A 204,171-nucleotide genomic window follows, 5' to 3' on the forward strand; every position below is an offset into this window, starting at 1 on the left:
TGATGGACATTCTTGCGTATCGGTTCATTCAGTACAGACGGCAGTCCGTCCAGGCAGCCTACCAAACACAGCAGGATCTGCAGCAGTCACTTTGTAAATGGCGAGAAGTCGGACGATCAGAGAAGCCCTGTCTATCTACCAACCTTGCTTCCATTTGTGTACAGGTCCACTAATGTTGCTACTGCACACAGGTATGAAAGGTAAATGCTAAGTACAGTGCTCAATGTAAGTGTAAAAGAAATAAATTTATTCCTTTGTACAGCAGGATTCATCCATCACCAGCCTCCTTAATTAAGTCTGCTGCAGGACATTTATCTGCAACTATCCATATCGTGCACCTTAAATGTTCCCTCTACACCTGCGAATTTCCCTTTCTCGTCTCTCCGCTTAGTCTTCTGTTTCTAGCTCTTCTCTCGCTATCCTATCTATTTCCCTAATAGACCACCTTTTATGTGTTCTATGCATTACATCATAACTATATAGTGGCAATCATAACTAAATACAGATTCAACCAAGGAGTCTGTTTAAAACCAGTAACAGATAATTAGAATCTAAAGATGTATTTAAGCAACAAGTCCTTCACGTTGCAAGGAAGGTTACTGTACAGCACAAGTTTTGTTTTGCATGCCCACATGCTCTCATTCTTAAGTGGAGAGAATGTTAATAATACCTTTGGTTTTACACTTGTGGCTTCACTGCATGTGATAGTCAAGGTTATCTGGTCTCTCTAAATTCAGGTTTTCAAAATCTGGTGCCTTTATTTTAATACAGCAGTTATTATGACATTCTAATATTGGAATTATAAATGGTCTGGACAACTCTTGTTGCCATCAGTATAAAATTTCTCCCATTAGGAGCATTGTTCCAGCTACACTTGTGGTACACAAATGCCACCTGTTAACTTTGCCAATGTACACATGTTGTTTGTACGAATAGACTTGTTTACTCTGAACAAGTACAATCTCTTTAGTGCATTGATCATTTTGCTTAATAATATCATGCAGGCTCCGGTCACGTGAGCAGCACAAACAACCCACATGGCGCTGTGTGTTGCCAGTTCCTGACGACCAAGAATGCGGTGCTGCGACTACAGAGCACACAAGTGTAGGTATCCCCTTATCTGGGCAGATTACAAAGTTTTTAGGACTTACAACTGTTTGCTATTGTAGAGGGCAATATTCACTACTTGAACAGATATACACACACAAGGTTACACAAACACTCACTACGAACTGTTCATTGCTACAAACAGAAGCCAACCTTTATGCCTTGATGTCCTTGCGTACCCTTGCTATAAACAAATTTTTTAAGCATTCCTCGACAAGCTGACCCTACAACTTAAATAGGAACAATCTTTAGTGCTAACTAAATCACAGTGACAGTTGTTCACCTATGGTGTTATCAGGAGCTGAACATATTTGGATGTTGCTTACCGCAATAAGGATGCTTTTTAACATGCCATACAGCTACCAGTGTGTTGAACATTTTAAGGATAGCTTTTACCAAAACAAGAGCTGAGAACTGCTCCATTCTCTGTCTCTGAAAGAACGTTTGCCCCTAAAAAGAAATATCACAGCCTTGGTGGAGATGAAACGTGCACTTGAATATGCAGCAACTCCCACTGCATGCCTCTTGTGGCCACGCAACACATTTTGTAACCGTTCATAGCAGTAATTCTAAGATGTCTAGCAACCAGGAAAACGCTATCAGGAAATTCGGTGTTTCAGGAAAGATAACGCAAATGTCAGCAAATTTCTGAGTACTCAGGAAAATTTCGCTTCATTGTTATGATGAGGAGTACAAGCATTTTTATTGATGCTGGTATTACCGACGTGCCAGTCTTTCTCACGTTTGAATCACATTCGCAGCACCGACCACGTGAAAGGGTGCATGGTCGGTGCTGCGACTGTGATTCAAACATGAGACATGTGACCATGGTCGTCATGGTCACAGCTCATTATGACAAGAGGGGTGCATGCATGCAAGTGTGTGTGTTTGTACATTTACGCACACGCCCATGCAATACCTACTTGTGCGCACCTTACACAAATAAGCTTAACTAGTGTTTATGCTAACTGCCTTAGAAAGTTGCGTTCATGGTTGAACCAATTAGGCACCTTTCACAAAATAGCTGACAAAATTTGATCTTTGCTTGAGTTGAGTGGTTGGATGTGGTTACCTATCTTGCGCTCACATGGTAAACACAAAGAACTTGCAACGCTGGCTCTGTAGAAAAAATTGCAAGAATATTGAGGGACATACCGCAGTGATTCCTATTATATCCGTACATGTAAGTGCTACGTAAGTGCCTATTTCATCTCTCATCTAGCTTTTACTTAGGACCAATGGCTATTTTCTCCCCTCCCTCTTATTTTCGTCCAATGTTACAAAGGTTGCACACTCATTTCAACTTGCACTGCCGGCCTTGCATTAGCACTCAAGTTCACTCACTCTCTCTATGGCCATTTACTTTCATGTCAACTTTCGCTGGTCACTTCACACTCATATCCATTCCTCAGAAGCAAGTGGGGCAAACCATGCATGATCATGTTTCTACTCTGCATTTCTTCAGTAGTGCTTGCAGCGTGAGAGTAAAATAGGACAAGTGATCGCTACGCTGCTGTTCCTTTGCATAGTGCAAAAACGAAGTTAAAAGGAGAAATAGCAAGAAGGTAACCCCACTGTGGCTTTGAATTTGTGCAGGTAGGAACGCAGACAGACCCTTGCACATGGTTCTCGGAGGTGGACATATGCCAAGCCTGTTCTCTTGTTGTTTAAAGGAATGTGAAGCTGAGACGCAGGTAGGATGGGGCCTACTGGAGTAGCTTGTAAACATATGATCTTGCATGTGCTCGTTTACCGTGATGTGAAGCTACCTGTCTTTAATCACTTTAGTAGGATGGGCTTTTCAGTCCATTGTTTACAGTAGTCATCATTTTCCCACGGTGCGATAAATGCTGAATAAAAGAATAAATGGCTACTGTCATAGTCAACCATTAGCTTATATCCTATCGACTGCTGAATGAATGTTTGCAGTAAGACTACAATCCATACCCAGAGACTTCCTAATTTCATCTTAACATAAAATTTTCTACTGGCATGGCTACACTTTCGTTTCATTGAATTTCACTCCGTCACTCTAACATGCCACTGATTGATTAAGTATTACATGCTGTAGCGAATCCATTTTCTTGTCACATTGATATAACTTGTCCAAAGTACGTCTTTCTCAGTCTTGAAGCAATGTTTGGGCATATAGTGGCTTTAAGATTGCTTTGTGTGTTCATTTGGTAACATCTGCTCTAGGTTGTTGTGCCCTGCAAGAAATAAAGCAAGGGTGCATCATGGGGAACATCCTACGAGTCAAGGATGCCGCATGTGACGCTGTGAACATCGAACACACTATCTCGACCCCAGGCTTCCACAGTTGCGCCAGTGTGTCATCCTGCCCCAGTGAAAAAGCTTCTGGCATTCTGAAGGGTATTACTGGGGTTTCACAGAGTGTTTTTACAAAGTCTAGCTCAGGCGCTCAATGTTAAGGGGAAAGAGGAAACCACAAATGCTTCAAAGAAATTGCTCATCTTTTTGATCAAACTAAAACTAAACTTGTCGTACTCATCCTTGGCAGCGTTTTTTTGTTTCCACAGAACCACAGGTTCAAGACATTTTTTGCTGATCATTGCCATTCTCCATGCAAAAATTTAATACTGTTTTTACTGGTCGTCAGGGTCAACCACACAGCTGATGATGCCTTACTGCTTCAAGCCCGACTATGTAAACTGCAGCGTTGTCATTGACAAGGACGCACGGTCCATGAGAAAGTGCTCACGTATTCCAGCTACAAAGGAACCTACACTGTGAAATTCCTTGTAGGAATAACGTCAATAAGGCATCATAAGGTATGTGTCAAGGCCTTATGGTGGCTGTGCCACCGACTCTCTCATCACATCTGACTGTGGCATATTGCACATGCTTGAGCCAGGGGACCTTGTGCTCGCTGACAAGGGCTTTCCTCAAATCAGGAGGGCTCTTGTGGAGCGAGGAGTTAAATTTCAGATGCCAATCTTTACACGACCAAATCTGCCTTTCACGCGTGAGGAGGTTCTGAGCACATAAGGTATTGTGCAAGAATACATGTTGAGCGATGCATACAGCGTATGAAGCTTTTCGGGATATTGTCAGAAAGGCATTCTGCTGATCTACTTCATTAGCAAAATCATTGACGTGTGCAGTGCTGGCACATTTGCAGGCTCCAATTATGAAAGACAAAGATTAGTGGGCATGCAACAAAATTATAGTGTCACTTCTCTAATGGTGCCTTAGCCCATATTCGCAAAATCTTTCTTTACTCAACGCTACATCTTGTCCCCGCAGAGGATGAGAAACACTCTACTGCCCCTCACGGTTCCCTAAATTTCAGAGTTCCAATAATCCAGAGGAACGGTGGTTAACCGAGGGGCCCGATTTTTATTAGTGACACCATAAGAAGCCAACAAACACTGACACCAAGGGCAACATAGGGGAAATTACTTGTGCTTAATAAATGAAATAAAGAAACGATTAATTAATGAAAATTAAAATGGATGAATAAACAACTTGCCACAGGTAGGAACTGAACCCACAACCTTCGCAAAAAGTATTTTATATGCTAGGAGGCATTTCAATTTAAGAGTGAATTGTGAGTAATGGTCTTAATTGGATGTCATACCTATTTAGACGGGCTTTAGCCTGATGTGTATACCTCTGCGAAAACTAAGCTGTACTGAATAGTTGCATGTTTGTCACTAGGGCATCAAGCTGCAAGCTATAATAAGCTTCTTTATCCTAATTGTTCACTGCTTGTGGGACATGTGCAGAGAATGTGGTCCCCAAATTGAAGTGATGCATTATGTAGCGTATGCACATGAGACTAGTTTGTAGCATTTGTGTTCGAGCCTGCTTAGCTATCCATCTTGTGAATTCGTAAGTTGTTTCACAACTTGTTTTGCTCACTGTGAGTTGGAATTGTTTTTCGCAGTACTTCTGTAACAGATTTTATTGACTTTGCAAATGTTTGTGAAGACCATTTGGAATTTATGCAGCTGTGCAACAACACTGAACTTCCTTTGTTTCATCTTCTCGTTATGCTGCCTTGTTCTTGGTAGTGCACGTAAATGTGCATGCATTTATACAACTTTGAAATTTGTGACAATGCAACACATATTATGATGTTTGCATCAATGTAAAAGTTGACCAACTAGTAATGTGACAAAGTATGATGTGATGTGCAGCAAGTGAAAAAGAGAAAACATTTGTTTTGATCTGAAGGGTGTGTAACCATTTTTGATGAAGCTGTGCCCATTTCTGTAGTAGTAGTTTCTAATTTTTCCGGCTTTAGTGGTTACTCACTCATCCTTAAATGCCAGCAACACAAGCATGGACTCACTAATGTCTAGGATGCTCGCTTGTAGAAGATGGCCTTCAATTTCTTGTTCCTTGTATTCACAGTGTGCTTTTCGCAGCTTGTTTCTCAAGAAAAGGCTCTTGTGCCACTAGAAAGCTTTGTTGGCCTTTATTTTCAGGTCCGTTTTAGCTGAATGTCCTCGTGATCCACATTGTCACTTACTATTCCCAAACAGTTCTTAAGGGCTGCTGTGTAACAAGCATCACCATCGCCAGCCTATTTATGCCCACTGCAGGATGAAAGCCTCTCCCAGAGATCTCAGTTCACTCCAGCTTTGCACCAGCTCATTACATCTTAGGCCTGCAAATTTCCCAATTTTATTACACCACCTAATTCTCTGCCCTACTCGACTGCACTTCCCTTCTGTTGGCACCCATTCTTCGACTCTAACAGACTATTGGTTACCCGCCTTATGCATTACGTGTCCTGCCCAGCTCCCTTTCGTTCCTCTTAATACCAACTAGACTCGGCTACCCTCGGTTGCTCTCGAATATGCACATCAGCTTTTTTGTCTCATTAACATTACGCCTATGGGTAATGTTCCACTACCATTTAGTTTCTATATGGTAATGAAACTATAGAACATATACAGTTCTATAGTTTCTGTACCAGTAGAATGCAGTAATTGACAATTGACAAGAACTTAATTGAAGTGGCCTGAGAAACATGACTTCGGCTCCCCAATCAAGTTGGTGGTTCCGCCCACAACGGGACCAGGAGTTGGTGACTCTCTGTGATGTCGCAGGCCCTCTGGACGGACTGTAGTTGATGTGTGAATTCCGAGCTCTTCAGCAAGATGTCCCACTTGGACTTCTATATAAGTTTGGAGCCCACATTATACAGGCATAGCCAGAGCATGTGGTGGAAGGAGCAGCATGCATGACCACATTTGAAGCACGACTGCAGGAAGTTGGGGCCTATCCAACTCAGTGCTCTGGGGGTGAGGTACGATCTCATCTGTAAGAGCCTGAAAGTAACGGCATGAGCCCTATTCAGTTTCGGTGATTGTGCACTTTTCGATTGAAGGGCAGTGGTAAACTGCTAAGTGCTGATTTGGTAATGCCTGCCATATGTGCCGCGACCTCTTTTTTCTTTTTCTGCAGGTAAGGTATTAATTGTGTTCTTACCTTACTTTTTTCCTCACCCTACAATATTAATTTTGTAAATTTCAATTTTCGAATTGGTAATTCCCTTGTCCTTATCCATTTCTTTATAACCACCCAATTCATGGCAGCCAGTCTCCCACTGTGGGTATGGGTCGCAACACTCAGGTGAACAGCAGGAACAACAATCCGTAGACAGGATTTTCAAAATGACTTACCGAGGCTAACAGACGAACATGCTCTGATGCTGGAACTTCGAGACAGGGTGCAAACATATCGTGCACCCCATTTCAAACACCATACAGCTGACACAGGTCATTTTCTGGCCGTTGTCCTGCTAAATGGAAGAACCACAAAATATATATATATATATTTTTTATATATATATTTTGTGTGAATTTTTTTCAAATTCAATATCAGTTTATTCAAACGACTAATAAGAAGTACAAGTGAATCATCTGGGCCCCTAGCCTTCTCGGCTAGACTTGGGCCCATGCAGGAAGTGCGAAAAAATAATTGCTGTAAATACTTGCTTAAAATGAGCTTCAAAATCTTTCGCACCTCTTTTGACTGAAGCTTCTCGTCTTCTAGTTGATGCATTAGTGCTTGAAAAGCACCACATCGCTTTGCCAGCCTCTGAGCTCTTTTAGATGCTCAACTTATGCTTCTAACTTTGTTCTCCCTTGACTCGGTTCTTTTGCAGGTGACAGGACTTACACTCAACATTTATCTGCAAGGTCTCTGGTGGTTCCTGCGCCTTGCGTATAGAAGGCTCTCACTTGTTTTTTGCAGTAAAGACAGGCAAGAAGAACAAAACAGTGAATGAAACACTTCAGTTAATGTAGTGCTTATCAACAGTTAACAATGCATTGACTTCACAATACATAATCAACACTTTGATTCAGTACTATCTTTTAAACTTACTTTTGTGCTCTGTGTTTATTTTGAATAGGTTGCACCAAGGAAAGTGCTATAGTCTATGTTCTGCAGGTTTGCTGTAAATACTGGAAGCACAATTAAAATACACCTAGTTCATCACCCAAGCGCATCTAGCCAATCCAGTCGAAGCATTTCAAATCGAAGTGGATGGAACAAACAAAACCCAGTCATCTTGGCCAATCAGCATGCATCCATGCTTCATGCAGAATGGTATCCTTCAAAAACTGATGGATATCGCAATGTTTACTTGGAGGTAATTTGATTTCTACAACCTTAACATGTAAAGGTGTTCATAATTATTGTGTCATTCATTTTTACGTTCGAAGTATACAACCCATATATTACTGCCCAAGTTGAAGGCAGCAAACCTGAGAATTCAAGCATGCATGTATTCACAGTATTTTTATTGCAGATATACGAGAGCAAATAAATGCACTTGGTGTGCTTGAGATGTTGACTTTCCACAAACTCATCTATTTACCTTAAAAAAGCACTCGCATGAAAATTTTGTGTCCTGCTTTTCTCGTTTTCTTTAGGCATTGTCAACTCCATGGTTATAGTACTAAGCCCTATTTTCTTGAGAGCATGCAAAATGAATGTACTTACAGGACCTTTCCTATGACCCCTACAAAATGTGCATCAAGCACCACGCTACTTCAGATGTGAAAAAGAAGACTTCCGATGTCACCGAAAACAGAGTTGGCGGGGCGAGGTGGTTGAAGGTTGTACAATGACTGCGTCAATGAAAGCTGCCATACTGGCCCTTGCAATTGTTCGCTTCTCTTGGAAACACAAGCCGACGCTTTTTCCACTCTTGACCCGATGAGTGTTCAATGGATTCGGCTGTAGGCACCACAGCCATAGCGTGTGTGTACCCGCAGCTGTGTTTAGTCCCACGAGACTGCCACAACAGCTTTCGGTTATCTTTTGAGTAACGTTTCTCACGGCCGAATCTGCGCTGCTCTTGGCACATGTTTTAATATGGTCGTCATGAAAGATACTAGCATAGTTATCTGTGGCGCACTGAGGAAAGTGAGGCTCCATAATGTAATTAAGGGGTCGAGGGCTATACAAGAAAGTAATGGAACAGGAAAAACATTTTCTGTCAGTACTTGTTTAAAGCGGGTTTACATAAGGGGTGGGTGTACAGAAAGATTGTGTCAACAGGTAGTCGATCACCTTCTCAGAAGAAAAATGATGGGCAGGCGACGGCAGTAATATACTTAGGAAGCCTGTTTCAGGCTGCACCAGGAAAGAAGCATGACAAAAAATCAACAATTCTTACACATGTGCAATAAGGTTGCATTTGGTGACCGATACGGTGAGATATGTATGCTGGTGAGGTAGTGTAAATAATGCTATTAAGTGATGAAAACAAAAGCCTATGGAACAGGCAAATGGTGGCTCTGCATTCGCAGAAAGATAATATTCTCAACCCAGACTTGCTTTGAGGGTGGTAATGTTAAGTAAATGAATCTGGTGGCATGATATTGTACCACCTCACGGTCATCTACTAAGCATGCTCAGTGTGGGGACCATATAGGTGACGGATAATACTGTTTCGGGGAGATAAGTCATTTGTAGGCTTGCAATTTATTCCCTTAGGTATTTTGGATGAGCCTAGCTTGTCAACATGATACCAGTAAACTTTGCATCAGACAAGCTCAGCTCGCCCACTGCTATATTCCCGTTTTCAAAGTAGTTTGGAAGAATAGAGTGCGTTGACTTAGAATTCTTTACAGCTTGGATGGCTGTGCAGTGTCGGTAGTCAAAACTGGCATTTATTGAAGTTTTTGTGTTTAGTACATAGATGACAGCACTTTTTCGGCATTTGAAGGCCAGCATTTATTCTGTCCTTCTGTTAAACCACATAGATCACAGCACTTTGTCATTGCTTTGAGACCATGTTTTTGAAATCAGGCTCGCAGAATAGTTGATTTTGAAGCAGTAGAATATAAAGCATTTTTCTCGTTTCCTACTGTACTGTTTGTTGCAATGACAAATACATGTACAATGCCTAGCGAAGAAGTATAATCAGGTTTGCATGTGTAGAGTATGAAGTAAATTGGTTGAAAATGCTTTTTAAGTACTTTGGAAAAACAGAAGCTTCAAAATACGCTATAAAAGAAAGAAGCGAAACAAGGTCACTTTTCATCCAAATAATAAAGTGTTGACATATTTTGGCTTGTGACGAAGGTGATGTTCAGGTGATGCTTTGTAACCGACAGAAACCATGTATAAAGGATTCAATGCGCTACAATAGCAGTGAAGTGCATGAGCTTCACAGTGCAAGTTGTTTTAAAGCAAAACAAGCCTTAAAATATTGGAGTACAGCCTCTGTTATGGCCATCTATATTCCATCTCATTAATTTCATGTAGTGCAGCGCAGGCTAGGTGTTGTGTCAGCCGTTCGGTAATGGGAATCGGCAATGTGTAGCGAGATGTGATGGGGGATCGCCTTTTATGCACCACTAATGCTACCCCGAAAAGTCCACCCAGTGGGTCTCACAAGGAAGACAGTCCTAGACAAACCATGTAGCAGCCCATCTGGTTGGTAGATCTGACCCATAACTATTGCAATTATGCGCAGATTTAGTAAGACAAAGTAGTCAGCCTTATGCTGTAAAGAAAGAAAGCCTAAAGAAAAAGTTAAAGTACAGTACTAGATTCATGTTGCTTTCCTTTAGCTGTTCATTTTACTTCATTTCATTAACCTTCTATGAACGAGTGTTGTCAACACTAGTATATAAAGGGTTAATGAAAAATTTGTGAGCCATACCACTCTGTGAAGGTGTATGTCCAGCAAAGCTGTTGAAAACCACCGGTACAAGAGCTACGAGTGGTATGCAATGATTCCAGGCTGTAGAGTAATGGTAGTAGTGCTATGTCAGAGCAAAGGTAGGAGTGGGAGTAATCGTAATTTTGACATCACACTACTGCTCATAGCAGTGCTGAAACTACATCGAAATCAGTTGCTAGGCTGGTTGTGTTATATACGAAAGGCTGCAGACATCACACACCACGTTGAAAGCCGGCATCGAACCTTTACCGGAAATGTTTGTGGGGAGCATTACGTCCTGCGCATTGCTATCACGAGGGTCTTATCAATTACATATGTGGTTTGGATTCTTTTTTTGAACTTCTTCTCTATTGACACATATGCTGTTCTGTATGTTTGATGCGTGATCCCGAGGAATGTGTAAGCACTGTTCGTTGCACTTTGCAGAGTGCTTGTACCCTCAGCGTTACAGGGGTTTGAGACATTGCATTTTTTTATTGTTTACGAGGGTATGAGCCATTGATGATGACAGTTTTCAACACGCTGTTCAACACGCAGAGGCACGATTCCAAAGAATGCAAGCAGTGTTCGCTTCACTATGCTGAGGGCTTGTAGCTTCTGCCTTACTGGGCTATGAGCCATTACATTTCTTGCGTGCTTACGGTTGTATGAGTCATTGATGATGATAGATCATGTAGACCAAGAAAAGAAATACAGGGAACCCTAGCCACATACAGCGTCGCCATAATAAATTTCTTGCTTGCCGAGTTTCGGTTTTCACTAGAGAGTTTGTGACCAAATGTCTTCGGCCGACACTGAATGACGGGCAGCCAGCCTCAGTTCTTGGTTGCGAGAAGGAACAGAGGATGAGGAAGAAGTTTGCCACATGGCTTGCTTACTTTTGAAACGAGACAACCGACTTGAGATGTCGGACTACATGCATCCTCACACACATAACATGAAGCAAATGCAGTGTGCACCTATGGTTCACATGTGATGGAATGCTATACGTACAAGTTCCAAATGAAGCCATAGATGACCTGGGAAGAAGCCCACTTCCAGTTTTTTGCCTGGTGTTGCTCCCCTATTGCTGTTTCCACAAAAAGTTTTTTCTTTCCTGCAGATGCAATGTATGTTGCACATTTAGGTGGAAAATAAACATTTTCGGTGGTAATTATCTGGTGTGGTCTTCAAGGGTTATATTTATATTGAACTTTATTTCACACTTACATACCTAGTCAATATCTTTAAGAACGTCTGTTTTTCTTTCTTGAGCCCCCTCTCGGGGCCTTTTAATTTCTCATTGGAGTAGCATGCGCCCAACTACACACATCCCGGCAGACATGTGCTTTGCAATAAAAAGCTCTCTCTCCATCTTTAGCATTGTCCTTCAAAACTGAAATTTGCATTTGACACGTGCTTCTTCATTCTGAGGCCCAGTGGTTTGTTCCTCTAGACAGAAATGACTGGGCTGGACATACACATCATACATAATTTGCCACCTAAATTAAATTCTACACGCAAACATCCCAGCAGCAATCGTATTGTGTGTCCTTATTGCCCCCATCAAAATGAGACCACGACGACCCAGATTTGATCCCGCACCCTCAGACTTAGCAGTGCAATGCCAAGGCCACCAAGACGAGTTGTCCTTATTAGCAACATATCTTCCTTAAAGAGGATATGCTGTATGGCTGGTTAATATACGGTGATAATGAAGAAAGGAAAACTATGGCACTGGTTGGCTTTAGTAATGGGGATGCCCCTTCCGTATCTGAAGTTGATTATAATATTGCCCAAAAATTTGTCTCGAAATATGATGTGTGCCCAACTTATTATTCCAAGAACTGGGTCCAGTGATGTGAGCTGCGTGCAAGCATGTGTCCAATAGCTTCTAACTGGACGAGCTCAAACCAACTAGCACCGGCACGCTGTATGTCCTAGTGGTTTTAGTGTAATCAAAAGATTTGGATGACGACCCCTCGCACTGCAAGGTTGGCACAACAGTTTGTGACCAGTTAGGTCGTATGCAAAAAAATGGCAAGAGAAAGATTTATAGTCTTTTACTCAATGCCTAAGCAAGGCTGCATCATCAATCGACGGACCAGAGGGAATCAATCGCATTGAGGTCCCGGTAAATGTCGAGCATGCAGAACACGCCCTCGCTGGCGGAGCAGTCTTCTCGGTCGCCGTCATCGGCATGGTAGTCCTCTACAGCTAACATACTGGCATGGTCAGTAGTGGTAGTCGCGGTCCTGTCGTCGACGGTCATAGCGAAGAAGCCACTCACGTTCAACTCGCGTTGACTACGTGAGGTTTCACAACTCTCTTCAAGCCTTGTGGCGGGGGCCGAGGTGTGCTGGCTTGCTTTGGGCGTGGCGGGCTCACTTGATAAGCCGTGCTGCGCGATGGGCATCAAAACCCTGTCCACAAGCGCAGCCAACGGCTTTATATCCCCGCTGCCGCAAAGCCGGGAACATGCACCTGCCGCTATTTCAGTGCCTTCGGGCAGCGTTGAAACGCTACTGCTATTAGGCGACACCGGCATCGTGCGTACACGGTACGGTGTCGTACGCTGTCGGGCACGCATTTGCCTTCTGCTCCTACAGAAGCGCTCCCGTAGAGCTGCGTTCAGTGTCTGCCTTGTGGCCGCGAGATCCTGACTCCGCAGGGTCGCTCTCCTGTCTTCAGGCAATGACGCCAACAGTTGCGACATGATGCGGCCGATGCCATAAAGCGCCCAGGCTTGTTCCATTAGGCCCTCAAACCGTGAGCGAGCTTCACACCGAAGATCTGGCAGTGACTTCAGCTGGAGCGCTACCGTAGTCGACGGCTTCTCGGTGAGAAGTCCCCCGGGTGTGCTTCTCGTAGAGACGTTCTGGTGGTCGAAAGCACTCCTGTTTTTGACTTCTTTCGCTTTGTACTCGCTGCCAAGAGTCACAGTGGGGACAGTGAACGCATAGGCAACTTAGCGCAAGGGCGATGCTCGAGTCATTGTTCAAAAAGACAGCATGGTAGCCAGCAAGAATCGGCACGTGATATGAACGGATGTGTAGCAACTGCTTTGAAACGTGGTGGTGACACCTGCCACCTAGTAGATCCCCAAATCGCTCTCCGATATGTGAAAAAAAAAAAAATCCTAGAGAAAGAAAAAGGTAAGAGGAAAAGGAAAATAATAGAGGCTTATTACATTAGAAAGGAAGGAGATAAATCTGTAAGCGCTCCCTCTCTTGCCTTGTCGGCAAAAGGTAGCCAGCTAACCGGCCCTCATGAACATGCCTCATCGAGATCTTGCCAAATCGCGTCTCGCTGGTGGAGCCCTCTGGACAAACAGATGTGGATCGTTAAAGACTTTGCTGCTGTCGGCATGCGGCAATAAATAAATAAATAATAATAATAAAAAGAATGCTGGACTTAGATACACGTTCCATCATACCTTCGCCTGAGGGCACTCGTGCCGTTTTCGGTGCAATCGCGCGATGCCGGATGGATGGATGGATGGATGTTATGAGGGTCCCCTTTGGAACGGGGCGGTGGCTTGCGCCACCAAGCTCTTGCTACTATGCTGTCTAATATCCTACCTAGGTTAACCAATGGAAAAAAAAAAACACTATGAACTACCACATCCAAATTTTCTGATACCCTATTGTGAACTGTGCTTTTGTACGTCTCCGTCCTTTGTCGTTTCCCTACTTTTCTTCCACCAATCCTCCAATCGCCTCTTACTGATGTCTATTGCGGACCTGTTTGCTTTACCACTGCTCCCGCTGAACCCAAGGGCTTCAAGGAGGCCAGTGGTGCCTAGATCGACCGCTGGATAGACGTCTTCACATTCTAATAAAATATGCTCCGTCGTTTCCCTAGCTTTACCGCAGCAAGCACATGCTTCTTCTTCCTTCCTATATCTCGCTTTATAGGTGCGTGTTCTAAGGCATCCCGATCTCGCTTCGAAAAGTAATGAGCTTCCCTTTGAGTTATCATAAATGGTTTCTTTCCTAATTTCGTTTTTCCCCTTAAGTAGTTACTCATGGCAGGTTTCTTTTCCATTGCCGCCACCCATGAGATTAATTCAGCCTCTCTGACTTTCCGCTTGACCTTCTTTGTTGCTGTGTTGCCCACCCCACAGGCCGCATACTTGCTGGTAAGCTTCCTAGTTCTTTTCCTCCACTGTGAATCAATGTTTTGCCTGTACAGATACCTGAACACTCTCCCAGCCCATTTACTTTCCTCCATATTCCTCAGCCGTTCTTCATACTCAATTTTACTGCGAGCTTCCCTCACTTCAAAACTAGTCCAGCCCATATCCCCTTGCACAGCTTCATTTGTAGTCTTCCCGTGAGCGCCCAATGCGAGGCGACCCACTGACCTTTGGTTCCCGTCGAGTCCTGATTGTACCCCTGATTTAAAGCAAACAACCGCATTTCCAAAAGTAAGTCCTGGAACCATTACTCCTTTCCACATACCTCGGTGGACCTCGTACCTATCCCCATAGCGCTCTGTGCATCATTATGGCTGCATTTCTCTTCCCCTTGACTGCTATGGTTTTTTCCTGTGTTTCCATATATCCGTTGCCTTCGTTTATCCATATACCAAGGTATTTATATTCTGTTACCCGAGGTATTTCTTGGCCCTGTATCTCCACTGTCTGTTCACTGTTTTCATTGAATACAATAACACCTGATTTTCTAACACTAAATTTCAAACCTAAATTGTTGCCTTCCTGTCCACAGATATTAGCCAGACGTTGCAAATCACTTTGCTTGTTTGCGAACAACACAATGTCGTCCGCATAAAATAAACCTGGGAGTTGCTGCTCTATTACTGTACCTGCCTGTTTGTATGAGAGATTAAGCCCGATATTACTTCCTTCTAGCGCCCTCTCCATCCTCACCATGTACATCATAAACAGCAGCGGGGTTAAAGGGCACCCCTGCCTCAGTCCCTTGTTGATATGAACTTTCTCCGCGCTCCTCATCCCTTCCCATTCAACGCAAACAATATTTTCAAGGTAAATCTCTCTCAAAAGCTGTATACAATCGTTACCTAAGCCTTCCCCTTCCAGAATATCCCACAAAATGCTGCGGTCTACGTTGTCGTATGCTCCTGTAATGTCCAAAAAGGCCACATACAACGGTCTGCTTTCTGCTTTTGATATTTCAATACAGCTGAGTAAGAACAAACAAGTTATCATCCAAACGCCTACCTATTCTAAAGCCATTCTGAAGCTCTCCCAAAATGCCATTATTTTCTGCCCATGCTTGAAGCTTTAATTTGATTGCCTGCATTGCTAGCCTATATTTTACCGATGTAATGGTCAACGGTCTATACGAGTGAATTCTGTCTTTCTCCCCCTTACCTTTATAAATTAAATTCATTCTACTTTGTCGCCAACTGTCTGGTATTCGTCTATCTTTTAAAGTTTTTTCAACTGCTTTCACGAGAGCTTCCTTACTTTTTGGTCCCAGTTCATTTATGAGCCTAACGGGAACCTCGTCTAGCCCTGTGGCTGTGCGCTTAGGAATTTTCTCTTCCGCTTTCTTCCAGTTTAAATTTGTAAGCACTAGCTCCTTTCCCCCTTGGGTCTCTTTCATGCTCTTTTTTTCTTCAAATACAACCTCGTCCTTGCCTTGGAAAGATTCGGCTGTTACTTTTTGGATGTATTTTATTGCTGCTTCTCCCTCCAGTCTGTTTTCATCTTCGTCTAGGATATGTTGTTGTATTGTTGTTGACTTCCTGCCTAATAATTTTATGTGATTCCAAAATATTCTAGGTGCGGCCTTCTTTTTTCACGTATTTCTGACAACCAACTTTCACTTTCACCTTTTAATTTTGCTTGCACCAGTATTTGAACCATAGACTTTTTCTCCCGGTATATTTCCCATTTACTGGTTACTTCATCCTGTGGCAACTGCGCCTTCTTTGCCTGCCTGTGCTCTAGATGCTTTCTGTCGTTCGGCGATCGCTTCTCGTATCTCCTTGTTCCACCAGCTTTTCGGTTTCTTTTTTCCTTTCCAATGAACACGTTGTTTCTCTTTCCGTATTTCTGTCGTTACTACACTTAGAAGCTCACCATATTCCCACCCCTTACTTGGCGACTTGCCAATTTCTTCCTCCACTCTAGTGACTATATTTGCTATTTGTTCAGCGTTCAAATTTGGACTGGCCATTTTGCTTTCGTTGCTCTCTTTCCCAACTACATATCCCATTTTCAAAATGATGCGTTTATGGTCACTCCCTATGCTGCTAAACCCTTCCTCATCGATGACCATTTCTCTCAACTTATCATGAATTCCTTCTGTCATCAGACAGTAATCAATGGTCGATTGCCGGTTTCCCACTTCCCACGTGATCTGTCCTTCACACTTAGGCCCTGTATTCACGATCACGAGGTTATGTTGCTCGCAAAGGTCTAGCATTGACTTCCCGTTATTGTCGGTATAGCCATCTAAATCCTGTATGTGGGCATTCATGTCACCTAATAGGACTATCTCAGTACCATTCCCGAAACCCCTAATATCAGCGCTTATGCATTCCACTAACTCTTTATTCTTCTCTGTGCAATTTATTCCGGTCCACAAATACGTAACTCCAAGCCAAGTTTCTCTCCCACTCATTGTACCTGATAACCAAAGATGCTATTGACATTGTGAATTTACTCTTTTCCATTTGGCTCCCTGATGGATGAGCATTCCGTCTCCCCCTCCCTTTCTTTCCGACTTAGTTCTGTTGCACCCTTCCCATACATAATTCTCAATAACTGGCGGCTCTTCTGAGTCTCTAAGGTGCGTTTCTGTAACCGCATACACCCCTATTAGTTCTCTATGTAACTGCTCCTCAATCTCTGCCCACTTTTCCTTTCTTCTGCCGCCCTGCATGTTTATGTAGCCTATTGCATGGCGAGCTCTTGTTCTTGCTTTCCTCCTTTTTCTCTTATCGACGGCGATGCTCTTCTGCTGTTCCCCTAGGGGACCTTCTTTATTACTACCTACTCTGACCTCCTGAGCGCCCGCGGGCCCCCTAAAAAAGCAACAGCGCGACCCCCAAGTCGCCAGCCCACTTCTCGTGCTAGCCTGTAATTGAAGTGGATCCCATCTCGTTTAAAACCACCACAACTTCTCACTTCCCTGTTTACTTCGACAACCTCGAAGCCTTTCTCTCGGCTCATTTTCCATATTGCCTCATTGGCAGCCATTACGGCTCTTTGTACGTGACTGTCACGCACAGGCACCTCCGGCACCGTGCACACCACGATCTGCACCTGAGGGGATAGCTCGCGCAAGTCGTCCACCCCCTTCGCCAAGCGCTGGGCTAGTCCTGGCCCTTTCCTGTTCAGAACGTCATTTAGCCCACCTGCTACTACGACAAGGTTGCGCACGTGGGCATTTTCCGTGAGCTTTTCTTTTGCTCGCTCCCTGACAGAACCCAGTGTCTGCCCTGGAAATGTCCCTACCGCCACTCTTTTGTCGCCTTTCACCCTCTCCACAATTGCTTTTGAGCACCCAGCCATGTTTGAGTCGCCAGCGATAATCACCCTTTCACTCTCTCCTACCTCTCCCTGCTTCCCGGCTTCCTGTGGCTGCAGCGTCGCCTCACTCGGGGCGTGTTGCGCTGCTTCGCTATAGCTACGCCGATTCACCGGCGGCGAGCTGGCGACCGCTTGCTTTGGCTCCCTGCCTCCCACTTCGCCCTCGCTTTGGTGTCCTGACCCGACATTATCCGCTGCCCGAGTCTCAAGAGCGTCGAGCCGCCTTTGCAGTTCGGCGCTCCTTTCTTTCGCCTCCCCAAGCTCGGCCACAGTCCTCACCAACTGCGCGGCCTGGGCCGCCTCCACCTTGACGAAATTTTCAACCTTCGCCTGCAGTGCTAGCCGCTTCTCCTGCTCCTCCCTCAGGTTTGCCTTAAGCTCTTCAAACTTAGCCGCCCAATTCCCTTCCAGTTTTTGGACGGCTTCCTTGATGCCCTCGCACGACCTGCACGTGAAGCTAGACCCCACCGCTTCTGCTAAATTCTGGAATTCCGTCTCGTCGAGGAAGCACCAGCGCAGGCACTCGTCGCACTGCACTTGCTCCCCGTCCCCCGCGGCCTTCACGTTTTTCGATTTCATCGCTAGGCCTACGTCCCTAGGCCCAACGAGTGCCGCACGTTCGTCAAGGCGCCACTCGCGGAGGAAGGAAACTAATAGCGTCCTCGATCACCTTGCCCCGGGTTTGCTCCGAAACCAGAATGGTGCGCCTTGCACCACCGTGGTGGCGCACTGCGGAGGGTCAACATCGAGGACAAAACTGCACCTATTGCAGGGTGCTTGCATGCAGCGCTACTTTGCCCCTGGCGCGCAAGACGTGCGCGAACACGCGCGCGCGCACATTTTGTTGTTTGCAGGTGCTTAGCATCTGCGGCAAGTGCTCGAACCTTGTCAAACTGCGTGCTCCGACATACCTGGTTGCAAGCAAACACCAATGGATCTTATAATTAATCCTGACGAGCCTTTCAACGAACCTGTCCACTTTCGGCCGCTCTTCACCACATTGTTTTTGGAAGAGGTCGAAAAGCATGCCATCTTCGCTGTCAGACGAACTTGAAAAAAACTCATCGATTGCGGCAATTAGCAGCGCTTCCTTTCTCATTGCCGACATCTCCACTGGCCAACTCCGTCAACTCCGTTGCAACCGCAGCTATCAGGCCAGAGCATCCACGGTTGTGCAGTCGGCAGTGCGCGCGCGCGTCCCGCAGTGCTTGTTGGGATTGCACCCCGGCACACCACCGATTTTCTCGGTGCGAGACGGGGCAATGGAAAACCACTCCAACAGGGTGCGCTTCCGGTGATCGAGGATGGTCGGTGCGCACCGGTGCGGTTGATCTAGGATGAAAGTGCGCACCAAGGCGCCCCGGTGCGCACCGGTGCGGGTGATCGAGGACGCTATAAGGAGAGGCCCTGACGTCACTCTTTGTGAAGCAAAAGTGAAGCCGGACGTTGGCGTTGCTCATGGCGATGCTCCGCCTTTTGTGCCACCCTCCTCTCTTGTTTACATCTTTCACGAAACCACGCCGCGCTGCGCGTGGTATCGCGCGCGGAGCGCGCGCAACATCCGGCAGAGCACGGTGCAGGTAACACAGCGCAACAAGACACGGTGACTAACGCAAACCCACCCACACAGCGCCTTTGCCACGGCACGAAACCTACCAGAGCAACACGTGTGAGCGCTCAAAAAATCAGAACAACGCCGCCATTGTAGCCCAAAAGGCGTGACCATGCAAAAAAAAAAGCAAAAAAAATGAGAACCTTAGTATCATTTCCGCCACACTTTTCTCTTAGCGCGCGGAGGGGGTAGGGCCTCTCCTTAGTTTCCTTCCTCCGTGGCGCCACTCGTATGGTGGCTTCTAGCCACCATACGCAGTAGCCAGAAGCCACCATACCACGGTTGAAGTATTGAAGGACCCTGATGGGAAACAGTGAAGCCGGCGCCGGCCATATCGCTAAAGGCAAATGAACACAGGTGCATGGATAATAAGGCTGAACCCTTTAAAGGGACTGACGACCGATTTTTAAGGACCTAGTTTTTTATGGCGCAACGCAAGCCTCACCCTCGATAGTGTATACATCTGCAGCGGTTACTTCCAAATGCGGGCGGGTATTTATTAAACAGAATTTTTCGATATGAGCTGCTTCTGAACAAGTAAGAGTTCTTGCTCCAGCAACGTTGAGAAGTGATAGCGATTTCGATAGTCCGCCTCGCAAATTGTGAAAGCCGCCCATCGTTCTGGGGCCGAATCATAACCGTTCGAAATAGGAACCGCTCGCTTCGCCGCTTACGTCACTAGATGTGCCACTCCCAAGCTGTTGGTGGAAGGAGAGGATGCGACCAATAGATGAGAGGGTGCCACCTCTGAAGCATACGTCATTATATGACGAGCTAATCGAGGAATTGCAGAATGTTTCTGCTGGCTAAATAAATGTAAATTATAAATTAAATATTATACGCCGAGTCCTGAAGTATAAACGTGTAGGGCCGGGCGTTTACGCAATGCAGAAGTAACTTATTAATGTCATTCTTTTTCATTCTCTGCCGACAGGCGGTATCGCTAGCGCAGCGCTATATGTCGTCTGCTACCAGGAGCTCGCACGATGCACGCAACAGGAGCAGGAACGCGCGACAAAACCGTGAACTGGTTCTTAGGGACACCTTTACTGGCCGACTATATCAATTTTTCTTCTTTTTTCGCCCTTGGTCATCGGCTCGGACATGACTAGCTCGCCACAGCACTGCCGCTATCCCTGCGAACGGGAACGGCGAACGGCGCGTCGCGTGATAGAAGGAATGGAATTTGAAATCGAACATTACGATATACGAGCCCTGCATTGCCTGCGCGAAGTAAAATCGAAGAGTTTGGTGCTGATGGTGCTTGCTGTGCCGTGAAATTTAGGAATAAAGTGTGGCACTCCCTAACTAGAGAAGTAAGGGCAGCCAATTAAGAGGTCTCCACAATATCTTCCCATCCTGACCGTACAGTTTTATGAGCTGAACGAAAGAAGCACTGAAGCAGCCTAGGCTGAACCCTCCTGATCGCTGAACGACGATCTGCGAGCTATTCACGCTGGCGACAGCACTGGGAATTCGATCTCACTATGCAAATATCTTCTTGGCATTGTCTCTGAAGGGAAAGTCACGGGAAACCTGACCCAGCCCTTCTACCGGCCAACACAGTAATTGCGAGAGCAACTTTGTGGACAGTGTCGGCAGCAGAGATCTAGGCCATTCCGATGAATGCTTCGCGTCCGACCGACTTTGGGAGGTGCAGGCCAGTGGCGATGAACCGCAGCGCGCAATATTCCTTCCTCTGCGTGGGATGACCACTGGTACGCTTGCCCCCGAGTTTCCTCCATTTGATAGCCTAGCCTGCAAAAGGTCTACTTGGAAAGCTGGCAAGGGCAGTGCGACTCATTATCCGTTATTTCTTCGAACGCGTATTGCACTTCCAGCCGTGATCGACACCGAAGGAGCAACGCCAAGCAGGCGACGAAGGCAAGTAATAGCCTCCGAAGCAACCAACGCACGCGCGCGCGTCGCCCGCGCGTCTCCGGGGTCGCGTGACCGGCGCGCGCGGCCAAGGTCGCAAGCCAACAGCCTCCTCATGGTCAACCACCTCAACAACCACCTCATGGTCATCTACTAAGCATGCTCAGTGTGGGGAGCGTATAGGTGGCGGATAATACTGTTTCGAGTAGATAAGTCATTTGTAGGCTTGCAATTTAATCCCTTAGGCATTTCGGATGAGCCTAGCTTGTCAATATGATACTAGTAAACTTTGTGTCAGACGAGCTCAGCTCGCCCACCGCTGTATTCCTGTTTTCGAAGCAATTTGGAAGAACGAAGTAGAGTTCTTTACTGCTTGGATGGCTGCACAGTGTCAGCAGTCAAAAGTGGCATTTATTACATTTTTTGTGTTTAGCACATAGATGACAGCACTTTTTCGGCATTTGAAGGCCAGCATTTATTCTGTCCTTCTGTTAAACCACACAGATCACAGCACTTTGTCAGCGCTGAGAGACCATGTTTTTGAAATCAGGCTCGCAGAATAGTTGATTTTGAAGCAGTAGAATATAAAGCATTTTTCTCATTTCCTACTGTACTGTTTGTTGCAATGACAAATACATATGCAATGCCTAGCGAAGAAGTATAATCAGGTTTGCATGTGTAGAGTATGAAGTAAGTTAGTTGAAAATGCTTTTGAAGTACTTTGGAAAAACAGAAGCTTGAAAAGACGGTACAAAAGAAAGAAGCGAAACAAGGTCACTTTTTGTCCAAATAATAAAGTGTTGACATATTTTGGCTCGTGATGAAGGTGATGCTACAGGTAATGCTTTGTAACCGACAGAAACCATGTATAAAGGATTCAATGCGCTACAGTAGTAGGGAAGTGCATGAGCTTCACAGTGCAAGTTGTTTTAAAGCAAAGCAAGCCTTGAAATATGGGAGTACAGCCTCTGTTATGGCTGTCAATATTCCAAATCATTAATTTCATGTAGTGCAGCGAAGGCTAGGCATCGTGTCAGCCGTTCGGTAATGGGAATCACCAATGTGTGGCGAGATGTGATGGGGGTCGCCTTTTATGCACCACTAATGCTACCCTGAAAAGTGCACCCAGTGGGACTCACAAAAAAGACAGTCCTAGGCAAACCATGTAGCAGCCCATATGGTTGGTTGATCTGACCCATAGCTATTGCAATGATGCACAGGTTTAGTGAGAGAAAGTAGTGGGCCTTATACTGTAAAGAAAGAAAGCCCAAAGAAAAAGAGTACAGTACTAGATTCATGTTGCTTTCCGTTAGCTGTTCATTTTGCTTCATTTCATTAACCTTCTATGAACGAGTGTTGTCAAATGTCTATAAAGGGTTAATGAAAAATTAGTGAGTCATTCCACTCTGTGAAGGAGTATGTCCTGCAAAGCTGTTGAAAACCACCGCTACAAGTGCTGCAAGTAGTATGCAATAATTCATGGCTGTAGAGAAATGGTAGCAGTGCTATGTCAGAGCAAAGGTAGGAATGGGAGTAATCGTAATTTTGACATCACACTACTGCTCATAGCAGTGCTGAAACTACACTGAAATCAGTTGCTAGGCTGGTTGTATTATATACGAAAGACTACGGGCATCACGCACCACGTACAAAACCAGCGTCGAACCTTTACCGGAAACGTTTGTAAGGAGCATTACCTGGTGCGCATTGCTATCACGAGGGCCTTATCATCAATTATGTGGTTCGTATGCTTTTTTTGAGTGGTTGCTGAGAAAAAAGAATTCTCCTTTTACATTACATATATTTAGATAGAAGGACCCGAGCTAAAGCTTCTACTTAAGTCTGCAATGAAGCCCCGCCCACGCCCTCATAACCGCCAGCCACTGCTCCTCCTCGAGGCTGCAAATAATTCGTACTTCAAACTTTTTCTGTTACCCAAGTAAGGCGGTAACTACAAAAATAATATTATTCGCGCGTAATTTTATACCTTTCTCCTCGCCTATTATAGTGGATTGGCGAATGCCTAATTCATTATTGAACTGCAATAACATGCTCGCCTCGCTACAACTATTCGTTGTGAAGTTTCACTTCAGTTGGCAGTGAAGTTTCATGAGTAAAATGGTTTCAGCAGTGAAATGAACTGCAAAGCAGATGTTGAAGAGTGAAATGCTCAGATTCCATACATTTTCTCCAGGTCTCTTGCACACCTCAGTGCTTCCACCGATGAAAAGACTCTTGAAGAATATCAGACGCTCCGGAGGTATCAAGTACAACGCCATTTTGAAAAGGCCGCATGACGACGATTTTGTTTGCTTCTGTGATTGACTGGCAGAGCAACACAACTCCGCGCAGTCCGTGTGCCTTTGTTGTCAACTGCTGTTTCTTACAGTTCTATTCTACTAAAGCAATATTTATGTGACACGTTCGCTTCTGTACTTGTTCTTGGCAGTGTTATTACTGCGCTTCTTTCCTGCGCGAGTCCATTTGACGTGGTTCTTTGTTTGCCAAGTAAGGGAGAGGCGTATCGCACAGGCGTACCTGTAAAATACACTGTCATAATATATGGTACGCGGGAGTGGAAACATAAACATACGAAGACTGTGCGCCGTGCGGAGGCGAAGAGGACAGTGAATCTTGGCAAATACCCGCAAGATGGTCATCATCATCATCGACGCCGACTTGGGAGCGTCGGCAGTGGCGCCTCAAAAAGCGTGGCGCGAGAGTGTGGCCCGAGGCCCGTGGCCGGTGGCGTGAGCAGTGCGCGAGGTTCTGCGGTCGACGGAAAACAGCTTCCTCGCTGGGCGTCTGGCCCATAGGAGCTATCGCCGACCGTGCCAATACGCCACACCTGAAGCAACACTGTCGCCCGCTGGGAGGTTACCTCGCCCCGCTCTTCCGCTGGGCACTGGTCCAGGAGGGCTGGCGGTCCGGAACCGGAGCGCTCGAGCGTTCGGGTGAGCGGCCACAGGGCTACCCCGCCAGCTGTGGACGCGACCCGGTGACTGCGGCCGGCTACCTGAGCCCCGCGAGGCGGTCCGACCCGGCCGTCCAACCCGGCGGTCCGACCCAGCCGACCGTCCCGGCCGTCCTACACGGCTGTCCGACCGGCCGGCCGACACTGTTGTCCGACCCCACTGGTCACGGCTGTCCGACCCGCCGGCCGACACTGTTGTCCGACCCCACTGGCCGGCATCGGTTCAACGAGGTCTCAGACACGGCGACACACGCTTCGGCCGGAACTGTAGGCCAATCATAATCCACCGATCCATAGATATAGTGCATGTCGCCTATGAGGCATTTTGGGACATTGTCACGTGTGTGTGCCGTTATCTGTGTCGTGTACGTCAATACCAGTCTGATGTGTGTTTTTGCTTTCGCGTGCTGCTTCTCCCTTTTTCTGGAGTGATCCGGCCCCAATAACATCACATACACCTTATTTTATTTCTCTTTTGTTGGTTTACGCGTTCTTATGGCGAATGTTGTGCGCTATTCATATTTGTACTAGTAAAGGTACCCCCCCCTCTCCGCATTTGCACAGAAAAGTCACCTTAGGTTGCGCCCCCCCCGAAAAAAAATCGTGGGTACGTGCCTGACCACACTACTCCTTCGTCTCAACATGTCTCTCAGCTTGTCCTTGCCCCGCTGTCACGTGATCTCGTCCCGTGACGTTCCCTCTTGCCCTCAACTCCGAGAGTATAAGAGCAGCTGCCCCGGACGCCAGAGGAGAGGCTCCGAAAAGTTGGAAAAATTATCGATCACGCGCCCTGGTCAGCCAATCGGATAGCTCGCCCCACTGACGTCATATGGGTGATTTCCGTCATATGGGTAGGGGCGGCTTAAAATTCCGCCGAGCAGTGTGCTGCGATCGGCAGCGATGTGCATTTTTAAAACCTTATAATAAATTACACGCTTCACGCGGAGCACTTAGATGTGTCAATTAATGATCAGAAGGACCTACTCTAACGACTCAGTACGTTTGTAGAAAATCGTCAAAATCGTTTCAGGGTCCCTTTAAGGGGGCACCATGCCGTCAGGGGAATGACGGTATATGTGTCTGCAAGGCTCATGTTGGCTGGTGTTATAAAACGTTTCCATTCACGCATATTACATCTTTACTCACGTACATTGCATGACCAAGCGAAGAAAAGCAAGAACAGACGACCAACTGTTTCAAAGCGAGCGCGAACCTTGTCGTCTGTCCTCCAACTTTAGCGGCCCGCTGATACATTTTACGTAACATATAGTCGTACACGCAATAGCAAGTTCTCATATTTAAACAAAACATATTTTTGCGTAATAATAAAGCTAAAAAGGCTCTTCATGTGCTGTTTTAGTAGAAAATGAAGCATTGTGACAGACGGAACAGTACTTGCCAAGCGCGTCTTCAAGGTGTCCTGTCTCTCCGAGAACGATGCCAATCTGAAATCACAATTACGGGCATTCCCATGCATACCACAGCACAGCAGCGCCAGATTTCCCTCTAGGTAATGTACTGATAAACTCTATGGCTTCAGCCTTATTATCCACCCACCCGTGCTCGTTTGCCTTTAGCAATATGGCCGGCGCCGGCTTCACGCTCTCTCGTCAGGGTCCTACAATACTTCAACCGTGGTATGGTGGCTTGTAGCTATTGGTATGGTGGCTAGAAGCCACCATATGAGTGGCGCCTTGACGAACGTGCGGCATCGCGCGAATGCACCTAAATAAAACCCTTTGATAATTTGAAAGTAGCGACACTTTCCTCCTCGCGGCGCTTTCCTCCTCCGCCGGCTGCGCACGGCACGCTTTATGTCCTGGGCTCCAGCGGACGGGCCGCAGCATTCTATGGAGGCGTGTTAATTTGGGCCAGTTGCGCACCCCAGTGGTGATGCAAATTCTGAGAAAGGCTGATAAAAGCATCGATAATGCTGAAGGCAACGTTTATGAGGAGGTTGGTCTTTTTCTTAAATCCGTATGAACGGGGTATATGCCTCGTGCTCAAGTAAATCTCTTGCTTGGGCTAGTTGGTTCATGCTTGAAGTAGTAAAGGCAAGGCGCAGAAGACCAGGACTCAGGAAGAATAAACGACAGGACCAGCGCATCCTGACAGAACCGACGACAGGACCGGCGCTGGTCCTGTCGTTTGTGTTATTCTTCTTGAGTCCTGGTCTTCTGCGCCTTGCCTTTACTACGCCTCGTGCAATAGAGGCGCCACTGATAGCCACCTAGTGGGCGCTTCCAACAGTACGCGCGGGAGCAATAGCAGACGACAACGCTTTGCAGCAAGGGTGGCTGAAGTTCGCGGCAGCGATTTGTCCTTTGTTCGGGCGCCAGACTGCTTCTTCTGCGGTGACAGCTGTAGGGAAGACGCAGGCCTCTGTGGGATCGGGTATGAACACGATGTTACTGGTGTTTGGGACAACATGGTCCACATACGTGCCAGGTGCGTCCCGCAGACAAACGCCATGAAGACCATTTACATGAAGTGGAGCTCATGTGAACTAGCCGACAAACTTTGTTGACTAATGCGATGCCTCGACCGTGTTTTTGTTTAATTCTAGCCTTGCCGTAATGCTGCTTCTGTACATCAATAATAAGCACCCGTCGTTAGTGCAGACTTAGAAAACAAATCCGCACGGTGCGATGTCTGCAAATGCCGTTGTGATTTTTCTGCCTATGAATACATGTGACGTCGCCGAATAAGTGTAGTCAAAGTCGCCTGAAGTAGAGCAATGCGAATTTATTGATAGAAACGCGTACACTAGTCAACGAAGTCACCAAACGCACGGTTTAATAAAAGCGCGTGTTAGCACCTATGAACTGCCGTTCGCGCTGCAGTTTTTGCAATTTTAAATTCCCCAAGGGAGCTGCTTGTAAACGCACAAAGATAAAGTCTGATTAACTTTTCAGCACTTTGTTTTAAATGTCCCTAGAGAGAGGTGCCACATGATATATTTAAAGGCAGAGCAGCGCCAGTCAAAGTAGATGAGCGCTGGCGGCAAGGCCGGGTTTAGTCCTCTGCGGCGTAAGCATAATAAGAAATAATTCAGTTGAGTACAAAATCAACTTGCAAGAAGCGACTACGTTGTGAAACAAACAAGTCACTCGGCGTGTTAAGTCAGCTCAGACAGCATCAAGGTGTGTTGACTTACCAAACGTGACGCGAACTATTCAACGAAAAATGGAACAAAAATACCATATGCAGCAACTATTAGCAATTCTCGGCCTGAGCTACCTATTTTCTATACACATTTCCCAAAAAACCACGATATCTAAGATGCCCTCGGGCGAAACGAATAAAGCTGGTAAAGAAGCACTTGCTTGGTGTCATTCCGATAAGACACAGCGTGTATTATACCCTTTACAAACGAGGCAGGGTGAAAACCTCGCAACTCAAAAGAATGAACAAGAGTTATGCATGAAGCAACTAGCAACAGTTACACATGTGGAAGCCACGCATAAAATAGATGTAAAAACATGTAGTGCGCTCCAGCTGGTGCGAGGATTTACCGGGCCACATAAAACTAACAATTTCAGTTCTTGCAAACTTCTGTAGCTTTAACATACAACACAATGCGCTCATGCAGTCGTGCTGCCAAGCTAGCCCAACGCGGCAAAGAAGCGTAAAACAATATAAGCGGCAAACGGCATTCCGAACTTTAGCGAAATGTCTTTAAACCGCATGCTGCACTGCAGACGAACTTCGTCGCTTAGGCGTCTAACTACGATCGAGTAAAAAAAAAAACACCGAAGCGACAAAGGAAAGGATGAAAACAAGAAATTTCCCGCCAAAGCGACGATCCATTGCTACTGTTGCTCCTGCTGACGAGGCTTCGCGCGGAATGATTAGAACCGTATCGCCGGCACGTTTGCGCCGGTATTTGAGCCCCCCACCCGGCAACAGTTCTTCGACATTCCTTTAAGCTTTGGCCATCCCACACATGCGAAGGGTGTTGTCCATTTTGATCTGAAAACACGGATAAGACGTAGAAGCACTATCAGCGACACAACCACGGCGTGCTTCAGCGCGCCGCTCGCTCCTCTCCCGTGCGTTCTGCGCAAGGCCGCCACCACTGGCGCGGCCATCAGCGTGCACTACGCGTATACTGATATAAAAGGAGCTTTGAGGCGAGTTCTATACTCCAGACAATGTTACTGCCACATGATGAGATTTACTTTGTGCGTCTGATCTGATATTGCTCGTGGCACTTCCCTTTGTGTGTGGCTTATTAAGGGAAAGCCTTAGATCTCCGTTTCAAGGTCGCGTTGTGAGCTACAGAAAATATCACGTGACCGAAAGAAGGCCGGAAGCGAACCAAAGCATGTGCAGCCGATATAAGAGATAATTACAGATTAGCAAAGTTAAGTCATTATTGATTAGTGATTGGATTAAGGTGAATTAAGGTGCATTAACGAGGATTAAGGTGTAAGAAGAACTGAAGTGTATTAGGGTAAATGAAGGTGGATTACGGTGCATTAGGGAGGATTGTGGTGGATTAAAGTCAACGGATAAGGATTAGGATGGATTAAGGTCGATGAAGGTGCATTCAAGTGGGTAAAGGTGGATTAGGGTGAACTCGGGTGGGTCAAAGTGAATGAAGCAGGATTACCGTGGATTAGAGTGCATTAAGGAGGATTATCGTGGATTGCAGTCAATGAAGGAGGATTAGGGTGGATTAAGGTGCCTTAAGGAGGATTAGGGTTGATTAGGGTCAATGAAGGTGGTGTGGTGAATTAAGATGGATTATGGTACATTAAAAGGATTAGGGCCGATTAATGTGGATTAAGGTGGAACGGAGGAAACCTAAAAGCAGTGAAGAACAAACTAGAAATAGGCAAGAATCAGATGTATGCGTTAAGAGACAAAGCCGGCCATATCATTGCTAATATGAATGAGATAGTTCAAGTGGCTGAGGAGTTCTATAGAGATTTGTACAGTACCAGTGGCACCCACGACGATAATGGAAGAGAGAATAGTCTAAAGGAATTTGAAATCCCACAAGTAACGCCGGAAGAAGTAAAGAAAGCCTTGGGAGCTATGCAAACGGGGAAGGACGCTGGGGAGGAACAGGTAACAGCAGATTTGTTGAAGGATGGTGGGCAGATTGTTCTAGAAAAACTGACCACCATCTATACGCAATGCCTTATGACTTCGTGCGTACCGGAATCTTGGAAGAACGCTAACATAATCCTAATCCATAAGAATGGGGACGCCAAAGACTTGATAAATTATAGACCGATCAGCTTACTGTCCGTTGCCTACAACGTATTTACTAAGGTAATCGCAAATAGAATCAGGAACACCTTAGACTTCTGTCAACCAAACGACCAGGCAGGATTCCGTAAAGGCTACTCAACAATAGACCATATTCACACTATCAATCAGGTGATAGAAAAATGTGCGGTATATAACCAACCCTTATATGTAGCCTACATTGATTGCGAAAAAGCGCTTGATTCAGTCGAAACCTCACCAGTCATGGAGGCATTACGGAATCAGGGTGTAGAGGAGCCGCATGTAAAAATACTGATATATATATATATATATATATATATATATATATATATATATATATATATATATATATATATATATATATATATATATATATATATATATATATATATATATATATATAGTGGCTCCACAGCCACCGTAGACCTCCATAAAGAAAGCAACAAGATCCCAATAAAGAAAGGAGTCAGGCAAGGAGATACTATCACTCCAATGCTATTCACAGCGTGTTTACAGGAGGTATTCAGAGGCCTGGATTGGGAACAATCGGGGTAAGAGTTAATGGAGAATACCTTAGTAACTTGCGATTCGCTGATGATATTGCCTTGCTTAGTAACTCAGGTTACCAATTGCAATGCATGCTCACTGACCTGGAGAGGCAAAGCAGAAGGGTGGGTCTTAAAATTAATCTGCAGAAAACTAAAGTAATGTTTAACAGTCTCGGAATAGAACATCAGTTTACAATAGGTAGCTAGGCATTGGAAGTGGTAAGGGAATACATCTGCTTAGGACAGCTAGTGACCGCCGATCCGGATCATGAGACTGAAATAATTAGAAGAATAAGAATGGGCTGGGGTGCGTTTGGCAGGCATTCTCAGATCATAAACAGCAGGTTGCCATTATCCCTCAAGAGAAAAGTGTATAACAGCTGTGTCTTACCAGTAAGTACTCACGTACGGGGCAGAAAGCTGGAGGCTTACAAAAAGGGTTCTACATAAATTGAGGATGACGCAACGAGCTATGAAAAGAAGAATGATCGGTGTAACGTTAAGGGATAAGAAAAGAGCAGATTGGGTGAGGGAACAAACGCGAGTGAATGACATCTTAGTTGAAATCAAGAAAAAGAAATGGGCATGGGCAGGACATGTAATGAGAAGGAAACATAACATTAAGGTTTACGGACTGGATTCCAAGGGAAGGGAAGCGTAGCAGGGGACGGCAGAAAGTTAGGTGGGCGGATGAGAATTAGAAGTTTGCAGGGACAACATGGCCACAATTAGTACATGACCGCGGAGGAGGAGGAGTAGATTTTAATGAAGAGAAAGGAGGAGAGGTCGGCCTGGAGAGCGTGTCTCTAGCCTGCTACTTCTCACTGGGGAAAGGGGAAGTGGGAAATACAGGGAAAGGTAGTTGGCGGGTGATTATGTTAGGTACAATGAGATACTACGTACACGTTGTTCAATATACGGATACGCACTGTAGACGCAATACACGCATGATTAATGTTGTCCACGCAAAAATTAATATTGTCACAACAAGTTATATCACGAACACGTTTCGCACTGACTGCACGTCTCACAGGTTCTAGAGCCGATCGTGTAAACCAGTCTCACTTAGAAAGTTCAAAAGTGATTTTATGGCACGCGGGCACAGTCAACACTCCTCCACGCGCCCAAAAGCTTTTCTTCCGAAGAGCGGCGGGAGTCCAAGCAGTCAACAGTAGAATTGAGTGTTCTTCGTTCGAACACATATTGAGGGCACACGCAAAGTACGTGAGTACGTGAGTACGCAAAGTACGTAATCTCGGGAGTGTGGCAGACGCTACAGTCAGGGTGCTGTGCTTGTCCAATCTTGTGAAGGTATCGGTGGGTGTATGCCACACCCAGCCGTAATCGATGAATGAGTGTTTGCTCGTCTCTCCGCAACGGAAGTGGAAGCCGGAATTGTAAACCAGCGTCAAGTCTATGGAGGCGCTCTTGCCGATGTTCGGGGTTGTCCCGATGTTCCGCCATAGAAGTGTTAATGGAGTTTTGGAGCAAGACGTCGATGTCATACCGGGAAAAATGAATTTTTATAATGTTTCCGTCGGTGTGCGACTTTTTATGCGAAGCATATTACGAGGGCTCAACCCAGCTCCTCAGGCGCGGCGGTGACCATGAAATCACGTGACACCGTGACGTCACGACAGAGGAGAAGTGGCTTTGGCTCAACTCTTGCAAGACGGGCTGGGTGGGAATCGAACCAGGGTCTCCGGAGTGTGGGACGGAGACGCTACCACTGAGCCACGAGTACAACGCTTCAAAGCGGCACAAAAGCGCCTCTAGTGAATGTGGTGTTGCCTTAGAAACGCGCTGTTTCTAAGGCGTGCGTCTCTTGCTCAGGCGCACATTTCGTTGCCGCGCCGAACGCTGCTTTGCTCGACGCTCACCGCGTCCAATGCGGGGCGCGTAGTCGCTGCCCTGTAGCCCATTGTCTTACACCCCTTGGCGGGTCGACGGGAACGCTGTCGCGTTCCACTCTTGAAGGCGAAGAAGTAATGCATGAGTTGTTTCTTCGTCTAGCCGAACCAAATATAGCCAAGCAACAGCAGTTCACCAGGCTAAACAGTGGTTCAACAACTAAAATAAAGGCTAGTATGCTTCGCATCCTGGGCTTAACCTTACCTAAGCCACAGCCATTTTTTATTTGCTTCCGCGTCAGCCTGTTCATTTCCAGCTATACCACAATGGCCAGGAATCCACTGCAGCACGATGGTATTCCCGGAATGAGACGCCTCAGCAAGCAGAGACACGATATGTCATAAACCAGAGGACTATATGCGGTTCTGTCATTCATATAATTGCTGTTGAGTTGCAGTGCTGGTTTTGAGTAACAGAACACTGTCCACTTGTTCAGGCATTGTTGCAGTATACAGCGAATTGCTCCTCGAACTGCAAGCAACTGACCTGCTGTAGACGACGTCATTGTGTCCTATCTTGAGCCGCTGTGCGATTCCCATTCCTAATACCGTGTAGGCCATGGCGGAAGAGGTCTGTGTCACAGAACCATCTGTAAAACATGTTCAGAATATTCACACATGTAAGCAATGTATGATAACGCCAAATGCTTGAGCCCAGCAAGCGGCATTTTCGACTTCTTCGTTATTCCAGGGATTGAGAGTATCACCGTTGGCTTTGCCATCGTCCAGAGTGGAACTTGGGTATGTCATACGGTTCGAAGTCCGACGGCAATAAGTCATGCTGCGATAACACGGCTTCTGAGTAGGCGGCGACAGGCCGTATGCTTGTGAGGTTCGTGAGTGGATGATTCCTGCGTCTAGTCAGTCTAGCCTTAGGTGCACTGGCAATGGCTCATGTTGCAGATAAGCTCGAGCTGGGAACGCACGTGCCTCTGCAATAGTGCCCCAAGTAGACGCACATCGTGGTAGTCCTAGGCAAATTCTCAGTGCGCGAGCCTGAGCACTTTCAAGTGTGCGTACAGCAGTTGTAGTAACCCTAGAAAGTACAGGCGCACTGTAGCGGAGGTAACCAACAAAAAGTGCCTGGTAGAGCTGCAGAAGAGACGATTTAGATGGCCCCCATGATTTTCCAAAAATATGTCGAATGATCTGAGGAAAAACTGTCCAGCTTTTTCTTAATTAGAGAGGTGCTTCGACCAAGATAAGTCACGGTCGATGCTGACTCCGAGAAACTTGTAGTGGGTTACCGAAGGTATAATCTTCCCATCAATCATAACGGGTTAGTAGGCAATGGAATTCCGAGAAAATGCCATGGTTACACTTTTTGCTGGTGAGAGCTGCAGTCCGCGACCGTTAAGGTATGTCGACGTTATTGACACCGCGCGCTGCAGCTTCGTTTGTACTTGCAAGCGCGTTAAGCTCGTGGTCCACATACAGATGTCGTCTGCGTACACAGAGACCGAGACTGTGCCTGCGTGTTATTTGACCAGTCCAATGAGAACGACATTAAATAAAGTGGGCTCAATACACCTCCTTGAGGCACTCCACGATAGACGGAGTGGTTCTTTGTTTCATCATGTGGAGTTGTCATGAATATCGTTCTCTCTTGAATATAGCTGGCTATCCACTGATGCATATACGTCCACCGATGCCACATTCTTCTACGGCATTTAAAATTGCATCATGTCGAACACTGTCAAAAGCACCCTTGATATCAAGAAAGACAGCAGCAAAAAACGTTTCTGATGTTCAGCAGTTGTTCCTACGTCAATGACGCTGTCAACTGACGACCTATATGCCCTTTCGAAAACCTGTCATTGCGTCTGCATACATATTACGCTTCTCCAAAAACCACTCCAGGCGCGTCAAAACCATGTGTTCCATGGTTTTACCTACGCAACTGGCAAGCGCCACAGGTCTGTAGGAAAGCATGGCATGGGATGTCTTGCCTGGTTTCAATAATTCCGCGATTTTGCTTGTCTTCCAGTGTGCAGGCACAGTTCCCGAGAACCAAGAGAAATATTATAAAGCCAGAAACTTTTCCGTCACTCGCAGGCCTAGATGGCGCAAAGTAGAATAGGCAATGCCATCAGGCCCAGTCGCATTTGAGTGTCTTGAAGGGGAAATCGCTGCGAGGCCGAGACGATCGTCCATTGTTGGAGGAGTACATCTGAGCACTGAAGCTACCGATGTTGTAGATCCGCAGACGTGTATGCAGAAATATTTCTCGATTTCCTTCCCACTGCGCGTCTGGATAATAGCCAAAGCTCGGAAGGGACGTAGTTGTGGAGAAGATGGTAGTGCTCGTACAACATGCCATATTGTGGACAATGGTTTTCTTGGGCCCAGGCTGGTGCAAAAGGACCTCCAACGTTGTCTGTCTAGCTTGTCTAAGTATCCTTGAATTTTCTTTTGCACACGGAGCGACGTCCTCAAGTCTGATATCAACTTATTTCGCCTGTATTTCCTCTCGGCGCGACGTCGGACAGCCTGCAGCACTTCATATATAACGTCGACGGATGTTCTAGAATTTGATGTTTGGATGATGCGTGCTGTTGCGGGCATTGCTGTTGTAATGCGCTCTTCAATCTCTTTCGGTGAAATTATACAGTTGCAGGATTCTTCCATCTTGTTCAGGAAAGCATCCCAGTCAGTGCGTCGCGTATGAGAACTTGGGAGTCTTGTAAACCATCTCTGTTGTACATAAGTGGGTAGGTGATCACTGCCATACGTTTCAGCATCTGTGCACCAGGCAGCAGAAGACGAAATGCATCGTGAGGCGATAGCTAACTCGAGACAGCTGTTGTACGTTGTGCCACGAAGAAATGTTGGTGAGCCGTCGTTCAGGATATCAAGACCATTGCTACTTGTGAAGTTACGAAGTTGTCTTCCTCGAATATTTGTGATCCTACTACCCCAAAGATGGCAGTGCGCGTTGAAATCACCTACAGTAAGTTGCAATAGTATGGGAGAGGGCTTTGCCCTGCAGTTGGCGTAACCAGGCTGATGATGATGGTGTATGAAGGATTCGTGTGGGTTAAGGTTTACTACGATAGCCTTTACAACCTTAATACCACATGCACCTTAATCGACCCTAATACTCCTTAATCCTTGTTCATACATCTTAATCTTCCTTAGTATACCCTAATCCACCCTAATCGGTCCTAATACACCTTCATCAATCCTAATTCACCTTAATCCTCTTTTGTACACCTTAATCCTCATTAATACTCTTTAATCCACCTTAATTCAATCACTAATGAATAATTAATTAACTTGGCTAATCATTCTCCTATACACGGGTGGACATACTTTGGGTCGCTTCTGGCCTTCATTAGGTCACGTGCTATTTTCTGTTCACAACGCGACCTTGAACAATACAGATCTAAAGGCTTTCGCCTTAAAACTAAAAAAAAGCAATGTGCACTAGCTAGCGGTCATCACCTGCAATACCACGGGTATACTTGTCACTATTTCTTTCGTGGCTTGCATTCATTGTACCTGACTGACGCACAGATTGACGTAAGCTAGAAATAATAGCTCCTGTACAAGCCGCTATTTAAATTTTCAGTGAAACAGGCAACGGATCCTAACAATCGCGAAAAGTGCGATTGAGAGGCTGTATCTTGGCACATAATTGTTCACAGTGGAAAGCAGAATCTATAGTGCGGCGTTTCCGACTCAATAAAAACAGTTGGCGACGTGCGAGGTGGTGGAGCCTCCGCAGAATATTAATACTGAGGAAAACCGTATTTTTATGCAACGTACAAATTGCCGCAGCAAAACCACTGGTGAGCAGGCCGGAAGAATGAAAAAAAAATGCAGCATTACGGGATGCTTTGCCACGAGCAATAAGAAAGACGCCTCACCTCACAAACAACGCTGTTCTTTGTCGGAACAAAGTTCTTTCGGCCAATGTTATGCAGCCAATGCTTCCTGCGCAAGCCGTCACGCTTTCCTTGTCGTATCATAAGAACGGCATAACGACCTCCAGGCTTCTTGCTGGAGTTATATGCGCAACCGCACGGCATAACGCTAGCACATAGAACAGGAAACACAGCGTACAACGTTCGCTACGCCTGCTAAAGCGCCGAGCCAACCGAGCTGAGGAGAAAAATGGCGCCAACGAAAAAGAAAAACACAACCAAACGCAAGATCCGCGCGTTTTCAAGGGCAATGGCAGGGATACCAATCGTCGTGCCGAAACAAGGGGCCAAAACTGGTTGCCGCGGGGGGAGGGGGGCGGGGACGGCAAAGGGTGAGGAGGTTGGGCGGCCGCGGCAGAGTTTAGAGTGTGGCGGCACTTTCAAATTATCAAAGGACTTCACACCGAAAATAAAGCCCCTTAAACTTCGTAAAGTTGTGCCACGCTTTGAAGAATGCCGCCTCCTCCTCTTGCGTTCTGGCCGAAGCCGATGCCGCGTCGCTATTAGCCTAATGGCATCACGTGGCCCCTTCGTTTGTTTACAGACACGCTTCAGTGCCATTTTTGCTCGAGGAGCGGTGCTTGTTGACGCCATTCCTATTCTGTGTTGTTTTGATTTTGTGAACGCCTTGAATGATGTTTTGTGGCAAGTGCGACGACGCTTCACGTCATTTTCTGTGACCATGACCTGCTGCGCGTTCGGATGCCAATATAGTTTTAGCAAAGGCAAGAATCTGTTCGTGGTACCAACCGGTAAGCGCGACGGGTTAAGAAGAAAGACATGGCTTCACCGAATCGGTAGGGAGAACTTCTACCAGCTTCCTCCGCGCGACTATGCGAGGTAAGTTGTGAGTCTCTCAGAGTACATAGTTTGTGCCAGGCTTGCGTATTGTGCTGCGGGCAATAACGTAATAGATATTGGACAGTTCACTGAGCATGTTGTCATTTGTACGCACGCTTTAACGCGATTTTTACGCAACGGTGCGCTTAATCGTTTTGTACGCCAACCGGCGTGAGTTCGCGGGCTCGCGAGGTTGCGTGCGATAACATGATTACGAAATTTTTAAGATTCGGCGCAGTCCTTTTGACAAAATTTCAGTCTCGAACATGAAAGCGCCTCAGGAGAGCAACTCTCTGCCTTTTGTGGTTACTTACTAGCCTTCTTTAGATAGAATAGGTTTGTTTGCCTCATTTGTTCGTGTTCCTCGTTGGCGGTCGCCCGGCGGATTTGCGATACAGAGGCACCGATGAAAAGCGTCCGTGCCCTCCCGAAACCGCGGTGCGTTCGTCACCGAGCGACAACATCATAGGTAATTGAGACTATGTGCTAATTCGCGTGAGCTTTCAAGTGTGCGAAGCTTAAGATGCGGCGGTGGAGCACTGGCAAAGAAAACGTGCGGTCACCTGCCCGTTCCCTGGCTGGTTTGGCCGTCGTTCGTACTTATTCGTTTGCTCGTTCGTTCGCACGCTCGTTTATAGTCGTTCGTTTAGTCGTTTGCTCGTTCGTTTCGTTCGCGCGCTCGTATACATAGACGTTCGCTTGCTCGTTCATGCCACTATTAGTTCCTACAGTCACTATGCCTAATTGAGAAGCGCTTGTTGTAGAACTCTTAGGCTGGTGCGTTTATTTACGCAATGGGACAATAAATGGAGCACACGGACTTGTGACTGCAAAGGCAAATCTGTAATGCAGCTATGCTGAAAATAAACTGTTAACTTGCAACTCGAATGCCGTTTCATATCATTTTGACCTATAGATAAAACATTTCACTTGCCGCAATTTTGGCCACGTCATGGCGGGGGGATTCTTTGCGCGATCATGACTTCACTAACAAAGTCATTTCTCGCAAATGTTACTTCGGAGGGAGTGCAACCGTCCTCAGTGCATGCACCTCAATGCAACTCGGTTCGCGACAAGTACGTCACTTAGCAAACGGACGAACCAACGAACGATGAAGTCTTATTCGTGATAAGTCATTAACCTGAAAAAAATTACTGAAGCGTACAGTGGCCTTGTTTGAGATTGAGTCAAGCATTGTTATCGCGCTCCCGCTTCGCGCACGAATGCTAAAAACGTATTTTATTTTCTTGTGTAGGCAGAGCCCCGACTCCATGATCGGCCGTGGTATTTCTGTCGACGTTGAGACACGAGAAACATAATAGCACAAGCGCCCACTTCTGAGCCTTTGCGCGCGCTTAAATTAGCAAGCATGCACGTTGGCGGCACTGTAGCTTGTGATACACTTTCGAACCTTCAGAGTAGTGATCTCCGTCAGCCTTTGTACCTCATAGCTGATACCCGCCGCTAATTGACATGGTAATGGCGGCGCGGATTCTTTAGGCTGAGGGCTTGCTGGAAGTCAAGATGTTGTCATTCGATCGTAAACGTGTTATTTACAACCACTCGCAACAAGGTCTTGCAACACGCCCTTGACAAATGTTGCGTACCTAATTGTAGGGCACGCGATAGATTCGCAGTCGTCAACGCACAGCGTTAACACTCCTTCAGATACTTTTTAAAGAAATAGTTTAAAAAAATGGAACAAAAGCTGCCGTTACTGAATTTGTATAACCATCCGACTAGAAATTCTATGCTGTACACGAAGTTACACGGAGCTGGAAAGCCAACGTGAACACCTAAAGAGCACTGCCTTGCTATGCGTGCATTCTACACTCTGCGAAAGGTCGTCTGCTGCGCTCGAGCATCGTAGGCGGCGCCACGGTCGAGGAGAAAGCGTGAAAGAGAGGAGAAACGAGGAGGATGGCGGAGGAGGAGAGTACGCTCGAGCCGCACCGCACGCGTGCGGTCGTGCGAAAGATTGCACGTATCAAACACTTATGCACAAATTTTGGTTTACAATGTGTAAGGAATACACTGTGCACACAGTGTAAATGGTAATTTGTGCACAAGTGCTGGATACGTGCAATTTTTCGTGCGACCGCAAGCGTGTGGTGCTGCTTGCGGCGACGGGCGGCTCGAGCGTAAATCGGCCCTTACGATTTCAGGGGTTTTAACCGAAAACGGCACGAGTGCCCTCAGACGAAGGTAACATGGAACGTGTATCTAAGTCCACCAGTCTTTTATATTATTCCCCGCAGGGGCGACTGCGTCAGCAAGCGTTTTGTGTGTTGCGACACCACGTACCCGAGCACATGAGGGTTGGACTCTCCCGCGTGTAGCCGTGCGCGGCTTAGCCGTGTCTGGGGAAAGGGGGATCCTGGAGGTTGAGCCGATGCTGGGTGTCTGGACCTTTAAGGCCCCCCGGCGGAGGCAACACACCTCTTTGGCCTCTGCTTCACATAGGCGGCACCTCCAGGCTGACCCACCTGGGGGAAATCGGCAGTCGCCGTTTCCTGTTTCTCTCTCCTGAAACCTTCGTCTTTCCCTTCCACATTTAGTCCTTTCCTGCCTCCTTCTCTCTTCTATTTACTTCCTTTCTCCTTGGCGGCAAGGGTTAACCCTGTGTGGCTATCCAAGCTTGGGTACACCATATTCGGTTATAGTGATGGCGTACGACTGGCGTCGTGCAGACTTGTATGCAAGCTCTGCCGCGTCCCGTCGTTGGGCTCCGTGGTGGGCGGTCGGCGCTGTTGCCGAATTTTTATATATTCTCATGGAAACTTCTTTCCCCAAACTCCCTGATCGCCCTCAGAAACGAGGGCGCACCGAAGATGTCTTCAAGTTTTTTGGCAGCAGATTACAAAGCTTTCCCCGATTCCACGTCATCCATTCCGACAAACCTGAAAAAGACGTACGATGAGAATGATTTCACCTTTCCTAGTGTCAAAATGTCTTACCGAAGCACTTGGCGCAGGTTACAAGGCATCAAAGACTGCTAGTGGAGATCTCCTTCTGGATCTCCGCGATGCGAAGCAACATGAAAGCCTTCCTAATCTATTTAAATTTGGAGAAATTCCAGACACTACATCCCCGCACCGAACTATGAATACCAGCCGTGGTGTTGTCTCTGATGATGATATAATGGAGCTGACAGAAGCCGAGCTGATGGAAGGCTGGACTGAACAGAATGTTATCAATGTCAAGCGAATAATGCTAAGGCGTGACGGTAAGGAAATCAAGACAAAGCATCTTATACTCACTTTTGGCTCAAGCATCCTGCCTGAGACAATCGAGGCAGGCTATGTAAAGCTACGTGTCAGACCCTATGTCCCAAATCCTCTTCGATGCTTTAAATGCCAGCGTTTCGGACACAGTTCCCAGAAGTGCCGAGGCCGGCAGACATGTGCTAAATGTAGTGGTGGAGATCATACGTCTGAAAATTGCGAAAGCGCTCTACACTGTGTCAACTGTGATGGCGAGCACGCCGCATACTCACGCTCGTGACCGTAATGGAAAAAAGAAAAAGAAATCGTGACGATAAAAGTTAAAGAGAATATTTCATTTAAAGAAGCGCGCAGTCGGGTTTCCTACCTGCCCAAGAGCAGCTTTGCCGATGTGGCGCGTCAGGGGGCAGCGCCACAACGGCCTCCGGCGACTGTCCGACCCACACCCAGTGAGTCGGCAGTGACGCCTCCCCCTCGCCCCCCCCCCCCACCCGGCGGCTGCAGCTAGCGCTGCTGCGCCAACCCAGCAGAAGGGGCCATCTACCTTCGAGCAGGTGGCCTCAAAGGTCCCGTCTACAGGGACAGGGCCTTCTTCTCGAATGCAGCACTCGCAAGAGCGCCTGTCCAGCACCTCTTCCGAGGTGATGGACACAACCAGCCAGACGGCGCCGCCAGCGCCTAAGGAGCGGCGAGATTATCGCAATGGCTCCCAAAAAGAAAAGCACCGCATCTTGGCACCCTCAGAGAGCTCCGTGAGGTAACTCGTCTTTCTTAAACACACAGCACATAAACCACATTCAACATGGATACGCAAATAATACACTGGAATGTCAGAGGTCTGCTGCACAATCTTGATGATATCAAAGAACTCCTATACAAGTATACGCCAAAAGTGCTGCGTGTTCAGGAAACACACCTCAAACATACGCAAACAAATTTCCTTCGACAATATGCTATATTTCGTAAAGACCGCGATGACACTCTCGTCTCATCCGGCGGTGTCGCAATCATTGTAGACAGAGGTGTTGCTTGCCGAGAAGTAGAACTTCGTACGCCCCTAGAGGCTGTTGGTATCCGAGGGGTGTTGTTTGATAAGCTGGTCACTATCAGCTCTGTATACATTCCTCCAAATTGTCAACTTAATAAAAGCGAATTTCAAAACTACATAGATGAAGTTCCAGTGCCGTACATAGTTGTCGTAGATTTAAACGCACACAACACTGTGTGGGGAGACTCGTTGCGATGCGAGAGGTCGTCTAATTGAAAACATTATTTTTTCCTCAGGAGCATGTATACTTAATAAAAATGAGACGTACCACAGTGTGGCACATAATGCATACTCCTCGATAGATTTAAGCATAGTGTCGAGTACACTAATGCCGTACCTTGTGTGGTCCGTTTCGAAGAACCCCTTTGGAAGTGACCACTTCCCAGTTATATTAAACTTGACCAAACAAGATGAATCCTTGCCACATGCTCCCCGGTGGAAGATCGAGTCGGCTAACTGGGAACGTTTCCGCGAACTAACATGTACAATCCGGGATGAAATCAATTCTATCAATATAGACGATGCCGTGGCGTATATTACATGCCTTATAATTGAGGCTGCGAGAAAATGCATTCGCGAAACTAATGGAATGTCGAATAAGCGTCGTATCCCATGGTGGAACGAAGAATGTAAAAAAGTACGGAAAAGTCAAAACAAAGCTTGGGGACGACTTCGCGACTTTCCAACCGCCGAAAACTTGATTAATTTTAAACAAATAAAGGATCAGAGTAGAAGAACACGTCGACGTGCTAAAAGGGAGAGCTGGGAAAAATACATCTCTGGCATAAATTCCTACACGGACGAGACGAAAGTCTGGACAAGAGTGAATAAATTAATAGGCCGGCAGACGCATCCTCTATCCTTGGTTAGCACCCACGGTGATAGCCTGAAGGCTCAGGCGGATTGTCTAGGTGAACACTTTGAATATGTTTCAAGTGCATCGCACTACACAGAATCTTTCCTGAGGTTAACAGAACGTGCAGAGAGACAGCCCCTTAATCACAAAGACTCCTCGAATGAAGCTTACAATCGTCCATTTAACTTAGCTGAACTAAAGGCGCCTCTCGCTTGTTGCAAAAACTCGGCGCCAGGCGGCGACCGCATTATGTATGAAATGATTAAATACCTCCACCCTGACGCACTGTAAACGCTCCTATCTCTTTTCAATGCCATGTGGGCGGCTGGGTGCATTCTGTCCTCATGGAAAGAAGCCATAGTCATCCCGATACTTAAACAAGGCAAAGACCCGTCCTTAGCCAGCAGCTACAGGCCAATAGCGCTAACAAGCTGTCTGTGCAAGCTCTACGAAAAAATGATTAACCGGCGCTTAATCTCTTTCCTAGAAAATAACAAAACACTAGACCCCTTCCAGTGTGGGTTCCGAGAAGGTAGATCGACAGTAGACCACCTCGTCCGCATCGAGGCGAACATCAGAGATGCGTATATACATAAGCAGTACTTACTCTCGGTATTCTTAGATTTAGAGAAAGCATATGATACGACATGGCGCTTCGGGATTTTGCGAGATCTTTCCGCGATGGGGGTCCGAGGAAATATGTTAAACACAGTCAAAAGCTACTTATCCAACCGCACGTTTCGCGTGAGAGTGGGCAACGCTTTATCTAGAACATTCTCTCAGGAAACTGGGGTGCCGCAAGGGGGCGTGCTTAGTTGCACACTGTTTATTGTAAAGATGAACTCCCTGTATACAGTCATACCACGCACTATGTTTTATTCTGTATATGTCGATGATCTACAGATAGGTTTTAAATCATGTAACATTGCGATCTGCGAGCGACAGATACAGCTCACATTAAACAAATTATTTAAATGGGCGGATGCAAATGGCTTTAAAATAAATTGCCGCAAAAGTACGTGTATGCTCTTTTCAAGCAGAAGAGGCATAACACTAGTGCCGAAACTCACCATCAATCGAGAGCAGCTGTGAGCAGCGAACACAAATTCCTGGGAATAATTCTAGATTACAAGCTTACTTTCATCCCCCATCTCAACTATTTGAAGGCAAGATGTTTGAAAACGATGAATATTTTAAAAATTCTGTCTCGCACAACCTGGGGAAGTGATCGAAAATGTCTCCTAAACTTGTACAGGAGCCTTGTCCGTTCTCGTCTTGACTATGGTGCTATAATCTATCATTCTGCAACACCGAGCGCGCTAAACATCTTAGACCCTGTGCACCACCTAGGTATCCGCCTAGCGACCGGTGCTTTCAGGACAAGCCCTGCAGAAAGTCTCTATGTAGAATCAAACGAGTGGTCACTCCGTTTACAGATGTCATATTCCAGCTTTACATATTATCTGAAAGTAAACTCGAATCCTGAACACCCTTGTTACGCAATTGTAAATGATGTTTCCTGTGCCACACTTTTTAATAATCGGCCTACAGTCAGGCAGCCCTTCTCGCTCCGTATAAGGAATCTTAGTGAAGAAATGTCTGTCCCACTTTCAGAACACCATCTAATGCTTCCAGTGAAGCTGTCACCACCGTGGCAGTGGCAGCTCCCGGAATGTGACATGTCGATTATTGAAGTCAGTAAGCATGCTTCTGAGATGCACATTCGAATGCACTTCCTTGAACTTCGATCGAAGTATTCCTGCCCGGAGTATTACAGCGATGCATCTAAGTCACAAGCCGGCGTCTCTTATGCAGCAGTTGGTCCGTCCTTCTACGACCCTGGCATCTTGCATGCGCAGACAAGTATCTTTACGGCTGAGGCCTATGCATTATTATCAGCGGTGAAACAAATAAAACAATTAAAACTAGGAAAGTCAATTATATATACCGACTCTCTGAGCGTTGTTAAGGCGTTAGTATCGCTTAAAAAGCACAAAAACCCTGTAATTATTGATCTTTATACGCTCTTGTGCACTGTCTATGGATGTAATCAACGTGTCATTATATGCTGGGTACGAGGGCACAGAGGCATTGAGGGTAATGCGCTCGCTGACGAAATCGCCACATCCACAGCAAGAAAAGATTTGAACTGCTCCATAGGTGTCCCCGCCATAGATTTAAGACCTTTTATTCGCAAAAAATTAAGAGATCATTGGCCACACTTGTGGGACTCACAAACCTCGAATAAACTTCTCTTAAAGGGACACTAAAGGTTACTATTAAGTCAACGTGGACTGTTGAAATACCATCACAGAAATCTCGAAACGCTTGTTTCGTGCCAAGGAGAGACTTATTTTAAGAGAAAATGCGTTCTGAAGCGTCCGCGTACCTCTGGCGCAGTTCAAATCGCCCTCCCTCCGATCGAGGAGTACTGACATCATGGTCTCATAGTGACGTTGCGCCATCGGTGAGTAGAACCAACGTTACTGTAGAACGGCGTCCGCAGACGGCGCTACGTCTTTTCTGCGCAAAACGCAAACGCGCGGCCAGAAACATAGCCAAGACAGAGCCGACAGCAGAGCGAAAGCGGGAGTATGGTGGCTAGCGGAAGGCGAAACGAATTACGTCCCACATTACGTCCCACGGCACACGGAGAGTCCGTTTTCGTTAAACTATAGGCTGCGGCGAGCTCGCAGCGTGGTCGGCGGGGTCTGTGAGAAGTGACGAGCCTTTCCGCACTCGCAACAGGGCATAAAAAAGTGCGAATCGACGCAAAACTCGGCCTAGAAACGTGCTTCGCCACAGCCGACCCAGATGTCGTTTCCCGCACCGCCACCAGGCGCCGCTACTATACCTCAAGCTCCAGCGCAAGACGCCCATAAGCTGGTACTTCATTCTATGACGCAAACTTCGACGCTCGTCGCAATGGACCCTGACACCGACAGATTGGCTCGCGATGGTGGGCTCAACTTCAGCGATTTGAGCACCGACGAGCGCGACCTGCTGCTGAGGGCTCGCACTGCCGGCGTCGTTGCTTACGACGGCGGCCTCGACACCGGCTCTCCGGAGCGGGAAAGCAACGAGGGCTTCCCACGACATCACATGGACGTGGCATTCTCGCTGCTTGTTCCAAATGAAAGTTTCGCGAACCAGCGGAACCCTCACAGCACGACGCCATAACGAAAGTAGTGAAACTCCAAAGCGTGCTGCGCGGCGCAGAGTCGAGCGCGCAGAGTCGAGCGAAAACGAAACCTTTCGAACACCCATATTACTGAAGGGTAACGTCAAAATGTTATTTTTTCTTAGAATCGAATAGAAGTAGACAAGCAGCATTTTTTCCTGTCTTATAATCGAATGAAATGATATAGTTAATACGAGTAGTTGAGTATTAGCAACACAAATTATGAGGAGTCCTTTCGTCATCGGGCTAGTACCGGAATGTCGCTGGGGGGTCTCAAATCGTATCATGCATTTACCTGAATTGCTCGGTTACTAAAGCTCTGTTCGCGATTTTATTGACCCCCTAGACGTTCTAGAACATTGCTCTACCACTTTAACTTGAGTGAGTGTCTGCTATCCTTTAGTGTCCCTTTAATCAGGCCACATTTAGGCACCTCCCCATCTATAGCAAAATTGCGAGAGACTGATGTCGCGTTCTGTCGACTAAGAATAGGGCACACGTACAGTACACACAGCTTCTTGCTGACTGGTGAGGAACCTCCTACATGTGGTCGATGTGGTAAAAGACTGACGGTCATCCACGTCCTCGTGGAATGTAGGGAAACAGAACGCGAGAGAAAAAAGCACTTTCCCTTGGCGTATCAACACCACACCATATCCCATTACATCCAGCACAATTTCTCGGCTCGAACCCGTTATTCAACACCACATCAGTTTTACATTATTTAAATGACATTCAAACATTGCACATTATCCGACCAAGTGTTACGTAGTACGGCTTCTTAGCGGAGGCTGCTGCTGCGTTTGTTACATTAGCATAGCGGAAGTGTGATTACCGCCGAGCGGCTCCTACGGGAGCCACAGTGCAGCCTCATGATGCATCCGCGAGGTGGCGCTCGCCGTCGTTTACACGTCAAGCTGAGCGCATGGGAGGCCTATATGCCCGCGTTTTCAGCGCTTTTTGGGTCATTTTGAGTGGTTGCCGTACGCTGTGCGCTTTTTCTGGCTTGTTGAAAATGTGCATGTGATGAGCCGACGTAAAAGCCACTGTTTTGTGCCCGGTTGCACAACCGGGTACAAATCGTGCAAAGAGAAGCTGTCGCTTTTCGGTGTGCCCATGGACGCGGAGCTTTTTCTGAAGTGGCAGAGGAATATCCCAAAAGCTGACAAGCCCCTTGAACGGAACGCCGCTGTTTGCGAGCTTCATTTTGATCCTCAGTTTGTGTAACGTCATTTCGAACACAACATACAACGTGAGACGGTGCGTTTGGAAAGAAGCAGACCGGTCCTTCAGCCCGATGCCGTTCCAACGAAGTGAGCTGTTTGCTTTTGTTGAAGCACTGGAGGACTCTTTCACCATTTGGTTTAGCTGGAACAAGTTGCACAGAGATAGCATCACAGAGATTATGCAGCACATGCAACAAATGCCACACGTTGGCTGTGTTGCCCATAAGGAAGCACTGACAAGCAGTATTGTAAAGTTTTTCATCATGACACGTCTTCACTTCTACACAAAGTCTCTGAACAAAGACCGCACTTCAACAAGGGAGAAGAAAAAAACATTTGAAACTTAGCAGAACAACTTGAGCACCATGTGGAGATGCGCTTTCAGCTATGTCTTGTTGAATTTTCTCTGAAGTGTGTTTTGTATATTACTAATCTACCTGAAACTAATGTGACAATTAAGAAACCTCTAATTACCATGAATTTTGTTATCAGGTGAATGATTTATTGTTCCGTGTAAAAGCAATAAACAGGTCCATCAGGAATGTACAGTAGGGACCATATGTTTTCCACTTTTATTTGTATGAAACTAATCACATTATTTGGACGAATCCAGCACAATACTTATTTTACAATTAAATAATGTTCTGAGCTCAGGGAAACGTCTAGTTATAATTTCATACGCATTGGACATCCACTTTAGTTTAAGCCATTTCTTCAATAAGAATCAATTATCACGAATGCGACTGCATTCATGCTGTGCAAAATCTTTGTGCATGCATAGAACTAGTGTAAACGACAAAGATTTTTATGGCAAAAAGTACGAGTGGGCGAAAGATCCCATTCACGTCCATAGCACGCGATGGTTGCATTTGGCAGTCTTCTGAGCGGCAAAGTTGAATCGCGATAAAAAGCGTCACTGTGCAGCGCATCGCTACTGTGCTCGGGCAGTAACTAAAGCGCAGCTGCCGTGGCAGCAGTGAGCAAGTTTTATCGAACGAAAACTGATTAAAGGTGGAGATATACTAATGTATTGTCACTGCCATTGTAGCATGCAAGTGAACGCATTGCAGTCCGGATATAATAATTTCTGAACCGAAAGAATCATTGCAAATTCACGTTTCCAGCGCGAAACGCATAGCACGCCCGTAGGAAGCGACGTGTAAGCAACCGCCAGCGCCGCCTCGCGGTTGCATCGCGGAAGCACACGCGAGCGGCCACGCCTTCGGTACACTTCCCCTATTCCAGCCACTGCATAGCACGTGTCTCCAGGCCCTTGCATTCAAGGGCTCCGGTGAGACATCTGTGCTGCGTTCACTACATGTTTTGTTTCATCATCCACGTGTAACATGACAGTTCCATAGTTCACATCTCTGGTCATTGTCATTCTTTTAATACTTATTTATTTTACGCAATCCAGAGCGACTGATTTTAGGCCTATTTACAGCCATGCTACAGTGTACTAGAATTCTAGTTCACTGTAGCCATGCCACACCCACCATTCGAAGTACATTTCTTCTTTCACCATGTGTATGGCGCTCTTTGGTCATATCTGGCCCTTGCGCCATAAAACCCCATACATCATCATCATCTTTTATATTATTACTAATTTAGTTATGTATTGCCGACTGCAGCAATATTTTTACGATCCACACCTGTTTGTCCAGAGGGCTCCACCTGCGAGGCGCGATTTGGGTTAGTAAGATCTTGATGAGGCATTTTCATGAGGGCTAGTTGGTTGGCTAGCTATTTCTTTTGCCGACAAGGAAAGAGAGGGAGCACTTACACATTTATCTCCTTCCTTTCTAATGTAATAAGCCTCTATTACTTACCTTTCCCTCTGACCTTTTCCTTTCCCTACGATTTTTTTTTTTTCAAATATGGGAATGCGATTTGGGGCTCTACTAGGTGGCAGGTACCACCACGCCGTTTCAAAGCAGTTGCTAGACATCCGTTCATATCACGTGCCGATTCTTGCTGGCTACCATGCTGTCTTTTTGAACAAAGACTCGAGTATAGCCCTTGCGTTGAGTTGCTTATGCGTTCACTGTCCCTACTGTGACTCTTGGCAGCGAGTAAAAAGCAAAAGAAGTAAAAAACATGAGTGCTTTCGAAGACCAGAACGTCTCTCCGAGACGCACACCCGGGGGACTACTCCCCGAGAAGCCGTCGACTACGGTACCACTCCAGCTGAACCCACTGCCAGATCTTCGGTGTGAAGCTCGCTCACGGTTTGAGGGCCTAATGGAACAATCCTGGGTGCTTTTTGCCACCAGCAGCATCATGTCGCAACTGTTGGCGTCATTGCCTGAAGACAGGAGAGCGACAATGCGGAGTCAGGATCTCGCGGCCACAAGGCAGACACTGAACGCAGCTCTACGGGAGCGCTTCCGCAGCAGCAGAAGGCAAATGAGTGCCCGACAGCGTACGACACCGTACCGTGTACGCACGACGCCGGTGTCGCCTAATAGCAGTAGCGTTTCAACGCTGCCCGAAGGCACTGAAATAGCGGCAGGTGCATTTTCCCGGCTTTGCGGCAGCGGGGACATAAAGCCGTTGGCTGCGCTCGTGGACAGGCTTTTGATGCCCATCGCGCAGCACGATTCATCAAGCGAGCCCGCCACGCCCAAAGCAAGCCAGCACACCTCCGCCCTCGCCACAAGGCTTGAAGAGAGTTGTGAAACCTCACGTAGTCAACGTGAGTTGAGCGTAAGTGGCTTCTCCGCGATGACCGTCGGCGACAGGACCGTAACTGCCACTATCGACAATGCCGGTATGTTGGCTGAAGAGCACTACCATGCCGATGACGACAACCGAGAAGACTGCTCAACCAGCGAGGACGTGTTCTGCATGCGCGACATTTACCGGGACCTCAGTTCGATTTGATTCCCTCTTGTCTATCGATTGATGATGCAGCCTTGCTTAGGCATTGAATAAAAGACTATAAATCTTTCTCTTGCTATTTTTTTGCATACGTCCTAACTGGTCATAAAGTGTTGTGCCGACCTTACAGTGTGAGGGCTGGTCATCCAAATCTTTTGATTACACTAAAACCACTAGGACGTACAGCGTGCCGCTGATAGATGGTTTGAGCTGGTCTAGTTAGAAATGATTGGACTATGCTAGTATGCAGCTGACATCACTGGACCCAGTTCTTGGAATAATAAGTTGGGCACACATCATACTTAGAGACAAATTTTTAAAGAATATTATAATGAATTTCAGATGTGGAAGGGGCATCCCCATTATTAAAGCCAACCAGTGCCGCAGTTTTCCTTTTTTTATTATCACCGTATATTAACCAGCCATACAGCATATCCTCTTTAGGGAAGATATGTTGCTAATAAGGACAACTCGTCTTGGTGGCTTTGGCAATGCACTGCTAAGTTCAAGGGTGTGGGATCAAATCTGGGTCGTCGTGGCCTCATTTCGATGGGGGCAATAAGTACACACAATACAATTGCTGCTGGGATGCTTGCCTGTAGAATTTAATGTGGGTGTGCAAGTTATGTATGACGTGTATGTCCAGCCCCATCATTTCTGCCTAGAGGAACAAAGCATTGGGCCTCAGAATGAAGAAGCACGTGTCGAATGCAAATTTCAGTTTTGAAGAACAATGCTAAAGATGGAGAGAGAGCTTTTTATTGCAAAGCACATGTCTGCTGGGATGTGTGTAGTTGGGCGCATGCTACTCCAATGAGAAATTAAAAGGCCCCGATAGGGGGCTCAAGAAAGAAAGAAAAACAGACGTTAAAAACATTGACTAGGTATGCAAGTGTGAAATAAAGTTCAATATAAATATAACCCTTGAAGACCACACCATATAATTACCACCGAAAATGTTTATTTTCCACCTAAATGTGCGACATACATTGCAACTGCAGGAAAGAAAAAAATTTTTGTGGTAACAGCAATAGGGGAGCAACACCAGGGAGAAAACTGGAAGTGCGCTTCTCCCCATGTTATCTATGGCTTCATTCGGAACTTGTACATATAGCTTTCTATCACATGTCAACCTTAGGTGTACACTGCATTTGCTTCATGTTATGTGTGTGAGGATGCATGTAGTCCGAGATCTCACGTCGGTTGTCTCCTCTGACTGTGCTTTCAAAAGTAAGCAAGCCATGTGGCAAACTTCTTCCTCATCCTCTGTTCCTTCTCGCAACCAAGAAAATGAGGCTGGCTGCCTGTCATTCAGTGTCGGCCGAAGACATTTGGTCAGAAACTCTCTAGTGAAAACCGAAACTCGGCAAGCAAGAAATTTTATTATGGCGACGCTGTATATGACTAGGGTTCCCTGTATTTTTTTCTCGGTCAACAAAGTCTATCATGATCAATGGCTCATACAACCGTAAGCAAGCAAGAAATGTAACGGCTCATAGCCCAGTAAGGCAGAAGCTACAAGCCGTCGGCAAACTGAAGCGAACAGTGCTTACATTCTTTGGAATCGTGCATACAAGACACAGAACAATGTGTTGAAAACTGTGATCATCAATGGCTCATTCCCTCGTAGTCAAAACAAATGCAGTGTCTCAAACCCCTGTAAGGCAGAGGCTACAAGCACTCAGCAAAGTACAACGAACAGTGCATACACATTCGCAGGGATCAAGCATCCAACATACAGAACTGCATACGCTTCAAGAGAGAATGAGCTCAAAAAAAGCATCCAAACCACATAATTGATGATAAAACCCTCGTGATAGCAATGCGCAGCACGTAATGCTCCCCACAAACATTTCCGGTAAAGGTTCGATGCCGGCTTTCGACGTGGTGTGTGATGTCCGTATCCTTTCGTATATAACACAACCAGCCTAGCAACTGATTTCGGTGTAGCTGCGGCACTGCTATGAGCAGTGGTGTGATGTCAAAATTACGATTACTCCCATTCCTACCTTTGCTCTGACATAGCACTACTACCATTACTCTACAGCCATGAATCATTGCATACCACTCGCAGCACTTGTAGCGGTGGTTTTCAACAGCTTTGCTGGACATACACCTTCACAGAGTGGTATGGCTCACAAATTTTTCATTAACCCTTTATAGAACAGTGTTGACAACACTCGTTCATAGAAAGTTAATGAAATGCAGCAAAATGAACAGCTAAAGGAAAGCAACACGAATCTAGTACTGCACTTTAACTTTTTCTTTAGGCTTTCTTTCTTTACAGCATAAGGCTGACTACTTTGTCTCACTAAATCTGTGCATAATTGCAATAGTTATGGGTCAGATCAACCAACCACATGGGCAGCTACATGGTTTGCCTACAAAGTTTGCCTTTTATACTTCGAACGTAAAAATGAATGAAACAACAATTTTTGAACACATTTCCATGTTAAGGTTGTAGAAATCAAATTACTTCCAAGTAAGCATTGCGATATCCATCCCTTTTTGAAGGATACCATTCTGCATGAAGCATGGATGCATGCTGATTGGCCAAGATGACTGGGTTTTGTTTGTTCCATCCACTTCAATTTTAAATGCTTCGACTGGATTGGCTAGATGCTTGGGTGATGAACTAGGTGAATTTTAATTGTGCTTCCAGTACTTACAGCAGAACTGCAGAACATTGACTATAGCACTTTGCTTGGTGCAACTTTTTCAAAATAAACACAGAGCACAAAAGGAAATCTAAAAGTTATTATTGAATCACAATGTTCATTATGTGTTGGAAGTCAATGCTTTGTTAGCTGTTGGTGAGCTGCACATTACCTGAAGTGTTTCATTCATTGTCTTGTTCTTCTTGCCCGTCTTTACTGCAAAAAACAAGTGAGAACCTTCTATATGCAAGGCGCAGGAACCACCAGAGACCTTGCAGATAAATGTTGAGTGTAAGTCCTGTCACCTGCAAAAGAACTGAGTCAAGGAAGGACAAAGTTAGATGCATATATTGAGTATCTAAAAGAGCTCAGAGGCTGGTGAAGCGATGTGGTGCTTTTCAAACAATAATGCATGAACTTGAACACAAGAAGCTTCGGTCTAAAGAGGTGCAAAAGATTTTGAAGCTCATTTCCACCACATACAGAGCTGCTTTCGCATAATGCTATTGGTACCATGAATGGCAAACTTCGCCTGGAGCTATTCCTTTGTATAATTGTAGCAAATGCATGCAAAGTTCAATGTATTACATTGAAGTACACATTGATAGAATGGTCTAGAGCAGCAGATAGCATGTATCTGTGTCAAACACACATGCCCTCTTGAACATTGCACAAATATGAGATGAGTCACAGGATGCTCCACTGAGGCTGGATGAGATGTCCTCCCAATTGGGCTTAATGAAAGCAATGTTACAGGATACAATGCTTTTGGGACAAAGTGTGCAGCCGCCTCCAGCAACCACCAATGCATGAATATCCTTGCTAATGCCATTGAGCATGCAAACTAAATGTGCCTCTAGGGTGCTTTCAACATTGATGATATTTTAGAATGAAACTGGCTGAGTTGACAAGGGAGAGCTTGGAAAAACTGACGTCAAGAGAAGTGGCTTCTGTAACAAACTTTATTAGGGTTGTTTGAGACACTGTAATGGTCACGTTCTGGTGCAGACCTCGGTAGATTTAGCCCGACTCAATACTAGTGTTGAATTCCTAAAGGATGAGGGCAATGAAACTTCATCCTATTGCATGCTTTCTACTTCTATGCTATTCAGTGCATGCTTAGAGGGAGTATACCGGCTATCACATGGGGAAGGATGAGGAGTTGGGACCAGCGGCAAATATTTGAGCAACCTGCAGTTTGTAAATGATATTGACCCGATAAGCAACGCTGGTTATGATTTGTAACAAATGATTGGGGACTTTAGCCGACAAAGTTTAAGAGTTGGGCTGAAGGTTAATTTATGCAAAAGACAAATATTGTATGCTCAGTAGCCTCAGAAGAAAATGAGAATTCATGACTGACAGTCAGCCTCTAGAATCTGTGCAACAGTATGTCTATCTAGGCTACTTATTTGCTAGGGACTCTCATCGTGAGAAGGGAACTTACACAATAATAAAGAAGAAATGAGACTTCAATGATGCCTTCAGCTCTGAACTTACTGCGACAGCAGCATTTTCCCACAGTGAAAATGAAATAACAGTGCTATGGTTGGTGTCTTATGATATGTACATAAAAGCATCCAAATTTCTTCATATAATGAAGTAATGATTCAGATAAGTTTGAAGAAACAAATTTATTTTTCGTTTTCAAATTGTTTCACCACTGTAATGTGAGCTTTGTGCTCAGTGTAATGAGTTGTTATAAGTTCAGTCATATTTTGCGATTATTCCATTTCGCAGGACGACGGCCAGAAAATGACCTGTGTCAGCTGTATGGTGTTTGAAATGGGGTGCACGATATGTCTGCATCCTGTCTGAAGTTCCAGCATCAAAGCATGTTCGTCTGTTAGCCTCGGTAAGTCATTTTGAAAATCCTGTCTGGGGATTGTTGTTCCTGCTGTTCACCTGAGTGTTGTGACCCATACCCACAGTGGGAGACTGGCTGCCATGAATTGGGTGGTTATAAAGAAATGGATAAGGACAAGGGAATTAACAACTCAAAAGTTGAAATTTACAAAATTAATATTGTAGGGTGAGGAAAAAAGTAAGGTAAGAACACAATTAATACCTTACCTGCAGAAAAAGAAAAAAGAGGTTGCGGCACATATGGCAGGCATTACCAACTCAGGACAGGCAGTTTACCACTGCCCTTCAGTCGAAACGTGCACAATCACCGAAACTGAATAGGGCTTAAGCCGTTGCCTTCAGGCTCTTACAGATGAGATCGTACCTCACCCCCAGAGCACTGAGTTACATAGACCCCAACTTCCTGCAGTCGTGCTTCAAACGTGGTCATGCATGCTGCTCCTTCAACCACATGCTCTGGCTATGCCTGTATAATGTGGGCGCCGAACTTCAATACAAGTCCAAGTGGGACACCTTGCTGAAGAGCTCGGAATTCACGCATCAACTATAGCACGTCCAGAGGGCCTGCGACATCACACAGAGTCACCAACTCCCGGTCCCGTCGTGGGCGGAACTACCAACTTGATTGGGGAGCTGAAGTCATGTTTCTCAGGCCACTTCAGTTAGGTTCTTGTGAATTGTCAATTACTGCATTCTACTGGTACAGAAACTATAGAACTGCATATGTTCTATAGTTTCATTACCATATAGAAACTAAATGGTAGTGGAACATTACCTATAGGCATAATGTTAATGAGACAAAAAAGCTGATGTGCATATTCGAGAGCAACCGAGGGTAACCGAGTCTAGTTGGTATTAAGAGGAAAGAAAGGGAGCTAAGCACGACATATAATGCATAAGGCAGGCAACCAATAGTCTGTTAGAGTCAAAGAATGGGTGCCAACAGAAGGGAAGTGCAGTCGAGTAGGGCAGAGAATTAGGTGGTGTAATAAAATTGGGAAATTTGCAGGCCTAAGATGTAATGAGCTGGTGCAAAGCTGGAGTGAATTGGAGATCTCTGGGAGAGGCTTTCATCCTGCAGTGGGCATAAATAGGCTGACGATGGTGATGCTTGTTACACAACAACCCTTAAGAACTGTTTGGGAAGAGTAAGCAACATTGTGGATCGTGTGAACATTCAGGTAAAATGGACCTGAAAATAAAGGCCAACAAAGCTTTCTTGAGGTACAAGAGCCTTTTCTTGAGAAACAAGCTGCGAAAGGCACACTGTGAATACAAGGAACAAGAAATTGAAGGCCATCTTGTTGTAAAAGCGAGCATCCTAGACATTAGGAAGTCTACGCTTGTGTTGCTGGTATTTAAGGGTGCAGACATAAAGGTAGCATTTGTTTTCAATAAGTTTTACCATCTGCCTTAAAGCAATTCACACACTTACTCATGCATATGGCTCCCATGAGAATAGAAAAGCATTGTTTTCAAAAACATCTCTGGAGAACAAAAAATGTATTTGGCATTTTAAATACCTGAAGGCAGAGTCGCTGATAGCAAAAGAGAGAACTGAAATTTAAAGGCCCGTCTGTATGCATGCATAGTGCTATGGCATTCTTTGTTGTAGTGGTGATAAGGGGACTCCTGAGGTACCTTTTACGCAAAAAGTCTCAAGACCATCCTGCAAATTTTCAGATGATTTAGGCAAATAATTACATTCAGGAGCAACCTATCTGTCAGTCCAAAAACACTACAAGTTGTTGCTCTTGCAAATAAAGATTCTACAATTCTGTAAATGCTTGCGACATAACTCAACACTTCAAATGTTGTCCAGTACGTGCAATGCCATCCACATTGAGTGACTTATTACGTCCCTGCCCAACGATCTGCAGCCCTGAACAATGGACAAATCCTGACTGCTTTCACATGAATGTTCGCCCAAGATTCCAACAGTTGTCACCAATGTTTCTCCAAGCATTGCTAGGTTTGCAGCACAAAAGCTTAATTAGAGCACATCATGTGATGAACTTATAAAGCTGTAAGAGCTTTACAGATAAATTAGCTTTCATACCTAACCCTTACAAAGAGGGCACAGTGTATAGTTAGGGCAGTGTATAGTTAGGGCACCTTTTCGATCAAACAATGGCCCTGAATCCCCAGCATCTGCAGAGCACTGGACCAAGGCGGCGGTCAGACCTGCAACGCAGTAGAGTGTGCCAAGAATCTCTGAACTCGGACAGGTTGTAACCCTGGCAACCTGTCAAACCCAAACTCTGACGGGTGATGCTAGCTCAGCAGGACTCTTTGAGGAACTATAAGGCATTGTTTGAGATATCATTGGCCTTTGTAAGATTAGAAGAACTGGTGAGGCTTATAACGTGCTGACTAACAGCCACATCTTCTGCTATGCAAGTCTCCCAGATAAGAAGCAATAAGGAGTAGCATTCCTAATCCATAAGGATATAGCGGGCAGCACTGACGAATTCTACAACATTAATGAGAGGGTAGCAGTAGTTGTAATCAAGCTTAATAAGAAGTATAGATTGAAGGTATTACAAGCATACGCTCTAACATTCAGTCATGAGGACGATCAGTCTCATGAAGATGGTTGAATTAGCGATGAAAAAAGTGCAAACTCAGTATATTGTAGTAATGGGTGACTTCAATGCCAAAGTTGGGAAAAATCAGGTTGGTGAACAAGCAACTGGCATCTACAGCGTTGATTCTAGGAACACTAGAGCAGAGATGCTGGTAGAATTCGTAGAAAGGAATAAGCTGCAAATAATGAACCCCTTCTTCAGGAAGCATAGCAACAGAAAGTGGATCTGGAAAAGGCCGAATTGTGAAACAAGAAATGAAATAGATTTCATACTTTCTGCCGATCCCAGCATAGTGCAGGATGTAGAAGTGATAGGCAGGGTAAAGTGCAGTGATCATAGGTTAGTGAGCGCGAGGATTCACCCCAATTTGAAGAAAGAAAGAGCAATATTGGTCAAGAAGATACAGGTCAACCTAGAGGCAGTAAGGGTAAAAGCAGACCAATTCATGCTGCTACTTGCAAAGAAATATACACCCTTAGAACAGAGAGATGAAGATGACATAGAGGTGTTGAATGAAAGCGTAACTAGGCTGGCTTCCGAGGCAGCAATTGAAGTGGGAGGTAAGGCACCAAAGCAACCAGTAGGCAAGCTCTCCCAAGTAACAAAGGACCTAATAAAGAAAGGGCAAAGAAAGAAAGTGTCCAACACAAGAGATAAGATAGAATTCGTGGAACTGTGAAAACTGATTGACATGGAGAAAATATGGGATATTCGAAATTATAACATGAGAAAGAGTGCAGAAGCTATAAAAAATGGACGCAGCATGAAATCAGTGAGAAGGAAACTTGGCATAGGACAAACCAAGATGTATGCACAGAAAGATAAGCAGGGTAATATCATCAGCAATCTCGACGGTGTAGTAAAAGCAGTGGAAGGACTCTTTACTGACTTGTACAGTACCCAGAAAAGCCACGATACCTCCATTCGAAGCAGTAATGAACAGTTCGCAGGGACTCCTTCTGTATCTAGCCATGATGTTACAAGGGCCTTGTAAGACATGAAATGGGGAAAAGCGGCAGGAGAAGATGGAATAATAGTCGATTTAATCAAAGATGGTTGAGACATAATGATCGAAAAACTGGGAGCTCTCTATACGCTGCGTCCACGCCGACGGAAGCGCTACTGGTGGAGACCTTGCTCAGAGCTCGCGGAAAAGTAAGCAGCCGTCCACTGTGGTTGTCTGTGTCATCGTTCGTGTATCTCTGCTTAATTCACTTTTCCGGTGTGAAATAAGTAACGTCCGTCGCACGTGTGTGGTGGCCGAAACTTCAAAGCATATCAAATAATAATTGCTGCGTGGTGGGGTGCACAAACACTTACAAAAACTCACCGCCGACACGGATTTATTCATTCCCCACGAGGCCTCATGAGCGGGAGTGACAGAAACAATGGATCGCCGTCGTTCGGCGTGAAAGGTGAGCCCCTTCCTCATTTTCTGCGTTAATGGTTGCTTCTTGCTCTCACACTTTCGTTCTGCCATCTGTGTGTGTACCGCACTCGATCATGTTGATACGGGCAAACAACGAAGTTCATCACGACCTGCCCATGTTTTGATTCGGTTCGGCCGCAGGGCAGCATGCTGGTTAGAGGCGTTCCCCGCTTAGGTTCCGAGTGCCGCTTGTCGCATCATTACCATATTGCTCTTGCTCAGGCGCACAACTGCATGAACTCGGCGTGTTGTGCGGTAAAACTGCTGAACCTCCTTTCAAGCACTGATTTTGTTGGGTTTATGTGGCCTGTTAAGAAGCTTTAGCTCGGGTGCTCGTATCTAAATACATGTGAAAAGAGAACTCGTTTTTCTCGGCAACCATTGCACCAAATGTGGCGAGGTTTGTTGAATTTAAAAGAAAAACTGAAATTCTAGTGACTGTTGCTTTAGAATTTCCATTTAGGTCGTCAATCTTTTAAATGAAGAAAGTAGCGAAAATTGAACAGTTTACAACTCTGTAGCTCGGCAACGCACAATGGTACCACAATTCTGTGAATTGCAGCTAATAGTACATCTAAAGTGGACAAAATTGATATGTTACATATGAATGTCAAAAAATTTCTAATTTGAATATAGAGCTTTACAGAGCCCTTGTACACAATGTAACAAATTTACATAAGATATAAAATGACATCTCGTATTGGTCCACTCTTAATGATCTAATAAATGCCGTTTACAGAACCGCGATGTCTGTTTTCACACAGAGCTATTAATTTGTAAACTTCGTGCTTCTATTTTTTTTAACTTTCGTATTTTTGGAAATTATTTAAATAAAATTCAGGCCCGAAATCGAAATTCCGCTTCCAGCAATCAGTAGAATTTAACTTTCTCTCTCAAGTGCAGCAAATTTCAATAAATTCAATCCAGTGGTTATCTCAGACAAGCATTTTTCCGTTTTACATGCATTTGAATAGGTGGTACCAGTTAGGGTGGTAGAAACATTTATTGCCAATGATATGAATGGTGGGGGCAAAGCCCCCTACATGGCACTTGGGTGCTCTCTTACTATGAGAAGGCACCCTTACAAAGCGAAGGAGAGCCCTTGAAGCGCAATCCTTCTTACTGCACTGGAGATGATCGGGCACTGGCCTTAAGCGAAAGTGCAGGTCAGAAGAGTCTCCCAGTAAGACACCGCCACGGCAGGTGATGGGGGATGAGGGAAGGTGGGCCATGTGAGGAGGGTGTGTAGGAAGTCTCTTGGTTTGGCGCAAAGTTTGCATGTTGAGTGGAGTCGGTCTGGGTATCGGGCATGTAGCAGTATGGGGCATGAAGCAGTCCGAGTTTGTAGTCGTCGCCAGTGTGCGGCCTGCTCTATGGTGAGGGATGGGCCTTGGGGCGTGTTTTCCCTTTGTTTGTCCCGGTATTACGAGCGAATATAACGGAAGGAGAGCACGCACTCCCCAGCCCGTAGAGAGGGCTCGGGTCCCACTGCCTGGAATGTTAGACCTCGGGCCAAAGAGTGAGCCTCCTCGTTGCCGGGGAGGCCGGCATGTGCTGGCGTCCAGATTAGGGTTATGCGGCGCCGAGGCTGCCAGAAGCGTAGTAAGCACAGAGAGGTGCGGGATATGTAGCCATTGGCATAGTTGAGAATGGCGGATTTGGAGTCAGTGATAATTTTGGTGGCAGATGTAGAGATGAGAGCAAGCGCGATGGCTGCTTCTTCTGCCTCTGTGGTGGAATTGGGGATGATTGAGCTGGAGGTTAGGAGCTTTGCTTGGTTGTCGGCTACCACCAGGGCCATACGGGAGTCTGATGTATATTCCGCTGCGTCCACATAGACCACCTCATGGTCCTCGCCATACTGTTTGTGGAGGGCCCAAGCCCTTGCTATTCTGCGGTTCCCGTCTCGCTCAGGATTCATGTTCTTGGGGACAGCGGGTATGTTGAGGTTAGAGCGGAGGATAGGAGAAAGGGGGACCTCCTCGGTAGGGTGTGTAATTTGGATTAGGCTTGATTCGGATAACCGAGTGCGGCCAGCCTCTGAGTTAGACAGATGGGATATTTGTGCCGTAAAGATGGCTTCTCTGAGTTCCTCAAAGGTGTTGTGGACACCGAGCTTGAGGAGTCAGTGATTGGATGTGCTGGGAGGAAGGCATAGAGCTGCTTTCGTGCAACTCCGTAGGAGCGCGTTTACCTGAGCTCTCTCCTGTTGAAGGGGTAAGTACGGAAGAGCATGTGCGGTGCGGCTTATTATATAAGCCTGGGTGAGACGAGGCGTGTTTCCCTGGCGTAAGCCAGCCCGGTGGTTCGCTATGCGGCGAATCAGTCGGGTGGTCTGTTGAGCGAGTGTTTGGAGAGTCTTTATGACTTTATGCCATGAGAGTGGATAACTAGCCCTAGCACTCAGATCTTGTATACTAGTGGGATGGGGTGTGTACCTAGCATCAGAGTGGTGGGAGGAATGACTGAATCATGTTGCCTGTGGCGGTAGAGAAAGAGCTCCGATTTTGCGGGGAGCAGGTCAGGTCACGCTCTCGTACATATGTCGATGATGGTTACTGCCAATTGTAGGTGTTGCTCTATTTCAGCATCACTGCCTCGGTTTGTCCAGACAGTGATGTCGTCGGCGTAGAGGCTGAAGTGGATGTCAGGGATTTGAGCTAGTTGTTGGGGTAGGTGAAGGAGTGCTATATTGAATAACATAGGGGAAAGAACGGCTCCCTGGGGCGTACCTCGTGCCCCGAGTGTGATACCTGGGAGGCGGTGGTCATCAAAAGTAAGTGTGGCTGTGCGGTGGCTGAGGAAGTCTCGGATCTAGTTGTACATCCTGGCGCCGACTCCTAAGGTTGTAAGGTTTTGTAGGATAGCCGAGTGTGTAACGTTGTCGAATGCCTTAGTTAGATCCACACCTATGATAGCTTTGGTGTCGGTTTGGGAATCTAGAATGTGATGTTTTAGCTGTAGGAAGACGTCCTGTGTGGAAAGTCCAGAAGGAAATCCAAACATGCAGGTGGGCATCAGATCATTGCTTTCTAGGTAACGGCAGAGCCTGGTCTGGAGTACGTGTTCTATCACTTTGCCCACCGAAGATGTCAGAGAGATGGGTCTGACGTTAGAGGTGAGCAGAGGTTTCCCGGGTTTAGGTATGAAAACGACTTTGGCCTCTTTCTATTGCAGTGGGACAGTGCCCTTTTGCCAGCACCCGTTAAAGTATTCGGTAAGGGCCGTAATGGATTCGGCGTCAAGATACCGGAGTGCCTTGTTATGTACCACGTCTGGATCAGGGGTTGAGGACGTGTTAAGTCTCTGGAGTTCAGCCTTAACTTCTGCTTCTGTAATGGGTTGGTCGAGGAAGTTGTTAGGGGGGCCTGCATAGTCGGGGTATGTTAAAGGAGGGTGTGTGGGGAAGTACAGACTTCGAAGTTCTTGGAGGAGTTCCAATGGAGGTGTATCAGAAGTATGTATGAGTTTGGTGAGGTTGTGTCTTTGTGTAGTCTTAGACTGTGTGGACTCTATTAAGTGTCTAAAGAGGTTCCAGGTCTGAGGTAAACTTATATTGCCATCTAGCTTGTTGCCTCGTGACTCCCAGTTTTGTCATGAAAGAATTTCTGCGTGTGTCTCTATCTCTTTGTTGAGACGGGCGAGGCGGCGTCTAAGTGTCCGGTTTCAACGCTGCCTTTGCCAGCATCGTTCTAGGCCTGCTCTAGCTTCCCATAAATGTAGGAGGCGGGAGTCAACTGTGTCGCTGGGGTAGTCCTCCCATAGGGGATGAGTTATGGATCGGACAATACTTTATAGTTTGAACCACTCGGTGATGTCCTTGATGGGGGCGGAGGTGCAGGCTGCTCTACATGATTGGAAAGAATCCTACTTCGTGAAAGTGGAGCCTCTGGGAGGTCTGTGGGGTAGTTCAATGTTTAAGAGAATTTCGATGATGCAATGCTCACTACCCAAATTCTCTTATGTGTTGCATCATGTGGCGTGAGGGAGGCGATGTGCGAACGTAAGGTCTGGAGTAGTGTCTCTACAGACGCTGGTTCCCATGCGTGAAGGAGAGGTAGGGTCGGTGAGTAGGGAGAGACCGGCTTGCTGCACTGCTAACCACACCTGACGGCCTTTCAGTGTGTCATTTGGGTAACCCCAGGCCGTATGCGGGGCATTAAAGTCTCCTACAATGAGTAAGGGGCACTTGTTTGCTATGTGCATCGCAAGTGTAAAGAAGCGTTCGAAGTTGCTTTGTAGGCACTTTGGGTGGCTATATACATGTAGGATAAAGAGACTGTTCGTTCGAGCGTGTTGCGGCACAAGCTCAATTAAAAGGTGATCAATGTCTTGAATCGCTAGGGTATGGGAGATGGTGGTGATTGAGCGACTAACTAGAAATGCTACCCAGGAGAGTAGGGGGGATGTGGGCAGAATAGGAGTATAGCCAGGGAGGGTAAGTGAGTTAGAGGGTTCCTGCAGGGCAAGGATGTCGGGCCCCGTTGTGCAGAACAGCAGTTGGCGGACCATGACGCTTCTGGCGAAAGCCCCGGCAGTTCCACTGCCAGAGTGTAAGATTACAGTTTGGAGCTGCCATCATGAGAGTCGATAGGAGGGGAAGGAATAACGGGGGAGTGGGAGTCGTGAGTTATGGCAGGCATAGGGTTGTCCTTTCCTTCTGTTGCTTTAGCCTTCTTACGTCTATTTGGGGTGGAGTCCCGCTTCAGGAGGGCGGTTGAGTAAGAATTGAGCCGGCACTCAAGATCGCTACGACGGTCAGAGAATCGTTGGGTTAGCACATCTAATTGTTGGTTAAAAGCAGTATTGTCTTGTGTTATGTGGATTATCACGTTTCTGAGGGTTGCACATTCCTGGTTGATGTGAGTAATAGTGTCCTGCAATTTTGCCTCAAAGCAAGCAGCGAAGGACTGAAGCAGGGTTGGAATGCCGTCTCGTGAGGTAGTGGTGAAGGGAGTGGGTGCTGTGCATGGGGTTGAATTTGCAGAGGGTTCCATGTCAGCCTCCATTGCTAGCAAATCAGGAGATGAAGTAGGGTTGGAGGTGGGAGGCTGGGATGTGGCAGGAGCGGTTGCCGGTGGAATGGGAGATCCAGACGCAAGAGCACTTATCTGGGTTTCCAGTTTGGCTATATGTTGAAGGGCGGCGTCTTCTTTCCATGCCGCTGTAGCATCTGCTTTGGCCGCCGCTGCCTCCTCCTGGGATTTTGCAAGGGCGTGTTGTAGATCGGGAGTTGCTGTCATGGATGGCATGTGCTGGTAAGAAGAGAGGGCAGTGTCTCAGGCTTGCTTCCACGGCGCTGCCCAGGCTTGCTTGTGTTGGTTGGGCGACAACAGGGGAAAATTGTCCCCGGATGTGACCAATTCTTGATGCTGCGTTTGTGGGTTGCTCGGTTGTTTCGTTGTTTCCATGTCTGATGACGGTTTCATCCCTTGCACGATCCCGTGCCAGTAAGGTGAGGGCCCTCGCACAGAATGCACTTAGGTGTGCAAGGAGGTTCTTGTTGAGGACGTTGTGCTGCACAGCGGGGACAAAGATTGGTCTTGGGGCTTGGGCAAGCGTCATGACGGTGACCTGGTTGTCCGCAATTTGTACAGGCATCCGGACTGCCGCGGTATTGGGTGCAGCGGTGGATGGCTCCCATCTATTTGATGGAGTTCGGGACTGCGCTTGCGTCGAAGGTGATTAGGATGGAGTGCGTCTTTCCCATGCGTCTGGCTGCTAATATGGTGTGCTCTGGATTTGTTCTGACCAGGTCTTGGTAGAGTTGCGTTGGGGTCTCGTCGTCATAGGCGTTTGTGAGGACTCCTCTGGTAGCCCCCGGTGGAGGTGCCATGTGAGCTGCGCGCGGGTAGGTTCGGTCGATCTCCAATGGTGGGGTAGGTTGGCGTCTTCAGAGTCTCGGCTGTTGGGAAATTTGTTGTTGCCATGGTGAAAGTATTGTTGGTCGGGTAGATGCGTAAGCAGAAGTTGTCCGGTAGAGTGATTTGGATTTGTGTCTGCACTGCCTTCCTGAGTCGACGTGTTGGAATGTCTAGAGTCGCACTTCACCTCGCGGGTGAACGACCACTCTAAGAGCGTTGGGCGGGAGCGGCGGCAGTTACTTCCTGCGTTACACTGTGAGGCGAGCCTCCTTGGTCGCAGGCGGTAGGCGGGCCGGCGTCTTTCCGCTGCTGGTTGCGGCTGCTGCGTCGCGCGCCGCGTTCCTGGCGTTCGGGTTTGCTGCCTCGGAGGTAGCGTTGTCGGAGTTGAGGTGGTTTCGGCGAACTGGCTGGTCGGGAGGTATAGGCTTTATATAGAACTGGTGTCCAATCGTCTGACTGGAGCTCTTGTTCGGTTACGGTGTGGCCTTCAACCGTTACTTCCATGTTAACGGCTGGCGTCGCCGGCGGAGGGACGGAGTCCGAGTGAGGCTTAGCTAGGCGGCTGAGCGTCTCTCCGGAGCTGGGGAGCCGCCGAGGTCTCGAGGCCATCCGTGCCGCTCGCGGTGCCTCGGGGGTCCCTGGCTGGGAGCGGCGGTTCGGGCCGAAGTATGTGGGCCGTGGAGCAGTGGTTAGGCACGTCTGACCTCGACGAGCGCGCGTGGTATTCCAGGTGGCACCGGAGTTGGGCCGAAGCTGAAGCTTCCTCTTAAATTGGCGCGCCAGCAGTTGAGCAGTTCACGTTTCTGGATCTATCCTGTGTGTGCTTTCGCGCTTGTTGGCCGTTGCTAACTGTTGATCTTTTTTTTAAATACGAGGTCGTTACCTCGCCTCATTTGTAATGGATTTAAATAACGCTGTGTTGTTTAAGGATGATTACAGACGAACGCTTGTTTTTAACAGCTCATTATTTTCGAATGCGAATATCTTCGATGTTATGGTTGCTTGGAAAATACGTTAGGGTTGCTATTATCTGCAGCATGTGCTTGCTGTTAGATTTTAGCAGAAAAATTCGCGTCATGTTTGAGAAGGCATTAGTTTCGTACTGTCTGAACAGAGTTGCCGCGCAGTGCTAATTCTAATTTTTTCTTAAAGTATTTTGTGGTGTAGGAGTGCAATGCCTGATAACGTTCTGTGTGCTTGCAATGCATTTCGGGCATGTTATGATGGACATTCTTGCGTATTGGTTCATTTAGATACAGACGGCAGTCCGTCCAGGCAGCCTACCAAACACAACAGGATCTGCAGCAGTCACTTTGTAAATGGCGAGAAGTCGGACGATAAGAGAAGCCCCGTCTATCTACCAACCTTGCTTCCATGTGTGTACAGGTCCACTAATGTTGCTACTGCACACAGGTATGAAAGGTAAATGCTAAGTACAGTGCTCAATGTAAGTGTAAAAGAAATAAATTTATTCCTTTGTACAGCAGGATTCATCCATCACCAGCCTCCTTACCTTAAATGTTCCCTCTACACCTGCGAATTTCCCTTTCTCGTCCCTCCGCTTAGTCTTCTGCTTCCCTTCTCTCGCTATCCTATCTATTTCCCTAATAGATCACCTTTTATGTGTTCTATGCATTACATCATAACTAGTGGCAATCATAACTAAATACAGATTCAACCAAGGAGTCTGTTTAAAACCAGTAACAGATAATTAGAATCGAAAGATGTATTTAAGCAACAAGTCCTTCACGTTGCAAGGAAGGTTACTGTACAGCACAAGTTTTGTTTTGCATGCCCACATGCTCTCATTCATAAGTGGAGAGAATGTTAATAATACCTTTGGTTTTACACTTGTGGCTTCACTGCATGTGATAGTCAAGGTTATCTGGTCTCTCTAAATTCAGGTTTTCAAAATCTGGTGCCTTTATTTTAATACAGCAGTTATTATGACATTCTAATATTGGAATTATAAATGGTCTGGACAACTCTTGTTGCCATCAGTATAAAATTTCTCCCATTAGGAGCATTGTTCCAGCTACAGTTCTGGTACACAAATGCCACCTGTTAACTTTGCCAATGTACACATGTTGTTTGTATGAACAGACTTGTTTACTCTGAACAAGTACAATCTCTTTAGTGCATTGCCCATTTTGCTTAATAATATCATGCAGGCTCCGGTCACGTGAGCAGCACAAACAACCCACATGGCGCTGTGTGTTGCCAGTTCCTGATGACCAAGAATGCGGTGCTGTGACTACAGAGCACACCAGGGTAGGTATCCCCTTATCTGGGCAGATTACAAAGTTTTTAGGACTTAAAACTGTTTGCTATTGTAGAGTGCAATATTCACAACTTGAACAGATATACACACACAAGGTTACGCAAACACTCACTACGAACTGTTCATTGCTACAAACAGAAGCCAACCTTTATGCCTTGATGTCCTTGTGTACCCTTACCATAAACAAATTCTTTAAGCATTCCTCGACAAGCTGACCCTACAACTTAAATAGGAACAATCTTTAGTGCTAACTAAATCACCGTGACAGTTGTTCACCTATGGTGTTATCAGGAGCTGAACATATTTGGATGTTGCTTACAGCAATAAGGATGCTTTTTAACATGCCATACAGCTACCAGTGTGTTGAACATTTTAAGGATGGCTTTTACCAAAACAAGAGCTGAGAACTGCTCCATTCTCTGTCTCTGAAAGAACGTTTGCCCCTAAAAAGAAATGTCACAGCCTTGGTGTAGATGAAACATGCACTTGAATATGCAGCAACTCCCACTGCATGCCTCTTGTGGCCATGCAACACATTTTGTAACCGTTCATAGCAGTAATTCTAAGATGTCTAGCAACCAGGAAAACCCTATCAGGAAATTCGGTGTTTCAGGAATGGTAACGCAAATGTCAGAAAATTTCTGAGTACTCAGGAAAATTTCGCTTCAGTGTTATGATGAGGAGTACAAGCATTTTTATTGATGCTGGTATTATCAATGTGCCACAGTCTTTCTCACGTTTGAATCACAGTCGCAGCACCGACCACGCGAAAGGGTGCGTGGTCGGTGCCGCGACTGTGATTCAAACATGAGACATGTGCCCATGGTCGTCATGGTCACAGCTCATTATGACAAGAGGGGTGCATGCATGCAAGTGTGTGTGTTCGTACATTTACGCACATGTCCATGCAATACCTACTTGTGTGCGCCTTACACAAATAAGCTTAACAAGTGTTTATGCTAACTGCCTTAGAAAGTTGCGTTCTTGGTTGAACCAATTAGGCACCTTTCACAAAATAGCTGACAAAATTCACCCTTTGCTTGAGTTGAGTGGTTGGATGTGGTTACCTATCTTGCGCTCACATGGTAAACACAAAGAACTTGCAACGCTAGCTCTGTAGAAAAAATTGCAAGAATATTGAGGGACATACTGCAGTGATTCCTATTATATCCGTACATGTAAGTAATACGTAAGTGCCTATTTCATCTCTCATCTAGCTTTTACTTAGGACCAATGGCTCTTTTCTCCCCTCCCTCTTGTTTTCGTCCAATGTTACAAAGGTTGCACACTCATTTCAACTTGCACTGCCCGCCTTGCATTAGCACTCAAGTTCACTCACTCTCTCTATGGCCATTTACTTTCATGTCAACTTTCGCTGGTCACTTCACACTCATATCCATTCCTCAGAAGCAAGTGGGGCTAACCATGCATGATCATGTTTCTACTCTGCATTTCTTCAGTAGTGCTTGCAGCGTGAGAGTAAAATAGGACAAGTGATCGCTACGCTGCTGTTCCTTTGCATAGTGCAAAAATGAAGTTGAAAGGAGAAATAGCAAGAAGGTAATCCCACTGTGGCTTTGAATTTGTGCAGGTAGGAACGCAGACAGACCCTTGCACATAATTCTCGGAGGTGGACATATGCCAAGCCTGTTCTCTTGTTGTTTAAAGGAATGCGAAGCTGAGATGCAGGTAGGATGGGGCCTACGGGAGTAGCTTGTAAACATGATCTCACATGTGCTTGTTTACCGTGATGCGAAGCTACCTGTCTTTAATCACTTTAGTAGGATGGGCTTTTCAGTCCATTGTTTACAGTAGTCATCATTTTCCCATGGTGCGATAAATGCTGAATAAAAGAATAAATGGCTACTGTCATAGTCAACCATTAGCTTATATCCTATCGACTGCTGAATGAATGTTTGCAATAAGACTACAATCCATACCCAGAGACTTCCTAATTTCATCTTAACATAAAATTTTCTACTGGCATGGCTACACTTTCGTTTCATTGAATTTCACTCCGTCACTCTAACATGCCATTGATTGATTAAGTATTACATGCTGTACCGAATCCATTTTCTTGTCACGTTGATATAACTTGTCCAAAGTACGTCTTTCTCAGTCTTGAAGCAATGTTTGGGCATACAGTGGCTTTAAGATTGCTTTGTGCGTTCATTTGGTAACATCTGCTCTAGGTTGTTGTGCCCTGCAAGAAATAAAGCAAGGGTGCATCATGGGGAACATCCTACGACGTCAAGGATGCTGCATGTGACGCTGTGAACATCGAACACACTATCTCGATCCCAGGCTTCCGCAGTTGCGCCAGTGTGTCATCCTGCCCCAGTGAAAAAGCTTCTGACATTCTGAAGGGTATTACTGGGGTTTCACAGAGTGTTTTTATAAAGCTGCAGGGCATTCTAGCTCAGGCGCTCAATGTTAAGGGGAAAGAGGAAACCACAAATGCTTCAAACAAATTGCTTATCCTTTTGATGAAACTAAAACTAAACTTGTCGTACTCATCCTTGGCAGCGTTTTTTTGTTTCCACAGAACCACAGGTTAAAGACATTTTCTGCTGATCATTGCCATTCTCCATGCAAAAATGCGGCCAGTACTTTACTGGTCATCAGGGTCAACCATACAGCTGATGATGCCTTACTGCTTCAAGCCCGACTATGTAAACTGCAGCGTTGTCATCGACAAGCACGCACAGCCCATGAGAAAGTGCTCACGTATTCCAGCTACAAAGGAACCTACACTGTGAAATTCCTTGTAGGAATAACATCAATAAGGCATCATAAGCTATGTGTCAAGGCCTCATGGTGGCTGTGCCACCGACTCTCTCATCACATCTGACTGTGGCATATTGCGCATGCTTGAGCCAGGGGACCTTGTGCTTGCTGACAAGGGCTTTCCTCCAATCAGGAGTGCTCTTGTGGAGCGAGGAGTTAAATTTCAGATGCCAAACTTTACACGACCGAATGAGCCTTTCACGCGTGAGGAGGTTCTGAGCATATAAGGTATTGTGCAAAAATACATGTTGAGCGATGCATACAGCGTATGAAGCTTTTCGGTATATTGTCAGAAAGACATTCTGCTGATCTACTTCATTGGCAAAATCATTGACGTGTGCAGTGCTGGCACATTTGCAGGCTCCAATTATGAAAGACAAAGATTAGTGGGCATGCAACAAAAGTATAGTGTCGCTTCTCTAATGGTGCCTTAGCCCATATTCGCAAAATCTTTTTTACTCAGCGCTACATCTTGTCCCCGCAGAGGGTAAGAAACACTCTACCGCCCCTCACGGTTCGCTACATTTCAGAGTTACAATAATCCAGAAGAAAGGTGCTTAACCGAGGGGTCAATTTTTATTAGTGACATCATAAGAAGCCAACAAACACTGACACCAAGGGCAACATAGGGGAAATTACTTGTGCTTAATAAATGAAATAAAGAAACCATAAATAATGAAAATTAAAATGGATGAAAAAACAACTTGCGGCTGGTAGGAACCGAACCCACAACCTTTGCAAAAAGTATTTTATATATGCTAGGAGGCATTCCAATTCAAGAGTGAATTGTGAGTAATGGCCTTAATCGGATGTCATACCTATTTATATGGGCTTTAGCCTGATGTGTATACCTCTGCGAAAACTAAGCTGTACTGAATAGTTGCATGTTTATCACTAGGGCATCAAGCTGCAAGCTATAATATGCTTCTTTATCCTAATTGTTCAGTGCTTGTGGGACATGTGCAGAGAACGTGGTCACCAAATTGAAGTGATGCATTATGTAGCATATGCACGTGAAACTAGTTTGTAGCATTTGTGTTCGAGCCTGCTTAGCTATTCATCTTGTGAATTCGTAAGTTGTTTCACAACTTGTTTTGCTCACTGTGAGTTGGAATTGTTTTTCGCAGTACTTCTGTAACAGATTTTATTGACTTTGCAAATGTTTGTGAAGACCATTTGGAATTTATGCAGCTGTGCAACAACACTGAACTTCCTTTGTTTCATCTTCTCGTTATGCTGCCTTGTTCATGGTAGTGCACGTAAATGTGCAAGCATTTATACAGCTTTGAAATTTGTGACAATGCAACACATATTATGATGTTCGCATCAATGTAAAGGTTGACCAACTAGTAATGTGACAAAGTATGATGTGATGTGCAGCAAGTGAAAAACAGAAAACATTTGTTTTGATCTGAAGGGTGTGTAACCATTTTTGATGAAGCAGTGCCCATTTCTGTAGTAGTAGTTTCTAATTTTCCCGGCTTTAGTGGTTACTCATTCATCCTTAAATGTCAGCAACACAAGCATGGACTTGCTAATGTCTAGGATGCTCGCTTGTAGAAGATGGCCTTCAATTTCTTGTTCCTTGTATTCACAGTGTGCTTTTCGCAGCTTGTTTCTCAAGAAAAGGCTCTTGTACCTCAAGAAAGCTTTGTTGGCCTTTATTTTCAGGTCCATTTTACCTGAATGTTCTCACGATCCACAATGTTGCTTACTATTCCCAAACAGTTCTTAAGGGTTGTTGTGTAACAAGCATCGCCATCACCAGCCTATTTAAGCCCACTGCAGCATGAAAGCCTCTCCCAGAGATCTCAATTCACTCCAGCTTTGCACCAGCTCATCACATCTTAGGCCTGCAAATTTCCCAATTTTATTACACCACCTAATTCTCTGCCCTACTCGACTGCACTTCCCTTCTGTTGGCACCCATTCTTTGACTCTAACAGACTATTGGTTGCCTGCCTTATGCATTATATGTCGTGCTTAGCTCCCTTTCTTTCCTCTTAATACCAACTAGACTCGGTTACCCTCGGTTGCTCTCGAATATGCACATCAGCGTTTTGTCTCATTAACATTATGCCTATAGGTAATGTTCCACTACCATATAGTTTCTATATGGTAATGAAACTATAGAACATATACAGTTCTATAGTTTCTGTACCAGTAGAATGCAGTAATTGACAATTGACAAGAACTTAATTGAAGTGGCCTGAGAAACATGACTTCAGCTCCACCAATCAAGTTGGTGGTTCCGCCCACGACGGGACCCGGAGTTGGTGACTCTCTGTGATGTCGCGGGCCCTCTGGATGGGCTATAGTTGATGCGTGAATTCCGAGCTTTTCAGCAAGGTGTCCCACTTGGACTTGTATTGAAGTTTGGAGCCCACATTATACAGGCATAGCGAGAGCATGTGGTTGAAGGAGCAGCATGCATGACCACGTTTGAAGCACGACTGCAGGAAGTTGGGGTCTATCCAACTCAGTGCTCTGGGGGTGAGGTACGATCTCATCTGTAAGAGCCTGAAAGTAACGGCCTAAGCCCTATTCAATTTCAGTGATTGTGCACTTTTCGACTGAAGGGAAAAAGGGACAGGCAGTGGTAAACTGCCTGTCCTGGTTTGGTAATGCCTGCCATATGTGCCGCAACCTCTTTTTTCTTTTTCTGCAGGTAAGGCATTTTTTGTGTTCTTACCTTACTTTTTTCCTCACCCTACAATATTAATTTTGTAAATTTCAACTTTCGAGTTGTTAATTCCCTTGTCCTTATCCATTTCTTTATAACCACCCAATTCACGGCAGCCAGTCTCCCACTGTGGGTATGGGTCGCAACACTCAGGTGAGCAGCAGGAACAACAATCCCTAGACAGGATTTTCAAAATGACTTACCGAGGCTAACAGACGAACATGCTCTGATGCTGGAACTTCGAGACAGGGTGCAAACATATCGGGCACCCCATTTCAAACACCATACTGCTGACACGGCATTATCTGGCCGTTGTCCTGCTAAATGGAAGAACCACAAAATATATATATATATATATTTTTTATATATATATTTTGTGTGAATTTTTTTCAAATTCAAAATCAGTTTATTCAAACGACTAATAAGAAGTACATGTGAATCATCTGGGCCCCTAGCCTTCTCGGCTAGACTTGGGCCCATGCAGGAAGTGCGAAAAAATCCTGTAAATACTTGCTTAAAATGAGCTTCAAAATCTTTCGCACCTCTTTTGACCGAAGCTTCTCGTCTTCTAGTTGATGCATTAGTGCTTGAAAAGCACCACATCGCTTTGCCAGCCTCTGAGCTCTTTTAGATGCTCAACTAATGCTTCTAACTTTGTTCTCCCTTGACTCGGTTCTTTTGCAGGTGACAGGACTTACACTCAACATTTATCTGCAAGGTCTCTGGTGGTTCCTGCGCCTTGCATATAGAAGGCTCTCACTTGTTTTTTGCAGTAAAGACGGGCAAGAAGAACAAAACAGTGAATGAAACACTTCAGTTAATGTAGTGCTTATCAACAGTTAACAATGCATTGACTTCACAATACATAATCAACACTGTGATTCAGTACTATCTTTTAAACTTACTTTTGTGCTCTGTGTTTACTTTGAATAAGTTGCACCAAGGAAAGTGCTATAGTCTATGTTCTGCAGGTTTGCTGTAAATACTGGAAGCACAATTAAAATACACCTAGTTCATCACCCAAGCATCTACCAATCCAGTCGAAGCATTTAAAATCGAAGTGGATGGAACAAACAAAACCCAGTCATCTTGGCCAATCAGCATGCATCCATGCTTCATGCAGAATGGTATCGTTCAAAAACTGATGGATATCGCAATGTTTACTTGGAAGTAATTTGATTTCTACAACCTTAACATGTAAAGGTGTCCATAATTATTGTGTCATTCATTTTTACGTTCGAAGTATACAACCCATATATTACTGCCAAAGTTGAAGGCAGCAAACCTGAGAATTCAAGCATGCATGTATTCACAGTATTTTTATTGCAGATATACGAGAGCAAATAAATGCACTTGGTGTGCTTGAGATGTTGACTTTGCACAAACTCATCTATTTACCTTAAAAAAGCACTCGCATGAAAATTTTGTGTCCTGCTTTTCTTGTTTTCTTTAGGCGTTGCCAACTCCATGGTTATGGTACTAAGCCCTATTTTCTTGAGAGCATGCAAAATGAATGTACTTACAGGACCTTTCCTATGACCCCTACAAAATGTGCATCAAGCGCCACGCTACTTCAGATGTGAAAAAGGAGACTTCCGATGTCACCGAAAACAGAGTTGGCGGGGCGAGGTGGTTGAAGGTTGTACAATGACTGGGTCAATGAAAGCTGCCATACTGGCCCTTGCAATTGTTCGCTTCTCTTGGAAACGCAAGCCGACGCTATTTCCACTCTTGACCCGATGAGTGTTCAATGGATTCGGCTGTAGGCATCACAGCCATATTGTGTGTGTACCCGTCGCTGTGTTTAGTCCCACGAGACTGCCACAACGGCTTTCGGTTATCTTTTGAGTAACGTTTCTCACGGCCGAATCTGCACTGCTCTTGGCACATGTTTTAATATGGTCGTCATGAAAGATACTAGTATAGTTATGTGTGGCGCACTGAGGAAAGTGAGGCTCCATAATGTAATTAAGGGGTCGAGGGCTATACAAGAAAGTAATGGAACAGGAAAAACATTTTCTGTCAGTACTTGTTTAAAGCGGGTTTACATAAGGGGTGGGTGTACAGAAAGATTGTGTCAACAGGTAGTCGATCACCTTCTCAGAAAAAAAATGATGGGCAGGCGACGGCAGTAATATACTTAGGAAGCCTGTTTCAGGCTGCACAAGGAAAGAAGCATGACAAAAAATCAACAATTCTTACGCATGTGCAATAAGGTTGCATTTGGTGACCGATACGGTGAGATATGTATGCCGGTGAGGTAGTGTAAATAATGCTATTAAGTGATGAAAACAAAAGCCTACGGAACAGGCAAATGGTGACTCTGCATTCGCAGAAAGATTATTCTCAACCCAGACTTGCTTTAAGGGTGGTAATGTTAAGTAAATGAATCTGGTGGCATGATATTGTACCACCTCACGGTCATCTACTAAGCATGCTCAGTGTGGGGACCATATAGGTGACGGATAATACTGTTTCGGGGAGATAAGTCATTTGTAGGCCTGCAATTTATTCCCTTAGGTATTTTGGATGAGCCTAGCTTGTCAACATGATACCAGTAAACTTTGCATCAGACGAGCTCAGCTCGCCCACCGCTATATTCCCGTTTTCAAAGTAGTTTGGAAGAATAGAGTGCGTTGACTTAGAATTCTTTACAGCTTGGATGGCTGCGCAGTGTCGGTAGTCAAAACTGGCATTTATTGAATTTTTTGTGTTTAGTACATAGATGACAGCACTTTTTCGGCATTTGAAGGCCAGCATTTATTCTGTCCTTCTGTTAAACCACATAGATCACAGCACTTTGTCATTGCTTTGAGACCATGTTTTTGAAATCAGGCTTGCAGAATAGTTGATTTTGAAGCAGTAGAATATAAAGCATTTTTCTTGTTTCCTACTGTACTGTTTGTTGCAATGACAAATACATGTACAATGCCTAGCGAAGAAGTATAATCAGGTTTGCATGTGTAGAGTATGAAGTAAATTGGTTGAAAATGCTTTTTAAGTACTTTGGAAAAACAGAAGCTTCAAAATACGCTATAAAAGAAAGAAGCGAAACAAGGTCACTTTTCAGCCAAATAATAAAGTGTTGACATATTTTGGCTTGTGACGAAGGTGGTGTTCAGGTGATGCTTTGTAACTGACAGAAACCATGTATAAAGGATTCAATGCGCTACAATACTAGTAAAGTGCATGAGCTTCACAGTGCAAGTTGTTTTAAAGCAAAACAAGCCTTAAAATATTGGAGTACAGCTTCTGTTATGGCCGTCTATATTCCATCTCATTAATTTCATGTAGTGCAGCGCAGGCTAGGTGTCGTGTCAGCCGTTCGGTAATGGGAATCAGCAATGTGTGGCGAGATGTGATGGGGGATCGCCTTTTATGCACCACTAATGCTACCCCGAAAAGTCCACCCAGTGGGTCTCACAAGGAACACAGTCCTAGACAAACCATGTAGCAGCCCATCTGGTTGGTTGATCTGACCCATAACTATTGCAATTATGCACAGATTTAGTAAGACAAAGTAGTCAGCCTTATGCTGTAAAGAAAGAAAGCCTAAAGAAAAAGTTAAAGTGCAGTACTAGATTCATGTTGCTTTCCTTTAGCTGTTCTTTTTACTTCATTTCATTAACCTTCTATGAACGAGTGTTGTCAACACTAGTCTATAAAGGGTTAATGAAAAATTTGTGAGCCATACCACTCTGTGAAGGTGTATGTCCAGCAAAGCTGTTGAAAACCACCGGTACAAGTGCTACGAGTGGTATGCAATGATTCATGGCTGTAGAGTAATGGTAGTAGTGCCATGTCAGAGCAAAGGTAGGAATGGGAGTAATCGTAATTTTGACATCACACTACTGCTCATAGCAGTGCTGAAACTACATCGAAAACAGTTGCTAGGCTGGTTGTGTTACATACGAAAGGCTGCGGACATCACACACCACGTTGAAAGCCGGCATCGAACCTTTACCGGAAATGTTTGTGGGGAGCATTACGTCCTGCACATTGCTATCACGAGGGTCTTATTAATTACATATGTGGTTTGGATTCTTTTTTTGAACTTCTTCTCTATTGACACATATGCTGTTCTGTATGTTGGATGCGTGATCCCAAGGAATGTGTAAGCACTGTTCGTTGCACTTTGCAGAGTGCTTGTAGCCTCTGCCTTACAGGGGTTTGAGACATTGCATTTTTTTATTGTTTACGAGGGTATGAGCCATTGATGATGACAGTTTTCAACACGCTGTTCAACACGCAGAGGCACGATTCCAAAGAATGCAAGCAGTGTTCGCTTCACTTTGCTGAGGGCTTGTAGCTTCTGCCTCACTGGGCTATGAGCCATTACATTTCTTGCTTGCTTACGGTTGTATGAGTCATTGATGATGATAGATCATGTAGACCAAGAAAAGAAATACAGGGAACCCTAGCCACATACAGCGTCGCCATAATAAATTTCTTGCTTGCCGAGTTTCGGTTTTCACTAGAGAGTTTCTGACCAAATGTCTTCGGCCGACACTGAATGACAGGCAGCCAGCCTCATTTCTTGGTTGCGAGAAGGAACAGAGGATGAGGAAGAAGTTTACCACATGGCTTGCTTACTTTTGAAAGCAGTCACAGGAGACAACCGACGTGAGATGTCGGACTACATGCATCCTCACACACATAACATGAAGCAAATGCAGTGTGCACCTATGGTTCACATGTGATGCAACGCTATATGTACAAGTTCCAAATGAAGCCATAGATGACCTGGGAAGAAGCCCACTTCCAGTTTTTTGCCTGGTGTTGCTCCCCTATTGCTGTTTCCACAAAAAGTTTTTTCTTTCCTGCAGTTGCAATGTATGTTGCACATTTAGGTGGAAAATAAACATTTTCGGTGGTAATTATATGGTGTGGTCTTCAAGGGTTATATTTATATTGAACTTTATTTCACACTTACATACCTAGTCAATGTCTTTAACGTCTGTTTTTCTTTCTTGAGCCCCCTCTCGGGGCCTTTTAATTTCTCATTGGAGTAGCATGCGCCCAACTACACACATCCCGGCAGACATGTGCTTTGCAATAAAAAGCTCTCTCTCCATCTTTAGCATTGTCCTTCAAAACTGAAATTTGCATTCGACACGTGCTTCTTCATTCTGAGGCCCAGTGGTTTGTTCCTCTAGACAGAAATGACTGGGCTGGACATACACATCATACATAACTTGCACACCCACATTAAGTTCTACAGGCAAACATCCCAGCAGCAATCGTATTGTGTGTCCTTATTGCCCCCATCAAAATGAGACGACGACGACCCAGATTTGATCCCGCACCCTCAGACTTAGCAGTGCAATGCCAAGGCCACCAAGACGAGTTGTCCTTATTAGCAACATATCTTCCTTAAAGAGGATATGCTGTATGGCTGGTTAATATACGGTGATAATGAAGAAAGGAAAACTATGGCACTGGTTGGCTTTAGTAACGGGAATGCCCCTTCAATATCTGAAGTTGATTATAATATTGCCCAAAAATTTGTCTCGAAATATGATGTGTGCCCAACTTATTATTCCAAGAACTGGGTCCAGTGATGTCAGCTGCGTACAAGCATGTGTCCAATAGCTTCTAACTGGACGAGCTCAAACCAACTAGCACCGGCACGCTGTACGTCCTAGTGGTTTTAGTGTAATCAAAAGATTTGGATGACGACCCCTCGCACTGCAAGGTTGGCACAACATTTTATGACCAGTTAGGTCGTATGCAAAAAAATGGCAAGAGAAAGATTTATAGTCTTTTACTCAATGCCTAAGCAAGGCTGCATCATCAATCGACGGACCAGAGGGAATCAATCGCATTGAGGTCCCGATAAAAGTCGAGCATGCAGAACACGTCCTCGCTGGCGGAGCAGTCTTCTCGGTCGTCGTCATCGGCCTGGTAGTCCTCTTCAGCTGACATATTGGCGTGGTCGATAGTGGTAGTCGCGATCCCGTCGTCGACGGTCATCGCGGAGAAGCCACTCACGTTCAACTCGCGTTGACTACGTGAGACTTCACAACTTTCGTCAAGTCTCGTGGCGGGGGCCGCGGTGTGCTGGCTTGCTTTGGGCGTGGCAGGCTCACTTGATGAGCCGTTCTGCGGGATGGGCATCAAAAACCTGTCCGCAAGCGCAGCCAACGGCTTTATGTCCCCGCTGCCGCAAAGCCGGGAAAATGCTCCTGGCGCCATTTCAGTGCCTTCGGGCAGCGTTGAAACGCTACTGCTATTAGGCGACACCGGCATCGTGCGTACACGGTACGGTGTCGTACGCTGTCGGGCACTCATTTGCCTTATGCTCCTACGGAAGCGCTCCCGTCGAGCTGCGTTCAGTGTCTGCCTGATGGCCGCGAGATCCTGACTCCGCACTGTCGCTCTCCTGTCTTCAGGAAATGACGCCAACAGTTGCGACATGATGCTGCCGGTGCCATAAAGCGCCCAGGCTTGTTCCATTAGGCCCTCTAACCGCGAGCGAGCTTCACACCGAAGATCTGGCAGTGACTTCAGCTGGAGCGCTACCGTAGTCGACGGCTTCTCGGGGAGAAGTCCCCCGGGTGTGCTTCTCGTAGAGACGTTCTGGTGGTCGAAAGCACTCCTGTTTTTGACTACTTTCGCTTTGTACTCGCTGCCAAGAGTCACAGTAGGGACAGTGAACGCATAAGCAACTTAACGCAAGGGCGATTCTCGAGTCATTGTTCAAAAAGACAGCACGGTAGCCAGCAAGAATCGGCACGTGATATGAACGGATGTCTAGCAACTGCATTGAAACGGGGTGGTGGCACCTGCCACCTAGTAGATCCCCAAATCGCTCTCCGATATGTGAAAAAAAAAAAAAAAAATCCTAGAGAAAGGAAAAGGTAAGAGGAAAAGGAAAATAATAGAGGCTTATTACATTATAAAGGAAGGAAATAAATGTGTAAGCGCTCCCTCTCTTGCCTTGTCGGCAAAAGAAATAGGTAGCCAGCTAACTGGCCCGCATGAAAATGCCTCATCGAGATCTGGGGCTGGACACGCATGGCGGCTGCACGGCCGCCATTATGTGCCATGTTTACTCTCTGATTGGCTGTCGAGAGGTCACGTGTTTTGAAATTTGTGCCGGGAAGCTGAAGTATTGCAAAATGCAATTTTGCGTTTTCATCAAGATGACGAAACGTGACGTGGAGCTGCAAATTTTATAAACTAATACATTTTTTTGGTTCTTGGCAGATATATTGTGATGTTAGCGCTTCAAAAAGAATGTGAGCGGTAGCGTGCAGAAGCCAGTGCAATGCATCTGCAATTGCGCGAATATGTGGTGGCGATCCACGGAGGAAGGAAACGGAGGAGAGGCCCTACCCCCTCTGCGCGCTAGGAGAAAAGTGTGGCGGAAAGGACGTATAGGTTCTCATTTTTTTGTTGCTTTTTTATTTTTTTTTTGCTGCATGGCCACGCCTTTTGGGCCACAATGGCGGCGTTGTTCTGATTTTTTGAGCGCTCACACGTGTTGCTCTGGTAGGTTTCGTGCCGTGGCAAAGGCGCTGTGTGGGCGGGTTTGCGTTAGTCACCGTGTCTTGTTGCACCTGCACCTGCACCGTGCTCTGCCGGATGTTGCGCGAGCGCGCGCGCTCCGCGCGCGAAACCACGCGCAGCGCGGCGTGGTTTCGCGAAAGATGTAAACAAGAGAGGAGGGTGGCACAAAAGGCGGAGCATCACCATGAGCAACGCCAACTTCCGGCTTCACTTTTGCTTCACAAAGAGTGACGTCAGGGCCTCTCCTTAGTTTCCTTCCTCCGTGTGGCGATCCAAGATATGCGCCATGCCAGCTTGCTGATTGGCTGAAGGAATATCTCGTGAGGAGCGTCACAGGAAGGGCCGTTTCGTAATCGTCATTTTGACGATGCGTGACGTTGCGCTGGGCCGCCATTGCTGAGATTTTCCGCCATAATTTTTGCTGCGACGAGCCGCGCGAATTATGCTAATGGACAGCCATATGCAATGGCAGCCGAGAGGAATGCGTATCGCCACATTTTCCCCGTCGTTTGACGCCACGAAAATCTTTTGTTCATAACGCGTGCTCATAGTATTTGCATCGCTCTCGGTTGGTGCTGGCATTTGTGTTTTGGGCCATCGTTTTTTAAAAGAACGCGTTTATACGAAATAATATTGGTTGAATATAGCAAACTTTCAGCAATGTTGTCCACTTTTCACTGCTGCATTTGTATTGTAATCGAGATTAATGCCTTTTCGCACAATCAAAAGTTATGACAACGGCCTCTTTCTAACTTATAAAAAGAAATGTACGCAAGGCGGCGCCTTGGAGTTTCCTCCCGCGGTGCGAGTAACCAGCGAAATGAACAAGAGATGGCAGCGCCGGCGCTTGCGTCGCTCTAGTGGATATCTCTGGCGCGCGCAACGCTATCGGTGATATTCGGCCGTTTCTCAGCCAGCCGAGTCGGGCTGAGTCACTTGCGTTTCACGAAATAGCGATAACGTGGCCTAGAACGTGCGCGCATCACCACTGGTAGGTCGCGTATGTTGTCTCAAGAAAGAAAACAAGCGCGTTGGCTCCAACATGCGATGACTCATTCCATTTTCCAGGGACACGCATCCGAGCTACTGAAGCAGACGACGGCTTGTACGCAGCAGACGACGGAAGCGAGAAGCGTTTTCGACAGAATAATCATACGCTTTGAGATAGCTGCTTTATTTTTACTGCGGTGCAAAACTGTTTTGCTTTACCGATAACGCTACATTGAGTGCCTTCATTTCAGTTTCTTAGGCGAAACGTCAAGTTGGCGTCACGTTACGTAAGCAAAACCGGGCCACCAGCGCCATTTTGTTTGCGTCGCGCCTACGTCACGCATCGAAGAAAATGGCGGAATGTCCAGAATAGCGCCCCTTGCTAACCCAGGGCGCTATTCTGGACCTACTGAACTCCAGACCTGCACAGATCTCCCCCCTCCAGCACGCCTGGTCTAGTTCGCCTCTTTCGCCGCTAGGGAAAGAACGTATGAGCGGAGTGGCGCTAGTTATAACCTGTTCGCTGTCGTCTGCTTCTGCGATCTGTTCAGCGCTTGTCTTGCCATTTGGGCAGGCACAAAGCTCTTGTACTGGCGGTAAATTAATAAATTCACAAATATACAAAAGCAAACATATTTGCGAATGGTTTTCGCTTGAATAGTGAAACTACAAGAGGAGGAGCGGTGCAAGAAATGTAAAGAACGAGCTTAGGTGGCAGCCGCAATGCTAGATCGACGGCATAAATTTCCCTTTCCTAGCCTCCATAAGAGACTGGAAAAATTGTCTTAAAAAGATTCATAGGATAATCTAGTTTTTTTAGTTGTTTACAGATAGCCTAGTGTCGTATATGACATGAGAATTTACTGCTGTGTGCCGTAATGAAAGGCAGATGACCTGGTAAAAGTATATAGTAAAAGCATTCACGAGTACAAGTCCTCCGCCCGATATGTGCAATAGGTTGATCGATTCTGTTTCATGGAAAGGTGAGCATACCTTGTTTTTATTGTCGTTGGTTGCCTAGCTCAGTAGAAAGCTTGCAAAAAATAAAGCGATCCCAGTGCTATAAAACGTGCTGCACTGCAAGCCTTAAATCGTCTCACGGGACTCTTTTCAAACTGTAAAGCTAGCTTTTCTGCGTGGTACGGCAGCAGCATAACGGTGGTGCTTAAGATACGTACGCAGTGAAGCTGTGTGTGTAATTCACTTTTTGAACTCACGACGCATTCACGGACAACTTTTGAGAGTTAAAATGAGTGGTAATCGTTCTGTCGTCGAATATTACGGTGGTTTCAAGTTTCTAAAGAGCGCAGAAGCGAATTTTACAACGTGTAGAATAAAACTGTTGTGTACTTTGCGAACTCTATACACAATGTGATTTATAATAATCTGCTTGAAAGAGGCAATAGGAGCGGCTATTTAACGCTATTTTAGAGAGCAGCGGACTACACGCTCCGACATTTTTTAGGTTCGGGCAGTCAACTTTTGGAGCCAAGTGACCGATCAAAGCCTTGTGACATCACTGTCACTGTGTTAGCAAAAATCATCAACTAGACAAGCAGTTCGTCACAACACAACAGCTGCCGTACTAATTACAACGCCGCACAGCCGCCCACCGCGTAGCAGACGAACAGGTTATAAAAGCGCCACCTACGGCCGTCGCTTGAACGAAAGTGGGCGCAAGCTGCTCCCATAGAAGCCAGATATCTGTGCAGGTCTGGAGTTCCAGTAGGTCGTGTTCTGGACATTCCGTCATTTTCTGCGGTGCGTGACGTAGGCGCGACGCAAACAAAATGGCGCTGGTGGCCCAGTTTTGCTTACGTAACGTGACGCCAACTTGACGTTTCGCCTAAGAAATTGAAATGAAGGCACTGAATATAGCGTTATCGGTAAAGCAAAACAGTTTTCCTCCGCAGTTAAAATAAAGCAGCTATCTCAAAGCGTATGATTATTCCGTCGAAAACGCTTCTCGCTTCCGTCGTCTGCTGCGTACAAGCCATCGTCTGCTTCAATAGCTAGGATGCGTGTCCCCGGAAAACGGAATGAGTCATCGCATGTTGGCGCCAACGCGCTTGTTTTCTTGCTTAAGACAACATATGCGACCTACCAGTGGTGATGCACGCACGTTCTAGGCGACGTTATCGCTATCTGGTGAAACGCAAGTGACTCAGCCCGACTCGGCTGGCTGAGAAACGGCCGAATATCACCGATAGCGTTGCGCACGCCAGAGACATCCACTAGAGCGACGCAAGCGCCGGCGCTGCCACCTCTTGTTTATTTCGCTAGTTACTCGCACCGACGGAGGAAACTTCAAGGCGCCGCCTTGCGTACATTTCTTTTTGTAAATTAGAAAGAGGCCGTTGTCATAACTTTTGATTGTGCGAAAAGGCATTAATCTTGATTACAATACAAATTCAGCAGTGAGAAGTGGACAACATTGCCGAACGTTTGCTATGTTCAACCAATATTATTTCGTATAAACGCGTTCTTTTAAAAAATGATGGCTCCAAACACAAATGCCAGCACCACCCGAGAGCGATTCAAATACTATGAGCACGCGTTATAAACAAAAGATTTTCGTGGTGCCAAACGACGGGGAAAATGTGGCGATACGCATTCCTCTCAGCTGCCATTGCAGATGGCTGTCCATTAGCATAATTCGCGCGGCTCGTCGCAGCAAAAATTATGGCGGAAAATTTCAGCAATGGCGGCCCAGCGCAACGTCACGCATCGTCAAAATGACGATTACGAAACAGCCCTTCCTGTGACGCTCCTCATGAGATATTCCTTCAGCCAATCAGCAAGCTGGCATGGCGCATATCTTGAATCGCCACCACATATTCGCGCAATTGCAGATGCATTGCACTGGCTTCTGCACGCTACCGCTCACATTCTTTTTGAAGCGCTGACATCACAATATATCTGCCAAGGACCAAAAAAATGTATTAGTCCATAAATTTTGCAGCTCCACGTCCCGTTTCGTCATCTTGATGAAAACGCAAAATTGCATTTTGCAATACTTCCGCTTCCCGGCACAAATTTCAAAACACATGACCTTTCGACAGCCAATCAGAGAGTGAACATGGCGGATAATGGCGGCCGTGCAGCCGCCATGCTATAGTGCCTAGAATGTAATGGCTAGTGTGCCGTCCACCCGCTGTTTTCAATGGAGGAGTGTGGCGCCGCCTGCAATGAATGCCCACGGTGGCCGACAGAGGTCGCTGCCGCACGGGTGGGTGCAGACTGCGCGTGTCGTCTGCTTCGCATATCAGTTTCGCAGCTTTTGCGTCGGTTTCTATGTTGGCGTTTTCAGTGTTATTACAGCGTTGCGTGTTTGTTCTTGGTGTTGTCAAAGAGTGAGTGCGTCGCTACTGTGTTCGTGTGCCTGTCATTACAAGAACTATGTGGCGGCGGTGAAATTATTCCGAAGAGACAGTGCAGGGAGAGGACCTGCTTTGTGCCATTGTGTCGAAGCGGTTACCGCTTGAACAAAGGGTGTGTATCCTTGTTCACTCCACCAGTGATACGAAGAGGCAGCAGAATGGGCAAGAATGATCAGGAGAGCGGACAGAAGGCCGGTACCAACTGCTGTGGTTTGTGAAAAACATTTCGAAAACAGCTTAGTCGAACGCGCGTTCTGTATCACCGCGATAAACCACGCCTGAAACCCTACGCTACACCCACGATGTTTCCTGCGTATCCTAAGTATGCACCTTACTTTTCGTGAGTACCAGGGGAAAAAAACAAGAAAAAAGGAGCAGTAGTGCTTTGATCTACTACTGTTATGTTGCACGAAATATCACTGCCCAAAATTCTTGACCACAGTGTGCAGGCTTCCTTTGCGTAAGTAAAGCTGAAGCTAGTGCCGACGCTGCTTCACTATTGCACTACGCATTTTTGACAATGGAGGCCTTGTCTATCTTAGTCAGACCTTGTTAACCGCTGTGAAGGCTGTGGAAGATACTTTTACTGTGTTCTTTAGCAAAAACAAGTTACATGTAGCGAGTCTAGCTGATTTTTCAGGTCAGCTGCAGACACTGGCCTTTCCCCAACTAGGGTGCCCAGAGCATGAAAAACCAGCTTTGACAACACTTGTGAAGTTCTATGTTTTCTTGAGGTTTCGTTTTTTTTGTAAAAGCCATCAACAAAGAGAGGGAAGCGCAAATTTCAACGACAGAAGCTCTTTAAACTGCGTCACTGCCACTAGATCTATCTTCTTCATGTATGTGTGCATTATCTCATCTAGGCCTGACTTATATGCCCACGTTTGACTTGTCGCGCGAAAATAAAATATTTGTTACGCTTAAATGAAACATCTGTTTCCCATTTTCGTTCACTTATATCAGACATAAATAGAAATCTGCATGTGTGTACCAGGTATTAAAAAATGTATAGTACACAGAACAACGCGTGCAGTCCATTTTACAGGCAAATCTTTTTACTTATTCTCCTATCCTCGTGGCCCAATGGGCATTATGAGGACATGGGTACATAGTAGGGGTGTGCGAATATTGAAATTTTCGAATACGAATCGAATACGAATAAGGCGAAAAACTGTCTTCGAATATCGAATCGAATATCGAATATATGTGTAGTATTAAAAAATTGCAAAACGAGGTAACAATAGTTTTATTACCCTTTTAAAAATAATATTGCGTTTTACGAGGTTGCTTCAGGTTAAAGAGGCACTCATTTTAGGTAATGCACTCAGGTAATGTCAGGTAATGCTCTGTCAGGTAAACGCTTGTTACAGATTTTCGCGAAGGAAAATTGACTGCTCAACATGTTCAGAAAGTAAGGGCTCTCTATGCACTGTGACAACATTTGTCCAGGTAACATTTTCTCGGTGCATATTTCATTGCGCATACTTACAAAGCCCGAAAGTACATCATATATTGTTATGAAAGAGCCCTGGAATAAAGCTTGGTAAAAAAAAATCGGAACTGATCATGTCTCACGGGGCCTGATGCAGATAGACTGGAACAGAGCGTACACATTCATAGTAAGGTTCGTTACAGCACTTAAGATCACAGTACTGTAACGCTGTGTCGGCTTTTGGTACCTTCTTTTGTCCTTGTTCTGTGTTGCGCTGTAACGAACCTAACTATGAATCCCAACCAACTGGCCCAACATGCCATCTTGATGCGGAGCATACAGATAATGAGCGGATCATGTGAAGCTCTCAGTGAATAAACATGTTCTTAGGAGAATGTGGAGCAAGCATATAATTCGTTAATTGCTAAATTATTCACAGTTTGTCCGAATATTCGCCGTTTCGACAATTATTCGGCCATCCTCGAATATTCGGGAATTTACGAATATGCATTTCTCGAATCGAATACGCTTCGAATAAGGAAAATATTCGATTCGTATTCGAAATTTCGAATATTCGCACACCCCTAGTACATAGTTTACAAACAATCAAAAACACTCAAACCTATGAGGACAACAATAAGATAATAGGCAGAAATAGCAGCAAATAAAATAAAAAGAAAGTACAGCGAAATTCAAGTCATTTCAAAAGATGATCGGTTACAGCAGTTTTCAATGGTTATGCATTAATATAACATCAATGGAACAGTAACGTAACCTTAGAATTCCTTTACTTTATTAGAATGAAAAATGTAATCTAGAACTTGCCCTTAAAAAATACGCTGCCATCATATGGCTAGAATAAAAAACCAGTGTCCTTAGCTATCGCCGAAAAGACACGAAGGCGAACGCCTTGTGAAGCCTACTGTAATTCACCTTAATGCACCCTAATCTTCCTTAATTAATACACCTTAATCCCCTTAATTCAACCTAATCCCCCTTAATCCAATCACTATATTCAATAGTTCAATTTGCTAATCATTTAGCATCTCTTATACACGGCTGAACATGCTTTGGTTCGTTTCTGGCCTTCCTTGGATCGTGTGATATGTTCTGTACCTCGCAACACGGCCTTGGAACATAGAGATCTAAGGCATTTGCCTTAAAAATTACGTTTTCTCTTCGCCAGCCTAGATACACATCAGGTTCCCCGCTCGAAGCCGAGCTGAGATAGCACACGCTTTTCACGCAAGCGACAAGCGCTAGAGAAACCTCTTGTAATCGAAACAAACCCTGATTTATAAATCAGGTGCCCACATTTGAACTGTGCTGCTGCTACGGCTTAATAAAAACAAAAAGCGCAGCAGCTCGCTTGCCGATGCTGTGGAAACACGGCGGGCTACGCAGACCCGATGGTGCCGCGGCACCCACCTGCGCTGCAGCGCTCCTAGCGGCAGCCGCCGGCATTCATTGCATCCGGTGCCACCCGGGAGGCCGCGGACGGTACACTAGCCAGTATATTCTAGGCACTATAGCTATGGTGTCTAGCTATCTAGACACCCTACTATAGCCATGCGTGTCCAGGGGCCGAATCCTATAACGGTTCGGAATACGAACCGTTCGCTTCGCCGCTTACGTCACTAGATGTGCCACTCCCAAGCCGGCGGTGGAAGAAGGGGAGGACGTGACCAATAGATGAGAGGGTGCCACCTCTGAAGTGCACGTCATTATATGACGAGCTAATCGAGGAATTGCAGAATGTTTCCGCTTGCTAAATAAATGTAAAATATAAATTTAATATTATACGCCAAGTTCTGAAGTATAAACGTGTGGTGCCGGGCGTTTACGCAATGCAAAAGTAATTTATTAATGTCATTCTTTTTTATTCTCAGCCGACAGGCGGTATGCGCGTAAGCGTAAATGAGTTGGCAGAGCGCAGCGCTATGTCGTCTGCTACCAGGAGCTCGCAGGATGCACGCAACAGGAACGCACTGCCGGCACTTCTCAAGTAGCGAGCGCGACAAAACCGTGAACTGGTTCTTAGGGACACCTTTACTAGCCAACTATATCAATTTTCCATCTTTTTTCGCCCTTCGTCATCGGCTCGGACATGACTCGCTCGCCGCCGCGCTGCCGCTGTCCCTGCGATAAGCCCCACGGCGCGTCGCGTGATAAAAGCAATGGAACTTGAAATCGAACATTACGATACACGGGCCATAGAGAAAGAAATTCAACAAGAGGGGACACTCTGCAAAAACTGGCAACAGGAAACACGTCACGCCTAGTTTCAACAACATCCGTTAGTTGACGCGAGCATCAGAAAAAAAAGAATGTGAAATTAACTTCCAGACAACGTTTTATTTTTTTTATTCCTTCTCACTAAAAGTGAAAAAGTTTTGCGTGTAAATGAACTTATATTTTGCAACTTTTTGTTGCGTTGCCTAGCAACACTCTAGCGGCACGCCAGACGCGCGTGCATACGTCATGCGCCAGACAGCCGGTCGTACGTGCGAAGCTCGCGTGCTCGCCGACAGTGGCGTAGCGACGAGGGGGGCCGGGGGGCCGTCGGCCCCAGGTGCAAGGGGCCAGTGGGGGGGGGGGGGTCTTATACGTCTGAAGACACCTCTCCTTCCGCTGGCTACACCCTGAGGGAGGGGTGAAAGAAGACCTATCGGCCCCGGGTGGCAGACGACCTAGCTACGCCACTGCTCGGCGACCCGTCTGTTTTGGATATAGCCCATTTTTTTGGGGCTTCCGGCCTTCTCTATGCTTCTCTTGCGTATCGTCTGCATTTCGACACGGCACCACTGCACTACTGGACTACGGCAAGGTGAGAAATTGTGTTTGACAGTGAGCAGCACATTTTGAGCTCATTTAGGCTTAGTTCGAGTGGCGCAGTTAGCGAAAAACAGCTCCGCCGTCCTGGCGCAGTTAATTTGAGTTAATGCCTCGTCCTGGGAGATGTTTGCGAGGCTTTCTATGAGCCCCAACATTACTGTAACTTGTTTCGGTAGTTTTTGGGCACGCTTGCCGCGCCCGGCTTATTGACGCAGTAAGCGAAAACCGGCTCGGCCGTGTGACGCATTTGCGCGTGTACTACATGCGCATACTAAGTCGTAGCGCTTAAGACAGACAAGTTTTCGCGCATTCTGTGGCCCCCAACTTTATTGTAACTAACTTCTTTATATTTGGGGTAGTTTAGAAGCATGGTTGCCGCGCCGGGCTTATTGACGCAGTTAGCGAAAAGCAGCTCGGCTGTGCCGCAGTTAGTTTCGCGTGTACTGAATCTTACTGGTAGAAGTTCGTGACGCATGCTCCGACCCGATAAAGTATTGTAATTTATTTGGTAACTTTTCGGGATATCTTGAGGCTTGCTCGCCGCGCCTGTGGTTGTGAAGCTGTTAGCAAAAAAGCAAGCCGCCCATAGTGAGTTAGTTTTGCGTGTACTGAATTTTAGTGGGACAAGTTTGTGACGCATTTTATAGCTCTGCAACAACATATACCTTATTTCGGTACTCACGCTTCTCGAAAACGCGACGAGCGATTGCCGAGAGTAATAACACGGCAGTGTTGCATGCGCCGGCAGGACGCGTAAAAGATAACACGGAGGAGCTCAAGAACATGACATTTATGTATTCTGAGCGACTGAAAACAGGCTTTGCACCCACGAGTCTGACTTGAGTGCGATTAGAAGGCATTCTGCGAGGGTGTAACGTGGTCTGGCTGAGCCTGTGCTGTAGCGACCTTTGTTTACTTGAGTACCATCGTGTCGACTAAGGCCAAGTTGTTTTGGAAACGCGCAGTCACCCGTGTATTTGTGCACTTAAAGTGCAGAGAATAATGCCCGGGAAAGGAGGGGTGCTTGAAAATCGGATGTTCAGATTTTATGGCATTGTTTGGGAGGAGTCTTTGCTGCGAAATGTACGTAAAAGTGAATTTATCTGTAATGCCGCTCATTCACCACTTACGCACGTTTCGCCTCTACACGAAATACTCCTGTTAGGTCAATATACCAAAATGATACATGCTTGTAATTTACTTTCTTTCAGCTGATGGCATCCGGTGGAGCATCATACGGCAACGACTGCTGCTTACCTGTTGCCACAACTTTGGATGAATGCAGAAGCCCGGAACGAGCATTTATATAGAGTAAAATAAACATTTCATCCTTTCAGAAGACGTCTTTCGTTTTCTTTATGAAATTGCACCTGACAGATTCGGTGCAATCTTGTAAAGGTCAATCGCAATCATTTCTACGTAATAATGAAACGATTCCACGCCAAAGCCACGCGAGGTTCAGCAGAAGTATGACGCGTGAAATATTCGAAAATTGCGATACCGCCCCGCTGCCTCTGACGACCTGTGACGTAATAAAAATTTTGGCCAATCAGGTGAGGGGAAAGGAACGGTTCCCCAACCGAACCGTTATAAGATTCGGCCCCAGAATAGCGCCCCCAAATCGCGTCTCGCTGGTGGAGCCCTCTGGACAAACAGATGTGGATCGTAAAGGCTTTGCTGCTGTCGGCATGCGGCAATAAATAAATAAATAATAATAATAAAAAGAATGCTGGACTTAGATACACGTTCCATCATACCTTCGCCTGAGGGCACTGGTGCCGTTTTCGGTGCAATCGCGCGATGCCGCACGTTCGTCAAGGCGCCACTCACGGAGGAAGGAAACCAAGGAGAGGCCCTGACGTCACTCTTTGTGAAGCAAAAGTGAAGCCGGAAGTTGGCGTTGCTCATGGCGATGCTCCGCCTTTTGTGCCACCCTCCTCTCTTGTTTACATCTTTCGAGAAAGCACGCCGCGCTGCGCGTGGGATCGCGCGCGCTCGCGCAACATCCGGCAGAGCACGGTGCAGGTAACACAGCGCAACAAGACACGGTGACTAACGCAAACCCGCCCACACAGCGCCTTTGCCACGGCACGAAACCTACCAGAGCAACACGTGTGAGCGCTCAAAAAATCAGAACAACGCCGCCATTGTGGCCCAAAAGGCGTGACCATACAGCAAAAAAATAAAAAAAATAAAATAAAATAAAAATAAAAAAGCAACAAAAAATGAGAACCTATACGTCATTTCCGCCACACTTTTCTTTTAGCGCGCGGAGGGGTTAGGGCCTCTCAGTTTCCTTCCTCCGTGGCGCCACTCGTATGGTGGCTTCTAGCCACCATACGCAGTAGCTAGAAGCCACCATACCACGGTTGAAGTATTGAAGGACCTTGATGGGAAACAGTGAAGCCGGCGCCGGCCATATCGCTAAAGGCAAATGAGCACAGATGCATGGATAATAAGGCTGAACCCTTTAAAGGGACTGAAGACCGATTTTTAAGGACCTAGTTTTTTATGGCGCAACGCAAGCCTCACCCTCGATAGTGTATACATCTGCAGCGGTTACTTCCAAATGCGGGCGGATATTTATTAAACAGAATTTTTCGATATGAGCAGCTTCTGAACAAGTAAGAGTTCTTGCTCCAGCAACGTTGAGAAGTGATAGCGATTTCGATAGTCCGCCTCGCAAATTGTGAAAGCCGCCCATCGTTCTGGGGCCGAATCATAACCGTTCGAAATAGGAACCGCTCGCTTCGCCGCTTACGTCACTAGATGTGCCACTCCCAAGCTGTTGGTGGAAGGAGAGGATGCGACCAATAGATGAGAGGGTGCCACCTCTGAAGCATACGTCATTATATGACGAGCTAATCGAGGAATTGCAGAATGTTTCTGCTGGCTAAATAAATGTAAATTATAAATTAAATATTATACGCCGAGTCCTGAAGTATAAACGTGTAGGGCCGGGCGTTTACGCAATGCAGAAGCAACTTATTAATGTCATTCTTTTTCATTCTCTGCCGACAGGCGGTATCGCTAGCGCAGCGCTATATGTCGTCTGCTACCAGGAGCTCGCACGATGCACGCAACAGGAACAGGAACGCGCGACAAAACCGTGAACTGGTTCTTAGGGACACCTTTCTAGCCGACTATATCAATTTTTCTTCTTTTTTCGCCCTTCGTCATCGGCTCGGACATGACTAGCTCGCCACAGCACTGCCGCTATCCCTGCGAACGGGAACGGCGAACGGCGCGTCGCGTGATAGAAGGAATAGAATTTGAAATCGAACATTACGATATACGAGCCCTGCATTGCCTGCGCGAAGTAAAATCGAAGAGTTTGGTGCTGATGGTGCTTGCTGTGCCGTGAAATTTAGGAACAAAGTGTGGCTCTCCCGAACTAGAGAAGTAAGGGCAGCCAATTAAGAGGTCTCCACAATATCTTCCCATCCTGACCGTACAGTTTTATGAGCTGAACGAAAGAAGCGCTGAACCAGCCTAGGCTGAACCCTCCTGATTGCTGAACGACGATCTGCGAGCTATTCACGCTGGCGACAGCACTGGGAATTCGATCTCACTATGCAAATATCTTCTTGGCATTGTCTCTGAAGGGAAAGTCGCGGGAAACCTGACCCAGCCCTTCTACCGGCCAACACAGTAATTGCGAGAGCAACTTTGTGGACAGTGTCGGCAGCAGAGATCTAGGCCATTCCGATGAATGCTTCGCGTCCGACCGACTTTGGGAGGTGCAGGCCAGTGGCGATGAACCGCAGCGCGCAATATTCCTTCCTCTGCGTGGAATGACCACTGGTACGCTTGCCCCTGAGTTTCCTCCATTTGATAGCCTAGCCTGCAAAAGGTCTACCTGGAAAGCTGGCAAAGGCAGTGCGACTCATTATCCGTTATTTCTTCGAACGCGTATTGCACTTCCAGCCGTGATCGACACCGAAGGAGCAACGCCAAGCAGACGACAAAGGCGAAGGCAAGTAATAGCCTCCGAAGCAACCAACGCATGCGCGCGCGTCGCCCGCCTGTCTCCGGGGTCGTGCGACCGGCGCGCGCGGCCAAGGTCGCTAGCCAACAGCCAAGCCACAGCAACGGAACCCAAAGCGGACTATCCCTTCACCGGTTCCTACGACCGGTTCTCTTTGAAGATGTTTGACAGATGCATGACGTATTCATAAATTGCGATACCGCCCCTTGCCTCTGACGACCTGTGACGTAACCAAAATTTTGGCCTATCAGGTGAGGCCAAACGAACGGTTCCTCAACTGAACCGTTGTTTCGGCCCCAGGCTTCAGTTTTCAAACTCGGCGCCGTTGTGCGGAACCGCCACCAGCCCGCGCCTTCGTGGCGCTGCCGTCGCGTCCAGCTTCACTTCCTCACTAGCCGGCTACGTGGGTAGGCCGTACTAAGCACACGGTGGAACGCTGGTGTATTCTGTGGTTCGTTGTTGACGGCGAACTTCAGCAAGCATGTCATCCGCGAAACTGTAGTCTTCGCCTAGTAAGAACGGTTCCCCCACTGAACCGTTATAAGATTCGGCCGCTGCTTTCACAGGAGTGAGTGTAACTGCGGTGAACCACCTACATTTTGACCTTTTCAGCCAATATTGAAAATGAAAAGCTGGTGGTAGAAATTCTTGGTGTATTGGTATTTCTCGTAATTGTGCCGCGCTTTTCCCCAAGCAAGCGCCTGCATCATCGCTGGGGTTCCCCGTCGTCGTAGTTATGTCGATAGGCGAGCCAAGCCAACTCATCGAAAACGAAGGCGAAGGCAGCGCCGCTTTTCTGCTCACTGCAAATCAAGGCTTATCTCTACATTGTAAGTCAGGAAAAACCTATAATAATAAAAAAGTATACTGCATGCATTTCAATACTAACAAAAATACCAGCAACCGCGTACACTAGTAGAAGGTCACGTGGTAGAACTCTTATGCAGCTTCGTGTTCTTGCCGCGTGAGGCACCAAAGGTAATTTTTTCGCAACCTTTAGAGATGAATTAAAAATATAAATCTACGTTTAATGAGAAAAACATGGTTCGTTTTTGCCACTACGATAGGGAACCATTCAATCAGCGGAGTTATCTCGATTCATGTTCTGAGCAGTTCTCTGTCCCTTTCAATCGGGCGACGGCACACACAACCTAGCCGCGAATCGTAAGATACTTTGTACTTAGTGGAAGATAAAATTTCACTCTCGCCTTGATTTTAGCCACCAATAAAATAACCTCCGTTTGAGTCTTTCTACATGCTTAAAATGTATTCTTCCCGCCACTGTCCCTAAACCTCAATTCTTCGAAAAAGTCCACCTCGTTGCTCTGAACTATAGGGTTAAGCCCTTTGCAGAAAAGTTTCAGGTCTTCAGCCGTTTCCTCTTCCTCTCCAGACACATCTCATACCGTGTTGGTATGAGACTCGGTGTGTCTTAGTCTGCAATCAGGGGCGTAGCCAGGGGGGCTTATGGGGCTTCAGCCCCCCCCCCCCCCCCCCGAAATTTTTTCGTGCTCTCAATGCGCCGCCGACCAATGTAACCCCCGGTGCCGTAAATCATTCTGGATTTTGTCTGGAATGTCTTTTTCATGCTCGAAAAGACATTTAACCTCGAACATTGCGAACTCGGGCTGGATTTCACGGCAACGCCCTTGCACCCGGAGTCGCAAACGCAAGGAGCCCCATTCGAGCACCGAATTTCAAGAGCGTTTTGATAGCGAACGGACTCGCCGCGGAATCTACGGAGCGCATGGTTGTCGATTCCGAAATTTTATGGGTATAAACTTCTCATAAACTTTTGATGTGAAAGGTGCATTGACATTTCCAAAGTTAGGCCTTAGATTTTCAATTGCGGAATTTTGTGGGTTTAATGTTGTTTTAAACATTTGACACCAAAGGTGCATTGACTTTTCTAAAACCGTACATCGGAACATACAACGAGACAAGCCAAATCAACACACTATCAGACAAGTTGGCAAAGCACGCAGCGATGTACGATGAGAGGAAAGGTTGTGGTGGTTCATTTGTGCCATAGGTAACGTAAAAAAAATTAATGAATTTTTTTTCCCAGCTACGCCAAAGCATCCATGTCAAGACACTAAAGCCAGTCAAGGTAACTACGTTCTGAATTATTTTTCTGCTTTGACTTTTATTTGCGAGGACACATTGAGCCTCTTCCACTTTTTTGTTCTCGCTACCCTACCCGCGGGCTGCCACAGCCAGCCAGAGCGCATGTGTTTTTCTGGTGTTGCGCCGACCACAGCGCGGCGCACTTCGGTGCGTGTTCGGTTTTCTCTGGCCGAGTGGATTTTCGCCTTGCAGGGTTTTGGACGCTTTCTGGCTAACAGACTAGAAAAAAGAAACAGTGGTCGCTCGCCGCCATCACCGTGAGGACTCGACGGATTACACCGCGTTCGCTTGAGCGCGACCTCTCCGGAAAGTCTTGTCTCGCCGGTGTAGGATAGAGAAGTATGCGTATGGCTCTCGGTGGACCAAGCGTCTAACGTTTTCTTCGATATTCCTAAGGTAGCCACATTAAGTGCACAAAGTAGGCATTCAAATGTGGCCAACATACTTTCCTTTGCGTTCGTTCATTTCGGTTGCCCCGCCCCTCAGAAGGAAAAAAAAGTACATTGTTGCAGCGCAGCGAACTTTCACATGGTGAAAATTCGATTTTGTTACTTCTTATGGAGAACGTAATGTGCCACGGGACGCTTCAGCTGCCGGATACTCTTATTACATTATTGCGATAGCAATTATACGGACACTCCAGGCGCATTCCTGCCGTCGCCGTCGCCCGTGACCGCGCGCCGCATGCTGTATGTGCGAGTGAAAGCGTGGAGGGGGGGGGGGGTTGGAATGGGTGAGCGGGCGATGGTGGCTCAGTCTTGCGTGCGCAAAGGATAAAAGCGGGGAGCAAGCTCGCCGCCTTCAATCGCGCGCATCGGGGGGAGTGGATTGAATGGGGGCGGGATCTAGGATTCTGTGAATCTTCGAGCGCGTAACATGTTTATTTGCCTTGTTTGATGCTATATGTACAGAAACATTTTCTTAGATACCTAGATTTATTGAAGACTTATACGTATACTTAAATATCTTGTTGCGAGGTTTTGTGTATACGTGCAGTAAGCTTTGTTTCCAGTGATACTTTTTTGTCCTTTATCAAGCTGTATCTTCGCATTTGTATATTCCATTGTATCTTAGAGTTTCTAATGCACGAGGGCGAGTCAAATGAAAGTGAGGCTACCGACCCCGCGCAATTATGGTTCGGTTCATTATCTGCGAGACATACGCGTTGCACAGAGGCATCCCTCATTTACAAAAGTGACACGCAGGTGTGAGGATAAATGTTCTTGAATGCTCTCATACACTGGGTTGAACATGGTTGCGCGACGTAATGGACGCTCCAGAAGTTGAGCAGCGTAGTGTTGTGAGGTTTTTGACAGCTGAAGGTGTTTCATTAAAAAAAAAATTAGTCGCCGTATGGCTGCCATGTAAGTTGAACATTGCATTCAATTGGCCACTGCTCAAAAAAAGTTCAAAGAAGGACGTGAAATTTGCAAAGACGATCCAAGACCGGGCCAGTCACCGCGCAATCACCCCCAACGCAATTTCGAAGGTTGATGAGCTGATTACCCAAGGATAAGCATCAATGAACTGGCAGAGCGTGGGAACATCAGCCACGCTTCTGTTCACACCATAATTCATGAACATCTCGATTATCGGCACTTGTGTGCACAATGCATGCCCAAGATGCTGAACCACCGCCAGAAGACGGAGAATTTCGGCGCTGTCTTGACTCATCTCATCTGGTATCACAATGAGGGTGACGACTTCATGTCTGCACTAGTGATCGGGGACGAAACATGGTGCTACTACTACGAGCCTGAAACACGACGGGAAAGCTTACAGTAGAAACATTCGAATTCACCACCCCCAAAGAAAGCAAAGGCCGCCATTTCCACCGGAAAGGTGTTGTTGACTTTTTTTTAGATCGTCAGGGGCCATTACTGATAGAATTTGCCAAATAGTGAGAGAGTATCAATTGTTTCCGATATTGGGAAACGCCGGATCGGCTGCGTGTCGCAATCAGGAACAAACGACGTGGAAAATCGACGAATGAGGTCATCTTGTTCCACGACAATGCCCGTCCCCACGTCACCGATGTGGTTGATACAAAACTGGCAAAGTTCAAGTGGGAAACACTGCAACATCCTCATCAAAGCTGAGACCTGCCACCTTGCAACTTCCACATCTTGGGGCAACTGAAGAAACAGTTCAAGGGAACCAGATTCGTGTCGTACGATGACGTGAAAGAGTCAGTTGCAGATTTGTTGAAGCAGCAACCCAAGGAGTTTTACGAGACGAGAACCACGCGACTCGTTAGTCAATGGGACAAATGTCTAAATGCTCATAGGAACCACTTTTAAATAAATTACCCCGTTTGTCATACGTTCGCATTGGCTCACTTTGATTTGACTGGCCCTCGTATATATTGCAGAACTCCTGCTTTCTATACGTGCTCTCGGTGACGACTATAATTTCGGTGCAATTACTCTCGATTCACGACGGATCACAGCTGCTCCTGCGTAATACACTGGAACAAATGCCAGCGTCATTCATATTTTGCACTGGCTGTTGCATACGTACCTGAATGTAAACACGGTTCTTGAATGACAAAGTTTCATTATCATACTTGACCTCAACTTGTTCGTTTCATGGCCTTTACATTTTTTATATCAGCGGCATGTACTGCTTTGCTGGTTTCGAAATGATATAGTTCTAAAGTTCGTGTGATATTTTCTTATTAATAGACAAAAAACACGGAAGCATTCATATCAGTTATTTTGGACACGATTTTTGGCACATACGAGTATATTCTTTTATGAAGAATGATATATTTTACTTGTTTTGACAGTGTGTATATAGCATTCAAGAAATCGTTTGCAGCATCTTTGGCAATGGCAATGCAGTATGTATTTGATCCATGAATTCATGTATTTGATCCCTTGTCAATTTGTTTAAGAGGAAGCTTTAGCTCGGGCCCAACTCCGGCGCGGCCTATTCAAATACACGTAAAACGCAGGAACGCTTTTCTGAGAAAATCCCTGGATCGCTTTTAATGAAATTTGTTGCAGTTGAGAGATCGAGTAAAATTCTAGTTTCTGTTGTAAACGGAATTTCGATTTAGTGCCTGAATTTTGTTTAAAATATTTTGAAAAATTCGAAAGTTTGAAAAAAATTGAAGCACGCGACCTTTATAAATTAATAGCGCTGCATCAAGAACAGATATTGCGGTTCTGTAAACGGAATCTACAATAACAGTCAAAGCCTACAAATTTGGTACGTCAATTGGTATCATATGTGCACAAGCTAACAAGCTAACAAGCATAGTGATTTGCAACTTCTGGCTTATATCTGTGGATACGAAGGCAAGAATTTAGGTTTGTTAGAAAATAGGGCGTTATAGTATTCAATGAAAACAGTGAACAGACAGTGGCAGCACAGGGCCAAGAAATACCTCGCGTAAAAGAATATAAATACCTTTGCATATGGATATATTGATAAACGAAGGCAATAGATATATGGAAACACAGGAAAAAAAAACAATAACAGTATAGGGGAAGAGAAATGCACCATAATGAAGCAGAGAGTGCTATGGAGATACAATAGGTACGAGGTCCTCCGAGGTATGTGTATAGGTGTAATGGTTCCAGGACTTACTTTTGGAAATGCAGTTGTTTGCTTTCAATGAGGGGTACAGTGAGGACTCGACTGCAACCAAAGGTCAGTGGGACGCGTCGCATTGGGCGCTCATGGGGAGACTACAAATGAAGCTGTGTAGGGTGATATGGGCTGGACTAGTTTTGAAGTGAAGGAAGCCCACAGTAAAATTGCTTATGAAGAACGACTGAGGAATATGGAAGAAAGTAAATGGGCTGGGATAGTGTTGGATTTATCTATACAGGAAAGACATTGATTCACAGTGGAGGAAAAGAACTAGTAAACTTACCAGCAAGTATGCGGCCTGTAGGGTTGTGAACACAGCAACAAAGAACGTCAAGGGGAAAGTCAGAGAGGCTTAAATAATCTCGTGCGTGGCGGCAATGGAAAAGAAACCGGCCATGAGTAACTTAAGAGGAACAAGCAAAATCAGGAAAGAAACAATTTATGATAACTCAAAAGGAAGCTCACTACTTTTCGAAGCGAGATCAGGATGCCTTAGAACATGCACCTACAAAGATATAAGAATAAAGAAGCATGTGCTCGCTGCAGCAAAGCTGGGGAAACGATGGAGCATAATTTATTAGAATGTGAAGACATCTGCCCAGCGGTAAATTTAGGCACCACTGGCCTTTTGAAGCCCTTGGTTTCAGTGAGTGTAGGGGGAAAGTAAACATGTCCGCAATAGAGATTACTAAAAGGCGATTGGAAGATTGGTGGAAGAAAAGTAGGGAAACGACAAAAAACGGAGACGTACAAAAGCAAAGTTCACAATAGGCGGTCAGAAAATGTGGTTGTGGGAGTTCATCGTGGTTTTCTTTTTTAACTTAAGTAGCACATTAGGCAGTATAATAGCAAGAGCATGGTGGCGCAACCCACCGCCCCGTTGCGAAAGGGACGCTCATAACATCCATCCATCCATCATGAACTCGCCAGTCGCCCGTTCCGTCTAGCATGCGCCGTTTCTTTGTACTATGCTGCATGCAGTGGCGGTCGGATGTCTGCGATTTCGCTGCTTGCTGCCGGCTTATTTTCCATGTGGTGCCTGTCTCTGCGTGTCGCCAACGTCACAGACGTGTGTCCCAGGTAGGCGAAAAATGCCTAGCCGTCGCTGCAACTATTGTTTTGCGCTCGGGTGCCGTACGGGTTACAGCCGCGTGAAAGGAGCACCGAAGGCGTCCTTGTTCAATGTTCCACGAGAGGAAGAACGAAGAAAGCAGCAGGAAAAAGAATTTGCGCCGTGCAGATAAAGTATTGGATCGAACATGTGTGGTGTGCGAGCTCCCTGGCTTCAAAGCGGTTCGAGAAAACAGAAAATTTGGGAGAGGAGGCGGTGTTGCTGTATTTCTTCAATCTCACCTCCACTTTCCTGTACTCCCTGCCCCGCATGACGCTTAGTCTTTGCGGTGTAAAATCCAAGTTGAATATATGTCTTTGATTATAGGGGTCAGCCTGGTTTTAAAATTGAGTATTTACACAATTTTTGCATATTTGCAATTCTTCTTCATTCAACGTTATATGCATGGGCGAATTTAATGATCCTGGTGTTGATTGGACTTTTGTGAAAGTGAGCGTACACGAAGTAGCTAACTGTTCTTGGTGAAGCAGATCTATGACAATTACTTTAAGGAAACCTCTCTAAACCGCCACCCTTCCTCAATCGGGGAAACTTGCTTGAATTTCCGCCTTATGCAAGTCAGGTGACGTTCAATTGTTATCTAACCATGGGCCCATCTCCTTAATAGCACATTCACGCAAATTACTTGAACCCTTTATCTTAAAGCATATTAGGAATTTCTTGAAAGTAACAAAATTTTATGCACTTTCCAGTATGGTTTTAGACGTGGTTTCAGCACTATAACATCACTGACAGAATTCGTTCACGAGATCAGCAGCTCATTAGACATAGATGACCACATGGATGCTATCTGATAGGCTTTGCAAAGGCCTTCAACGCTGTCTCACGCCCTAAACTTATGCACAAGCTGTGCATGGGTATCGGACTTTCCCGGCGCTCACGATAAGTACGTTTAAACTCTACACGCTCACCTTTGATGCCCGTTTCATCAGGGTTTCCCTAAGGCTCAGTTTTGCTTGTGTTATTTTATTCCCACTTTATATTAATGATCTCCCCCTACACATCTCAGTTAAAATACGGCCTTTTGAAGACGGTTGCATTTTAAATCATACAAATATATCCCCAACTGATCACGCTGACCTTAACAATTCTTTCGTAGACTTCTGTAACGGGTCAAAACTATGGCGAATTAATATCAACTTTTCTAAAACTGTCTCTATGTCCTTTACACGACACTCATGCCCTTCTTTGCCTATGCCTTTAATAATATTACTTTGAATAGAGTGCTCGAATACAAATATTTAGACATTCTACTAACACATGATTTGTCATGGTCGAAACACATTGATGTCACCTGTAACAAGGCCCTTAAAAGACTAGGCTACTTACATCCGACGCAGTCTCTTGCTCCTCAAGAAACTGAACTTCTAACATATAAAACCCTAAGTCGCCCCATCCTCGAATATGGCTGCGTTGTATGGAATTCATGGAGACACTGTGACATTAAAAAACCAGAATCAGTGCAAAAAAGGGCAGCGTGTTTTGTTCGTCGGAGATATGGCAAGGACATTTTTCGCCATGTAACTCCCTTCCCCTACTTGGTCTCAGTCTTCTTACAAAGGGTCACAAGCTTGAATACCTAAAATCCCTTCCCATATTAATCAATTCTCTTCGTCTTTCCTCTCTAGATAACTCCGACTTTTTCCAAACCCACATCTAGGAGGAGTCGCGACGCTCTAAATATCGCAACCTTTTTTGCCCACACGGATTCCTTCAAATGCAGCTTTTTTTCATCAGCAATTGAAGTCTGGAATTCATTACCGGGCGATATCCGTTCACTACCCCTGAAACAATTCACGCAAGCATGGTTATAAATGTTTTATGTTTGCTGTTCGTCTCACCCCTGCAATAGTCTATTGAGGGTGAAGTGTGCATAGATAAATGAAATGAAAATAAAGTATTTGTACATGCTCTGAAAAAATGCTTTTTTGTTTTGGCGAATTCGCTCATACTTTGTATAGTAAGGAAACGGTCTTGTTAAGGAGAGTGTGTACGAGTGCCGCGGACAAACCATTTGAGGTTGCATATTCATAATCACTGAAGAAATTGGCCTCCGAGCCTATGCGAGTGCATGACAAGCTTACTTTCCTGCAGCCGCGTAATGTACCACGGCAGTTTAACAATCAATCTCGATGCTGTTAACTCAAACGGCATGACGAAGGTAATGCGTCAGCCCTTTTCGTATGATTAGGCTGTATCATTGACATAGGCTAATTAAGCTTCCCGCGGAAGCGTACTCATTGTAAGAACTAACTGGGCAGACATTCAACATTATCGCGGGAGTGACGTGAGATCTTCCCCGAGCCATCTGCAGTGTTCCGAAGAATCGCGCTTTGTTATTCCTACCAAAGTGTCGGGGTACCCTACAAATAATTGCCCGGTCTGCAGCGCAGACACCGGCAGTCTACTTCGAACTGATACGGTAAAATTAACGCCGCCTGCTAGGAAGCCGCTGTGTCCCGGAGCGAACCTTCAGGATGGATGGATGAATGGATGGATGTTATGAGCGTCCCCTTTGGAACGGGGCGGTGGGTTGCGCCACCAAGCTCTTGCTACTATACTGTCTAATATTCTACCTAGGTTAAACAATGAAAAAGACACAAAAAACACTATCAACTACCACGCCCAAATTTTCTGATCCCCTATTGCGAACTGTGCTTTCGTACGTCTCCGTCTTTTGTCGTTTCCCTACTTTTCTTCCACCAATCCTCCAGTCGCCTCTTACTAATGTCTATTGCGGACATGTTTGCTTTACCACTGCTCCCTCTGAACCCAAGGGCTTCAAGGAGGCCAGTGGTGCCTAAATCGACCGCTGGGTAGACGTCTTCACATTCTAATAAAACATGCTCCGTAGTTTCCCTAGCTTTACCACAGCAAGCACATGCTTCTTCTTCCTTCTTATATCTCGCTTTATAGGTGCGTGTTCTAAGGCATCCTGATCTCGCTTCGAAAAGTAATGAGCTTCCCTTTGAGTTATCATAAATAGTTTCTTTCCTGATTTCGTTTTTTCCTCTTAAGTAGTTACTCATGGCAGGTTTCTTTTCCATTGCCGCCACCCATGACATTAATTCAGCTTCTCTGACTTTCCGCTTGACCTTTGTTGTTGTGTTGTCCACCTTACAGGCCGCATACTTGCTCGTAAGCTTCCTAGTTCTTTTCCTCCACTGTGAATCAATGTTTTTCCTGTACAGATACCTGAACACTCTCCCAGCCCATTTACTTTCTTCCATATTCTTCAGCCGTTCTTCATACTCAATTTTACTGCAAGCTTCCCTCACTTCAAAACTAGTCCAGCCCATATCACCCTGCACAGCTTCATTTGTAGTCCTCCCGTGAGCACCCAATGCGAGGCGACCCACTGACCTTTGGTTCCCGTCGAGTCCTGATTGCACCCCTGATTTATAGCAAACAACCGCATTTCCAAAAGTAAGTCCTGAAACCATTACACCTTTCCACATACCTCGGAGGACCTCGTACCTATTGTATCCCCATAGCGCTCTGTGCTTCATTATGGCTGCATTTCTCTTCCCCTTTACTGTTATGGTTTTTTCCTGTGTTTCCATATATCCATTGCCTTCGTTTATCCATATACCAAGGTATTTATATTCTGTTACCCGAGGTATTTCTTGGCCCTGTATCTCCACTGTCTGTTAACTGTTTTCATTGAATACCATAACACCTGATTTTCTAACACTAAACTTCAAGCCGAAATCGTTGCCTTCCTGTCCACAGATATTAGCCAAACGTTGCAAATCACTTTGCTTGTTAGCTAGCAACACAATGTCGTCCGCATAAAATAAACCTGGGAGTTGCTGCTCTATTACTGTACCCGCCTGTTTGTATGAGAGATTAAAGCCGATATTACTTCCTTCTAGTGCCCTCTCCATCCTCACCATGTACATCATAAACAACAGCGGGGATAAAGGGCACCCCTGCCTTAGTCCCTTGTTGATATGAACTTTCTCCTCGCTCCTCATCCCTTCCCATTCAACGCAAACGGTATTTTCTAGGTAAATCTCTCTCAAAAGCTGTATACAATCGTTACCTAAGCCTTCCCCTTCCAGGATATCCCACAATATGTTGCGGTCCACGTTGTCGTAGGCTCCTGTAATGTCTAAAAAGGCCACATACAACGGTCTGCTTTCTGCTTTTGATATTTCAATACACTGAGTAAGAACAAACAAGTTGTCATCCATACGCCTACCTATTCTGAAACCATTCTGAAGCTCTCCCAAAATGCCATTATTCTCTGTCCATGCTTGAAGCTTTAATTTGATTGCCTGCATTGCTAGCCTGTATATTACCGATGTAATGGTCAACGGTCTACACGAGTGAATTCTGTCTTTCTCCCCCTTTCCTTTATAAATCAAATTCATTCTACTTTGTCGCCAGCTGTCTGGTATTCGTCTATCTTTTAAAGTTCTTTCCACTTCTTTCACCAGAGCTTCCTTACTTTTTGTTCCTAGTTCATTTATCAGCCTAACGGGAACCTCGTCTAGCCCTGTGGCTGTGCGCTTAGGAATTTTCTCTTCCGCTTTCTTCCAGTTTAAATTTGTTAGCACCAGTTCCTTTTCCCCTTGGGTCTCTTTCATGTTTTTTTTTTCAACAAGCATAACCTCGTCATTGCCTTGGAAAGATTAGGCTGTTGCTTTGCGGATGTAATTTATTGCCGCTTCTCCTTCGAGTCTGTTTTCATCTTCGTCTAGGATATGTTGTTGTATTGTTGTTGACTTCCTGCCTAATAATTTTTTGTGGTTCCAAAATATTCTAGGTGCGGCCTTCTGTCTCTCGCGTATTTCTGACAACCAACGTTCACTTTCACCTTTTAATTTTGCTTGCACCAGTATTTGAACTATAGACTTTTTCTCCCGGTATATTTCCCATTTACTAGTTACTTCATCCTGTGGCAACTGCGTTTTCTTTGCCTGCCTGTGCTCTCGAGATGCTTTCTGTCGTTCGGCGATCGCTTCTCGTATCTCCATGTTCCACCAGCTTTTCGGTTTCTTTTTTCCTTTCCAACGAACATGTTGGTTCTCTTTCCGTATTTATGTCTTTATTACACTGATAAGCTCACCATATTCCCATTCTTTACTTGGCCATTTGCCAAGTTCTTCCTCAACTCTAGTGACTGTATTTGCTATTTGTTCAGCGTTCAAATTTGGACTGGCCATTTTGCTCTCCTTGCTCTCTTTCCCAACTACATATCGCATTTTCAATATGATGCGTTTGTGGTCACTCCCTATGCTGTTAAACCCTTCCACATCGATGACCATTTCTCTCAACTTATCCTGAATTCCTTCTGTCATCAGACAGTAATCAATGGTTGATTGCCGGTATCCCACTTCCCACGTGATCTGTCATTCACACTTAGGCCCTGTATTCACGATCACGAGGTTATGTTGCTCACAAAGGTCCAGCATTGACTTCCCGTTATTGTCGGTATAGCCATCTAAATCCTGTATGTGGGCATTCATGTCACCTAACAGGACAATTTCAGCACCACTTCCGAAACCCTTAATATCAGCGCTTATGCATTCCACTAACTCTTTATTTTTCTCTGTGCAATTTTTTCCGGTCCACAAATACGTAACGCCCAGCCAAGTTTCTTTCCCACCTATTGTACCTGATAACCAAAGATGCTCTTGACATTGTGAATTTACTCTTTTCCATTTGGCTCCCTGATGGATGAGCGTTCCGACTCCCCCTCCCTTTCTTTCCGACTTAGTTCTGTTGCACCCTTCCCAAACATAATTGTCAATAACTGGTGGCTCTTCTGAGTCTCTAAGGTGCGTTTCTGTAACCGCATACACCCCTATTTGTTCTCTGTGTAACTGCTCCTCAATCTCTGCCCACTTTTCGTTTCTTCTGCCGCCCTGCATGTTTATGCAACCTATTGCATGGCGAGCTCTTTTTCTCGTTTTCCTCCTTTTTCTGTTATCGACGGCGATGCTCTTCTGATGTTACCCTAGGGGACCTTCTTCATTACTATCTACTCTGACCTCCTGAGCGCCCGCGGGCCCCCTAAAAAAGCAACAGCGCGACCACCAAATCGCCAGCCCACTTCTCGTGCTAACCTGTAATTGAAGTGGATCCCGTCTCGTTTAAAACCACCACAACTTCTCACTTCCCTGTTTATTTCGACAACCTCGAAGCCTTTCTCTCGGCTTATTTTCCATATTGCCTCATTAGCAGCCACTCCGGCTCTTTGTACGTGACTGTCCCGCACAGGCACCTCCGGCACCGTGCACACCACGATCTGCACCTGAGGGGATAGCTCACGCAAGTCGTCCACCCCCTTCGCCAAGCGCTGGGCTAGTCCTGGCCCTTTCCTGTTCAGAACGTCATTTAGCCCACCTGCTACTACGACAAGGTTGCGCACGTGGGCATTTTCCGCGAGCTTTTCATTTGCTCGCTCCATGACAGAACCCAGTGTGCGCCCTGGAAATGTCCCTACCGCCACTCTTTTGTCGCCTTTCACCCTCTCCACAATTGCTTTTGAGCACCCAGCCAGGTTTGAATAGCCTGCAATAATCACCCTTTCACTCTCTCCTACCTCTCCCTGCTTCCCCTTGTCATTTTCCGCGTGATTCGGGCTCGACAAGGGGCATTGTCCCCTCGGCTCCTGCTTTTTCCGCGTAGCGGCCTCAAGGTAGGTGCTGCTCTTTCCAGCTAACCCATCATCACCCTGCCTGCGTTCCGCGTATTTCTCTGACGCTCCCGCGCCTGTCGCGTCGGGGGTCTGCGTTCCATTGTCACGCACATTCTCGGTCACAATGGCGCTCCTGTTCAGCTTTTCCTCGGCTGCTTCCAGTCTCTTTTCAACTACCTTCCGTGCCTCACGCTCCGTGTTCAGCTCATTTTTGAGCTCTTGCACCTGTTTAAGAAGCTCTTCCTGGAAACTCTCCATTTTATGCATCTTAGTATCGACATCACATTGTGTGCCGGTTGATTCGACGCCCTCTCCATTCTCACCCGTCTCCTCATCTGCCTGCTTTACCGGCTTTCTCACCATGTATCGCACGGCTTTTTGCAAATGCTTTAATACTATATCAATGCAGAGCACGTGCCTTCTAGAAAAAACCGATACCGATACCGATACGCACCGATACGCACAGGATCGAACCGATACGATCACAGGATCCAAATCCTCAAAATGCCGCAAAGCAACTCTCACCACTGTTTCAAAAACAATCAATGCCGCGGAGACCAAAGATATGACGCGCTCAACCACGCGGTCACGCTCTCACTTTTCTACCAAACACGCACAGTAAAACCACTAATAGCTATTTATCTTGCCACTTACAAGCTACTACTTCAAGAGTAACCTCTTGCCCCGCCATCTCTCGGCGGCAACATGCAACACATCAGTCCACGCCCTCTCCTGAGCCCACCACAAACCTTATAGTACACTGAAGCTGTGCAAATAAACAAAAATTGCTACAACAACCAGGTTCACGGCGGCTCTTCCGCTTGTTGCTGCTATAGTGCTTAGAATCTATTAGAGAGTTTTAGAATAGGGGCCCCAACGAAATAGACTCCTTTCCTAATTTAGTCTGGCAACACTGACACAGGAAGCTCCCCGCGCTGTTACTCTATTACTCTATGAGCTGTCCTCCATTAGTTAGTCTGTGCGAGCGGTGCGGTGTGTATCGCACGTCAAGAAGCGTCGGAAACCGCAATGCACTATACAGCCATAAGTACTATCGGCGTCAAATGAAAGTTGAACAGCGGAGCGCGTGGCCCAAGCATAAGCGAAGATATAGTGCGCGCCGTCCAGTCATCACCATTGACAGGCGCGCACATCCGATTTGGCCGCACTGCGCGATCCCCCTCTAGTGAGACAATTTCGCTTCTGTCCTGGTTCTTACATTTGAAAGGGAGGATATAAAAAATAAAAACGAAGCTAAAATATTGCAGTTTACGGCGAGTCTTGTCGCACAGATCGCCGAAGCCACAAGTGCTGTCAGCGCGAATAGCAGTGCGCGTGGTGCAGTTTGCACCGTCATCGCCCGCGCCGCGCACCGTCATCGCAAGGTAGATTCGCCCGCGCGGTGTGTGCGATGACGGTGCAAACTGCACCACGCGCACCGCTATTTGCGCTGACAGAACTTGTGGCTTCGGCGATCTGTGCGACAAGACTCACCGTAAACTGCAATATTTTAGCTTCGTTTTTATTTTTTATATCCTCCCTTTCAAATGTGAGAGCCAGGAAAGAAGCGAAATTATCTCGCTAGAGGGGGATCGCGCAGTGCGGCCGAATCGTATGTGCGCGCCTGTCAATGGTGATAACTGGACGGCGCGCACTATATCTTCGCTTATGCTTGGGCCACGCGCTCCGCTGTTCAACTTTCATTTGACGCCGATAGTACGTCGCAGAGAGCTACGTCCAGTGCTCGACGATTGAAACACGTTCATTCACAATGCAGTAAGTATCCTCGCTATCATTTTCTTTTCGCTTGCTTGCTTGCGTTTTTGTTGTTAAACGATACAACGACCGTTTATAAGGCACACAGGCTGATTCACATGCGTTTGCGAAGTGATATGTTGCCGTGCGGAAGGATAACGTGCCGCCTGTTATGACAGCTGTAATGACTGTGTTTATGGTGGTGCCAGCAGAAGTTAACTTGTCCTTCTTACTTCGATGCAATGATTCCATGCTCGTGCGCGTACGTGCTAAGTGCTTCAGGAGCCAAACGAAGACTGCAACACCATATGCCGTGTCCGCCCTGCTGACGCACGATGGTTTTGTGAAAGAGTGTACATGCGAGTGCACTGCTAGAGAGAACGGCACATGTCACCATGTCATGGGACTGTTGAAAGTCCTTGTGCTGATTCTTGATAACGGGTATGCAGAGGCTCCGCCAGAAATGTCCTGTACATAACTACCACAAATCTGGAGGAGGCCCCGGGGCACAAAGTACCGGCTTCTAGCGTCGACGAAATTGACTGGAGAGCCGCAGGGCCAGACAGCCTTTCTTACCCACTGCAATCGCGTTTTTATGAAGCCAGGAAAAGACCGAGGAGCGTAGAAGATGTTCAGAAAGCTGCGAGGCAGTTCGCAAGAGAGATGGCTGCACATACTGCGAGTCAACTTCTGGAACACTGGCAGTCTGCAACACTAAAGATAGCAGACAGTTTGTTTGGCGAGACATATGCAAAGGCAGCCTTTTGTGGAGTCAGAAACCACTTGTACTACATGACTTTACCACCTATTTATGCCCAGAAATTCAGGTTGGGGTGACTACAGAATTGACACCCATGCAGCCAGTATATTTTCAGAACCATTAAACACTGTTGTGCCGTGCGTGGGCGTGCCAGCAATGCAGCAGGCTGCGATCGAGGCAAGCACATACATGCATGTAGCATGCTGGCATTTAGCATGGAATAAAGCACAGGAAACACCTTGTGCACAACTTTCGCTTCTTTATGTCTTCGACATATATAAAGTATACTCTTGCTACGTGCTGCATAATTTGTGTTAAATAACCCAATTCGTGACGTTCATAACGCTTTTGCTCTGTTTAGCAACCAAACGTAATACTTACAAAGGTATGTTGACTGTGGTTAGGTCTGCTTTCTGTGCGTTAACCCTAACATGTGCTCCACCCTTACAGGCAGGCTATTGTGCGCTGTGTGTTGAAGCTCCTTGGCTTGAAGAGACCTCTTGCCAGCAGAGCCTATGCATAGTATACATGTAGCATGGAATGAAGGCAGAAAACGCAATAACATTGTGCACGATTTCCAAGTAGTGCCCGTGTGTTTTTCAACGTGTGCTCTTGCTACTCGCTGTATACATTTTTTGTGCTAACTATCCTTCAACATTTTCATAACACTATTTCTTCTGCTTAGCAACCGAACAGTTCTATTAGTTTACAAAACTATACTGACTCTGTTATGTCCGCTTTCTGTGTGTTAACTCTAACATGTGCTGCACCCTTATATGCAGGCTCTCATGCTGTCTGTTGATGAAGCTCGCCAGCTTGAACAGACCTCTCGCCAGCAGAGCCAAAGTGCGACGTGGAAAGCTGCTCGCGAAAACCGCTTGACTGCTTCCAATTTTGGTGTTGCTGTTATACGTGAAAATTGGACAGAGAAAGGCCTGCAGAACCTCACCACAGACAGAGATCTGCCTAGAGTAAAGGCCATCCAGTAAGTACGGGTCCAAAAACATTTTCTTGACCATGTTAGCTCACAGCAAAGTGAAAACTATAGCACAAGAAGACAAAGTGTACAGGTGAGGCACTTCCTTGTTTACATCTGCTATGGACAATCTTGCTTCCATTGAATCATGGTGGCTACAAGTGATTGACACTAATGAATGCGCATCATCATCATCAGCCTGGTTACGACCACTGCAGGGCAAAGGCCTCTCCCATATTTCTCCAGCAACCCCGGTCATGTACTAATTGTGGCCATGCCGTCCCTGCAAACTTCTTAATCTCATCCGCCCACCTAACTTTCTGCCGCCCCCTGCTACGCTTCCCTTCCCTTGGAATCCAGTCCGTGACCCTTAATGACCATCGGTTATCTTCCCTCCTCATTACATGTCCTGCCCATGCCCATTTCTTTTTCTTGATTTCAACTAAGATGTCATTAACCCGCGTTTCTTCCCTCACCCAAACTGCTCTTTTCTTATCCCTTAACGTTACACCTATAATTCTTCTTTCTATAGCTCGTTGCGTCGTCCTCAATTTGAGTAGAGCCCTTTTCGTAAGCCTCCAGGTTTCTGCCCCGTAGGTGAGTACTGGTAAGACACAGCTATTATACACTTTTCTCTTGAGGGATAATGGCAACCTGCTGTTCATGATCTGAGAATGCCGGACAAACGCACCCCAGCCCATTCTTATTCTTCTGATTATTTCCGTCTTATGATCCGGATCCGCAGTGACTACCTGCCCTAAGTAGATGTATTCCCTTACGACTTCCAGTGCCTCACTGCCTATTGTTAATTGCTGTTCTCTTCCGAGACTGTTAAACATTACTTTAGTTTTCTGTAGATTAATCTTTAGACCAACTCTTCTGCTTTGCCTGTCCAGGTCAGTGAGCATGCATTGCAGTTGGTCTCCTGAGTTACTAAGCAAGGCAATATCATCAGCGAATCGCAAGTTACTAAGGTATTCTCCATTAACTTTTATCCCCATTTCTTCCCAATCCAGGTCTCTGAATACCTCTTGTAAACACGCTGTGAATTGCATTGGGGAGATCGTATCTCCCTGCCTGACGCCTTTCTTTATTGGGATTTTGTTGCTTTCTTTATGGAGGACTACGGTGGCTGTGGAGCCGCTATAGATATTTTTCAGTATTTTGTACATACGGCTCGTCTACAACGTGATTCCGTAATGCCTCCATGACTGCTGAGGTTTCGACAGAATCAAATGGTTTCTCGTAATCAATGAAAGCTATATATAAGGGTTGGTTATATTCCGCACATTTCTCTATCACCTGATTGATAGTGTGAATATGATCTATTGTTGAGTAGCCTTTACGGAATCCTGCCTGGTCCTTTGCTTGACAGAAGTCTAAGCTGTTCCTGATTCTATTTGCGATTACCTTAGTAAATAGTTTGTAGGCAACGGACAGTAAGCTGATCGGTCTATAATTTTTCAAGTCTTTGGCGTCCCCTTTCTTATGGATTAGGATTATGTTAGCGTTTTTCCAAGATTCCGGTACGCTCGACGTTATGAGGCATTGCGTATACAGGGTGGCCAGTGTCTCTAGAACAATTTGCCCCGCATCCTTCAACAAATCTGCTGTTACCTGATCCTCCCCAGCTGCCTTCCCCCTTTGCATATCTCCCAAGGCTTTCTTTACTTCTTCCGGCGTTACGTGTGGGATTTCGAATTCCTCTAGACTATTTTCTCTTCCATTGTCGTCGTTGGTGCCACTGGTACTGTATAAATCTCTATAGAACTCCTAAGCCACTTGTGAATTCCCTTGTGAATGAATGTGCAGGTACAATGTTATCAACAGATTACACATGTGCACCCGTTGTCACACATTGATCAAGAAACCTTGGAAATGGGAGTAGCTTTGCACCCTATATGGTCAATTAAGCTTTTAGTCGGGGGTATAGGTTGGCCCTTAATAAATATTTTGTTAACCTGTGCTCCTCAACATTGTTACAATATTAGCCTATGTATTCACACCATATGTACTGCCTAATGTGGGTTGTTTCACAGAATGGAAGTAAAAGACAGAACTTACATTGTGATATTTCTGCTTCAGGTACGGAGTTTCAAGCGAAGCCATGGCTGTTCAAAAATATGAAACAACCCTGTGAACCTTCCGGCACAACATACAGACCTTCCGCTGTGGCCTTATTGTGGATCCCACGTTCCCATGGATCGCTGCACTGCCTGATCGTGTGGTGTGGGACCCAGATGAACAGAATACTCTTGGCATTGTCGAAGTGAAGTGCCCATATTCAATGAAAGACTTGAAAATACCAAGCACTCAAGGCTCGTGCCTTGTGAAAGACAGCTACGGCACGTACAGGCTAAACCGCACCCACTATTACTATCACCAGGTCCTCGGGCAGATGGCCCTTTCAGGACTTACTTGGGCTGACTTTGTCATGTATGCTCCACAGTTTCTAGTTGTTGAAAGAATTAGATTCAGTGAAAGTGAATGGCAGAAATGCAAGACTAGGTTGGACAGCTTTTATTTTTCCACATTTCTGCCGTACTTGGCAAACACATGCAGTACAAACAATGAATCCTGAATTCAAGAGATTACAAAATTAATGGGAATTTATGATTTTAATAATAAAGTTGTGATACAATTGACAATGCCTTGTATCCTTTTCTTGAAACGAGTATCGAAGCCATGTGCTCATTGCTTTGGCCATGCTAGCTTGGCAGTCACTGCGAAGGCTATGTAGTACTGAATTGACACCTTGTACATCACTGCAGTAAGATTGTTGCTGCTGCAGATCCAAGGTTGCCATTAAAGGACTTTGAAGATTGCTTAAGAATGCACACAATGCCCAAATTTCATTAATGATCGATGTAATTGACAGTGGGCTGGGCCTGTCGAAAATATCAAATGCCTTAATACGTTGAATGCGCCGTTCGACATGTATTCTGAGACTTTGTCAAGGATTGATGGTGGACGCCCTGACGCCACTCGCGCGACACTAAGCCCACCACGTGGGAACTATTAACACTCGCGAAATAACAAACAAAATACGCGACACAAATGAAAAATACACGCGACAATAAATACGGCAAGCACTACACTAACAGAACATATAAGAATCAACACTCGATGGCTAAATAAACGAAAGATTAAACGCGATTGAGAAAAGAGAGTCCGGCGGAAAGTTTGAGAGCGGCCTGGAACACGAGGCTTATCTGGGGCGTGCTTGCCGAGGTCCCGGTCTGAAGAGCGTCGGGCTGCTGCAACCTCGCTGCCGAAGATCCTGACGGACTTGCACCGTATGTCGCTCGACCGGCGAAGGCTTCGGCCTGGAGATCTCAGCTTGCCGACCACATCTTCAGCTGTCCCCCGGTGCACGACCTCGCTCTTTCGTCCTCCAAGCTGCTCTGCCGCTCACCGAGCCGCGTCGTCCCTCCGCCGCGCTGAGGCGACACGTGATGAACCCGTCGGGCGGGTTCGGGGACAATGGGGAGCGCTCTCCCTCATCGTCGTTCAAGCGGCGTTGCTGCTGCTGCGGCAATGGCGGCCATCTTGAGAGGAGCGCGGGCATGCAACTCTGTGACACCACCCCGACGACAAGAATGTTATACTAATAACATTCAAACTAACACAGAGTCATGCACGCGCACCTTAAGGAGACCGCAGTCCCCACGCACTCGAAGGTCACGCGCACAATCACGTCGTCGTGTGGGTCACGGCATTTCGCACAAGGAATTTCGCCGCGCACATCGCCGCCCACATCGCCGCCTCGCTCTCAGCCAGTCAGTGCACTCCGCAGCCAACTACACACTGATAAAACAAAATAACTCAAAACAGCTGCTAAAAAATTGATATGATACTGTACTGTTCCCCTTGGGTCATGTGACAGGCGCAAACCACGGCAGAGCCGGTACGCGCAGTCTACACGCAACACTTATCACCCACACACAAAACAAAACCTACAAAATAACAGATCGGTGAATTGAAGGGCCGGAAAGTTAATCGCTAATAAATGCAATCAAACAAAAAAGTTACGTGGCACTATCAACAAATCTAAAATGTCAACATAGTGCCGACTGCGCTGCTCACTACCCCCTGCTCTTCAAACGGACTCGCTGGGGTCGCATTCCTTCCGTCCCCCGAGCTTTCCCGACACCTAGGTGGGGAGACGCACTAGCCGCTCCACCGCGACATATCACCTCGCGCCCCGGTTGCCTGCTTTTGGCTCGGTGATTGGGGTACACCGAACCTTGCCGGGTCCTCACCCACTCGCAGCGCCTGACCAACCGGGTGTCACGAAGTGCACGGCTTAGCGGCACCTGCCGAGGCGAATATATCGCTCGCGCTCTCTTTCGCGGCGACGAGCAACGCTCCGCGACTCCCGAGCTCTGACGACGCCTCCCTGACCTCTGCGCCATTTTGCGCGGCCTCCTCCTCACCCTCTGCAATCTGCTAGCGGTCCGTACCTCGTACCTCCGCGGTGTGCGGCAACCCGCCAGCCTCCGCCGCGCCACACACTTCGCCGCCTCTCTCGGCCTGCGATGGCACAATTTGCCTGCGTGGCGGCTGACGTTTTTCGTGGTCGGCTTCTGACCATCGTTACCCGCCACACCGCCTGATTCTCGGAGCACCGGCCTCACGTTCGCTTCGAAGGCCCCGGCGCCCAAGGGCTGAGGCACGAGGTAGGATTCGGGCTGGGCACGAACCTGCGCAAGGCTCACTCCAGAGGGATGAGGTTGGTCAGCGGCGACGGTCGAGCCCGGCAGGCACTCTGTGTTGGGAATGCTCTCGACACGGCCCTCCCTCGCGCGCAACAGCGCAATTTCCCTCTCTAACTCGAGGACGCGCTGGGAAGACCGTGCCGCATCGCACTCCTCCGCCTCGCGTTGACGCAGCTCTCGCGCTTTCCTGCGCTCGCGATGAGCCGCCTCCTCTTTGGAGCGCATGTCGCGCACAAACTCCCGGAGCGCTGGCCCCTCAAGGCCCATCTGCCTCCCGACGGCCACGATGCGCTCCAACTCCTCGAGGAGTCCATCAGCCATATCTTGGCCTTCTCCCGCTCTCCGCGGTACGCGTCTGTTCCGCCCGCTATGCCTCGTGGTCACGGAAGATCGTGGTCAGCAAGTCCTGTCGTGCGGACGCCAGTTGTCAAGGATTGATGGTGGGGTAGTTCGCACTCTCCGAACAGGAGGGGATGGGGCGACAACAAACCCACCCCGCGTGCGTTTAGTGAGGGTTCGACTGCTGACCGGCGATAAGGTCCACGCCTGATCGACCGTGAACCAGAGGCATGAGACGGGAGGCGACGTCGTACAACACACACACTCAATTTAATACAATAAAATCATGCGCGAGACATAATGAAAGGAAAACATGCAAACTTCCAGTAGTGGGTCCTAGCTCGCGGAGAGCGTGCGGGTCCCACAACACACGCCCTGACGCCACTCGCGCGACACTAAGCCCACCACGTGGGAACTATTAACACTCGCGAAATAACAAACAAAATACGCGACACAAATGAAAAATACACGCGACAATAAATACGGCAAGCACTACACTAACAGAACATATAAGAATCAACACTCGATGGCTAAATAAACGAAAGATTAAACGCGATTGAGAAAAGAGAGTCCGGCGGAAAGTTTGAGAGCGGCCTGGAACACGAGGCTTATCTGGGGCGTGCTTGCCGAGGTCCCGGTCTGAAGAGCGTCGGGCTGCTGCAACCTCGCTGCCGAAGATCCTGACGGACTTGCACCGTATGTCGCTCGACCGGCGAAGGCTTCGGCCTGGAGATCTCAGCTTGCCGACCACATCTTCAGCTGTCCCCCGGTGCACGACCTCGCTCTTTCGTCCTCCAAGCTGCTCTGCCGCTCACCGAGCCGCGTCGTCCCTCCGCCGCGCTGAGGCGACACGTGATGAACCCGTCGGGCGGGTTCGGGGATAATGGGGAGCGCTCTCCCTCATCGTCGTTCAAGCGGCGTTGCTGCTGCTGCGGCAATGGCGGCCATCTTGAGAGGAGCGCGGGCATGCAACTCTGTGACAGACTTGCAATTTCCTCTGTTTGTCTAACTTCTTCTTCATTAAGGTGCTGTCTCCGAAGGAAATGGGGAATGTTCAACGCAACCCCTTTTGCACTGAGCAGGTCATATATCTTAAAGCCCTTGTCGGCCATTACTGAGTCGCCAGGCTCAAACTCGAGTTTTAAAAACCCACTTTTTTCAACGAGCTCTTTGTCTGACACCGACCCTGTAAATAATTTTGACAAAAACGTGATTGTTCCATCAGGTGAAATGACAACCAAACCCTTCATTGTAATAGTTGACTTGTAGGTTGAGTAGGTCGCCAACTGAAGGACCAGAGAGCTTGGAACTTCGCATCTCACTTCTGTCGCGTCGGTAATCGTTCTTGTTGATGGGTATCGCTCTTTAAAAATGGCTGGCATAGCCTTGTCAACCTTGTCTCTACTCAGCCAAAGGTCCACCTGGCCAACCTGCAAATAAATAAAGCTGATCCATGTGGTATATATTCTGGATAATGTAGCAATGGACACCCTGAACCTGTAGGCAAGGTCCCTTTCGAAAAGCCCAAGGCGCAACCTGAGGAGAACAAGAAGGAGCTGGTCCTTAGCTGTCAGCATGTGCGGCCTGGCCTCCCTGCATCACTTGATGTACTTGAATAGCTCCGAGACCATACTTTTATATTTTTCCACACACTCACCGGGGTTTATCAAAGGGAAGAAGCACATGAATGGTTCAAACTTTGAAAGCCCAGTGTAGAAACTAATGAGCTCATGGCTGTCCTTGAAGCATTCGACAAAAAATTGCCTGCTTTTATGCCGATCAAGCTTTTTGTTTTCCATATTGAGTATTTCATACTCTCTTTGAGCTTTATGAAGCACATTTTTTTCTGACATCACCTCTTTCGTTCTAATTTCCAAGTCGCTCTCCTGTTGTTGTATACACACTTGAAGTAGAGAGAGCTGCGTCTCGAGCTCAGGCACTCGCTCTGCATTTGCTTTCGCAGGTTTCACCTCTTCGGTGCTACCTTGGTCGCTTTCCAGTTGGTGTATGCGCATTTGGAGCACAGAAAGCTGCTTCTCGAGCTCCTACACTCTAACTGCACGTGCACAATCACACACTTCGTGGTCTCGGACATGGGTCGCACTGGCCGGCTTTGAAACACTTGCTTCGCACTCTGTGGAGTCCATAGTTTCAACAGCTGTTGAAGAATCCCGCGACGCGGCGACATCACTACTAGGAGAAAGCGGTGGTTGTGACGCAAACCCGGAGCTGCTAGCCTGGCCGACGGCGGAAAGCATTTTCGCGACCTACTGTTGTCATTCTTTCGGCTTTTTTCTTGCTGGTGGCGTGGGTTTTCCAAAGGCAAACACGTTCGGCACGGCGTCAACCCGGAGGTAACGCCGATCACCGACTACATTCGGCAAGTAGCTGTCGGCGGTGAAGTGATTCGAGCACACCTTTGTGTGCTTCGTCACGACAAAAAGCTTTCCTTCATCGCGCTTAATGGCTACAATCCATTTCTTCTTCAGATGCGGATCCTTCGGAAAACAGAAGAACGACACCAGTAAGACGATAAGAGCGACATAAGGCGCGCGCATGAGACGCAACAAATAATAAACGAAATGTATACACACGCACACTTGCCTTCGAGCCGTTGTCGTCCAAAACTCCTCGCTGGTTGCAAAGCGGCACGCAGCAATGCACAGGCATGTTACCGAATGCCGAGGAGAACCGGATTCAACGGAAATTCGTCGGGCAGGCAGATGAAAACTTCGGCGCTCAGTATACATTTGCTTGCCGGTCCGCTTCTTCAGTGTGCGGAGACGCCGAGTTCGCCCTGCTAATGGCGCCGATCTCATCGTCACTGTTGTTTTCAGTAGGTGCCGCTGAATTCCGAAACTGCCGTATAGCGTCGAAATTACTGCGCATGCGTGAGTCGCAAACTGCGTTGGGGTTTCGCGTCGGGCACGCTATTACACTGATTTAGCGAGAGCCCCAAAAGTTGCCTTTGGAACAAGCCTGGAGCTTGACAGCAACTCGGCCAAAGGATCATACGTGTTCGATATTTGGAATATGAGTCGCCGGAGAAAAAAAGGTTTTCATGAACTTTCACGCTGGCAGAAACGCCGGCGTGTCAGAGAACTAGCTGATAAGGAGCAGCTTGAGGTTGTGAGCCTTCAGTCTGGTGGGGAGACAGGTCAGCGGACGTGCACTCCGGAGACACCGGGCTTTGTGTCTAGCAATCTACAGCCAGGATATTCAAAGTGGTCAACTTCAGAAGAAAGTCTAATTAGCTGTCTGAATGTACTGCATCCAGCTTATGTATTGCCAGTATTCACAATGAATTGCAACAGTGGTTCTGACTGTTCATCGCCCAGCTAGGTGCATGTCTCTTCACCATCCGAAACATTTGGTGATGAAGTTGGTTATAGGGATTCAGTCTGTGTAGATAACCAGCGCAATGACGACAGTGGCGAAAATATCAGCACAGTGCACGTCCCCTTACCATCCATAACATATGGTGATGAACATGGTTGTAGCGATTTAATTCGTGTAACCAGCAGAATTACAATGGTGAAAACATAAAACATTTTTTGGCTCGTTCGGCATGTCAAAACAATGTGACACATGCAGCTTTGATCCAACCTTTGAACTAGTTCGGCACATAATTGCTGCAGTTGCTTTGTAGGCTTGCCTTCTGATGCAAGATCACTCCTGTCTACACCCAGAACTCTTGACATTATGACCGTACCTTCTGGAAATATGTGCATATAGGAATACGAACTTGTTTGAACAATCTGCTGCTGTCTGCCCAATATTTCAGCTATTCCATCATGTGTTTATCTTATGCTTTTTGTTGATGGTTTGCCTTCAAGAAAGAGCTCCACAAGCGAGTTATGGCCTATTTTAGGCAAAGCAGAAAACATACCGAACAGTGGCGTGTGTATTATAGGCTATTACCACGGCGATGCTAAGCCAGAATGTGCAAATGTATTTCTCTCAACTTTTGTCAATGAATTGTGCCATTTTTTGCACGATGGGTTGCGTGCAAATGGTAAGATATTTAGTGCAGAGGTCAAAGCATTTATTTGCGATGCCCTTGCACATGCGTTCGTGCTCTGTGTAAAAACCTACTCTGGATACTTCAGTTGTACTGTGTGTACAGAAAAAGGAGAGCTCATTGAGTGTATGCTTGTGTACAACGGAATAGATGCTCCGCTTCGCACAAATGATGATTTCTTGCATCGCACGCACCAAAACCACTATGTGAATAGCACTGTGTTTGAGCAGCTTCCAATAGGACTTCTTTGTAAATTTCCGTAAGATTACATGCACCTGGTATGCATTGGGGTAATCAAAAAGATGGTTCTTTTCTGTACACAGGGTGATGTGCCCTATCGACTACCTTCTTCAGGTCTTAATTTCTGTCTCTTCTTGATTTGAAAAGCCATTGGTGTTAAGAGTTGGTTCGCCCACTACGAGCTTTGAAATATATTGATCGGTGGAAGGCAACTGAGTTACGTGCTTTCCTTCTTTATGCGGGTCCTATCGTTCTGAAGGCTGTCTTGCCTCGACAAAATTATGAGCACTTCCTCATTTTCACACTGCATCACCTACTCTTTGCATCGCCTTCTCTGTGCACGTCTTTGAATTGGTATGCTAAACAATTGCTTTGCTATTTTGTCAATCATTTCGGTAGGCTCTATGGTCGTCATCAAATGAGCTTTAATGTTCATGGTTTAATTAATCTCACAAATAATGTGTTAATGTATGGCTGCTTGTATAACTTCAGTCTCCTTGCTGGAGAAAGCTTCCTGCACAGATTAAAAAGACTGGTCCGGAGTGGAAAGAGACCACTGGAAGAAGTGTGTAGAAGAATTTCTGAGCTGATGGCCCAAGGAGAATTTGGCAACCTAAAGGAAGTTCAACACACAACAGCTGTTGTGTTAAAGCAGCCTCGTGCAGATGGTCCCTTTGTAGTGTTTTGCGAGGGTCTTGGGTATAGTGTTGCAGTTTTTCCAAACTTCATACTCAATAGCACCCTGGCTGATGACTGCTGCATGCTGTCCGACTCTAGTGTAGTGCTGGTCGCAAACTTTGCGTTTGACAATGGTGAAAATAAAGTTTTGATAGGTAGAAGGTTTGAAACTTTGGATAGCCTTTTTGATAGACCTATGAAGTCATCAGAACTGGGTATTGAGATAGCTTGTGGGCTTTCAAAGCTCCCAGCATGGCCATTAAGTGAAATACAATCGAAGTGCCTGTTCCCACATGGCAAAATTCCAAATGCACACATTGTGTTGTGTTTGGTTCATTTAGACACTAGCCATTAGTATCAGCCTCAAATGTTTTTGAACTGCCTGCCTCACAATGACCTGCTTTAGTCATAAATGAATTGTAAAGCTCCAATGAAGCGAGAGTTACTGAAAGCCTTGTTGAACTTTTTCTTTTCAGTAAACTTCTTTAGTTGCCTGTTATGACTCTCTAAGGACTCCTGCACTTCGTTTAATGAAGCAAGTCTGTGCCCAGAAGCTTCTGGTAACTTCCTCTGTTTGCTGTATAGCGCTTAACAGTGCTTTCATGTTGAATTGTCAAAGAAAAGCATACATACTATTTCTTTTTACATTTAGTGCTTTTTTATGACATGTTTCACTTTCAGTGGTACTATGTTGACGAGCATCATGCATGGTGCTCGTAGTGTTTCAATGACTGTTGATAAAAAAGTACATATTGCAAAATACTGCTTTGATTAGCTTCTTCAATGCATGGAGCAAAATTTATTGTGTTCATCACTACTGCTGTATTGGCGCACATTTATTGTCTTATTTGTTAATAAAGTATGTCCTACAGGCAACGTTTTGTAATACAGGAATACAATTCGTGTTTTATTTACAATCATTCTATTTGTACGAAACCCTGCTCACCTTTTAAATTGTGTAGTATTCCTATAAGGGCTAGATACGAAAATGACACACGTTTGTAATTTACTTTTTTCAGCTGATGCCGTCCTGTGGAGCTTCGCTGCGAACCTGTGCACTTTGATACGCACTGCTATGCTCTTCCTGTGCTTCTGGCACCGTCACTGCCCTTCCTGTGACTGGCATGCATGCAGTTATTGAAGAAGAGCTCACGTCTACTTTGCGTGCCATGTTTTCTGACGCTACCAGCCTTCTACACAGTAACATCATATGCCGACGTAGCCACGATGTCTCCACTTAGGACCCCGCCTCTGATCACAGCATCTGCACACAGGCACCCATGGCTTCAGTATCGGCGCAGGTCCGTGCTCAACCATACGACTCTGGTTAGGGTCCTCGCCAAGAACGTTCCGATGACCGTCTACCTGTGACTTACCAGCGGATGACATATCCATCTTCTTGGCACCGTTTACCGTCTCCCCCATACGCAACCGATATACCTCTCAACTTACTATTCATCTCGGCTCCGCTCACCTTCGCTACGCCGTCGCTCAGTGTTCCATCTTCGGTCAGCCTCACAGGCCCCTGATCTCGGCTCGGAAAATTCCACGCTGCAGTTTCAGGAGGGGAAACGTACTGCATCCATCAGAATGCTTATTATTTCTCCAGATAGAGCGCCCGTCATATCTGTTATTAGTGTTTGTGGAAGGCGTTCGCGTCGAAGCTGTTGTTGACACTGGCGCCGCCATTTATATAATTCGGGTTGATTTATGCTTCCATCGAGAAAAAGTGACCATTACATACTGCGGCGGCCGGTTGCGTTGAGCAAACGATTCCACAATTCACCTTATCGCGCAATGTACTGCACGTATATATGGATGGCATCCGTCAGCACATAGTATGTACCGTGCTACGTGAGTGCACTAACAAACTAATTTTGGATTGGGATTTCTCTTCGTCCGCTTCCGCGTTTATCGGCTGTCGCCAGCACCTTCTATACCTTACCAAAGCCATGTCACCAATGCCTACAGATGATTCGCAGAGCTATTTTGTAACAGCCAAAGATTATGTGGTTCGCCCGTCTAGAAACAAATCATCGCCGTTCGTTTCCCCGAGATTGTACAAATGCGAAGTGTTCACTCACCCTTATGGCCGCATCACATCCAGATAAATTGCGATTTCTCCCAGCCTTCTTCGTTTAACTGATGAGTGTGCCATACTTACTGCAATAAATACTACTCCCTATACCTAATTGTAATCCCGTGGATCGACTAGCACTGTTGATACTCCACCCGTTGCCCTCGTTCCTCTTACTGTTGCTCCGAAGGAGTCAAATTTGCCTCTTCTACTCAATTGTCTACTCAATTTGTCTAAAAAAAAAAAACAGGGCGCCTTGCTCAATGTCCATTCACTCGTCTTCGGTAGGACGCCTGTCGCCACTCATCGCATTCAGACCGATGGCTCACGCATTGTTTGTTCACCGCCGCTCATATAGAGTGTCTCTCACGAAGCACAAGATTATTGAACAAAATGAATACATTACATTGAGCTGATGACATCACATTACGTTACACTAAGGGATTACACGAGTAGGCTTCATGGAATTGGAAAAAAAGTTTGGTTATTTTATTACTAGGCGTGAATGCATTAAGAAACCGATCAAATTAACCAAAGAGAAAAATTAGGCGATATACAAGGATAACGAGTGTGCCTCGAAACAGCAGGACGACGTCGTCGAAACGACGGTGCTAGTAACGGCCACAGGTTGACAGCTATGTCGGCGTCGCGAACCACGCCTTGACCCGCACCTACGTAGGCCCGCAGTCGGCGGCCACTGCACCCAAGTTATCGACGCGGCCGCAGCGGAACAGGATCGCGAACTCGGGCATCGACGCCACGGGCAGGTCGCACTGCGCGACTCGCGTCCTTCCCGCAGACTGGCGCGCGCAGAACAGCGAGCAGTAGCGCACGAACAGAAGCTGAGCCTCGCCCACGTCGGGCCACCTGCCCGTTGAGCGCCTGGCCGGTTGGAAGGACTTGCGGGCGGAGTCCATGACGGTGCGCAACGCCATCTGCCGGCTGTATATTTCGGTCGCCACGAACTTGGCCGGGGTCGTGTCGTTGGTGATGTTGCGGTAAGCTGTCACGAGACAGGAGACTTCATCCTCGAACGAGGACACGTCACCTGCGCGGGCGCCGCATGCAGCGCCACCGTCACATTTGACCGAAACAAGGAAGAACAAATGCGGGCTTTATGAGACAGATGTTAAATACTTCAGACAAATTCAAGGCACACCAGCGAGAAATGTGGGGCACCCTGCTCAGGAGAAACAAACGTGCTTAACCCTTTCATGTCGAAATTAATGAAGGCATGGCAGAAAATAAAATGTTGCAGGAGATTTTAACTTTATTTTGCCCTCGTCTGAGGCAGTTCCTGGCTGAACTTCCACAAAACTGCTTGTTTGACAATTACGATGACAAGATGACAATATAATACACGAATTGGCGACGCGACTTTTTCTTGTAACCTGTGGGCGTTGAAAATACTGGAAGCAGTTGAGACTTTCGTTCATACACAGGGCACACAGCACTTTGCGCGCACAAAAAGCTGTCCGTCCCTTGCATCCTGGTCGATTTCATGGTTGGCGTGGGCTTTCGACGGCTAACCAGTGTACGGTGCTGTCAGTGCTAACGCTGGCAAACTCCGGGAGGTGGCATAGCCAGGCAGGGGTGGGGGGGGGGGGCACATGAGGCACGTGCCCTTATCCTCCCTTCCCTCCCCTACCACTGAAATTTATGTCGCCATGAATGCCTGGTACAAAATAACTCGTGAAAAAAGCCGCATGGTACCCCGCCCACCTACCAAAGTCAAGTGCATGGCGCTCACTCCCACCTCGCCCCTCAAAACAATTTCTGGCTGCGCCAACGGCTACACACGCTGACTTCGCACCAATTCTCTTCTTCTTAGAGAGCTGTTGTCGCTTGTATCCTCCAGCTCAAGGCATGTGCGAAGCACTTTTCTGCACTCTTTAGCAAATGTAAACCCTTTGGGTCGTATCTTGCCACACAATAATCGTCATCTGCCTTGCTTGCGTTTCCTTTCTTGAAAATTGGGCGCTCGCTACTTTCCTGCCGGGAATGCTGTGTCAAGCTGTAACGCACATGCCCTTCGTGGCTTGGAAGTGCCGGGCTCGCAGCGTTAAAGAAAGGAAATGCGGACAAGACAGATGATGATTACCGTTGTGTAGCAAGATACGACCCAAAGGGTGTAATTTTGCTTAAGAGTGTATTATAATAGGACCTCACGTCCTTTCCCTGCCGAAAAGTAACATTTCTTGTCTTTGGACAAGACTTTGCTAGAGCCATTCAGTGCCGCAAATGTGGTATGTCGCGGATTCGTGACATACCGTAGCCAAAGTGGTAATACTAAACACTGTATTTTCAAGCTCCGAATACACCCGTCGTAGTCTCTGTGATACTAACAATGCTTTAAAAAATTGGAATATGAACTGACATCTTTATGTTCACGACACCTGTAGAAATTATTTGACATTGCATGTGCGAACAACTAAAATGTGGTAAACAAGAACAAAAGCTAAGTGACAGCCGAGCCAAAGAATGCTTACGCATTTGTAGACAATTCTCATAATTTATACTTTCTGTGCACTTAAAAGGACACTAAAGGTTAACATGAAGTCAACGTGGACTGTTGAAATACCATCCCAGAAACCTCGAAACGTTTGTTTCATGCGAAGAAGAGACTTATTTTAAGAGAAAATGCGTTCTGAAGCGTTCGCATACCTCTAGCGCAGTTCAAATCACCCGCCCTCCGATCGAGGAGTGGGAACGTCATGGTCTCATAGTGACGTTGAGCAGTCGGTGAGTAAAACGGTGCCCGCAGACGGCGCTACGGCTTTTCTGCGCCAAACGCGAACGCGCGGCCAGAAACAGAGCCAAGACAGAGCTGACAGCGGCGCGAAAGCGGAACTATGGTGGCTGGCGGAAGGGAAAGCGCGTGACGATACGCTGGTTCTTTATTTTATGACACCAACTTTGACGCTCGTTGCTGCAATGGACGACCCTGACAACGACACATTGGCTCGCGATGCTGGGCACGACTTCAGCAATTTAAGCGCTGATGAGCGTGACCTGCTGCTGAGGGCTCGAGCTGCCGGCGTGGTTGCGTACTACTACGACGGCAACTGTATGTCATGGATGTAGATATTGGAACATTTGTAGCTTTTCCTTCGTGAGAACCAAATGCCGCACTCAGCGCCACGTTTTTGACCTGCAGTTGTTCTTTCGCTTCGGAGAATACAGGCAAGACCGACGGAACAGGGCTACGGGAAAGAAATGTAAGTTAAAGAGACTGCTAAGGCGCATCTGTTCGTAAAGGCGTACTTGTTCCGTTTATTTACCGTTATTGCTTGTGTTCGTGCATGTGACTATATGCAATTCCCTTGCACCATGACGGTCAGTCTGGTATGTGGTTATGCATTATCTCATGGTAATTTTTGTTTACACGCATTGCTGTACTTCTGTGTTCCATTATGCTCAATGTAATTTTCTTTCATAGACAATGTATAAATTCTAATAACCTTTTTTGTGTGTGTTCTATACTTGAGTTCGCTGCTTAAAGTGGTATATCAATGTACCGTGTATGGTTTCGCTGCCTGCCAGGCGCTGCCGCTCAAGCCTTCAAAGGCTTTGGCAGGCCTGTATGAATGTACTGTTTTGATCATTGGCAATAAAGGTATTATTATTAATATTATAATTGCTTTGACAGGTACTCCACGCGACTTCAGTAAGTCGGCGTTGAACTCGTAATCCTGTGAAGGAAAGTGCCGCGAGCACACTATGGGGTTTTCGGCTCTTTGCTAACGTGCTGTAGCAGATATACGGCACTTATCTACTTCGAACGGAGAGGTTCACTCGTTGGCACACAGTGATAAGTAACGTTGGATTCGCCGCTGCAACTGCCCTTGGCCAAGTTCCGCGGACTGTTCGTGAATCACACGACATCACATGGACGTGGCATTCTCGCTGCTTGTTCCAAATGCAAGTTTCACGAGCCAGCAGAACCAGCGCAGCACGACGCGATAATGAAACAACTGAAACTTCAAAGCGCGCGCGGCGCAGAGTCGAGCGAAAACGAAACTTTTCGACTACCCATACTACTGAAGGGTAACGTCAAAGTGTTATATTTTCTTAGAATCGAACAGAAGCAGACAAGCAGCATTTTTTCCGTTTTATAAACTAATGAAATTATCTTTTTAATGTGAGTAGTTGAGTACTAGTGACATAATTTATGATGAGGAGTGCCATCGTCATCGGGCTGGTACCGGTATGTCGCTGTAGGGTCTCAAATCGTGTCATGCATTTACCTCAATTTCTCGGTTACTAAAGCTCTGTTCGCAATTATATTGATGCCTTAGACGCTCTAGAGCATTACTTTATCACTTTAACTTGGCTTTATAGTAACCTTTAGTGCCCCTTTAAGGAGCAGGAATTAAAGCCCGGGAATGGGAGAATGGTTGGAAACCATTTGGTTGCGCCATAGTTTATGTATGATATTTCTTTGCTCTAAGCTCTTGTGACATCCCGGTGTAGTTCACTAAAAAGTCAAACCACAGCCCATTTGTAAAGTACTGTCAACATCGATAGTGTCACCATTAAATCAGCCAAAGAATCGATAGGTTGGAATCAGGGGCGTAGCCAGGGGGGGGGGGGGGGGGCTTATGGGGCTTCAGCCCCCCCCGAAATTTTTTCGTGCTGTCCATGCACCGCCGACCAAAGCGACCCCCGGCGCCGGAAATCACTCTGGATTTTGTCTAGAATATCTTTTTGACGCTCGAAAAGACATTTAACCGCGAAGATTGCGAACTCGGGCTGGATTTCGTGGCAACGCCCATACACCGGCAGTCACATAACGCCAAGCAGTCCCATCCGAGCACAATGTTTCAAGGGCGCTTTGATGGTGAGCGGGCTCGCCGCGGCATCTCACTGAGGCCACGGAATCTATGGAGCGCATGGATATCAATTGCGAAACTTTATGGGTATAAATCTCATAAGCTCTTGATGTGAAACGTGCATTGACATTTCCAAAGTTGTGCTTTAAATTTTCAATTGCGGAACTTTGTGGGTTTAATGTTGTTATAAACATTTCACGCCAAAGGTCCATTGACTTTTATAAAGTCTTACATCGGAACATACAACGAGACAAGCCAAATCAACACACTAGCAGACGAGTTGACAAAGCACGCAGTGAGGTCCAGTGAGACGATGTGTTGGGGTGGTTCATTTGTGCCGTCATGTCACATAAAAAAATATCAACACTTTTTTAACCTACGCCAGAACAACCATGTCAAGACACTAAAGCCAGCCAAAGTAACTACGTTCTTGTTTATTTTTTCTACTTTGACTTTTATTCGCCGAGAACACGAGCCTCTTCAATTTTTTTTGTTCTCGCTACCCTACCCGCGGGCTGCCAGAGCGAGCCAGAGCGCATATGTTTTTCTCGTATGGCCCCGACCACCACGCGGTGCACTTCGGTGGGCGTTCGGTTTGCTCTGGCCAAGCGGATTTTCACCTGACAGAGTTTTGGAAACTTTCTGGCTAGCAGACGAGAAAAAAAAATGGTCGCTCGCCGCCATCACTGTGGGGACTCGAAGGATTGCACCACGTTCCTTGAGCGGAACATTTCCGGAAAGTCTTGTTTCGCCGGTGCAGGATACTGAGCAATATGCGTATGGTTCTCAGTGGGCCAATCGTCTCATGTTTTCTTCGGTATTAATTCTGTAGCCCCATTAGGTGCCCGATGTAGGCATTCGATTCTGGCCAACATACTTTCCCATGCGTTTTTTTCCCCCATTTCGGTGCCTCCGCCCCACAGAAAAAAAATACATGGTTGCGGCGAAGCGAATTGTCGCATGGTGAAAGTTCGATTTTGATACTTCTTTTGCGGAAAGTAATGGGCGACGGGACGCTTCAGTTGCCGGATACGTTTATTGTATTATTGCGAAAGCAATTATATGGACACTCCAGGCGCATTCCTGCCGTCGCCCTCATGTTTCGTATAAAGTCCAAGGGTGATAAAATCGTGACCACGCGCTGCATGCTGTATGTGCGAGTGAAAGCGTAGGGTGGAATGGGTGAGCCGACGATGGTGGCTCAGTCTTGTGTGCGCAAAGGAGAAAAGCGGGGAGGAAGCGCGGCGCCGTCCGTCGCGCGCAATACATCGGGGGGAGTGGATGGAATGGGGGCGGAATCTAGGATTCTGTGAATCTATGATTGTGCAACATGTTTATTTGCCTTGTTTGACGCATTACATACAGTTACTTTTTCTTACATACATAGACTTATTGGAGACTTATACGTATACTTAAATATCTTGTTGCGATGTTTTGTGTATACATGCAGTGAACTATGTTTCTAGTGACACTTTTTTGTCCTTTATCAAGCCGTATTTTCACATTTGTATATCCCATTGTATCTTTGCATTTCTAATGTACGAGGGCGAGTCAAATGAAGTGCGCCTACCCTAACCGCGCAATAATGGTTCGGTTCATTATCTGCGAGGCATGCGCGTAGGAGAACGGCATGTCTCATTTACAAAAGTGACACGCAGGTGTGAAGATAAATGTTCTTTAATGCTCTCATACACTGGGTTGAATATGGTTGCGTCACATAATGGACACTGCAAAAGTTGAACAGCTCGGTGTCGCGAAGTTTTTGACAGCTAAAGGTGTTTCCGAAACATAAATTAATCGCCGTATGGCTGCCGTTTACGTTGAACACGACATTTCATTGACCACTGTGAAGCGTTGGAGCAAACGGTTTAAAGGACGTTGTAAAGACATTCTAAGACCGGGCCAAAACCATCGTGCAATCACCCCCCACACAATTTCAAAGGTTCATGAGCTGATGAAACAAGAACGGAGGATAAGCATCGATGAACTGGCAGACCGTCTGAACATAAGTCATGGTTCGGTTCACGCCTTAATTCATGAGCTTCTCGGTTATCGGCTCTTTGGTGCGCAATGGATCCCCAAGAGTTTGATCCATAGCGAGAAGACGCAGACGTTTCGCGCTGCCTTGACTCATCTGATCGGGTATCACAATGAGGATGACGACTTCATGTTTGCAATTGTGATCGAGGACGAACCTTGGTGCCACTACTACGAGCCGGAAACACGACGGCAAAGCTTACAGTGGAAACATTCGAATTTACCACGCCCAAAGAACGCAAAGGCCATCATTTCCGCTGGAAAGGTGTTGTTGACTTTTCTTTCAGTCGTCAGGGTCCATTACTGAGAGAATTTGCTAAATCTTGAGAGGCTATCAATTGTTTCCGATATTGTGAAACGCCAGAACGGCAGTGTGTCGCAACCAAGAACGAACAACGTGGAAAATTGACGAATGGGGTCATCTTGTTCCACGACCATGTCTGTCCCCACGTCGCTTATGTGGTTAATACAAAACTGGCAAAGTACAAGTGAGAAACGCTGTAGCATCCGCCATACAGCTCAGACCTGTCACCTTGCGACTTCTACATTTTGGGGCAACCGAAAAAACAGCTCAAGAGAACCAGATACAGACTTTTTGAAGCAGCAACCCAAGGAGTTTTATAAGACGGGAATCACGCGACTCGTTAGTCAATGGGACAAATGTCTAAATTCTCATCAAGACTACTTTTAAAAGAAGTACCCCGTTATTGGCTCACATTCATTTGACTTGCCCTCGTATATCTTGCAGAATTCCTGCTTTTTATACGTGCCCTCTGTTGCGACTGATTTCGGTGCAATTGCTCACGATACACGACCGGTGACAGCTGCTTCTGCGTAATACATTAAAACAAATTACAGCGTCATTGAGATTTTTCATTGGCCATTGCATATATACAAGAATGTAAGCACGGTTCTTGAATGACAAAGTTTCATTAACATATTTGTCCTCAACTTGTTCAGTTCATTGCCTTTTAATTTTTCATATCAGCGGCATGCACTGCTTTCCTGGTTTCGAACTGATATAGTTCTAAAGTTCGTGTGATATTTTCTTTACTTAAATAGACAAAAAATGGAAGCATTGATATCATTTATTTTGGGCAATATTTTTGGCACATACGAGTATATTCTTTCATGAAAAAATACATATTTTATTGTTTTGACTGTGCGTAGCGTTCAAGAATTCGTTTGCAGCATCTTTGCCAATGACCATGCAGTTATTATTCATGGATTTGATCCCTTGACAAATTGTTTAAGAGGAAGCTTTAGCTCGGGCCCAATCCGACGCGGCCTATTCAAATACTTGTAAAACGCAGAAACCCTTTTCTTAGAAATCTTGCTAATCGCTTTTATTGAAATTCGTTGCATTTGAGAGAGAAAGTTAAATCCTAGTTCTGTTGGAAACACAACTTTGATTTAGGGCCTGAATGTTGTTTAAAATATTTTGAAAAATTCGAAAGTTTGAAAATATAGAAGCACGACGTTTACAAACTAATAGCTATGCATGAATAACAGACATTGTGGTTCTGTAAACGGCATCAATTATAACAGTCAAAGCGGACAAGTTTGCTATGTCAATTTGTATCTTACGTGAATTGGTTACGTTGTGTACAAGGGTTCTACACAAGCCGTATTTCTACAATACTAAATTTGTTTTGAGATTCATGTGTAACATATCCATTTTGTCCGCTGTAGATGTACTATTAGATGCAATTCACAGAATTGTGATATCATTTTTCATTGTTGAGTCACGGAGTTTTAAACTTGATAGTTTCGTTTCCTGAAAATTTTCGATTTGGCCAATTTTTAATGAATAATTGACCACCTAAATAAAAAATTTGAAACCAGTAGTCACTAGAATTAAACTTTGTCTTTTAATTGCAACAACAAAATTTCTAGCTACGCCACTGGCTCCGTGCATATATATATATATATATATATATATATATATATATATATATATATATATATATATATATATATATATACATGGGGCCTGTGGCGTAGCCCCCCCCCCCCGAACAAAATTTCTGGCTACGCCACTGGTTGGAATGGAAGTGGGCTTTTAGAGCTCTACATCCTTGTTAACGGACCATCGCAAAAGTCTAGATGCATGACTGCGTTAAGAAATGCTCGGTTTAAGCTCCAGAGAGCAAGACAAAGTCAAGCTCGACATAGCGCGAATGCGCCCATGATGGTCCTCATATGTATCCGGCGCGTCGGCCCACCGCGACGGCGTACCAGGTGGTTGCAGAGCTGGGACATGCCTACGGGCCGCGCTCCACAGTTCGTAGGCCAGCAAGGCCCCCAGCGTGGCCAGGTTGATGTGCGGTTCAGCGCCGCTGTAGAAGAGCGGCTGCACCAGGGCCCCGGGCGTCACCCAGAGGAGGTTCCGGTCGTACTCGTAGCGCACCAAGGCTCGCTCGGGTGCGACGCATTCTGGGTCGGAGCGAATGTCGTCGATGCAGGAAGTATCGCCGCTCTCCCATCGAGCGAGCAGCCTTAGCGAAGCCACTCTCGAGAAATACGTCCTGAGAATGCGCGCACACGGGGAGCGGCCCATTGAAGGGATCGTGAGCAAGCCGGCCTAATAAGTGGCACGGGGAAAACGTGACGGTAAAGAAGGACGCGGAAAGAAAAGTGCGTTGCTCTTAGGTTACAATGGGCACACGCAGGTGATAATGGGGCGTGGCCGTGCATCCTAAGCCCTCTTTGGAGGTGCTCTACTCGCCTAAATATAAAAAGTTTGTTGCTAAGGGAAAGATAGTGAGCATATGGCACAAATGTTATGTAGCTCTCAATAATTTTTTAGCGATAAGAATAAAGGTCTTGATTGTCCCCCACCAATAGGCAATAAAAACTAGTTTTATTAATTTTTGAAGCAACAGGTTTGTAGTTGATATTAATGCTACGCTAGCAATGTGAACCAGCGTAAGACCTATGTTTAGCGCTCAGACTATGTGCACTTAAATTGATCAATTCCTTGATACAATAGCTAGTTGCCACTGCAAAGAAGAAGCGTGTTATGAACTTTGCTGAAGGTTAGCATGCACAATCGTGGTGCTACGCTTGGTAACGAACCCTACGCAAAACATATTAACTCCCAGTTAACTACCAAGCAGCTTCATTTACTGATGCTCTACTGAGTGCATGTGATGCTTTGATAGAAGTGATATGCCTTATATTTCCCAGGCATGCACCAGCGAAATGTGTGACATGAAGGCAGCTCAAGAAGTAAATGACTTGTGAAACTTTAAGCCTCGCTGCTCCTACGTTCAATAGCTGAACCGGCACCTACGACCGTTGGCCGTGGAGGAGGGTTGTTCATGCCACGTAAGTATTCGAAGAAAGTGAGCGTGTTGTTGTTGCTTGGCGTGTGCTTCTTGCTAAGACCAAACGTCCAATAAATTACACTGACTGCCTTCAGGCCCCCTATTATGTCGATGGCTTCGACTTTCACATCCTCAGTGCGGCGTGGAGGGCCTTTGTCTCATGGGCTTTCGCGTCTTTTAATGGCAGGCACTGCGTAGCGAGTCCCCAGTCATGATTATTACGCATTACAACGTTACAAAGTGTGTCCTTAGTCATTGCATGTTAAGTACCAAATGTCAAGGGGGTCTTCTAGCTGCTAGTTCCTACAAGTGCTGTGGCTCTTTGGTCTGCGAAGTATAACTGAACAGGAAGCATTAAACAGCCCTTTCGAAACTATCACTTTCAGCAGTTAAGGTGTGGATGTTTAGGTTAACTTTGTCGGAAGATATATTCAATCTCCATGAATTTCATCTAGTAAAACTTCAAAAATAGTTACGTGCCTGCGGGAGAGCTGAGTTTAAAAAAAAGTTGGTAGGTGATTCGACCTCTGGTTGAAGTGAATCAAAGAGATCTTGAGCGAGTTGGGGGGGCTAGAGAAGGACAGAGTCGCTGCGCACGACACTCTCTATTGCGTCACCTCTCGCGTGAGAGGTGTAAGAGGAGTGTCGGACTATTTAAATCTTGTGACTGCATTACCTGTTGGGAATAGAAGAGGAAGACATGCGCTATCATCGGACACATGTACCACGAGGAAAAGGAGATCCAATACAGCAGTGACACCGAGCAGTCGCAACCATACTACATACGCATAAATTTAGGTACACGAACTGTTTTGTATTTGAGCCCTATTCGCATGCTTCTGCCGCAGCCGAGAGACAGACCCGCCATGTCGTGCTCCAGCAGCGGAATTGTACGCAGTAAGTGAACGACTGGGGCGGCAGATCCGCAAGCGACCTAAGGCTTGCGCCAATGAAGTAGCTGTTGTCTCTCACAGAATGAGATATGGGATAATGCGTTACATCGCAGACAGTGACGTCACCTGTTGACCTTGGCATGCAGTAGAGGAGAACGCAGGGACATGTCGTAGTCGTAGTCGCGCTCATCGGGAAGGCGCCAACGCAGAACGTTCAGGTGTTCCAGCACCTTCACTTTGCCCAGCTTCGTGCGCCACGTGACCACCGTGCGATAGTCGTTCTTCACGCCATCCAGAACAATCTGTGCCATACGCCTCAGCTCTGCGAGGTCCCGCCTGTCCTGGACTAGCACTCGGGTCGAGAACTTGATCCACGTCTTTGGCATTATCTCCCACGCCATCTGCGCTCCAGATACGCGAGCCAGATTTCAGGCAGGTACGAAAAATTGTTCTATCACAGGGCATGCAACATCCTTGAATATATTTTACAGAACGACCTTTCGTTCAATATTGTAAAACATGAAAATAAATAGACAGTGCTGCAATAACATTTTCTCTGGAAGTGCTTTGCTAACGAGTAGTTATATTTTCGACGTCTTAGGGCTTGAAGCGTTCATGCACAAGTGTTGATTACGAAGCACATTACAAGATATGTGTACAAGTAAAACCACATGACACGTCACTATCACGCTTTCGGATTTCGCCCTAAAAATTTACGACTCACTTAGTTTTGATAGCTCCAACGTTATATGTATTTTCCTCTGCACCGTCTGTGTTTGCAGAAAGCAATTTATCGCCCCAACGGAAACTTCATTCAGAATACGCATCAATAACCACAGATCGCTCACTAATACGCTCGCTAACCTTCCGCCTTCTAAACACGTTGGCTTACTGGGTCATTCCTTTGAAAAACTGAACGCGACTATACGTGTCATCAGGACCTCGGAGTCCGCGAGTCCTACCTAATGAACAAGCTTAACAACATGTAAACTGATATTAACGAATGTGCAGGCACACCGACGAGCATGCCCGCAAAGCCACCTTAGCCTTGCGTCCGCCTTGACTCGCTGTATATGACATTGCAGGTCTCAATATATCACCACACCCCTTTCTTTTCCTTGGCTCTATCGCTCAAGCAGTGAGTACCGGTATGATTATGTTGATGGCTTTAACCTATTGATGTGATCTGCGCATCCTCATTGCTACTCTGTGAAGCATAAATTATTGTTTTTTCCGCTTTGATTGTCAACAAAAGGTTCAATCATATATCCTGGCTGTCCATGTTTGCACCAATGGTCCACAGCGTATAACACGTGATCGAGCAGTACTATTGGGCGGCGTTTATTTTATATTTCTATACTTTTATATGTTTCTATTGTTGGCCGCCAAGTTACATAATTATTCAATTATGGGATTTTACGTGACAAAACCCCGATTTGGTTATGAGGCACGCCGCAGTGGGACACTCCGGAATAACTTGGAGCACGTGGGGTTCTTTATCGTGCACATAAACGAAAAAAAAAATGCGGACATGCGATAGCACACGGTGCTTTTGCATTTTGCCTCCACCGAAATGCGGCCGCTGTAACTGGGATTTCATCCCATGACCTCGTGCTGAGCAACCGAACACCACAGCCACTAAGCAACCCCGACGGGTGCCTAGTTAACGTTTGACGGCCTTGTGAACCAGCGTTCATGCAATACCGGTGTTGCGTGTGGCGAGGGCAGTTTACAGTTGCGCCGGGCCGTAGCTCATTTGATTCGTAAGCACACGTGTTACACAGCTGTGTATTGCGCTTACAAGGGCAGCATTTCAGGCATAGCGCGTGTCTAAAATATTTATTGCTTTTTCTAAGCATGATCATTCCCAGTTCATTCGTGGGAGTTGACCAAAGCAAAGCTAAGTGTCTGCAAGTTTTGTATATATGTGAATCCTCTGACCACTATTTGTCAACTTTGACTGTGACATTCGCTATGTTGCCCTGTCCTACTTATACTATTGGTGGTGACATCTGTTCCGGAAGTATTTTCTGAGTGTAGGCAGTAGGGGGAGTGTTGACACACACGCAGCGCAGGGGAGGAAATGGCAGCATTTCAGTATTGAGTTTTTGGTGTTTTCAGAGTGCAGTTATTAGGCGCCCGTTCCTGCAGCGAGCGTCGACGTCCTACCTCGTAACCAAGCGAACGAGCACAACGAAGGAAGAGAGCGAACGAGGAGCGGAGCATATCCAGCTTTTCTGGACGCGTACCAACTAGCGCCCCAAGCGGCCATGGCACGAAGATAGCGCGTTTTCAATGGAACGAGCGGGTTTTTCGCGAATAACAAAAGCTACAGGTCGATTATTGAAAAAGGCAGGTGACAGACATGTTCTGGAAGACAATCCACATGAGCCAAATGCAGTGATCACGCTGTGACAAGCAAGAATTTTCTTCCCAAAGCGGTCAAAGATTCCGTAATGGAAGCCTATGGAAACGTGGAAAATTTGTTCTCGATTTTCGAGACATAAACTATAGCTGTGATAAAACTGCGGCGTCTATCGTAAAAGTCACTGCAGCGTATGTAGTCCGGAGACTCGGCTTTCGATTGATGCCTTTCTTGACTCTCTACACATGGCGTAACACTGTTCCGGAAAGCGATTTTTGACATAGTCGTGCAAGTTTACGTGGTATTTATAAAAACCCGAGCGTATCACTTGCGCAAACGTTCGAAGCCGTGGTTGAGTCGTTTAACTACCAGCACCTATCGTTCCGCCTCCTGCTGGCAGCTGTTCGATGCCGTGATATCAATCTTTTTTTAACGCCGCGTAGGAGTGAGTTCGGCAGTTTTCCACCAGATGGCCAAAACAGAAAACTCATGATTTGGTTTCAGTTTTGGTTTCTTCAGGAGTGCTCTTCAAATACTATATTTTGGACTTTTACTTCCTAAAACATAGGAATGGGTTGCTTATTTGTTAAGTCATTGCTTTTATGATCATATTTTATTCCTTGGACAACATAACAACAAGCTTGCGCATATCTTTGTGTTACGTTAAAGAATATACTATTGTACCTTGTAGCATGGACATACTCAGGAATTCTGGATATTGCACCTTGACCATCCTGTGTGTAATTCATATGCCTAACTGAATGGGCAAAATTTTAAACAATTTTGTTATACTAGCCGATTATCAACAAGTTTCAACTGTCTGCACCAAGAGGGTGGTCTTTTGTAACAACATATGCATTTATGGCACTTAGTCGGAACATTGGGGGTGCGTTAAAGCAAGGTTTTGGTCGGGGATAGGTGGTTTATGTCACACGACAGGAGCAAATGATATTGTGCCCTATGGGCAGAGGGCACATTGACTTGAAGAAGCGCCAAATTTAAACCATAAAGCCATTTATTAGAGCTGGAGTTAGAACGACGATTGCAGAACGAGTGCCATTCAGTCTGTTTGCACGCGCATACTTTTGCGAGGCAGCAGAGAAAGAGAGGGAGCGTATATGCTTGTACACGCGTTGAGCGCGCGTGCGTGTGTACTTGAACTTGCGTGTGCGTGCGTGTTTGTGTCTCCGTATTTGAATCTGCATGCGCACGAGTGCGTGTATGCGTGTGCGAGCATACGCGCGTTTGTGTGTGAGCCGTCACAAAGACGCATGAGCCGTCAATATCGCCGACCCAGATTTCGTCACGATGGCATCGTCAACATCCGCACGACTCGGTGAGCCGCTACCGTCACACTGTCACACTGTCAATTAGGTGATAGAGAAATGTGCGGAATATAACCAACCCTTATATATAGCTTTCGTTCATTAAGAGAAAGCGTTTGATTCTGTAGAAACTTCAGCAGTCATGGAGGCATTACGGAATCAGGGTGTAAACGAGCCGTATGTAAAAATACTGAAAGATATCTATAGTGGCTCCACAGCCACCGTAGTCCTCCATAAAGAAAGCAATAAAATCCCAATAAAGAAAGGCGTCAGGCAGGGAGATACGATCTCTCCAATGCTATTCACAGCGTGTTTACAGGAGGTATTCAGAGACCTGAATTGGGAAGAATTTGGGGATAAAAGTTAATGGAGAATACCTTAGTAACCTGCCATTCGCTGATGATATTGCCTTGCTTAGTAACTCAGGGGACCGATTGCATTGCATGCTAACTGACCTGGAGAAGCAAAGCAGAAGGGTGTGTCTAAAAATTAATCTGCAGAAAACTAATGTTTAACAGTCTCGGAAGAGAACAGCAATTTACAATAGGTAGCGAGGCACTGGAAGTGGTAAGGGAATACATCTACTTAGGGCAGGTAGTGACGGTGGATCCGGATCATGAGACGGAAATGATAAGAATAAGAATGGGCTGCGGTGTGTTTGGCAGGCATTCTCAGATAATGAACAGCAGGTTGCCGTTATCTCTCAGGCGAAAAGTATAATAGCTGTGTGTTACCAGTGCTCACCTACGGGGCAGAAACCTGGAGGCTTACGAAAAGGGTTCTACTCAAATTGAGGACGACTCAACGAGCTATGGAAAGAAGAATGGTGGGTGTAACGTTAAGGGATAAGAAAAGACCAGATTGGGTGAGGGAACAAACGCGAGGTAATGACATCTTAGTTGAAATGAAGAAAAAGAAATGGGCATGGGCAGGACATTCAAATGGGCATGGGCAGGACATTTCCTTTCAAAGAAATTAAACACTAAAAAAAAATCAGAAAACCATGGGTCACACCCGCGCATATTAAAATGATAAAGAACAAGAATAAGCTTTACCATGCTTTTCTACGTACTCGGTCGCCAGAAATTTTGATTAGATTCAAAAGCGCGCGAAACAAACTAAACGGTGAGCTTAGACACGCCAAGCGAACATACTATCAGCAAATATTTTCTGAACTTGCAAGGAAACAGCCCAGTGTAGTTTGGAAATTGATAAATGACGTTATGGGCCGCACCAGAAAGAACGCGTCAGTAGGAAGAATAAACCATAAAGGAAGTGAGCTATCGGAGAAAGCACTTGCTGATCATTTCAATAGTCACTTCACGAACATTGGAATACCAGTAAATCAGATACCGAATTCAGAAAAGCCGACGAACACATGCACTGACAGCGTTTTCCTTGAGCCTACCGATGAAGTAGAGGTTTACAGGACATTCATGAACTTAAACAATAGCAAGGCCTTAGACATAGGTAACCTTCAAATAAAACCAGTTAAGTATGTCATAGAATTCATAGCTCCTGTGATTGCTCATATTTTTAACCTGATTCTAGAAACTGGCGTCTATCCTGATGAAATGAAGAAAAGTAGGGTGACCGTCTTATTCAAGGGCGGTGACAGAAACGACACAAGCAATTATAGGCCAGTCTCTGTCATTCCTATCTTTTCGAAAGGATTAGAAAAGGTGATATTTACTCGTTTGTCTAAATTTTTCCATTGTAAGAATATTATATGTGACGCCCAATTCGGCTTCCGGAAAGGGCGATCAACCGAAAGCGCCCTGCTAACCATTAAAGAAATCATCGTGCAAAATATTCAAGACAACCTTTTCACTCTCGGCCTGTTTATCGATTTTAGCAAGGCGTTTGACTGTCTCAAACATAATATTTTAATTTACAAGCTTTCACTTAGCGGAATCCGCGGAACGCCTCTGGCTCTAATAAAGTCTTACTTATGGTATCTTCGACTGGTCGCCTGTATGCCCCGAAGCAGAGTCGGGTAGATCGGGCGTTTGCCGAGCTCAAAGGTAGAGGACAAGCGCGCAAGCCGAACGTGCGATTCGCTCTCGGAGGATGAAATTGCCGATGCGAAACCACGTGACTACTGCCAACGTCCGATGATTCGCCTATCCAGAGCTCCCGGCACTGCCAGAAAAACCGGCAGACGTGCCGGCGGGACGAGCGTTCATCGAGACGCCAGCATGCAGTGGCCTAGGTTGCCAAGGTTACGGTGGGCCGTCGCCAACAGCAGCGACGCGGCGCTGCGATGACGTTTCAATCTCGATGACTGCTCCGACGACAGGGCTCGGAGCGCCTCAGAGCGCTCCAAGATGGAGGAGAGCAACCGAGAAGAACCAGCCGAACGCAGGGCGCGCACCCTCTTTCAACCAGCCGAAGACAACGCCGCTCGCGAGAGCGCTCTAGAGCGCTCAGAAACGACCAGCCGAAGATAGCATTAGAAAACAGGAAGCAGGCAGTATATATAGATAATCAACAATCTTTTTTTTACCAGTGCAAAACGGTGTACCACAAGGCAGCGTGTTAGGGCCTTTGCTTTTTAATATATATATTAATGATATTGTGAGCATTGATTCAACCGCAAAATTTATCATATATGCGGACGACAGCAGCATATTAATTTCGGGTCCTAATGCAGACGATCTAATTATCAAATGTAATCAAATACTTGACAAATTACACCTCTGGTCCAATTTGAATTGCATTAGAATAAATCCAAAGAAGACGAAAGTAGTTATATTTAGAGCTAAAAATAAGATAGTAAAATCATGCCATGCTGTCAAATGCCAAGGCCAAGAAGTTAAAGTAGTGAACGAACACAAAATTCTCGGGGTTACGTTTTCTTCAAACTTAAGTTGGGATAAACACATAGAAGATGTTTGTCGTAAACTAGCCGCAGTGACAGGAATCTTATCTCGTTGCCGACATCTTCTTCCAACACAGGCTAAAATCCAAATTTATCATGCACTGTTTGCTTCATATATTAACTATTGTGGTCTTGTATGGGCTACAACGACAAAGGGAAACGTTGCAAAGATAGGTGCACTTCAAAAGAGGATCGTGCGACATATTGCAAACCTTGATCACCAGTCTCCCACGCGAAGTGCTTTTATAAGCTACAATATAATTAGGGCGGAATATATGTATCCGTATCGCTTGCTCCGCTCCTTTTACTTTTCCACTGTAGCTTCCAAAGATTTTCTAATGAATCTAGCATCGCTAAGAAAACGACATATTACACTATCCACACGTAATGATGACGTTTGGTTTCGACCGAAATTTCGAAATAATTATAAAGTTCAGTCATTACAGCATAATCTTCCATTTATTCTAAATGAGCATAAATGTGTGATCAGTTACGGCGTAAAAGGACTGAGAATGTATTTTGTATCTAAAGAATGAATGGCTATGTATGTTTGCCTTTTGTTTTGGAAGTACTGTTTCACATGAACATGTATGTATTCTATTTTCTTTATACTCTGGTGTTTTAAACTTCTTTTTGTTTGTATTGTCATATGTTCACAACTATAAAGTTATTACACACATATTGAAATCATATGCTGTAGATTTGTTAATTAATTATCGTTATGCTACTGTATAATACATTGTTCTTCGCATTTCTTGATGTCATGGACACTACCTGTTGCTGTACATCAATACTGCGTTGTAGAGGGGGTCATGGGCCTAGTCAAGCTGTCGAGACAGCTTTTAGCTCTTGACCCTTTCCAGGACCTATTGTTTCTGGAAAAATAAAAATTGAATTGAATTGAATTGAATGTAATGAGGAGGAAAGATAACCGATGGTCACTAAGGGTTACGGACTGGATTCCAAGGCAAGGGAAGCGTAGCAGGAGGCGGCAGAAAGTTGGGTGGGCGGATGAGATTAGGAAGTTTGCAGGGACGACATGGCCACAATTAGTACATGACCGGGGTTGTTGGAGAAGTATGGGAGAGGCCTTTGCCCTGCAGTGACTGATTCCACAATGGGCCAAGTACTTATCGGAAGACAAACTCGTGACCTTTTTGTTGGACGTGATGGTGAACATTCACAATTTCATATGTCAGCTAGCTGTTCATAACAACGGCATCGGCGAACTGACTGCATGCACTCTAATGCCGGTTTTGAGTCGGAGAACACAGCCCTATTTCTCAGTTTTAGAAGATTTAACATAAGAGGTATGCGCTGTCGATCTAGCAAGGCATGGCATAGATATACGCCGAAATATGTGCGAAAACTTTTCATCAGTGACAACGCCGCCGATGCGGAAACGATATTTTCTGAGATACGGGGCCCTTAACGCTTTCGCGGTAAAACAGCTGCTTTGGGAAAGCATTGGATATTGTAGTGTTAGTACACGCTACGCTTCTGCGTAGGTTACAGAAAGTTGAACCGTGTCACCAATATATTCTTCAGTACTTTACAACAGATCGAGAAGCGCGGACATGATGGACACGCGCGGACAGCGTGGACAAAAGTACTAATGTATTAAGATGGGTGTTTGCGGCATATAGTTAGGCTGTCTAATGTTAAGACCTAAAAAAGTAAATACCGTAAATTTTCGACAGTTAATGGTGACATATGTAAAGTCACGTGAAATATGAGTTCCGACACAGCGCCCATGATGGAACAGGCCCATGGACTACAGGGCAAATCTTGCACGTGAAATACTGGTTTAATAACTACCAGTAATCTGAAAGTGTTTAGCTCTGGAACTTTTGGTACGCCTGCGCCGCTGTGCAGTCTTGGGGGCCCCTCTTACCACGAGCATTATATTTCACCTAATATTTGAAGCAACAGTACATTATTATTGTTTTTTACGAGTGAGCTTCCTTTAGCGTCTCACCATTGTTCCAAGGTTATCGCTTGGCTCAAGACGCGCCTCCATGTATTTCAAGCATCCAGAATGTCGTCACGGGTTCAATAGCGAAAGAGAGTTATCTAATCAGATTACAGGCGTGAAGCCAACACTGGCGTAATCATTCCCGATCACAATTCAGCGCCCGCGATTGCGCTGCAATGTCCGACTATTCCAATATTACGAACAGATGCCTTGATTCGTAGATCAACCCGCCGTCGTTGCTCAGTGGCTATGGTGGTGGGCTGCTGAGCACGAGGTCGCGGGATCGAACCCCGGCCACGGCGGCCGTATTTCGATGGGGGCGAAAACACCCGTGTACTTAGATTTAAGTGCACGTTAAAGAACCCCGGGTGGTCGAAATTTCCGGAGTCCTCCACTACGGTGTCCCATAATCAAAAAGTGGTTTTGGCACGTAAAACCCCATAATTTTTTTTATTCGTAGATCAGATTCGGATGGAGGAATATTTTGCGCGAAGCCATAGCTGTGCTTTGATTGTTATTTTCTTTTCCAGCGCTAGCTCACTTTATAATGAGTTATATTCGTGACTCACTCTGTTGGAGCTGCCTTGTTCTTCACATCACTACAGCTTGACAGTATAGACCTGCTACATCTCCATTGAGTGAATACTGAGAACTGGACTAGGATATTTGTTGTGTGTGCGTTTACTCATTTGTACAAATAATTTGTTATTCACAACTGACTTTTTAATCTAAGAAGTTGTAAATGACAGCAACCTGGACAATCACAGAAGGTCTCAAGAATAAAGTAAATTTAAATGCTTATTAGTCTGCTTTCGCCTCATGGCAAGGAAGCAAATTTCAAGTAAAGATGTCCTTAGTATAATTTAAAGCCTATATCCACTTGAAAACGGTTATTCTGAGTTCATTCTTTGTTAGCTGATAATCACTTGGTGTTTCGTATTGTGGGGCCTTGACGTACGTCCAATTTTAACACAGAGGGTCATTGCGAACTTTTCATTTCGGGAAGGCGAATTACCCTCTTGCCTTTCACTCCGCTTCACAACCACGAAAAAGATGAAAGTTCTGCGTGAGTAGCGTCGTTAGTCCTAACCCACGAGCTACAGTAACTGACCTCGCCTGTATCGCTGTCATTTAGGCTTGGATAGGGAATGTATCTTTTAAATCGACGCATCAGGAATCCGAAAAAAGCTGCCCTTGACTAGTGCAGCTAGGTATCTTTCATTTTATACTTCGTCCTGTGAGAGATGAGGCAGGCCACCGACAAGAGGAAGGGCAATATACTAAAGAAAAGGGCAGATAATGGAAGTGTGAAAGGCAAGGAGTTTAACCATGGACGTGCCCGAATGAATGCCGCACACATGGGGAGGGAAAAAATTTATTGGTAATTTAGCGGTAAATGCGAAAGTAATGCGGTAAGCATTACGTCGCGCCTCGGTGAGCTCCCGGATTCATGATTTATGCCACGTTTCCTAAATTGCAGTGGTGTTTTGTTCCTTACTTGATACACGTCCTGTTTCTTCTAGGAGCGAAGTGTAAAAGACGGTGGTGTCTGGGCATACCACCATGCATATATATATATATGTACATACACACACATATATATATATATATCTATATATATGTATATATATATATATATATATATATATATATATATATATATATATATATATATATATATATATATATATATATATATATATATATATATATATATATATATATATATATATATATATATATAAGCAGTTTTCTAAGTGGTCTCATCTCCTCTCTACCTCTCCCTCATGACCAGCTTGCCAAAACTTCACACACTTACACTTTTTTTCTACTTTAACAATCCTAATGCTACGTATTAAAATAAGAGAGAGATAACGAAAAAGAATGAAGCGGTATCGTGAGTGAACCCTGCAGTACACACAGTTCAGGCACTTTCAAGAAGCACAGTTGGTCTTCTGTGGCCTTGTGAGTCGAATGATGCTGAGACCATGTTCCCAGGATATTTTTCTCCGATAGTGGTCTGCCTTGGAACCGGGTAATAGTTGCTCACGGAGCAGAGTGTTGAGTGTGGAAGTAGTCGAGAAGGGGCTCTGTACTGTCTCGTTACCCACCGAAAATTGCATGCGCGCTGCTGGACATTCATAGAAAACTGTATATGCGGCCATATGCAAAATAGCAGCATTGTTTTGCGATGGAAGATTCCAGGTGAGAGAGATGGTTATTACGGAGGTGAGACGCTATCTTCTGCAGCAATTTAGGATTAAATGAATGAGTGAATGCATTCATTAAAAAAGGAGAATCGAACGTTGGTGGAAGCACGTTCCCCTACATTGGGAAAGGAGCGAGGTACAAAAAGAGAAAAAAAAAGAAAGAGTCCAGGTGGTCGGTGAAGTCGCAGTTAAGGGTCGAGAGAATATACGCGGGAATTTCTGAAACCAGTTTAATTTCACTGTAGATGTGTGATGTAGCGAGCAAATGATTGGAGTCACCGCCCAGCATGCGTCCTTTGTGGTAATATAAGAACCCGCCGTTCTTGGTAATTAACGTCTACCAAATAAGAATGTTGGCAATTACTTATTCATCGGCCATATCTCGCCGAGTATTTTGTTCAGCCTGACGTCAGCACTTTATTCAGCGTTTATCTCTGAGAAAATGAGTTCAAGCTATGCTTATTTGCATTACACTGGTGGGCGTAATCAAGCGAAAAGTGAAAGCATTAGAGGGCGCCTGAGTATTATGTGTAGATTACGCACGACAATGATAGCAAGAACACAAAATTATAAGCGAATGGCGGCCATCTTGAGAGGGGCGTGGGCATGCACTCTGTGACAAGCCGTGACAGGACAGTACTTTCACAGCTAACCGGAAGTACTGTATATGTCATGCCCAAAGGTGTACCTGGCCCGGTGGCCAGTAAATGGGACGTAATACAGTGGACTCTCGTTAAACGGAACCTCAAGGGACCGGGGAAATATGTTCCGTTTATCAGGAGTTTCGTTTAGCGAGAGCAGGTTCAGGATTTCGCAATCCGTTCCAGACTGCTTGGTCCCGACGAGACAGGCGTGCGCGCAATTGGCAGTCTCCGCTGAAGCGGATCTCAGGTGCAAAATCTAGGTATTAAAGAGGACTGTATGCTACGGGCACAAACTTTATTGCACAAAAGCGGTAAGCAATGAACTTTTTTTTCAGAGCACTACTAAAATTTTTAAAAAAATCTCAATAGTCCACTTATTCCGTGGAAATCAGCGGGAACTGCGATTTATTGGCTTGTGAAAAAGGACTTTATGTTTGCTTGTTTGAGCTCTCGCAACCGTTTTCTTTGAATGGCACCACTCATACTAGACAGGCTGCTCAAAAACAGCTCAGAACCTTCTTCTCGTTGGAAGAAACTCTTCAGCATTTGGACTGCCGATTCCGCCTGCGCAGGTGTCACCACAGGATCAGAGTCGGCAGTCTCGTGTTCGACTTCTTCATCCTCGTCTTCGCTTTCATCGGGGGGACAGACATCAGCTACAATGCTCTGCACGGTATTTTCCGGACATGTTCCTACATCACTGTGAATTTGAACATACAGACAGTGATGCGTACCGCGATGGGGCTCTGCGTGAACGTGAAGTTGCGGTTTCGAGTCTATTTTCGGTTCCGTTTATACGGTGGTCAGAAAATTCGAGTTCCGATTAACGGGATTTTTTTTACATTGCCTTAATACAAAACCAACCAACTGCGAGGCGTTTGTTCCGTTTAAGCGTTGATTCCGTTTAACCGATTTCCGTTTATCGAGATTCTACTGTATTGAGAGCAGCTTCGGCCATAGCATGTTAACAAACGACCACACAGATACAGTCTGTACAATTCTTGCGTCGTGCGTTTTGCCTCAAGTTGCACAACCGACTTATCCATGTATCCATCGAAATAGTTACGAGCTGCTGCGGTAGCCCATGAGCGTGGATAGCAAAGTCGGCAGGGAAATAATTGGGGGCACCTTAACGAAATCGACAAGTCAAAACAAAAGCCGTCCATGACGGCGTCTCTCGTAGACGCTGTGCGATGTTCGGAAGATAATGTGCCGACTGTAGAAAGGCGGCTGCGGGGTGCTTCCGACGATTACCCTAGCTTGTTTATTCCTTATTCTCAAAAAAAAGAAAAAGAAAAGAAGAAAGAAAAGAACTATCAAAACGCCAGAATCAATCATCACTCGTCGCGACTGAATGCTGATAGGATAAGTCATTTCCAGGCGACGAGCGCAGCTACGCTTTATTGAGAACACTGATAACGCCGCCGGGGCAAGCATTGTGGCGAAGTTCAATGCGCAGCGATAGCTTTTAATTGTTTTATTTTGGTTCTGTTAACGTCATCACGCGTCACCGCGGGAAGTTTGAAAAGTTTAAGGTCATTACGTCCCCTGGTGGCACTCATGAGAACTAAACCTTCGTGTCCAGAAAAGCTGGATATGTTGCAGATGAAAAAAGCGCCGAGAGCGAAGAGATCGCAAGGAAGGTGGAGGAGGAGGTTATCGCGAAAACGTCCGAATAAAAGCATAGTGCCGCGCTCGAGGGGCTTTGCGGTGGCGACGTCTACGAGATGGCGCCAGGCTAGCGCACATCATCTGTATAGAAAGAAAGCGCTGCATGAGCAGAGATTGTCTACGGTGGCTGCTACGAAGCGCTCCCGCGCGTCACCCAGGCGCTTCCTCACACGATCTCCCGATTAGCGAGGCAGGGGTGCCACACTTTGGGTTATCAGTCCTCCTTGTCGTCCCGTGAAGTTCAATGAAATACTCCAATGTTTTACTCTCTGCTTGAGAGTGCACTTATAACCCGCGTTCCTATCTGCAGCGTGCGTGAAAACAAACACTCGAAGAGGGACCAGAAGAGCTGTGCACGCATCAACGTAGTATGGATTGCTCGAAGAATGATATTTTGATACGCACAAGCTTATTCAAGGCAGTGCCGCTTCATGAAAAGGCTCTAGACGGTCCGACTAAGGACTCACGACCGGTAATTCAAGGCAGAGGTAACGAGCGGAGAGAAAGGAGATGGATATATAGATGCATGCACTTAGTGCACACAGTCTGCTACAGACTTCCAAGGTTGATGACAGATGCACATCGTCTCAAAGACCAAAAGTGGCTTTTCGCTTAGCAGTCCTGCTGACAAAACCTTTGATCACGCCTTAGCTGAGCATGGCGGTACTTTACTTGTTAACGTGCAAAGTGAGGTGTGTGAGAAGATGCCGTTCCGCAAGCTCACGTTGCAGCTTGGTCTCCTCCTTGTAGTATTTGTGGAGGGATCAAATACAGGAATAATAACTGAATTGCCATTGCCAAATGTGCTGCAAACGAATTCTTGAACGCTATGCACTGTCAAGACAAGTAAAATATGTAGTTTTTCATAAAAGAATGTATTCGTATGCCTCAAACATTGTGCCAGAAATAGCTGATAACAATGCTTCCATGCTTTTTTGTCTATTTAATGAGTAAAGAAAATGTCACATGAACTTCAGAACTATATCAGATCGAAACCAGCACAGCAGTGCATGCCGGTGATATGATAAACGTGAATGCCATGAAATGAACAAGTTGAGGACAAATATTTGAATGAGACTTTGTCATTCAAGAACTTTGTTAACATTTTTATACATATACAACGGCCAGGGAAAAACATCAATGGCGCTGTCCTTCGTTCCACTGTATTGGGCAGGAGCAGCTGTCACCGGTCGTATGTTGTAAGTGCACTGAAATTGCAGTCGCAACAGTGTGCTCATATAAAAAGCAGGAGTCCTGCAAAATATACGTTAGAAAAGCGAAGCTACAATGTATTATACAAGTGCGAAGATACCGCTTGATAAAGGGCCCCCAAAAAGTGTCACCAGAAATAAAGTTCACTGCATATATACACAAAACCTCGCAACAAGATATTTAAATATACGTGTAAGTCTCCAATAACTCTACGTCTCTAAGCAAAAGTCACTGTACATAATGCGCCGAAGCAAATGAGCATGATGTGCGATTGCAGATTCATAGATTACATAATCTTAAGGCACGCTCCCTCCACTCCCCCGATGGATCGCTCACGACGGAAGGCGGCGCCCTTCCTCCTCCCTTTTCTGCCATGCGCACCCAAATCTGAGCCACCATCACCGGCTCACACATCGCGCCCTCCCCTCCTCCCCTATGCTTTCACTCGCACATACAGCATGCGGCACGCGGTGACGATGTTATCGGCCTTGGACTTTATACGAAACATGACAGCGATGGCAGGAATGCGCCTGAAGTGTCCCTATAATTGCTATCGCAATAATATAATGAGAGTATCCGGCAAGTGAAGAGTCCCGTGGCCCATTACTTTCCGGAAAAAGAGGAGGAGAGGGCACCGAAATGAAAAAAAAATGCCAATGAAAGCATGTTGGCCAGAATTGAATGCCTACTTTGGTAACCTAATGTGGCTACGGATTGAATATTAGAAAACGTGATACGCTTAGTCCACAGAGAACCATACGCACTCTGGTATCCCACACCGGCGAGACTAAAGACTTTCCTGAGAGGTTGCGATACCATTCAAAGCGATGCCCTAAAGCGAACGCGTTGCAATCCGTCGAGTTTCCACAGGGATGGCGGTGAGCAACCATTGTTTCCTTTACCTCCAGAAAGCGTTCAAAACTCTAGCAGGCCAAAATTCACTCAGACAGAGAAAAACGAACGCGCCCCGAAGTGCGCCGCGTGGTGGTGGGGGCAACACGAGGAAAACGCATGCGCTCTGGATGGCTCTGGCAGACCGTGGGTAGCGAGAGCAAGAAAACTGAAGAGGTTAAATGTGTCCTGGCGAATAAAAGTCGAAGTAGAAAAAATAATCAGGAACGTAGTTACCTTTGCTGGTTTTAGTGTCTTGACACCTATGCTCTGGCGCAGGTGAAAAAAAAAGAATGTTGATTTTTTTTCTGTGACATGATGGCACAAATGAACCTTCACAACGCTTCGTCTGATCGGACTTCGCTGCGTGCTTTGTCAACTTGTCTGATAGTGTGTTCATATGGATTGTCTCGTTGTATGGTCCGACGTGCGACTTGATAAAATGAATGCACCTTTGGCGTTAACTGTTTCTAAGAACACTAAGTTCACAAAGCTCCGGAATTGAAAATCTAAAGCACAACTTCGGAAATGTAAATGCACCTTTAGCCTCAAGTGTTTATGAGAACTGTATACCCACAATGTTTTAGAACTGAATTCCATGCGCTCCGTAGATTTTGCGGCCTCCGCGAGATGCCGCGACGAGCCCACTCGCCATCAAAACGCCTTTGAAACTTTGTCCCCGGATGGGATCTTATGCGACTCCAAGTGCATGGGCGTTGCCACGAAATCCAGCCCGATTTCGCAATGTTCGCTCCGAAATGTTTTTTCGAGCGTGAAAAAAACATTCGAGATAAAATCCAGAATGATCTCCGGCGCCGGTGCACTGTTTGGGGGGGGGGGGTTGCATGCCAGCATGAACAAATTTCGGTGGTGGGGGGGGGGCTGAAGTGCCATAAGCCCCTCCCCCCTCTGGCTACGCTCCGGGCCCGCATCACTAACGTTGAGCGCTAGAGGACCTTTGCTAGTTCCTAACATGGATTAAACAGAGCTATGGAGATATTTACTCCCAACAACGTTTTACACTTTCCCAGGAGTGCTTGGTAACCCTTCAAAATGGCTTTGCTGGTATCTGCCTTAAAAGGGCAGGTTTGGACTAGTTTGGGCAAGGTTCTTCCTTGAAGGATTTCATTGTTTGTTTCTGGGACCCTGGCGTAATTGACAGCGAAAGTTTTCATCTGCTTTACTCTGACTGTCCACCCTGTAGGGCGCAGCGGCAGAAAACTATCAACTCTGCTCATCCGATGGATCCCCTATTGAGGGAGGGACAAGATACAAATAAACACTTTTGCGCTTTTTTGATTCAAGAATGACTTTGGAAAGATCTTTTACCGTTATAAATGCATGGCCAATGCAATACAAGGGCAACACAATGATCACTACGCTTTACGTACAGAGATTACGCTCAGAATTATTAATATATTTTCTGGACTCCTGCAAAGCGGCAGGACACGCTAGCTCCCCGTCAAAGCAATGGCCACGAATGTTGTGGAAATAAAGGCCAAGGCGCAAAATCATATCTATGATGGCCATGTACAGCGTGTCACGCGTGCTATCTACCGTATTGTAGAGGCCAATGTAGTTTTCGGGGACGTTGAGAGCCCTGTCAGCCCAACGCATGCAGATGGTAAACTGCTCTTCACCTTTGACACACCTTGTTCCGTCAGGCATTATGCCGCAGTGCACAATGGCTACAAACTGGCTGGAAACCGCATCTCTAACAATTTTTCGCTGTACGGTGTGGGCCATGATCTTAACTCGTTCTGCCTGTCACTGCTTATCCATTTGTCCGTTTTTGTCATCAAGCTCCCCAATGCTGGAACATCCTTTTACCTTTCATCAAGCAAACCGAGTAGATTTTCATAGTATTTAGTGCGCCCAATCAGAGCTTGGCCGGTGTGACACAGGTATTGGGCGGAACTTACAATGAGGTGTAGTGCCGTCCTGGGTTGCTTCTGCTGCGTGCTACACTGTTCTGTTAGGGACTGTGTTACACGAATACCCCTCCGCCTCGACGGGTTGCGGGCAAAGAATCTAAGTGGAACTTGCTTTTCCCGTGCCGCCTAAACCTCTATATAGCACTTATCAGTTAATAAAACCAGTGTTCACAAAATCTGGTTCTGCTGCTCTCGGCTTACAACCCTTTACGTTGGTAAATAGAACGCACTCGTGAAGGGGCACTGCATCGCTTGTGCTGTAGTAGGATATTCACGGGAATTTTCAAGCCAATCCCGCTGCCAGGACATGTTCCTCTTGTTCTTTTTTTTGAAAAGGGGTAGCATTAGGACAGAAGCGAGCGAAGACCGGATGCAACTGACTCTTGCTCACTCGGTTTGCTCCAGAATGAACTTCCGCCATCGAGCAAGTGCGCGCTGCCTGCCTTGCTTATGTCCACTACTTTTCTGGTTTGGTCAAATGGCCCCGACGTCCGAGATGTTTCCACGGAGAGAAGAGTATAAGTTATTTACTGTTGCTTGTGGGGTCACCTCGGCAGATCCGTAAGTGCTGCATGCACATAGTGAGAGACTACCCTCCTTGTAAAGTTGTGGGGCACGAATTATAGCCTCAGTGCTGGAGACAATTTACTTGCAGAACAGTGTGTGGAGGATGGCGATGACTGGGAAAACTGGATGCAAGCAGTCTGTAGTCGTTGTCTGTTGGCAATACCTGGCAGTCGCAAGTTCAGACAAGGTTCATGCGATAGTCACGAGATTTCAGTTGCTGCCATTTAATACGCAGTTCTATACGAGAAGCCTTACCGTTAGAACATGTTTCTTGCATATTATGACTGCAGTGAAGGGACAGAAAGTCAGGGCAGGCACCGCCTGCTAACAACTCCAAATGAGGAAGTGAATAAATCAATAAAGTTTACACGTGCGCTCAAGAAGTGTAAAGAAGCGCCTACAAGCGTGTATTGTAATGCCTTACGGAGTTTTGGTTCTTTCACATACGCGTTTTGGTGATGGCAGAAAGAAACTGTCTATCTTCTCTTCAGAAGGCGGCTTTGTGGCGCACATACCACTCGCGTGTACCACTATCCCTCCGAGACTGAGGTGGTGCAGCCTGCATTGAAAGAAACTAGGTGCTACAAGGCCTGACAGGACTTTACAGGGTTGTCGTTGCCACTAAATTATTTGAAGGTGATTGATTAACGAACGCTCGTAGTCTTCATGAGCGTCTGCGCAATATTAACACCTCACAGTTTTATCCTTTCACGCGTTGCTATTTTTACCGTAGCAAAGATAGCGCAACGCGGAGTGTGCGAAGGGGGCGAGGCCGGGCAGGTGGCACCGAGCGCGCTGAATGCAAGTGGTCGGGTGATGGAAGATTGGGCACGACTCTTTTTCGCCGGCGTAACTTAACCGCTTCTCCTATAGGCGTGCGAAGAATGCGCCGGTCAAGCTGGTGACATATTCGTGAGGCGATTGGCATGTATCGGGACGGTGTTTCAAGGGGTACATACAGTGCGCACACACGTATAATATGCATTCGCAATCACGAAAGAGTGCGAATAAAATAAAAGAAGCAAGATAATCGTCGCGATGTCACGGTTCTTTTCAGTAATTGGGGTTTGCTCACTGCGGTGGAGGTTTGATCAGGTAGAGAGTCGTGCCGGCGCCGTAGTTTGGTGTTGCATACTGCGTCGAGCAAATGGATACGTTCATTCTATACGTCTACTCTAGTTATTTGCACGCGTTTCCGGTGGTACATGCAAGGTATGAGCGTTGAGACGCATTGCATACCAGTATTTGCATACCATCCCCGCCTCCATTTACGGAGTCCCTGGATGTTGTTGCCATTAACATCACGTAAAACATGTTAAAAAGAAATCGCGTAGACATGTATATGTTTGTCAGTTTGACAAAGGTTGGTGCACCAACCGAAATGTTAGAAATTCGACAAAAAGCAAACTAAGTCGTGCTCTTTTTCAGAACATTATATATATATATATATATATATATATATATATATATATATATATATATATATATATATATATATATATATATATATATATATATATTGTGTATATACATAAGTGAGAGTCTGCCAGGATTGTGAAGGACACGCGTACGAAAACAACTGCTTTATTTCCTACGTTTCGGCAGGGCACCAATGGTCGGACAGCGGCTGAAACGTAGGAAAGAAAGCATCGTTTTTCGTACGTGTGTCCTCAACCTACAATATTGGCAGACTCTCACTTGTATATATAAGTGAGCGCAGAGGATATAAGCGCATCTTGCGATGTGGCAAGTCGTGCAGTCACCGCATGCGTGAGCCCCACCTTGGCGCAAATGCGGACGACCTCGAAGCTGTCGTCCTTTTCGACCACAGAGTGCCTCTGGTACTCCCACTCGAACACGGGTTCGAGCAGCGTCGACAGCACGAACAATTTTCCCAGGGAGACTCCAGCGCTGGCGAAGGTCTGGCCGAACGATGTCATGGTGACATTGGGGAGCAGGTGCGGATGCCGGAAGAGTGCCACAGAGTCCGGTCTCAGTCTGTGCGCAGGATTCCGGTGGGGCAAATGCTTCTGGAAGATGTGCAGCCATGATCGCAGCTGAGAGGCGTTAAGGAAGTGGAAGGCCTTCTGCATCTGTGATGGACAAAGAGAGGCCGTATTTTTGTAAGCACGATGGCTGCAGGAGGATACCGCAGCGAAAGGAGAAGCACAAGAAAATTGACAAACAAGAGTGCTAGAGCGAATTTTATGCTTGGTGAGGATGTCTCTCAGTTTTCATGGTGTGCCTTGCACCAATGGCGCATAGAATTTGATTTTGTACATACACGCATAGCTGTAAAATGTGTCCGTTGTTTTGAATTCGTGAACGTACGAGCAAGCTTGATATTGGTAGAAGCCTCGATAGGTTGACGAGCACTGTAGTGATTCCTTGCGCAGACACGCTACCATTCAGTCAGCCAACAAAAGCACGAAGCAGCGCATAGATTGCCTGTCTCCAACTCGTTGCCATAAATGCCAAAATCGCCAAGTGCAGAGACGCCGGCTGAGTAAGAAGCTTCGTGACATGGAAACGGGAAAGCAAAGGCGGTGATATGGATACAAACAGCGAGAAACGACTGTAGACGACGTTATTCGCTGGCGCACATGTATATTGAACTTTTGTGTTTATCTGCTTATTTAACTTCATTTTCTTACTTACAACGCCAACCGGCACTCCAGTAGTTTGAGGGGCACTTGCCGCGGCATGTTGACCCGTCAGTGATTAGAGAAGTAGCAGAAGTGATGTGGTTAAGGAAGGAGCTGTTAAGGCCGTCATAGTCACTGGTGCACAGATATCGGTGAGCATAACCCGATTTTCACCGTCATCGAAAAAGCCTAATGGCGCGTGCTGAGTAACCTATCATCACAGTTGCCAATAAGAACACTGTTGACACATTCAGAATGTGTAATGTCCGCATTTCCAAAGCCGGTCCCAGCGCGTCTGGTCTCTTCCCGGCACTACACAAAGTTATTTTCGCGTGAACTTCATGTTTGCTCTGTCAATTGTTCAATGGGCTTCTTGCACATGGAGCTCCACCATCGATGGGCCCACTTCGTTCACGTGCTTCGTGAAATAAAAGCATCCCTGGTGCCTTTTTTCTCATCTCGCTGCAGGTGACTAAGCCGCATTTTCCAGTTTTGAGTGTCCTTTAACAGTCAGGAGACGCTTTGCAAGTTTCGAAGTTCAACATGGCATATGAAAGTGGGAAAGATGCAGGTTTCGATCATTGGAACCTGACGGCATCTGTAGAAAACTTGTTCGACGAGTCCTTTGAAACGATAAGCGGTACGCTGCAATGGCCACTGAATCGCACCGTGTGCGTCCTCCTTTCATGTCAGGCTGTCTCAGCACAATCACTGCAGTAAAAGGTCGTCCCACGTGCCTCGCCTATCTAAACTTGAGATCATGCCAGCAAGATCTCCTTCTGGGTACCTCGTTGCCTAATTTACCTCCTGTAGCGAGAATACAATATGTCTGCATTCTCCGTTAACCGGCATCTGATATCGTCGTTGTCTCGTCTGCAGCAATTTCGCGCCTTTTCATGGCAATGCATGGCGTGCTCCCGGACTCGCATGCCTAATACCCATATTTGCAGGCCACTTTACTTTTGTCAGTGCCAAAGCGCCATGTTTTACATGCAGATGTTGAGAAAGTGCTTGCAAAGATATGCAAATACTTACAATCTTCTTTAGGTTGCCGGCATCACATGTCATCGAGGAGGAAAGTGCTCAAGTTTTTTTTTTGTCGGTTATCATAATCTCATTATGGATTTAACAAGTGGCGTGAACCGCGTGCCAAGCGTCGAAGCTGTGTTCGTCTGTTTCAAATGCGCCTGTTTTCTTCCATCGACTACCCTTCTTGCAAGTGGAAACTAGTCTCTTGATAAAACGATCCTCGCGAAGGCCGCCCTAGCCTAGCCACATAGGCTATTGGTCCAACTAATATTGTATGCGTTCTTTGAATTGTTTAAATAAAGCTCACTTTTGGATTGATTGATTCTTACGTATTACGGCGTCTACGAATTTAGTGCCTTTACATTTGGGCTCACCAATGCATGCGTGGGGAGCTTTTGTCCAACCGTTAAATCTTCGCGATATTAGGCACTGGTCTTAGTGGTATTCTCTGCGGAACACGGTAACATCGCAAAAGAAGGCAACACGCACACAAAAAAGCGTGCTACACAAATCCGTCCAGTGCTGTATTATGTTTTTGTTTCTTTGTCCGCAGCCTCAATGCTCCATGCCGCCGAGCAGTGTTCGAATCGTCGTCCTACTGCATCACGTTCGCCTTGCGGTCGAGGAGGATCACTAGCAATGTTGGGCTGCCGAGAAAAAAATTCAAGGGGTTGACGTTCGCTGCAGCAGCCCCCTTTCGATGGAGGCGAAATCACTACTGCTGCTTTGCTGAGGCGAATTAGCGTGCCTTGAAGAAAGACGAGCGCAGTGAAAATTATTCTGAACCTCCGCGTTGTTGCCTTGTCATAGGTCTAGGGCGCCCCATTAAGAATCAAAGCGTTATCCAGAATATAAATATTCCACAGGGCAAAGTGCCGATTGCCACCCATAGAATGTCCGTTGTACCACTGCAATATAAAGAAAGAAAATAATGCCCTAACACACTTTCCCCCCAGTGCAAACGTCTGTGAAGAACCGGAATCAAGAGCCTCCTTTATGTTTTCCATGGGATACAGCAAATGTCTTATCGTCAGGGCAACTGAAACCATGCTTGACAAATGAAGACCCTTCACAGTAAAGACTTGTGGAACGATATTTATGGCTGCTGGGGCCAAAAAGGAGGGGGCTCCACGGTGTAGCTTGTGACCCACGGTCGACGGCGGGGATCCAAAGGAATCTTCCGGGTCATATTGTTTCATTGTCCACGTGACCATCTATCACGGCAAAGCAGTGCAATCGGATACCACGTGAAGAGTGAACAAGTATTGCCGGGCACGCGCTTACGTCGCCTAATGCTGGACAACACGTCTAACAAAATCGCTTAGTGAGACAGTGGCTTCCACATTTCTCACAATGGATAGCGAAATTACCGTCTCTTTTCTACTTCTCCGGTCGTTGTTACAACGTCCAATTTACCGAATGTAGTGGGTCGGTGTATATATTTATGGGTTCTTTCTTTTATCACACAAAGATTTCTCGTGTCAAAAAAAAAACGAATACAACTGTATATTGCCGCAGTGTTCGCGATGCTCTCTCAATGTCTGTGGGTGTTTTGAATACAATTTCTGAAAGCAAAATTGCTCGTCTCGCCCTAAAACTGTTGTGAAGGTACGTAATACTGGAACTGCTTTTTGTCGTTGACAACTCAGTCGCGAAGTGCATTTGAAATCGACCAATACAGGTGGTTATTTGAAGGCTTGAAGAGTATATACGTGGAAGAAGTTTCTAATTCAAGCCATGAATACACTGCTCAGTGCAATGTTGAAAAGTGGTGTGGTGAGGATTCAAGTGCGTGGGTTTGTTGAAACAATTCTCATCATAAGATGATGGACGATCGAAGCATCAAAAGTCTTGATACCAAAATTCTCATACAGGGACCAGACCAACCATTTGCAATATTCCCCTCTCTTTACAAGTTAGAATATGTTTTATAGATTTTGCTGTTGAACATTCATTGTCAAAATCATGTAGAATATGGTGTAGGAGGTGGTGCTTGTTGACTACACGAAACTCCGCGATTCTAAGCGTAGGAAAGGATAAAAAGATTGACGGGGCATCCATCCCTTTGAGAATCATTGATGGATGAACACGATTACCAATATACACAGCGACCCAGTGGTCCATGCCCATGGAATTGAACATACTCAAAGGCATAAGTTGCCCTCCACAAGTTGTCTGTTTGGGCGCATAGGCCGTGGCCCATACTCAGCGGCACATATCCAGTGGCAAAAGTTGGCGTGAAAAAGGCCACAAACGGATATCATTTAAAGAAGCACATGAAGATTCCAAAGAATGTTTATCGCAATATTAGGAGTCACGCCCGCCAACTAAATTTGTGGTATGTATGCAATAGTGCGCCTTTATTTTCATGCAGAAATCTTGCTTTATGTTCGCACCGCTTAGCTAAAAAGATGCAGTTAAACCGAACAGAACAACTTCGCGTACAATCCAATAGCCGCAGGCCATTAAAATCTGATAAACTACGCCGAACTTGCAAAGGCCAGGTTGCCTGGTGTCTTGAGACTGCAGTCAGCGATCCATGCAGTGTGCAATTTTAGCGCGTGCTGCCGTTGTGGCATGAAGTCGTACCAACAAGTTAGGGCCGAATGGTCCATGGATCACTTTCGGTGATACTAGTACCACTTTGATTAACTTGATGTACGAGCGGAAACGCACAAAAGTAATGACGTGCCTCTTCGGAGCGTTATTTTCACGCCGCTTTGAAAGCAAACGCGCCACCCGCACTGAAGTGTAGCGCTAGATGGAAGTCATGCAAAAGCATACTCCAAATTGATCGAACGAGAAAAGTGCAGATTTAAGAATGTAAATATGAATCTTTAATGCTTATACTGGCCTTCATGAGCACGGTTTCTCTGCGAGGCACGAACTTCGTGCTGAGCTCGGCGTGCAGGTGCGCCAGGTCGTGGGCCAGCTCGTCCACGTTCTGCGTGACCTCGTCAATGGCGCTGACCACTCTCTGCGTGAGCTGCTCTTGGCTGTCGTGTTCCGAGCAGTCGCGAAGCACCGGGCCCGCAAATAGCGGCCTCGCCGGCTCCACGCTTAGAAGGCCCGAGTCCGGGTTCTGGTGCAACCACAGCAAGCTGGGCACGTCGGACTTCAGGGACAGCTCCACGACGTTATCTAGAAGACGCTCAGGGCTGTTGACGTCGAGCAGCCAAGTGCGTGCGCTGACGCCAACGTCCTGCAGGAAGCCATACATTGTATCGTGCAGGTCGAGTTCCATGCGATATGCCACGTGACAGCCAGTGAACAGGGCGGACAACTCTCGGAACGTGGGCGGCGTGGCGGTCTCCGTAGTGGTTGCCGACGGCGGGAGAACCAGCTTGAGAAGCGATTGCAAAAAGAAACGTGAAATGTTAGTTACAAAAGGGCCTAAACAATCATATGGGGGGCAGTCATAAGTAATACACCAATGCCACAAATAGCAATATTTTCCGGCCTTAACTTGTGTACCACCAATGTGGGCCGAAAATTATTGCTTTGCGCTCCAGGCCAGGTAACACGACTTTTGAGCAGCCCGCAGTCATGTGAACACGGGAGGTGTTCTCAAGTTCGCGGCTAAGGTCGGAATAATGTCCACAGTGGACCAGGTTTGCAAGAAAGTTTACGATAAGACCAAATACGCCATAGGGCCAACGCTTGAATGAGGCAGATATATTGTATGAAGCGTACCGCAAAACAACTGAGTTGCTTGCTGCATTGGCTGACGTTGGCGCTGTGGCAGTCTGTGACTGGCGAGTATGAACAAACGACGCTTTTTATTTTCGTCTTTTAAACTAGTGCTCGCAGCTTGCCCTGCACTTCAATCATACAAGGACACCTGCCACATTTCCTTGCGTGGTTCATTGTTGCTGTTGTCCCCTGCATTGCGGAAATGAATGAAGAACTGTCCTTGCCATCGTTTCGGGCCTATTACGACGGGCTAAAACGCAGAGAAACTTAATAAAGAAATATTGCAGCACCATTTTCATAGCATTTGTGCAAAGTTGATTAGTCAAGACGTTGTTTTATTGCGTGCATCGCCTGACAGATGAGGATGCGTCTCAAGGATTCGGAAGCTGATGAGTAGCAAGAACGCTTTGTCATTTTTTTTCAGCAGCCACCTCTCCATAGAGCAATTGATTTTTTATTCGACATAATTAGGGGATAAAATTGTTATAGCATGGAGGCTCGTTTCATGCAGATGCTGCAAGGGCGACTTAAGAATTGCAATTCCTCATTAGCCATCGCCCGTATTTCTAAGGTTAACCAGTTCCTGGCTTCACAAACCTGAATGCATTTTCGCGCACCATCTTTGTGGCAGGCCTCTAAGTAAACGAAGGGTATTTATAGCAGATGCAAGAGTGGGGCGCTGTGGACATTAATTTTTTTTTTCATTGAGGACAAGCAATAGCTGGTCTAAGGGGCGCCCCTTCCCCAACACTGCAGCAACTTATCTGAACGTTCGTCAAGTTGTCTGTCATTTTCGTTCACGTAGGGACACCCTTTCTGGAGCCTCCTTGTCTTAGTTCTTGGCAGAAACAATGCACGTACGCTCTTTTTTATCTCCCCCACAGTCGAGTTATAGCAGATATCACCATGGTTACTTTATATCAGCGCAATCTGCGCTGAACATCGTTGCATCCCTAAAATCGTTGTCTGGCTATTCTTGGTAATGTTATTACCGAACCGTTAAATGCAATGGAAAGGAACGAAGGCGTGCTCCCAACGACCACGACACCGGTTACACCATCTCTGACCGAAGTAGCGAAAGCGCGAACCACTTTATGTAAATGCGAAGTGTGCAGTGATCGATCACTATCTTCAACAGAAAGTCGTTATCCACGACGTTCCCTGCAATGCGTTAATTTGTATACCGCACAAATGAAGACATAGATGTCTAAAGTGACGGCATAGGTTAATGTCTTGCTGTTAAGTACAGCGTGACGCTGCTTATTTTCCAGCTGTTACTCGTCGAAACGACCAGCTAGGCGAGTCGGTAGGCTAATATCTTCGAAGTCAAACAGCGCAAAAGCGATGAAGGACGAAGACAAGACAACGGCCCTGTTTTCTGGGTCTTCTTTCTTCGACCGTTAAGAGCTGCTTGATTTCAGAGATCTTAGGCTTTTTTTTAAATAGATGAAATGGAACTTTGAGTTCGCAGCAATGTTCACTCTCCTTAACTTTCTTGTGCTTGCGGCAGGCTGTCGTCTTTCTAAGTTCTTTTGATGCTGTAACTTCATCTTCATATCTCTGATATTTAGAATTTTAATTGGCTTTGATTTTGCGCTTTAAGATCTATTGCAATATAGCTTATAATCTTTGCTGTGTAGGCCGCATGTACCTGCAACACACTTTCACACAGCCTTTCCTACCAAATACCTGGCGTTAACTTAAAAGGCCAATCACTTTTCTTTGTCTCAGCGATCTCAGTGGAATCGTCTCTCAAGCCTACTGTAGACATAAAGCATGAAATAAAGCGGTTGTTTCTGACGGTAACGTTACTTTCCTTCTTTTTTACCCGTTACCCGTTTACCGGTAAATTTTACCCGTTATTTGGCGAAGAAACGTGTAATTCAAACCAAGAAACCACGCGTGAACTTTTCTCTTGTCTTCCCGACTTTCGAGCATTTAACGCATGTTTCGAACTGGGTTACTAGAAGGCACGCTAAAGAAAAAAATACGTCCCCTTTATTAGTAAATTACCCTTGTACAATACCCCAAAACTGACCGTTAGATCGGTCAATGAGATACGACGCGAAAATGAAAAGCAGTCATCGACTCTAGAGGTTTCCGCACCGGCTTCCCTTGACGCCATGAATCTTCGTGTCATCTGCTCGGGGCATTTACTTCTTACTATCGGCAAAAATTGACTACATTGCCTTCTAGGTGAGCAAGAAACTCAATTGAGCCATATTAAAAGACTTGTACTGATTTACAATAACCGAAATGCACAAAAATACACCGAAACCTGAGACATCACACTCGTGTAGTGCTGCCGCAGTTCACATGCGAAGTAAAAAAAAACGAAAAAAATTCATGTTTTTCCAATAGTAAATCTGTTACTGCGAAATGAACGGAAACAAAGGCATCAAAGAATCTTCATCACATGAAATCGATTTAGCGTTTATTTTTACTGTTCTTTTCAAGGTCAATCTTCTTTCAGAGATGTACGACGGCACCTTTTTCGATGCAGATTCTTATGTATACAAGAATAATTAACGTACATTGGGATGCTTCCTTCCCCTTCAATAGGCAGAGCTGTTTATCTGAGAATAAAACATTGTTGGAAACCTGTAAAATACGTATTCTTGCCTGCTTCTTGTCCAGAACCGGACACTAGAAGTCACTTTAGGGGAGAGGAAGCGTCAGTATTCACTGTGCCTCCATTTCTCGCAACCTCCTCCTTTACAGCGAAGCTGTTTATGGGAAGGCTTTCGCGCATTTTTGTTCTGTGTCAAGAAAAACTACCATCATCAGCAATGGCTCATACCCCCCTAAACAAGCGTGCAATGGCACGACGACATATAAGCCTGTGCATAATGACAGGGATCAGCCATATATATATATATATATATATATATATATATATATATATATATATATATATATATATATATATATATATATATATATATATATATATATATAGTTGCCCACGCAAATGTGTGCTAAGCAGCTTCGCGGGTCACCCACCTTCACAGAGTCGAATGGCTCATGCTTTTTGCCTTATAGTTGCGTTGCAATCTAATCACAGCAGAAACAGCATTTCCGTGCATACAACTTTAGGACACTGGCAAAGAAATAATTTACCTTCGTATAACGGTATGAAGTCTTCATATGAAAAATTTGTGTTGGTTTAAAGATACCTACTTTCAGTGTCTTTGAAAATCAAACTTTGCAGTACAAGAAAAATTCACCCTGGTCCAATCATTTTAGGAGAGAGCGCTACCTTTTCGGGGCTGTCACTGTGCTAGCTAAGCCAAACCAGTATGCTATAGGCACCGGGCGGTCGTCGTAAGGTGCCAGCAGCACGCTGGCAAACAGCGCCGCGCGGACCACGCGGACATGCCACGCGGACGGCGGGGAGAAGGGGCACACCGTGCTTCCACTCGCCCACGTTGAATGGCGATCCGAAAAACCCATTCCCGTGCTTCGGCTTATGAGAAAGACTGCCGCTTGCACGATGCATGTCACATTCGCCGCACCAGGTCGCATAAAAAAACAGGAAACGACTGCAAATGGCGGTGCACATGCTCCCCGAATTGCAAAGCCCACCGCAGCAAGCTAAAATGTAGGTGTCCAGCAGCTCATTTGCAGGTGCTATTTAGGTGTGCACGTTAACATTGTAGCATCGTTAATGCGTCTTCGTTGGCGGCGCAACAAAAAAAAAATCACGAACAAAATACAAGTGCTCTTTTTTTTTCTTGCACAGCTTGTTGATCGCGCTAGTGTGAGTAGATTCCCGTTCTCTACCTGGATAGGATAGGATAGGATAGGATAGGATAGGATAGAATAGGAATAAACTTTATTTGTCCAACGGATATTGCTGTTGGTGCCCGGGGATAGGCTGCCAGAGGTCCCTCGCCCGAGGAAAATCTTCCGCGGTTCTCGTAAGGTTCTCTATCTGTCTCTTTCATTATTTTGCGATGATATGTCGCTCTTACCGTCTCAAATAGTAGTCCCAATCTACAGTTTTGGTCTATTTCAAACAATTTAACATGACGAGAACCATCGCCGACGGCTGGTACACGTCTAATGCCGGTATTGATGGCAAGTGTGAACATGCCACTGCGTTGGCATTCTCCATCTATGCACAGCACACAGAGCCGTGTGCCAGAAACAGCCAGAACAGGGAAGCGCGAGGAAACAAAGTATAGCCTAAGGAAGGAAGACTAAGCCATTGGTAGGACGGCAAAATAACAACTACAAATACGCGCTTTCGCCTTCAGTGCCAAATTTGCGGAGCCGTCACACATGCGGAGGAGAAGACCCATTGGCGCTGACTACGGGCGGGGCCGGGGGTGGGGTGGTGGTGCTGTAAGGCTCGATTACCCCCCCCCCCCCCCCCCCCCTTAACGATTGGTTCTGGAGGCATCCTGTCTACTTTTGTACCGTTTTGGGCAAATCAACTGAAGAACTACAGTTGACTAAAAGTTGAAAGAACAGCACAGTCTTAAATTACCGCGGCTACATAGAATTGCCTCGCACCAACAAAGATGACAACACAAAGAGTTCTAGATCCAGTGAACGTTTCGGTGAATGTTGATGCTGAACGGCTCATCGTTCACCGTAGTATGTTCATAGATATAACAAGGCAGCGCATTAGACTCTTGAAAACGTTTCCGGATGTTGCAGAGATGCTTTCGGACGATAACAGGGAGCCGCTGCGAGATCTTTTGCCCGAGATGGCTAAGCTTGTCCGAATTGCTTTGACTATCCCAGTCGCGTTACGCACATTTCAGAGATCATTTTCATGTCTCCGTCGCGTCAGAACCAACCTGAAGTCAACAATGGGACAAGCGCGGTTAAATCACATAGCAGTTCTTTATGGGCACGAGGAGCTCGCCTGCAGAATAAGTCTCAGTCATATCGCACACGGGTTTATTCACAGATCAACTGCGCGTAGAAACACATTCTCGATTGGGCGGTATACCCTTTGTATACAAAGACAATGAACTTCATCACAGTATACTGCGCTAGCTCTACTCAAGCTACAACAGCTGCCCCTAACCTCTGGCCTTTGAGTATTATTCTTATCTTTTAGTTTTGTATCGCGTTTGTTAGGTTACATATTTTAAAGGAGAAGCATTTATAATGTGTACATAGATTTTATATTGTTAGGGTATTTTGGAAATGTTGGCACTGCCCAGTGTTTTTTAGACGTAAGGAGCCTAAAATCTCTCTAATTTTTAATTGTTGGCTTATGGTGGAGATGTTTGCATTGTCTAGTGGTTCTTACGAACGAAACCGATGAAACCGATGAAACAGGATGGCCTTATCAGCGTCAGTCATGTTTGAGCAACTGCTCATGAACGAAGAATCTCAACATCACTGTCCAGGTTTAGTTTTCATGAGGTGAATTTGCAATGCAAATAGAAAAAAAAAACGATGGAACATAATCAACCAAGGTAGCTGGCTGCTGCGCCAGATCTGGCCCTCACACTTCATTACATTTGAGGCGTTGCCGCTTGATGGCACAACGGGTCCTAATTCATCCCGCGCCTGGTGGCTATAGTGCAGGGGTGGCCAGCGAAGAGCCACTAAAATAATATTTTTAATAACGAGCCTCAGTAAAAGATTATGCGTGCCTCTGCTTTCGCAAACACTAGAGACCAGTGGAACTGGATGAAAAGGCCAGTAAAATAGCACCAACCGCACGTTGGTGTGTGGTGTTTGCGATAGCAGAGCCACGCACAATTTTTTTCCACTGTGAGAAAGATTAGCGCCGAATCGAGCGCGCGGGTTTTTATCGGAGAGCAATGGCGTCACACCCCCTGGGTCCCCGGTGCGCCATTCCTTGTCCTTCGCTAGGATTGACCCATCCTCGCCGCGTCGCTATGCTGCGCGATGCTATTTTTATACTTAGCACGGCGAGGCTGCGAACGTCAAGAGAAGCCCAGCGATCTTCTAACAGCTCCACTACAAAAAAGAGCGTGCTAATAATAAGACAACGAATGCCACTCATGCAGCGCTGGTCATTGCGCTTCTACATTGAGCGTCGTTATTCGTTAAGCAAGTTTGACTGCCACTGCGCATGTCTCTTCTAGAACATAAAGGAATCAGTTTAGAGGCTGAAATGTAGGCGAGGGAGGCACAGAAGCCAAAAAGTCGAAAAAGAAAATGGCATCACAGAGCGAGTCACCACTGTGGACCTTTTTATCAGTCACACACTGCGCAATACAGATAACTGAGAGTGCATAATAAAGTGAAGTAAGCTGTGCCATAGCGCTAGCGCCAACCGCAGGTTTTCTTTTTTATGCGAAGAATATTACGAGAGCTCAACCCAGCTCCTCAGGCGCGGCGGTGTCGCCTTCAATACCACGTGACACCGTGACGTCACGACAGAGGAGAAACGGGGCTCCAACTCGCGCCGTCGCTCGCGGCGTCGCGGCGGTATATAAGCAGCTGCGCTTGCCTCTGCTAGACACTCACGAGGTGAGATGCCTCCTGGAGACAGAGCTGCTCGTTGGAATGAGAAGCGAAGGTTGCGGCGTGCTACAGAGACTGTTTCTAGGTGGCTTTGCTACGGCGCAGCGACTACGCGCCCCGCATCGGACGCGGTGAGCGACGAGCAACGCAGCGTTTGGCGTGACAACGAAATGTGCGCCTGAGCAAGCGCCGCACGCCTGAGCCGACGCCGACGACACCGGCTTTTCTGCGACACGAGCTCCTTAACGCTGTCGCGTTAAAATAAAGGCTAGTATGCTTCGCATCCTGGGCTTAGCCTTAGCTAAGCCACAGCCATTTTTTTTATACTTAGCATGGCGAGGCTGCGAACGTCAAGAGAAGCCCAGCGATCTTCTAACAGCTCCACTACAAAAAAGAGCGTGCAAATAATAATACAGCGAATGCCACTCATGCAGCGTTGGTCATTGCGCTTCTACATTGAGCGTCGTTATTCGTTAAGCAAGTTTTGCTGCCAGTGCGCATGTCTCTTCTAGAACATAAAGGAACAATTTAGAGGCTGAAATGTGGGCGAGGGAGGCACAGAAGCCAAAAATTCGAAAAAAAAATGGCATGACAGAGCGAGTCACCACTGTGGACCTTCTTATCAGTCACACACTGCGCAAAATAGATAGATGTGAGAGTACATATTAAAGTAAAGTAAGCTGTGCCATAGCGCTAGCGCCAACCGCAGGTTTTCTTTTTTTACACCGAATGGCCTGGAACTGTTGTTCCTTCACAAAATGCAAACCATGGGCGCTGTAACGTAAAACTATTGCAAACTTTTCCATTCTAATTCTGCAATCAGCCATCCACGATCGGTCAAAAATTTTCGGGACACCCCGTCTTTGCCTTTTTTCAGGCAACGCCACGAAAACCACGATAGCTCCCCACCTGATTTGACGTGTACACACTGATTATGCATGATTTTGAGCGAACAAAACAAAGATAGTTATTCCTGATTCGACGGCTTTTTGGCATTAGCCCTCTGCTATTGGTCAAAAGCTTTCTGGCTGCGCCCACTTCGAGTGCTTGTCACGCGGCGTCACAAAACCGCAAAGACTACCCGCGTCAAAGTGACGTGTAAGCGTTAATGTAAGCGTTAACAAAAATTTATGTTTCTTTTTCTGTATAGCCGGAGACTGCCCCGTTCCGAGGGGAATAGAAAATGGCTGCCCGCCGATCGCTCAGGCACTGGCTGCTCGCACTTGGCGGAGAACATGGATTTATTTGTGTATAATACATCTTTTTTGCGTGGCCGTATAATGTTATCGAGCCCTTTAGGCGCGTATACGACATCGCTCTGCCAACTTATGTTTGCTAAGGATTCGTTTTAGCCGCATTCCTAACCTTCCGTTGTACGCCGCCGCGATTTTCGACCAGCCACCGCTAGCTAAGTAAGCGCAAGCGGACCAGTTGCAGACGCCGGCATCAACCTTTTCATGCGGTTATCTATTTTCGCTGCACTGGCACGGTTCCATGAAAACCCTCTCCACTAGAGCGTGCTCCTTGCATCATATTAGATAATTACATAAAAACTGCTCAATGTAAACAATGTTATTGGTCTTGAAAGCTAACGAAAGTTACGAGGAAAGCGTTTGACTGGACTATTCAGACAACGCTGCGGGTCGCCGCCCGATTCTTGCGTCGATGGTTACTCAAATTTGACGTTAGGAGATTGGAATAAAAACATATTGGAATTCTTTTACCTTATACGGTCCCACATGTTCGCGGCAGGTAAGTTTATTGATTTCATTGCCTTGAGGTGTTACTCTGAGGCAGCCTTGCTCGGTTCATGCTCTATGGCTTGGTGAGAACTGGAATTGCAAAACCATGTAACGTGCGTGATTCGCCGCCTTAAGAATCGATGCTGGCAAGACTCTAAATATGTAAAAAGCGCAAGGGCATTGAAGCGCAGTTTACTTTATTGGTTCTCAGCATAGTAAAGATAAATTAGTGTCTTATAGAGACTTTAATTTTAGTATGCCCTATTGTGTATGACGCAAAAGGCACACAGAATTACACATGAAATTAATAAGGTACTACGAAAAAACTCAGTTTCGGGCGAAAGGCGAATCATCGACTGCGATAGCCAATGCGTAGGCAGCTATAAATAAGGACAGTAGTTTTGTCGGCCGTGTGAACTTGCAAACATTCGATTACTATCTCAATTAAGAAGCGAGATGTCATCCCGTACAGGCAACCATGAACACATAACACGCGCTGACTGCGCACACTAGCTGTCAAAATGCTGGCGTGAGTAAGCGCGGCAGCCGCAGCGAGCGAAGTTACTGTCGCGCTGTGTATCGCTTCAAAGCGAATTGAGCCGCCAGAACGCAGCACGCACAAAGTTATGCACCGCCGTCGCACCTAGACGCAATGCCCGACGCAGATCGCTTTCAAGATAAGGCGCGCACGGCCACGCAATGCGCAGTTGCTGTCGCAGTACAACGCCGCCATCGTCGCCAGCATGCGGCGCGCGGCGACTTCGTGATCGCCCTTGGACTTTATGGGAACACCATGACGACGACGACGACGACAACGGTGAAAATGAGCCTGGAGTGTCCATATAATTGCTATGGCAACAATTACTCTTTTATGCTGCAGGATGAAGTCCTTAGTTCCCGGAATCTGTTCGCGTACAGCGCCTACACATGGAGTTGACCTCCACAGTTACCGTGGCGGATTTGTGCAGCGTGTCGTTCAGCCGTGCCAGGTTGGCGGCGTGCACCTCGGCTAGTGTGTTGCCCCCTTGCGGCGTCCACTTGGTCCCTCCGCAGACGAAGCTGTACAGGTGGTGGCACGGCTGCGCACTTTCATCCAGGTTGGCCGTCAGCCGGTAGACCTCCTGCTCACAGCCAGCGGTATCGCACGGGGTATCCTCCGGGAAGAGCACCTGCAGTGTACGTGGAAAAGCACGCAGAGATTACGTGCTTGCGCTCTCGGCTGTCTCCATCATGCTTTCTTCTTTTTGTTTTTGAATACTGCGCCTTCAGCCACTGGTTTCGACATCAACAGGAGCAGCCATGCTTGCTCCACACAACAATTCTTCCACGCATTCAATAATTAATCGATGAATTATGTGCGCTTTCGTTTTGAAGCCCGGTGGAGAGAAAGACGAGCAACGTTGAACTCGTAATTTGCAATTACGAGTTCAACATTATGGCCTTTCTGCGATATATTATTCCGACGCATAAAATCTGTTGTCCGTGGCAACAACGCACGGAATATATATATATATATATATAAAGATTATCAGACGCACCAGAACGATCACATGTCACCTTGTCTTAAGAAAAAAGATAAGTGAATTTCATTTATGCGTTGTCACATCTGTTCTATACCTTTGCGCTCAAATGAACCAGCCTGGCTTCTCTTGCTTTTGTGTGGCCTTCACTTAGTATTCTACTCGTCGCTTTCAAATACAAAGGCTTTTTGTATGTTTGCCCGCCGCGGTGGCTTAGCGGCTATGGTGTTGCGCTGCTAAGCACGAAGTCGCGGGATCAAATCCCGGCCGTGGTGGCCGAATTTCCATGGGGGCGAAGGGCAAAAACGCCCATGTCCGGGGCACGGGGGACACGGGAAAGATCCCCTGGTGGTCGAAATTACTCATGAGTCCCCCGGTACAGTGTGCTTCATAATCAAGTTATGCTTTTGGCATGTAATACCCCAGGATTCAGTTGTGTCTTTTTTTGCACACCTCGGCGACTTGTGGCAGAATAATCACTTCAGTAAATAATAAGTATACTTCCTCGGTGGCACTAAACAGTGGCTAATGCCATTTATTCTGCTAAATCCTTGCCTATACCAATTTGTTCTCACGCATCAGCCATAGTCACAAAAAGCAAAGTACTCCCTTTACATTCTCGAAGAACTGTGTCATTCTAAATGTTTTATTTCGGTCGGATTTCTGCCTGCCTTTATCAAGCCTTCTAGTTTCTTTACCTCGTTTCGCATGGTCGCTGCGTATAATCTGCATAATACCAACATCGTGGGCGCTCTCATCATGTCGAAATTGCAGTGTTGCTTAGCGAACATATCGTCCATTATTCATTACCTAGAACTGAATGTCTTCTCGCTAATTCCACCAACATTTGGATAGTATTTTCACTCCTTGCTGGAAGTATGATAAGATCGTCATATAGCATCGCTTTTATGTGATGAGTCTTCACTTCATCTAGTGGATGACACGGGTAATATAAGTTATTCCCTCTTTTTTCAGCGTTTTCTTTTTTAAATTTCCGTTAGATAGATAATAAGCAGTTATCGAGACAGTGGTGTTCATGCCGAAGCCTCCCATTTATGTTTAGACTGTCCACATCTATGTTTCTTGCCGAACAACATCTACGGTGTTTCTCTGGTAAGTTTTTTTTTTGTAATAGCGGCATAGTTGAACTACTTGTAGCTTCCTGTTCTAAATTATGCCGAAATAGAGAGTTGTTCGTACTTTTGTATGCCGCCTCTCATACACAAGAATTATATCGAAAGCGATCAGCGATTTCAGTCGTTTCGTTATAGAGGAGTGTTACCAGCACCTACTAAACAGTACAATCCAGGCGGTTTAATCATGATTATCTATACTCATCTTGTACTCGGCGACCTCGCCTAAAGCAATTTCGCAAACTCTTCGAATGAGCCGGCATCTTCTAGCCACTACCACAACTTGAACTTCACTGTGCACATTGCTATCACACGCAGCAACCATAGGACGTATAGATAATTACCTTAATCAGATGTTGAATAACACGCTGTCCTTCCCTGTTGGAACGCCTTCTAACCTTCGCTGCGCAGTCGAAACTATAGTTGTACTCCGAATTTTGTAGGTAGTAAAATTCTATTTAGACACACCACTGAAGTGCCTCTTGTGGTCTGAGCATGCCACATCAGCAATTATTGTGCCACGTGCGTAAATCACCATTTGTTTGCTTTATATATAAGTAATTGCCATATTTGAAATCTATCGTAAGTACACTTGTGTTCACGATTGACGGTATGGCGCTGCCTTTCTCGGAGCCCGTACGCACAAAATTGTTTCTCTACTTTTCCGCCTTCGTGCGACCGTTGTGTTGACAGTCAGCATTTGCATTGTTATCTGCTTTTCTCTATTCCCGTATTCCCCTTGCCAGCTTTTTGAACACATCGACGAAAAAACGACTATTTGAACTTTAAGCAGACTGGCAAAAAAAAAAAATCAGAGGAAAGAGGTACCCATGCAGATTGAGACAGGGTTAGCTCAAGTGCTAATGAGGCTCAACAGACACAGAAAGTCTGCCCGCACCCGCAGAAAATGATATTTCAGCAAGCTAATACACCAATATGAAAGGTGATATTTTCTAATTGTAGCGTTTTCCCCTAGTGGGTACCTTGCCGAAAATCTTACTACGTTCTTTTAAAACGATATATTTTATTCTATCGCTACCATAGTCATTCACATCCCGAAGTGTTTTCCATAACATTCACAAAAATAAAAAAAATAAAGCAGGGCGACACCGGGTTCGAACTACAGCCTTGCAGATTGACTAAAGGTTAGCTTCTCGGCTAATCCGCCGACTCTGCAACAGAGAATAATGCAGCTAATAAAGACTAACGTGGTGCCTATAGCTGCTATGATATTCTGACGTCACGCTCTTCATTTTAGCTGCTAACCGGCACCAAAGTGAAACAGTTAAGAGGAAGCTTTAGCTTGGGGGTTCCTGTTTAAGTACATGTAAAAGGACAACTCGTTTTTCTCGGCAACCACTGCACGAAATCTGACGAGGTTTATTGCATTTAAAAGAAAAACTTAAAATATAGCGACTGTTCGTTTCGAATTTTTGATTTATTTTGTCAAGTTTTTATTAAAAAATGGCAAAACTCGAAAATTTTCAGAAAACGAAACAATCAAGTTTACAACTCCGTAACTCAGCAACTAAATATGATAATTCAATTCTGGGAATTGACTATAATAGTACATCTAAAGCGGACAAAATTGATACGTTACACATGAGTCACAAGAAATTTAGTAACATGGAAATACAGCTTTTGCAGAACCATTGTAAACAACGTAACAAATTCACGTAAGATGTAAAATGACATATCGAATTTGCCCGCTTTCAGTGATCTAATGGATGCCGTTCACAAAACCGCGATAGCTGTTCTTGATGCAGAGCTATGAATTTGTAAAGTTCATGCTTCTATATTTTTCACACTTTCGAATTTTTGAACACTCTTGTAACAAACTTCAGGCTTTAAATCTAAGTGCCGCTTCTAATTTCACCGGAATTTAACTTTCTCTCTCAAATACAACAAATTTCATTATAATCGGTAAAGTAGTTATCCCAGAAACGTCTTTGCGTTTTACATGTATTTGAATAGGCCGCGTCGCAGTTGGGCCCGAGCTAAAGCTTCCTCTCAAGCGAAGTTAGCAGTAGCATCAGAAAGGAAGGAATGAGAGAGGGCGACAGAAGCTGAGTCTCCCTACTTCAACTGTGGTGCGACAACTCCGGAACAAATGCATTCTTAACCGAGGAGACTGTTCCCCATGCAGCCAACACTACATAAATCAGTGCAAGACTCACTGCGCATAATATGGTGCTACACGTGAAAGAGCATGCGCCTCCAGAACCACGATTGACTGACGCACGATGATTCAATGACGTTTGGCCCTTAAGACATTACTGGGCTGAAACAAATTGAATGCCGCATGGGGTAAAGAGCGAAAGGCAGGAGAGTAAATAACAAAAATGCTGCCTCCCCAATTCGTCGCAGGGGACGCCATATACATAAAGTAGCGGGATGACATCCGTATAACCTACTGTGACCATGTGACGTCTTCGAACACCGACTTAGTGCAAACCGCTGGGAAATAAATACCTATGGAATTTTACTTGCTCAAGCACAAACAAAAAGGAAAGAGAGCATCAAGTCGTAAAGACTCTCAACGGCTACATACATGCCTACACTGTATTGTAGTATGCTTCAAAAGCACGGTACGTTGGGCACGTTGTTATTCCGTACTGAAACTACCGACAGCGCGAAACGGCAGGAACTGCACATGAAAGATACACGGACTAGGGCTGTTCGGCACTTGTCCGTGTATCTTCCATGTATAGTTCGTGCCGTTTCGCGCTGTCCATAGTTTCAGTATATTCTAAGATGCCACTTGTAGGCACACTACCACCCCTAATAGCGTTCGTCTGCCTTCATTATTAAACTTTATCCCTTGCTCTTCTTTGAACGAATTTTCGACACCAAATAACTCAGATCTTTTTCAGTGAACACAAACTTCTTTTTACGTTCGCTACGTTGCCCGTTTACCTTTCCCAACTATAATGATTGCCGCTTCCTCAATGTCTGTTGAGATGCGTCTCCATAATATGGCATATCGCTATGCCTTCTGCTTTTGAGTGTTCAATTATCTAAAGCAACTTTAGAGACATCGATCCTACTTTCACGTTTATGATGGCTGCAGTGATAGCTAAACGCTCTCATTGATTTCATGTCTAACCTGTGGTTTCCTTTTAGCAGCTTTTTCTACACTTGGTTCCAGCAGGCATCTTTCCTCCTCACGTATGTGATGATGTTTGAGAACCAACGATTCATTGGTCCAGCCCTGTGTGTTGATAACTGCTTCTTTTGTTCTACTGCTACTCCCTTATTCGATTAAAAAGCTACTGCTCTACCTTCAACTTGGCACCCCGTTAACCCACCCAATCCTCTGCTCAAATTTACTTCATCTCGCTGGATCGCCCTCCTACGTCCCGATTCTACTGAGTGTCAATAAAGTCAATGCTTCGGAATACACTAGGAAATGTCCCAGACTGTTGATTTATCGATAAGCGGCTATTGCTGTCCTACCAATGGAATTTACCTTGTTGGGAGCCACTGAGGTCGGTCGTACCATTATGCGATCAGCAGTAACTGGGTTAAATATGCAGCACCTCAAGCCGTCGTAAGCTAGAAATAGGAGCTGAAGCGCTGTCTTCCGGGAATGTCCAAACATATAAGGCCGCGAAGTATTTGTTAGCTCACGCTTACCCGAAGAAAGGTCACACTGCTCTTTGCGTCGGATTTACTTTCTGAAGAAGTCGTTGTTCTAATAATGTCACACAATCGAAGCCTATATAAGACTGTACACGACAGTCGCGATTTGCAAAGACAGTGCTTTACGATGGGACAGGGGAGTATACACTACACGTGCACTCTTGCGTCTACCTTCTTTTGTCCCGTTAAGGTGTGCGCGTGTTCGATTTACAAGCAAGGTATATCTTATAGCGAATCATCCATAGAGGCCCATACGTTCAAAACATGGGGGTTCATCGGCGAGGCACGGGGCTTATTGCCATCTGTGTGAGGAGGGAGCATTTCTGGCGGAATGTAATATACTGTGACGTCACATCCGTTAAAAACAGAAGTGATGTAATTTCTTTCTCAAAGGAACGAAATTTGTTTTGGTGGCCTTCCATTACAGCTGTATATTCATAATTCCCGCCATTAATTCGACTTGGGCCTACCGATCTTACAGCGCGGAAAGCGATGCAGTTAAAGGCCAGCCGTCGGGTGTCGAATTCGCACCCCTGCACACAACACACTCTCTTTGTAGGCCGACGATATCTTTGAATGTATACAGTGCCAGTCCCATCGTCGGACAGCAAGCCCATCGCCCAGCGCTAAACACATATCTGGCGGTCGGAACTCACCACTTTTGATTGAACAGGTTAAGAAACGATGAAGTTACCCCCGTCACCAAATTCAGTTAAACGTTGACAAGCAAAGCAGCGCGACGTCTGAAGGCGGCGTACTGTAACAGGTGAACTTTACGAGCGCGGCTTTCTCTACACTTGAAGAGCCGCATGGCGTTGCAGGTGATAGCGGCGTCAACGCCCCGTCCCACGATGGGCTCGCAAACAAGGTATTTATTGGTAATATTAAAATAAAAGAGTTGTCTTTTCCTTACTCGTCCCGCATATATAAATTTGATTAGGAATTTTATTTTCGTTGAGTGAAGGTAACTGTCTTTCGCTTTAATAAAAAACATTTTTTTCTTTTCCCATGTTTGTTCCCTCCAAGCAAAGTCGCGCTTCAATTGCTGCTTCCATAACCGCCATTGCTGATGTCGGTGATAACTTATTCTGAACCACTTTACGCCCGAATCTTGGCGACCTATTTGGATCGACCTTGATAGCGGCGTCAAAGCTCCAGGGTGGGCGCTGAAACAAGGTATTAATTGATAATGATAAAATAAAATAGAGCTGTTATTCCCTTTCTCGTCATGCGCATTCAAAATTGAAAAGTAATTTTATTTACCTTGAATCAATCTAACTGTGTCTCGTTCTAACTAAAAAACGCCTTTTTCTTTCCCAATGTTTCTTATCATTCCTTCCTGACATAGTCGCGCTTCAATCGCCGCTACCATAACCATCCTTGCTGATGTCGGTGGCAATTTGTTCTGAACGAATTTTTGCCCGAAGCTTCACTACCTGTTTGGATCGACCTTGCATTTACTTTCAAGCCCCATTTTTAACGGATAGCGTTAAGGGCCACCTGCCGCATAAAATCCGGTATCGGCGCCTTGCGTAGGACGTCGTTTAGCGAAAAATCATCCCGAACCACAACCACTCAGGCCCTGCACGTGGCGCAGAGGCGTTAGTGAGCTAACTGAATTCCTCAAAGTAAGGTGCGTCAGAAAAATCGTAAAGTACAACCTAAACACAACCTGGAAGTATGACAGCGTCGGATTGCAATGTGAATATACCAGAAAACGTAATTCTGTTACCTGGCAACTCAAACATTTTCCAGGGATTCTATTACTCATAGAGCTGAGTGCGGCGCTCCATTCCTTGCAACAACATCATCCAGATGGCGCTCGCTTCCGCGCATCCGCGGCCTACGCAAGACTCCGCGTTTCTAGCAGAAAGCTCGCCCGCTCGCCTTCGTGCATGCGCTCGCCGCCAGCGTTTCCCGGTAAACGCTGCGGTTACATAAGGAGCAGTAGCAGGGAAGCGTGACAACCAGTCAGGGGTCTTTGAATGCAGTCGCGTTCCGCTCTTAAATGCGAAGCTGAAGCGTCCTCAGAATTTTTCAATTTTCTGTCCAGAGTGTGATTTCCGTGTCATGGTCTCAACAGCTTTTCCATCCATGGACATAACAATATTCGGTGAGGCATATTTCTCTGTTATTTTTGTTTTGTGAGAGTTCACGGGCGACGTGTGCCCGAGGATCGGTGCGCGCGACACCGGCAGCCTTGCCTGGTAGGCGATCGTCAGAACTGTTGCCGTGGCGGCGGACATCAGGGCGGCGCCTGCCAGCCAGCGCCACGGGAACCTTGAGGCCACCCAGGACGACGACGTGCGCGAACCGAGAGCAGAGGAGGGCGACGACGGGCAGTCCGTTGCCAGAAGCGCCGCGTCTGGATCATTCCCGACGCCCAGGCTGCCGGATCCTGTTTTCATCCACATCGCAGTCCCTTGTCCTGATAACAGAACATAGAAAAAATCGGGTAGGCTGTATCAACGCATGCCGCAGTGGGGTATACGTGAAGCGTCGTGTGCGTGCAGCGCACGGTGTATGCGCGAAGGCACAGAAATGACGTAACCAAATACACAAGTTACGCTTGTTCACGCAGTAAAAAGCTTCGAAAGCAAACAGCGCTAAGCATGACACCAAACATAAAGACATAAGACGAAGTCACGTGCCAGCTGGCTCACAAATATGCGTTCTTAGAAAGATGACATGCGCATCCTGTGTTACAGCTAGTGAATGTCTTATGGCACCATTTTGCAATTTCGCTCGCTCCTTATTCGTAGTGGGTCCGTTTGTTTTGCAGAGAGCGTTGGCACTAGCGTAAATAAATGACAATGCCCCTGCGGCCCTCCGGCTCGCCGTGCTCATAGACGCTTGGGGCTTCAGCGCTTGCTTTCCCTATGCAGACGGACGCTTTCCGTTATTGTCAAAGGAGTTGGCTGTACCTCTGTGTTGCTGCTCGAGTCTCCTCGCAACATTCCTGCACCCTGCGTGTCGAACGAGGGGGCGCGATAACCGAGCAAGCGTGAAATAAAAAAAAATTGCACACTTGTCCTTATAACTTCTGATGAGCACAGCTTGAGTTTCACAGACTATACCTGCTATGGGTGAACATTGACAACCGTACTGCCAAGCGTTCGCCTTTGTAAACGCTGAGAGAGGCTAAATTTAGCCCCGATTGCGTCATGCGTGGCACGACAATGGCGTCATATCTGTGCACGTGAGGAACTCCGGAATAATTTTGACCACCAGGGGATCTCTAAAGTGCCTCCAATGCACGGGACACGCTCGTTTTTGCATTTCGATCCCATCGACATGCGGCCGCCATGACCGCGATTTGACTCCACGATCTTGTGCTTAGCATCGCTACACCACAGCCGCTAAGCCACCCCGATGGCATGCACCAACGGTAGCGAAGCAAATCACTTGGGTAGTACGGTTCCATAGGTATCAGCAATATCATTTTAACATGCTTTGGTTGCATGCGAATTTGGTAAGTGAACTCCTCTGACCACTTTTAAAAACGTTCCCCGCAAAAAAAATCTGAAGTTACTCATATGTACGAGGGTTATTCAAGAAGTAAGGGCAGTTCGGGCCTAAAGATATCTTGGTCAGTAAAAGTTTTTATTGGCCGGGTTAGTTTAGTAACAATCTACTTCACTTTCTATATAACCACCCTTAACTTCTGAGCACCTTTTTGTACCGCTGCGCCGGTTTCTTTAGTCCCTCTAGATCTGCATAGAAGGTCACCGCCTGGGAATTGGACCAGATGACAACGGCAGTCTTGAGTTTCTCGTTGCCTTCAAACCATAGAGCAACTAAGCGACTGTTTCAAGTGCAAGATGAGGAACTATTCACTTTATGCAAAATCGAGACTGTAGGGTGGGTGAGCAAAAGTTTCCTAACAAAAATATTCTCCTTGTTTCGGGCAGCGATGTGAACACGCGCGTTGTAATGGAGGAGGACAATTCCAGACGACAGTTTCCTGCGCAGTCAATTTTTGATCGCACGTCTCAGTTTAAGGAGCGTTTCGCACTACATGCCAGCTGTAACTGTGGTCCCGCGTTCCATAAAGTCAACCAAAAGAACGCCCTTTTCGTCTCAGAAAACGGTTGTCATCATTTTCCGACTCGAGTGAATTTTTTCTGTTTTCGTGAAGAGGAGTGGCGCCACTGCATTGCTTGTTTCGTTCTTACTGTGGCGTAGCATAACCGCGTCTCGTCGCCTCTAACAATGTGCGAAGACAACTCATCTCCGTCTTGTCGGTAGCAACCCAAAAACGCCCGTCCACTCGACATTCTTTGCTGTTTGAGTTGGTCGGTAAGAATTTTTGGCACCCACTTTGCATACATTTTGTGATATCCGAGCTTTTCAGTTACAGTCGTGTAAATTGTAGTGCGTCCAACAAGAGGAAATTCATAAGCCAGACCATTAAGTGTCAATCACGGTCTAATCGCAATTCCCGGTCCACTTGTTGAACAGTTTCATTGGTCCGGATGCTGGCCTGCCACACCGCTCTTCGTCGTGCACATCTGTGCGTTCATTTTTGGAGTATCGACATCATTTTCTGACCTTTCCTTCACTCATCACTGTAGGTCCATAAACTAGGCACAGCTCCTCATGAACTTCAGAAGCTGATTACCTTTTTGCATGCACAAATTGAATTCCAGCTGGCACTTCACAACAGGCGGGAGCAACGATTTTCGCGGACATGTCGTCTGCATTCCTCGACAAGCACACTCTAAAAACTAGGAAGGGTATCGCAGGAGTGAACCGGCCGGTTCACTCTTCAAAGCGTCGTTTTACTCTCGCAAAATGTCGAGGAGAGTGAAATGCATTGTTCACTCTCTCACCAAGGAGAGAGTGAAATGTGCTTTTCACTCTCCCCCTTCAGAGAGAGAGAGTAGTTCTACTCTTGCGGCAATAGAGAACAAAACGTAGCGTGATCTTCTGCTTCAACTGTAGGTGGCTGGCCCCGAACATGGCAATGTATCATTCATGCACGCTGAGCAAAGAACACATCGTTTTGCTTCTAAGAGAACAGGCCGCCGCAGTTCAAAGGAACGCGTAGCGAGCGCTCTACTTTTTCACTCGGAGTTCTCCACCGCGCGCGCGCGCGCTCAAGATCGCGGAACAACACAGCACCGGAGAAAGGTGATCTTTTATTGTGTCTGTAGCTCTCAATTTACTCATCACAGCTTTTCTTTGAATGCCTCAACCGTTGAGCTTCCTGCTTCTGCTCCTCCAAGTACATTTGTCGCCGGTTCCATGTGCCTAAAACTGGTATCTGCAGCTCCTTTGTAATTTGAACTTTAAGGATGTCGCTTTCCTTCTATTACCTCCACAGACAATTCTCTGTGACATGCGAAGAATGTCACAGAAGGGGAAAAAAAAAACACTTGGCAATGTCTGCTATGTCTAGCCAAGTGTACAAATTTAAGGACTTTCCAGTACTTCTAAAAATTCCAGGCTTTTCAATGCCTTGAAAATGGCATTTTAGAAATAAAGGGTTTTCAAGGATCGCTACAAACCCTGGTTTCTAGCACCTAAATAATTTTACAAGCTTATTTTGGCATGGAGTTCGGAAATTCATGCTTTTTAGCTAACGCTGCATCATCTCTGTACATTGAAACCACGAGAGCGCAACCATTTTGGAGTAAAGAAAAATACTGAAAGCTTTTAATACCACTCTTTTTCTATGGAGCTTCGTATTGCCTAGTTAGGTTTACGAATGTGCCTGGTTTTGGTGGGCGTTTCTTCGACATTTTCTGTGAGAAGTAGATGACTAACCCCCGTATTCAGAAATGTATATTAATACAAAGCCCATGCTTGACTTTATATAAACGACGCCTGGTGCGAACGTCCCCCAGACGCTCACTGCCTTTCTTTTGGTGCGTTCACGACTTGCGTCATTTAGATCAAGTCAAGCATGGGCTTCAAGTTATGATGCATTTCTGAATATGGGGGTAAGCGTGCGCTATTTCGGGCAACGCATTGTGCCATTGACACTGAGAGGAAACGGGGAAAACAAAGTTAACGCCCTATACTCCTAAACTTTCGCGTACCTGTGGTGTGCGTGTATCGTGGAAGAAGAAACAGCGCTAACACCAGGACGAAAAAAAGCATCGACCACACCAGCGCTTCGTGGTGTTGTCCATGTTTTTGCGTCGTCCTTGTGTTGCGCTGTTTCTTCTAAAATGCTCAACCAACTAGCCGGCAAGTCTATCCTGTGCATATATATTGAACACACGTATGAATGTAGATGGTCTTCGAAGCTTTTAGAACGAGCACTGCCACAGGATACGAGCAGTGCACGCGTAACAAGTGGACACATTACTCATTTAAACATGCGTGCCAATGCATGTGACGCGGCTATCGGCATAAGCAGTCTCCAAATGCTGGAATGCGTGCTCTTCAAAACGCTAACGATCCGCTGCTAATGCAGGACAACAGCTCACAGCGGACTGAACCAAACTCTAAACTAATGCACCTGAAAAGAACGCCTACACGGCAGCGTGAGGCACGTCGAAATGCCTGGTACTGGCATCGCAGTTGACCACATACGAATGGAACTGGCGGAAAAAATAAACAGAAATGCTCACCAGTATACGCGCGACTTAAATTCACATACGTGGATGGTTGGCACGATACTTTGTACCCGCGTAATTTCGGAGAACATATAATGCATGGACTGGAAAAGCACTCGATCGTGAGCTGAACGGCACATTTGTTATTTTCCTGGGGTGACGACAAGCCGTGAATAGTTCTCACGTCGTCGTCTACGTTGTATTCCTCCGTTAGTCGTAGCAAGGAATGGAAATGATGCAAACGCAAACGTATTCCAGTACACAACAGCACAGCACACTGCAGAGAAACTCCAACCACCGCAGCCGATTCCTCAAATACATTTGTTATGTATATAAGCTCTAAAACAACACGACTGAGCGTGGTGGCTTTGTGGTATAATGGTTAGGATGTGTGCTTTGAATTGTATAGATGCGAGTGTACGTGGGTTCGAATCCACATGATGTATAGAGCAATGTGGTTCTCCATAAGTGTGTGATTCCGTCGACTATTGTGTTCTAATTAGATTATGTGTCTCCTGATTGTGAAATATGCGAAAATATTTGCGGATTAAATGTGAATTAGCTTTTTTTTCTCCGCAGTGGCGTTCGGGACACATACGCATAGGCCGATTACGAGCCGTCACGACTCATGGTAGGCAGCAAATAGCCAGGAAAAATGACTTTAAAATCCTGCATAACATTGCTCACGCCTATTCTGAAGGCCGCTTGGAATTGGGCCACTGAGTCTGAGGAGCCGCCTAGAGAACGGTGTATCAGCGACCCTAATTTGATCTGATTTCCTGCCTGCATGCGTGGCCAGGACTTCGCTAAGAGGGTATTGGGAAGAGTAGTTGCACTCTGTTTGGGGGAGTAGAAGTACTCGGTCTGGTGGAGTGCCATTACCCCTACGGTGAGAGTATTACCACTCTGCGGAAGAGTACTAGCACTCCCTGTGGGAAGAGTATTATCACTCTGCAGAAGAGTACTAGCAATCCCTTGCGGCGGAGTAACAAAACTCTGTCAACAGGAGTTGACCTACTCTCTCTCAAAGAGGGTCGATCTACTCTCGAAAAGAGAGTGAAATATGGGACAAGCCGCTACTCCCTCAAAGGGAGTGCCCGGCACTCTCTTAGTTTTTAGAGTGCAGACGACTACTGGGCCAGCACAATAACTTCATTGCCTTCTCGAAGAATTATCAGATGGCACTGCACAAATAAAACGTTATACTGAGTGTAACTGTGTATATATAAGAAAATGGCCCCTACCTTTTCAATAATCCTCGTATAAACAAGCCCGTGTTTACGAATAAATGTGCTCCAAACCAGGGAATGTCTTCTCTAGACAAGTCATGAAGTTGGAACAACCAAAAGGACAGAATATTGTAAAACTGCAACGCTAGGAAGAGGAAGAAGGAAAAGAAGGAAAGCAGTGTCTTGTAATAAAGTAAAACGCTTCTCGTTATTAAGCATATACCATCCGGGGTTCTGCAGAGAAGCTTGTTTGGTGCATTATTATTTACTATCAGCGGAAACGACCATACATGATTACGGACTGTGCCAACTTCATTAGGTACGCCGATGACGTTGGCCGTTTTTCCAGCATGATGAATTGAACGGACCCATTATTCTAGTAAATATAACATTAAATATATCAGTATAGAATCGAGTACATTGTTTAGAGATGGACGCTAGCAAAACTTAAACCTTATTATTTACAACGGTGCAGAAAGTTATCAATCTTAACCAGAGTATATATTTTGGATCAGGAAAACACAACTTGCACAATAAGAGAAAACTTTGGGGTCCACTTTTGATCAACCTGTCAATTGGAATAAACATATCGGCAGTGTGGAAAGATAATTTTCCAATCATTGGAACTTACTGTATAAATTCCGGGAGGTTCACACATATAAGGCTGAATGGTTACCGCATATTTTAATATTGTCTTCACATAATTTACTGTAACCCCCGTGCGAGGGGGGGGGGGAGGAGCACGTCTGAAGTTGACCGTGAGAAGCTTCATTTGATACAAAAGAAAACAGTTGGTGAGGTTGCAGGCGCTTCTTATGATGCCTACACATCCGAACTGCATGCTACACCCAGCGTGCTTCCTCAGTAACATATGTGCCAGGTCAATGACACTACAAAGTAAAAATACAGTGTTACATATAATAGGAATAATTTTCATCAGTTCTGTAATCTTCAAAAAATGTTACAAAGTCATGGTTATGCATCAAAACCACCATTGTCTAATACCGATTTAAAGCATGGACTGGAGCGTAGGCTGAGGACTGCGTGTTGAGCTAAGACAAATGGATAGATTAGGTACGCTTTTTCTAGAAAAGATTTCTGAAAAAAACATTACCCAGAACACTCGTTGATCACACGCAGTTAATAATTTAGAAGTAAACTTTTTAAACTGTTGCGTAATGTTCTTTTCATGTTTTTAGTTTGATGTACATGAAATTATTTATGAACGCCTGTCGTTTTCTTGTATATTTAGCTAATTCTCTCAAAGAGGTGAGTATAATCATCTGTTTCTGCCCACTAATTCTTTTTTTCATTTATTTGTCCCTAAAGTTCAACGAACCATTTTTTTATTTTGTCAGCCAATGTAAATCAATATCAGAAACTAAAGCTTTGTTGTTTTATTACAATCTGCATTATCTGTGACGTGCAACTGGTATGCCTATAATTTCTTATTCGTATGCGTGTGTACTATTGCGTTTTATTTTCACTCCAAAATTATGTCAATAAATTTTAGTAAGAGACGTTCAGCAAACGAGTTGTGCTTAGCTCGCCGTTGTTTTGTCCTCCATTTGTTAAGAGGAAGAACTGCTGAATAAAGAAATAGGAAGATAAATTAATTCCTGACACGAATCCGCCTTTGGTGGGTGTGCTGATCTATAGAATAGGCCTAACTATCGTGAAATAAAGGGCACCCACTGCTTTCACAGAAATTAGTATGCACTGGGAAGGGCGAGATTCATGCATTTCAACTGGGAGATCGATTGTTCATTGATTTTTCGCGCACCTACTTAACATGTAAACGCAAGTATAGAACAGCAGTACTTTTTTCGGCACCAAGTGGGCGGTCAGTGACCGATCTTACGAACTCCGCTTCGGCAACTATAGGCAGACTTGTCTTGCATTTGGCACTAAAGTCATTAAAACTGCTACTACAACTTTTTGGTTGTGCTCGCGTCGCTGTCATCATGCCACAACAGTCTGCTATTTTAACGAGAGTGGCTGCCCACGATTCGGCAGTTGTAACGGATGTCCCAGTTAACTTGGACCAAGATTAGATAAGAAACCGAAAGAGCTCTAGAGAAATCCTACCGACTGCATAGTAGCCGTAGTCGTGTGTACTACAGCCATCATTTTTTCTCACGAAGTACTAATTAAGTAATTCATTTTAACTAGTGATATTTTTAATTGTTGCTTAAATCACAAACATATCAATTACAAATATGTAAGGAACCTCAAATAACTTCCAATCAAGCGTTTGTTTCGTGCTCAGCTTTGCCTCGTTGGTATTTCCGAGAGAAAAAAAAGAACGCACGAAACATCCAAAATACTAAATAGATAGGCGCTCGTGCGCCTCTACTCAAGTGCTCCCAAGCGAATAGACACGGTTACACGGTTTTACTAGCGGCGATTGCTCAATACAGGGCTTCACGCTATGTAATGGTCGCGGCATCATGAGAACACGCCGTGACGCATTGATAAGCGTAGCGGAGCCGTAGGAGTTGGGAGAGGGAGATTTCGAAGCCGGGAAACCGTGATGGCGCACTTGGGACTAATTTCGCGCACTGATCTTGTCCTGTAAAGTGTGCTCCTTTCGTTCCTTTTAGCAAGAAAAACAAACCTTGCGCAAGCTATGCCTATCTAATGCGTTTTGGTGCAGCTGTACAGCCAGCATATGCTGCTGTCGATTACATAAATCATTTTTGCTTGACGTGTCACTGTGTAGATAATAACGAAGATCTCAACGGTACCACGCTAGTGAGCTGCTATTCAAGAGAACACTCATGCCCTTCAGGAATGATCAGAAGGCTAAAATAAAATGATCCTGGTTCTTGGATGGCGCACGGCGACAAGAGGAAAGCAGCCAAGCTATTCCGGATGTGGCATAGCAGCAGGATAATTAAACTCGCCCGTGCTACAGTGAACACGTGGCATACTTGCACGCGCATAACCCCTGCCAATTTTTTTTCCACGACGCATTTCGGTCAATAAATTGGAGTTCCCTTCACTACGCGCTCTTTGTTACTTTATCGCCAGTCCTCGTCAACATTATTTAGCAAAACATATAAAGATGTCGCCAAACAAACAAACAAACAAACATTTGTTTTCATAGTCAGCATTACCTGAGCGACAATGTCAATAGAAATTCCTTTCGGGCTGCCAAGTTTTCTTCTGCCGGTATTCAATCAGACGCAACATCTCGCACTTTATTTTATTTTTTTGCACTTCCAGAAATGGTGACACGAGTTCATGGAATTGACCTTCACAACACAGGCTTAAAAGAGAAACGAAAAAAAATTGTTGGTTCCGTCCGGGATCGAACCGGAGACCTTTCGCGTGTAAAGCGAACGTGATAACCACTACACTACGGAACCGCACGACTTTTCCCTCCAGCAGTGCGGTATAAAGTGCGCGCTCGCAAGCGATTGTGCCGGCAGCATGGGAGGCGCGTCGAAAAAAAAAAAGATATGTCGCTGCTAAAATGAACTGAAGCATAACTGCGAGTCGGCCTAGTTGGAACAGATTCATCTTAAAACTTTTTGTGCGCAAACAAACAGGGAAGAAGAATAGGGGAAACACAAGGACGAGCGCTTTTCATAGTCAGCATTGCCTGAGCGACAATGTCAATGTCAAACGCTCGTCCTCGTGTTTCACCTGTTCTTCGTCCCTGTATGTTTGCGCACAAAAAGTTTTAAGCTAAAATATCTGCTTTCACCCGCGGCCTCGACGTGCGCGGTTCCGTAGTGTAGTGGTTATCACGTTCGCTTTACACGCGAAAGGTCTCCGGTTCGATCCCGGATGGAACCATAGAGGTTTTTTTTTTCATACTACTTTTTTTTCTGCGTGACGTTACAGTGGAAACTCGAGTTCAGTGAATGGGTAGCCTTGGCCAACAAGCAACGGAACGACTTAATTCACCTATCGGGCCACGTTATTACCTTGCGATCGAGCATATCACAAGAAAGCGATACAGGACTGCGACAGTAGTTCAAGAATCAGAAACGAATTTTTTGACATTCTTCGCTGCTAACCCTCACGGTTGTGTGCGCGACGCCAGTGCGGTGGCCGGAGCCTCAAGGTCATCAGTGTGGAGGATGTCTAAAAAAAGGTCATATGCACCTGTAACATATACATCTTCATCAAAAACTTGAAGGCCTAGATTTTGAAAACAGACTTGACTTTGCCAATTGGATTTTCAGAAAATGTGAAGAAGAACCGGGCTTTCTCACTCGCGGCCTTTGGACGGATGAGTCTAATTTCTCTAGAAACGCACAAGTTAATCTTCACAACAATCACTATTGGAGTGATAGGATTGCCCACTGGCTGGCACACGCATGGCACCAATACCAGTGGTCGTTTAATGTGTGGTGCGGTATTCTTGATGGCAACATTACCGGACCCATTTTTTTGGACAGCACACTGACGACGCAACGCTACGTAACGATATCCTACATAACGATCGTCTGTTGCAACGTTCCACTTGCGCACCTTCGGAACATCTGATTTCAACACGATGGTGCTCCTGCTTATAGTAGTGGTCAGTCTCGAGCGTGGATCGATAAGCTTTTTCCAAGGAGATCACCAGCGCATCACTACAGGACTGCACTGTAGTCGAGGCCGAAGAGGCAGCTGTGGCTCTGGCACCACTGGAGGGCTATCGATCTGGCAGGTCCCTAACAATAATAACAGACTCTTAAGCAGCATGCCGTAATTATACAAATGGCAGAATTGGGCGCAGAGCACGCCACATACTCTGCTCATGCGACCCGGGAAACAAAGTTCACCATACCATAATCTGGGTACCAGGGCACACTGGCATAACAGGGAACCAAGAGGCGGATAGGATAGCTCGAGGGCATACCAACCAGGCGTCCGACACATCCAGCCTTGAGGAACCCGAGTCAGTACCCATGGGCTACTCAGATATCCTAAATTATTATAAAGGGGTAAGACTGAAGTACCCACCCCCGGATAAGGATCTAAGCAGAGAGGATGCTGTTGCATGGCGACAACTGCAGACGGGTACTTTCCCGAATTTAAACCTTCTGAATAAAATTTTCCCTACACAATATGAGGCTAAGTGCCCATGGTGTGGAGAGAAACCAGATCTGTACCACATATCATGGGCTTGTCAAAATATTGAGTCCCCAACTATCTATAAAATTAAAAACCCGAGTGCGGAACAGTGGGAGAGTATGCTTTCCAGCGTAAGGTTGAACGGCCAAAAGCGCCTAGTAGAGCGAGCTCGCGGGTTGGCCATACTCAGTGGAGCCTTGGACTAGGGCACCAACCCTGTGATTGCAGCCAGAAGAATCCATCAGAAGATGGAAGAGGCCGTCTGAAGCCGCGAAGATCTCTTTTCTAGAGCTCAATAAATGTTTTCCGATCCGATCCGATCCTGGACAGTGGATTGACCGGCACGGACCTGTACTCTTGAGTGCAACGTCGCCGGTAATTACACCGCTGGGCCTCTTCTTGTGTGGCTACAGGAAAGATCGCGTGTATAGCAGCGAAACTTCCACAACAGAAGCCCTAAAGGCAGAAATAAGCAGAGTCTTCCGCGAGATTCCAGCGTCGCTGGCCAAAGTTTCAACAGCACAAGTGTTGGAAAGAAGGAAGTACTGTATTGCTTCAGATGGTGACCTGTTTGAGCACTTGCTATAAGTGGCAGTGAAAAATAACTGCTGAAAACTGGTGGGAAACGTGACTGTTTAACGTACCTTCATGATGTTACTCATGTTACTCCGGACAGGCCGCCATTGGAATATGAACCTGGCAACGTTTAACGCTAGAACGTTATCTAGTGAGGCGAGTCTAGCAGTGCTATTGGAGGAATTAAGAGGGCAGTAAATGGGATATAATAGGGCTCAGTGAAGTTAGGAGGCCAAAAAAACCATATACAGTGCTAAAAAGCGGGCACGTCCTGTGCTACCGAGGCTTAGCAGAGAGAAGGGAACTAGGCGTCGGATTCCTGATTAATAATAATATAGCTGGCAACATACAGGAATTCTATAGCATTAACGAGAGGGTGGCAGGTCTTGTTGTGAAACTTAATAAGAGGTACAAAATGAAGATTGTACAGGTCTACGCCCCTACATCCAGTCATGATGACCAGGAAGTCGAAAGCTTCTATGAAGACGTGGAATCGGCGATGGGTAGAGTGAAAACTAAATACACTATACTAATGGGTGACTTTAATGCCAAGGTAGGCAAAAAGCAGGCTGGAGACAAGGCAGTGGGGGAATATGGCATAGGCACTAGGAATATCAGGGGGGAGTTATTAGTAGAGTTTGCGGAACAGAATTATATGAGGATAATGAATACCTTCTTCCGCAAGCGGGATAGCCGAAAGTGGACGTGGAGGGGACCGAACGGCGAGACTAGAAATGAAATAGACTTCATACTCTGCGCTAACCCTGGCATCATACAAGATGTGGACGTGCTCGGCAAGGTGCACTGCAGTGACCACAGGATGTTAAGAACTCGAATTAGCCTAGACCTGAGAAGGGAACGGAAGAAACTGGTACATAAGAAGCCGATCAATGAGTTAGCGGTAAGAGCGAAAATAGAGGAATTCCAGATCAAGCTTCAGAACAGGTATTCGACTTTAACTCAGGAAGAGGACCTTAGTGTTGAAGCAATGAACGACAATCTTGTGGACATCATTAAGGAGTGTGCAATGGAAGTCGGTGGTAACTCCGTTAGGCAGGATACCAGTAAACTATCGCAGGAGACGAAAGATCTCATCAAGAAACACCAATGTATGAAAGCCTCTAACCCTACAGCTAGAATAGAACTGGCAGAACTTTCGAAGTTAATCAACAAGCGTAAGACAGCTGACATAAGGAAGTATAATATGGATAGAATTGAACATGCTCTCAGGAACGGAGGAAGCCTAAAAACAGTGAAGAAGAAACTAGGAATTGGCAAGAATCAGATGTATGCGTTAAGAGACAAAGCCGGCAATATCATTACTAATATGGATGAGATAGTACAAGTGGCTGAGGAGTTCTATAGAGATTTATACAGTACCAGTGCCACCACGACAATAATGAAAGAGAAAATAGTCTAGAGGAATTCGAAATCCCACAGGTAACGCCGGAAGAAGTAAAGAAAGCCTTGGGAGATATGCAAAGGGGGAAGGCAGCTGGGGAGGATCAGGTAACAGCAGATTTACTGAAGGATGGTGGGCAGATTGTTCTTGAGAAACTGGCCACCCTGTATACGCAATGCCTCATAACGTCGAGCGTACCGGAATCATGGAAAAACGCTAACATAATCCTAATCCATAAGAAAGGGGACGCCAAAGACTTGAAAAATTATAGACCGATCAGCTTACTGTCCCTTGCCTACAAACTATTTACTAAGGTAATCGCAAATAGAATCAGGAACACCTTAGACTTCTGTCAAGCAAAGGACCAGGCAGGATTCCGTAAAGGCTACTCAACAATAGATCATATTCACACTATCAATCAGGTGATAGAGAAATGTGCGGAATACATCCAACCCTTATATATAGCTTTCATTGATTACGAGAAAGCATTTGATTCTGTCGAAACCTCAGCAGTCATGGAGGCATTACGGAATCAGGGTGTAGACGAGCCATGTGTAAAAATACTGAAAAATATCTATAGCGGCTCCACAGCCACCGTAGTCCTCCATAAAGAAAGCAACAAAATCCCAATAAAGAAAGGCGTCAGGCAGGGAGATACGATCTCTCCAATGGTATTCACAGCGTATTTACAGGAGGTATTCAGAGACCTGGATTGGGAAGAAATGGGGATAAAAGTTAATGGAGAATACCTTAGTAACTTGCGATTCGCTGATGATATTGCCTTGCTTAGTAACTCAGGGGACCAACTGCAATGCATGCTCACTGACCTGGAGAGGCAAAGCAGAAGAGTGGGTCTAAAAATTAATCTGCAGAAAACTAAAGTAATGTTCAACAGTCTCGGAAGAGAACAGCAGTTTACAATAGGCAGCGAGGCACTGGAAGTCGTAAGGGAATACATCTACTTAGGGCAGGCAGTGACTGCGGATCCGGATCATGAGACAGAAATAATCAGAAGAATAAGAATGGGCTGGGGTGCGTTTGGCAGGCATTCTCAGATCATGCACAGCAGGTTGCCATTATCCCTCAAAAGAAAAGTGTATAATAGCTGTGTCTTACCAGTACTCGCCTACGGGCAGAAACCTGGAGGCTTACGAAAAGGGTTCTACTCAAATTGAGGACGACGCAACGAGCTATGGAAAAAAGAATGATACGTGTAACGTTAAGCGATAAGAAAAGAGCAGATTGGGTGAGGGAACAAACGCGAGTTAGCGACATCTTAGTTGAAATCAAGAAAAAGAAATGGGCATGGGCAGGACATGTAATGAGGAGGGAAGATAACCGATGGTCATTAAGGGTTACGGACTGGATTCCAAGGGAAGGGAAGCGTAGCAGGGGGCGGCAGAAAGTTAGGTGGGCGGATGAGATTAAGAAATTTGCAGGGACGGCATGGCCACAATTAGTACATGACCGGGGTTGTTGGAGAAATATGGGAGAGGTCTTTGCCCTGCAGTGGGCGTAACCGGGCTGATGATGATGATGATGATGATGTTACTCTATCCTTACATAAAGAAAGCTTGCGACAATGATAGGAATGGGTAAAAAAAAACTGCCTTGTTTTGCCTCTGTTCCGGAATTCAAGAGACAGAAAGGGTAAATGGCTCAATCAGTTGCACCTTTGGATGATTCTTTGTGGGCGGCTGAGACGGCTTGTGTGCTTTTGTTTAATTTTTTATTGAAATAAACACCTTAGTAGCCCTTTTTGTTCTTCCGAGAGCTGCCTATCATCTTTTTTAATGCTCTTTGTGTACTGTTTTATTTTAACATTGGTTGAATTTCTTTAGTAGCTTTGTTTCGTGATACCTGAAGGATAAAGCTATCCCGAGTGCCTCATGATCAAGCAGAACATTCTTGCGTGCACAGATGCTGACGCTTACCAGTGTGGTGCGATACCTCTCGAGGAAAGACTCCCGGCACAGCTTTCTGTCGCTTAATACGTGCCGCATAAAAGGGTCTTTCCGAGCGGGAAATAATCCCGGAAATACACGCAAAATTGCCGCGCGACTGGTCGCTCGAAGCACTTCGAGTGTATTCGCTAGCTTCTTTCATGCTCGAAAAACACTTTTATGCAGCACGCGTTGAGCACGGAAAGCTGTATCAGGAGTTTTTCATGTCACTGCGATTTTCTCAATGACAGATTTCAACGAATCATAATAATTGAGAAGTTGAATACTTAATTAAGACTATTTCATCTAATTAGGCGCAATGAAAAAATAATTTTAGTATCTCCAAGCGACGCCAAACAACATTACCTTGGTTCTGTCCAACTACGTGGCATTCGCATAAAGTATGGCCAAAGTTAGCTGGGACACCCTATATAGTTATGGCCACGTTGCAATGTGCAATTGCAACCACCGCTCGGTGCTTTCGGACCCGTTGTATTTTCGGGAGAGCGTGCACTGAGTGCGGGTAAAGCAGTGGGGGAAGAGTCTAAAATTTACCTCGACGTGTTCGTGTCCTGGCCCGACTTTTCATGGCCTCAGCTTTGCAATGTAATGCTCCCGCCTAATTCATTCGTTTGTCCATGCGCATCGACGTATGCCGCGCTTCATTAATGACACTTCAGTAAGAAGCCATGAATGGTATTTGCAGATGATTGTCTGCAGCAGTGGCTTTTGACTTCACACAGCACATATCAACATGGCGGTGAGCCCGCGATCTCAATCGGAGATTTTCAATTTCATCGAGGCCCACAGCGAACCTCATGCCGACTTCAGCAAAGCCATTCGCAACATACAACACCTACTATTGGAAACCCGTCTACATGACGTTCTAATAGAAACCAGCAACCGCAAGCCGAACATTACGATCACCCTGCGTTGGGTGCCCGGTCATGCTGGGATCGAGGGAAATGAGTTGGTTCATCAACGTGCCCGCGAAATTCACTCCCGGGCGCCCTCGATTCCCCGTCCAAACCCAACGACAGTGGAAGGTGCCGCCGCGGACAAAAAGCAAGTAAATGACCACTACATAAACATCAGGGAAAACCGCACCACCTTACCCCAACGTTATCTTTCACTCAACAAGGCAAAAGCACATGTCTTTCGCAAAGTTCAAACGAACACTCTTCTCACCCCACTAATTCTCCACAACTTCGGTTGGCGTTGCACAGCTCATTGCCCCAACTGCTCAGGGATAAGGGAAGATACAGAGCACAGTCGGTACTGATGTAACGCTGCCATTACTTTTCCTTACTTCCCTTATCCTTGCCCTCCTTCCGGGAGTGATTGGCTTCACTCGGACTCGGCGGATCAACGATGGGCCTTTGCGGAGCAAGCGCTCTTCTTTACTGGGTCTTAGTGTTGGCCCTAAAGCTTTTTTTCTTCCTCCTCCTCGTAGTACACATCCTGAATGGGCTCCTGCGCCTTTCGTATAAGAAACTCAAATAATATATGGGTACAGCTTATCGCAGCACCAATAGGAGCTTATTTTACCATGCTCAACAAAGGAAGGTTGCTAATATTTACAAAGAAAATATATGGTTCAATGTACGTTTCTTTTCTCTATATCTAACTTTATCATGAAGGACAACAGCTGCCAACTTAATGTCATGGAAGTTACTCAGAATAGGCAATCTAGTATTACGCAGGCGCAATGTGCAATGTATTCTCGGGCGCTTCGTAGATACAGCACGCATATCAATTTTGAAAGAACCACCATTATATTTATCAATGACCCCATGGCAAGTTGCGAACTTAAGGTAGGTAATATTGCAATATTGCAATAATGGCTACCGCCAATCTGAACTACGATCCTAGAAGACTTCAGCTGACGAAGCGTTGTGCAGGCGTCTTAATCATAGAGATGGCCTCTGTTAAGTTACAGATACGAAAAGAAGCAGGCACTGTTCACCGGCAACTGAAATGTGACTCACGCTTGGACCAGTGGTTTTTGTACTCCTTCGGGAGCGTCTGATGTACGGTGTCCAGTCCACCGCTCTGCGCAAGCAATTCTTCTTCTTTCTTCACAAGAGGCGTTATTCTATGAACCTTCCACGATTCCACAATAGATTTATTTTTATAATATATACTTTTATAATAAATATATGAGGAAGACAAATTAATCTACTTAAATAAAATAAGGGCAATTTGAGATACACTGTACTAAACACATTTTGCTCGCTCCTAAATAATTTAAAACTTCTTTTTTCTTTTTGCACGTCTCAATGCTGTGTTACGTATGCATCGTTTTCGGCCTATTCTATTCTCAATGCAGGACGGAGGCCTCACCGATGGACCTCAAATTATCACTGTCGTTGCACCAACTGGCACCATCCTGCGCGTGCAAATTTCTTGATTTCGTTCACTGCCTAGACCTCTGCTGTCTTCGATTGCGCTTCCCTTCGTTCGGCAGCCATTCTATAACGCTGACAGACCATCAGTTGTATGCCGTACACATTACATGGCTGCCGAATTCCATTCTTTCCTAATCTCAACTAGAGTGCCAGCTACTGCTGTATTCCTGTGTGTTGACGTTACGCTTATAACTTTGTCGTCGTAATTTTACTGAATTTGTGGCCTATCCCCCACTACGGGTTTGTGCGATCTTAAAAGGCGTAATAATAATAATGACAATAATAATAATAATAATAATAATAATAATAATAATAATAATAATAATCAATGCAGCTGCTGATGTTGCTGCTAACATTAAATCTGATCGTTCATGCTCGCTATGAGGGGGGGGGGGGTGTTGACATAGCTCTGACCGGTTTGACTGGATAAAGCAAAATGATAGCATAAATGGCACGGTAATTTGCGGTACTGATGAAGCTAAGTGCCGCTGAATATTTCTGTATGGGTATCTTCTGGAGAAGTAACGGTAGAGGACATGCACGCAAGTATATGCATTGTGACAGAAAACTTCATTTCTGGTTCCCAATGACTGAAGTTCGAACGTTATGGTTATTCCATTTGCGTCCTTGTTTATTTATTTAATTGTTCTAAAAGATTGAATATTATTTACTTAATTTAAAACATAAATATCCTCCATTTCTCACGGCTCTATCACGCTCTACATCGCGTGAAATTCACGCTCTTCGAGTATGAATTTCTTCTTCGTCGTTTCACCTATTGAGCTTTCAAAGTATACGAAGAAAATTGGCAGAACCGAACTCGCGACGACATTCGACGAGAATGCGCTAAGCATTTAGTCGATATAGCGACGCAGCGTATTGCCACCACCGAACAGAGTTATGTATGAGGCGTGTACTGCCGCGGGACTTGACTTTCGTGCTTCCCTAAAAAACATTCGGCGCCGTGAAACGGAGCCGCCGCGAAGCCTATTTGTGGCCTTCGAAATCCATGACACGCCGGTGCGTGCGAACGCTGAGAGAGGGAAAACAAGTGGTGAAAGACAGAGCATACCCAAATTTAATGTCGGGCAGAAGAGGATGGGGGTGAGGGAAGAAAAGATAAGAAACCAAGAGAAGAGAAAAATATTTGACAATTACTATACTCCCTACAGCAAGCTAGGTCAGGCACGTCTTGCGGGGTTCCTTTTATCCTCTCGTTGTGTATTCATTGAAACGCTGCGCATAGCAACACCGAGTATAGAATGATAATCTAGCGGATCTTGTACCCACCTCCTCTGCCGCCATTTATTGTAACAAAAATAAACGAGACCCTTGCTCACGAGTGCTTAAAACAACCGTATTCGCACACGGCCAAAACAAATGCCGGCATGGCGTCACAAGATTAGACTGTCACACCAAAAAAATTTCATTCTGGTGGAGTCATGAAAAAACATTACTTTTTAGAGTGCCCAGAATTCATGAAAAATTGCAAGCCTCTCCTCGACGAACTGAACAGCTGAGTGGCTATGTGTGCTATCGTAGAGGACTTCCCCCATGGACACGTGATTTCTGGGAGCGAGGTGTTTCGCCTCCTCCTGAAGTTTCTTGGGCACATCGATCTATTGAGCGCGTGGTGACTTTCAGCGACACCTGTTGCTTGATGTAGTAAATATGTTGTACGCTCGTTGCTTGAGTAGGTATGCTCAGCAGGTATAGGGCGAACATGGTGGAGCGTTAGCATTCTACCGCGGTTCCATTAGCCGCGTTGTTCTATGTTGACGGTGTTAGACCTAGTCACGCAGCCACTGCCGGGTTAAGACGTTTTGGGGCCCGGGGCTAAACTATTTACGGTATGGTATGGTATGGTAAAACTTTTGTGAAGTCCTGCAGATCGTGAGTTTTCACGAAGCGGGCCACTCCCACGTGCGAACCGGAAGGCCGAGCCTCTCGGCCACATCAAGGGCCTGCTGGACAGCCCAGAGTTGGTCAACCACAAGAGGGCTGCGGAGAACCGCCTTCCATCTGGCCGAGCTGTTATCGATGATAGAGCGTGACCGGGCACTCCGCCGGAGCATGTGGTCTAACGTGGTTATTCCTCCACAATCGCGGCAGGTAGCGTTGGTGTAAGTATCCGGATGGATTTTATGTAAGAGCGATGAATCGGGATAGGTATTCGCTTGTAGTAGGCGGAGCGTTAATGCTTGAGTTCTATTGAGCCGCGGATGAGGAACAAAGTAGGCTCTATGGCGTAGATAGTAGTGTTCAGTAATCTCGTTGTAGGTGGAGGGCGCGTCCCTGTTCTCTGGGGAACCGGCTTCCGATTGGTCGAGGGTAGCGCAGCGGGCAAGTTCACGCGCAGCCCCATGAGCCGACTCGTTGAGGTTGGTGGGAGCACCTTTTATCTCACCCTGTTGTGCAGGAAACCAATAAATGAAGTAGTGCATGATTGCCTTGCCCCCAAGAAGTCTGAGGGCTTGTTTGGTAACGGTGCCTTTTTTAAATGCTCTGATTGTAGATCTTGAATCACTATAGATGACATCCCGTGAGTCAGCCAGCAGGTCAATTGCAAGAGCCATTTGTTCAGCTATTTCGGAGACCCTCGTCCAAACCGAGGCAGCATTGGTGATTTCTTGCCGACCATCGACAGTGACGATGGTGAACGCCCGACGTCCCTTACAAGAAGCGGCATCCACAAAGGTGACCTGTCGCTGATCACTGTGTGTTTGCCTAAGGAGGTTGGCCGTCCTTGCCCTCCTTCTACCTCGATTATGATTGCATGTTCCTAGGTGTGGGCGTGACCGTAATGTTCTCACGAATCGACGGAGGAATGTCAGAGAAATCCTCCGCTACTCTATCGGGGTGATATCCGAGTTCCTGCAAGATGGATCTCCCTGGCTTCGCTGTAGTGAGACGAGTAAGCTGTGCGCATTACTGGGCCTCTGCAATCTCTTCGAGAGTATTATGAATGCAAGGCTGCATTAAGCGCTCTGTACAAGTGTATACGGGTAACCCGAGAACCCGTTTAGTAGTCTTCCTAAGCTGTGTATTCAATTTATTCCGCTCTGCCCATTTCCATCGATGCATGGCTGCCACGTATGCAAAGTGGCACAGAACGAAGGCATGCATTAGTCGAATGAGGTTATCCTTGAGTCCATGAAGCCGATTTGATAACCTCCTAACCAAACGACCAGCACTTTCAGTTTTAGCAATTAGGTTGGCTATAGTCTTGCCATTTGTACCCCCTTACTTAGGGAAGATAACCGATGGTCATTAAGGGTTACGGACTGGATCCCAAGGGAAGGGAAGCGTAGCAGGGGGCGGCAGAAAGTTAGGTGGGCGGATGAGATTAAGAAGTTTGCAGGCACGGCATGGCCACAATTAGTACATGACCGGGGTTGTTGGAGAAGTATGGGAGAGGCCTTTGCCTTGCAGTGGGCGTAACCAGGCTGATGATGATGATGATGACTCAACGATCATGCCCAAGACCTTGATTGAATCGACTCTGGGTATACGGCAACCGTTTCTTGTATATAGGTCAATGCACGTCTCTCTCTTCTAACGACGTCCACCCCTTGGGCCTTGGACCGCGTTTCTTGAGACTATACAGCAAGAGTTCCGACTTCAAGGTGGAGCATCTGAGACCGGTGGGTTCGAGATAGGTTTCTATAGTGTCTATGGCCTCCTGTAAGGCTCCCTCAACCTGACTGTCATTGCCTCCTGTGCACCACGTAGTTATATCGTCAGCATACATAGTGTGTTTGATGCCTTCAATCTCGAGAAGCTTTCTGCTTAGGTCGACCATGGCTATATTGAATAAACAGGGGGAAATGACTGACACCTGTGGGGTGCCCTCTCGCCAAGTTCCAGCAGTCGTGATTCGAGATCGGGCACCTGCAGGGTAGTCTTCCTATCCGAGAGGAATGATCTAACATAGTTGTAAAATCTCTAACCATATTGAGCCGAGATATCGAGGCTAGGATGTGCGAATGTAAAACGCTGTCGAAGGCCTTTCTCAAGATCAAGTCCCAAAACGGCCCGAGTGTCGCTAGAGTCGTTGTCTATGATTTGATGCTTAATCAGTTTCATGGTATCCTGTGTGGATAGGCCTGGTGTGAATGCTATCATGCTATGGGGGTAAATGTCGTTATTCTCCAAGAACCTGGAGAATCGATTCAGGACCGCGTGCTCCACTACCTTACCCACACAGGACGTAAGCGAGATGGGCCTCAAGTTGTCAACGCTAGGTGTTGTGCCAGGTTTGGGGATGAGTACTGCGAGAGCAGCCTTCCAAGGTAATGGGACGGTTCCATTCCTCCACATTCCAATAATGTCCTCTGTGAGGCATGCGATTGATTTGTCAGCCAGATTTTGCAACGCCTTGTTGGAGACGCCATCCGGCCCTGGTGCGGATCTACCATTGAGCCCGTGTACAACCCTACGAATCTCCTCAAGGCCAAACTCCGCATCCAGGTAGGAACTGGCCTGGCCCTGGTAATCGAGATGTACAGGAGACCGCGCTGAGTCGAATGGGAGATTGTTGTTACCAAGCGTGCGGATTATTTCGTCTTCAGAGGTCATTCGTGCGGCCTCATGTATGGTTCTACCAATGACATGCCTCTAATTAGACTTAGTATTGGTCTTGTTAAGCAGATGCTTAAGCAAGCTCCAAGTTTTACCATTGCGCGTTTGGCCGTCTATCGAATTGCAAACCTCATCCCACTGCTGTTTAGAGAGGGTTACACAATGCTCCTCAATGTGTTTGTTAATCTAAGATATCTTTTTGGCTACAGTGATAATGATATTGATGACGACAGCCACGATGACTGGGTGATATGAGAAATATGTAGGCTATTACAGGCTTTGCCTGATCTTTCTAAGTTTGTTCCCCTATAAAATATTTCGTACTTATGAACATACATACGAGGGCATCTCGCATTTTGACAAACCGCTTGAAACACTCCTTCTTAAAAAAAACGTGTTCCTTTTCTTTCGCTAGGTTGTTATCTAATTCTTATTGTCTAATGGGCACGTCTGTATTATTTAACCTTGAAATTTGTCATGAATTTATGAAGTGCTTCATCGGCATCACTCAGGAAAATGAGATCTGCGTGTTGTAATGCAACAAGCATTTTTGTTATACATGGACACTTTAAATTGGTTCGCATATGTGACAACTGAACACAACCTAGGTGAATAGAAGAAAGCGCATGTACGACTCTACATTCAACCCTAAAATGGGATTAGAGGTTTATGGCGTGCGTAATTCTGATGACCAGCTTATACCTGATACAAGAATCAATCCAAATGCTTAATGAGATTTTGCATTTGTCACCAATCAAAGAAGACAATAAACAGTACATTCGTGACACTTATTATTATTCACATACAAAAATATAGTTATGACATTATCGGCAAGCACAAACAAATTTAATATCTAAAAATAGATTTTGCTGCTTTTGCTGCTATCGAACTGTTATTGTCTCAAATAAAATACTTTCCAGAAATTACTGTTCAACCGGCAGTTCGAGAGCGTAGCCTTTTATCACCAAGAGTAGAGCGGAGGTAATTTCTAAGTAGCGAAAACTACGAAATTGAGCGCTTGGTCTCGCCGTTTGAGGCTGCAATACTTCGATAAATAATAAAGGCAACATTTGATTTACCATTTTCGAGAGTGCACGTGGAGCACTATTAGGCTAATGATAAAAGCAATGCAGATAATTATAGGACTGTGCAACTTAAGCAGAAAATGTGTCTAAATTAGCTGTGCCCCATTCTTCAACTTACTTGACTGGCTCGGTGCGGCACTCATGCGCCTTCTTGAGACCTGTGCTCTCAAGGAGGTTCACAAAAACAACAACTGTAATTCCTCGTAAAGGTTGGTTCTGCAGCCTTTCGTACATGCAGTGCTGTACTTAAGTTATGAATAATACCATTATGGACACTTATCGAAACCCTTTTGCTGCCAAATATACTGTGGCCTTCACTCCCGCAAACTCTGTCCAAGCACCTCGCGTGCGTTAATACTAATAACACTTATAGACACTGTGTTGTTGCCCTTTCTTAAAAAAGTTTATATTACGCGGAGAGCCTACATAGCAGTCTAAATAATTTAACAGTTAACGGCCAATGAAATGTCTAAACCAGGCTTACAAGCTCAACAGTGGACTTGTCAAATGCTTTAAAATCTAGTTTCAGGAAGTTGGCATGAAACAAGTTTTGAGCTTCGACAGCTTTTTGAAGAGAGACTCCAATCTCCAAGAGAGACTCTCTTTGAAGAGAGAGTCACCAATCCCTGTTTCGTGTTGAGACAGAGTACGAGTACAATTCTCAATGCATCAAAAATTGAGAGCCATTTTTTTGTTCTTTGATCCGCATGCCGAGACAACCCTTGACAAAGCTTTGCATGCCGATCTTGGCTGTCCAAACGGCAGTTCCAGCGCTTCGGCGGGGTGGTAGAGATCACATCAAACTTCTGAAATACAGTAAATAAATTGACAATTTCGATAGAATAGTCTACCCTCGACATACCAACCTGTTTAACTAGTGATCGCAGCATGGTAGATAATTAGCCAATTGGTTCTTCTTTACGTGCGCCTACACGACCTTGGGTTTCTTTGCCGTGGTAAGGATTTAGTCGTAGTACTGGCCGCAACAGCTATCGAGTGAAGGTCAACTGCCGTGCCCCTTACGAACAGAATATGAGATTGTTTCCTAATATCCACCAGTGTGCAATTCAACTGGTAAAACCCAATGAATCTTTCGTGAACATCACCATGTCGGCTGCAACTGAGGACAGCGGAAAGCTGGTCAGCCTGAAACACGTCTTATGCGGAATCCACAAAGTGGTAGTAATATTTGTCTTCTTGAGTCTCCTCGACTATCCAACTCCTTACATTATCCGCCATCATGTGAGGAACTTTGTCAAATGTCTAATGGGTATCCCAGTCTACTCGTCAACGCAGAAGCTGCTGGATATGGGTGCCCACAACGTGGTGGAAGAGCTGGCGGAAGCACACCCATCCCACCAGAGAGTAAGGCTGAACAGGACAGAGTATGGTCGGGCCTTCCTACGCAAGATAGGATGGCAAATTGAACAGCAACCGACAACGGAGCCGCTCCCCACAACGTCGAGAGACATTGTTAAGACCAAGCCCCTCCTCTCGAACATGCAGCCAGGGAGGAACGACGAGAGACGTTCTGCGCGGGCCAAGGCACTGGCTCGACAGCTGGAAGAGGACCCTGAGGTTCTCTACACGGACGCCTCGCTTCCCAAGCACGGCACCAGAGCAACGGCGGTCGTCACCACCATCGATAAACTGGTCACAGGCGCGTCGATACTGACGACGCCCTCGCACTCACACAGCCGGGAGTGAGGACCGTGGTCACAGACTCCAAGACCGCCTACGCAAACTACCGCAAGGGGAACATCTCTTCCGCGGCACTAGCGATACTGACCAAACGCAAATCACCGGAACGGGCCGTTGAGCTCGTGTGGGTCCCGGCTCACTGACAAGTGGAAAGCAACGCAATCGCCGACCACTATGCCCGAGAACTGTCGATCCAGGCCGAGAACCGGCCAGAGCTACCGCACCCCGTGACAAATTACAAAGACATCACCCAAATGTACAGAGGCGGCAGATGTAGGCGTCCCCGTCCGCATCCGCAACTCAGCCGAAGGCAGCAAACGATCGTGCGCCGTGCGCAAGCGGGGTCGCTAGCGCATCCCGTGCTCTTGCACAAGATGTTCCGAACAGAGCATGACACTTCATGCCTGTTTATCAGGCGATCAGAAGGAACTCTAGCGCACATCCTTGCAGAGTGCACTAAACTCAAGAACCCCCCACCATCCCAACCCCCCCCCCCCCCCGAGCGATGGGAGATCTTGTTGTCCAGCCCCGACTTGCCGACCCAGCTCGCGCTGGCGGCTAGGGGCCAGGAACTGCGGAACGCGTGTGGGACCTGAGAAGAAGGTTCCACCCCGTCTAGTGCCAGCGCGCACCAACCCTTACTAAGGGCTCAATAAAAGTTGATTCTCTCTCTCTCTTGTCGAATGTCGACTTGAAATAATATTCGTATTATCTTATTCGCTCCGAAGCACTCATAAAAAAGGAGAAAGGCTTGGTGGCTGTCATTACAAAAAACGATAAATTAATCGCCTTTTATATTCCCTTCAAGTGCTGTCTGCACAATTCTGCGTGCATACATAGTGTATCAAAAGCAAAATATCTATTTCAAAGACGTATACACCTTAGGCACTTCTGATAAGACCACTGCTGAACATTTGCATAATATGTGTGAACTGTGTTATAAAATTATTTGTGAAGCAGCTGGATGTTTGCTCATGGTGCGAGTATGGCTTCGCGGGGGGAGGGGGGAGCTTTGACTTCATTGTTTCTAAAACGTTTCACATCAGGAAGTTTTCAAAGAAAAACAATTCTCCTTCTACCGACTCTACCACGAAGCTACCAAGGAAATTATAAAGACTTCTCAGGAAGGGATTTTCGCAGTTACAGAAAAAAAATGTCATAGTCTAGGGACCAGACCAAGCTCTGGACCAACGCCCTTCTGGAGCAGCCACTGTACCGCCCAAGCCAACCAGGATACTAAAAAATTTCAGAGAGGTAGAACCAGGCCGACTTATTCCGGAACTAATAGGGCAACTCCGGCGTTTTTTCAGCCACATTAGGATATTGTCATTTTCAAATGGCATTGACAGTCCTATGACCGGTCGGGTGGTTCAACTTGCTTTTAACAAGTTCATCAATAATTTTAGATAACCACTAAACGACCTACCGAAACCGAAATAGGTAGCTGCTTCGAGTGACATCACGATGAGTCAATGACGTCAGATCCTACACTACCATGGTGTAAACACGCAGAACGCGTGCTAAACAAGCCGTACACGTGGCGCTAATCCTAAAGAAGCGAAACTGATGTTTTCTGACGACACAGAGAGCTTTTACAGAGTTTCAGAACTAGACAGCGCAAATTTAAGCGATGGTTTCTGCGACAGTGTTTCTGAGGTAACAAACACAGGGTGGCCAGTAGAAATTCATGAGTCAGGAACGCAACCAATCTTTAAAATTCATTTTCAGGAAAACTAAATGACTTGCGGCCGTATATTTTGGCACAGATTATCAGAGTGCAAAAGAGAAAATATATTAAAAATTTTATTAAGATCAGTGAACATCGAAAGATCGCCGGAGTTGCCCTCTAAAGCAGGGACAGGGAATATGACAACTTAGTTCTGCGGAAGCCTGGAAGAGGGACGAAGAGTCAATAAAAAAACAATTATTTCCACGATTGTCCCACAAAGCTAGAAAGGCATAATGTCAGCTAAATGTGTAGTTTTTCTTGGCAAGATAGGCTCTTTCCAAATAGGCAAGGTATGAAATAGTTGACATTCTGATATTTTACATTCCTGTAAAGAGTTCTTGCATGGAGTTCCTATTCTGTGTAAATGACAAAACCCAGTCAACAATAGAAAAAATGTTATGATACGGAAAGCATTTCGTTACTCTGTTGATGCAACAACTCTCGTGAGATTACATTTTGAATTCACAGAAATAATTGGCGTCGGAAAAGGATATGGAAACGGCGAGAAAGGGAGTCTGCATGCTGGCACTGGTAGGGCAAAGGAAGGGAGCTTCTGTGCACGAGGGTCGAGTCGCCACCAATTATTCTTTGCTTCTATTTATGGTGCTACAAAACCCATTTCAGCAATTATTGTGGTAGGACGCTTCCTGCACGTCGTGTTACAACTTCTGGTGTATTGCTGAAATTTCCGACGGCGCCCTGCTGAGGGGTTGCTTAAAATTGTTGTGGGGCCCTTCAAGGAAACACATGCATCGGACCCCCTAGAAATCGAGGGCAGGAGGCTGCAGCCCCTTGAGCCTCTCGGCTAATTTCGCCTTGCCCGCAACGTTTAATTTGGTTGCATAACTATTCCTGCGGTTTAATGAAAAGCAGATAGAACGGACCAATTGCCAGTTTGGCTTTACGAGGTCATCCTCCTTTAGATGCCATTCTCCTCCTCCTAGCAACGTAATACGAATATCAATGACGAGACATCAATGCATCTGCAGCACATGCGTAAATGTCCTGCGGATCACCTTTGGATGTTAGCAGCACCGTCGCGTGCAAGTAATTTGTAATCCAACAAATGTACCGCGAACGTCCTAACGTCCCAGGTGAACGTTCAGAAATGAACAATATTTACGGTAATGTTTGATGGATGCGCTAGAACTTGGTATGTTGGGACATGAGACGCCTCAGATGTTCCTCATAAAAATATGTCTGAGCAATGCTTGTGGAGCAGTGCTTTACGGGTGTACGATGTCCGCAAATCATGTACATTGTCCATATTGTTACGCGTATAAATTACAAGATGTATCTACAAATAAAGAGCGTTAGTGCAGATGGAAGAGAGCCCAGCCAGACTGTGTCGACTTTTCGTTGTCGAAGAAGTCGTTATTTTCTTCTTCACCTCAACGTAACATAACCGCCGGCGGAAAAAGCACCTTCCCGGTACACCAAGCGGAACCATTAGGAAGAGCGTGGTAGGGCTTCAGCCATGCGACGTGAACTACGTCAGGTGAGATTACGCCAGATGGCATGGAAGAGCTGGTGGAGGCTATCTTATAGGTGAGATTGGTCACTGGACGTGAGACATGGTAAGGGCCCTTGTAATAAGGAAGGAGTTTTTTCTAGAGCCCCACTCCGCCGGAAGGGAATCGAAGTACCAGAAGGGAAAGCTGTGAAGAATTTTGGTCATGGCGCCGATTGCAACCACGCTTTGCACTTTCTTGGAATGCCAACAGACGAGTGCAGGCAAGCTGCCGCACGTGGTCAGCATCGGCAATGGCGTCGCGGGCATACTCGTGGCTCGAGGCACTAGCAGACGGAAGTGAAGCTTCCAAGGGCAATGGAGGGTAGCGACCGAACAGCATGTAGAAGGGTGAATAACCAGCAGTTTAATGGTGCGAAGAATCGTAAGCGAGCGTGACCTAGGGGAGTGATATGTCCCTGTCACGGTGGTGTTGCGGAACGTGCTTAGACAGCATGTCGGTGATGGTCCGCCTGAGTCGCTCAGTCAGGTCAGTGTTCTTAGGATGGCAGCAGGTAGTAAGCTTGTGCTTGGTAGAGAAAGAGTACAGGATGTCGGCGATGACTTAGAATCTGAAGGTGGAACTACGGTGAGCGAGTGGCTGTACTGGGGCACGGGGAACTAAAATGATGTCGTGGAGAAGGAAATCCGTGACGTCAGATGCGCAGCTGGTCCAAAGTCCTCGGGTAATGGCATAGCGCGTCGCGTAACCAGTAGCCACAGCGATCTACCTGTTGCCGGATCTCGGTGAAAAGACCGCGATGATCTGAACGCACTCGAAAGAATGGCTCGGTTGAAATGTCGAGGGGCTGTGAAACCCGGCAGGAAGCGTCGCTGATATATGCTTCTTTTGTCGTTCACAGCGATCGCATGCAGCGATGTACCACCATAGAGAGCGAACGAAGTCGGGTCAGTACAAGTGACGGCAGACACGCTCGTGGGTGCGAGTGACATCAAGATGAGTTGCAATTGGTGCGTCATGTAAGACGTATCGAGGGATGGAACAGAGAAGAGAAGGATCGTTGACGTGAAAATAAGGGCGGAACGAAACCCCATCCTAGAGGACGAATCACCGCATGGCTGGGTCAATAGGCGCAGATTCAAATCGCTCAATGAGGGCCCGCAAGGTGACGTCGTGGCATTGGTCATTGACTCTGTCAAACGCAGGCGCAAGCATCCGTGTCATCGACGTCGAGCGTGTCTACGGAGTAACGAGACCAGCAGTCGGCGTCGGTGTCCTGACGCCCAGATTTGTAGACCACCGAATAGGAATACTCTTGCGGCCGCAAAGCACGTCCTTCATGCGCACCCCTGGGCCTTTTAAGGAGGGCAGCCAGCAGACAGCGTGATGCTCGGTGACAATACCAACGGACCGGCCTTACAGGTAGGCACAGAATTTCGCCACGACCCAAACAAGAGCCAGGCACTCTGACTCGGTAAGGGAGTAGATTCGCACCGAAGGTGGCAAGAGGTAGTTGGCGTACGCAATAACACGGCCAGAACCAAGCTGGACTTGCGCCAAGAGAGCATCGATTCCGTGGCCACTTGTATTGGTGCGTATTTGTGCAAGGGCTGAAGCATCGAAGTGACCGAGGATAGGTGGGGTGGTGAGCAAGGTCGTGAGACGAGAGGAGGCGGCGACTTGGAAGCAGCCCATGAAAAAGGCTCACCTTTCTTGAGGATATATGTGAGAGGCCATGATATGATGGAAAAATCTTTAGAAAAGCGCTGGCAGTAAGACCGAAGGCCTGCAAAGCTGTGAACCTCTTTTGCTGAATACGGCGCAGGAAATTCTTTGAAGTCACGAATTCTTTCCGGGTCAGGTCGGATTCCAGAAGCGTCGACATGCCCAAATACAGTTATCTGACGGTGGCCAAAAGGAAGTTTTTTTCGAGGTGAGCTGCAGGCCAGCCTTGTGAAAACTACCAATAACGGCCGAAAGGAGCTCAAGGTGTGTGCCGAACGTAGGAGAGAGCACTACACTGTCATCCAGGTAGTAAAGGGTAATCGGCCATTTAAACCGTTCAAACAAATAGTCCATCAAGCGCCGAAAGGTCGCCGGTGCACTACATAAGCCAAAGAGCCTAATCTTAAATTGATAAATTCGTCCGACGTTATTAAGGCTGCCTTTTCACGATCGAGTTCACTCACAGCAATTTGCCAATATCCGGACCAAAGGTCGATGGATGAAAAGTACTGGGCACCAGAGAGACAATCAAGGGCAACTTCTATACGAAGCAGTCGGTAGACATCCTTCTTCGTAATGTGATTGAAGTGGTGATAGTAAACACAGTATGTCAACGTGCCGTCATTCTTTCTCGGTAACATGACAGGTGACGCCCAGAGACTTCGCGGAGGCTCAATGGTGTATTTTGCTAGCAGCCTGTCCAGTCCTGCTTTGATGACTTGGTGCTCCAACGCAGAAACTCAAGTAGTGTTGTCTATGAGTTGGCTGAGCATATTCAGTGTGAATATGATGTTTGAAGAGGACAGTCCGGCCACCTATAAAAAAATAACACATCCGACTCAGAACAGGGGGTCAGAGCTACATGCCTATTGGCTCTTGCCGCAGGCCAGTCCCTCTAGCATGGCGGCACCCTGGACCGTGGCCTTCAACGTTGCCTCCAAGATTGCAGCTTGTTTGCGCACAAACGCTGGCTGCGGCCGCCGTGAACGCGGTGCAGCAGTGAAAACTGGTCACCCCATTTGGTGAAAGTAACAAGCATCACTTGCACTGTGGCCTATCCGAGGCAAGTGAAGCAAATTGAAATGCTTCAAAAGGCACTCTGCAACGCTAGGCCTCACTGTCCCAAGTTGTCTTCTAGCTTCTCCCACTAGGTTTTTGCTGGATGCTGTCTTGCCAAGCAGACAACTTGGGAGACTCGGTATGTGCCTGAAAATAGAACTTGCTTTTATCTGGAATAGTAGACTGCCGCTGTCCCAATCATAGAAAGTCTATGGTCCCAATGCTCTCGCCATGCAGCATATTCTGCACACTAATCGTATTACTAACCATTATAGCGTGTAAAACATATCCCGAATTTCGCAGTGATCTTAACAAAGATTGCTAATCGCATTACGTCGCCAATTTCGTCCCAATTCTAAATGCGCTGCCATATGATGATGATGATGAATCCTCAACAAATGGCACAAACCCACTATGGGGGATAGGCCACGAATCAGGTGGTAATATGATTGAATGAATAAAATAATTTGGTTAATAAATAACGAACACAAAAAGT

General features: G+C 46.0%; 2 protein-coding genes, 2 long non-coding RNA genes and 2 other non-coding genes across 17 annotated transcripts in view; 3 read left to right on the forward strand and 3 right to left on the reverse strand.

The window, feature by feature from the left end:
• LOC135900487 (uncharacterized) overlaps nucleotides 1-7,934 on the forward strand; it is an 8,763-nt gene extending 829 nt beyond the window's left edge. The window contains exons 2-6 of one of the 4 annotated variants that reach the window (XR_011514440.1): nucleotides 33-200; nucleotides 1,005-1,104; nucleotides 2,704-2,801; nucleotides 3,307-3,899; nucleotides 7,250-7,934. This is a non-coding gene — a long non-coding RNA (uncharacterized lncRNA). Of the gene's footprint in view, nucleotides 1-32; nucleotides 201-1,004; nucleotides 1,105-2,703; nucleotides 2,802-3,306 lie in introns of all 4 variants that reach the window. The other 3 variants (XR_011514439.1, XR_011514441.1, XR_011514438.1) reach the window with 3 other exon arrangements.
• A 55,626-nt stretch (nucleotides 7,935-63,560) lies between these two features.
• On the forward strand, nucleotides 63,561-72,192 carry LOC135900485 (uncharacterized). Of its 9 annotated transcripts, XR_011514445.1 has the most exons (7): nucleotides 63,812-63,955; nucleotides 64,791-64,959; nucleotides 65,709-65,808; nucleotides 67,410-67,507; nucleotides 68,011-68,185; nucleotides 71,405-71,441; nucleotides 71,973-72,192. It is a non-coding gene; the product is annotated as an uncharacterized lncRNA (long non-coding RNA). The 9 variants fall into 9 exon arrangements; XR_011514443.1 differs by lacking the exon at nucleotides 71,405-71,441; XR_011514450.1 differs by lacking the exon at nucleotides 68,011-68,185 and having other exon boundaries at nucleotides 63,813-63,955.
• Nucleotides 72,193-77,769: 5,577 nt separating this feature from the next.
• Nucleotides 77,770-115,058, reverse strand: LOC139060280 (uncharacterized). The gene is made up of 3 exons (XM_070539376.1): nucleotides 114,463-115,058; nucleotides 111,168-111,372; nucleotides 77,770-77,916 (listed from the first exon to the last, which is right to left on the reverse strand). The coding sequence occupies exons 1-3, from the start codon at nucleotides 115,056-115,058 to the stop codon at nucleotides 77,770-77,772; spliced, it is 948 nt and encodes a 315-aa protein (XP_070395477.1).
• Nucleotides 115,059-120,959: 5,901 nt separating this feature from the next.
• Nucleotides 120,960-189,979, reverse strand: LOC135900529 (uncharacterized). Its single transcript, XM_065430011.1, has 8 exons — nucleotides 189,904-189,979; nucleotides 173,331-173,554; nucleotides 165,782-166,000; nucleotides 155,792-156,280; nucleotides 151,045-151,356; nucleotides 131,715-131,989; nucleotides 129,605-129,894; nucleotides 120,960-121,545 (listed from the first exon to the last, which is right to left on the reverse strand). The coding sequence occupies exons 2-8, from the start codon at nucleotides 173,538-173,540 to the stop codon at nucleotides 121,169-121,171; spliced, it is 2,172 nt and encodes a 723-aa protein (XP_065286083.1). The 5' UTR covers nucleotides 173,541-173,554; nucleotides 189,904-189,979; the 3' UTR covers nucleotides 120,960-121,168.
• On the reverse strand, nucleotides 182,220-182,292 carry TRNAV-UAC (transfer RNA valine (anticodon UAC)). Its single transcript has one exon. It is a non-coding gene; the product is annotated as a tRNA-Val (tRNA).
• Nucleotides 182,653-182,725, forward strand: TRNAV-UAC (transfer RNA valine (anticodon UAC)). The gene has a single exon. It is a non-coding gene; the product is annotated as a tRNA-Val (tRNA).
• Nucleotides 189,980-204,171: the final 14,192 nt, after the last annotated feature.

Source organism: Dermacentor albipictus, chromosome 5 (assembly GCF_038994185.2).
Source record: "Dermacentor albipictus isolate Rhodes 1998 colony chromosome 5, USDA_Dalb.pri_finalv2, whole genome shotgun sequence".
NCBI classification, from domain to species: Eukaryota; Metazoa; Arthropoda; class Arachnida; order Ixodida; family Ixodidae; genus Dermacentor; species Dermacentor albipictus.

Excerpts from the sequence above, each read along its gene's own strand:
- LOC135900529 (XM_065430011.1), bottom strand. The coding sequence starts at position 173,540 with ATGTGGATGAAAACAGGATCCGGCAGCCTGGGCGTCGGGAATGATCCA. Across the intron at positions 151,357-155,791 it reads GAGAAACCGTGCTCATGAAG|ATGCAGAAGGCCTTCCACTT; the intron begins GCCAGTATAAGC and ends TGTCCATCACAG. Across the intron at positions 121,546-129,604 it reads CCCAGCTCTGCAACCACCTG|GTGACGTGTCCTCGTTCGAG; the intron begins GTACGCCGTCGC and ends GCGCCCGCGCAG.
- LOC139060280 (XM_070539376.1), bottom strand. The coding sequence starts at position 115,058 with ATGCTGACAGCTAAGGACCAGCTCCTTCTTGTTCTCCTCAGGTTGCGC. Across the intron at positions 111,373-114,462 it reads ACAGAGGAAATTGCAAGTCT|TCTCAGAATACATGTCGAAC; the intron begins GTCACAGAGTTG and ends TCCTTGACAAAG. Across the intron at positions 77,917-111,167 it reads ATGTACAAGGTGTCAATTCA|CGAGTACAAAGCGAAAGTAG; the intron begins GTACTACATAGC and ends GACTCTTGGCAG.